At 35.9% G+C, this 288,358-nt stretch overlaps 2 protein-coding genes across 6 annotated transcripts; one reads left to right on the top strand and one right to left on the bottom strand.

Moving 5' to 3' along the window:
• The first annotated feature begins 125,017 nt into the window (after positions 1 to 125,017).
• RASA1 (RAS p21 protein activator 1) lies at positions 125,018 to 233,785 on the top strand. Of its 2 annotated transcripts, none has more exons than XM_060009187.2 (25): positions 125,018 to 126,089; positions 174,673 to 174,825; positions 175,815 to 175,950; positions 176,564 to 176,634; positions 180,359 to 180,476; positions 183,600 to 183,631; positions 187,969 to 188,021; positions 190,358 to 190,508; positions 194,450 to 194,528; positions 200,899 to 201,019; positions 201,627 to 201,783; positions 213,248 to 213,335; positions 215,384 to 215,461; positions 217,158 to 217,315; positions 217,832 to 217,908; positions 219,242 to 219,414; positions 219,948 to 220,107; positions 221,225 to 221,367; positions 222,822 to 222,937; positions 223,687 to 223,773; positions 226,244 to 226,311; positions 227,838 to 227,926; positions 229,200 to 229,277; positions 231,487 to 231,621; positions 232,748 to 233,785. In XM_060009187.2, exons 1-25 carry the CDS (start codon positions 125,572 to 125,574, stop codon positions 232,829 to 232,831), a joined length of 3,123 nt encoding a protein of 1,040 aa, XP_059865170.1. In that variant the 5' UTR covers positions 125,018 to 125,571; the 3' UTR covers positions 232,832 to 233,785. The 2 variants fall into 2 exon arrangements, with proteins under 2 accessions (XP_059865170.1, XP_059865169.1); XM_060009186.2 differs by having other exon boundaries at positions 190,328 to 190,508.
• Positions 233,786 to 234,215: 430 nt separating this feature from the next.
• CCNH (cyclin H) lies at positions 234,216 to 259,921 on the bottom strand. 4 transcript variants are annotated; one of them, XR_009518992.1, is made up of 10 exons: positions 259,650 to 259,921; positions 257,615 to 257,737; positions 249,164 to 249,237; positions 247,883 to 248,093; positions 244,609 to 244,772; positions 241,388 to 241,458; positions 239,316 to 239,427; positions 236,189 to 236,264; positions 234,993 to 235,625; positions 234,216 to 234,766 (listed from the first exon to the last, which is right to left on the bottom strand). XR_009518992.1 is itself a non-coding variant. In XM_060009188.1 (9 exons), exons 1-9 carry the CDS (start codon positions 259,764 to 259,766, stop codon positions 235,587 to 235,589), a joined length of 987 nt encoding a protein of 328 aa, XP_059865171.1. In that variant the 5' UTR covers positions 259,767 to 259,921; the 3' UTR covers positions 234,216 to 235,586. The 4 variants fall into 4 exon arrangements, 2 of the variants coding, with proteins under 2 accessions (XP_059865171.1, XP_059865172.1); XR_009518993.1 differs by having other exon boundaries at positions 235,509 to 235,625; XM_060009188.1 differs by having other exon boundaries at positions 234,216 to 235,625.
• Between the last annotated feature and the right edge of the window lie 28,437 nt (positions 259,922 to 288,358).

The raw sequence follows: 288,358 nt of genomic DNA, 5'->3' as shown, positions 1-288,358 counted from the left end.
GCCAGTCACACTTTGATGGTATCAGAAGAAAAAGAATTAAAGGGAATTTTGGCAGAAATAAAGACTCATGTGGGAAATTTTTGCTCTATCATACAATACTATTCCCAAATTTAAGATGTTATATAAGTTGGTTAGGGCTACCATAACAAAGTACCACACATTGGGTGGTTTAAACAAGAAAAACTTATTTTCTCACAATTTTGGAGATCAACCTGTCAGCAGGGTTGATTTCCTCAGGGGCCTCTCTATTCGGCTTGTAGATGCCTGTGTTCTCCCTGTATCTTCACATCATCTCTTTTCTTTGCATGTCTCTGTCCTGATCTCCTGTTCTTTTAGGGACGCCAGTTATATTAAATTGGGCCCACTCTAATTGCCTCATTTTACCTTAATTTTGTCTTAGAGACCCTGTCACATTCTGCGGTACTGAGAGTTAGGATTTCAACATAAGAATTTCAGGAGACAAAACTGAGCCCATAACAGGTATGGACTGCAGTAATGGTCTTAAAAGGTATTTTCATTTTTATACAATTAAGCATGAATGTCATATGAAGAAGGTTATGTAAATTAAGAAAATTTTAGCAAAACAATTTTTTACAATTAAAACACGTAAGTTTAATTTATCATTCCCAGTTAATGAATGAGAGAATATCTTCTCAATGCTAACTAATGTGGTGTATTTATTTATAAGTCCTAGTAATAACAGAAAAGAAAGAAAGTGTGAAGACACTTCGTTATATTTCAACAAGGTTTATCAAAACTGGTCAAGTTAATTGTGTACTCTACATTTATTTGTCAGAGAAACTGGATTATTATCTGTTCAGCAATGGGAAGCCAACTGGAAAGTTTTTGTAATTGTTGTTCAGATGGATTCACATCCAAAATTTTAAAGAAACTGAGACTTTAAAAATCAAGATTTATAAAGGCTGAAAATGATCACTAGTCAGAGAATGTGTTTATATTGTGCGAAGCAGCCAATACTCACTGACATTAAATGAAACTTCAATTTGGACTTTAAGATTGAGAAGGGCTGGTGTCAAGTGTTATGTTTTAATAGATTTTGGGGGTCCTATTTATTTAACCATTTTCTTTTAAATTTCTATGTTGGAGCAAAACATACTGTGCACTAAAAAATTATAGCTCCCTAAAACTTTCTGTGAGTTTTCTTTTTAAACAAAACCATCTCTATGGATACTTACACAAAATAGATGATAAGACATTCCAAGCAGAGAACATGATCTAATAGTACTTATCATAGCACCAGGCTAAGCAAGAATTTCAGGTCCTATTCCCAGCTCCTCCGTTTCCTCTCTGCAATCTCAAATTTAACTGCTTTTTAGTTTAGTTCTCCCTTTGTAAGAAAACTGTGCAAAAGAACTGCTATTTGTTTCACAGTTTGCTAGCAAGGGGTTGGGGGTGGAGGGGAATGGGTTGGGGTGTAGCATACAGTAAGAATTCTGAGATTCTTAGAAGTGTATCTCACTCTAAAATATTTTATTATAGTCCTGAAAATCAGCAATTACCTTGTTGCCAGATTATCACCACAACAGCAAACAATAACAACAAAAAGGCCTAGATGAGGATATGGGGCCAGAAGCTATCATTTATTGTATTCCTACTCTGAGTTAAGTAGTGTGTTAGATTATTTGTATGCCCTACAAATAGAATTTGTAAATTAAAAAATAATTTTATTTTAGTCCTTAAAAAAGATTAGGAAACTAAGGCTCAGGTAGGTTAAATGATTTTCCAGTTTATTCTGGCCAGCCAACAACAGAATTAGTATTTTAAAATAAGTCTGACACCCAAATCATGCTCATGTCCCCACTGTGTACCCCAGAGGCCAGGGTGGTCATTTCTGCTGCACAAATGTGGTCAGGACAATCAACAGAGCCATGGAAGTCATGTCTGTCTGGATTAAACAACTCAATCTACAAACCACTTAACCTTACTATAAGGTGGAAAACAGGATTTCAAAAGAAAAGAAGAAGGAGAACAAGGACCCGAAACTGTGTTCCTGCAAATAGGGCAAGTGAGCGATTAAAAATAAATCTTTCATGATTTGCTCCCACAGGCAAGAAAAATAATAGTTTTCAATCCTGCTTAACCCAAAGTAATCTGAGTTATTTGAAGTATTATAACCACTGGTGACAAACCAGAGAGTTTATTATATCCTTTCATAAGCAAGGATTTCTCAGGAAGTGCTTGTGAAAAGGGACATGGTTATCCATGTTACAGTATTCGACTTTCTGTTATGTCTGAAGAGGGTGACCTATCTGCACCTCATGGGTGTTGGGCATTCCACCCTGCACGAGATAGACCAGAAAGTCTATTCTCCATTCTGGTTGGTAAACCAGGATATTTTCGGCCCTAGTGGGCAGTCAAACACAAGTGGAGTCATAAAGCCAGAGAGAAATTTACACACCATCCAGACCAATACTTTATAAATGAGGGCCGTTCTTGAGACACACCAGTAGTTAATAGCAGAATCCCAGATAAGAAAGCACAAGTTTTCAGAAATCCAACTATCCCTCCAAAATGAATGCATAGTTTCATTTGTAAAGTAGGGCATCATTACCTAAAGATAACAGCATCTGCAGAAATACTTACTTAGCAACTAAATCACAAGGTCTTCCTTAGAGCTTCCTTTAGGCTAGAAATAGTCCCTGCTTAGCCAGCTGGCCTGAAAAACTAGCGACAAACATAAAAACCAAAAGAATTGCAGAGCTTATTCTATCCCCACAACTACTCAGAAGAGTATTTGTAGCACTTTTTTGAGACTGAGTATTATAAGGCTAATGGAAAGAAGAAATGCCTGGATTTTCTTCCTTTGTGACATGTTTTTATACCTGGAAATACCTCCCTTTACACTTAATCAAATGTATAATTTTTTATTCAACTGTTTCTTAAATTTAAGGCTGGAGTTATTTGCAAAACCGTGATAATCATGACTTATTTGGTGGCCTCAGTTCTGCCACCAATGAGCCTGGGCAGACCACAGACACTGGGATGTGTCAGTACCACCCATAACTGCAGTGTCTGGGTCCATGGGAGTATGACTTATGCTGATTTCCAGGTGGCCTCAGAGGTCTTAAAAGGGGATAACTTCACTGTCTCGGTATTAAAAACACAGTTTTAGAAACTCCCATTGCTGCTATCCTAATTTTGTCATGTCGTTTTCCTAATTTATTTTACTTGCCGAGAAAGCAAGCATTTTCATATTAATGCTATAGTGATTATAAAGCAAAAAATAAACTTATGTCATATTTATCCCTGTAATAACAAGCCGTATTTTAGTTTGCACAAGAACACATGAAAAGGGGCAATAATTCTGCAACAAGTTATCTGTAAAAAATGTTATTTCTCATTTACTTTGACCTAAACATAGAGGCAGACTCATCTAACAAAGCATGCTTGAATCACTTATATCATCATATTTTCATGGAGCGCTAATTGTATGAAAGATATTGTCATAGATGCTGAATAAGTAGGAAGATCTGTGAAATAAAACCCCTGCTTCCATGGATTCTAGTCTGATTAAAGTTAATAAACACATACTTAAAACTCAGGGCAGGTCAGTATAGAAAAAGTACACTGCACTTTAGTTGCACAGTTCAAACAATTAGGAATTACATGAGAAAGAATCTTCTGCCCAAAGCAGGAGTCTACAGACTGCAGCCCATAGACCAAATTTACCTGCCACCTGTTTTTTGTTTTGTTTTGTTTTGTTCTGTTTTTTTGCGGTACGCGGGCCTCTCACTGTTGTGGCCTCTCCTGTAGCGGAGCACAGTCTCTGGACACGCAGGCTCAGAGGCCATGGCTCACGGGCCCAGCCGCTCTGCGGCATGTGGGATCTTCCCGGACCAGGGCACGAACCTGTGTCCCCTGCATCGGCAGGCGGACTCTCAACCACTGCGCCACCAGGGAAGCCCTGCCACCTGTTTTTATATGGTTCATAAGCTAAGATTGCCTTTTATATTTTTAAATGATTGAAAAAAATTCAAAAGAAGAACAATATATCATGCAAATGAAACTATGCATTTATTTTGGAGAAATATATCATGACACTTGAAAGTTGAAAGTATAATTTCAGTGTCCACAAAGTTCTATTGGAACACAGCCATACTCACTCTTTTACATTTTGTCTATGTCTGCTTTCATGATACAACAGCAGAGGTGAATGGTTGCTACTGAGATTGTATGGCCCAGAAAGCCTGAAATATTTACTATCTGGCCCTTCACAGAAAAAAAAATAATTGTCAATCCCTGGCCTAGAAGAGCAAGGAAGGCTTTATGACTGACATATGTTTTGAATCAAATCTTGAAGAATAAGGTAGAATTGATACTGGTAGAATGGTGAGGGGGGTGATTTTCAAGAAAAGAATGAGAAAGCATAGCATGAGGAAGACACATGGCTTATTCAGAAGGTAATGAACACATGGACTGCTGGGATAGAAGGCTTATGAAGAAGGTTAACAGGAAATCCACTGAAAAGACATGTCAGATGGACTTGAGGAAGGTGAGGGGGGAAAGAAGTGCTTCTCCCCCCTCCTTCCCTCCAAACCACTTCCATTTTCCTGTGAAAAATGAAAACCAATGAAGGTTTTTTAAAACCAAAGAGTAACATATTCAAAGGAAAGTTTTTTGAACAACTAATTTGATAACAATGTGTGGGATGGATAGGAAATTGGTGGGAAGAGGAGGAGAAAAAGATAAGGGACACTGAGAACAAGGATTTAGATAGGACACCTTTAAACAGTTCCATCAGTAAGGAGGAAAACCATGTGGCTGCCTCATTGATATCTGTATACGCAGAGATCCGCATAGAGGACACACTTAACATATACTGCTTGGATAGATGCACAGATGGATTAAAGAAAGGAAGGATGGAGAGAGAGAGGGAGGGAGGGGACAAAAACACATTGATAGATTTTGTCAGTTGATTGAGTGAAGTAAAGAATAAACACATGAACCAAGGTTAGAGTTTAGCTTTAACCGTATAGAGTTTTAGGCAACAAAGAGGCATTCACAAGAAAATGTCTAGCAGCAGTGGGAAATGTGAGATGCCAGCTCTGGAGCAAGATCAGGATGGAGATACGGATCAGAAGCAATCCACCTACTCCTTCCGAGAGTCTGACAGTCCCTACAAGCTTCTCATGAATAATTGGTAGGAGCTTATTATGCTTATATTTATTTTAGGTATGCAACTCCCTAACCCTTCAAGATAAAGTGGTAAAGACAGGATCTTTCACTGTGTCTAGCAGTTTGTAAGGTGGGCTAAAGGTAACTGTATTAACTGTAATCACTGGCCTCAGATAGATTCCTATCTTCATATCATTACTTCCATCAATGAGAGAGAGAGAGAGGGATGTATCGGGGCACCATTCTGTTATTTGCAAGCAGATGCTTCCTTCTGAAAAATTATGATTGGAGACTAGATGAATGGTGGAAAATACTGGTTTAATTTTTTTTTCTCTCACCCAGATATCTTTTAAATAGAGTCTGGGAACCAGGTTTTTAAAAGTGTGCTTATAAATGGTCTGTATTTATTTGCAAAATTCCCTGGAACCCTTCCCTGATCATGCCCATTTCCGGCAATTATAATTTTAAATTATATTTTAATAGCTAAGTGACTCCAGGAGCACAGAAAGGGGCGTATAACAATTTCACAGTGTGACACACTTTCTATGAGCTACACTGATGACAGAGGATTGCAATGAATAATGTGGCTTTTACTTAGCAAACTTACTCAAAGACATCCGCATAGAGTATCTACAAAAGCCATAGGCAGTTTCCCATTTCCTGATGAACACTGGCCTTTTTTGAAGTACATCCTTAGTCATGCAGTCTAGAAAAGTATCTGTTTTTTATAAGCATCATTATCAGAACAATGGCATGTAGGGAATAAAAAATATCTCCACTAGGGATTTATGTTCATTAAGAACTCAGAAAACACAGGATCTGCACCTGCTACAAGATAATATTGGGCTTGCAAAGAAAAACAAGGATTTCAGCACAAAGCTAAAGATATTTATACTAGTTGTGTTGTTTACTGAACTGAGCCATGAAAAAACTAAAACCCAAATGACTTCTTATAAGGGCACCCAAAGTCCAGAATATCAAGACACTCTTAGATACAAAGAATTTAGATTTGTGCTATTAAGCAATAGAAAAGATACTATAGATTAGATAACAAAAGAAGGAAGGAAGGAACAGGTCCTGCCAGTTCTTGCCATTCATTCTGCCCACATATACATCTTACACTAAGTTTTCTATTTTTTAAAAAAATATTAATTAATTAATTAATTTTATTTAATTTGGCTGCACAGGGTCTTAACTGTGGCATACGGGATCTTTTTTTTTTTTTTTTTAAGTTGTGGCATATGGGCTTCTTAGTTGCGGCATGCATAGGGGATGTAGTTCCCTGACCAGGAATTGAACCCAGAGCCCTTGGATTGGGAGCAAGGAGTCTTACCCATTGGACCAATAGGGAAATCTCAAGTTTTCTATTTTTAATTGGGGTAGAAAATGCCTCAGATTGTACTCTCTGCCAATCCTGTTAGGAATAACACTGAGACCCTCAAGGATGGCAATGAGATCCTAAAATGGCTTTCTAGGTCTCTATCTACAGCATGGTTACCCATGACATTGTCCATGCAGTCCTCCAATAATAACATAACCCTTTGCACCCCAATCACATAACTGAGGGCCCTCCTGTCAGCTATACGACTGTGACAGTGAAATGTACAGGAATCCTCCGAGCTGCCTACTGAAGCTCATAGCAGGTCAGGGTAGGAATTAAGCAGGATGCATATTTCTGCTCCAGTGCTCTTGTTGTTGCCAATAATAATAACTTGAATTTACATAGTAGCTGTCCTCCAAAGAGCACATAATATCCTCATATATATTACTTTATTTAGCCTCGCCACTCCCCTATAAACAAAGGAAAGAAAGAATTTGTTGATTGCATTTTAGGTGGAAGAACTGAGAGACAGTAAGTTAACAGATTACCAAAAAATGATGCCAGAGTATGCATGATACCTTATTCTAGATTTCTAATTCAAAATCTCATCTTTTATATGCTAATTTATAATTATGCAAAACTTATCTCCAGCAGGTGGTAGCTTTTTCTTGGCTACAGGTCCCCTACCCCCACCCCAATATCCCAATATTGGAAAGTAGATTGTTTCTAGGACAGCTTAAGTAAGTCAAAATGGTGTAAGGGAAGAAGCAATTATCTTCAGATAAATTGTGCTAACGGATGCACAGAATAAATGGAGATAAAGCGCAGATGCTTATAGACACAGTTCAAAGCTACGGTGGCTGGCTGTTGAGATGCTGAGCGTAGTTCCGGGGGAAGGAGTTTGGCGGGGCCACTCTCGCTGCTCTGGTGCACACTGCCTCTATAATGGCTGGCCACAAAACAAATACTGAAGGCTGTTTTCACTTTTTGCCTTTTTTTGTAAAAGCAAAAAGCAAAAACAAGTATTAATGTAGGTTTTTCATAAAAGCGAAGTGGTATAACACAAACTTTCGAAGAGCAGGGATACCTGTATTTGGAAAAAGCCTAAAGAATTAAAGGTAATTCCTGATTGCAAATTTGAATGCAAATGATCTTTGTTGAGAGATAACAAGTCAAATATTTCCAACCTTGTCATTCTAAAGTCAACTTTCCTAGTGTAAGAAATAACATTTGACTGTAAAATGATTAAGAATTTAAGTCTAGTTGTTCTCCTGTGTCTAGTGACTTTTAGTGTTTAGTTTTCCAATCTTCATGACTGAGTCAACTTTAAAAAAATGAGAGGATAGCCCAGATTTTCTTAAACCCTGAGCAAGTTCTTCAGAGCAAACATAAAATAGAGAGTCAAATTAATTGTTAATGTGCTATTTCAGAGGTCAGAAAAATACTGTTTAGACATGATGATTGAAGAACCAAAGCTGTCTACAAACAGGCACAAAGGCGTCAAAATAGAAACAAGCAAGCAGGCAGGAAGTGCTGCCCCGAAAAGGGAAAAGGGGCTGGTGGGTCCTTGCAGCAAGTGTGAGAAGAGAGAGGAGGGTCAGAGGCTTATGATGTGACATATGAAATGAACAGGACATACTGCGTATGGAACTAGGCAAGAAAAGGTGTGTTTAAAAAGAAAAGGCTATGACCGATGCATTTCAGATGCAAAGAGATCCTTCATAGGAAGTCTCCGCAAAGACTAATTTAGTTTATGATTCCTATGATAAGCATTGTGCTGAGTACTTTCCACATATTAACCTCTTTTGATTCTTACTACTCTCGACGTAGGAGTTGCTCTGCCCAGTTTGGAGATGGGAAATTGGGTTAAAAGATGTCACCTGATTGCCACAGGTCCCATAGCTGTTAATGGGTAGAGTCAGAATAAGAACCTAGAATGATCTGCCTCCAAAGTTTGCTCTGGCCCACTTTGTCATGCTGACTAATTTGAAGCAAAAGATTAAAACTATGAGAAAAACTAACAGGAATTTTTCTCAAGGATTTTCTCTCGCACCAGTTCCTCTACGCTTCCCTTTTTCTCTTGAACTAAAATACTCCCCCATATACTAAGGGAGGCGTGGGTAAGAGAGACATTGACATAGTATACCTATTACTCATGTCTCACAAGAACCTGAAGGGTAACTCTGTCCAGGTAATCGTGAGCAGAGGCGTAATTAAGAATTTCTAGTACCTGAGTGAGCAGCAATATTTATACTCCACCCCAGCCCACCTTTCTTTATTTCAATTCCAATAGAACCAAATATCATCTTATGCACACACACACCAAACCCCAGTAAGTCAAGAATATTCATGGATATCCGTCATGTGCAAATCTACTTAGTAGGAACTGGAGCCATCTCTACACCCTGTTTGGTTGTGTCCCTACCGGGTTCAGCTGTCCCTACCCTAGTACTAGCATCATTTTGCCATCAGTGGAGAGATATTGCCTATTCACATCAGTCCCCAACCAGTCAACAGAATAACTGTTGCCATTGAAAATTAACTGTATCAGTGAAGTTTGCAACAATCTCTAAATTGTTAAGTACAACATTCAAAGCCACTCACAGCCTCCCTTTCTTCCCCTACCTCACCTCCCAAACTTCTCTTCTCACAGCTCACCCTAACATCATCCACATGGAATCATTTTCCAATCCATAAATACATCATGTTCTTTCATGAGTCTGGGCCTTTGAAAATGCCGTTCTTTTATCCCTGGATACCTTTTTCTCTCTGAGCCAATAGGCAATCCTCTTAGGATATTTTGAGATCCAGCTCAAAAGTCCCCTGCTCTAGAAATCCTCATCTATCTTCCATATTGCCTTCTTCCTTTGTGCTCTCGTGGAACCGTAAAATGCCTCTACTCTAGCATTCATTGTGTTATTCACATGGCTGTCTCCCCACCTTATCTGTGAATCCCAGCAGTTAGAGCACTATCCAACATGTAGTAAATAATAGATGGTGACTGGATGGTCTGTGAGTGAATGAAGGAATGAACCTAAGAACTTATGCTTTTCCTCAAAACCTTACAGTTTTAAGTTGAGACTTGTAAGTTTATGCATGTACTTTGGTGTCACTGACATAGTTATTCTCATGAATTCAAATGGAAGCTGTTAAGGTTGATATTTACCCAAAAGAAAAAAAATCTATTTGAGGTTAGTGGGACTAGAGAACTGGCAAGCTCAAGAGACGCAGCTCAGGAACCACAAAAAGTTGGAGGAATAGGAAGGAAGTGAGTAAGAAGGGCAGCACACTAACTGGGCAGCTGTTATCATCACAGATACCAACAATAGCTCGATTTACATGAAGTTGCTTCATGCTCTCCATTCTTTGCCTGATTTTACTCTCAGTGACAGTGCTTGGCTTCTTGGCCCTTACCAGTAACAAGACCTCCTCCTGCTGAGTCATTTGTTGCAGGTCTCTCTGGCATCATTCCTCAGCTGAGAATGTATTTCCTCTTCCTATTCATCAGTGCTGTTTTCTTGATAAATTCTGTAGCTATTGTCGTTACACTGTGGAAGTTCCCTTTGCCTTTAGAAATTTCATAGTGCGATTAATAAGCATTTTGTCTAAAATGTTTTCATGTTACAGTCTCTGATTTATTCTCAAAACATTATCTTAAAAATAAGAATAAAGAAAGGGGTAAAAAATACTTTCAAGAGCAAGGACATTTGAAATATTAGCTGTTCCTGTTAATTGAATTTATATTTGCAACAAAGACTTCAACATTGTAAGTAAACAGAATTTACTGGGGGAAAATTGAGTAGTAGAAAAAGCTTATTAAGGGCATCTCAGTAATCCATTCAACCAACATATGCCTGTCATTCTGCTTTGTGTAGGTAGCAAAGTCAAACAACAGAAATTTCCTAACTTCTACTTGTTCATAATCAACAGCAAAGGTTCTAATTATAATGCAAAGTGAGAAGAGGAAGAATAGAGATAATCTATGTAATGGGTATAAGTCTCACTTTACAAACTCACATGCACAAGAATTACATTTATTATTTTCTCTAATTATGCTTGATTGTTTTTTTACACCAAGCCCCCATCTTCCAGACCAGCTGAAAATTTGACCTTGTTAACTCTTAGTTCTTTTCCCACCCATCCTCTTACCTGGGCCATTGGAATGGGAAGGAAAAGAGGATGGAGGGTTTGCCCCTTGGCTAGAGGACTCCTTGACCCAGGGACCTTTGACCACCTCTGTGTCCTGCAGAAGAAACAAGAAGCTTTTACATGGCTTTCTCTGCCTCAGTTTCCCAGGCAGCCAGCCTAGAGGGCCCTGCTGTGGAGAGGCAGAATCATGAATTGCTTAAAAAGGCTGACTTTGGCATCACTTGAACCCAATCCTGGGCATTCCATACCTGTGTGACCTCGGCAGAATTTTTTCAATTTCCTAAACTTCAGATTTTCATCTGCAAAGTAGACATATATATGTTATCTACCTCACAGAGTTGTTGTGAAGGCAAAATGAGGTAATTTAATATAAAGCATTAGGAACAATACCTAGCATTTTTGTAAGAATTCAGTAACAGTTGTAAGAATTCAGTAACAGTTGTAAGAATTCAGTAACAGTTAACTGCTCTCATTATCATTGCTGTTGCTGTTATTATTGTTGTTGTTATGATTACCGACACCATCATGCTCAGGGCACTACCAGAAGGAGTAAATGGGTCCTCTCTGCTTCTGGGACCTACAGATCTCTTCTCTTCCTCCTTTCCCCAGGTCAGGGAGAAAGGTCCTGTGCTCTCCACCATTCTCCCCTAGATTCTCCACCTCCAGTCACACACCACTCTATCTTGGTATTTTTCTTATGGTCACCTATCAAAATGTTCTCAATAGGTTATGTAGTTGTTTTGGAGGAGAGAAGAGGTGTTCTTTTCCAAAAACTTCCCTGGCCAAAGAATAGGGAGGAGGAAAAAGGGGAAAGTATAGAAAAAAGCATTAATTTGTATGTCAAAATATAATTTAGCCACTCTGATGCAAAGTGGTATGAGAACGTTAAAACGGCAAAAATTAACTACCCCTGGGAAAAGCAGAGAAAGTCTTAGGTGATCAAAACTGCACCCTAAAATATGACTGCATATTCACTGTGGCAAAGGTTTCCCTCAATCTCCTGTAAGCTCTCTGAGGGAAGGGACAATTTCTATTTTGTTCTCCAATGTATCTCTAATATAGGTGGATGCCTGGCATGTCATAGGCATTTAATAAATACTTGCTGGGTAAATAAAATAAATTTCTGTAAGAAGAAATAGCTGCAAAAACCCATGAGCCTTGAAAGAGTTTAGATGTCCAGAGAAGTGCCAGGTAGATGGAAACATAGCTCTAGAGGGTGAGGGTACAGAAAGAACAAACAGAGAAATAAAACATGCTATAAAAGTAACCGGGATGAACTTACTGGTCTCACTAAAAAGTTTACATTTTTTCTAAACTTGAAACATTGATTTGAGCCAAGAAGCAATCACATAGTTATAAACAATGAGGATATGGAGCAAGGTTAGACACAGAGAGAGTTGTTGGAGAACTGGGCGTAAGTCTGCAGTGGTCCAGAAAAGGATATTGAATTACTGGACATAATTATACCCACACCCTTGCAACAGCTTTGTGGAGGGGAAGGCTAAGTGAACTTCAACTTGACATTGGACTTGGCCATGTGTCTTCCTCTGACTGATTTTTTGACTGATGTTTATGGGCATGGCTCAAGCAGAAGCTTGAAATGCACTTGTGCACGTGAGGTAGCCCTTTGAGCTCTGGGATCTGCCAGAGCTGAACTCTGACCTGGGCTCCAGAATGAGACGCATGGAACTGGCCTGAACCCAACATGCAGCCTGCAGCTCAGAGCCCAGACTCTGGAGTCCAGCCTCACCCAACTTGTGAGAATAAAAAATTGTTCTAAGGTAGCCATTCAATTTTAGATCAGTTTCTTACAGGATGCTCTGGATTCTAAAATTTGAGATTTTTTTAAACTTGGTGGCCTCCTCTTCACACTGCTGTCTCTGCTGTTGACAATCCCTGCAAGCCCCCAAAAGTGCTATTTTCAAGGTGATGAGCAGCTTGTGGAATCTTAGTTCCCGAAACAGGGACAGAACACAGGCCCTCAAAAGTGGGAGCGCAGAGTCCTAACCAGTGGACCAACAGGGAATTCCCTTTTTTTTTTTTTTTCTGGAGTATAGTTGATTTACAATGTTGTGTTACTTTCTTTTGTACAGCACAGTGAATCAGTTATACGTATACATAATCCACTCTTTTTTAGACTCTTTTCCCATATAGGTCATTACATAGTACTGAGTAGAGTTCCCCATGCTATACAGTAGGTTCTTATTAGTTATCTACTTTATATATAGTAGTGTGTATATGTCAATCCCAATCTCTCAATTTATCCCTCCCCCCTTACCCCCTAGTAACCATTAGATTGTTTTCCACATCTGTAACTCTATTTCTGTTTTGTAAATAAGTTCATTTGTACCATTTTTTAAGATTCCACATATAAATGATATCATATGATACTTGTCCTTCTCTGTCTGACTTACTTCACTCAGTATGACAATCTCTAGATCCATCCTGTTGCTGCAAATGGCATTATTTCATTTTTTTATGGCTGAGTAATATTCCATTGTATATATGTACCACATCTTCTTTATTCATTCTTCTGTCGATGAACATTTAGGTTGCTTCCATGTCCTGGCTATTGTAAATAGTGCTGCAATGAATATCGGGGTGCATGTATCTTTTCGAATTATGGTTTTCTCCAGATATATGCCCAGGAGTGGGATTGCTGGATCATACAGTAGCTCTATTTTTAGTTTTTTAAGGGACCTCCATACTATTCTCCATAGTGGCTGTACCAATTTACATTCCCACCAACAGTGCAAGAGGGTTCCCTTTTCTCCACACCCTCTCCAGCATTTATGTTTGCAGATTTTTTGATGATCACCATTCTGACTGGTGTGAGGTAATACCTCATTGTAGTTTTGATTTGCATTTCTCTAATAATTAGTAATGTTGAGCATCTTTTTTTTTTTTTTTGCGGTACGTGGGCCTCTCACTGTTGTGGCCTCTCCCGTTGCGGAGCACAGGCTCTGGACGCACAGGCCCAGCGGCCATGGCTCACGGGCCTAGCTGCTCTGCGGCATGTGGGATCTTCCTGGACCGGGGCACGAACCCGTGTCTCCTGCCTCGGCAGGCAGACTCTCCACCACTGCGCCACCAGGGAAGCCCTGTTGAGCATCTTTTCATGTGCCTTTTGGCCATCTCTATGTCTTCTTTGGAGAAATGTCTATTTAGAGCTTCTGCTTATTTTTTGACTGGGTGTTTGGTTTCTTGTTATTGAGCTGCATGAGCTGTTTATATATTTTGGAGATTAATCCTTTCCCTGTTGCTTAGTTTGCAAATATTTTCTCCCATTCTGAGGGTTGTCTTTTTGTCTTATTTATGGTTTCCTTTGCTGTGCAAAACCTTTTAAGTTTCATTAGGTCCCATTTGTTTACTTTCATTTTTATTCCCATTATTCTAGGAGGTGGGTCAAAAAAGATCTTGCTGTGATTTATGTCAGAGAGTGTTCTGCCTATGTTTTCCTCTAAGACTTTCATAGTGTCTGGCCTTACATTGAGGTCTTTAATCCATTTTGAGTTTACTTTTGTGTATGGTGTTAGGGAGTGCTTTAATTTCATTCTTTTACATGTAGCTGTCCAATTTTCCCAGCACCACTTATTGAAGAGGCTGTCTTTTCTCCATTGTATGTTCTTGCCTCCTTTATCACCATAGGTGCTTGGGTTTATCTCTGGACTTTCTATCCTGTTCCATTGATCCATAGTCCTACATTCTTGGGTGGAGTCCTTGAGGAAGTCTGTTACTTTGTTCCTAGGGAAAAAAAAAAGCAGAAAAGTACCAACTCATTGTTTGGAAGAAAAACCTGAACTCAATGAAATAACTCCAGTGCAAATGCTTCAGAATGGAAAGTTACGATTTAATCATGTAAACAGGGAAATTTTTAAGAAGAGCTTTCAGAGACTGTGTTTTTAGAAAATGCTTCTTTTCACAAACTAGATTTGAGCCATACTATAAGTATCAGTGACTGCATATTTGTAGCATTGTCTGTCTCATTCCCTGAGTATTTGAAATGTAAAGCAAGGAGAGAGAGGATGGTAAGAAGGTCTTACAGGACCAATTCTTCCTCTACTTCATACTATGGGGAGGAAGCTGGACTGGATAAGGCCAGTACACACTCACCTGGATGACTACATGCAAATGAAACATTACTTAAAGCAGAAAAACCTGTTAGGTTGTGGTGTTGTAGGCTCTTTTGATGGCTTCTAAGGCAAGATCACAGCTTTGTGGATAGGTGTAGATTTTTCCTTGTTGGTAGTATATCTTCTCGTTGTCAAACATCTTGGATGAGCTCCAATATGAGGTAAGAAATGAGGATTTAGGGCCTTAGATTAGGGTGAATGTCATCTTCACTTTGGGCCTAGGGATTAGGATGGGGCTCTGAGTGATGGGTATGCTGGGACATTGCTGGCAAGATCTCAGCCAGCCTAAAGCTGGACCAAAAAGAGATCTGAGGTCCTGTCTACTCTAAAATAGCCACTTTTATAGCAATAGTAAAATGACTGTCTTTATTGTACTTTCCTTCCATGATGCCCAAACCTTTAATAAGGCCAATTTAACATTTTAACCTGATCTCAGTTGTCCTCTGGGGAGTTAGCAGAGATCTATCTCATTTTTCAGATGGAGGAGAGAGAGGGTCAGGCTTGTGAGAGATCAGAAAGGCAGAAGTGTCTACGGCCATACCACCCTGAACACACCCGATCTCTGATCTCAGAAGCTGACCAGAGTCGGGCCTGGTTAGTACTTCGATCAGAGAAAGGCAGCAGTAGTTGTTCTTGAGGACAACGTTGCTGAACCTGCATATTTAGAGTTTTCAGGAGCAGGGCCAGCAGCTGAGGCAGCAGTGTAATTAAGAGCTCAATACTTCTGAGCAGATGAAAGGCGGGACCCAGGACAACTCTCAGAAGTCTTACTTCCAGTGATTAGAATGGTAGAGGCTCAAGCTATATTAATTGGAGAATTAAAAGAAAGCACGATCTTATTTTCTAGTCACTAGCTGTTAAAATCTACAACTTTGAATTGTAGCAGTTACTCAATTTATCACTAAATATTTTTCCAATTTATAAAGGACTTTTTCCTTAAAATGTAAAATTAACGCATTCCTATAAGAAAAATTAAGAGCACAATCCAAAATGTAAATTCTCAAAGATAAATATATTGTTCACTTAAAAAAAAGTCTATCTTTGTAAATAATAACTAATTTTTGTGGCAAATAAGCACTGACATGGACATATGGAAAGCATGTAGAGGCTGGAAGTTTTGTAGAGGCCAGTAATAAGAAGTTACCTAGGGCTTCCCTGGTGGCGCAGTGGTTGAGAGTCCACCTGCGGATGCAGGAGACACGGGTTCATGCCCCGGTCCGGGAAGATCCCGCGTGCCGCGGAGCGGCTGGGCCCGTGAGCCATGGCCGCTGAGCCTGCGCAGCCGGAGCCTGTGCTCCGCAACGGGAGAGGCCACAACAGTGAGAGGCCCGCGTACTGCAAAAAAAAAAAAAAAGAAGTTACCTAAAATAAGATATTTTTTCAGTGCCATAAACATATTAATGAGAGAGAAGAAATCATATTCTTGGCTTTTTAAAGATGCATTTGGCTTTTCTCTTTAAAGACTACTCTCCTGAAATGAAAGCATTAACGTTTGAAAAAAAATGTGTACTTTCAAAAAATGTAGAACATCAGTTTTGGTTAATTATTTATAACAGCTTAAAAGAGTTTGATTTCCGTAGTCAAGTTAATTCAAGAACAAGATTGAGAAAAAAACAAGCTTTGCCTCTCCATTCTAAAAAAGAAGATATGTCTGGTTCTTTTGAATGAAGCTTAGGTTTTAATTGATAATATTTAATATTATTTAAAATAAATTTAAAAACTGCTTTTTAACAAAATGCTTGACATTTTACTTATTCACTTCTAACATTTATAAAATAGAAAACATAATTAGACTCATTTTTGCATCTGTGTGGTCCTCTTATTTTGCTTGAATTCTTAAATGAACAAAGATTGGTTTCAGCACAATGTATGTCAAGAGAAAGGGTACCCCCTTCTATAAAGTCTTTGAGAGTAAAGGCATTCATTTGGTACTCAGACCACGGCACTTTTCTGTAGTCCCCCCATGTGGATATTGTATACTCAGGATCATCTTAAATATTTTTAATGAAAATGGTAGTATATAAAATATTCTAGTATATAAAATGAAACAAGAAAACAATTTAAGTAGAGTGATTAATCTAATTTTCTGATATACATCCCTGTTCCTCAAAGATAACAGACTTCATAAAAAGCCATTTAATCTTTCAAATGAGCTTTTAAATCGTTCTCTACATAATCCAAGCTCTCAACATTTCAAATATCGTACTGTCACGAAGAGTGACACTTTTGCTTCTCATAAAGTGGAGAAACAACTGTTAACTTGAATTATACGTCTTTAAGATCCAAATACATTTTTCTCTTGAGAATGAATATCACCTTCTTGCTTTCATTCACAATTACAGTCCAGGGCTGCTCCTTATTAATAGTTATTTGCTTATTTATTTGTGGAACATATGAAATTAGCACTGATTAGCACTAGTCTGCAGGGCCCTGTCAGAACTATTAAGCAACAGGCCACGGGGACATGACTCCCCAAGAGTGTCAACACTCTTCTGTCTCTTCTATCTAGAGGGAAAGTAAGCAACCTACAGGTACTACTTTAAAAGATCATCATTGAACATCTATTATTTGGTCTTCAAAAACTGCATAGAAACTAAATATTCCCCCTCATGTAGAATTTATAAAAATGCTCCTCCATCGCTTCTTAAAAATATATCTTTTCAAAGCACAAGGGTGTCATAAATAGAAACAGCTGGGGAAGGGATATCAGCAAATGCCAGCCAAGAGAACTTGAGTACATACAAATGAAGTGTGTTAAGACTAGAGACTTTTCTATTATTAAGGAAATGGAGTGCCATGAGAAAATGCAAGGAGACAAGAGTAATGGCAAAGTCATGAATCAAATAGTGACTTAAAAGCAAGAGTTCCTAGTTCCCTGGTACATGACACCTCCCTACTAAAGTTTATTCAGTGGGAAATGATGAAATGGTACTATTGCTTCAAAGAAATACATTCAAAATATAGAAAAATGATTTCAATATCAAGATAATTAGGGTGAGTGACATCGAGTATCTATTGCAGTTATTTTAACAACTCGTACTGGTCATATGCCTTCCTTGGCTCACACATAAAGACTTTCTGTGATGTGTATCTGCCTTACACCAAAATAAAAGTCAAACCTATAAACCTTATGTAGTTTATCTTGTCCGAACTTGCTACACTAGAGATGAATTTTGCAACTATAATAACATTATAAAAATATTAACACTGAAAGAGAACTGTCAGAATGTAGAAGCAGGACCAATGCACAGCTTTGGATCCAGCCTCTGTGATACTCTTGGAACTACTCCCATAACAGTCACTTTTAAAATCTCACAATGAAGGTAAAGTAGTTCTTCCTATGCCTCTGTAATGGAAAGTGAAAGGGACTTAACCTTTAATGAAGTTCATTTTCACAGCCCCTCAATCTTCACTTAAGTACCTTGAGAGAAATATGTCTTATTTATGATTCCTCAGTGCCTATCATGACATCTAGTATTTAATTAGTTCTCACAGAAGCTTATTGAAGAGAAGTATAAATGAAATAAGTACAGTGTCTAAGATATTTTTATCTACATATTTCTTTACCTATAATGTAAGGATACACACAGTAGCAAACAGTTAATGAATAATCCACCAGAATTGTGACCAAAGGCAACAAGGTGAAATTTATTTTATTCCCTTGGAGTCTACATTTACAAATCAAGTGAACACTATTCAATGCACCATAAGAATCAAGGAAAATAAAAGTTAGATCAGCAAATTATATCATTTTGGAGTTCTTTAATAATTACTCCTGAAAGTTTTAGACTATGTTCCTAAGAAGTTTGAAAGGGTTTTTGTAGTTCAACTAATATGTATAGAATAGAATTCTTTATTCAGGACAGACAATATCACCTTTAGATAGTAATGGCAAATAGGTTTTCTTCGCAACTTGTCAAGAAACAAAAAGCCATTGAGAGTCCCAGGACACGTGTAGTTAATGTTGGGTAAAATTTTGAAAAATAAATAAATACCATAACTCACTGTGACTCATCAATTGATCACCATATGAAGGAATATTTATTTTCAGGGATATCCAAGTTTTTTCTCTCTTATTTTCACTGATCCTTTTGCCAGAGTATCACTTCAGTCTTTGGAACTTCTTTTCAGGCTACTGGATCCCTTAAAAATAAAACTTCTTTCCTGTACATGCACACCACATTTCCACCCCTACCTACCTTCCCTACCCGTCCCAACACACACACACATGAGGAAAGCAATAATTATTATTATTATAAAAATATTGACAGAAAACAAGTAGATTGCACACTTAAAAGTAGAATGTGAAGAGATTTTATCTGCAGAGAGATTATCCAAAAAGGAACGGATGGGGCATATATTGGAGCCACAGAAGCTTATTGAGAACCCAGGGCTCTTAGCTGCCCGTCAGCCACCACCATAGACTCTGAAGGATGAAGGAAAGGAGAAGTTATTGGAAGCCAAAAGGAGGAGAGTGTATCATCTCAGGCTGCCTTGAGAGGACTAAAGACTTTCGGTGGAGGAACCTAGCCAGCCTGAGGGTAGAAAGTGAATCTGCAGAAGAAAAAGGGAGTTATCTGGCACAGCAACATTGAAAGAAACCTGAGTAGGAGAGGAAAAGTCACTCATTTGCAAAAATGAATGCTTAGTAGATGGCTCTCATCTTCCCTTGGCAGATGGATTTGGGTATGAATAACCCTGGAAATAATGGGATTCTGCTCCCAGGGAATTCTAACAAATATTCATTGATCAGCAGAAACTATGTGTCAAGAATTATTCTAAACACTAGGGATTAGAACATGAATAAAACATGGACTCTGTCCTGCAGAAAGTCAGAGTCTGGAAAAAGAAGTAGGCCCACAAACAGATCATTACCATATTAACATAAAAAGTGCAGTCGATGAAAGAATGTATGAATTCCTTAAGGGAATGTACTAAATCATATGCTTTTTTGTATAACTAGCGCCTAGTAAAATGCCTTACGCATAGTGAGGCTGAATAAATGTTGAGTGAGTGAAAGGTACGGGGCTTGTACCCAGAGGTAAGCTTGGAAGGGCTAGCTCTGCCCTCTGTTAAGTCTTCAGCAAAACTTGTGAGACAGAAATATTTGCAGGTTAACAGGTGTCATTTTACTTTTCCATTTATACAATTTTCATTGTTTATTCCCTAAAAATATTTAAGGTTTCCTTTTATTTCCTATATGCCAGTGACACAGTCCATCTACCCTATATAGACTGCCTCCTTTCTATTCTCAGTTAAGCCTTGTCCCCTTTCTTAGGTCCCTGCTTTTGCTATATATATATATATATATATATATATATATATATATAATGTGTGTTTTTAAATTATTCAATATGTAAAATATTTTAGGTGATAAAGAAGGCATATTGAATCATTACAGGGGAAATGGTCTGCTCAAATACGGTGGAACAATTAACTAGCAATTTAGAATGAAGGTAAAATTTTCCACTTCATGCTTCATATTATAATAATTTCAGATTGAGTTAAGGTTTTAAAATGGAAAAAATGAAACAAAAAAATATAAGAAGAAAATTATTACTATTTAAATTCAACTTGAGGTAGGAAGATTTTAGTACAGAAAAAAATTACTATAAACAAGGGTGAAAAATAAATGACAATGAGAAAATATTTTCAATATATAACAAAGTGTTAGTATCCATTGTGAAACAGAGAAGAGGGCATTGTGATTAGGCTTGGACGGTGTCTGGGAAAATAGCGTTTCCCATAATATAAATAAATCCACAGGTGCATACTATTTCTCTCATATGTTCTAGCTTAGTAAATGAATAGAAAGCATAAGGTAAAATTATAGCAATGCTAGTGAGTGAACAGTTTGAGGACGTACACATCTTTGTGAAGAACTCTTAAAAATCAATAAGAAAAAGCAAACATCTCAGTAGTAACTAAGTAAAAGGCATGGATAAGCAATTGACAAAAGCACAGGTGGACAATAAACATATGAAAGAAAAGCTTATGTTTTTAATCTAACAAATTGAGAATTATTAAAAGAATGATAAAATCCAATTTGGACTGAAATGCAGGAAAATTGGCGCTCATATAATTTTTTGTCAATATGAATTACTTCAGGTTTTCTACGCAGTAGACATTTATACTACAAATAAAAGATGACCATGATATTGTCAAAAAGAAGCCAGATTAAAAAAAGAAGAGAAAAGAACATTATGTGGCTATTTGATGATATGAAGAAATTATTGTTAATTTGTTAATGATTGATATTGAGATTGTGGTTGGTTTTGTGGAACAGTGCTTATCTTTTAGAGGTAAATGTTGAAGTATTTATGGATGAAATGATAGACCATCTGGATTTGCTTTAAAATAATTCAGGGCTGGAGGAATAGAAGGTATAGATAAAACAAGGTGGCTGTACCTTGATCATTGTTGATAGCACATGGGGATTCATTATACAATTTTTCTAATTTTTATGTGTAAAAATATTCCATAGTAAAAGGTTTTTAAACTGTTTATATACTAGCATCTAAATTTTGTAAGAAATAAGATCACATATGCATTATGCATAGACAAAAGAACAGATGAAAAGTACCAAAAGTTAACAGTGATTTTCTTGGGGGGCAGACTTTGTTTTTATCCCCGTTGCTCCCTCATACATTCTAAAATGAACATAAATTACTTTTATCATCAGTAAATTAAGATTTTTTGACAAATGCATTCAGTGCAGTCACCTTAATCTTAGAAAACAGGAGCCACGGAAGACAAATTAATATCTATATTTTTTAGGAGACTTTTTATCCTTAAATATTTCGCCATTTTTATATTTTTTTCCTTCACTCCACTTGCTTTCAATTTAGGAACATAAGGCATACTGTTTATTGGCTTAGATTCACTTTTCTTTCATAATTTATTTTCTATTCAATCTCTTCTTTTTCCTACTTGGTACATCTCAATATTAGGCCTTTATTTTAACTAACCACAATTGTACATTATTAACTAAATCCAACATTTTGCCCAATCATACTTTCATTTGAAACCAGTGAGAAATCACTTATAAGCTATAAGCAACATAGAGCAAGATTTTAAAAATATGCCTTAAGATATTTCAATTATTCAGGCAGACACCATTGTAACAGGACTTGTAAGCAGTAATGTTAAGAGTCCATCAAAGTAGAACTGTGCTTTAAATGAAGTTTTAAATTAGCAGTGAACTATATTTGTCTTTGCACTTGGAGCACAATATTATAAGACCAGAGAGAAAAGTGAATGTTAAAATAAAATGTTTGAGGGGATAAAGTCAAACCCCCTGCCTCCTCCTCCCCCCAACCCCCACAAGTTTGCAGAATACTTGTTTTGTAATGATAATAAAGATCGGATCATTAACATTATTATCATTACAACACTGTACTAAGTGTATTCCATTTATGACCACTGACCCTCATAACCACCTCTGCAGGTTTGTATCAGTATCCCTCTATTACAGTGAAAGAAACTGAGACTCAGAGAAAGATTAAGTATGTGGTTGAAAGTTGCACAACCTGGATTCACAAACTATTTCTATCTTTTGCCAAGGCGAGTGCTCTTTCAATTCCACCACACTGCATTTATGGACAGAGTGCCTTATGTAGATTGATGGGGAATGAGATTGGAAAATAGTGGAGGCAGGAAAGCATGAGATGTGGCAACATTAAAGGGAGAATAAATACTCATTTCAGCTGTGATGGTTATTCTTATTCTATGTTTTCAGCAGTAAATGTGCACCAAAGGAATGTATAACAACGTATTAAATTTATAAAGACATCCCTCTTGCCATTTGCTGCATACCAGTGTGTATTGGGATGATTCATGGATTCAGAGAATATTAAAACTAGAAGCAACAATAGAGATCATCTAATAGAATTTTTTCCTTCTAAAACAATTCGTTATGAGAGAATATTGTGAAGCGCTCTTTCATGTATAATCTCAATTGCTATTGCTACGTATGATGCAAAAAAACAATTGGGCATGAATTTGAATTTGCTTGAAAACTCCTCCAGTAGCATGCATATGTATACTCTAAATGCAGTGAATATCACATATATTCGAGTAAATAGGTTACAGTGGAAGAAGGGGCAAGACACCGAACTGGAACTGGAAGCCTGGGGCTTTGGTTCTGCTTGAGTTTCTAACAAGTTGTGTGACTTTGATCACTTATGCTGTCAGATTACTCATGAGTAAATAGAAGTAATTGGACCGAGTTCCCTTCTCTTGGGTCCAATAAAGGGAAACAACTTTAGAGTTCTAGTATTGAGGATGCAGCTCCTTTGCTTACACACAAGCGTGTGTTGTGATTAGACTTGGAAGTCACCCAGACAAATAATGTTTTCTCAAAATATAAGTAAATCCATAGGTACATACTCTTATCTCCTCAGTGTTCTAGATTAGTAAGTGAATAGAAAACATAAAGGAAAATTGCAGCAATACCAAGCAGAGTGTGAACAGTGTAAAGTAATCCACAGGTTTTTTTTGTATCTCAGTTATGATAGTGTAAACCAAGTAGAAAAGAAATCAGAATGAGCAAGAAACTGACATTCTGGTATCTGAGGCAATTGACACTTGGGAGAGTCAAATACATTGATTTGTTTAAGAAATTGGTTAAAGTAAAAGAAAATAAAGCTATAAAATATTTTTTATATGTCTCCAATCAGGTTTTAAAATTTTTATATCATGTACTATTTTACCTCCATATTTGGTTCTATTGATGTATAAATAAGTGATGTAACTTTAATTATTAATGCTATACATCTACTTTTCTCTTTGTATCTAATTCAGGTAAATCTGAAAATGGCTAAGTAAATAGCTACTCAAATACCTGACTCATGTGTACCTGGGGGATTATGGCATTAGCTACCCATTGAAAGTCTTTGAGAGAAATGGCCTCAGTAGAAAACTGTGATGCTATTTTTGTGAGGGCATCACAAGTGGCAGGCACCACTAGGATCTGGAAACCTGAACCTCCAAATCTATGACAGTTATATTTTACTACTCCCACTCAACAATTTGGAGATGGCCCTTATACTTGTTCATACATGCCTCATTCTTGGACTGAAATGGCATGGATAATAACACAGCAGACAAGGAAAAAATTAACAACAACTATGTCTGCTAAGTAGTGACATGACTTATTTTGAGGAAGAAAAAAGTTAGCACTATTTTAAGACCCGTTTACTTAGGACATTGTGTTTTTCCTTTATTTTGCAATCCTATTCTACTTTAAATACTTCTTCACAGTGTTTTTGTTTGTGTATTTACCAAATCAAATTCTCAAGTATGCTGTAGATAACTATGTCATGTGAACTGCTTTAACTACCTTATCTGATTTATTAGTAATTTTTATCTGTCTTGCTGAGACATATCGAAAGGGCTTATTTTTCAGAGTTGAAAATCAGTATTCAGAATAATCCTCTGAAAATAAAATCAAGCTCTGCAAAATTTCTCTTAGGGCAAATAAATACAAGGAAATTGCAGTATGGGTGTGACTGCTTGTTTCATAGATAAAGCCCTCCCAGTAAGCCTTTTGATCTTCCCATTGTGATGAATAGGCTGGCAGTTCCATGAACCATATTGCTATACTCTAGTGTACTCATCTAGACTAATTTACTAATATCCAAATATAATAATGTATACTAACAGAGAACCAAGCAGTGCTGGAAATGTCACTGGGCACCACTGTAGACATAAGGGGTAGACAGCAAGGAGTGAAAGAAGAGGAAGAAGTAAGATAAAGGGCAAAGACACAGGTATAATAGAGACAAAACAAGGAGTAAGAATAGCAAAAAGTACAGAAAAGGCATTTAAAATAAAACAACAGAATGGCGGTGATAAGTGTAATGTTCGCTATCATTTAATACTTGGCAATGTGATTTGTCCTCTTATACTTAAATTTGACCTGCAGTCTTTCATCATAAAATCAGCTCATATTAATGATTTATGTGGCATATTTAGAAAAATGATACTTTTGAGAGGCTTTTTTGTTGTTGTTGTTGTTATCAGCCCCACAGAAAGTCAAGAAATAGACACATGTAAGATTAATATATTTCTGAGTCACAATAAAGAATTTTTTTATAAGTGTGTTTCCTGGTTCAACATAAGAATATCTCACGTAGAGCAACTACCAGCATCCTTTAAAGGTGGTAATAAATAAAATTTTTGTAAATCAAGTTATATATGTAATATACAAGTAAAATACTTCCTTTAAAAATACTTCCTTAGGGCTTCCCTGGTGGCACAGTGGTTGAGAGTCCGCCTGCCAATGCAGGGGACACGGGTTCGTGCCCCGGTCCGGGAAGATCCCACATGCCGCGGAGTGGCTGGGCCTGTGAGCCATGGCCGCTGAGCCTGCACGTCCGGAGTCTGCGCGTCCGGCCCGCGTACCGCAAAAAAAAAAAAAAAAAAAAAAAAAAAAAAAAACCTTCCTTAAAATAAAAACTCCTTTTGTAAAGCAAATAATGAATGCCTGGCTTATATATATTTTATATTTCCATGCTCATTTATTGCATTTGCTAAGAGTATGGTAAACCTGAGTTTTTGCTGAAAGACTACATTGTGCATTCGTTTTATTTATGGATACATTCCAAAATTTATTGTTTTTTTAATTAGTTTATGCCACAAGTGGGCTCAACTTGTAAGTTCACTTTTCCTGCATATCGATTAATATGTTTAATCCCCGTTCTGTGTTTCTACACCAATGAACAGTGTTTAGGGTAATATGAAAACAAACCTTTAATTAAACATAAAAATATTCTAGAGAAGTTCTCAAAATAGTACTGACAGATGTTCAATGGAATGCTCTGTTTTTCTCATAGTTAAAAAGCAATTGATCAAAAAGAGAAAAGTGTGCTTCTTATCCCTTTTGTGCTGTAACTGGTAACATTTTAATTGCCCAAGGCTTTGTTCATGTTCTTTCATGGTTGATGCTTGCATAGATGTTCACTCTGTAATTGAAAACAGGGGTTACATATTCCCTTCCTGCCTGGAAGATCCCTATATCACTAGCTTCTTCAGATTATTTCTTGTTAAAATCTTGGATGAATAAAATACAAAAGCTTTGAATTGTGTTGCTTATTATAACATATGTGGTACAAAGGCATCTCAGCTGAGATTTCTGTATGTTTCTGAGATTCTAAAGAAAATACTCTTGATTTTAAATGCTTGTGCCTTTTAGTCAAATGCAGAAATTGAAAGGACATATGAGAAATTTTATGAATGCAATTTGGATAAGATCATCTGCTCCAAATCCCAGAATTAATTATTTAAAAGAAGAAAATAAATTATCTGTAGTTTCCAAATGAATAGGAAACTGGAAGGAAACATACCTGTCTATTTTTCTTCACCCTGAAGCATCCAACATCTTAATGGCAGCCCACTGCTCCCCAGAGCGGTCACTATGCCTGGATCTGCCCTACTGATCAGTTCTTCATCACTAGGAATTTAATCAGGTTGTGCCCTGAATAGATCTTAAGAGTTTGTTTGGAGTATTTAGCAAGGAAACGCAGGTCCTCCCATTTCTCAGGAACCCTCTTTTATCTAAGAAGATTGTCTTTCCTGCCTGGGTGTGCAGCTTGAAAAGGAAAGCGTAGGGAGCAACGAGGTGGGGAGGGCATAGAGGCCAAATTAATTATCAGTTTGTAGTCATATCACTTTATATTTTTGTTCTGTATTCATTTAGGGCATTTCTTAGTATTAAAAATATAGGATTTGCAAGCATAAGGCATAGAAAAGGGAGGAAATGATTTGGGACAGAGAATCTTTAAGAAATTCTCATATAATACTACATGAGCAGCTGCTTCTAGCCTTCCACCTTCAAGCAGTCAGTAACACACATCCAGATGAGCAAAAGGAAGAGAATAGGGCTATCATTGTTATTGCCGAGAGAATGTTCACGAGATTGATTTTCCCATCACTGTGAAGTCCACAAAGGCTGTACATTGTGACTTTGCGGCCAACTTCATATCTGTAAGCTTGTGAAGTGGGCATTAACTGCCACTTTTTGTAAATAAGCTGGTAACCTGGCTTCTTTAGGCTTCAGATGCGTGAGTCCAAGTGAATTCTCTTACCTTTAGCCAAAATAATTCTTCCTTCCCTTCAAAAAATAGTGATGCACAAACTTGAACTGGACATGGTCCCTGGTCTTGAAAACTTAATAATTTCATGGGGAAGACAAACATGTAAATCAAATCAGGCAAATAATCCTTCTTGAGCTTGAATCAAATAAGTGGAGGGAAAACGTATGTAATACGACATGACCAGTGTGGTTCTCTGGGCTCCTGGGTCATTCCAAGGGCAATATAGTTGGCTGTTGACGCCTATGTCTACACCAAGTCTGAAGATACAGGCCTCTTCATATTTTCCAAACTAGCTCCTAGCCAAGAAGGCAGGAATACTATTAATTTCCCTTTTTTCTGGATAATGATAACTCAGTGTCTCCAGGTGCCATTTCACGTTTATTCATAATTGTTGACCCCAGTCACAGACCTCGTACTTTTTTGTAATTTATTAAGACTTAATTTTTTTAGAGCAGTTTCAGGTTAACAACAAAACTGAGAGGAAAGCACAGAAATTTACTGTATATTCCCTGTACCCACACACATATAGCCTCGCCCATTATCAACATTCCACCCACCCCCGCAGCCAAGGAGTGGCACATGTTACAACTGATGAATCTACATTGACATCATTATCACCCAAAGTCCATAGTTTACATTACAGTTTACTCTTGATGTTGTATATGCTGTGGGTTTGGACAAATGTATAATGTCATATATCCACTATTATAGTGTCATATACTATAGTGTCACTGCCCTAAAATTCCTCTTTGCTCTGCCTACACATCCCTTCCCAACACCCACTCCCCTGCAACCACTGATTTTTACTGTCTCCATAGTTTTGCCTTTTCCAGAAGGTCATATAATTGGAATCATACAATATATAGCATTTTCAGGTTAGCTTCTTTCACTTAGTACTATGCATTTAAGATTCCTCCATGTCTTTTCATGGCTTGATAGCTTACTTCTTTTAGCACTGAATAAGATTCCATTGTCTGGATGTACCACAGTTTATTTATTCACTCACCTACTGAAGGACATCTTGAGTGCTTCCAAATTTTGGCAATTATGAATAAAGCTGCTATAACATCCATGTAAATGTTCTATGTAAATCTAAGTTTTCACTCTTTTGGGTAAATATCAAAGAGCAGGATTGTTGATCATATAGCAAAAGTGTGTTTAGTTTTGTAAGAAACCACCAAACTGTGGTGTGGAAATGGCTGTACCATTTTCCACTCCTACCAGCAATAAAGGAGCAGTCCTCTCGCTCCCCATCCCAGCCCACATTTGGTGTTGTCAGTATTCCAGATTTTGGCCCTTTTGATGGGTGTGTAGTGATATCGTGTTGTTTTAATTTGCACTTCCCTGATGATCTTTTTATATGCTTATTTTCCTTCTGTATATCTTATTTGGGGAGATGTCTGTTAAGACCTTTCTCAATCAGGTTGTTTGTTTTCTTGTTGTTGAGTTTTAAGAGTTCTATGTATATTTTAGATAACAGTCCTTTATCAAATGTATCTTTCGCAAATATTTTCTCACAATGTGTGACTTGACTTACTCTCTTGGCATTGTCCTTCACAAAGCAGAAGTTTTTAATTTTAGTGAAGTCCAGCTTATCAGTTATTTCCTTCGTAGCTTGTGCCATTGGTGTTGTATCTATAAAGTCATCACCATACCCAAGATCATCTAGGTTTTCTCCTATGTCATCTTCTAGGAGTTTTATAGTTTTGCATTTCACATTTAGGTCTGTGATCCATTTTGAGTTAATTTTTGTGAAGGATGTAGGATCTGTCTCTAGATTCATTTTTTTGCATGTGGAAGTCCAGTTGTTCCAGCACCTTTTGTTCAAAAACTATCTATCTTTCCTCCATTACATTATGTTGCCTTAGCTCATTTGTTCAAGATCAGTTGATTAAATTTATGTGAGTCTATTTCTGAGCTCTCTATTCTATTGATCTATTTGTCTATTCATTCACTAATACCACACTGTCTTGATTACTGTGTCTTTATAGTAAGTCTTGAAGTCAGGCAGTGTCAGTCCTCCAACTTTGTTCCTCTCCTTCAACATTGTGTTGGATATTCTGGGTCTTTTGCCTGTCCACACAAACTTTAGAATTAGTTTGTTTATATCCACAAAATACCTTGTTTGGATTTTGATTTGGATTGCATTGAATCTATAGATGATGGGAAGAACTGACATCTTGACAATATCTAGTCCACCTTTCCAGATAAATGGAATATCTCTCCATTTATTTTGTTCTTCTCTGATTTTGTTCATCAGAGTTTTTGAGTTTTCTCATGTAGATCTTATACATATTTGTCAGATTTATACCTGAGTATTTCATTGGGAGGAATGCTTATGTAAAATGGTATTGTGTTTTTAATTTCAAATTCCACTTGTTCGTTGGTAGTATATAGGAGAGCAATTAACTTTTGTACATGAACTTTGTATCCTGCAACTTTGCTATAATCTCTTATTAGTTCTAGGAGTTTTTTGGTCTATTCTTTTGAATTTTCTACATAGACAATCATGTATCTACAAAGAAAGACAGTTTTATTTCTTCCTCCACAATCTGTATGTCTTTTTTTTCCCCTTTTTTTGTCTTATTACATTAGCTAGAATTTTTTTTTTTTTTTCTTTTTATGGTACGCAGGCCTCTCACTGTTGTGGCCTCTCCCGTTGCAGAGCACAGGCTCCGGACGCGCAGGCTCAGCAGCCATGGCTCACGGGCCCAGCCACTCCGCGGCATGTGGGATCTTCCCGGACCAGGGCACGAACCCGTGTCCCCTGCATTGGCAGGCAGACTCTCAACCACTGCGCCATCAGGGAAGCCCAGCTAGAATTTTTAGTACAATGTTGAAAAGGAGCAGTGAAAGAGGCAGACCTCTTACTTTTGACCAAGTTTTGTTCTCCTCCAATTCCTAATTTGAAATTGAGCTTTAGTTCCTGAAAATTTCTTCAAGAATGCTATGTTTAGTTCTTCTTTCCAACATGCCCTGTAGTTCTTTTCCACTCTCATACCTGACCTGAATCCCAGAATTCCAGCCCAGGCCAAAAGCACTAAGCTGCTTCTCACCCCAGAGAGCAGCTCAGGAAATTATGGAATGGTTCATCACTTCATCATATAGCCCAAATCATAGAGTATTGGCATGGTGAATAAGTAAATAATAACAACAATAGTAATACTATAACTGAGTTTATGATCTCAGAGATATTTCTGTGATATTGTTAAAACGGGAAAAACACAAAGCCTGAAAAACATTTTACAGTGTCTTATATTGTTAGTACTCCCCTGAAATTTTCCTATTTTGGACCTGCCTGGCCCCTTTGTAAGGTAATTTTTTTTTTTTTTTGATCAGCAGACCATCCTCTAAATTAGTTAAGATGTGTAAGGCATGAACTAAAGCTTTTAAACATACTCATATGACTTGAAAATAGACCACTTAGAATTTAGGTGTAAGTGCTGTGCTTGAAATAAAAGAGGGTGATGAATTTCAGCAATATAATTTAAATGGAATAGTGAGTTATTTGTGCACAGCAGCCCAGCTCCAAATACCTATTTGCTAAAAGAGTCCTGACTATCCTACAAAAAATAAGGGCCCATGATCCTCTCTTCAAGGCAACTGAGGTAATAGGACATGTGTTCCTGCTGCTGTTACTGAAACCTGAGACTCATGGGCAGAATTGCTCTTCATTTCCTGCAGGATGAGACAGGGACAGTTTCTCTGGGGGCCTCTAGGCTGCCTTGACTGTGCCCATTCTCCTTCTATACTATCAGCTTGCCTAGTAACCTATCTGGAATAGTGAGAAAATATAATCGTTTAATTCCCCTTCTACGAGTTTTTCTTCCCTACTGGGCCTAGGGCTTGCTTTGTTCTAATTGCATCATATGAATCTGTAAGACAAATTTTTAAGGATTTCCCCTCTTTTAACATTAATATACCTTGCTGAGATAATTCCTTAAGCCATTATTTGCTGATAACATTACAAGGATGGACTAAATCTGTGCTTCTTAAATTGAGGCACACATTCTGTGATTTACGCAGTAGTATGGTGGGTACCTAAAGCCACAAGGGAAATATATCACATCTACTGGTAGTATCAATTTTACTTGGTGAGGAGGAATTTAAAGTCTTACCTCATTGTGACCTAGACAGAACTACATAATCTGTATCTCCTCTCCACTCTTTTTTTTTTCCTCTGACCTCATCTCCTCCTACTCAATCCATCACTCACACTGTTCCTGTCACACTTCGTTCCTTGAGCAACTCATGCTCCTGCCTCAGGGCCTTTGCACTTGCTGTTTACTCTGCCTGAAATGTTCTTCATGCAGATATCTGGATGGATGGCTATCTCACTTCCTTCAGGTCTTAACTGACTTGTCCCTTCTCAGTGAGGACTTTCTTGGCCACACTATTAAAAATTATACATCTCCATCTTACATTTTCCAATCCTCCATGTTTGATTTACTTTTTCTCCATAGCACTTACTACAATTTAAAATACTGTACATTTTATTTAAATGTACAGTATTAAATACTGTACATTTTATTATTTACTTTTGTTATCTCTATATTCCATTAAAATGTCAGCTCCATGAAAGCAGAGAGTTTTTTAATTATAGAAAGGTACACAATAGTTGAAATAATATTATAGTGAACCTCTACTATCAGTCAGCTCTAACAATTTTTAATATTTAGCCAATCTTGTTTCTTCAATTTCCCTGACATATTTTATTTCTTATAAGTATTTAGAAGCAAACCTTAGACATAAGAGTTCATGTTATTTCACCTATAAATTCTTCAGTGTGTATCTTAACTGATATGACCATGTTTTTGACATTTTTAAAGTTATCAGAGCACTATCACATTAAATTAATATTAACTCTTTTGTATTATTTATTCTGTTTGTATTCAAATTGTTCTGATTAATAATATATATTCACATTTGATTTATTTCCACTGGGATTCTAACAAGATCCACACATTACACTTGATTTTTCCTCCTAAGTCTTTCTTTTCCCATGTGCTATACATGTGCTGGGAAAACTTTGTCCCCTAGCATGTCCCACATTCTGGATTTGGCAGATTGCTTTCTTGAAGTATCTTCTCGTTAATATTTTCTAAAATCTAGTTGTTATATACAGAGATTTAATTAGATTCAGGTACATTTTTATAGGCAAGACTTATGTGTTATTTCCTGCTGTACTACATCACGAGGCACAAAATGACTGGTTGGCACACCTTAGTGATGCTGAGATAAATCAGAAGGTTAAGGTAGTATGATCCCGACTCCTTCATTATGATGTTTCCTGACAAAATTTTACTTGATGGTGTAGCATCCAGTGATGATGGTTCCCTACATTAGTTATTTTATTCTGGCACTTCTTGTTAATTTATTATCTGGAATTCAGCTTTAAATGCCCATTCTCCTGAACCTCCCTCTTTCAGTGATATAAATTTTTGAAGTATTGTCTAGGATTCACATAAACATAGTAGTTAAGGGCTTTTGACTTCTCTTTACTAAATTATGGCAGCCAAGGTGCACTTCTATGAATCCTCCTTGGAAAACATTAAAAACCACTCATCTACACTATGATATCTCTATCTGTGATAATATAAAATTAGTTAATTATTAAAAATTACTGAGACCTTACTATGTGTCAGACACTGTCTTAGGTACTGGGAATACATTGTTGTCATGGACTGTCAGTATATAATAGGATTAATAGAAATTAAAAATGGAAATGCACTCTGGTAGCGAGTATCAGAAATGGCTCCCAGCACCTTCACAGAAAGAGAGACAAGATGAAAAGGCAGAGGGCTATGTACCAGATGAAGAAACAAGATAAAGCCCCAGAAAAACAACTAAATGAAGTGGAGATAGGCAACATTCCAGGAAAAGAATTCAAAATAATGATAGTGAAGATGATCCAAGACCTCGGAAAAAGAATGGAGGCAAAGATCGAGAAGATGAAAGAAATGTTTAACAAAGACCTAGAAGAATTAAAGAACAAACAAACAGAGATGAACAATACAATAACTGAAATGAAAACTACACTAGAAGGAATCAATAGCAGAATAACTGAGGCAGAAGAACGGATAAGTGACCTGGAAGACAGAATGGTGGAATACACTGCTGTGGAACAGAATAAAGAAAAAAAAGAAAAGAAATGAAGACAGCCTAAGAGACCTCTGGGAAAATATTAAATGCAACAACATTCACATTATAGGGGTCCCAGAAGGAGACGAGAGAGAGAAAGGACCAGAGAAAATATTTGAAGAGATTATAGTCGAAAACTTCCCTAACATGGGAAAGGAAATAGCCACCGAAGTCCAGGAAGCGCAGCGAGTCCCATACAGGATAAACCCAAGGAGAAACATGCCAAAACACATAGTAATCAAATTGGCAAAAAATAAAGACAAAGAAAAATTATTGAAAGCAGCAAGGGAAAAATGACAAATAACATACAATGGAACTCCCATAAGGTTAACAGCTGATTTCTCAGCAGAAACTCTACAAGCCAGAAGAGAGTGGCATGATATAATTAAAGTGATGAAACGGAAAAACCTACAACAAAGATTACTCTACCCAGCAAGGATCTCATTCAGATTCCATGGAGAAATCAAAAGCTTTACAGACAAGCAAAAGCTAAGAGAATTCAACACCACCAAACCAGCTTTACAACAAATGCTAAAGGAACTACTCTAAGTGGGAAACACAAGAGAAGAAAAGGACCTACATAAAACAAACCCAAAACAATTAATAAAATGGTAATAGGAACATACATATTGATAATTACCTTAAATGTGAATGGATTAAATGCTCCAACCAAAAGACACAGGCTTCCTGAATGGATAGAAAAACAAGACCCACATATATGCTATCTACAAGAGACCCACTTCAGACCTAGGGACACATACAGACTGAAAGTGAAGGGATGGAAAAAGATATTCCATGCAAATGGAAATCAAAAGAAAGCTGGAGTAGCAGTACTCATATCAGATAAAATAGACTTTAAAATAAAGAATGTTACAAGAGACAAGGAAGAACACTACATAATGATGAAGGGATCAATCCAAGAAGAAGATATAACAATTATAAATATACATGTACCCAACATAGGAGCACCTCAATACATAAGGCAACTGCTAACAGCTATAAAAGAGGAAATCGACAGTAACACAATAATAGTGGGGAACTTTAACACCTCACTTACACCAATGGACAGATCATCGAAAATGAAAATAAATAAGGAAACAGAAGCTTTAAATGACACAGTAGACCACATATACTTAATAAATATTTATAGGACATTCCTTTCAAAAACAGCAGATTACACTTTCTTCTCAAGTTCACACGGAACATTCTCCAGGATAGGTAATCTCTTGGGTCACAAATCAAGCCTCAGTAAATTTAAGAAAATTGAAATCATATCTAGCATCTTTTCTGACCACTACACTATGAGATTAGAAATTAATTACAAGGAAAAAAACATAAAAAATACAAACACATGGAGGCTAAACACTACATTACTAAATAACCAAAAGATCACTGAAGAAATCAAAGAGGAAATCAAAAAATACCTAGACAAATGACAATGAAAACACGATGATCCAAAACCTATGGGATGCAGCAAAAGCAGTTCTAAGAGGGAAGTTTATAGCTATACAAGCCTACCTCAAGAAACAAGAAAAATCTCAAATAAAAAATCTAACCTTACATCTGAAGGAACTGGAGAAAGAAGAACAAACAAAACCCGAAGTTAGCAGAAGGAAATAAATCATAAAGATCAGAGCAGAAATAAATGAAATAGAAAAAAAGAAAACAATAGCAAAGATCAATAAAAGTAAAAGCTGGTTCTTTGAGAAGATAAACAAAATTGATAAATCATAACCCAGGCACATCAAAAAAAAAGATGGAGAGGACTCAAATCAATAAAATTAGAACTGAAAAAGGAGCAGTTACAACAGACACCACAGAAATACAAAGCATCCTAAGAGAATACTACAAGCAACTCTATGCCAATAACAGACAACCCGGAAGAAATGAACAAATTCTTAGAAAGGTATAACCTTCCAAGAGTGAACAAGGAAGAAATAGGAAATATGAACAGACCAATCACAAGTAATGAAATTGAAACTGTGATTAAAAATCTTCCAACAAACAAAAGTCCAGGACCAGATGGCTTCACAGGTGAATTCTGTCAAACTCTTAGAGAAGAGCTAACACCCATCCTTCTCAAACTCTTCCAAAAAATTGCAGAGAAAGGAACACTCCCAAACTCATTCTATGAGGCCACCATCACCCTGATACCAAAACCAGACAAAGATACTACAAAAAAACAAAATTACAGACCAATATCACTGATGAATATAGATGCAAAAATCCTCAACAAAATACTAGCAAACAGAATCCAACAACACATTGAAAAGATCATACACCATGATCAACTGGGATTTACCCCACGGGTGCAAGGATTCTTCAATATGCAAATCAATCAATGTGATATACCATATTAACAAACTGAAGAATAAAAACCATATGATCATCTGAATAGATGCAGGAAAAGCTTTCGACAAAATTCAACACCCATGTATGATAAAAACTCTCCAGAAAGGGGGCATAGAGGGAACCTACCTCAACATAATTAAGACCATATGCGACAAACCCACAGCAAACATCATTCTCAATGGTGAAAAACTGAAAGCATTTCCTCTAAGATCAGGAGCAAGACAAGCGTGTCCACTCTCGCCACTCTTATTCAACATAGTTTTGGAAGTCCTAGCCGCAGCAATCAGAGAAAAAAAAGAAATAAAGGAACACAAATTAGAAAAGAAGCAGTAAAACTGTCACTGTTTGCAGATGACATGATACTATACATACAGAATCCTAAAGATGCCACCAGAAAACTACTACAGCTAATCAATGAATTTGGTGAAGTTGCAGGATACAAAATTAATGCACAGAAATCTCTTGCATTCCTATACACTAATGATGAAAAAATCTGAAAGAGAAATTAAGGAAACACTCCCACTTACCACTGCGACAAAAAGAATAAAATACCTAGGAATAAACCTACCTAGGGAGACAAAAGACCTGTGGCAGAAAACTATAAGACACTGTTGAAAGAAATTAAAGATGATATCAACAGATGGAGAGATATACCATGTTCTTTAATTGGAAGAATAAATACTGTAAAAATAACTAAACAACCCAAAGTAATCTACAGATTCAATGCAATCCCTATCAAATTGCCAATGGAATTTTTTACGGAACTAGAACAAAAAATCTTAAAATTTGTATGGAGGCACAAAAGACCCTGAATAGCCAAAGCAGTCTTCAGGGGCAAAAATGGAGCTGGAGGAATCAGACTCCTTGACTTCAAACTATACTACAAACCTACAGTAATCAAGACAGTATGGTACTGGCACAAAAACAGAAACATAGAGCAATGGAACAACATAGAAAGCCCAGAGATAAACCCATGCACCTATTGTCAATTAATCTATGACAAAGGAGACAAGGATATTCAATGGAGAAAAGTCAGTCTCTTCAATAAGTGGTGCTAGGAAAACTGGACAGCTACATGTAAAAGAATGAAATTAGAACACTCCCTAACACCATACACAAAAATAAACTCAAAATGGATTAGTGACCTAAATGTAAGACTGGACAGTATAACACTCTTAGAGGAAAACATAGGAAGAGCACTCTTTGACATAAATCACAGCAAGATCTTTTTTGATCCACCTCCTAGAGTAATGGAAATAAAAACAAAAATAAGCAAATGGGACCTAATGAAAGTTCAAAGCTTTTGCACAGCAAAGGAAACCGTAAACAAGATGAAAAGAAAACCTTCAGAGAGGGAGAAAATATTTGCAAACGAATCAATGGACAAAGGGTTAATCTCCAAAATATATAAACAGCTCATGCTGCTCACTATTAAAAAACCAAACAACCCAATCCAAAAATGGGCAGATGACCTAAATAGACATTTCTCCAAAGAAGACATACAGATGGCCAAGAAGCACATGAAAAGCTGCTCAACATCACCAATTATTAGAGAAATGCAAATCAAAACTACAATGAGGTACTACCTCACACCATTTAGAATGAGCATCATCAGAAAAATCTACAAACAACAAATGCTGGAGAGGGTGTGCAGAAAAGAGAACCCTATTGCACTGTTGGTGGGAATGTAAATTTTTACAGCCACTAAGGGGAATAGTATGGAGGTTCCTTAAAAAACTAATAATAAAATTACCATATGATCCAGCAATCCCACTACTGGGCATATACCTAGGGAAGAACCATAATTCAAAAAGACACATGCACCCCAATGTTCTTTGCAGCACTATTTACAATAGCCAGGTCATGGAAGCAACCTAAATGCCCATCGACTGACGAATGGATAAAGAAGATGTTGTACATATATACAATGGAATATTACTCAGCCATAAAAAGGAACGAAATTGGGTCATTTGTAGAGACGTGGATGGATCTAAGACTGTCATACAGAGTGAAGTAAGTCAGAAAGAAAAAAACAAATATCGTATATTAACACATATATGTGGAACCTAAAAAAATGGTACAGATGAACCGGCTTTCAGGGCAGAAATTGAGACACAGATGTAGAGAACAAACGTATGGACACCAAGCGGGGAAAGCAGCAGCGGGTGAGCGTGGTGGTGTGATGAATTGGGCAATTGGGATTGACATGTATACACTGATGTGTATAAAATTGATGACTAATAAGAACCTGCTGTAAATAAAACTAAATAAAATTAAAATTTAAAAAAAATGGCTCCCAATGATCTCCACCCCCTGCAATTAATACCCTTGTTAATCCCCTCCCATATTATACCAGAGTTGGTCTCTGTGACCATTGAATATGGCAGAAAAAATGATATATCACTTCTGAGATTAGGCTATAAAGGACAACTTCCATCTTGGTTGCTGTTTCTCTCTCAGATCACCTGGTCTGGGGGATGCCAGATACCATGTTTATGACAAACATGCCTTTATACATTCAATTGAGCTCAGTAACCATGAGGCTTAGATCTTAAAAGACATGTGAAAATAGGAGATAAGGCCCTGCCTGCACATAGTAGGAAATTAAAATTATACCTGTTCATAAAGCTGACACTTGAAGATTCTCAAAAAAGAGGGGGTTCATAGAATTTGCTCACCAGATGTGCCCTTATCCTCGCTTGGAGTTTGAACTCAAGTTAACTGCAAAGTCCAGGGAAACCATCCCCCCTGCCAAAAGAAAAGTAAATAATTAAGTAAATAAATGTATAACGTCCTAGATTATTGACTCTGACCAATATCACTCATAAATATCAATACATAAATCTTAAGTAAAGTTTAGCAGTTAAAAGCCAAAAGCACATTTAAAAAATAATATATCAGCACCGAGAGAGAGAGATTCTAAAAATTCAAAGATGGTTATGTTAGAAAATCAATAAATAAAATCCATTACATTATAACACTTAAGGAGAAGTATCATGTGATAATCTCCATTGATGCCAAAAAGGTTTTTCATAAAGTTCAACACCAGTTCTTGTTAAAATCATTCAGATTGTTTTTTCCATAACATGGTTTACATATATATAAAAATGTGCATATACACACATATCTCAGCACATATATATGGATAATACATATATAATATTTATGTGTAATATATAAATATACAATTTTATGCACATATATCAGTATATGTACACACACATATATTTATATGTATATACACATGTATGTGTATATGTATATATGACATAAGCATATATAAATATATGTGCATATATACATATTTGTCAGTATATATATATTAGTATCATAGTAAAAGTAAAACATTGGAGTTACTTGCACTTAACTCAGGAAAATGACAAGAATGTGCATTGTCATCACTGCTAGTTAATATTTTTAACATTATACTTGAAGTGTTAGTCAATGTAGCAAAAAGGAAAAAGATGTATAAAAAAATGTACAAAATTTAGAAGGAGAAAGCAAAACTATCACTATCTGTGGTTGTTGTATTGTATAACTGAAAACCCCCAAAGACTTTACTGTAAACTATAAACAATAAGAGAATCAGTAGGGTAGTGAGGTATCAGATTAATATATCAATAGTCTGCATATATACAAACAGTAACCTCATGGAAGATAAAATAGAAGAAAAGACTCAGTTTAAAAGAGCAACAAAAATATTAAACAACCAGGAACAGTTATTACTAAAATAAATTGAAACATAACTTTTTAAAAAAATGTATAATTTATGGTACAAAAACTTAAATACTCCTAAAAAACCCAAAAGTTGATTTGAATGAATTGTGTCATTCCATGTTTTTAATGGAAAAAAAATTATAAAGATATTAATTCTACCTAAGTTAATTCACAAATTCAACCAAATCTCAATAAAATCTCAAGAGGAATTTTTTAAAAAACGGCCATACTGATACTAAAGTTCACACAGAAAAATTAAAAAGTAAGAATGGCCAGGAAAACTATTATAAACAAGGGTGGTAAGGAGCAGCTAGCCAAGCAATATATTAAATTATATCATGAAGCCTTGATCATTAATATAGTGTAGTAATGATACATAAATAGACACACAATGGAACAGAATATAAAGGTCAGAAATATACTCAGTGTACATAAGAATTCAGTGGCATCTTAAGTCAGTGAAATAAAGGTGGACTTTTTATTTCATTTTATTTTTTTTGAATTTTATTGTATTTATTTATTTATACAGCAGGTTCTTATTAGTTATCCATTTTATACATATTAGTGTATATATGTCAATCACAATCTCCCAATTCATCACACCACCACCAACGCCCCCCCCCACCGCCTGCCAGTTTCCCCCCTTGGTGTCCATATGTTTGTTCTCTACATCTGTGTCTCTATTTCTGCCCTGCAAACCAGTTCATCTGTACCATTTTTCTAGGTTTCACACATATGTGTTAATATACAATATTTGTTTTTTTCTTTCTGACTTACTTCACTCTGTATGACAGTCTCTAGATCCATCCACATCTCTACAAATGACCCAGTTTCGTTCGTTTTTATGGCTGAGTAATATTCCATTGTATATATGTACCACATCTTCTTTATCAATTCATCTGTCGATGGGCATTTAGGTTGCTTCCATGACCTAGCTATTGTACATAGTGCTACAATGAACATTGGGGTGCATGCGTCTTTTTGAATTATTTTTTTCTTGGGGTATATGCCCAGTTGTGGGATTGCTGGGTCGTATGGTAGTTCTAGTTTTAGTTTTTTAAGGAACCTCCATACTCTTCCCCATAGTGGCTGTAACAATTTACATTCCCACCAACAGTGCAAGAGGGTTCCCTTTTCTTCACACCCTCTCCAGCATTTGTTGTTTGTAGATTTTCTGATGATGCCCATTCTAACTGGTGTGAGGTGATACCTCATTGTAGTTTTGATTTGCATTTCTCTAATAATTGGTGATGTTGAGCAGCTTTTCATGTGCTTCTTGGCCATCTGTATGTCTTCTTTGGAGAAATGTCTATTTAGGTTATCTGCCCATTTTTGGATTGGGTTGTTTGTTTTTATAATATTGAGCTTCATGAGCTGTTTATATATATTGGATATTAATCCTTTGTCCATTGTTTCATTTGCAAATATTTTCTCCCATTCTGAGGGTTGTCCTTTTGTCTTGTTTGTAGTTTCCTTTGCTTTGCAAAAGCTTTTAAGTTTCATTAGGTCCCATTTGTTTATTTTTATTTCCATTACTCTAGAAGGTGGATCAAAAAAGATCTTGCTGTGATTTATGTCAAAGAGTGCTCTTCCTATGTTTTCCTCTAAGAGTGTTATACTGTCCAGTCTTACATTTAGGTCTCTAATCCATTTTGAGTTTATTTTTGTGTATGGTGTTAGGGAGTGTTCTAATTTCATTCTTTTACATGTAGCTGTCCAGTTTTCCTAGCACCACTTATTGAAGAGACTGTCTTTTCTCCATTGTGTATCCTTGCCTCTTTTGTCATAGATTAATTGACCATAGGTGCATGAGTTTATCTCTGAGCTTTCTATCCTGTTCCATTGATCTATACTTTTGTTTTTATGCCAGTAGAAGGTGGACTTTTTAATAAACAGTGTTGAGATAATTGAGTAGCCAAGATAAGTTTAAATCAATACCTTACACTAAGATAAGTTCTCAAAGGATATAATATTTAAATGAAAAAGCAAGATCACAAACATTCAGGAAGAAGCATAGGTAATTTTTTTAAATATTTATTTATTTTTTTGGCTGCATTGGGTCTTAGTTGCAGTTTGCGGGGTCTTTGTTTAGGTATCTTTTGTTGCAGTGCAGGCTCTTCATTGTGGCACACAGGTTTCTCTCTAGTTGTGACACCCAGGCTTCTCTCTAATTGTGGTGTGCGGGTTTTCTCTCTCTAGTTGTGGCACGCGGGCTCTAGGGCACATGGGCTCTGTAGTTTGCAGCACGCAGGCTCTCTTTGAGGCGCATGAGCTCAGTAGTTGTGGTGCGCGGGCTTAGTTGCCCCGCGGCATGTGGGATCTTAGTTCCTTGACCAGGGATCAAACCTGCATCCCCTGCATTGGAAGGTGCATTCTTTACCACTGGACCACCAGGGAAGTCCCAAAAGCATAGGTAATTTTTTTTATAACCTTGGAATGAAGAAGGCCTGTCTAGCTATGATTCAAATTCCAGAAGCCATTGAAAACTGATAAAATTATGCTCCATAAAAATCATCTTTTATAAGGTAAACAAGGAGCATAAGTCAAAGACAAACTACAAAAGTAGGAAAAAAATACATGTAATTCAGACCCCAGAAAAAGAAGTAACTGCCCTTAAATTTTTTTAAAAAAGGTTGAGGGACAGACAAAATGCCACAATGGAAAAAATGGGCTAATGGGCAAAGGATAGGAACAGACAATTCACAGCAAAAGAAGTAAGGTTTGCCTTTAAACATATGAAAAATGTCTGTACATCAAAAGACATGACAAAATTTATTTAAAAACTCAATAAAATATCTACAGAGAGAATTTGTGCTCATCCTCAAATTAATGAGAAAAGGATGGACAACTCAATAGAACCAAGAGGCAAAATACTTGAACTGGCAATTCACAGTAAATATTAATCACCAGTGAGAATATGAAAAACTCCCACTTCAGTACTAATCAGGAAAATGCAAATTAACACTATGACAGCATTTTACACCCATCAACTTGTCAAAAATTAAAAGCAGTTGCTACAAGTTGGAAATAACCTAAACATCTATCAACAAAAGACAGATCTTGGGGATTCCCTGGTGGCAGAGTGGTTAAGAATCCACCTGCCAATGTAGGGGACACGGGTTCGAGCCCTGGTCCGGGAAGATCCCACATGTCGCAGAGTAACTAAGCCCGTGCGCCACAACTACTGAGCCTATGCTCTAGAGCCCACAAGCCACAACTACTGAAGCCTGCGCGCCTAGAGCCGGTGCTCCACAGCAAGAGAAGCCACTGCAATGAGAAGCCCGCGCACGTCAGTGAAGACCCAATGAAGCCAAAAATAAATTAAAAAAAAAAAAAAGACAGATCAAAAAATAGTCTTATATTCAAACAAAGAAATACTCTAGGGGCTTCCCTGGTGGCGCAGTTGTTGAGAGTCCACCTGCCGATGCAGGGGACACGGGTTCGTGCCCCGGTCCGGGAAGATCCCACATGCCGCGGAGTGGCTAGGCCCGTGAGCCATGGCTGCTGAGCCTGTGCGTCCGGAGCCTGTGCTCCGCAACGGGAGAGGCCACAGCAGTGAGAAGTCCGTGTACCACAAAAAAAAAAAAAAAAAAAGAAATACTCTAGAACAATGAAAATAATATTGAGTGAAAATATAAGTTTTCACAACAGTATATGGAATTTTAAAACATGTCAACACCAAATATTGCTTTGAGACAACACATTTATGTAGTAAACATGTAAAGATATAAATACGAATGAAAAAAACAAATTCAGTGCTCAGGAGAAAAAGAGAAAAGAGGGGAAATGGATTGGTAAATATTATTAGGGATCCAACTGTATTTATGATTTTCTATTTCTTTACAGTTTTTATATGTCTGAAATATTTCAGGAAAAAAAGGAGATTAAAGGAAAAGAGAACACAAGCTTTTTGAAATCAAAACAAAACTCAATTCCAACCTCATCTCTGCAACTTACTGGTTGTGGGACCTTGACTAGGTTGTTTGATTTCTCTGAACTTCAGCTTCCTCAAGTGTAAAATGAGGATAATAATAATATGCCTACTTCCTGAAACTGTATAGCAGCAGCTAGCAAAGTAACAAGCACGTGATATGCACTTAATGTATTTGATATTTTCCTGAATTATTTCACTAAGGACAATATTGGTTAATAAGTGTGTATATGTATTGACACATTGCAAATGTGTGTGAATATGTTTGTGTGTTTACAGGGCATATACTTAGTTTTTTTGGAGCACAGCACTTGGGTTCTTAGAATTTTACTATCCTTTTTTACATATTACCCTTTTATTTTGCACTTTCTGTTTTAATTTTAAACATAACAGGGACAATTTCTAGACAATCAATACAACAGCTGCCAGGGGAAAAAATAGAACTGAAATGGCTAAATGATTGAAGGTTGACACTTAAAAGAATAGTTTTGACATTAACAGTTGTGTATCCCAGAAATAAAATATCTGATAAATACATCATAACAATGACCAAAATTGCTATCCAATACTGAAAATTCATAGCTAGAGAGCTGAGAACTATTGAAAAACAGTGACAAAATTTCAGTATTGACCTTAATTTTCGAAATGGGTTATAGTCAATGTGAATCGGAACAGGGAAAATAATAATAAATCCCCTACAAAGTCTAAATTTTATGCCATTTAAGGCATAAATGAACACTGTGAAATATTCTTTAGCAATCATGTTAAGCTTTCAAAACATGTTTTGGAAATTGAACAAGTAAATGGCAATGTTCTCCTTTAGCTCTAATAATCAGTCTCTGTTCTTTCTGTTCTTGTCCTGTGATCTTGGTGTACCCACAAATACCACACTGAGTCCCCCTCACACACATATACACACATACACACCCACACCCACACCCCACACACACACACACACATCAGTCTTTTGTCTCTCCTCCTCTCAGTGGTGTAGTCCTTTTCTCTTCTCTATGTGATGAGAGAGCTTATGAAATTAGAAAGCCTGGGTATCCTTCTCTGAGGTCACATTTGCTGAATGTGACACATTGGATAACTTTTTGCCTCTCTGAGCTTTAGTTTTCTTATTGTAAAATAGGGATTAAAGTGAGCTTACATCTATCACAGACCTTTAAGGAAAATTTCTGAAGCGTCATCCAAATGCACGATATTATTATTTACTTTGAGAAATACTGTGACCTGAGTAGTAAAAAGGATCAGTTTCTCGGTAGTTTTTCTCCCAGAAAACAAAATAAAACCTTGGTCTGTTTGGCTTTCTGTTTCTGTACCTCCCAGCTACAGCAAAAGTAGATATGTATGAAAATCACTGTGTTGCCTTACTTAAGCTGATATATACTTCCCAGTTCATGTGGATTACATAAACCTTCACTTATTAATTTAACAAATACTAATTGAGTACCTTTTGTACCCTGTACATGTCAGGCACTGTGGTAGGTATTTTGGACACATCTGTGAAAATAAACAAAGATTCTTGCTCTCTTGGAGCTCAGCATTCAACTGAGGTGGAGGATATAACAGATAATAAACATTGAAAATAATTAATATTGACTGTATGTTAGAGGATGATAGTGCTATGGGAAAATGGAGTAGAGCAGGTAGAGTGGCTTCAGAAAGCTGTTGGGAAGGGGTTGTCAGCTGAGAGAAGGAGGGGGCTGGATACATCATCTGTATGTGTCCATGAGAAAGTGACTTTTGAGCAAAGACTTGAAGGATGAGGGAATTACTCAGGAGAATATCTGGAGAAGAAAGTTCAATGAAAGGGAATATGGTCTGCTTTCCATATCCCTGGGTTTAGCACCTGCATTCAGTTCAATCCATAGTTGGTTGAATCCACAGATGCCAAAAGTGGATGTGGAGGGCTGACTGTATTCATTGTTCTACTGCCATTTTCTATAAGGAACTTGAGCATCCAGGGATTTGGCATCCATTCCTGGAACCAATACCCCACGGACACCAAGGGACAACTGTCCCGAAAGCCAAAGCCCCAAGGTGGAGCTTTCTTGGCGTGTTTGAAACCACAACTAAGCCCTTCTGTCTGGAGAGGAGTTCAGGGAGAGTAGCAGGAAAGGAAATTGGAAAATTACATCTCCCCTCAAACCACCTTACCTACAACTCATGACTCTTATCAAAACTTTCAAAGATAAGCTTCTTTATTCTGTACATTTTTAAAGCAAGAAACCTTCAGTTTTTGTTCCAATGCACAGAATTATTTCAATGAATATGTGACTATTTCTTATGTGTTACCCCTTACTGGTAGAAGAACATACTTGGTGTCCTGCCATTTACTATTCTCCTTCAGTCCTTTCCCCCTTTATCACTATAATCATCTCACACACACCCTACATTTTCTTTAATAGCTGCTTCCAGTAGGTTATAGTTTGCTCTCCAGCTTTTATCCCTACTCAAAGTCTCTCAAAATGATTATTCCAGAGGGAAAACCTTCTCTTTCCCTTTATGCCCTTCATCCAGCTGCCCAAAGAAAACACCTGTTAACCAGAGAGAAAACTTAATGGGTCCTCATTCCTGTTTCATTACAAGGGAGGGAAGAACATGACGAACCCAAGTCATGGATCACATAAATTTAAAAAATCAAATTTATATTTATTAGATAAACCTGTTCTGTATTTTGACAGGTTTGCACTAGGAAATGTTCAGATTTTTTCTGAGAAATTTTAATAAAACATAAACTGTTTCCACTAAGATTATCTTTAAAAATTTAGACTCTCTGATCTTTAGGGCAGGATTTTTTGAAGAGTTGTAATTATTTTTTAACACCTCTGTAATACATCATTATGCTGTTTTATAGCACATTTGGGTAAAAACTATTTTTATTCATTTTATCCAAATCCCGTCATCATATACATTGGCATTAAATGATTTTGTTTATGATTCTACTTTTAAGTAGCTGAGTGTCAAAATAACAAAAATAACTTGAAAGAATGTTTTAAGGAAAATAAACAAAGAGAAAACAAGCCTTCTCCAGTGTGGCAGGTTTCTATAGATGCAATCCTGTATATGGTAGAAGATTATGTCACTGCGGAATTTAGTATAAGGAGGGCATTTGAGAGAGCTTGCCTTCTTTGCTAAGTCAGGGTCATTAATTGGTACAATTCAAAGAAAGAACCCTGAAACTTTATAGTCATCTATTCTTACCTGACTTGCTACCACCAGTATGTTTAATTCTGATTTATGCACTCTCCTCCCTCTGTGTAGACACATTTCCTCTCCTGGAAATGCTATATTTCCTAATGGCAATGGGTAGAATCGTCACTACTTTCCAACCCTCTCAGCAGTAGCCAGACATTGTTTCTGATGCACTACCCTCCCAGAGATCAAGCCGATGGTTTCTACTTGTTGGCAAAACCCAAGGTTTACATTGTGTGTGGGTCACCTTTCAGGTTCCCTTGAGAAGAGTAAAATGGATCTAGCCAAAGCACACATGCTACAAAGTTCTCTTCTGCCAGTTTTCAAGACTAGCATGATTCTTCTTTGACCAAAATGATCATATTAACCAGTCAGTCAATGATAAAGGATAGAGGAAAATAAAAAGTGCATATCTTGAAAGCGAAAGGGGAAAAAATAATGAAAAAATATTAGCAGATTTGACTGTATAATGAATTTGTCTTTATGAAACTAAATTATTTTCATATATCAAAAATATCATAAATACATAAAGTGTGTCTCTGGAAAGAATTACAAGAAATGCGTTTCAGTGGTTGTCTCCACTGAAGGAAACACTGAGAGATTAATTTTAAAGACAATAGTCTACTTCCTTGATAGTAGCACAGTGAAATGGGCACTCTCATAAACTGTTAGTGAAAATCTAACCTGAGCATACCGTCAAAAAAGCAATTTGCAATATCAATCAAGGACTTTAAAATTTCTTATGCCTTTTGTCCCAGTAATTCCATTTTTTAAGAATTTAGTCTAAGAAAATAGACTAAAACATAGAGGAGTGTTTTTATGCAAAGCATGTTACTGAAATATTTTTTATAAAAGTGAAAAGGTAGGAAAACTTAAAGGCCCCAAATTAAGTAATCCTTTTCCTATTTCCTGATTATTTTGCACAGACATTTATTATAGCAGCCATCATACTAGGTTCTTTTTATTTCCATGGATATCTCCTTAAGAAACTGAGTGCTCAGAGTGGGACAAAGAATTTTCATCTCTTAGATTCCATAGCCTGCTATAATATAATAATTGGGGTCCACTAAGCTCTCAGTTAACACTTGTAAAATTAGTGAAACTTCGTGTCAACCATGCAATTCATAATGATCACTAAGATCATTATTTCTCCCCACCTCCCACTGCCTACACACCCATAAACGTAATGAGAATAGTTCAATCCATCTGTTAGTTCAGCTAAATTAGACTTTCAAAAACAAACTGAATTTAGGGATGTGCATTTGTACATATAGATAGAGCTATTGGCACAGCCATAAACAAACTGAATTGTATCTCAGTGTATAACCATGTAAAATGTTTCAAGTCAGATTTAAAATTTGATATGAATATCAGTGCTTGGAAAGCCAACAGATTCTATGTCAGAGGGATCCCAGAAGACATGTGAAACTGCCACAGTGTGAAATAAAAATTACAGAGTTTAGAAGTAAATTTATAAAAAAAAAAATTACAGAGTTTAGAAAATCAATGTCATATATGCATATGTACATACCAAACTTCAGGTAATTTTCTATACCTTAAAAGTAATTGTTTTTAATACAATTAAAATAACTACTAAGCTGTTCTAAAAGGCATTCTATTAAATTTAAGCCTCCTAGCTGAGCTCAATCACATCCCAGGGCAATGAGAAAAATTGCAGGCCAGTTCACACAATGCTGTTGGAAAACTATTTTAGACTGTCATTTGGAAGTTGTCTGCACACAGAAGAGTAACAGCTGCAATTCACTTCAATCCAATTCTGCTCTTAGCAATTTACTCTAAGATGTGCCAATCTTCAGTAAATTATATGAGGAGGGAACAATGCAATCATTATTTACCCAAATTGTAATGCATTCCTATCTTACTCCAGGAATAAAATTCAATAAATCAATAATTGGAAAGGTTGATGTGTGGAGGATTAAAGTACCCACACATGCAACTTTTATTCAGGGTTTTGTAGTGGGAGGAGCTAGAAAATGATTTCAATATTAAAGAATTGGAATATTAGTGGAGTTTTTTTAAAGCGTGAAGAATTAAATCCACTTAATTTCTGAGAATCTCTCAGTGTCATATAACTGGATAATGTATTAAAAAATACAAGAAAAAATAAATGATGGGAAAGAAAGAGAAAATTTCCCTTAAACAACTCAAGCAATTCCTCTAGGAAGGAGAAAATAGGAAAGGAGGGAGGGAGGGTGGGAGGAAGGGAAAGAGGGAGAGAGGGAGGGCAGACAGAAGGAAAGAACTTTTATAGCACCTAAGCCACCATCTTTCAGAGTATTGACTACCTCCTGGCCAGGTGGGCAGCAGACAAGCTCATGGCCACCCTGAAGGCAGAGAGTATTGCACACCAGGAATATGAACCTAAAAGTAAAAAGCCCCAGAATTTTGAAACTCAGTTTTACTATTACCAGCTGAGACCATCTGTTCAAAATAATTTCTTTTAAGTCTCCACTTCTACATATGAAAATAAGCTTTGTTCATACCATAATACCTTATAGGGTAAAACAATATATTTTCTGCTTAACAAATGTTTTTCTAAGTGCCACTCAGTAAATAACACGTTTCCTTCTATCAGAGCTACAAGGGAAGAAAAGATGCATACCAATCAAAACTATTTCCAGTTGCAAACTTTATTTTCTGAATTCTTCAAAGATTGGTGTTGGCACTTTTTAGATGAATGAAATGCTTGTAGCTCCAGGAATCCTGTATCTGAAGCTGAGTCTTAATTAAGGACTCATATGAGTCTAAGACTCCATGTAGAGAGAGCAACTGAGTTTTATATCCTAAGGAGGCTGTTTGAATACACAGTTGAGCCTTGAACATCACAGGGATTAGGGGGTGCTAACTCCCTGCACAAAAATCCAAGTATAATTTATATTTGGCCCTCCATATACTCAGTTCCCCCATATCTGAGGTTCCTCCCGTATCTGCTGTTCTGCATCTGCAGATTGAACCAATCGCAGATCGTGTAGTACTGTAGTAAGTATTTATTGAAGAAAAGTTGCATATGAGTGGACCTGTGCAGTTCAACCCGCTGTTATTGAATGGTCAGTGGTATTTCCTTGCATTCAGGCATTCAGATAAAGTTTGTAATATAATTTTTAGATAATGTAGGTTGGAATATATTAAAGAGGTGGATAATTTAATATGACTTGGGAAAAATGATAGCACTCATAACCCATGTTTCCAGGCCATATTGGCCTGAGGGAACAATTAAAGCATTGTGTCAGAGACAGAGTAAAGACAACATCGAACAGCAAAATGAATGGAACCTTTTTCCACTGGTCAATCCTTCATCAGTTCATTCATTCAACAAACATTTTATTGAGTATTGTATATGAAACAAACACTCTGCTAGGGCTAGGCCCGTGAGCCATGGCCGCTGAGCCTGCATGTCCGGAGACTGTGCTCCGCAACAGGAGAGGCCACAACAGTGAGAGGCCCGTGTACCAAAAAAAAGAAAAAAAAAAATTGACAAGACATAGTAATGAATCGGATATGGGTACAAGGCACAAGGGGTAGTCGAGGGTGTTGACAACTGGACAGAGGAGAATGCCATTCATTTGGAAAATACTGGAAACTTACAATGAACCCAGTGGGTAATATTTATTGAGCATTTACTATGCAAGTCATTTTTCTAAATCCTTTACACATTTCATAAAATGTATTCTTTACAACAACTCTATGATATAAGTATTATTACTGTTTTCTCCATCTCAAAGATGAGGAACTGAAGCAAAGAAAGATTAAGTGGCATGTCCATTTACACATAGAAACAAGTAATGGTCTAGGTTTTGAGTCTGGGGCCAGGCTTTTAATCACTTTACTATGCTGCCTCCATGTTCATAAATGTCTCCAACTGCCCTGCCCCCAGATTTGTTGCCCTTGGGTTGCTCAAACAAAAGGAACTTCTTGTCCTTTCCACCTCATGGCTTTCATTCTCTGGTGTTCACAACAATAGCTTCCTAATAGCTAAGTTGCTATCAATTCTCCAAGCCAAAAAATATTTCTATCTCTGTGTTGATATCACCCTTCTGGGCCTTAAATTGGGGTTGAAGGAGGCAGAGAAAAATATACCAAATTGCATTGCTAATAATCAAATATAGGTTTATGGACAAAACAGATGGTCTTAGTCTGCTCAGACTGCCATAACAAAGTACCGTAGACTGACTTAACCAACAGAAATTTATTTATTCACAGTTCTTGAGGCTGGAAGTTCAATATCAGGGTGCCAGTATGGTCAGGTTCTGGTAAGGTCTCCCTTCCTGACTTGCAGATGTCCACCTTCTTGCTATAACCTCATGTGGCCTTTCCTCAGTGTGTGTGCTGGAGGAGAGAGAGAGAGAGATTTTTGTTCCTTTTCTATAAGGCCACTGATCCTTTTAAAGTAGGATACCAGCCTTATGAATTTTTTTTAACATTGGTTACCTCCTAAAAGCCCTATCACTAAATACAGTCATATTAAAGTAAGGGCTTGGGCATATGATTTTGGCAGACGGGAAACAATTTAATCCATAGCATGGACCCAGGGATATTCTTTTTTCTTTTTTTTAACATCTTTATCAGACTGTAATTGCTTTACAATGGTGTGTTAGTTTCTGATTTATAACAAAGTGAATCAGCTATATGTATACATATATCCCCATATGCCCTCCCTCTTGCATCTCCCTCCCACCCTCCCTATCCCACCCCTCTAGGTGGTCACAAAGCACCAAGCTGATCTCCCTGTGCTATGCTGCTTCTTCCCACTAGCTATCTGTTTTACATTTGGTAGTACATATAACTCCATGCCACTCTCTCACTTCATCCCAGCTTACCCTTCCCCCTCCCCATGTCCTCAAACCATTCTCATTGTCTGCGTCTTTATTCCTATCCTGCCCCTAGGTTCTTCATAACCTTTTTTTTTTTTTGATTCCATATGTATGTGTTAGCATACGGTATTTGTTTTTCTCTTTCTGACTTACTTCACTCTGTATGACAGACTCTAGGTCCATCCACCTCACTACAAGTAACTCAATTTTGTTTCTTTTTATGGCCAAGTAATATTCCATTGTATATATGTGCCACATCTTCTTTATCCATTCATCTGTTGATGAACACTTAGGTTGCTTCCATGTCCTGCACATTGTAAATAGAACTACAATAAACATTGTGGTACATGTCTCTTTTTGAATTATGGTTTTCTCAGGGTATATGCCCAGTAGTGGGATTGCTGGGTCATATGGTACTTCTATTTTTAGATTTTTAAGGAACCTCCATACTGTTCTCCATAGTGGCTGTATTAATTTACATTCCCACCAACAGTGCAAGAGGGTTCCCTTTTCTCCACACCCTCTCCAGCATTTATTGTTTGTAGATTTTTTGATGTTGGCCATTCTGACTGGTATGAGGTGATCCCTCATTGTGGTTTTGATTTACATTTCTCTAATGATTAGCAATGTTGAGCATCCTTTCATCTCTTTGTTGGCAATCTGTATATCTTCTATGGAGAAATGTCTATTTAGGTCTTCTGCCCATTTGTGGATTGGGTTGTTTGTTTTTTTGATATTGAGCTGAATAAGCTGCTTGTATACTTTGGAGATTAATCCTTTGTCAGTTGCTTCATTTGCAAATATTTTCTCCCATTCTGAGGGTTGTCTTTTCGTCTTGTTTATGGATTCCTTTGTGGTGCAAATGGTTTTAATTTCATTAGGTCCCATTTGTTTATTTTTGTTTTTATTTCCATTTCTCTAGGAGATGGGTCAAAAAGGATCTTGCTGTGATTTATGTCATAGAGTGTTCTGCCTATGTTTTCCTCTAAGAGTTTGATAGTGTCTGGCCTTACATTTAGGTCTTTAATCCAATTTGAATTTTTTTTCTGTATGGTATTAGGGAGTTTTCTAATTTCATTCTTTTACATGTAGCTGTCCAGTTTTCTCAGCACCACTTATTGAAGAGGCTGTCTTTTCTCCATTGTATATTCTTGCCACCTTTATCAAAGATAAGGTGACCACATGTCCATGGGTTTAATCTCTGGACTTTCTATCCTGTTCCATTGACCTATATTTCTGTTTTTGTGCCACTACCATACTGTCTTCATTTCTGTAACTTTGTAGTATAGTCTGAAGTCCAGGAGCCTGATTCCTCCAGCTCCGTTTTTCTTTCTCAAGATTGCTTTGGGGCTTCCCTGGTGGCGCAGTGGTTGGGAATCCGCCTGCTGATGCATGGGACATGGGTTCATGCCCCGGTCTGGGAAGATCCCAAATGCCGTGGAGCGGCTGGGCCCGTGAGCCATGGCCACTGAGCCTGCACGTTCGGAGCCTGTGCTCCGCAACGGGAGAGGCCACAGCACTGAGAGGCCCTCGTACCGCAAAAAAAAAAAAAAAAAAGATTGCTTTGGCTATTCAGTGTCTTTTGTCTTTCCATACAAACTGAAATTTTTTGTTCTAGTTCTGGAAAAAATGCCATTGGTAGTTGGATAGGGATTGCATTGAATCTGTAGATTTCCTTGGGTAATATAGTCATTTTCACAATACTGATTCTTCCAATCTAAGAACATGGTATATCTCTCCATCTGTTTGTGTCATCTTTGATTTTTTCATCAGTGTCTTATAGTTTTCTGAGTACAGGTCTTTTACCTCCTTAGGTAGGTTTATTCCTAGGTATTTTATTCTTTTTGTTGCAGTGATGAATGAGATTGTTTCCTTAATTTCTCTTCCTGATCTTTCGTTGTTAATGTATAGGAATGCAAGAGATTTCTGTGCACTAATTTTGTATCCTGCAACTTCACCAAATTCATTGATTAGCTCTAGTAGTTTTCTCGTAGCATCTTTAGGATCCTCTATGTATATTATCATGTCATCTGCAAACAGTGACAGTTTTACTTCTTCTTTTCCAATTTGGATTCCTTTTATTTCTTTTTCTTCTTTGATTGGCATGGCTAAAACTTCCAAAACTATAATAGTGGTGAGAGTGGGCAACCTTGTCTTATTCCTGATCTTAGAGGAAATGGTTTCAGTTTTTCACAATTGAGAATGATGTTGGCTGTGGGTTTGTCATATATGGCCTTTATTATGTTGAGGTAGGTTCCCTCTATGCGTACTTTCTGGAGAGTTTTTATCATAAGTGGGTGTTGAATTTTGTCAAAAGCTTTTTCTACATGAGATTATCATGTGGTTTTTCTCCTTCAGTTTGTTAATATGGTGTATCACATTGATTGATTTGCGTATATTGAAGAATCCTTGCATTCCTGGGATAAACCCCACTTGATCATGGTGTATGATCCTTTTAATGTGCTGTTGGATTCTGTTTGCTAGTATTTTGTTGAAAATTTTTACATCTATGTTCATCAGTGATATTGACCTGAAAAACTGTAAAAAATACAAACACATGGAGGCTAAACCATATGCTACTAAATAACCAAGATATCACTGAGGAAATCAAAAACTACCTAGAAACAAATGACAATTGAAACATGATGACTGAAAACCTATAGGATACAGCAAAAGCAGTTCTAAGAGGAAAGTTTGTAGCAATACAATCCTACCTCAATAAACAAGAAATATCTCAATTAAACAAAGTAACCTTATACCTAAAGCAATTAGAGAAAGAAGAACCAAAAAAAACCCAGAGTTAGCAGAAGGAAAGAAATCATAAAGATCAGATCAGAAATAAATGAAAAAGAAATGAAAGAAACAGTAGCAAAGATTAATAAAACTAAAACCTGGTTCTTTGAGAAGATAAACAATATTGATAAGCCATTAACCAGACTCATCAAGAAAAAAAGGGAAAAAACTCAAATCAACAGAATTTGAAATGAAAAAAGAGAAGTAACAACTGATACTGCAGAAATACAAAAGATCATGAGAGATTACTACAAGCAACTATATGTCAATAAAATGGAAAACCTGGATGAAATGGACAAATTCTTAGAAAAGCACAACCTGCCAAGACTGAATCAGGAAGAAATAGAAAATATGAACAGACCAATCACAAGCACTGAAATTGAAACTATGATTAAAAATCTTCCATCAAACCAAAGCTCAGGACCAGATGGCTTCACAGGTGAATTCTATCAAACATTTAGAGAAGAGCTAACACCTATCCTTCTCAAGCTCTTCCAAAATATAGCAGAGAGAGGAACACTCCCAAACTCATTCTACAAGGCCACCGTCACCCTGATACCAAAACCAGACAAAGATGTCACAGAAAAGGGATATTCTTATTTAAGAAAAATAATACAGAATCAGTACAGGCCTCTCAAAGGCCCCTGAAACTGTACTTTCAACAGCTTCACAGTAATTCTGCCTCTGTTTAGGAGGCCCATTAGACTTCCATTCAGATCTAACTTGGAGGGGTTGGGGAAAGAGTGCAGGGAACTCGTTGAAAAGAAGACTTGGGAAGACTTATCTTAGTACAGTGAGCATGACTGAATAAAGCAGGAGGCCACCCCTGCAGGAAATGTTGACAACAGCTGCTTCTGGATGCTTCAGAAACCCCAAGCCCTCAATTGCAGTGATGATCACTAATGTCCATTTCAAAAATGGAGGCTAAGAGGACTTGCTCAATATCACAGATGCAGTACCTCCTACAGACTCCAGAAATAGTTAGAACAGGTTTTGAAGTGAGTTGGAAGGCCAAATATAGCAGGTGGGGGTATCTGCCAGAGAAGGCACTGAAACTGTGATTCTCCATACCCCATTCCCGAACTGGTGAATCCTGGGGGCACACGAATTACATCCCCTTGTGACCTCACCCAAGTTAGCATGACTCTAATTCTAATAGTCAATTTAGACTAAAATATTCTTCTTCCACCAATGTTAAACTCTAAGAGTCAGTCTCATGCAGAGTATTCATGTATTCTTATTTTTAATAGCATGACTCTAAGCACATCCCCTCTATGAGGATGACCAACTGTCGTGGTTTGTCCAGGACTGAGGGGTTTGGGGGGGATGCAGTCCTTTCAGTGCTAAAACCTAACAGTCTGGGCAAACTGGGACACCTTGTCACCGTAAGTCTAACTCCTACTCTAAGAAGGTAGGAGATTCCTCCTGGATGGGACTGGAGAAAATATTGCCATCACGTCCCCAAAACAGGGTGCCTGAACCCAGCAGGTAATTCTTAGTTCTGATTTCACTCAGAAGCAGATCTTTCTTCTTCTTTAGACTCCTGAGAGATAAAGAAAGGCTATTATTTGCAACAGTGTGGAACTCAGAGCCCTTGTGTTATTTACAAAAACAGGTGGCTGTCCAATGGCTGTAATTTGCTGATTTGATTTTTTAAGAAATTGCATTAAATATTATTTATTTTGATTACTGAGTTTGGGATGCCCCTTAAATTTTACTCCTGAGGCAAAGGTTCATTTGCTTCCCTTTACTCTGGCTCTGCCAATAAGCAACAGGCTTAGAACTCAGGTTCTAAATGGTTCCTAGCGGCCAGTAACTGACCCCCAATAGTACAGTCCCCAGTCTCTCCCATCACTTGAATCAAACCCTCAGTCAGACTAACCTGAGGTCCCACCAGCCTGCTGGGTGGACTCTGTGATACTCAAGCATGCAATGGGTTAACAAAGTTAGGCTTATATTCTGGGACCTTTTCCATACTGTGTTAAAATCAAATGATGGTGATTTGATTCTTGGAAAATAGATATACAGTGTATACTTTTAATTCCACAGCAGAGATGGATAACCTGATGCAGAAGAAATCATGGTGTTAGGAAGAGCACAGCTCTTAAAATCAAATGAGGTCTCGGACATTAACAATTATAGTATCTTGAACAAGTTAATTAACTTTAATGAACCTCAGTTCTATCAACTATAAAATAAAGATAATATCTACCGCATAGAATTGTCTGTGAGGATTACATAAACTAATATATATAAAGTGTAAATCAGGCACCTGCACAGAATGGGGATGCTGCAAGTGCTGATTCTCTTTCCCTCTTCACGTAGCCTGCCTGGATTCCTCACCACTTTGCACCAAAATCATTTCTGTGACTTTAACATTTGTGGATCTAGAATTTTGTCTTAAGAAGTATACTGGACATATTTTCAATGTTTTAGAAAGAAAATAGTTATTTTGTCATTGGACTATTAGGTTCAAAGTATAGTTTGTCTTGTATTCCCCTGAACTGTTTGATGTCTGAAAAGTAAACAATCAGGCTAAAGGTTTCTAAAATCCAATATGATTTTTAAGAAAATATTTATTGAGCACAGCAGTTTTCCTCTCCAGGTTCCCTTGATAATACTGGTTCTCTACTTCAGACTTCTAAATGCAAAATGTTGAGATTGGAATGCTGTGTTCAGTGCTCTCAACCAAGAGCTCCCCTTGGGCAAAACGACTTCCTCCCTCACGCTCTCGTCTGTCCATGGGCTCACCGCTTCTACAGTTCTTGCTTCCATCAGTTACTTCTCTGTAAGTTAAAATCTTTCCATCATCATCATGCGGGGAAAAAACCACTCATAGAACAATCTCAATTATTTTCCAACATTAAAAAACAACAACAACTTGATTGAGAAAGTACATGATAAAAGAGGGTAGTAGTAAAATAATGATGGCAACTTCTCTGGCTACTACTTTATGCAGAGTCTAAGGATATAGGAGCAACTGTACTTTTTTAACCTCTTGTTTTATGCTACAACAATATCTTAAAGAACACTAGATCTCAAAACAGACCATCATCTATGAATAATATCTACGTTTCAGTGGGGAATACAACGTTCAGAATCTAGTTATTTGTTAGTGGTTCATTTTTTAATGAAATGCTATTATCATTCCAGCAACTAATGGAAAATACCCCAAGACCTGGTGCCATCAGATGCATTTTAGAAAATTACTATTTTACTGTTTTACGAGAACTATTATGCTTGTTTTAATTGATGGGGCTTACATTAACTCATCAGAAAATAGATATTTTAAAGGAACTAGTGGCAGTGATGTTTGCAATGTTTTTTCAAAAAATTATAACGTCATCAGCTGTCAAATAGCTTGTGTGTGTGTGTGTGTGTGTGTGTGTGTGTGTGTGTATTGTGACATGCATAAGAGTCTTCGTTTTATCTTCTGACCTTGACTTAATCACAGAGGCTGGAAGAAATCATAGAGATCTTCTAGTCCAACACCTCATTTTATAGACAGTGAACCTTTTAATGACTTTCCCAAGGGCAAAAAGCTGGGCTGAGGCAGATCCAGAGCTAGGGCCCGGGTTTCCTGGTTTCCAAACCAGTGCTTGTCCCAACCAACAAAACTCCACTATTTTTCAATGGTGTCCTTCCATCTTCCTGTCCACAAATGTATTTACAGGATAAGGAGAATGAGCTACTCACATCATAGTCCCCTTCAGGAAAAAGTGGGGCTGAATGATAGCTTCAAAGTGGAAGGCTTAAGACCTGAATTCTAATAAAACAGATAACATAAGATATAAATATCTGTTGAAATTTCAGGCAAGAAGAGGCGCTCCTGTCTCTTTTTCTTGTCCTCTTTGGGAAACAAAATCGAAAACAAAACAAAGAAAGGAAAGAAAAGAAAAAATTCTAAATTTCTTGAGTTTCAGGAAAAATGCTCTATTAGTGAGTCAGACTTTCAAAATAATGTTAGCAAAGGAAGTGACTGTCAATGTGTGGGAGAGATTTTTTTTTTTAGAAGTCACATTAAAAAAATAGCTCTGTGTGTACAGTTCTGAAACATTCTTCCTCCACTCTTAAAGCCTTCCTCAAATGTCCAGGCTGCCTTGGACTAATTTAGATTTACTTTGCTTTTCCACCTCCTGCTTCATGCACCCCAAGATTCAGCCCAAGAACACTATTATTTTCTTCCAATAGTCCATATGTACCTTAAAACTTCTGCAAGTTTGCCATTGCTCTTTTTTTTGCCTGAAATGTCATTTCCCTCCTTCTCCATTTGCTAGAATCTTAAACATCCTTCAACACCTGATTTAATATCACCTCCTCCTTAAAGCCTTGCTGATCTGCAAATTTATAATTAGTAACTACTCCCCGTAACTCTTTGGTTGTACCTCTTTGAGATATTAATCCAGTCTACCTTGTTCTGTAGAGCACCTGGGTGCCTTCCCTGCTACATTCCAATCTATGTGAGGCCTGGGAAAATATCTCATTTTATACATGCTAGGGACATGCTGTATCAGGGATTCCAGAGTCAAATGAACAGGCCCTTGGCTTCAAGAAACTATCTAATGTCTAGCATGGGGACTTAGGTTATATTCCCCTGTCAGAAAGCAGACCTTGACAAAAGGATTTGGATGCTAGTAGTTTATTTGAGAAGTGAGGAGTGAGGAAGTGAGATAGTAAAGGAAAGAAAGCCAAAAGGGACACATTATTAGTGATCAGGTTTCCGTGGAAACAAAGAGTTGGGATTGCCAGGGGCTGGGATGTAGGGCAAGCCGTGTGTGGGGGGGGAATGTTAGTCAAAGGATACAAACTTTAGGTTATAAGATGAATAAGTTCAGTGGGTCTAATGTACAAATCCTGACTATAGTTAATAATACTGTACTGTACACTTGAAATTTGCTAAGAGTAATCTTAAGCATTCTAGACATTCTCATGACCAAAAAAAACCCATAGTAACTATGTGAGGGGATGGATGTGTTAATTAACTTGATTGTGGTAATCATTTCACAATGTCTATGCATATCAGATTATCTTATTGCACTTTAAATATGTACAATTGTATATGTCAATTATACCTCAGTAAAGCTGGGGAAAAAATAATGAACAGGTTTCCACTGTGGGCAGTCAGGGCCCAGTCCTGCTGGGGACCCTCTGAGAAACCATGTAGAACATGCCTGAGATGAGGGACTGAGGTATAAAGCCCACAGTTCTGCCCTCCTTGTTTCAGGGTTGCTCCTAGGGGGTTAACTGCAAGTCACAGCTGGCCAGCCTGGTATTCCTCCCTGTAGCCAGAGAAGGCCCTGGGGCAGAGACACAAGAGCTCGAGGCCAGGAAGCTGTCGCAGGTATTGCTTATCCACCACAGCTGCAGATGACCTCAGGGTGGGCCAGAAGGACACAGACAGAGCAGCAACAGCATCAGCTGCGGGGCCATAAATGGTTACTGTTGAGTTTACTTAACCTGTTTAGTTCAAGTAAATCTAGTTACTACCCTTAATGATATGTAAATGCTGAGAAAGTATTGACTTTACTCTTTTCTAAGGAAACTGAAGGTGTTTTTCTCAGTATAATTTCTTTACCAAACCGAAGTATGTATCAGATTTGATTTTCCATGAATTACTGAGTTATAAAAAATTTTTAATCTCATGAAGAAATTAGATTGTTCCTGATATAGGCTACTTGCCAAGAGTAGGTTTGGAAACTGAGTCTTGTCAGCAATATACTCTTCATTTTCCTTGAGACTTTATCTTTCTCTTTTTTAAGAGAAAGATGGTAATTATAGAAACATTATAAAATACATAAGAGGAAAAGAAAGATCAAATAATTTATTGGTTCCACTAAATACCTGTACAGAAAAAATAACATAATATCATTCTGACGGTAGGTCCCAAGCATTTCCCCTTTAGTAATAAGATTATCTACTAAACCGTGCCTCAGCTATGTTATATTAGTGGTAAATTTATTATATTATTAAAGGCTACACTAATTACCTATCATTTTTAAAAGACTTCTCTTCTTATGCATTATCAGCAGCCTAGAGAAAACATTGCTGCTTATATTGCAGACATGTAGAATTTTTAAAACTATTCGTTACTGATTTCTAATTATTCTATACTATGGTAAGAGATTATAGTTGACCTGATGGTAATATTTGGAACATGTTAAAGCTTCATCCTGGCCTAATACATGACTGTTTTTTTGAATATTCCACAGATTTCTCAAAAACATTTTGTAGCCTCAGCTTTTTGAAGGGTATGTTTGTGCTACCTTCTTCACATTAAAATCTTGAGGATTTCTTAGGTAACAGTGTTGTACTACACTTTGCATTTACATGTATTAACCAAACACTATAATATTGTTCAATGAGTGTACCAGTTTTGTCAGTTACGATGCCCTTAGAGAGGTTTTAGGTAGAATCTGTTCTCCTACTCATTACAAACTTGAAAGAATAAATTTCTCTGAATGTCATCCAGAGCATGTTGAGACAGATTTTTCCAGGAGGACAGCAGAATAGGGGAACTGTATGTTCAGAATATATGCATAGAAATGCAATCCCTTCAATCCTAGTGCACACTGTGGGGGATGCAGGGAACACACTCTGTCAGAAGGATACCTCTGACAAAGTATACTGCTCAGAATTGAACCCCAAATTCACAAAGAGTTCCTCAGTATTTCTCATGAGGCCAGCTGTATTCTTCCTGAAGCTCCCATGTTCCCTTAAAGTTTACAAAGAACACAGTATTGATAAAGAAAGTTGTGAATATAAAAGAAGACATGTAGTCCTAGCATCTTCTAGTCATTCTCAAAGGGGATGACACAAAAACTATTTGGTAAATAATCTGTAACCAAAGTATGCCATCTGTTTAAAAAATGTATTATTGGCAATTTTCAATAGATTTCGCATTACATTCTCTGAAGAACTAAGTACTTAAAATCCAGAAATGTTCTTGTAGCTATAAGAAAAAAATATTAAAGAATATATAAAAGAAATGAACTTGGGTCCTTGTGCAATACATCTTTTGTGATACAGAGACCACAAGTGGATTGTGAAAAAGACTCTTTAAGTAGTAATGAAATTCAGCTCCTACAGACAGTCAATGACTTTCTATTCTTTCTGGGAAGAAAGTCTTTGTAAAACTTGACCTTGCTGGAGCTCTGAGTATGAATCCAACACTGGAGTCTTTTCCCAGGGTTTTAGCCACCCAGTTGTCTGTAAGACAGAAAGCCCTATATTTAATGCTGTTATCTTGCATACTTTAGCTTTCTGTCACGAAAGATCACCAATTGTATACCACCTCTCCTATTGATGTTAATATTAGAAAATGTGCTTCTCTGAGAAAATATGTTTGTTCCATGTTCAGCTAGCAGACTCATAACTTTGGGACAGTACCTGTGGTTAAACTGAGATGTGGCTATAGTAATTTTGCCGGGCAGAGAAATTTTTCACTCAGGATAACAATGAGACATTAGATGACATTACTTCACAGTTTAAGAAACTGATTTCCTATCCTTAAAGAGTTAATTACTACAGTTTACCAAGAAATCCAAATTCCAAGAAAGTGGTTTATAGATTAGAACAGTATCATCATTTTCTAATGTAAACTCTGAAATACATTGCCCAAGGCCTAAAGAAGTTAGTATCTGTGGCTTTTGGTGGTGTGTGGAAACATATCCCCCAATTTCTTAAGTACATTTGTATACACACAAACACACACACACACACACACACACACACACACACACACACACACACACAATGCCAAAATGGAGAAAAGGGAATTTTCTTTTCTCCTCAAGAGCAGCAGCTAATTTTTTTTAATATCATGAGACGGAGAGAGAGAGGCAAAGAGAACTGGTTATAATATAATCTTTCCCCCTTTTCCGTAATATTTTACTATTACTCTGAGTTTAAGGAAGCTATGCAATTCCCTTTCTTCAATAGCTGATAATCCAAGCAAAGCCACATTTAGGGGACAATCTCCTGGACCTGTTATTAAGAACATCAAAAGTAGTAATTTGATTCAGACTTAAAATGTATAAAATTTAGAGTTGCAGAGGCAAAAACAAAGATTTATGCTGTCATTTGCTTCAATCCAATGAGATAAATTAAAAACATCTTGAATGTTTTCACTTGTTCTATCTAAGCTTTCAAGGGTGCTAGAATGCTATTGCTAAAACAGAAAAATTCAGATGAAAAGAATTTAAATTTGTTTCCTAACATTGTGATGAAAGAATAGTCAGGCGTATTTTCATTCATGAGGGAAAAAATGTGACTAAAAATAAGATGTATCAACTATTAAATCCTGCTCTAAGTTACATTTAGTAGTTTAGAATATATACATTCTTACTGGCTTTTAAAATTAACACTGGAGGACTTCCCTGTTGGCACAGTGGTTAAGAATCCGCCTGCCAATGCAGGAGACACGGGTTCGAGCCCTGGTCCGGGAAGATGACGCAGAGCAACTAAGCCTGTATGCCACAACTTCTGAGCCTGTGCTCTAGAGACTATAAGCCACAACTACTGAAGCTCACACGCCTAGAGCCCGTGCTCCGCAACAAGAGAAGCCACTGCAATGACAAGCCCGCACACCGCAATAAAGAATAGCCCCGCTTGCGGCAACTAGAGAAAGCTCGCACGCAGGAACAAAGACCCAATGCAGCCAAAAAGAAATAAATAAATGAGTTTATAAAAATAAATAAATTAAATTAACACTGGAAATGTTAGAGTAATATTTTTTTAATTACCCATTTCATCCTTAAAAATAAACTTATGAATCTACATTCTATATCCTAGAGGCTAAAAGTCTAGTGATTTAAATAATTTGGCTAATCTAATGTGTTCTGTGTTCCAGAATATTCTGCTTCAGTTTTACTTGTAATATTATTTGATATACTCTATACTCTCAGAATACACCAAAAATTTATATGTATTATAAACAGGTATACTGGAAACAGAACGTGTACACACATAAAAGACATTTCATCCAGCCAAGAAATAGTCACTGAGCATTTACCATGTTCTAGGCACAGTGATAGATCTCTTCAAATAAATGTTTATTTAGAGAGTATCTTCATCTCATCAAGTAATTAGCTATTATACTTAAGTATTTAGTATGTATGTGTATAGGGAATATTCCCTACACACACACACACACACACACACACACAGAATGCCAAAATAAAACACTTTAAAATTACTTAATTACTTATATTTTATTATTTTTCTGGAGAAAACCTATGCTGTTATAATTTATTTCAGATAGATAAAGGCTTACTTAAGAAGGGCTTACTTTTCTATTACAAAAGTGCATTTTTTATTCAATGATTTTTTTAAGTGATAATATCAAATTCACATATTACACTGGTGTGGCTTTAAGACACAAACACAAAATGTAAAAGATCTGCTTATTAATATCGTTAAGTCTAAGCTCAGTTATTCAACAAATATTTATTTAATCCTTATTCTGTTCCGGGAATTGTTTGAAGCCCTGGAAATGCAGCAGTTAACTAAACAGAGATCCTGCCTTCATGGAACTTAGCACTATTATGCAATGCTGTGGAATCACTCTTGTAGTTTTCTGGATTATCTTTATCATATGCTCTTAGAACTTCGATTATGCATCTTGCAATCAGACCATATGTCATACTCCATGGACTGTTAATAAATATTCATCAAGGAGTCTAATAAGTCTTAGAAAGAGAAAGCCTTCCATTCTTTTTTTGTTGAACTATATACATGATGATCCAGATTGATGTCTGTGAGTCAGAGGTATTATTTAAGTTGTTAGTTGGTTTTTATAGAACTGAAATTACATTATGAGTCTTAAAAGTAAAAGAATCAGTTACCAAGGTAAGAAAATGAGTATTGAAAGCATTCCTATGTGCTTGATTTATTTTCCAAGTAGACTTGTAAAATCTTTACAAACTTGTCATCTTTATAAAGCCATTACTAATTGTTCCATTTGCAAACATAGAATTAAAAGCAAGGCTTGTGACTCCAACACTATTACAGTAGCAGGAAAAAATGCCCAGCCATAGGGCTAGAAACTGGGAATTGGCTTTGGTTTGAGCAATGATAATTATTCTACTGACATCTAGAAATAATATATACCAGACTTTATCTTACTCTTACATAAAATGAATCACTATAATTAATAACATTTTTAAAATACCAATATTACGATGCACTGTACATTTCATATACATCATCTTTTTTCTTTACAGTAAGCCTCTCTACAAGATGGGCATTATTCTCCCATTTTGCTGATGAGGGAACTGAAACTAAGGGAGGTGAAGTGACCTGTTCAAAACCATAGAGCAAAGACAACATTCAGGATGTGCATTTTGAACCATTGGATCATTTGCCCCCAAAGTACCAAACTCACTGGTAACTCTTTAGCCTACCAAGCACACTAAATCAGGCCTGGATGTCAAAGTAGAAAGTCTGTAGTACAGCATATAATTCAGTCAACTGGAGCAACACAAATGATTTGAAAAAATTTTTAATTGTATTAGTGTCTGAGATATTTTAGGTAGAAGCTACCTATTTCCTCAGCTTTCTACTTTAACTTTTCTTCACGTTAATCCATAAAAGGAATGAGCCTGAAAACACAGATAATCACAACTAAGCCCTTAGTCATTGTTATTTTATTATGAATGTACTTGGATATAACCTTCTCTTGAATTCTTTGAGTTAGCTAAACAGTCCCAGAAAATCCTATAATGTGACCAATGGTCTAAATTAAATACATACATACATACACACTATAAGCCAGATTTGTAGTATCTTAAACTACAACCAAGTACAGCTGAGTAATTGGATGTACAAACAGTTTCCAAATTCCACTCCTCCCCTTCCCTACAGTATCTTGCTCCCCTACTTCAGAAAAGCTTACTTCAGAAATAGTTTACTCAGGATGAAGTTACAGTTTAGCATGACAAATACATAAAAGGGAAAGAGGCTACTTTTCCCACTGCCAGTGTCCTTTGGAGGTGATCCTAATACAAATTGTGTTTTGGGGGTGGATTATACTTGCAGTGTTTTTCTTAATTATGAATAAAAATGCTCAATGGGCAAACAGTGGAATATGTAGAAATAGTTCTCATTGAAATCTCATGTTCTAGATGGTGAGAAACAGCTGGAACTTAGAATTGACAAATAGACATTTAAGGTAATGAAAAATTTGGCAGTATACTTGGCCATAGTATACATTCAAGACAGCAATTTTGAAATCCATCTGCCTTATTTTGTAAGCAGCCTTTGATGGAGCTGTTTCCAAGTGGGTGAGATTCATTTAAATAATTTCCTCCACCCAAAGAGCCAGACCTTGACAGACATGGACTAAACGAATCTAACCTGTTTTCGAATATCAGGATCTACTAGAAAGCCAGCCAACCAAAAAGAAATAACTTTCTAGTGTAGGAGAAACAAAATCACATAGAGCAGACCCAAGGGAAAATGTAGTTAAGGAAGATCACACTGCTCTCAGTCAAAAGTAGGCTGAGGGCTTCCCTGGTGGCGCAGTGGTTGGGAGTCCGCGTCCTGATGCAGGGGATGCGGGTTCGTGCCCCGGTCCGGGAGGATCCCACGTGCCGCGGAGTGGCTGGGCCCGTGGGCCATGGCCACTGAGCCTGCGTGCCAGGAGTCTGTGCTCCGCAGCGGGAGAGGCCACAGCAGTGAGAGGCCCGCGTACCGCAAAAAAAAAAAAAAAAAGTAGGCTGAAATTGTAGGAGTCCCAAAATCAACTTTTGATTAATGGTGTGGAAGAGAAGAGGACAATGAAACATGTATGTGGGAAGAGAAAAAAATGCCTTTTTTTTTTTTTTTGCGGTACACGGGCCTCTCCCGTTGTGGACACGCAGGCTCAGCGGCCATGGCTCACGGACCCAGCCGCTCCGCGGCATGTGGGATCTTCGCGGACCGGGGCACAAACCCGTGTCCCCTGCATCGGCAGGCGGACTCTCAACCACTGCGCCACCAAGGAAGCCCAAAGTTGCCTTTTTTTAAATTGTTTGGTGAGTCCTTCAGAGGTAAGGCCTGGCTGAATGCCAAAAGCAACAAGAAGAATCTCTGGCAAGTATTTTGCCAACCCATACCTGAAGGCTAGTACTTGTGTGATGGGACCGTGTTGGGATTAGCCTAGTGGCAGAGAGTGCTCCTTTATTAAAAAAAAAAAAAAAAAAAAAAAAAAAGTATGTTTGAGGCAGAAGTAGTGCTAGAACTGGAAATTCTAGACTAAAATTAAGAAGAGAAATGATACTTTCATTTCCACTTTCCAATAAATACTAACATATGGACCTTGACAATATCATTAGATGGAATCTTTCAAAAAATTTGAGAGAAACTGAGCCTATGGAAAACATGAAGATATTTTCATATAAACTCTGAAATCATGGGAATATAGCAGGTGAAAAACAAAGATTCTCACTGTTGTATATTTATGATGCTAAATTGCCCTATCCAAGAAGAGGTAATGTCTTTCTTTTTGTTGTGGGGACTCTCTCTCTCCTTCTCCCTCTCTCTCAGCTTCAGGACAGTTTTGAAGTTTCTCTTTAAACTTTATATCTAAGTGTCTTTTATTTTTGTTACTGTAAGTGGGTTTTTCTCTTTCAATATATCTTCTAACTGGTATCAATTTGTGTTTGTGAAGGCTATTTACTTTTGTGTGCTAATCTTATATCCTGAGAGATTATTTAATTTCCTTAATGTTTGTGTTAGTTTTATCTTTGGTTCTCTAGGTTTGGAAAGTTCACTATCGTGTCTTCTACAAAATAATGATAATTTTACTTGTTTGCCACCCATTTTTTATGCTTTTAATTATTTTCATTTTTCAAATGACTATGGCTCATGACTCCAGCACAGCTATAAATAGTAGTGGTGGTAGAGGGCATGTTAGCCTTACTTCTGACTTGGAAGACACCTAGTGAGTTCTCATTATGTAAATGTATATATAATAGGTTTTTTTAATACGGTTCCTTATTTTCTGGAATAAATTTTACCTGGTCATAAAAAAGAAAAACAAAGATTCTCTGCCTTCATTTAGGGGATAAAAAAGACATTGTCTAACAGAAGAGAGGGTATATATTCCACTATTCAGAATCCCAATTCTTTCTCCTATTTAGAACCCAAGATCTTTTTAACTCTAGTATTCATTTTCTCCTTGTCTTGCAATAAGATGAATTTGGATTTGCTATATGTAAATGACATGGATAGTTGCCTAAATGATGTTTCTTAAGGAGCATTAGAAAATCCTCTCAAAATTTCTTCCACGGGCCCAATACTCCATCATTATAGTCATCCCTTGGTTCATTGGATTGTCATTCCTAAGGGTACACAGTAGAGGTACTGTGTACCCCTTTCCCGTATGATGTGTACACCAGATCACATTCCATAGTAGCAACTATCTGAGAGGAAATCCAATTGGTGCTAATCTCCTGATAAACATTGATTAGAAAGAAAAGGAAGACAGAAAATGGACTTTGGAGACTTGATCACTAGAGAGACTTGCTCCAAAATCAGGGATGAAAACACATATGCACAACATCTAATAGGCCTGAAAATATATTTCCAGCCAACAGAATTGATCTTAACCTCACTTTTAGCTTTACTAAAATTATATTTCAGATGTTATTGCAAACTGTTCGAATAGAGGACATGAAAACTGAGACCCAGAAATGTTAAGTGATGTGCCCAAGTTTACTAAGAGGTTTGTGGCAGAATCCACTCCAGACAACTAGGTCAGCTTTCTTCCTGTTATTCTATGCCAGTGTTGTTTGCTAATCTTCAGTCATTTCTATTTCCTTGTTACTTTTTGCCTCATCTTACTATCACTAGTACTATCATATTTTTCTGAAATTTATTCACTGTTCTTTACTTAATACATTTACATAAATAAGAAACTTTGCATCATTACCACAAATAGAAAACCAGAACCATTTGCCATAAATAGAAAGTAACAGTAAATATTAATACAATGTAATAAAAATAACAAAACATGGTAATATATTTTAGCTATTATCTTACCTGACGAAAACTCTGTCAGAGCCTGCTCTGCCTTGTTAAAATGGAGGATTTGAGAAACTTAGATTCAGATTAACACCAAACTACAACTTCCTCCTTGATATAATCACAAGGATTGAAAGATGTTTGCAGAGAAAAATAACGTTGTCCTCATGTGACTCAGTGCTAGTTAATGCCATATTCATGAATTTTATGTCATGTCTGGTGCCTCTTAATATCATCTTGGATGTTATCAGTGGTAAATGTCCCATACTTCCAAAAAGACACTGCTTAACGGTACTCTAGATTGATAAACTGAGTTATATAGTACTTAAATTTCATAGGATAATGCTGATTGAATTCCAGGTCCAAAAGACATATTAATTACCTGATTTGACTTATTTGGTGCTGACTTAAAAGTTTCTTAATTACCACCTTAGAGGGCTTCAGGAATTATACTAATCTGATTGTTTGGATAATCAGCATCTTAGGAATTGATGTGTGGCCCTCAAAGCACCTAGCGTGAGGCGCTGGGGGAGGGCCTGTTCCAAATGCCTCATCCTGATGGGGTCATGGCTACTGACCAGGCCATGGTCTGGTACAGAAATATGTTCACATCCCATGCTCTCAGGAACTGGACTTTGCTGGGCTCCGTTTTCTACAGCTGGGAACAGCACAGCTGCTAGATGACAAAACAGTAAAAGTAAACGTATGTCTCGATAACTGAAATACCTGACTACCCAAAAAAGTTTCCTATGGAAGTAATCACTAAATATAAAGGACATTTTTTTCCCAATGACTTGCAGGATACTGAACTACTTGAAATTATGGACTAAAAGCCCTAATACTAACTCTATAATGATTACTAATTTCTGGAAATGAGCTCTTTAGTTCAGCACGTAACAGAGCCAGCCCTAAAAGGCATCACCTCTCAACTCCTGGGCCAAATATTGGCCAACCTTTCCCCACCCGGAATCTGCCTTCCATTCTCGTGTATTAGTGAGTACTCATTCAGTTATAAATAAAATGAAACTTTGTCTCTCCTCCAAATTATAATAATAATAATTAGCATAGTGAGAAAACATATAGAAGGTTGACTATACTATTAAGAGATTTACCTTGGAATCAGAGACCCAAGTTTGAACAGTTACTTAGCTCTACCACTTAATAGTTATGAGAGCTAGGAGAAATCACTCAACATAGCATATTTCTGCATTAAGAAATTATGGATAATTATACTTTACTCATGGATTATTATGAGAATGAAATTGAGTTAACATTTCAGGTTAGTTGGATTTGACTAAATATTGGTTAAATTACTTGATGTGTTCATTCATTAAAACTTCACCGATTCTTTAAAGTTCTTATTCTGCCACAGCAATACTGTAAATAGCTTTTTTGTGCTTTAGCTCTAAAAATATACTTTACTTGATAAAAATTAAGCATATAAGTAGATTTAAATATTTTATATTTTAAACAATAGGGGAACTAAAATGTTGAAACCCACTCTTCAAACATATTATGCTTATTGTTATCATTCATCTCTTACTAAATCTCATGACCACTTTTCCAAACAGAATTTTTTAAAGTAATTTTACTTGAGTTTTGAAAGAATATGACTTGTGAACAATAGACTAATAAACAGACTCTACAAAAGTAGGTGGTTAAACTGGGATAAACTCTACAAACAAATTGCTGAATTCATCTTTGTAAATAATATAACTCTCAGCAAACTCAATCTTTTCAATAATACATATTAAGGGATTAGAGACTATTCCTAGCACAGTTACAGATTTGGGAAAATAGAAAAGAGTACTTCAGGATGTCCTGAGAATGTTGAATATATATGGGAAGGGGAGGTAAATAATATGTATATGTGGAAATAAGTTGGACCAATCATAGAATAAAGAACATCTAGCCAAGTATAGTGTTACAACTGAGTAATGATTTTATTTTCATATCTTAATTATATTATAGTTGTCTTTCTGATGTTTGGTATTTGGGCTATAAAATATTTCTTAAAATGAATTGTAAAACTATATTTTCATACTACAGCACCTCAGAATAAAACCCTTATAAAAATCAAGAAATCTACCAATACCTTTTTCCCATGTAAACAGCTTTTTTTAGATAACCATGTTTAAGATTGGAGTCTAATTTTAATTTTCTCTTTGCATCAACTCTGCTGTTTAAACCACCTCTACTGTGTATGTTTGAATTCCAAAGTTGAACAAATATTCCTGTTATGTTTAAATATCTAGAGGAAGGTGTGTTTCTCAAAGTGTGTTGTTGTGACTGTTTTTATTAAAATCAGCTGGGACGACTGTTAAAAGGCCAGTCTCCTGGGCTCCACCACCCCAATCCTACTGTGGTAGGCAGAATAATGACCCCCTAAAGATGACCACATTCTAATCCCCAGAACCAATGACTATGTTATGCTACATGCAAGGGAGAATTAAAGATGTGGGTAGAATTAAGGTTGCTTGTCAACTGATCCTAAAGTAGGAAGAGGATCCTAGGTTATCCAGGTGGGTCCATTGTAATCACAAGTGTGCTTAAAAAGTAGAATAGGAGGCAGAAAAGGAAAATCAGTCTGAGAAAAACTATGGAAGAACGGTACAAAGCAATGCACTGTTGCTGGCTTTGAAGATGGAAGACATGGCCATGAGCCAAAGAATGTGGGCAGCCTCTAGAAGTTGGAAAGGGCAAGGAAACAGACGTTCCTCTAGAGCCTCCAGAAGGGAATACAGTGTTGCTGACACTTTGATGTTAACCCAGTAAGACCAGTGTTGGACTTCTAACCTACAACACTGAGAGATAAATTTGTGTTGTTTAAGCCACTAAATTTGTGGGAAATTATTATAATAGCAGTAGGAAAATAATATACCTACCAAATCAAAATCTCTGATATGAAGTACAGGAATTTGCTTTTTTTTTTTTTTTTTCTGTACGCAGCTCTCTCACTGTTGTGGCCTCTCCCGTTGCGGAGCACAGGCTCCAGACGCGCAGGCTCAGCGGCCATGGCTCACGGGCCCAGCCGCTCTGCGGCATGTGGGATCTTCCCGGACCGGGGCACGAACCCGTGTCCCCTGCATCGGCAGGCGGACTCTCAACCACTGAGCCACCAGGGAAGCCTAGGAATTTGCTTTTTTATCATTCTCCCAGGTGATTCCTTTGTACTCTAACATTTGAAAACCTAACGCTAGTTTTGAGTTCTAACACTAGACTTGAGTCCTTTTTTAAATGTTAAAGATATTTTTAGGTCCTTGTACCTGCAGTGAGCCACAGCCACCCCCGCTGCTGCAGGAGACCCTCCAACACTAGCAGCCATGTGGCTGACAGGGTCTTGGTGTTCCGGCAGGGTGTCAGGCCTGTGTCTCTGAGGTGGGAGAGCCAAGTTCAGGACATTGATCCACCAGAGACCTCCCAGCTCCACGTAATATCAAACGGCAAAAGCTCTCCCAGAGATCACCATCTCAACGCTAAGAACCAGCTCCACTCAACAACCAGCAAGCTACAGTGCTGGACACCCTATGCCAAACAACTAGCAAGATGAGACCACAACCCCACCCATTAGAAGAGAGGCTGCCTAAAATCATAATAAGGTCACAGACACCACAAAACACACCACCAGACATGGTCCTGCCCACCAGAAAGACAAGATCCAGCCTCATCCACCAGAACACAGGTGCCAATTCCCTCCACCAGGAAGCCTACACAGCCCACTGAAGCAACCATAGCCACTGGGGGCAAACACCAAAAACAACAGGAACTACGAACATGCAGCCTGCGAAAAGGAGACCCCAAACACAGGAAGTTAAGCAAAATGTGAAGACAGAGGAACACACAGCAGATGAAGGAGCAAGGTAAAAACCCACCAGACCAAACAAATGAAGAGGAAATAGGCAGTCTACCTGAAAAAGAATTCAGAATAATGACAGTAAAGATGATTCAAAATTTTGGAAATAGAATAGAGAAAATAAAAGAAACCTTTAACAAGGACCTAGAAGAACTGAAGAGCAAACAAACAATGATGAAAAACACAATAAATGAAATTAAAAATTCTCTAGGAGGAATCAATAGCAGAATAACTGAGGCAGAAGCATGGAAAAGTGACCTGGAAGATAAAATAGAGGAAATAACTACCACAGAGCAGAATAAAGAAAAAAGAATGAAAAGAATTGAGGACAGTCTCAGAGACATCTGGGTCAACATTAAATGCAACAATATTTGAATTATAGGGGTCCCAGAAGAAGAAGAGAAAAAGAAAGGGACTGAGAAGATATTTGAAGAGATTATAATTGAAAACTTCCCTAATATGGGAAAGGAAATAGTCAATCAAGTTCAGGCAGCACAGAGAGTCCCATACAGGATAAATCCAAGGAGAAGCATGCCAAGACACATATTAATCAAACTATCAAAAATTAAATACAGAGAAAAAATATTAAAGGCAGCAAGGGAAAAGCAAAAAATAACATGCAAGGGAATCCCCATAAGGTTAACAGTTGATCTTTCAGCAGAAACTCTGCAAGCCAGAAGGGAGTGGCAGGACATATTGAAAGTGACGAAAGGGAAAAACCTACAACCAAGATTACTCTACCCAGCAAGGAACTCATTCAGATTCGATGGAGAAATTAAAACCTTTACAGACAAACAAAAGCTAAGAGAATTCAGCACCACCAAACCAGTTTACAACAAATGCTAAAGGAACTTCTCTAGGCAGGAAACACAACAGAAGGAAAAGACCTACAATAACAAACCCAAAACAATTAAGAAAATGGTAATAGGAACATACATATTGATAATTACCTTAAATGTAAATGGATTAAATGCTCCAACGTAAAGACATAGACTTGCTGAATCGATACAAAAGCAAGACCCGTATATATGCTGTCTACAAGAGACCCAATTCAGACCTAGGGGCACATACAGACGGAAAGTGAGGGGATGGAAAAAGATATTCCATGCAAATGGAAATCAAAGGAAAACTGGAGGAGCAATTCTCATATCAGACAAAATAGACTTTAAAATAAAGTCTATCACAAGAGACAAAGAAGGACACTACATAATGATCAAGGGATCAATCCAAGAAGAAGATATAACAGTGGTAAATATTTATGCACCCAACATAGGAGCACCTCAACATAAGACAAATACTAACAGCCATAAAAGGCGAAATCGACAGTAACACAATCATAGTAGGGGACTTTAACACCCCACTTTCACCAATGGACAGATCATCCAAAATGAAAATAAATAAGGAAACACAATCTTTAAATGATACATTAAGCAAGATGGACTTAATTGATATTTATAGGACATTCCATCCAAAACCAACTGAATACACTTTCTTCTCAAGTGCTCATGGAACATTCTCCAGGATAGATCATATCTTGGGTCACAAATCAAGCCTTGGTAAATTTAAGAAAATTGAAATCGTATCGAGTATCTTTTCTGACCACAATGCTATGAGACTAGATATCAATTACAGGAAAAAATCTGTACAAAATACAAACACATGGTGGCTAAACAATACACTGTTAAATAACCAAGAGATCACTGAAGAAATCAAAGAGGAAATCAAAAAATACCTAGAAACAAATGAAAATGAAAATACAACCACCCAAAACCTATGGGATGCAGCAAAATTAGTTCTAAGAGGGAAGTTTATAGAAATAGAATCCTACCTCAAGAAACAAGAAACACCTCAAATAAACAACCTAACCTTACACCTAAAGCAATTAGAGAAAAAAGAACAACAGAAAAAAAACAAAGTTAGCAGTTAGTGCTCTGAATCACCTCTCCATGCACACCCTGAAACAATGGCCCCTTGCCTGTTTGGCAGCTGCAGACTTTTTCCCGGACTCCCTCCCGGCTAGCTGTGGCGCACTAGCCCATTTCAGGCTGTGTTCACGCAGCCAACCCCAGTCCTCTCCCTGGGATCTGACCTCCGAAGCCCGAGCCTCTGCTCCCATCCCCCACCCGCCCCAGAGGATGCGCAGACAAGCCTCCCTGGCTGGTGAGTGTTGGTTGGCACAGATCCTCTGTGCGGGAATCTCTCTGTTTTGCCCTCCACACCCCTGTTGCTGCTCTCTTCTCCATGGCTCCGAAGCTTCCCCCCTCCTCCCTCCCCCCATCTCCGCCAGTGAAGGGGCTTTCTAGTGTGTGGAAACTTTTCCTCCTTCACAGCTCCCTCCAGAGGTGCAGGTCCCGTCCCTATTCTTTTGTCTCTGTTTTTTCTTTTGCCCTACCCAGGTAGATGGGGAGCTTCTTGCCTTTTGTGAAGACTGAGGTCTTCTGCCAGCGTTCAGTAAGTGTTCTGTGGGAGTTGTTCCACATGTAGATGTATTTCTGATGTATTTGTGGGGAGGAAGGAGATCTCCACGTCTTACTCCTCCACCATCTTGAAAGTCTCTACTGAACAATTTTTACTAGGATTATTAAACTTTTTTAAAAGGATTCAATATTATGTATTCTCTATTCAAGTGCAATAGAATTTAAAGGAGAGAACAATTAATGTTAGTTGGAATAAATGGGAAAGATTAAAGGGATTTTCAAGGACAAGTGGGATTGAACATAAAGTGCTAAGAGTGAGAGTATTTAGAAAAGCAAATATACACTATTAAGAACTGAAGTGTTGCATTTTGAGGGACTGTGAAACTAACTTGATTAACATGTGGCAGGAGTGCTGGTGAAGCTGTGAAAAGACAGTGGCGATAGTAGGGAATTCTGGGAAATAAATTCAGATGGTTAATGATTATAGAAAGTTTTGCCTGCCAAAGACTTTTGCCCAAACTGTGGACAAATTGTTGCTGAATGGAATGCTGTTGGGTGTTTCTCAGCATGGTAACCTGATAAAAGTGGTCTTTAAGGGACATTGATCTGCCATCGATATGTATGATAAATGAGGGAAAGAGCCAAGGCAACCACTCTGCAGGAGGTTTTAGAGTAACTTATGCTTACAGTGCCTAAGGCTGGATTCAAAAAAATGGCAGATACTAGACTAGAGTTGGAGACATTAGTGTGTACTCAGGTTTAGCTTAATATAGATACAGGTGGATACATATAGAAATATTTATAGATATGTGTATATACATAGACTAGTATACATACATATATTGCCTTTCTTTGTCAGTTGAGAGGTTCTAAAAGCAACAATATCCCAGCAGCAATGGGCACACCAAGTGCCCAAATCTTGGTTTCTAATACCATTATCCAATAAAAGGAACTTGGACTCCTTGGAGAAATGGTTAATTCAATAGCTATGGCATTATGATAGAAAGAATAATGCGCCCCCCCCCCCAAGATGTTCACATCCTAATTCCCAGAACCTTTGAATGTTATTTTAAATGGCAAAGAGGCATTAAGGTAGCAGACAGGGTTAAGATTGCTGATCAGCTGACTTCAATATGCAGAGATTATCGTGTATTTTCCAGGTAGGCCCAATGTAATTTCAAGGGTCATAAAATGTGGAAGAGGGAGGCAGAAGAGAAGAGCCGAAGAGATGACAGCATGAGAAGGATCCAAGCTGACATTGCTGGCTTTCAAGATGAAGGAATGAGGCTGTGAGTCAAGAATGCCACCAAACTTTAGAAGATGGGAAAGGCAAAATAAAGAAAGAAAGAAAGAAAAAAACAAATTCTCCTCTAGAGCCTCCAGAAGGAATGCAGCCCTACCTATACATCGATGTTAGTCCGATGAGACCCATCTTGGAATTCTAACCTCCAGAATTATAAGATAATAAATTTTGTGTTATTTTAAGCCAGTAAGTTTGTGGTAAGTTTTTGCAATAGTAGTTTGAAACTAGTACCACCAAAAATATGCAAGATGACCCTAGCACATCTTAGTGTCAGAAAGTAAGGAAGTGTTACAAACTATAATGGAAAAGAATCAAAAACCAAAAAATACATATATATATATATATATATATATATACATACATACATATATATATGTGTGTATTATGAATCACTTTGTTGTACACCTGAAACTAACACAATATTGTAAATCAATTATACTTCCATAAAAAACAATTTTTTTAAAAAGTAAGTAGGCATTTAAAACACACACACACATCAAGGAAATATGTCAAAGGGGAATAGGAGCTAAGTAGAAGATCTCCCAATGGCTGAAGCTGGAATAATTTGAACGAGAAAATTAATAACATAGTATAGTATTATAACTCTAAGTATAAAATAAATATCCATGAGTCCATGTTGATATAAATTAAATAAATAAATGGGAAGACTATCCACAGTCCATGCAGAATTCCAAATAATTCTTTAGATACTCTGTCTTCAAGGGGAGCATGACTACCTACTCTTTCAGTGTGGGCTGCACGTAGTGACTTTCTTCCAAAAAATATAGTATAGAAAGGGGGAAAAGAGAGTAGCTTGATAGTGGAGAAATCTGACTAACCCAACCTCACCTAGATGATCAAGGTTAACACTAACAGTAGTTTAGTCATGTTGACAGCATCTACTTTTTTTTTTTGACATCTTTATTGGAGTATAATTGCTTTACAATAGTGTGTTAGTTTCTGCTGTATAACAAAGTGAATCAGCTATACATATACATATATCCCCATATCCCCTCCCTCTTGGGTCTCCCTCCCACCCTCCCTATCCCACCCCTCTAGGTGGCCACAGAGCACTGAGCTGATCTCCCTGTGCTATGCGGCTGCTTCCCACTAGCTATGTATTTTACATTTGGTAGTGTATATATGTCCATGCCACTCTCTCACTTCGTCCCAGCTTACCCTTCCCCCTCCTGTGTGACAGCATCTACTTGTGATGTGATGTGATGTGATGAGAATAGCACCTTACTTTGGTAGTCTTCCTTTCCAAAACTTACCTCAGTCTAATCGTGAGAAAAACTTCAGACAAACCCCAGCTGAGGGGAAATCTACAAAATACCTGACCAGTATTCCTCAAAACTGCAGGGTCATCAACAACAAGGAAAGTCTGAGAAGCTGTCACAGCCTAAAGGAGCCTAAGGAGACATAAATGTAACGTGGTATCCTGGATGGGACTCTGAAACAGAAAAGACAGGTAAAAACTAAGGAAGTCTGAATAAAGTATGGACTTTAGTTAATAGTGCATCAATATTGTTTCATTAGTTGTACCAAATGTACCATACTAATGTTAAATGCTAATAATCAGGGAAATTTGGTATAGAATATAATGAAACTCTTTGTACTAGCTTTCAATATTTCTGTAATTCTAAAGCTATTCTAAGATAAAAGGGTTATTTTTTAATGGCAGAGAGACTTTATAGGAAGAACTGTTTTATCCAAGATTTTAGAGGAAGTAAAATCTGGGTTGGTGATTAACTGAATAAAGGAGATGAAAAAATAATGAATGAGTCATAGATAAGGCTTGAATGGCCAGGAGAATGTAATGCCAGTGACAAAGAGGAAAAATGAGAGAGGAAGCTTGCTGGTGGTTAAGCAAACGATAAATTCAGGACATAATAAATTTGAGACAAAAATGGATAACTCAAGTGTAAATATAATCAGTAGCTGGAGATAAAGAATTTGATGTTGGGTAAAAGTTCATGAATGGAAATGTGAATTTAGATTTAATCAGTCAACCAGCAGATATACACAGAGCAAATGCTTTTAAGGCCTTGTATGAAGAAAGGGAAGGGAGTGAATACTAACATGCAAATTATTGGAGAGTCAAGGCTTATGTCTACATAGAGGGAACAACAGAAAAAAGTGCCTGTGTCAAATAAGATAGGAAAAATAAGCAGCATTTAAGAGTTTAATATAGATTCCCCAGCATGCACACTTTGTTAGTGTAAATGAGATCTCTGAGGAAACAGATGGTGTTATAAACTGAATGTTTGTGTTCCCTCAAAATTCACGTGCTTAAGTCCTAACCCCCAATGTTGATGTATTTGGAGGTGGCGCCATTAAGAAAGTAATTAAAATTAAATGTGGTCATAAAGGAGGGGCCCTGATCCAATAGAATTAGGATCTTTATAAGAAGAGACACCAGAGAGCCCTTTCTCCACCCGCCTTCCCCCTCCCTGGGTACACACCAAGGAAAAGCCATGTGAAGGCATAGTGAGAAGACAGCCATCTGCAAAGAAGGAATAGGGCCCTCATCAGAAACTAAATCAACTGAAACCTTAATCTTGGACTTTTAGGCTCCAAAAGTGTTAAGAAAATAAAATTCTGTTGTTTAAGCCTGTGATGCTTTGTTATGGCAGCCTGAACAGACTAATACAGATGATCATAAGAGGGCAAATGAGGAAATGTGAATAAGAGAGTGGTAAGAAGAAAACCAAGATAATGTAACAGCAAGGAAGCCAAGGAAAAAGACTTTATTTATTCATAAAGATTTATTGAGAATTTATCTTGTTCCAGACACTGTATAAGACATAATACATAATAAATAATGCACAACTCCTACCTACATACAAGTTATATTCTGTGATGAATCACAAACAAGGAATAATAGACAAATAAATAACCAGATAGAGATCATAAGTACTCTGAAGGGAGATGCAATAAAGAATAACTACATATGATGCAGGTATGTCTTGAATAGTCAAGGAAGAACTCTCTGGGGAGATGACATTTAAGCTGAGACCTAAAGAATGAAACCGAGCTAGATGTGCAAAATGCTGAGGTATGAGCTTTGTAGGCAAAGAAAGCAGGAAGTGCAAAGGCTGTGGTGTCAAAACGCACTTGGGGAATTTGAGGAACAGAAAAGAGGCCAATGGGATTGGCGTATTGTAATCAAGGGAGAATGTGATGGAGAGATAGATGAAAGCCACATCATACAATCTTGTAGGCCAGCCTAAGAAGTATGGCTCTATTTCTAAGATGCTGAGAAGCCATTGAATGGATCTAAGGAACAAGAGACATGGCCTGATTCATGTTTTTAAGTGATACCTCTGATTAGAATGTGAAAAAAATATTTTTGAATAAGAACAAGATGGGAATCAAAGAGACCAGTTGAGACCTATTTCAAATTGCACAGAAAAAAGATTATGGTGGCTTAATTTAGGATGATGGTATATAGGTTGAGGGAAGTGGCAAAGTCAGATATTTTTTGGTCGTAGAAACAAAAGAACTGGATGATGGTTGGATGTGGGGAATTGCAGAAAGAGAGGAATTAAAGCTGATAACTAAGTTTTATGCAAGAAAGTGGATGAATAGTGGTGCCAAATGCTGAGATGAAGAAGAGTAGGTGAAGATAGATTTGTGAAGAAAATCAAAATCTCAGTTTGGAACATTGGGCAAGAAATTTAATTTTGAAATCCGTTAGCATACTTTAGTCAACCCTCTCTGTCCATGGGTTCTGGATACAGGGATTCAACCAACCATGGATGAAAAATATTCAGAAAAAAAATTCCAGAAAGCCCCAAAAAACAAAACTTGAATTTGCTGCTCTGGCAACTCTGACATAGTATTTACATTTTATTTACAACTATTTACATAGCATTTACATTGTATCAGGTATTAAAGTAATCTAGAGATGACGTAGAGTATGCAGGAGGATGTGTGTTGGTTATATGCAAATACTATGGCATTTTATATAAGGGACTTGAGCATCTGAAGATTTTAGTATTCATGGGAGCTCCTGGAACCAATCCCCCGTGAATACCAAGGGACAACTGTAAAAATACTTAAATCTATGAAAGTGAATAAGATCACTCAAGAAAAAAGTTCTGACATTTGAATTTGAAAGAGGACTAGCTCTGAGCTTTGGCAAAGAGAAGGAACAACAGTGAGGTAAGAGAAAAATCAGGAGAGTGTGGTGTCAGAGAGCCAAGAGAAGAAAAGATTCCAAGGAGGGTGTGTCTGGCTGTGTCATATGTTATCAAGGCATCTAGTGAGATGACAGAGGAGTTAAGTTTGGCGATATGGAGATTGTGGGAAATCTTGACAAAAGGAGTTTCAGTGCAGAGGTGGAAATGGAAGCTAAATTAGAATGGGGTGAAGAATTAATTAGAAGTAATAAAGAGGTGATAGTGAGCAATGATAACATGTTCCACATGTTTAACAGAAAGATACAGAGAAATTAGGCAATATCTGCAAAAGAATGTGAGATCAACAGAAGTGTGTTTACTTTTTTAACATGGGACATGTTAGTATGTTAATTGGCATGATCCAGTAGAGAGGGTGAGAGGTAGAGGAGACAGATGTAGATCCCAGTTCACCAGAAAGCAAGAGGAGATTAAATCCAGAGAAAAATAGAAGGGCTTGCACTTGATAGGGGCAGGGGTATTTCTTTCATTGGAACCACAGGGCATAGGTTCTGTTTGGCTAGATTTAGGGTGGGAAGATGAGGAAGTTTGCCATTGACGCATCCTATTTTCTCAGTTAAGCTCAGGGAACAGGTGTTAAGGGTAAAGAGAAGGTTTAAAACAGTCATCTGAAAAAGTGAAAAGCAAATTTACTAGGAAAACATACAAGAGTACTAGGCAGGATTGAATGGGCATTTGAAGTTTTGGTCATGAATTTCAAGTACTATCAGTCAGTCTTGCTTTATTCCATCAATGTTCACCTACTGAAGTGCAAGCAAGGAGAGGGGTCTGTAGATTGGATTACAGTGGGTTAAAGAATTGCAGCAATGGGAGAACAGGATGAGTGAAATAGAGCAGGAGGTGATGGTCATAAAGTAAGATACTTTAAATAAAGACTTAGGAGGTGGTTTATTTACTGATGATGACAAATTCCAGTGCTCATGTGAGTAGGTGGCAAAGGTGGAGTTGAGGAAGAGAGTGAAGGAGAGGTCAAGGAACAAAGAGGCTTAAGTTTAGGGTATTTCATCCACATGGTTCTTACAATCACTAAGAACAATGACAGGAATTAAGATATACAGGAAGGCAGTGAGTCAGTAGTTGAAATCTTAAATGAATGAGGAGAAATGATTAGGAAGGTAGCTAGGAATTATCACCAAGAAGTCATAGGTAGTAAAGCTAGATAGGAACCCACAGAGTACATGTTCAGCTAAGTTTATAAGTCTATTGTCCTGAAGACAATGCAGCATGACTCTATAAAGAAAAATGTATATATATACTATTACATAACAAATAATGTTTTCTAAAGTGAGTGTCTTTATTTTTGTAAATCACATACTCCTATCAATCAAGAATTTTGAGCATATACTATAATATTTATTTATTTATAAATTACATATGTGCTACTCTAAAGATATTTATTATGAAAGACATTTTAAAGGATGAAATTTATATGAAATAAACTATACTTAAACCTATTTCATTATTACTATTATAAAATCTTTTTGCTCTCACTAGAAAATTACTATTAATCATTGTATAATTGAAAATATTTTTTTACATCCTGTAAAAAATATTTTTTTACATCCTGATTTAAACTTTGTAACTGAGTGATCTGACAGTCTGGTACTAAGTTTAGTTTATATCAGTATATGTTTTAATGACTTTCCTAACTGAAAGAGAAACTTCACAAAAATATTTATATCCAAATGAAAGAAGTTTTTTGTTGGCTGTGTTTACCAAATTCTGATACTCATTTTTTAATCTCGTCTACCAAGTATACAAATATTTTCAATAATTTTATATAGTAAATTTCTTCTTATTTTTTTATTGAAGTATAATTGATTTACAATGTTGTGTTAATTTCTGCTGTACAGCAAAGTGAGTCAGTTATACATACATATACATTCTTTTTTTGTTTGTTTTTTGCGGTACGCGGGCCTCTCACTGTTGTGGCCTCTCCCATTGCGGAGCAACAGGCTCCGGACGCACAGGCTCAGCGGCCATGGCTCATGGGCGCAGCCGCTCCGCGGCATGTGGGATCTTCCCGGACCGGGGCATGAACCCGTGTCCCCTGCCTCGGCAGGCAGACTCTCAACCGCTGCGCCGCCAGGGAAGCCCTACGTTCTTTTTTTAATATTTTTTTCCATTATGGATTATCATAGGATACTGAATATAGTTCTCTGCACCATACACTAGGACCTTATTGTTTATCTGTTCCATATATAATAGCTTACATCTGCTAATCCCACCCTCCCACTCCACCCCTCCCCCAACCCCCTCCCCCTTAGCAACCACAAGTCTGTTCTCTATGTCCATGAGTCTGTTTCTGTTTTGTAGATAGGTTCATTTGTGTGATATTTTAGATTCCACATATAAGTGATATCATATGGTTTATTTATGTCTTTCTCCTTCTCTCTTATTTCACTTAGTATGATAATTCTAGTTGCATCCATGTTGCTGCAAATGGCATTATTTCATTCTTTTTTATGGCTGAGTAGTATTCCATTGTGTATATGTACCACATCTTCTTTATCCATTCATCTGTCCATGGACATTTAGGTTGTTTCCATGTTTTGACTATTGTGAATAGTGCTGCTATGAGCATAGGGGTGCATGTATCTTTTTGGATTAGAGTTTTATCTGGATATATGCCCAAGAATGGGATTGCTGTATCATATGGTATTTCTATTTTTAGTTTTCTGAGGAACCTCCATACTGTTTTCCATAGTGGCTGTACCAACGTACATTTTCACCAACAGTGTAGGAGGGTTCCCTTTTCTCCACATCCTCTCCAGCATTTGTTATCTTTAGAGTTTTTAATGATGGCCATTCTGACCAGTGTGAGGTGGTACCTCATTGTAGTTTTGATTTGCATTTCTTTAATAATTAGTGATGTTGAACATCTTCTCATGTGCCTGCTGGCCATATGTATGTCTTCTTTGGGAAAACGTCTGTTTAGGTCTTCTGCCCATTTTTCAATTGTGTTGTTTTTTTGTTGTTGTTATTGAGTTATATGAGCTTTTTGTATATTTTTGAAATTAAGCCTTGTTGGTCACATCATTTGTAAATATTTTCTGCCAGTCCATAGGTTGTCTTTTCATTTTGTTTATGGTTTCATTTGCTGTTATAAAAGCCTGTAATTTTGATTAGGTTTGTTTATTTTTGCTTTTATTTCTATTGCCTTGGGAGACTTATCTAAGAAAACAGTGGTACAATTTATGCCAGAGAATATTTTGCCTATGATCTCTTCTAGTAGTTTTATGGTGTCATGTCTTATGTTTAAGCCTTTAAGCCATTTTGAGTTTATTTTTGTGTATGGTGAGAGAGTGTGTTCTAACTTCACTGATTTACATGTGGCTGTCCAAATTTTCCAACACCACTTGCGAAAGAGACTGTCTTTTTCCCATTGTATATTCTAGCCTCTTTTGTTGAAGATTAGTTGACCATAGGTGCGTGGGTTTATTTCTCAGCTCTCTATTCTGTTCCAATGATCCATATGTTAGTTTTTGTGCCAATACCACATGTTTTTGATTACTGTAGCTTTATAGTATTGTCTGAAGTCTGGGAGGGTTTTGTCTCCTGCTATGTTCTTTTTCTTCAGAATTGCTTTGGCAATTTTGTGTCTTTTATGGTTCCATATAAATTTTAAGATTATTTGTTCTAGTTTTGTGAAAAATGTTATGAGTAATTTGATAAGGATTGCATTAAGTCTGTAGCTTGCTTTGGGTAGCATGGCCATTTAAACACTATTAATTCTTCCAATCCAAGAGCATGAGATATCTTTCCATTTCTTTGAATCATCTTCAGTTTCCTTTATTAATGTTTTATTGGTCTCAGCATATAAGTCTTTCACCTCCTTGGTCAGGTTTATTCCTAAGTATTTTACTTTGGGGGGTGTGATTTTGAAAGGTATTGTTTTTTTACATTCCCTTTCTGATATTTCATTGTTAGTGTAAAGAAATGCAACTGATTTCTGTATGTTAATCTTGTATTCTCCTACCTTGCTGAATTCATTTATCAGTTTTAGTAGTTTTTGTGTGGAGTCTTTAGGGCTTTCTACATATAGAATCATGTCATCTGCATATGATGACAGTTTTACCTCTTCCTTTCCAATTTGGATACATTTTATTTCTTTTTCTTGTCTGATTGCTGTGGCTAGGACTGCCAATACTATGTTGAATAGAAGAGGTAAGAGTGGGCATTCTTGTCTTGTTCCAGATTTTAGTGGGAAGGCTTTCAGCTTTTTATCATTGAGTATTATACTGGCTGTGGGTTTGTCATAAATAATTTTTATTATATTGAAATACATCCCCTTTGTACCCACTTTGGTAAGAATTTTTATCATGAATGGATGTTGAATTTGTCAAATGCTTTTTTTACATCTATTGAGATGATCATGTGGTTTTTGTCTTTTATTTATGTGGTGTATCACATTGATTAATTTGCATATATTGAACTTGTGAACTTGCGATGAATCCCATTTGGTTGTGGTGTATGATCTTTTTTATGTGTTGTTGGATTCAGTTTACTAATATTTTGTTGAGAATTTTTGCATCTATATTCATCAAAGATATAGGCCTGTAATTCTCTTTTTTGGTGGTGTTTTTGGTTTTGTTATCAGGGTGATGTTGGCTTCATAGAATGTTGTTAGAAGTGTTCTCTCCTCTTGAATTTTTTGGAAGAGTTTGAGAAGGATTGGTATAGTAAGTTCTTCTTTGTGTGTTTGGTAGAATTCACCTGTGAAGCCATCTGGTCCTGGACTTTTGTTTGTAGAGAGTTTTTAAATTACAGATTCTATTTCACCTCTAGTATTCAGTCTGTTCAAGTTATCTATTTCTTCTTGATTCAATTTTGGTGGACTATACGTTTCTAGAAACTTGTCCATTTCCTCTAGGTTGTCAAATTTGTTGGCATATAATTGTTCATAGTACTCCCTATGGTTTTTTGTATTTCTACGGTATTGGTCATTATTTCCACTTTTTCATTTCTTATTTTGTTCATTTGGGTTCTCTCTCCTTTCTTCTCAGTAAGCCTGGCCAGAGGTTTGTCAGTCTTGTTTACCCTTTCAAAGAACCAGCTCTTGGTTTTATTGATTTTTTTTCTTTTTTTTTTTAATCTCTATATTATTTATTTCCTCACTTGTTCTTTATTATTTCCTTCCTTCTGCTGACTTTAGGTTTTGTTCCTCTTTTTCTAATTCTTTTAAGTGATAGGTTAGGTTGTTTGAGATTTTTCTTGTTCTTTGAGGAAGGCCTGTATCGCTATGAACTTCCCTCTAAGAACTGCTTTCACTGCATCCCATAGATTTTGTATGATTGTGTTTTTAATTGTCATTTGTCTCAAGGTATTTTTAAATTTCCTCTTTGACTTCATCATTGACAGTAAATTTCAATTTACATTGGTATCAATCAGCTTTCCTATAAACCAATCAAAAGATATATTTTAACATTTGTAGCAAATGAATTTAAAACTCAATAAATTATTTGAATCATTTAGAATAAGTTGGAAAATTCTTTTTTAAATGTGCAGATAAAGGAGCTTTATAGGTGCTGTACTTAATCATTTTCAGCCATGATATCCCATTAAACATGGAAAATTTTGCAAAGATTTGTATTCAAAATTCTCTCCCTATAACACACATTTCTCTCAAAAATAAGTTGATTTTTCACTAACTGCTAAAGTACTATTTTTATCTTTAAGGAACAAATTAAATATAAGCATTTTTTTTCTAAAAAAACTTCTGGGTAAAATACATACTTGGAACAATTGTCTTTTTGTGATGAAAAATGACTTACTCATCTTGGCCTCATCGGTCCTTGGGACCTTTGTGCACTTACTCCAGCAGCTAATGCAGCAACATTCTTTGTGGACTTCAACCCACTTCACACACATACAAGCTAACATGCCTCTCCTCCAGCCCTGGGACTCCCTTTTGGTGCTGAAGCATAAGATGCCACAGGACTGCTTGGCAGTCATGCAAAAGTCAGAGTGTGGGGGAATTAAAGCCCCACAGGCTGAACCTTTGTATTAGTTAGAGTTCTCCAGGGAAACAGAATCAATAGTATATATGCATATATAAAGTGATATTTATTATAAGATATTGGCTTGTGTGATGATGGGGCTAGGAAGTCCCACAATCTGCTATTTGCAAGCTGAAGACCTAGGAAAGCCAGTGGTGCAGTTTGAAAGCCTGAGAGCTGGAGCCCTGAGTCTGAAGTTTTGAGAGCCAGGATCGCCAAGGGCAGTAGAAGATCCATGTCCCATCTCATGTATGCATTCAGGCAGAAAGTAAATTCAACTTTTGTCTGCATTTTGTTCTTTTCAAACCCTCCACAAATCAGATGGTCCCCCCAACCCCAACACTGGTGAGGACAATCTGCTTTAATTAGTGCACCAATTCAAATCTAATCTCTTCCAGAAACACCTTCACAGAAACACCCAGAAATAATGTTTAACCAGGTGTCTGGACATCCAGTGGCTAGATACGTGGACAGATAACATTAACCATCACAATCTTTCATTAAAAGAAGGAGGCCAAAAGACTATTACTTCCTAATTTGTCTTCCCAAGGGATGATGAAGGGAGGATGAAGTCACTTATACTGTTTCATGGAAGATGATCTCATAGACTGAGCTGTGGCATTTGATACTAATGGTGACAAACTTGATAATGCAACTTTGTATTGGCTCTTTCTCATTCCCTGCCACACTCCCCTGTTCTGTCACATGACACTATAACACATAAACCTTCCCTTCAGACTCTGAACCTAATGTAATATAAATACTTTTCCCTGAGATAAGTTATGAACCTTTTATTGTATAAAATATATTCATGGTAATACTTCTTCTAATTATATACTATTTCAGATAATATAGGAGGTATAACCACCTGATCTATTCAGCCAAAAACATATAAACTGCACTACGTGGTAATATGATTTTACACAAATGTGGGTGCCAGTGTAAAATCTTCCACACTGTGGGACTCTTTCCTCAGTCATACCTCACATTCTGTAAGTAAAGTGTGAACATCTGTCAGAAGGTCTGATTTTAGTCAGATACATATATATGGATCTCCAGTAAATCCATATATTAAACATAAGTAAAGTTTAATATCTCTATCTGTATTGAGTTGACTACGCACCCCTTCTTGGGGACATACATCTCACTAGGGAGATAAGTGTTCTAGAAGTTACAATCAATGTCTCTATTGCAACAGTTACCTCCATGATAGTAGTGAAGTCATTAGTCATCTATTCCCCACAAAGAAAGAGTTATAGCCACATAGGTGGGAAAAATAATATTCAGAAATTGCCAAAATTAATTTTAATTGCTTCCTGAAATGATACAAGGCAATGCTTCTTAGAGCAGAGGATTATTTTCTTAAACAGTATTTACTAATTTCTTACTCAACATCTAAATATAAATTAATTGTTCATTTTGAGATAAATTGTTCTATCAAAGATTTTGTGTATCATCTACCACTAATTTCATATTTTAAGTATAGATATTAATTCTGAGCCTCAATTGAAAATATTTGGCATTATACCCGGACTTATTCAAATTATATCTCCTCTGATATTAGTCATCTCCTGCTCAACTCATTTATACTTTAGCATTTAAACTGATATTTTCTGTTCTATAAAAAGTAATATTATTTCACAAATTTTTAAGAATATGTGTTTAGTTCATAATAAGTTTTGCAGACATTAGGGAAAGTTTACCTCAGAAAACAGGCAAAATTCTAACAGCTACATACTGGCTAAAGATCAAAAATCACATATTAAGTAAATACTGTTGTTTAAAGTTATAATTTAAATACCAGTCATAATTAAGTATATTAAAAAGTTTGATGTTTAACTTAAATAATTGTATATCAACAGATGACATTCCAATCATAACCTCCAATTAGAAGGAATATTATGTAGATCTTTTAAAAAATGTTCATTTGTTCACTCTCATCTTTCTAGTCTAAGATGACTGCCCTATGCAGCCAGTCATAGTATTGTTTTTACAAGTAATGTACTATTCATTATAACATTTATAAAGCAAACAAACTGTTTTCAGATTAACCCTTCCAGAAAGATGGTTCATAATTAGGCCACTCTCTTAGCGTGGGTTCGCCGGAAACCATGGCCTGGTAACATCTTATGGGCTATTACTTTATCTTAGATTCCAGTTCCAAGGAAGCAAGAGTGAGAAAAATAGGGTGTGAGGCAGAGCGTGTTAGGAAGAGTGCATTACCCAGTTGCCATTGTTTGGTACTGAGCACAACTGATTGCTTGTCATAGGACTGTCTTCCAAGATATCATATAAATCACTTCTTCTCCAGACACTCTATAAAAGAAGGGAGAAGAATTTACACGCCAGCTCTTATTTCCCATTGCAAGAAGTTCTCTGCACAGGAAATTACTCTATTGCTCTCCCAAGCTGGGTCTGCCTGGGTTATGAGGGGGTCCTATAGCCTCTTATGATTCAGAGGCAACAGGGAAGTCCTGGTGTAGAAGGTGAGAGGCAAATGACACAGGCTTGAGGAGAAGTGATGTTGCATTGTAGCCCTGAGGAATTGGTTATGTGGATGCAGCAGAGCACAGCCTATAGAGAGTTCATGACAACAGCAGTGGCTGGGGTAAGACAAGAATGTTTGAGGAAATGCCAAAGAGTTATCTTATGGAGTTGCCAACTGTGTGTCTATTTTCCTCACTTTAAAAAAAAAATTCAAAAAGTAACACAGACCCAACATAGAAAAGGAATATTTTAGAAAGAAAAACGCAGCCAAAAATTACTATTTATGTTTAGTTGAATTCTCTTCCAAAATTGTAGTTTCTTTATATTGCTCACATAATGGATATCTAACTTTTTCTAAAACTATTTACTTAAGTATATAAACATACAGTCTCATGGTAAAATTTCAAAAATACAGAAAAATATAGCTACAAGTGAGAAAGCAACCTTCATTTCTCTAGCCTTCTTGCCCCAAACCCTCACCCTTGTCCAAAATAATAGTTTGGTGTAGGATTCTATCAAGCCATTTTCTATATATATACACACACACATATATACACATATATATATACACACACATATATATACATATATACACATATATTGTATAAATTATACACTTTATTTTTTAATAAGTAAGATTTTATATACATAAATAGTCTGTGACCTGCATTACTCAATTACATCTTTGATATATTTCCATGTTAGAATACCTCAAAATATGCCAATTTTTTAATAGTTTTAAAGTATTACATACTATGAATACATGTAATGAATGTAGCAGTAACGTTTTAATGAATATTTGTGAAGTTTTCATTTTTTCACCATTGCAAACAATTCTCAATGAACATTTTTGTATGTGTGTCTTTATACACATTATTTTTTAAGAGTATGGGTTCTGACAAATCCCAGGTCTCCTACTTCCTAACTCTGTGTGACCATGAACATGTGGAAAACCTCTCTGGTCCTCAGTTTTCTCGTTTGTAGAATAAACAATAGTAGTATTTACCTGATAGATAGTTGTTGTGAGAATAAGTTTGGAGCATTCAGAAAATTTCTAGCATGTTGGAAGCATCCAATTTGTGTTAGCTATTATTACATGCAAGTATTTCTGTAGATACGTTTCTTAAGTAGGGTGGATAGTTAAAGGGTATATGCATTATACCTTTGTATAGATACTGCCAAGTTACCCTACAAAAAAGCAGTACCAATTTAAACTGCCGTTAACAATATATGAGAGCGCCCAAGTCCATACATCTTGTCAGTATTGGATATTATCACTTTTAATTTTTGTCAGTGTAATGAATAAAAAAATACTTTATTCTTGCATATTCCTGATTACTGGTAAACATGATCATGTTTTCATAGCTATTAGTCATTTATACTTCTTCTGTGAATTGCTTGTTCATATCCTTTGGCCATGTTTACATTGATTTGTCTTGATCTTATTTGTTTGTGGGTCTTTTTTATATAATATAGATATTAAAAATTGATATGTATAGTGCAAATATTTCTCTTCAGTCTGGTTTGTCTTTTAAGGTTTTTTTCAATGGTTTCCTTTATCTTGCAGACATTTTAATTTTTAAAAAAATAAATTTATTTATTTATTAATTTATTAACTTTTTGGCTGCGTTGGGTCTTTGTTGCTGTGTGCGGGCTTTCTCTAGTTGCGGTGAGCGGGGGCTACTCTTGGTTGCGGTGCGTGGGCTTCTCACTGCAGTGGCTTCTCTTGTTGGGGAGCATGGGCTCTAGGTGCACAGGCTTCAGTAGTTGCAGCACGCAGGCTCAGTAGTTGTGGTTCGTGGGCTCTAGAGTGCAGGCTCAGTAGTTGTGGCACACAGGCTTAGTAGTTGTGGCACACAGGCTTAGTTGCTCCGTGGCATGTGGGATCTTCCCAGACCAGGGCTTGAACCCATGTTCCCTGCGTTGGCAGGCAGATTCTTAACCACTGCGCCACCAGGGAAGTCCCAGACATTTTAATCTTATGTGCTCAAATCTACCAACATTTCCATTATGGTTTCTGATTTCTGGGGCTGGCTTAGTGAAGATTTCCCTATGTAAAAATTATGAAAATAGTTACTTATATTTTCTTCTAATATATTTATATTCATTGGTTTTATTTAATGCTAATTTGTCTTGAAGTTTTTTGTGTGTATGGACTAAGCTTCAAGATTTTTAATTGTTTCACTGATCTATTAATATATTCACATAAACAATTCTCCACTTCTGCTTTTCCTTCACTGTTTTTTAAATTTTTTAAACAATTTTTTGTTTTTATTGAAGTATATTTGATTTACAATATTGCACTAGTTTCAAGTGTACAGCATAGTGATTCTTTTTTTTGCAGATTATATTCCATTATCAGTTATTACAAGATATTGAATATAATTCCCTGTGCTATACAGTAAACCCTTGTTGCTTATCTATTGATATTTTATGTTTAGTAGTTTGTATCTCTTTATCCCATACTCTTAATTTGTCTGTCCACACTTCCCTCTCCCCTTTGGTAACCGTAAGTTTGTCTGTGAGTCTTTCTGTTTTGTGTATAGATTTATTTATATTATTTTTTAGATTCCACATATAAGGGATATCATATAGTATCAGTCTTTGTCTGACTGATTTCACTAAGCATAATATTCTCTAGGTCCATCCATGTTGCTGCAATGGCAATATTTCATTCTTTATTATGGCTAAGTAATATCTCATTTTATATATATGTATATCTATACATACGTATGTATATATACATACGTATGTATATATACATAAGATTTATATATATATATATATATATATACACACATTTATATATATATAACACATCTTCTTAAGCCAATTGTCTGTTGATGGGCACTTGGGTGACTTCTTATTAAAATAATACATTCTCAATATAAAAAGTTTAAACAATAAGGAAAGTTGAAATAAAAACATCACTCCAGTTCCCACTGTCAACAAATTTTCATTGAGTGCCTACTTTGTACACTGAACTAGACACTGAAGATCTAGCAGTGAATAACTCCAATAAATTTTCCTGCCCTCATGGTACTTATATTCTAGAGGGTCAAAAATCATATTTAACATTGGAATAAAAATCATCCCAGACATCTCTTTACACAAATATATACAAATGAGAGAATAGTTTGATAGAGAGAAGAAGTATGTTATAATGGGATGACACAACCTGTTTCAAATAAAAATATTAAAGTTAATTTTATTGGAATTTACCAAAGGTGAAAGGTCCTAATGTGACTGAAACAATTAACATCAGATAAATGTTTCTTGATCTCCAAAAGATATTAAGGTTTTTTTTAATCACTCTAGCTTGAGGAAATATTAAAATCATTGAGTTTGAAGTCATTGTGTATTTTTTTAATTCCTTGTTTTAATTTTAGCCATTTGTTGATTGACTCCCTAATAATAAATAGAGGAAACCAGCATGCTTAAAAGCTTCCTCCTGTCTCCTTTTTATCATCTCCCAATCCTATTGGTATTTATTCCATCAGTTTGAATAATATCTACCCTCTGTCCTCTGACATAATATCCACATTGCTTAGTCTTAGTTCTATATTTAAATGGATTTAATATTCACTAGAGTCCTTTTATCACAATTTCTCCATTCCTGAGTTGTATTGTAATTTTTTCTTTTTTTTTTTCTTTTTTTTTCTTTTTTTGGTTTGGCTGGATTTATTTGAATCACAACTCTTCCCTGGGTCTCCAGCCTGCCAGCCCTACCTGCAGATTTGGACTTGCCAAACCTGCACAATTGTGTGAGCTAATTTATTTAAAAGTTCTCTCTCTTTCTCTTTTTATGTATATATCCTGTTGATTCTGTTTCTCTGGAGAATCCTGACTACTACAGTAGTAGGAATTCTTTCATTATTTTCTTCTCATAAATATTTCATGGTTATTCTCATATTCCAAATGAAATTAAAAGTTATCTTGTGAATTTCCATAAAAAATACTATTAGAATTTTTAATTGGATTACATTAAATTTGTATATTAATTTTTAAATAATTGTTACAAAAATTATTTTTTCCCTCCAGAAATAAGGCAAATCTTCCCAGTGATTCAGAGCTTTATGTATGTTGTTCCAAAAGTTTTGTAACTTTCTTAATAGAAATTATACATATTCTCTTCTTTACTTTTATTCTCAAATCATAAATATTTCAAGCATACTGTCAAATACGTAGAATAGTATAACAACCATATACTCAGAATTCAGATGTAAACAATATAAATGTATTCCCATGCTTGTTTTAAATTTTTATTTAAATAAATAAAACATTTGAATACACTTGCTACTCCTTTGGTGGTTGTCCCCAAATTCCATTTCCTTCACAACATTACTAATCACTAGTCTGAAGTTGATATTCCTTCTTACCCATATTTTTATGCTTCCTAGATAAATATGGGAGCCTAAACAATATGAAAATTAGTTTGTATGTTAAAATTTATATAAAAGGTTTGACATATTATATATATTATCCTTTTGCAACTTGTTCTTTTGATTCAAAAATACATTTTTGAGAAATATCTGTATAGATACATATAGGTCTAGTTCACTTATTTAACTTGACCTGTATCATTCTATTCTGTAAATATTAAAAAATGTATTATTTGTTCATTAAGGGACAATTAGATTGTTTGCAGTGTTTTATGATCAATGTTGCATTGTGGACCTTATGCATATCTCCTTGTACACATGTGCAAGATTTCCTGTAGGATATAAAATAGATACCCAATTTCCAGTTTTTAGGATAAGAACATGTTCAGCTTTACTATATATTGACAAATTGCTCACCAATGCAGTTTGCCAAATAGGGTTGTTATCCAACCAAGCTTAAGTCAACTCGCCCATGCAATAAAGCCAATCTACTGACACTAGATTGTGGTGAAGGAAAGTGCAACATTTATTGCAGGGCACCAAGCAAGGAGTACAAGGAGCTAGTGCTTAAAAGACCCAAACTCTCCTATGGCTTTCAGGGAAAGGTTTTTAAAGACAGGATAAGGGAGAGGGGTTGTGGGGTGCATGATCAGCTCGTGGACATTTTGATTGGTTAGTGGTGAGGTAGTCTGGAGTCAGTATCATCAGCCTTCTGGTTCCAACCCGTCTGGGGTCTAGGTGCTTGTGGGCAGCACACAGTTAAATTCTTCCACCTTGTGGGGGTTTCAGTATCTGCAAAACAGCTCAGAGGACATGGCTCAGAATATTATCTATATCCCTTGAGGGGGAACTAAAGGTCTTGCTTGACTGTTTTCCTTTCTTTCTGCATTTTCTCATTTCTCTGATTAAAATTATTTTTTGGAACTTGGGGAAGGCCTAGGAGGCTAAAGTTTTTCTGCAAACAACAGACAGGTAGAGGAAATGGGGAGAGGCAGGGTCCTGTCCTGGGAAGGCCCCGTAGGGTCCTGCTCAGTTACAAGATGGCATTTGGCTGCATGTGTAAAAGAAACTAACTATAGCAACTGATATGTTTGAAATTCTCTTTGTCTTTATTCTTGGTGACAGGATAGTTGCCACAGCTTCAGCCATCATTTTTAAGTACAAATAAGGAAGTAGAGTGGATAGGGCAGAGACAGCAAAAGTTTGCACAGAACCACCACCAAAATATTTCTCCTTATGTCTCATTGGCCAGAAAAGTTTCACACAGAGCTGCTATCTGGAAGGATGGCTGAGAGAGAGGGGAAAAGTCATGTCTGGATCAGACTAGTCGTGAGTCATCATTGGGACCCTACCTCTTTTTGTTCTGGACAATATTGTGTGTTTATTCTTTAGGAAGAAAGGGATGAATATTGGATAGGCAGTTAGCAGTGTCTGCTATAGTAGTTGCTCAAATTCATGCTTTTATTAGCGACTTTTTGGTTGTTTGATTTGGGGGTATGTATGTGTGTGTGTGTTTTACATGCTAACACTTTAAGGCTTTTTTTTTCCTAGTTAATTCGAGTTTTGTATATCTGTTCTGTGTTATAGGTAAACTCAATTGTTCACACTGGCATTTTTCTGACACTAAAATAGTTGAGCATTTTTTCATATGTTTATTAGCCATCTGGGTCTCTTCTGTGAACAGTGTTTATGTCTCTTTTGTTATTCTTCATCTGTTTGAGGAGCTCTTTATGTAGTCTAGACATGAAGTATTTTATAAATTGTATACATTGTAAATAACAAGTCTGTGACTAGTCTTTCAATTTTATTTTGATGTCTTTATTGGAACATAGATTATTAATTTAATGTTATCTAATTGTCAATATTTTCATTTTTGTGCCTGGTTTATGAAATTCTTCCCTATCCTCAAGTCATAAATTCTCCTCTATTGTTCTAAAACTTTTAAAGTTTTGCTCTTTACATTTAAATTTCATTCATCTGGGTTATATTCTCAGAAATAGTGTAAAGCAGAGATTTTATTTTTTCCAATGTAATAAACAGTTATCCCAGCATCATTTATTGAGTAGGGTTTTTTTGGTTGGTTTTTTTGGGTTTTTTTTAGCCCTGAATTGTAATGTCATGCCTGTCATATACCAAGGTCTCACATATGTGTGTCTGTTCCTATCTCTGGGTTTTGTTTTATTGGTCTATAAATTTATTCATGAAACAACAACACAGCTTTACTAATTTAACTTTAGGATATCAATATTTAGTAGGGCAATACCAGTGGCACATTTACGCATTGCATGGGAAAACATTAAGTCATTGTATAAACCATCGTACAAACAGCTGACATACAGATATTCTATTGATTTTGGTACCTTGCTCTTATATTCAGGAACTCTGCTTAACTGTCATATTAGTTCTAATTGTTTGGTTGTGGATATTATTGGATTTCTGTACAAATAATCTTCAAATAATAAATATTTGATTCTTCCTAATTCATACAACTGTTATTTCTTTCTTATTTTATTTCACTGGTTAGAAACTCCAGAGCAATGATGATTACTGGTGGAGATAATAGGTATTATTTGCTCATTCCTAATACTAATGGGAATGTTATAATGCTCAAACATTAATCCTGGGATAAACCATCCTCAACAATAATGTACTTTTTAAAATACTTGTTTGATTCAATTTTTCAACACTTTAAGATATTTGCTTCTGTAGTCATAACGGAGGTTAAGCTATCATTTTTCTTTCTCTTACTTGCTTTTCTAGTTCTGGTACCTAAAATACATTAACCCCATAAAAGCAGCTGTAGAATTTCCCTCTTTTTCTACTTTTTAAAAATTTTTCTGCACAAAAAAGGAATTTTTCTGTCCTCTGAAGTATTGGTAAAGCCTGCCTGTAAGATTTTCTGGACTTGGTGCCTTTATTTGCTATAGATTATTGTCTGCTAACTCACTTTCTCTGGTGGTTGTTTCATCAGATACAAGTTTATTCCTTTTGAGTTAATTTAGGTAATCTAAATTTTTATAGAAAATTTTCCATTTGAGTTAGTCTTAAAATTTTCTTTTATAAAATTTAACATATAATTTTCTTATGATCTTGGTATTTTAATTTGTACTATACCTGTAATTATTTTATTTCTATTCTTAATATTATTTATTAATGTCCTCTCTTTGCATTATTGGTCATTCTTTCTGATAGTCTTTTATTTTTATTACTCTTTGGGAAGATCCAGCTTTTGGTTTATTGATCAATGTACTTAGTCAAGGACCCAGTCATCTTTCTTCTTGTGGCATACAATCTTCATCATGTGGTCTCCACGGTCACCCCAAAATGGGAACAGAAAATGGAGGATGGGGCACATAATTATTTCTGTGTACCAGGACTAGAAGTGGCATAGGTCATTTCTGTCCACATCACCCCAACCCAAGTGTAAGACATCTGAGAAATGTATTTGAACTGCTGGTCTGGAAGAAAAGGAGAAAAGGAACGTTATGTGACCATTTCACTCTTAGTTCTACATGAAGAATATACTCATCTTCTCTCCAGGGAAGACAACCCAAAGTGCCTTCCAGTCAGTGCATTCTAAGTCCAAAATATCTGAGGAATGTGCAGTCTTCTCCAATACGTGACTATTTGGCTTCTCCTAAAATGGAATCCTATGAATGAAAGACAAGCTTATCTTCACCACCACTCCCAAACACACAAACACGCATCTAACATAAAATAATGGATCACAAACAGGATAACTGTGATAAAAACTCTGATCAGTATGGGGGAAAATGGAAGACATGTAGCAATACATAATGCATATCTGTCTTCAACAACAAATCTCAAATATCACTGCAGAATGGAAGAGTCTGAAAGGTCACACATCAAAAGAGTTAATATATCAGACCTAGAAGTGGCAAATGTAATTGGATATATTCCATTGGCTAAAATTCAGCTACACTGTTCTAATAAAATTATAAGAAGCCTATGGAAGGATTTTAGCTGCGCACCAAAAAAGAAGAGAAGAAAATGAATATTGATAAGCTCCAGCAGTCCTTGTCTTCACAGTGAATTGATCCTTTTATCATTAAGTAGTCAGCTTCTTTAACCCTAATAGTGATATAGCTACAAAGTGTTTCTTCTAATATCAATATTACTCTGCCAGATTTATTTTGGTTTCTTTGTGTAACCTTTTTCACCCCATTATTATCACCTCATTACTTTCAATTTGCTGAGATTATTATATTTTAGGTGTGTTTCTTGGGAAAAAAAAGTATAGCTTAAACTTAGGTTTTCAAAAATCTAGTCTGAGAATCTCTGTATTTTTCAGGTGAAGATAATCCATTTTCAGTTTTACAAGTTTGGTGCTAGGAAACAAATATCTTCAAAGGATAAAACTGTCTTTTAAGATTTATTGCAAAATAAAGACAGTTATCAGGAAAAAAACCTAGTTTACCACTTGCAGACCCTCCTTAAAAGAAATGCTAAGGTATATGGGATGTAAGAAGCAATCTCTGTGTTTTAAAAAAACGTGGTAAATATGTTGATTAATCTTATTAAGCACTGTAAAAAATGACTAATCTTAGAGTGCTTAAAAACAAGGAGGACTTAAAATACAGTATAACTAAATATAGGAGTGGGATATCAAGCTTAAAATATTTCAAAGTAGTTGACTTTGGAGGGAACAGAAGAAAAATATTTGTGGAAACTGTGGGCTACGGGAATAGGTTTGGCAACTAGTAATAAAGAGAGAAGAAAGTCACAGGAGTATTTTTGGATGAAGCACTTTCTCTAGCAGGACATGAATCAAAGTAATTCTATAGTAAGGTAAGCTAACAGCTCTGAAGAAAGAACTCAAAGCGTACAATGGCTCAAACACAATAAAACTTTATTTTTCTCACAGTAAAACCGACCAAGACAGCTGCAGGTTCCTGGGTGGAGATGAAAGGGATTCTACTCCATGCAATCATTCAGGGACCCAGGCAGAAGAAGGCTTTTCCATATCTTCCACGTTGAGCATCAACATCTATCCAGTGAGGAGGAAAGGAGAATGTTGTGCCTTTCTCAATGCATCATAGCAGGAGGCAATGATGCTGTCGCATCTCAAAGTAACATCATCAGTATGAGACGTGTCAGCATCATGAGCCTCCTGCTATGAGGCAATGAGAAGGGCACATCACTTCTGTGGTGAGCTTGCCAAAAATGCCTAATCTGAATGTAATCCTAAGGAGACGTCAGATAAACCCAAACTGAGTCACATTCTTCAAAATATGTGACTTGTACTCTTCAAAAGTGTCAAGGTCATCAAAGACAAGGATCTCTCAGATTGGAGGAGACCAAGGAGACATGACAACTAAATGTAATGTGTGATCAATTAATGACATTTTAATAAGATCTACAGATTAATTAATAGTTATTAATTTCCTGCTCTATAATCATCCTGTGATATTAACATTTGAACTATCTAGGTGAAGTAAATACAGAAATTCTTTGTAATATTTAATAATTTCTTATAATCCTGAAAATTTTTCAAAATGAAAAAAAAACTTTTAATGAATAAGCAAATTAAGTCCCATCATGCTTCCACACAGATGGACAGCTGTTGTCTGACATAAAAAGTTTTGTGAAGACCACTCAGGTGCCACTACTCTGTTTTTCATCCTATATCTAGAGTATCATTAGATTAGCTGTACCCGTGTGGTATTTTTTAATAACTAGGGTGACCCCTACCCTTTCTGGAGTGTAGCTAACACACACGTCTACCTGAGGATATAAGTGTTTAATCCCTAACAGTCCTGCAATAGCAGGCATCCAGATCACGAATCTAACGTGTTTGGAAGTTCCCACACTCTCTCAGTTATGCCTCCGGTATTCCTCTCAGACTCTTTAGTGTCTGGAGAGACAGGGAAGTCCAGTCTGCCTCCAAGCATTAGCTATAGAAGAGTGCAGTATAGAAGCTGGGTGACGTCTTGGGTTTTCTAATGCCTCAGATTCTAAGGTCGTATTGTCTCCAGCAATCTTGACTGGTCCTAATCCAGGATTATATTCAGTTAACAGAATTTTTACCTGAACTAATCAGGGTCCTTTGAGTTAAAGGACATGGAACAGTTGAGATTAGGGATAGAGTGGACCAGTGCTGTTGAGCCCAAGATGAAATGGGAACACATCGTTTTCTGTATAAGTGATACAAGCTCAGAGAGGAGGCAATAGTGAAGACTGTCAGGTGGAAAGGATGGGCCACAAGAAAAAAGTTGGCGACTTTTCTCATTTATTAAAAAAGAAAATCAGAAGTGTATTCTCTGATGGGGCACTTTGTCTAGGGTACTGAATTTAGTTAAGGTAAACTAAACTGACTAAGACCTGTAATAATTTGACCCCAAATTTATAATGGTTCAAACATAATGGAAATTTATTTCTCTCATACATAAACAGACCAAGGCGGCTGAAGATTTTTAGGTTGCATTGTGGTTTATTTGCCCCACCACAGTCATTCAGCACTTCAAACTGTAGCAGACTTTGCCTACTTCCACTTATGCCTTCCAAGATCATCCTTTAGCAAGTGAAAGAGGAAAGGAGAATGTAGGATCACATGGACCTGGTCTAAAAATGACACACCACACTTTCTTAGATTCCACTGGCTAGAATTCAGTCGTATGGACATACCTAAATGCAAGGAATGCTGGGTAGTGCTTAGTGGTTTGTCCTAGAATAAAAGGAAAAGGTCATAGTGAGCAGAGGTTGTGCCTGTGCCAAAGACTCCCATACACACATATGCTTTGTAAACAACTAAATTTTTACCATTTCTTTCTAGGCGCTATATATATATATATCAGAGTCTTTGTTCTCTAGAAGACTACAGGGATTATAGATGTTGGGATACTGGAAGCATTCTGTTTACTCCTACTCTTCCTAAGGTATAGCTTTTTTTTTATGACAGATGGGGAGGAGGTCAAAGTACAAAATATGTGTAGTCCTTAAGAGAGTTGTCCTCTCTTAGAAGAACAGACCATGAGAGGGTATTGGTGCTTGCATTGGATTGCAAGCCCCCCAAAGTTGGTTCCTCTTCACTACCTTTTTCAAATTCATCCTTCCTATCCTTCTGTAATGAACTTGGATGTTGTGTGAAGTATTTTAAGCATCATGAAATCAATGTGAAGGATTCATCCCTTGCAAGATCCATCAGATTCCCTTTGTTTTGTAGCTGCTCCTTTTGATTTCTTTCAGTTGACACTAAGAGAGACAAAGCAAAGAAATTCATGCAAAGAAATTTCTATGAAAATGCAAACCCTTCACCACTTTTGGAAAGAAGATGAATACAATTTTTTAATAATGCTAACCTCCAAGCATTATCCTTATAAACGAAATACAGCGTGCTATAGTAAGAATACAGGCAAATTATGGGCTGTCTATATATTAAGATACTAAATGGAAACAAATTCATTTTTGCAACTATAGCCACTCTGTCTTGACTGTTCCATTCTTCAATCCAAAAGTGTATGGGATTCCAAAAGTGTATTGGATTCAGAATTAGAAGACTCAGTTCTAGTTCCTGTTCTGCCACTTAGTAACTTGAATTTTGGCAACCTAATTTCTCTATATAATGTATTCATCTGTAAAATGGGGATAACAAGAACTGCTTTGCCTCACCAGGATGTTATGAAGTAGAAATGAAATACAATATACGACAATTTTATAAATCACTATACAGATTACATTTTTACATGATCACTAATGGTCTTAGGATCAGAGTGACAAGGATCTGATCCAGGGTGTTTTCTTATTTCTGACATTACCTCATGCTCTTGGCCATGGTTGTTGACCTTCAGGGCATTGTGCCAGAGATACCTTTTTGTGTTTTTATTCCGTTCCTGGTTTCCTGCTAGGATGTGTTTTTTTACTTCTGTTTTTTAAGCAAAATTTCATTCTTTAGCAAATGCACTTCAGTTGATTGTAGTTTTTATTTTTATACTACCAGAGCTCTGTCATTTGTAAATCTATTTTATTAAATTTAAAAATCAACTCATTTCAAAATGATTAAATAATTTTAAAAGACTAATAGAAATACTCCAAAGGTTTTGCAAAAAAAAAAGGAAATCCATTGCTGCATCTTAATTACAAAAAATTTTTGACAAAATTTGGTTAATATGAAAAGAAAATATTATAATGAAGGAAATGACTAAATTTCATATGATCAATGGTAATACATAAAAATATGTACGTATATCTAATTATTTATTATAAGGAAAAAAATATATGAAAAAGCAGTAAGTTTTCCATGCCCACAAATGTTCCTTTATTTTCAGATCACTGCTGCAAAGTTACTGGTTTACTCAGACTTTCCCTAGGAAACAGTCACCATCTGCCTGATTAGTCTGTTTCCTTGGTATCCTGCCCATTCTAGCTATTTAAGTTTCTGCTCTATTTCGAGAAATGTACTCATTAGGATGGTCACATCTGTTATCATTTGAAAAGAAGTACACATATTCAAAAAACATATAATAGAGTCTTGATATTTTATTAACTATAAACAGGAAAATCTCCTTTCAACTATCTTACCTTTAAGTGCTAACAAAGGATGACATGATCTCTAAGGTCCCTCTCTCAAATTCCATGAATCTGAAATAAAAAAGGAGTGCTCAAATAGTAAAATGACAACTTATACATTTTCATTACGTACATATTTATAAGCACATTAAAAAATATCATCTATTAAAGTTATTTGACTGAATACTAGCAGAGAATAACATGTAAAACATTTATATTGGCCTATTCTGATGACAATTTATATCTGCTTATCTCCTAAAGCTTCTGAAATGGTAACATACTAGTATCTTACATATATATATATATATATATATATATATCCTAAACTTTCTAGAAATGTATGCTTCACATGCTTCATGTGATATGATATTTTTATATTGTTTTCCTCTAATGTGTCCCATGTAATTGGTCACATAGTAAATATCTGACTCTTAGTTAGAATTCTTAGATGACCTTCCAAGATTCCCGGCCCCTGATGTACACATATCTTCTTCCACTTATTCAGTCAAAAACCATGTGTTGGTTTGAAGGGATTTTACAGATGTAATTAATGTCCCAAATCAATTGACTTTAAGATAGGGAAACCACCCTGGTGGGCTGGACCTGATCATATGAGTCTTTAATAACAGAGTTTTCTCTGCTGATCACAGAAGAGGAAGTCAGAGAGACACATTTTTACTGGTCTACAAGATGGCAAAAGCCAGCTGTGCATAAGGCCATGTAGCAGGGAATGGTGGGCAGCTTCTAGGAGCTAAGAGCAGCCCACAGCTGAAGGCCAGCAAGAAAGCAGGGTCCTCAGTCCTGCCACCACAAGGGGTTGAATTCTGTCAACAACCTGAATGAGCTTGGATGGGAACCTGAGCCCCAGATATGAAGTGCAGGCTCAGGCAACACCTTGACTTCAGCCCAGTGAGACCCTAAGCAGAGAATCCTGTCATGTCGTGCCTGGACTTCTGACCTACAGAACTTACAAGTTCCCTTTGATCTGGCCACTCTTATGACCTCCTTTTTTTTTTTAATCAAGAAAGAAGATCTACCACCCTTGGCAGATATATTTTGAGCAACTTTATATGTAGTAATTGGGAAGAAAAGTCAAAGAACATGTTATGAAAGTGACAGCATGGTACAATGAAAAACATTAATAAAACATCAAGGCAGAAAGAAGAGTTGCTAAACAACATTCTGATAGGGGTATGTTTCCCCTTGTCTTGGCCACTGATTACGAGAAGATTTTCTTAATTGAATTATTTAAATATAACAATACCTGGTTGAGTTCTTTAACTGTGATGTTTTTTGTTTTTTGTTTTTTTGGCTGTGTTGGGTCTTCGTTGCTGTGCACAGGCTTTCTCTAGTTGTGGTGAGCGGGGGCTACTCTTCGTTGTGGTGTACAGGCTTCTCATTGCAGTGGCTTCTCTTGTTGCAGATCATGGGCTCTAGGCTGCACAGGCTTCAGTAGTTGTGGCACACGGGCTCAGTAGTTGTGGCTCGCAGGCTCTAGAGCACAGGCTCAGTAGTTGTGGTGCGTGGGCTTAGTTGCTCCTTGGCATGTGGGATTTTCCTGGACCAGGGATGGAACCCGTGTCCCCCTGCATTGGCAGGTGGATTCCTAACCACTGCACCATCAGGGAAGTCCTACCTGTGATTGTTTTAAAGGAAAAAAAGATTTGTTAAGGATTTCTATTCTATACAGAATAATACTTATATTCCATTAAACAGTTAATATAAGTGTATATATATATATATATATATATACTTTATTTAACAGTATATATATATATGAATAAAGCATATTGACTATAAAGGCTAGTCAATGGGGTCCTCATCAATAAAATACTGAAAGCTATCATTAAGGACAGGTAAAAAATAAATTTTGTTCTGGTCTCTAAATTTCTCTTTTTGTACCATTGGTCTTCCATTGTTTCACTTTCAGTTAACTTCCTATCTTGATCCTATCTTTCATTATACAGAAATACAAACTGCTCTGGTTTTATTAGAATAAGTTCAATAGTTGAAGAAAGAGTGTTTGGGGTGTAACCGGAGCTGTTATTCAGTTATTTATGCTCTATTTAACAATATCTGTTCTGATCGGTTGCCATCCATGCATTACTAGTAGTTAAATATATTGACTGCAGTTACTTGGATATTAGTACCTTCAAATAAGCCTGGCCTAAAAAGGTAAGTTATGAAAATAATATGACATACATGAAAGTACTTTGAAAAAAGTTAAAAATATCATGTAAAACAAGATATTACTATTATTGCATTTAAATGTATTATGTTGTCCCATAGTACCAGAAAACGTACTTACCTTTCACTTTGTGGAAGTCTAGGATTAAAACAGCCTTGCTTTAGAGATTCGGAAATGGAACTAAAATATCCCTGTCATGATATCAGAACAAAGTGGACATAAAGGCAAGAAGTATTGTTAGAGATAAAGAGGAAATTTTATAACAATAAAGGGGTTCATCCACCGGAAAAATACCATAATTCTAAATCTGTATGCACCTAAGAATATATATTTAAAATATATGCAGCAAAAATTGACAAATCTCAGAGGAGAAATATACAAAGCCACAAACATAATAGGATACTAATAAAACTCTCTCAAGAGTCAATAAAAAGAGAAGATAGACTATCACTGTGGGTATAGAAAATTTAAACAACACAATGAACAAATTTGAGCTAATCAGCATAGATAGAGCACTGCATCCAACAATGTCAGAATACAAATTCTTTTCAAGTGCCTATGAAATAAAATAAATAAAAGGCACAAAGATCATGAATAAATAAAACTGCCATTGTTTGCAGATATGATTGTGTACACAGAATATCCAAAAGACAACATACCAAAATTAATCTCAGATGAATTGTAGAGCTAAATGTGAAAGATAAATTATAAAGCTTCTAGAAGAAAACATAGAAGAATATCTTCATGTCTTTGGAGTAGGCAAAGGTTTCTTAAATGGGACACAAAAGATGATAAACTAAAAGGAAAAAAGATGTTTGGCCGTCTTTAAAGCCTAAAATTTTTATTTACCAAAAGACACCATTAAGAAACTAAAAAGGCAAGCTATAGCATGGAAAAATATATTTGCTGTTTATATGTTTAACAAATACCTCATATCTAGAATACATAAAGAACGTATACAAATAAAAAAGAAAATGATAATCCAATTGGTAACTGAGCAAAAGACTTAATAAAGCACTTCACCAAAAATAGCCAATAAAATGTGAAGAAGGTAAACAACTTAAATATTTGTCAGGGTAATGCAAATTAAAACCATAAAGTGACAACACTCTGTGTCACCAACATTGTTAAAATTACAAAGAGACAATATCAAGTGCTGGTGAGGATGCAGAACAACTGGAACACATACATGCTGTTAAGAGTGTAAACTGGAGCAACCACTTTAGAAATGTTTGGCAGCATCTACTAAAGCTGAATATATGCATACCATATGTTCTAGGAATTTCACATCTTGGCATAAACTCAACAGAAATGTATATACATGTTCAACAAAAGACATGGGTAAAATGTAACATCACTATCTATAATAGCCAGAAACTGGAAACAAGCCAAATGTCCATCTACAGTGGAATCCATAATTGTATGTTCATACCATAGAATAATATATGGCAATAAAAATGAATGAACTACAACTACAACAACATAAATGAATATCACAAACAAAATGCTGAGTAAAATAATCCAGATATTAAAGAGAATATACTCTATGATTCTATTGATACAAGTGTAAAACAGGCAAAATGAATCTGTGATGTTGCATTCAAGTTAGTGGTTACCACTGGGATAAAGGGTGTAGGAACTGGAAAGGGGTTTCTAAGATTCTATCATTATTCTATTTATTGACCTTGTCACAGGTTACTTGGGAGTGCTCATTCTGTGAAAGTCAACTGAGCAGTACAGTTATTTGTATACTTCTATGCATATGTTATATGTCAGTAATATTTTATTAAAAAGCAAAACTAAAGCACCATCCGTCTCACCAGCAAAAAAACCTCAACAGAATAGCACTTCACTTACCTGTCTCTATGTACCTGAAAATGTAGATTAACTGAAAATTAAACTTAAAATCTTGTTAAGCTGGGAAATGCAAATCAAAACCACAATAAGATATCATTCTCACACCAGTCAGAATGGTTATCATCAAAAAGAACCCAAAGAACAAATGTTGGTGAGGGTGTGGAGAAAAAAGAACCTTCATACACTACTGGTGGGGGGAATGTAAATTGATGCAGCCACTGCGGGAAAAACATTATGGAGGTTTCTCAAAAAACTAAAAATAGAACTATGTGTAACCATGCAATTCCACTCCTGAGTATATATCCCCAAAAAACAAAACAAAACAAAAAAAACCCACTAATTTAAAAAGATACACATACCCCAGTGTTCATAGCAGCATTATTTACAATTGCCAAAATATGGAAGCAATCTAAGTGTCCAACAGATGAATGGATAAAGAAGATGTGGTACATATATACAATGGACTACTACTCAGCCATTAAAAAAGAATGAAACTTTGCCATTTGTAACATGGATGGACTTGGAGGGCATTATGCTAAGTGAAATAAGCCAGACAGAGGAATACAAATACTGTATGATATCCCTTACATGTGGAATCTAAAAAATAAAACAAACTAGTGAATATAACAAAAAAGAAACAGACCCACAGATATAGAGAACAAACTAGTGGTTACCAGTGGGGAGAGGAGAGCAGCGAGGGGAAATATAGTGGTAGGGGATTAAGAGGTACAAACTGTTAGGTATAAAATAAGCTACAAGGATATGTCGTACAACACAGGGAATATAGCCAATATTTTATAATAACTATAAATGGAGTATAACCTTTAAAAATGGTGAGTCACTATATTGTACACCTGTAACTTATATAATATTGTACAACTATATACTTCAATAAAAAATAAAAATAATAAAAAATTAAAATATACTCAATAACTATTAGAAAATTGTTTAAAAGATTGTTAAGCCTATTGCTAAAACTTCAGATAAAACTATATAAGCACTAAATATTCATTTGAAATCAAAAAGCATGCTACTGATCTATAGATATTACACATATACACACAAACATTTTCACTCCTTTGTAGTACCAAAGATGATTGTTTATAACTAATTAATATCTGGACATTAATTTATACTTTAAACATGTGACTAAAGGTATTATCAATCAAATTATGTGATTAACAAATATTGAGGAGAAGGTTATGGTTTGTCGGTGATAATTAATCTTCTAATAGGATGTTCTAAAAAATTAAAATGATAGTAATCCAGAGGCAATTCAACTACTAATCTATGCCAGAGGCCATAAAGTCTAAGGTTTGGATAATTAAGGACAAAGAAATATATAAACTGGGGTAATCAGTGCCCCAAAATTTCAAAAGTAGGATAATGATACTAACATTTAATATGCAAGATAAAGAAGCTGGTGGATTATAATAGGGTTATAGGTCCTGTGTTAGTTTTCTATTATTGCATAACGAATTGTCACAAATTTTGTAGCTTAAAAAAGGCACAAACTTTTTGTCATGGTTTCCGTGGGTCAGAAGTCAAGGTATGAGTTAACTGCATCCTCAACTCAAGCTCTCACCTGGGTGTCAGATGGAGTTCTGATCACATATAAAGCTCTGGAATCCTCTTCCAAGCTCACTGGTTATTGGCAGAATTCATTTTCTTGCCATTGCAGGACCGAGTTCCCTGCTTTTTTGCTGGCTGTCAGCTGGGACCTGTTCTCAGCTTCTAGAGGCTGCCCACCGTTCCCTACCACATGGTTGTCTCCACAATATGGCAAATCTTCAAGGTCAGAAGGAGAATTTGTCCCTTCAGTCAGCTTAGGTGGAGTCGTATATAATATAACCTAATCAAGGGAGTAAATATCTTGTCATATTCATAGGTCCTGCCCATACTCGAGAGGAGGGTCTGTATACCAGGGAGAGTGGATCCTAAGGTTCGTTTTAGAATCCTGCTTACATAGGCGCACATTAATCACATATGAATTTCCAATATAAGGAGCAAATTTAATAAGCCACTCTGTCATGATGTGAAGATTAGAAAAGAATGTGAGAGACATATTTAAAGAAGGAGGAAGAGGAGGAGAAACAGTGATGGCTCAAAGTTAAAAACTACATAGATAAAACAACGCAAGCATAAAATGATATAAATTGAACATTATTGTCCTAAAGTACAGTATACAATTTTAAAATGAAAAGAAACCCATTTGGGTTACCAATATTTGTACTTTTTACCCTAAAATAGTTCGTTTTAAGAGAAGTAGCCCATACAAGGATGTTTTTTAATTTTTTTAATATCTTACAAAAAGAATAATTCTAGAGATCATTCACAAAAAAATAGGACGAATTTTGTTGTAGCTAACATATCTGTGAAACATAAACTGTCATTGAATTTGTTTAATAACTACAAGCATTTACACATATCTTAAATTGTAGTCAACATTTCTAAAATAAAATGCAACATTTTCTTCCCTGAAACTCCTGTTCCTTCCTAATTTATCTATTTCCATTCATGGCATCACCATCCTCCCAGTCACTAATAATAGAAACTTCAAAGTTATCTTCCATGCCCTTCCCTACCTTATCCCCATAACAAATAGAGTCAGTACGTTATATCATTCCCCTCATTCATTAAATAAACATTTACCAAGGACCTGCTGTCTTTAGGCACCATGCCAGGCATCAAAATTGGCACAATGAGTAAGTCATAACTCCTGCTACTAGGACCTCAGGGCCCAGTATAGTGGTTTTACAATGTTTCCTTTAATTCCCATTGTCCCTGCGCCTGATTTATGTCAAAAACCTCCAGACTAGTTGCCTTGCCTCTAAATTCTCCTTTTATCTAGTTTGCTCTGCATACTGCTGCCAGATGAATCATTCATTCATTCAGTGACCCCTCTGTTAGGCACCTGTCTAAATGCGAAGACTACAGCAGTGAAGAAGACAGACAAAGTCCCTGCCCTCAGGGAGCATATGTTCTAGCAAGTAGGAGGATACATATGTAAAAGAGTGTATCATTTAATATCAGAGAGCCACAATTACTCTATAGGGTCTCCTTCACTGTGTCACCCCATCTCAATCTTCATTTGCTTTTAATGCTTAAAAAATAAGTCCTTAACTTTTAGGACCTTCCTCAATGTGCTTTTTCCTCCTTTTCACTGCTCCTTTTTACAAATCATCCCCTTTAGTTAGGCTAGCCTTCTGACTTCATTTTACAGTTTACAAGCCCATGCCTACATTTCCTCCCTCTCTTCTGGCTTCCTTCTTCCCTCTACCTAATTCTACCTAAACATTCTCTCATTCATTACAAAATCTTTCCTGACTGATTCAACTCAAGGTGCTTTCCCTCTTCTGACCTACCCATAGTATTAAAGCTCATATTTTCTGGTAATATTGTTAGTTGCTTTTTTGCAGGTATATATGTTTCATATTTCCACCAGGTCTCCATCTCCTTTAGGGTAAGAACTGTTTCTTTTGTGTCTCAGAATCTTCAACACTAATTTTGTTGAAGATACAAATGAACATTTCTGTCTTTCAGAATTAATCTCCTATCAAATACATAGTCCCTTTAGACAGTAGTCATTGTCAGATAATTAAATCATTTATATATAATTTTTCCTCACAAAAATGGAGGGGTACTTCATGTAAAGAAAACAATTACAATCACTAATACAAAAATAAGAAATTTGTGGGAAAAAAGTCTTGAAAAATTCCTATAGAAAGTCTATAAAAATAACAAGACCTCTGTGTCCAACCTATTTTTTGTATTCCCCAGAGTGCATTCTTTCCAGAATTTTGTCATCTCCAAAGCACCATCACTTTGACACCCTAGTCACTCACCCCATAATAACTAGCTATATTGAGCACTAACTATGCTCCAGACACTGTTCTAAGCATTTTATGAATAGTCTTCAAATCTTACACTTATCCTAAGATATCCACTATTACCGCCAAGTCACATAAAGACAGACTTCTGTTACCAGCAATATGGCAATCTATATCTGAAAAACCTCCAAACGAACACACCAAAAAATGCTTGATAAAATATAAGAAACCTCCTTTTAAACACATAACTGAGCTTGCAACAAAGTAGAGGAAATCCCTAGAGGTCAAACGTGAAGAGAAAACTAAAAACTATAGCTCAAAGTGTGAACTGATGGTGGGGTTGTCTGAGGGAGGACACAGGAATGGTTCTCACTCACTATAACATAGATATGGGGGGGACAAGGATTGGGCCAGGCAGGGTTGGGGGTTAGAACTGATCCTCTGCAAAAAGATGGACTCACGGCCATCCAGGGAAAGGGTGATGTAGAAAAAATTAACCCAGTAACACTAAGAGACAGAAAAGCATGTCATCTCCCTGCATTCTGCTTGAGAAAATAGCCTCCCCAGAATTTACCTCAGAATAGCACTCAGATTTGAGATTAGAATTTTTACTCTCTGTAGGGCCTGGAAAACTTTAAGCCAAGAAATTCCCAGCCTCAGTGCCAACTCCCTGCCTCTTATTTGTCTAAGGTCCACTCTCCTCTCCCTGTGTGTCCATTAATATCAAAGCTAATAATACTCATAGGGGGACTTGCAGAAGCAAACACCGAATCAGTCTATAAAATTTCTCTATCCTTGGTAATATTCTTTGCTTGGAATCTATTTTATCTGGTATTAACATAGCCACTCCAACCTTCTTTCCTTTGGTTAGTGTTAGCATTGTATACATTTTTTTCTGTCCTTTTACCTTAAAACTGTCTTGTTATTTAAAGTGGGCTTTTTGTAGATAGTGCATAGTTAGGTCTTGCTTTTTATCCAATCTGTCAATCTCTGCCTTTTATTGTAATTAGGTTTCTTAGAGTTGAGGAGACTCTACAGGTCTCTAGAACTCTCTCTCTATGCAGCTCTCTCCTCGATACTGTGCTGTATAAATTCCAGTCTCCTTGGCCTTTCACATTCCCAGTTCCACCTCTTTACCTCAAAAAACTGCCAGGCTCCTCTTGTATGACCTTTCTCTGGAAGCCTTCTTAATTGTGGAGCTCACCTCATTCATTTCCTATCTCTCAGAGGTCATTGTCTTTGTTCTTAATGTCTGTTGTCTTTAAAAACTGTTGCTCCATATATTTTGTCCAGAATTTTAGTTGTTTCAGGCAGGAGGATAAATATAGTCCCTGTTACTTCATCTTGCCTACATGTAAAAATACAAACTATTCTAGAAGCATAAGCATAGATATGGGGGGGACAAGGATTGGGCCAGGCAGGGTGTATCCATGGTAGAAGGACACACCATGTAGGATTACCACAAATAAAGTTCTCATTACGATGCACTCACAATCCAAAATTACAAAACACATGAGGAAATAATCCATCATGTGTTAGTCAACACACACAAGAAATAGCATGCTTATATCCCAACAACTTTAGAAAGTAGAATTATTAGATATTGACTACAACTTAAGTATGTTTCAAATAATTCATGATTTTTTTAAGTAGAAAAAATGACATTCTCAAACCGTATCAGGCAATTTTGAAAAAATACCAAGTGGAACTTCTAGAACTAAAAAATATAGTAATTTTAGTTATATATATAGAAATAGAAGTTTGTTAAGTTTGATTTGCTTAAAATCATCCTACTTGTATATGGTGAATCTGAAAACAATGCCTGTGATCTTTTTATTATACTGAATCCTGAGTTTAGTGGGAAAATGAGTGAGCAAAGAGGGCTTTCCATATATAATGTCTCCTTCCAGTCTTTTGATTTTATATTAACTAATATTTGAGTCATTGATAATGAAATTAACATAACAATGGTGGCCTTAAAAAGCAGCATTAACACACGTGCTTTAGGCTAATATGAGTGAAGCTCATTTTATAGAACTGAAACTTGAATAAAACTGGGACTACCTTATTTCAACTTCAGACCCATATCAACTTGGAAACACATCCAAAATAAATGTAGATGTAACTCTAAAAGCAAATTATGCATATTCTGATCACCCTTCAAAGGTTCATTATAACCTTCTTTACACATGTTGCTTTCCCCCAAACTACTTTCTCTGCCTAATAAAATGAAACAAGCAACAATAACAAAACACAACTCTGCTCCCCTCCGTATTGTTTTCTCTCCTGTCTATTCCTTCATTATGATGCCATTTCTTTATTATATAAAATCTTATTCCAGTTCCTCTCATTTACATCTTTGTGACATACTTGAAAACAATTTTGATGTTTACTTTTTGATTTTACTTGGTCCCTTCTACCCCACTGTCTCCCTTTTTTTTGTTGTTTTCTTAGATAGAGATGAAAATAAACATTATTTAGCTTTTGCTTTGAATCACGCACAGGAGGGATTTGGCTTAGCAACAAACCATACCACATTCAATAACCCTTGCCTCTTGTTCTTTTAATTAACATTTTTGCAGAAGTGAATCCTGGTAAAAATGAAGCTATATGATTAGAAAAATTTGAGTGAGAATTCACTACAAGCGTGGCTTTAATGTACATCATGCTATCTGTCTTAGCTCATTTCAAATCAAAGAGTATTTGAATCTTAGAATTGAAATGGAACTTAGAGGATATATATATATATGTGTGTGTGTGTGTGTGTGTGTGTGTTAATTGCTTTATTTATTTTGGTTCTTAACTAATCTAAATGCCATGCTGATTTTATTTTAGATTCTCAATTTGCCTTAACGAGTCAAATGTATAGTGAAGAGAAAGACCTAAAAGAAATAATAAGTAGCTACAAAACTATGACATAATGTCCTGAAAGTTGGGGTGTGATATTGACTCATAGCATCTAGTCAGTCATACTGATGGAGTGTTGTAATGTAACCTCAGTGTAATGAAAAGACCTTGTGTTTTCAAGAACGTTTGGTAGATGTCTTCAGATCCATTTTGTACTGTCCTCCTTTCAGGCTTTTCCTTCTTCTGGGCTGGGCAAGTGTTATTTCCAAATGCTTGGGAAATGATAAATTTTTTTTTTTTTTTTTTTTTTTTTTTTTTGCGGTACGCGGGCCTCTCACTGTTGTGGCCTCTACCGTTGCGGAGCACAGGCTCCGGACGCGCAGGCTCAGCGGCCATGGCTCACCGGCCCAGCCGCTCTGCGGCATGTGGGATCTTCCCAGACCGGGGCACGAACCCGTGTCCCCTGCATCGGCAGGCGGACTCTCAACCACTGCGCCACCAGGGAAGCCCGATAATTTTTTTATTTCAGTTGTTGGTTGATATGAGTGCATCTCTCTGAGGTGAGCCCTTCTCAGCTCTTGCTGGAACCGCCTCCCCCATTGTTCTAAGGATCTTTATACAAAGTGAGTTATAAATGACTAATCGAAGTTTAAAATGTTACAGTTTTTTATTCTATTTCTATGGAACTTTTCAGTTGTACATCAAAGTAGAATGAATAGGATGATAAACCTCCAAGTACCATCATCACCTAGCTTCAACAAGTATTCACGTTTTGCCAATTTTATAAAAAATTATGTTTTCTCAAATCTATTTATAAAGATGCATAATATTTTAAAGGATCTCTTCCTATAATCTATGTGCCTAACTTAGATCAAAACTGTAAATGGGGGGCTTCCCTGGTGGCGCAGTGGTTGAGAGTCCGCCTGCCGATGCAGGGGACACGGGTTCGTGCCCTGGTCCGGGAAGATCCCACATGCCACGTAGCGGGTGGGCCTGTGAGCCATGGCCGCTGGGCCTGCGCGTCCGGAGCCTGTGCCCCGCAACGGGAGAGGCCACAACAGTGAGAGGCCCGCGAAAAACAAAACAAAACAAAACAAAACTGTAAATGGTTGTATTCCATCTGTAAAGAGAATCGTGATCCACTCAGAGGAAAAGGGGATGCATGAAGCATATCTCCACTACAGAAAGCAGTGAGTGATTCCTTCTTTTGTTAAAAAATACAGTGTTTAACTACAAAAAGCCCCTGTTTAATTTTCAAAAAGTGCAGTGCCAGAAATCCTTTTGACACACACAAAAATTTTCAACAAAATTTTGGATAAATCAATATATTTCACATATATTTATGGAAGTTTCTCTTTTCCTCCTTGGTATTTTCACTCTAAAGTGGATGTTTGTATGAGGTGGAAGAAGGAAGAGGCATTTTGAGAAGGTCGATTTTGATCTCCCATTATCCAAACTTTTAAATATAATAAAAGCTTTCCCGAATGCCAAAGATAATTATAATATGAGAGGCTTATTGGTACTTCCTCTTTTTAATAATACCTCACTCTGAGAATCAAAGATGTTTTTAAAGCAGCGTAGGTGTGTAATGGGAGAAAAAGCAGACAGTAATAAGTGCAGAAAAAGGAGGAAGTTATATTTAGAGAGAGAGAGAGAAAAAAAAGGTGGATGACTACTTCACTCCTTATTCCAAAACAAATTCCAGATGAATTAAAGATTTGAACAACACAGAAACTGAAACCATAAAAGCACCGGAAGATAACTTGGGAGAATTTCTAAAAATAGTCTTATAATGAAGGAGGTTTTTTTAACAATGACAAAAATCTAGAAGCCATAAAGAAACCCATATGGATCACGAGGCTCTGTTTAGTTGTAAGGGTGTGTGGGAATTAAGTTTCTGTCAAATGGGAACAGGGTTGTTAAAGACTGCTTGGAGCAGTTAGGATTCATTGCTCAAGAGGGCTCATTGCTCTTCTGAAGAATTCATGATTCAGTTAGCAGGAAAGGAGGTGGGAAGAGGTTTGTGGATAAATAACTAACAGGATCTGCCATAATCACTGTGTCCATTCCCTGCAGAATCCTTAAATTTTGTCATAATATTTCCTGATCTTATCTTCTCCTAATATTTTAATTACAGAGGTAAAAATAAATGCTACTGTATCAAAAAATTAATCAAAAATATAAGTTATAAAATATGTGCTATGATAGAATATGAGACTAACATAAAAGTTTTAGATAAGTACTAATGTTATAACATGGAACAATGGAAGTCTTAATTAAAGAAAATATATTTACCTAGTCTGTATAAAATGAAAGAAAATGTTAATATTTTATCAACTTAACCAAAAAAGAAAAATTTCAAATCAATTTAAAAATAAAAATACTTACTATAAGGAAGAGCAAATTGTTTCAGATCAAAATGAATTACAGAAAAGTAATTCCTTTAATAAATCTCAGAACTCTTCTTCACATCAGATGAATAATATAATATGAAACTTTTATAGCTGAAAAATATAGAAAAGAAAACAAGTATAACCATATAATCTTCCAATAATTATTTAACTAGTTAAATTTATTCCTGTGATGTTATAATGATTGGTTTAGTAGAACATTTTATAAAGCTAAATATATTTACATCATCTAAGAACAAAGATTATATAAGCAGCATATTGTCCATGACTTCAGTCAGAAAGCTCAGGAAATAAGCTCATCAATATATAATGCATTTAAGAAACTTCAGGCCAAAATCATCTCATGGTTTGGTTAATGCCAAGTCTTAAAATTCTGTTTATTTTACTTGAAGAAAGCACAATTTTAAACAAATCAGACTATGTGAATAAGTCATAAATTTTTAACTACTAGGAAAATAACATGGCACTGTATTTTTCAACCTACTATGTTTGTTTTGATTTTTCAGCAAAAAAATTCTTGAGATTTTCTGGTTTGTTCAAGCATTCCAAAAAGTATAGAAATTTAATGGATATCCTTTTTATTAGGTAAGACATAAAAAGTATTTATACCAAATATCAAAGTACAAATTCAGAAACCCTCAATAGCTTTAGGACTTATTAATAAACAAAGTGAATGGAGATATGGCAAAATTGAAAACATAAAATCAGTTTGAAAACCAAGGTCTAAAAGAACAAAACAATCTAGATTCCAAACAAAAATTAATTATCTATGGTATCTATTACGATTGCTCAAAATCTGTAGAAAATTAATGCATCTTGACCTACCAATGGCTCTGTAGACAGTTATGTAGATAAATCAGACTTTAAAGCCTTTTCATTCTTCAATAATCTTCATAATCTTATGGAAGATATTTTTTGTTATTCTATATGGTAACAAAAGCTCATTTATAATTCAGATTTTAGGCTATATAAAGTTGCAGCATTCTCAATCCATTAACATAATCCTAAATCACCATTACTTTTCACTATATTTGATTCTCTTCATTATAAGCCCATCACCTTTATCAGTCAACTTTGCTTCAAGAACAAATGATCCTAGTAATCTGTTACTTAAAATAACAATGGCTTATTTCTTGCTCACATTACATGTTGGCCAACAAGTTTGCCTGTAGTTATACTCCATGTATATTTTCTTATTCATATTCTGGGACCTCGACTGGAGGAACAGTCTCTGGGTAGAACACTCTGTTCTTATTGGCAATGAGAAAGAGCAAGATTGTTGGCAGAAATATCCAGTGGTATGTGTCGCTTCTGTTTACACATCATTGGCCAAGGCAAATCACATGACCAAACCTGACAGTGGGTCAGGAAACTATACTTCACTGAGCAGGGGGCACTGCAAGTCCCAGGGCAATGAGTAGGGACACATAATCCCTCTTACAGATAAGCAGGGAGCAACTCAGGAGGAATATAATCTACCAGTCCTATCCTCTTAGGCTTAATATATTGGAGTCATTAAAAAAAAAGGAAAAGAAAAGCCTTTGTCTTCTTTGCTTCTCACACCCAGTCAGTTACAAACTCTCTTTAATTCTTCCCCTGGAGTATTGCTTGATTCGGAGATCATCCTAACAAGGATCTATAATCCAAGACAAGTTAGAGAATACTAAATGGGAGCATGGTTGCTTTGAATGGACTCCAACAAATAGCTTCATAAAAATTACATCTTGGTCTACTGAAAGAATTTACAGATGTGATAATGGATTCCCTGATAAGCTGAATGAGTTGTTGTAATGATTACAAGAGAAACCAGAAGATAGATGTTGGATATATGTTCTGATTAGAAGAGTACTGTAGTATAGGGTGACTTGGCAAGTAGTTTAAACTTGGGAGCTTTGGTTTTCTTATTTACTTAATGGGAATAGTATTATTTCCATAAGTTCACTGACAGGATTAAATGAGATGAGATGTAATACAGAGTAGAATTTTAAAATATTAGCTCTTCCCTCTATTAAAAAAAAAAAGTTTCCAGAAATGCGTAATAAATATATCAGTGCCTAACAAAACTTTAGAAAACATCATTAACCAATTGTCTTGAGTTTAGAATGAAAACAATGATTAGTTATGTTCACCAAGAAGAAATTCATAACAAAATATATGAAGCTCTCCTTTGTTTTATTTTGGTTTTTTTTTTGATAAAGTTATTAAATTGATAGATGGAAAAATGCTATAGACATTCTTTTTGAAATTAAAAGGTATTTTTCAAAATCACTTGTAATATACATAGAAATAAGATAAAGGTAGGTTAAGAGGATTTATTGCTTGTTGAAAAAATACTCCTAAATAGTATTTAAAAATGGATTCATGTCCACACAGAGAGGTTTCTGCTTTGTAGTCTTTCATTGTATTATTGATTTGGATTTGAGTGATGATATACATGATTTGCTTTTCACATATTTGGACACTGTTCCTGCCATAGTTCTCCAGAGAAACAGAACTAATATAAAATAGAAAGATGATAGTTATATAGATAGATAAATAGATAGATAGAAAGATAGATAAATAGACCTAGATATCTATCTATATCTCTCCAAAGAGATCTCTCTATAAATCTGTATTTATCTCTATCTATATAAGATATATGATGTGATATGATATATATGATGTATATATGTGTGTGTGTGTGTGTGTATATATCTATCTATCTATCTATCTATCTATCTATCTATCTATCTATATCTATCTCAGAGAGAGGGATTGAGATTTTATTTTTAGGAATTTCCTTACATAATTGTGGAGAAGGCAAGCTAAAAATCTATAGGACAGGTCAGCAAGCTGGAAACTTGATAGGGGCTGACAGTACAGTCTTGAGGCAGAATTTCTTCATCAACAAATCTGTTTTTGCTCTTAAAGCCTTAAGCTGATTGGATGAGGCCTACTCACATTAAGAGTACTCTTCTTTATTTATAGTCAGCTGTTAACCACATCTTCAGAATTCCTTCACAGCAACACCTAGACAGTATTTAAATAACTAAGTAATTAAATAACTAAGTATCATAGCCTAGCCAAGTTGACACATAAAATTAGTCAGCACAGATACCAAAAATGTGGAAGAAACAGTCAACATATTTTATTACATAATGTGGATTTTTAAAAAAAATCTTGAAAGCTTGAAATATTAAACCTAAATTAAAAGAATGCACCAGATTAAATTCTTTGAGTTGCATAAACACAGCACTGGGGAGACTTCACTTGGTGAGCACTCAGAGGGAAAATATTTCAATAGTAATGACTCTAAACTCAATGTTTTTCAACAATGGGTGTGAATTGCCAAGAATTCTATTCATTCCTTCCATTCTTCCTTCCTTCTTCCTTTTTTTCCCTATTCTTCTCTCTTTCCACAGAGATTTGTTGAGAACTTACTAGGTGGCAGGCACTGCCCTAGGCAAGCAGAACATAGCAGTAAATACAGGCAGAATTCCTGCACTCATGAAACCTATGATCTATTTGTGGAGGTAGACAAGAAACAAGTAAACAAATGAAAATATGCCATAACTTCAGGCACTGAAAAGCACTAAGAAGGAAAGTCAAACAGTGTAAGTGGAGGTTTGTTGTGGTTAAAGTAGTCAGTGCAGGACTTTATGAGGATATGACATTTGAGCAGACTTCAGGGAAGGGAGGAAGTAAGACAGGCAAAGCTCTGTTGAAGAGCATTTCATGCAGAGCGTATAGTAAGTCTAATGACTCTGAGATAGTAGACTTTTTGGTATATTCAGTAAACAGCAAGACATTCAGTGTGAGAAGACTACAGTAGAGGGGTAGAGGTGTGTGGTAGGTCTTAGGGTTATGAGAGAGGAAGAGGTCATGTCATGGAGGACCTTACAGATCCTCCTGTAAGGAGGAAGAAGTTTGCATTCTATTACGTGTGATAGGAGGATCTTAAAAAGGGATGTGAGGTGACTTGATTTACATTTTAAAAAGGTCATTCTGGCTAATGTGTGTAGAATAGGCAAGAGGAGTAAAAGTGGAAACAGGAAGATTGCTAGAAGATTCTATTATAAAAGTCTAGGTAAGAGATGATGGTAGCTTAGACTGGGGTGTTAGCAATTAAGATTGAAATGTAGTTAAATACAGGGTATCTTTTGAAGGCAGAGCTGACAGGACACGCAGATGAATTAAATGTGGGATGTGAGAAAAAGAGAGGAATCAATGATGTTATTTAGGTTTTTGGCCAGTAAGGGAGCGGAGATACCATTTGCTACATGAGGATACTGGGGGAGGAGCTTTTATGCATAGGAAATTCAAGAGTTCTTGTTTGAACATGAGATATTCAAATGGAGCTGCCAAGGGACAGTTTGAGCTAAGAGGAGATGCTGGGGTTGGAGATATTAATTTGGGAGTTATTTGCATATATATGGTATTTAAAGTCATGGATCTATGTTATCATACTGTAATGCTCTGTGAACACTCAACAAAGAATCTGTCAAGTGACTATAAAAACCATAAAGATTTCAAGTCAGTTTAGCTTTTCTTTCCCTAATATCATTTATCTTAGTGTTAAATGCTGCATTTATTTATTAGATGATTAAATGTTTTCCTCACTCTAAATTGTATGATCCATGAGAGCAAGGACCATGCCTATTTTGGCTCAGCATTGTTTCCTTGGAACTTAATAAATATTTGTAAGTGGAAGGAAAGATGTAATGGAAGCCATGAGTAAGCAGGAATCCTGAGATAGAGAGGTGTGGAGAGAGAGGTGGTTGGGGGTGGTTGATACTGAGGGCAGAGTCAGAATCAGTGGCTGTGTTGAGCAGAGAAATAGAATGAAGGAGTGACAGGGCTCCTGGGCTATGGGAATGGTGGCACTGCAAAAGGAGATAATAACATGGTCCCCATTCTTCAGACGTGACCACAAGCATGGCTGTTAGTGATCTTACGGTTCCCTATGAGACTAGATGTTTCGTTGGGGGACAGTTTGCTTCTCCTACCTTCCTTCCCCAGAAATCCTTATAATAAACCTTCATCACTTAAGGTGAATTGACCACACCTTTGGAACTCAAAAGCTTACAGATCTGTCTGTTGAGGATAATAATATTGTCATACTTTTTCAGAGTTGTGAAAGAGACAGTGCACAAGAGAACACTTTGACAACTTTAAAAGTTTCTATCAATACAAATATAAGGCATGAATTTTGTACAACTTTTAACAAAACAAAACATATTATCAGATTATTTCTTCACAAATGCCACTGTAATACTCATGATAGTTTTTCTTGAATTTTTCCCATTTGGTCGTCAATGAGCTATTTTATGTCCAATGCATAACCACTTTTGCTTCTATCCTATTATTTAGCTGAAAATACATGTTAAAAAAAAGACAAAATATATTTGAATCAAGCAATAAATAGTCCTAGAAAGTCACTCCCTCTGGTCAGCATTGCTCCAGTGATAATATTCATGACTGGGAAATGGGTTTTCATCCCAGCCACACCATGACTAACACTGAATAAGCTTCTTAGCCATTTGTGCTAAATAGCCTTAGTTAGGTCATAGAATAGGATAACTGAAATACAAAATGACTCCAGTATAACAAACAACATGCCTATATTTAACAGAAATAAATTCTTCATCACAGGGGTTCTCAAACCCTGGTGTAAGTAGTGCGAAGCCCCTACCCTTTGGCATTCATCTGTTCTATGCAGGCAGTGGTCTCTCACTGCAAACACCAGTTCCTTTCTACCTGTGGGCTTTCTCTAGCCAGGGGAGATGCTCAGGCTGCACACAGGGCAGTCTGGAGGTGTTGGAAAGGAGATGCTTTCAGAAGCAGCCCTCAACCAATGACAAACAGGAGCTCAAGAATAAAAACCAGTTTCAGTGTCCTTCAGGTGTGTCAGCTCTCAGAGGAGTTCTGTGCTATCTCCCAGAGCTCCCCGGTAGGATCAAGTCCCAGCTGCTCTCAGCAGTGACCAGATCCTTAACACATCTTGTATTAACTTCCTTCCCTTCCCTACTCTCCTTCTGAAATTTCCCAGGATCACCTCCCAAATAAACAACTTAACACTCAAGTCTTAGTTTCAGAGTCTGCTTCTGGGAAAACCCAAACTAGGATACCTGGTCTGCAAACCAATGCCAATTTTTAAAAATCCATGGAAAAATGAAAAAGAAGGACATAATATACCATGCACATTTCATGAAGCTAAATTTATGTAATTCAAAAGACTTTGCTTTTTTGCTGAAATTATTTCCTCCCCTTTTCTTTTTGCTTTTTCCCTCTCTCCCTTCCTTTCTCTCTCCCTGTCCCCTATTCCCCGACCCCGCTTTTCACTATTTCTGCTAGAAATGTCTTTTCCTTTTATGAAATAGAGTTGTAGGAAATGATAGTTAATAATAACAAAATACTCCTCACTTCACAAAATTCATAATTCAGTAGTCTCTCAATTTTGTTGAAGGTTTAGTAGTCTGTAAAATCCAGAAATCTGGAAGTTACTGCTGTACTACATGTTATATTTCATTGTTATTTTCACAATTAAAGAATGAAGAGAAAGTTAAAATATTAAAAAGTTGTGTTAAGATAACAAGTGAAATTGAGTTCTTCAAAAACGTGAATTAAGAAATAATTATAGTTAGAAATATCTTAGAAAGGTAGTTTTAGTTAGGTAAAGTTACATTACTCACAATTTCTTTTGATGTACATAAAACTCACCTTATTTTATCTGTAATTATCTCAAGGCTCTATTTAACCCTTTCATTGTATAGTTACTTTAAAGCCTATTAAAAAGGTTTGTGTATTTGATGTACTAACTAAATTCAGAGATGAATGGGTTACTGGGAGATTCTCAGGTAGACCCAAGAATGCAACCTGAATTCAGAGACTTTGCAAGATTCCTAAGGTGAAGAGGCCAAAGGTTAGTTGGATTCCATGACGGTGTTTCAGGTGGTATTTAAATTGTTACAGACAGAGGCAAAGAATGGGAGTGTAATGATGAGGAGAATGTGAACTGGAGTCCTATACCACCTTGAGTCCCCCATTTCCCTTGCCCTGAAACCATTCCACTTCCTTTTCTCTCTTACTTCTAGCATGGAGCACTATCATGTAAAGGAACCTGGTGCAGAAAGGAAAAATAGAACTATTCCTGGTTAGAGGAAACTAGTAGGCAAAGAAAAACAGACTAGAATTGATGAAGGGGAAAAATTTCTGATATAGAATAATGAAAAATCAGCAAAATAAAGACCAAAGGATAAAAATAACCTAAATAATAAAAAATAAAGATATTTTTCTACTCTTCTTTCAAGAGAAGGGATATTTAGATCTAATTGATCTAAGCTCCTTTAACCATATGTAAGTTTAAATGTTTTAAGAGGGATCCCAATAATTTTCTTTGAAGTTTATTTTACTGCCTCAGAGATTGTACTATTCTTTAATTTCTCCATGGTGTTTATAATTTTCATCAAGCTTAGTTATTATACCACATACTGTAACCTCTGCAGAGCTATTTACTTTTTCATCAAAATAATTTCCATTAACCTGTATCTCCTCAATGTTATTTGCTCAAAACATCTCCCTAATAAGGAAATTTGTGCTCTTGAAAATTTTAAGATGAGGTCAACAAATGCAGTAAGGATATTAGGGGTTAGGAGTAAAGGCTTCTTTTCAAAATTCTGAGGTCAATGAAACCTTTTGACACTCTTTAGAGAAACTTGGAAGCCTATTTGTTTAGCTGAATATGCACTAGGGCATGAAACACAATAATATTCATCATGACTTCTTGCTTAGTTTTCCCTTCAGAAACTACTCAGATATTTGATCTAAATTCCTTGAGTTTCTCTAAAATTGTATTACTGAGTCAGAGTTACCTTTTCACATATTGAGTTATCAAAACTGCAAAATGTTTTGGAATGTATTACATTCATATTTGAGTGGCCAATAAAATCAGAATGAGCCAAATTCATTTTTTAAAAAATTGCGTTCAGGTTCTTTTACCCGTGTCTTTGCCCAGCATTTCTGATTGTTTATTCTTCATTAAATACTATGTTTAATTCCATATCTGGAATAATTTTCTTAAATCACAGATATCAAAAATTGTTTCACTAAAAGTAAAAGCTCTTTTGAATTTTCCTCTTTTCTTTTGTATACTGTTTTTCAGTGCCTCCCTGTTTAATATTATCTGTGAATTTAATTAACAGACTGTTTACTTCCTTTTGTTAACTAATGTTACATAACACCACACCTAACACCAGTCCCTGCAGAAACCCTGTAATGCCCCTCTCCAAATAAATATTTCATAGGTTTTTGTTCTTTTAAAATTTTCTTCAGTTTTTGACTCATGAAACTTCAAGGAATGTATCTATGTCAGGAAATTCAGGGGCTTGGAAGAAAAGGAAAGGGAAACACAGAAGAAACTGAGAGAGAAATTAACAGAAAAACAAAAACAAAAACATGAGACTATAGAGACTGTAAATGAGAGATGGGCAGGTCAACGTGAATAGAGAAAGAAAAAAGGCAATAGACAAAAATAAAGGAGGTAAAACATTTAGCTCTTTTGGAAAAAATTGAAAGTCAGTGAAGATAGAAGACTGATTTGAGATTAAGGAAATACACAAAGAATAGTAAAGATCAAGGCCTAGATCCATCCAATAAATGGAGTATATAAAAAAATTTGAAAATATCTCATCAAAAATATTTGGTAATCTCTTTAGATGAAAATGACAACACTACTCTAAGACTGAATATAATGTAAGATATTGGTATTAGGTTGGTATACAAATAGACATAGTAGATCCCACTGGTTGAGCAACTGATGTCTAAAGATGTGAGCTGATCTAATCCAGGATTTGTTAAAAGAATGGAGACCTGTTCAAAGCAGTTGGCAAGGATGCATAGCATTGGGCTAGGCAGTAGGATAGACTACAGGTTGTATCTGCAGTATACCTTTGTAGTAACTAGAAAACAATATAAATCAGTATGTAATTGATGTTGGACTACATTAAATATTGTCCTTTAGATGCTAAAGAATTTTCAAAAAAGGGGAAGGACATAATTCCGCAAATTAGAGTAGTGAATCTTACCTGGAATCTCAGGAAGAATACCTATGGTGTGTGAGCACTTAGAAAATATCAGTGATAACCCAGAGCTGGTGATTACCTACCAGTCCAATGTCCTACTTTCAAAGGCTGATGATGGTGTTGCATACCATTTTCTTGTTTAGCGTACTATATTATAGTGGTTCTTAAACTTAAATGTTCAAATCTTGGAGGGCGCGTTAAAACACAGATTACTGCATTTTCTGATTCAGAAGGTCTAGGGCTGGAGGGGTCCAAGAATTTGCATTTCTAACAAGTTCCTAGGATATTGCTGGTCTGAGACCACTCTTGCGATTAGTCAGTCCATCTTCACTCTCCCAGGTAGTACACTGCATAAGAGGTAAGCAGAATGAAGGAGTCCTTAGGATTACTGGTAATCACATTGTCACTGATTTGGCAAATAGGGTTATGGAAATAGACATTTCTAAAGGAAAATGTCTTGTGTGCACCTTGCCACCTCGTTTACTGGTCTTTTCCTTTTTCCCTTGGCCTCTATTTCAGCCCCTTCCCATCCTTAATGTGCTTCTTGTTGGTTTGCCTATCCTTAGCAGAGAAAATACTGATCTCAAAGATCAATATTTAATGGTATTTAATGGTATTTAATGTGGGATTCCTCCTGGGAGAATGCAAAATATAAGAATAATATATGAGTCCAAAAGGGCAAATCAGATACTGGAATTTCAAAAAATGGGAACGATTCCTCCACCTATGTTTATACATATTCCAGTAGAAAAGACAAAACAAAACCATTCTGTTCGGCTATATATTAAGAGTGAAATTTCAGTTTATTGATAATTTTTGAAACCATACATAATTGTAACTGACACTTTGGGACCTTGACATCTGCCAGTTGAAAGTGCTCTGTGCATTCACATGTACATCGTGGAGTATGCCCTGCCGTGTTTTGCACACAAACGAGGACAAAAGGGCGTTGATTAGTGATGTCTGGGGCACCTCTCCTCTCCACACCTTATTAGTTACCCAACAGACTTGCAACGGCAAGGTAGTGTGTGTGAAAGAGAAAGAAAAAGAGAAAGGGAATAGAAGGGGAGAGTGGGAGAAGAAAACAAAACGTGTACGGTGGTAGAAATCTGACTTCAAACAACCACTATTTCTACTAAAATTCTTAGCCCTCCCCCTATGGCCCCCCCATTATCCATCTCGCTTTCTTTGAGTTTCAGAACCCAGTTTTTAAAATTTCATTTTATTTTTTAGCTTGTAAGAGTCATATAGTAATTTATACTATGAAAAGAAAACGGAAACAGTAACAGTACGGTCTCGACCTTCCAAGCGGGCCGCCCCCTCCAACCCCCCACCTCCGAGGGCCTTGAATGTCTGGTTTCTGCGCCGCCGGCCACGGGTGTTTGTTCTACCGGTCAGGAGGCAAGCAACTGGCTTCGTGGCATCTTCCTTTCCCTCTCCCCGGTCCTCCCTCTTCAATCCCTCCTTGTCTCTCCCGTCTCTCCCGTTTTCACCGCGCTGAGCGGCCGCGCGCACTGGACCCACTCCTCCCCTCCTCCGCCTCACCGGCCCTTCAAACAAAGCCCAGGCAGGCCGGCGCACGAGAGATGCGGCCGCGCCGCCACGCGCTCCACCCGGAGCGGGACAGCGAGCGCGGCTGCGCACCGCGCGTCCCCGCCGCTTCCTTCCCTCCCGACTCTTCCTTTTCCTTCTCCAGGCCCAGCCCCCCAACCCCGGCGCCGGGAAGGCGCCTGCGCAGAAGCTGCCCTCTCCCTCCTCCTCCCCCGCCCTTCCTTCCCTCTGCTCCTCCTCCCGTGCCCCGCCTTCCTTTCTCTCTCGTCGATTTCACTGAGCGCTCCAGGTTGCGAGCAGTTCAGTCCGTTTTCCCACTACCCCGCCCCCCTTCCTCTTTTCTCCCCACCCCTCGCGTCTCAGCCCCGTGGAGGATGAAGCGGCTGCAGTGGCCCCAGCCCCAGCAGCGGCACCGGCGGTGGCTGCGGTGGGGGTGGCCGGAACTGGGGTGGTGAAGAAGCGGTGGCGGCGGCGGCCGTGGCGGTGGCTGAAGGAGCAGCAGCCGCCCCAGCCGCTTCCCCTGTGCTTCCCTTCCTCTTGAGTGCAGCCAGGAAGTTTTTCGCTTCTGTGCATGTGTGTGTGCGTGAGTGTGGGTGTGTAAGGTGAAGATTTGGGCGGCGTTTGTGCAGGCGTTGGTTTTTTTGCCCACTTCTCTTCCCGTAACCCGGGTAGCTCCCGAGCCTGGGCTGTGGCCCGAAGAGGGGGCGCGGCGGCGGGCTCTCTCCTTTTGTTGTTGTTTCCTCCGCCTGGGGAGCTGAAGAGGGGACGCGCCTGGGTGGGGCGGCTCGGAGCCCGGGCCTGGTGGCCCCCGGGGCTCCCGGGCGGGCAGGGTAGGGCAGAGTAGAGCGGGCTTCAACATGATGGCGGCCGAGGCCGGCAGTGAGGAGGGCGGCCCGGTCACCGCCGGGGCAGCAGGAGGCGGCGGGGCCGCGGGCTCCAGTGCCTATCCGGCAGTGTGTCGGGTGAAGATACCCGCCGCCCTGTCTGTGGCAGCCGCCCCCTTTCCTGGGCTGGCGGAGGCTGGAGTGGCCGGGACTCTGGGTGGCGGAGCCGCTTTGGGGTCAGGGTTCCTGGGACCCGGGTCTGTGGCGGGGGCACTGGGGGGAGCCGGACTGTCAGGGGGAGGTGCTGCTGCTGGCGTGGCTGGTGCTGCCGCCGCCGGACCTGGCGGGGAGATGGCTTTCACCAAGGGGACCACTTCGTTGCCTGCTGAGACCTTCGGGGCAGGCGGCGGATTCCCTCCTTTGCCGCCGCCTCCTCAGCTGCCCCCTTTGGGCGCGGGCCTGGGAACAGTGGACGAAGGTGACTCTCTGGATGGACCAGAATACGAGGAGGAAGAGGTGGCCATCCCGCTGACCGCTCCGCCAACTAACCAGTAAGTCAAGACCGGTGTTTTGGGGGAAGCTGACTCCTGGAAAGAAGTGGGAAAACATGCCTCGTTCTTTCAGCTGTTACTCGTTGTGAAAAGTTTTGAAGCTTATGGTTCTGTGAATAGGGATTTAATTTGATCACTCATCTTCCCTACAGGCACACTCCCTGGCGGCTTGGTATATTTATTGCTCCTCTGGGAAGATGTAAAGTTTTAAAGATGGGAAGCATGGGAAAATGTGTATCCAGTGAGAACCGGATATGGTTCTGCCCCTTCCAAATTGAGGTGGCGTCCTGGGATTCAGCTGAGCTTGCAGCTACCAAGGCAGTCGTAGTCTGTATTAACCTGGTTGTGTTCCCTGTTGAAGCTAGATGACTAGTGAGAAGCTTGGAATACAAGCATTTAAATGAGTATTGTGTTAATATCATTCGAAACATGCATTGGTCAGAATGCTTTGTTTTTGTTGCACTGCAAATCCCAGCTTCTGCCTGTTGAAAGCATTGCGATGCAGAGAAGTCTTTGGATCACTTTTGAAAACGTGGGTCAGCGAGAAAGGAAAGTTCTGTTAATTACAGGTGTGGTTAAGGGCTCATAGTCCAACAATATTTGTAACTTGTGCCGTAGAATTCCCATTTATTAATATTAGTGTAATTCTTCTATAAGTTGAAGCTTTCTAAGCACAATATTGGAGCAAAACAAAATTAATAGTGTGCTTCCCTTCAACACTTTGTTGGTGGCAAATACAGTATTCTATTTGAAAATTAATTTTGACAGTCTACTGCGGAATATATATGACAAATGACTTTTCTATATATAGTACCTCCCCCTTGTTCTCTTCATAAGTGAACTTAGGTATGTATTTATAAAGCTGGACCTTGGTGAGAGGAAAATGTTGATGGGAAGAGGTAATAGTAGGTAAAATTTGCTTTATAGATCCCTCATATCTGTCTTAATTTTCCTTTAGAATGTTGACAACCTTGGTGAGTATCAGAAGAAGAAAGATTTGGTTTCTGTGTTGACAATCACTCTAGACAATTGCAGGTTTTTTTGTTTTTTCGTGGGTTTTGTTTTCATTTGTTTTTTGTTTTTTTGATAATCTTTGGAAGATTTAAAAAGGACTTAACGAATTAGGACATTTTTGACTTAAGGCTACATCTTTTGATGGAAAAGTAAAGTTAGTCTTTCTTAGGTCAGCCATGGTTTAGGGGTGTTGTATTCCTTTTATGTTATTCATTGTGAGTTCAATTTTTTGGTCTGATTTCATACCAACTTATCATTTCACATCTGTGTATTGCAGACTTTTCTGAAGGTGTTCTGAGGGTGTTAAAAATTTTAAATATACTGCACTGTTTACACACCTTCAAGCCTTTTTGAAAAAATCACTTAAGTATTAAGGTTCCTGTGGTTACGATAAAGTGCAACTTTTCATTATGAAAGAATATAGGCTTATGCCAGTTATTAACTAAATTGAATTAGGCATATTTAGTATATTGCAGTTTTAAATATTTTTAAAGGTAGAATTTATTTTGTAGAGCAATTTTAGCTTCACGGCAGAATTGAGCAGAAAACACATAGTGTTTCCATTAAATTTTTAATAATAAACTTGAGTGAGTATATAGGAAAAATTATGTTTCTGAGAAGTCCATTTGAGATTTTCATCATTATTGTTTGTATTTGGGAATAAAAATATTATTTGTGTGACTGTGTATATGAGAATTGTACCTGTTCTAAAAGGTATCCTCCATTTCTAGTATGTTTTTTAAATTTGCCACTGAGAAGTACAAATTTCCCTCTTTTCTTTATCTTAGATATCAACCCAAAGTCACTGGAGGCAATACAGTGTAGTGGTTAAGCGTGCAAATTCTGAAGTTAGACAAGATTTGGGTTGGAATCCTGACTCTGCTACTAACTAGCTGTGTGATCTTGGAAAGGTCAGTTTCCCCATCTGTAAAATGGGGACAATAATGGTGTCTCCCTCATACGGTTGTGTGTTTTTTTTTTGTTTTTTTTTTTTGCGGTATGCGGGCCTCTCACTGTTGTGGCCCCTCCCGTAGCTGAGCACAGGCTCAGCGGCCATGGCTCACGGGCCTAGCCGCTCCACAGCATGTGGGATCTTTCCGGACCGGGGCACGAACCCATGTCCCCTGCATTGGCAGGCGGACTCTCAACCACAGCGCCACCAGGGAAGCCACATATGGTCGTTTTTAAGGTTAATGAGAACCCCCTGAACATATTCAGCACAGTATCTGGCACATAGTAAGTGTTCAATAAATTAGTAGTCTCGCCATATAATATACAATTTTGTCATTAAATTGCCTACTAATTCTATTGCTATAGGAACTCCCTTACTAATAACTATTTGAGAGAATGTTTTGAACTCCGAAGGCCTGTCTACCAAGATTGATTATATCAAAAATTTTATTTTAAATTCATAAAGGCTTCTAGCAGGCTAAGCAGGTTTAGAGATGGAATTCAAGTGTTTTCTATAAATTCCTATTTTTAAATAAAAGGAAAAGCCTTAACGACTTTGTTAAATAATGTCAAATCTTTCATAAAAGTATTGAAGAAATGCTTTTGGACTAATATATGATTACTAGTGACTGGTCACCTTAGTTATTGATAGCATGATATTAAGGAGGTTCAGGTCATAGGATCGAATCCACAGTGGTTTGTTAGATAGACCAGGGTTCCCTGGTCATGGAGTTCAACCATGTGTCCAGCTGGTTCAGTGCTGTTGGTCACAAGAGTCAAGTGACAATATGTAGATAGACCAGTGCAAATATAATAACACTATTAGTATTTTGTACCTTGTTTTTCTGTGTGCATGGTGAATCATTAGTCTCATGTTTATTACTGAGCATTTTCATTAGTTGGGTTAAGGCGAGAAAAGTTTGTAGAATTATAACTATTACATGTATTTGAATATTCTTTTTTTGTGTGTGCAAAGTTTGAGGAAAAAATTTTAAAAAGAAAAAAATTCTCCCCATATATTTTTATGCTATAAAAGGTTCTGTAGCTAAAATTGCTAACAAAGTTTTTTTTCAATACAGGTACTCCCTGTATTGTTATGTAGCTGCTTTTCGTGGTCCTTGTTATTTCTTTCTCTTTTCCCCAGGGGTGAGGGGTGATAGGAAAGGAGAATAGTTCCCTTAGTCCACCATCAATTATGTACAGAGATTTTTAACTATGAGCCTGCAGTAGCAGGAGGCTCTTGGGCTGAATCCAACTGACATATATATTGCTTGCTCGTAGTATATTTGGAGCATTTAGTGATTACTTGCCACCATTTAAAAATAGGAAAACTTCATGTTTAAGAAGTCTCGATTTCTAGCACCACTTGAGATATCAGAGGAGTTGGCTCTACCTGGTTGCTGTTCCTGCTTGAGAATAGATTTCTAGAGCTGAGTAGTGATTGCCCCATTTAGGTGAATTCTGAGCTCTACAGTTAACTGTGGTTACTACCAGGCCTGCTTTGCCTTTGATGTTATTTGCCTGGCATCTGGCTTAACTAGATCTTACCCTGGACCTAAAACGCAGGCTTTCTCAAGCCTGAAAGTAGAAGAAAAAAGAAATAAGGAATGTAAATAATACCTTTCTTTTCCTTAAGAATCATCTTACTGTTTCTACAAAAATAAAATCATTCTTAAGTCAAATAATTGTTAAATGTTAGTACTAAGACATGTAGCATTCATTAACTTTGTCACCGATTGCATTGTAACTCTGGGTGAGTCATTATTTCTTAATAAAAATGGGGGTGAGAATTGAAGAGATTAGTTATGGACAGAGTGGTTCCTGACCAGGACCAGATATTTTTGCTATATGAGTAGTAGAGCAATGTAGTAGGAGCTTAATTTAAGAGATACAACAATGAGTAAGATTCCCCTTTTCTTAATGTGTCTCTAGTAGAAAGTTAAGTTACCAATTACTGTCAATTCAGGCTAGCTTAAGATAAATATCATGAGTGAAGTATGAGCAAAGGGTCATGGGTGTTAAAAGAATAAGATACTTATATAATTAGAATCAGTAAAGTCTTAGAGGAAAAGTAGCAGGTATGTTTTCAATGCTGCTTAATTTATTCTGAACAAGAGGTAATTGGTTCCTATGCCCTTTGCCTAAAGATTTTGTCAGGTAGAAAAGAATTACAAATTAATGAGTATAAACTTTTGACCTTTAGTGAGGAGTCTGTCCTACTGAACTCTTTTTTTTTTTTTTTTTTTTCGGTACGTGGGCCTCTCACTGTTGTGGCCTCTCCCGTTGTGGAGCACAGCCTCTGGACGCGCAGGCTTAGTGGCCATGGCTCACGGGCCCAGCTGCTCCGCGGCATGTGGGATTTTCCTGGACTGGGGCACGAACCCGTGTCCCGTGCATTGGCAGGCGGACTCTCAACCACTGCGCCACTAGGGAAGCCCCTACTGAACTCTTAATTATTTACCTGTGGTCTGGGGTAGGTTGAAGGGGGTGCCTACAGTTAACTGAGAATACACAGCACTACCAAAGGCTTGAATTGGTCTGGATCATTGATTAGCCACTCTAGGGAAACCAGGCAAACATTATTGACAGAGCCGAAAAAAAAGACCCAAAAGCCAAAACAACAGCAACAAAAAAACCTGAAAGGGGTAAATTAGAAGAAGAAGGGGAAAATAAAGAGGTCTTTTGGTTGCTTTGCTCCCTATCTCTTTACTAGCCATTAGGGAAATGAGAGAATGCCTTTAAGAGCAGCTCAAATACTCCGAACTGTACCTCGGTGGGGGCAGGTGATGGAACTTAGAGCGATTATTGTCAGGTATCACTGATGACATTTCTTGGTTGCTTACTACCTAACAGGAACTGTTCTAATTGGTTTACATGTGTTGTTGTAGTTGCCTACTGCTTCACTCCAAAACTTAGTTGCTGAAACATTTATTTGCTCTTGATTCTAAAATTTGGGCAGGGCTTGTTGGGGACTGCTCCATGTGTCACCTGTTGGCTATAATGTCCAAGGTATCTTTTTAACTCATAAGTCTGGTACCTCAGCTGGGATGGCTGGAACAGCTGGTGGATAGCTGGGCATCTGTGTGTGTATGTGTGTATCTGTGTCCATGTCTCCCCCCACCCCAACTTCTCCATTTCATTAGCTTGAACTTCTCCACAGCATGGCAGATGGGTTCCATGAGGGAGCATTCCCAGAGGACAGGCCTCACCTGCCAACACTTATTAAACCTCTCTGTTCTTCATGTTTGCTAACGTTCCAATGGCCAATGCTAATCACGTGAGTCAGTCTAGATTTAGTGTGGGAGTGGGCTATAAAAGGGCACCAATATTAGAAGGTGAGATTTCTTGGGGGCATCAGAGTAACTGCCTACTGCATGTATTATTCATTTACAAGTAAATATTAGATAATATTAGAATACTAGTGGTTAGGGAGAGCGTGGGAGAAAGGGCAAGTACTTTGAAGTTTTTCCCTTAGGGTCTACATGGTAAATTGTCTTTCATCGAATGGTCCAAATATTCCCACAATATATTCTGCTTCTGACCACCATTATCTTAATTTTAAACCAAAGATACTGAATATGGATGTTGGTTATGGCTCATTGTTTGAATATGCCAATGTATGTATGGTGTTATCTTGAAATCACCTGCAGTACATTTCAGTTGTGGGCTAAATAAAAAATAGTTGTTATCAGGTAAAATGTATGGATAACTTCTCCATATGTCTAATCACATCTCAATGGGATTTGGAGTATGCTTTTAGGTGTTCCAGTGATTACATGATTTTGTGAGTAAAACAATGAACATTGCGGGGGGACAGAAAGAAATATAAAAGAAAGTACAATGTAGCTGGACAATAAGGCATTAATGATATAGAAATAAGATGATAAAATTAATCTACGGACACATTGTACTAATTTTTCAAATTAGAGGATAGTTTTGGAAGAGTTGAAAGAATGAGAGTGTATGAAAGTGATTTTGAAATTTTATACTGTAATTCTCTTTTACTAAAGCTTTATAGAAAGTTTAATTAGCTTTTTGTAGCATCAGTATTTGATGTTATAGTAGTTCCCCCTTATCCACGGCTTCACTTTCCACGATTTCAGTTGCTCTCGGTTGACCATGGCTCAAAAATATTAAGCGGGGCTTCCCTGGTGGCTCAGTGGTTGAGAATCTGCCTGCCGATGCAGGGGACACAGGTTCGTGCCCCCGTCTGGGAAGATCCCACATGCCGCGGAGTGGCTAGGCCCGTGAGCCATGGCCTCTGAGCCTGCGCGTCCAGGAGCCTGTGCTCCGCAATGGGAGAGGCCACAACAGTGAGAGGCCCGCGTACCACAAACAAACAAACAAAAAATATTAAGCAGAAAATTCCAGAAATAAGCAATTCATGAGTTTTAAGAATTGTACACCTTTCAGAGTAGTGTGATGAAATCCTGCTCCATCCTGCCCAGGCATGAACCATACCTTTGTCCAACGTATCCTGCCATCACTTAGTGGTCCTACCTTGGTCGACAGATTGACTGTTGCACTATCACAGTGCTTGTGTTCAAGTAAGCCTTATTTTACTTAATAATGGCCCCAAAGCGCAAGAGTAGTGATGTTGGCAATTCGGATATTCCAGAGAAGCTGTAAAGTGCTTACTTTAAGTGAAAAGGTGAAAGTTTCCTACTTAAAAGGGGATGAAAAAAATCATATGCAGAGATTACTAAGATCTACAGTAAGAACGAATCTTCTATCTGTGAAATTGTGAAGGAAAAAGAAATTCATGATAGTTTTGCTGTTGCACCTCAAACTGCAAAAGTTATGACCACAGTGTGTGATAGTGCTTAGTTGAGATGGAAAAGGCGTTACATTTTACAGAAAGATATTTTGAGAGACTACATTCATGTAATGTTTATTACAGTATATCGTTATAATTGTTCTATTTTATTATAGAACATATAATAAATGTTATTGTTGTTAATTTCTTACTGTGCCTAATTTATAAATAGGTATTTATATATGGGAAAAAGAGTATGTATGGGATTCGGTACTAATTTGAGGTTTCAGGCATGCCTGGGAGTCTTGGAATGTATCCCCTGAGGATAAGAGAAGACTACTGTGTAATCAGGAGAGTGATATGCATAGATACATAGTATTTTAGTAAACGAGGAAACTCTTTCATTGACCATTGCAGAAGCAGACTCTGGTAGAGTGACTTGCTTAAAAGGTCAAAGAGCTAGGTGGATCTGGGACAGAATCCAGTTCCCATGATTTTTTAGATATGTTTCGATTTGAGTAATATTTAATTAATTTTTGCGGGGGGAGGAAGTGGAAAGGCAGAGGCCCATTATTGAGTAATCATTTACTATATTCTAGGCAGTTTACATAGGTTATCTCATTTAATTCTCATAACTATACAGTGAGAATAGATATTACCCACATTTTTTTTTTGTTGAGAAAACTGATAGAACTGGAATTCTCATGCAAATACTTTACTTGTTCCATTCCTGTGCATATAATACACACATATATACGTGCACCCATACAAAACTTAATATACTCCAGGACTGGCTAGTCATGGGGTGTTGGACTGAATTATATCTCTCCAAAATCCATGGATTGAAGCCCTAACCCCCAGTGTGACGGTGTATGGAGTTAAGACCTTTAAGGTAGTAATTAAGGTTAAATGAGGCCATAAAGGTGGATCCATAGTTCTATAGGACTGGTGTTCTCATATGAAGAGGAGGAGACAAATGGGAGCACATGTGAACAGAGAAAAGACCATGAGTTCACAGTGAGAAGGTGGCTATCTATATATAAGCCAAGGAGAGATGCTTCACTTAGAAACCAACTCTGTTGGCAACTTAATCTTGGACTCAGCCTCCAGAACTGTGAGAAAATACATTTCTGTTGTTTAAGCCATCTAGTATATGGAATTTTGTTATGATATCCTGAGCTGACTGATACACTGCATAAACCTGCATCTTTAAAAATGGCTTTGGAGGATTTGGAGCAGATTAAATGCTCATTTACTACTTGAGAAACAGGGTCTTCATGCCTTTATTTCCTATTTTTCACTGTAGGAAAGAAAGCGTTTCCTTATACTTTAGCTTCATTCTTCATGAGTTTGTGACTTAACATCTCCTCTTTTGGCTATACTTGTGTTGAAAGTTGGAAAGCATTTAAATGCATGTCTGATTATTATAGTGTGAAAAGATCCTACACAAGATTGTGGGTGGTAGCTGTAGAAAACCTATGGGTGAGACATTACTCCAGGAGATTTTCTGTATTCACTCTGTGTTCATTGTTGTAACATTCAGTGTTACTTTTAAAATTCTTCTCTTTTATGTATCTGTCTCTAGCTAAGGGAAAGACCTAGAGATATCCCTCTCAATTCTTTTAAGTCTTCTTTGTAGGTATAGCCCACGACACTGGGTTCACAGTTAAGATACTTGTATAATAGTAGAACCATACCTCTCTTCCATCCATGTCTATCTACCTAAATATTGATTTATCTCTCAGATTTTCCAATTAAACTTCTTATTTTGAGATAATTGTAGATTCATATTTAGTTGTAAGAAATAATAGAGATGTTTCTTTCACCTATTTTTCCAGATATATGGCAATATCTCGTGATATCACAACTAGGAGTCAATTTCATTGATATAGTTCATTTATTCAGATTTCACCAGTTCTACATACACTGTGTGTGTGTGTGTGTGTGTGTATGGTGTTTATTTAAATCTATGCGGTTTTATCACATGGGTAGATTTGTATAATCATCACCACAGTAAAGATACAGAACAATTTCATTACTCCCAGGATCCCTTGTGTTGTCCTTTTATAACTAAACCCACCTTTCTCCATCTTTAACCCCTGGCAACCACTAATCTGTTCTTCATTTTGTCATTTCCAAAAGACTATATAAATGGACTCATACAGCTTGTAACCTTTTTTGGTCAACGTCTTTACTGGAGTATAATTGCTTTACATTGCTGTGTTAGTTGCTGCTGTATAACAAAGTGAATCAGCTATACGTATACTTATATCCCCATATCCCCTCCCTGTTGCGTCTCCCTCCCACCCTCCCTACCCACCCCTCTAGGTGGTCACAAAGCACTGAGCTGATCTCCCTGTGCTATGCAGCTGCTTCCCACTAGCTATCTATTTTACATTTGGTAGTGTATATACGTCCATGCCACTTTCTCACTTCATCCCAGCTTACCCTTCCCCCTCCCCGTGTCCTCAAGTCCATTCTCTACATCTGCGTCTTTATTCCTGTCCTGTCCCTAGGTGCTTCAGAACCATTTTTTTTTTAGATTCCATATATATATATGTGTTAGCATACAGTATTTGTTTTTCTTTTTCTGACTGACTTCACTCTGTATGACAGTCTCTAGGTCCATCCACCTCACTACAAATAATTCAATTTCGTTTCTTTTTATGGCTGAGTAATATTCCATTGTATATATGTGCCACATCTTCTTTATCCATTCATCTGTCGATGGAGACTTAGGTTGCTTCCATGTCCTGGCTATTATAAATAGTTCATACAGCATGTAACCTTTTGGAATAGCATTTGTCACTGAACACAATTCCTTCAAGATTTATTCAAGTTCTTGCTTGTATCAATACTTTGTACCTTTTCATTGCTGAGTAGTATTCCATGGTATGGATATACTACAGTTTGTTTAATCATTCACTCATCAGAGAACATTTGGGTAATTTCCAGTTTTAGCTATTATGAAAAAAAGCTGCTATGAACATTTGTGTTTATGTTTTTGTGTGAACATAAGTTTCCATTTCTGTCAGATAAATGTCCAAGAGTGCAACTGCTGGATCGTGTAGTAATTGCATATTGAGTTTTATAAGAAACTGCCGATCTATTTTCTAGAATAGCTGTATCCTTTTACATTCTCACTAACAATTCATGAGTGATCCTGATTCCCTATGTCCTCGCTACTAACCATTTTTTATTTTAGCAATTCTCATTGCCTAGTGATCACTAGATGCCTAGTGATATCTCATTGTGGTTTTGATATGCATTTTTCCTAATGATTGATGATATTGAAACTTCTTATGTGCTAATTTGCTATCTGTATATCCTCTTGGGTGAAATGTCTGTTCATCTCTTTTGCCCATTTTCCAGTAGGCTTGTTTGTTTATTATTGAGTTTTAAGAGTTCTTTATGTATTCTAAATATTAGTCCTCTATCTGATAATGTGGTTTGCAAATATTTTCTCCTATTCTGTAGCTTGTCTTTTTCTCCTTTTAACAGGGTCTTTCACAGAGCAAAAGTTTTTAATTTTTATGAGGCTTAAGTTATTGATATTTTCTTCTATAGGTTGTGCTTTTAGAGGCAAGTCTAAGAACTCTTTGCCTAGCCTGGATCACAAAGATTTTCTCCTATGATTGTTTCCAAAAGTTTTGTATTTTTATGTTTTACAGTTAAGTCCATGATCCATTTTGTTTTCTTTTTTATAAAAGATATGGTTTAGATTGAGGTTCATATTTTTGCCCAGGAATATCCGATTACTCTAACACCATTTGTTGGAAAGGCAAATATCTTTCTTCCATTGAATTGCTTTTGCACTTTGATAAAAAATTAATTGGGCATATATGTGTGGGTTTACTTCTGGGTTCTTTATTGTATTCTGTTGGTCTGTATGTCTCCATTTGCTGATATCACACTCTTGATAACCGTAGCTACATAGTAAACCTTAATATTGGGTAGAGTGATTCTCTTTTCAATATGTTTTTAGCTATTCTAAGACATGTCTTTATGTATAAATTTTAGAACAAGCTTGTCCATGTCTACAAAAACTTTGTTGAAATTTTCATAGGAATTGCATTAAACCTATAGATCAGTTTTGGGAGAACTGACATCTTTACTATATTGACATGGTATGTTTCCATTTATTTAGTTCTTTGATTGCTTTAATCAGCATTTTGTAATTTTTAGTATATCAATCCTGTATGCCTATTGTTTAATTTGTACTTTTTTTTTTTGGTTTTGTTTTATTTGGAGCAGTTTTGTAAATGTTATTATGTTTTTAAGTTTCCACATGTTTCTTGTTAGTATATAGAAATGCTGATTGATTTTTGTATGTTGGTCTTATATCCTGTGACCTTGCTAAACTTACCTTTTAGTTTTAAGAGACTTTTTACAGATTCCTTGGGATTTTCTACATAGACAATCATGTCAACTGCAAATAGGGGCTGTTTTTTTCTTTCTTTCTGATCTGTATGACTTTTATTTCTTTTTCTTGTCATATTGCAGTGGCTAGAACTTCTAGTACTATATTGAATGAGAGTGGTGAGAGCAGACATCCTTGCTTTGTTCCTTGTCTTAGGTGGAAAACATATAAATGTGTTTTGCCATTAAATATGATGTTAACAGTAGCTGTTTTGGGGGGAGAGTGGATAGATGCTCTTTATCAAGTTGAGGTTGATCACCTCTCTTCCTAGTTTACTGTGAGTTTTTACCATGAATGGGTGCTGGATATTTTCAAATTCTTTTTTCTGGGTCAATTTATATGATCATATGATTTTTTCCGTAGCATGTTGAGATGGTAGCTTACTGATTTTTTTAATGTTGAACCAGCCTTGCATAGCTGGAATAAATCTCAGTAGGTTATGGTGTATAATGTTTTTCAAGAATTGCTGAAACTCAGGTTTTTGATGTGTTGAGAATGTTCGTGTCTAAGTTCATGAGAGATATTGGTCTGTAGTTTTCTTGTGATATCTTTGTCTTGTTTCAGTATTTGAATAATACTGGCCTCATAGTATGGGGTAGGAAATGTTCCCTACTCTTCTGTTCTTTGGAAGAGTTTGTGAAGTATTGGTATTAATATTTGGTAGAATTCTCTAGTGAAAACATCTCAGCATGGGATTTATTTTTTTTGGAGATTTTAAATTATGAATTCATTTTAAATGGTTGTAGGGTTATACATCTTATTTATATTATTTTGGTTGGATTTTGGTAGTAAGTGGGTTCATTTCTTCTAATTTGTCTAACATAGCAGCATAAACTTGTTTGCATTATTACCTAGTTACCCTTTTGATGGCTGTAGAATAGTGATATTCTCTTTTATTCTTGATACTTGAATTTGTGTCTTAACTCTTTTTTGTTTTGTCAGTCTTGTTAAAGCGTTATCATTTCTATTAATTTTTTCAAAGGGTTAGCTTTTTGTTTCATTGATTTTTTTTTTTCCCTTATGGCCTTGTTTTAAATTTCATTGATTTTTGCTCTTATTTTTATTGTTCTTTTTTTCTGATTGCTTTGGGTTTATTTTGTTCCTGTTTTTCTAGCTTCTTGAGGAAGGAATTTAAGATGATTGATTTGAGACTTTCCCTGTTTCCTAGAGTAAGCATTTAATGCTATACTTTTCCCTCTTAACCCATCTTTAGCCATATTCTGCATCTTTTGATATGTTGCCTTTTCATTTTCACTCAGTTCTGTGCTTCTTTTTTTTAACTTTACATTGAGACTTACATTTTGACTCATGAATTATTTAGAAGTGTGTTGTTTCATTTCCAAGTGTTTTAAGATTTACCAATTGTCTTTCTGTTATTGATTTCTCGTTAGAGTCCATTATGGTCAGAGAACATACCCTTATGATTTCAGTACTTTTAAATTTGTTGAAGTTTGTTTTATAGTCTGGGATTTGGATATGGTCTATCTTGGTTAATGTTCCATGGATGCTTGAAAAAAATGTGTATTTGGCTGTTCTTTGGTGGAATGTTCTATATATGTCAATTAGATTCTTCTGTTTGTTTTGTTCAGAACTTTTAAATCTTTCCTCATTTTCTGTTTAGTATTTCTGTGAGTTTCTGAGATAGGAGTCTTAAAGTTCCCACTATAATTTTGAATTTATCTATTTTTTCTTTCAGCTCTATCAGTTTTTGCTTCATATACTTTGGGGCCCTGTTGTTTGGGTGTACACATTTAGGATTGTTATGTATTTCTGGTGGATAGATCCTTTTATCATTATCTAATGTCCCTCTTTTGTCTCTAGCAATTGTCTTTGCTCTTAAGTCTATCTAATAGTAATATAGCAACTCCTGCTTTTATTTTGTTTACCTGTACATTTTTCCATCATTTTACTTTCAATGTGTCTTATTTTAAGTGATCTAATTATAGAGAACTTATAGTGGGGTCTTTTTTTTTTTTTTTTAGTTCATGCTATTAATCTGTCTTTACTTGGTGTATTAAATATGTTTACAGTAATTATTAATATTTTAGGGCTTAAGTCTGCCATTTTACTTTTTGTTTTCTGTTTGTTCTCTTTCTCATTTCTCTTTTTCTCTTTTCTTGCTTTCCTATGGGTTACTCGAACATTTGTTAGGATTTCATCTTGAAGTATTTATAGTGTTTTTTCAATATATCACTTTGTAGATACTAAAATAACATATGTAATTTACCACAGTCTATGGGTATAAGCATTTTATCAATTCGAGTGAAGTGGGGAAACTATTCTTCCACTTAGATCCCTTTACCTTCCCACTTTGTAAATATTGTTCTCTTGACTATTTCTTCTACATACATTGGACAGCTTTTCTGATGGTGTTAATATTTTTGTTATTGTGGTAAAATATACATGACATAAAACTTATTTTAATCATTTTTAGGTGTATAGTTCTGTGGTATAAAGTACATTCACATTGTTGTTCAACCATTGTCACCATTGTTCTCCAGAACTTTTCCATCTTCCCCAGCTAAAATTGTACCCATTATACACTAACTTTCCAATCCCTTTTTCCTCAGCCCCTGGCAACCACCATTTTACTTTCTGTTTCTATGAATTTGACTACTCTAGGTACCTCGCATAAATGGAGTCATAGAATATTTTACTTTTGTAACTGACTTGTTTCACTTAGCATGTCTTCAAGGTTCATCTGTGCTGTAGCATTTGTCAGAACTTGTTTCTAAAGTCTGAATAACATTCTAGACTTATTGCACATTTTGTTTATCCATTTATCTGTTTGTGGGCACTTGGGTTGCTTCCCCTTTTTGGATATTGTGAATAATGCTGCTTGAACATAGTGTATTAAGTATCTGTTTTAGTCACTGCTTTCATTTTGGGAATAGGAATTTTTGGGTCATAGGGTAATTCTGTGTTTAAGTTTTTGAGGAATTGCCGTATCATTTTTGATAGCAGCTATACCATTTTATAGTCTCACTAGCAATATATGAGGGTTCTAACTGCTCCATATCCTCACCATCACTTGTATTTTCTTTTTTTTTTCTTTGTTTGTTTTTTGGATTTTTTTGGAGATGAAATAGCTATCCTGATGGGTGTGAAATGGTTTCTCATTGTGGTTTTGACTTGCATTTTCCTAATGAATAGTGATGTTGAGCATCTTTTCATGTACTTATTGTCCTTTTTTATATCTTCTTTGTAGGAATGTCTCTTTTCAAGTCCTTTGTCCATTTTTTAATCAGGTTGTTTGTTTTTGTTAAGTTGAAGGAGTTCTTTATATATTCTGGATATCAGTCCCTTTTCAGATAAATGGTTTGCAAATATTTTCTCCTGTTCTGAGGGATTGCTTTTTCACTGTTGATAGTGTCTTTTGATACACAGAGGTTTTTAATTTTGATGAACTCCAGTTTTTTATGCCTGTGTAATTTTTATTCCATTCATCTGTTATGGTTTTAAAACCTCTTCAGTAGAAAGGTAGTCTATTGTATTTACCCATATTTTTGCTTTTCTCATTGTGCTTTCTTCTTTCCTGATGTTCCAAGAGTCCTTGTTTTATCAATTGAAAGAACTTCCATAGCCATTCTTGAAGGATACATCTGGTAGTGACAAATTCTTCTAGTTTTCCTTTGTCTGCTGTGTCTTTATTTCCGCTTCATTCCTGAAAGATAATTTTGTCAGATACAGAATTCATGGTTAACAGTTCTTTTCTTTCAGCACTTGAAAAATTTTTTGTTACTTTCTTCTGACCTTTGTGGTTTCAGATTAGAAAACTGCTGTCATTTGAGTTGGTGTTCCCTATAGGTAATGCATCCTTTCGATGTGGTTGCTTTCAGGATTTTTCTTTGTCTTTCGTTTCAAATATGTATGTCAAGGTGTAACTTCTGTGGGTTTACCTGTTTGTGGTTTGCTCACTTTAATCTGTAGCTTTACATCTTTCTCCAAATTTGGAAGTTTTCAGCCATTTGTTGAATACTCTTCAACTCTACTCTTTTTCTCTTCTTTTCATGGGGCTCAAAATGATATGGATCTAGATCTTTCATTATTGTCCCATCCATCTACGAGACCTTGTTGTTTTCAGTGATTTTTCTTTTTTGTTCATATTGGGTGAATTCTGTTGATCTGTCCTCAAGTTCACTGATTCTGTTCTCCATAATTCCTACTATTGAGCCCATCTAATAAGTTTTTGGTTTTCTTTCTTATTGTAGTTTTCAGCTCTGTAATTTCTTTTTGTTTTTGTTTTTTATATTTTCTATTTCTTGGGTTGAATTTTGTCTGTTTCAAGAGAATTTGTAATTGATGGATGGAGAATGTTTATGATGGCTGCTTTACAGTCTTTGTCAGATAATTCCAATGTCTGATTCATATCAGTGTTGGCATCTGTTAATTGTCTTTTTCTCATTCAAGTAGTGGTTTTTTTGGTTCTTAGCATGATGGATGATTTTTGATTGTATGTTGGACATTTTGTCTTCCATGTAATGTTTTTAAAATCAGTTTGTCCTGTAAGTATGATTTTTTTTTTTTAATTTGGCTGCACTGGGTCTTAGTTGCAGCATGCGGGATCGTTTTTCGGTTGTGGCATGTGGGCTGTTTAGTTGTGGCATGTGGGCTCTATTAGTTGCACCATGTGGGATCTAGTTCCCTGACCAGGGATTGAACCTGGGCCCCGTGCATTGGGAGCACGGAGTCTTAGCCACTGGAACTCCACCAGGGAACTCCCCCCATAAGTGTGATTAATATATATTTACTGTAGAAAATTTGGGGACTATTGAGAAATACAAAGAAAAAAATCACTTTTCTATTGCCAAAGATAGTTCCTGTTATGAATAATACATAACATTTATCTGAAAGGAAATATGTACAGGTATGCTTTGGAGGTATTATATTGCAAGTTCCATTTCAGACTACCACAATAAAGTGAACATCACAATAAAGCAAGTCACAGGAATTTTTTTGATATTCTATTGAATTAATTTTAATTTATCCATATTAAAATTATGTTTATGGTGGTGGGATGAATTGGGAGATTGGGATTGACATATATACACTAATATGTATAAAATAGATAACTAATAAGAACCTGCTATATAAAAAATAAAGTAAAATTCCAGAAAAAGGTACAGAAAATTATATATGAATTCAGAGAATACAGGCGATCATTAAAAAAAAATTATGTTTACACTGAACTATAGTGTCTGTTAAGAGTGCAATAGCATTATGTCTAAAAAATACACATACCTTAATTAAAAAATACTTTATTGCTAAAAAAAATTAACCATTATCTGAACCTTCAGTAAGTCATAGTAGTAACATCAAAGATCACAGATCACAGATCACCGTAACAAATCAGTAATAAGGAAAAATTTTGAAATATTGTGAGAATTACCAAAATGTGACACAGAGACACAAAGTGAGCAAATGCTGTTGGAAAGATGGACTTGCTCCATGCAGGATTACCACAAACCGTCAATATGTAAAAAAACAATTATTTGCAAAGGACAATAAAGTAAAGCACAATCAAATGAGATATGCCTGTGTATATCCCCATCCCCTCAAATATAATTGTAGCTAACACTTTCACAGATGAGGAAATTGAGGTAAGGAGAGTTTTAGGTAACTTTCCCAGATCACAAAACTACCAAATGATTCAACGCAAACTTTTGATTCCCGGGTTTATGTGTTTAACCACTGTGGTACAGTCTCTCTTGTTCTGTTTGTTTTTTTTTTTCTCCCCCTGTACCACTTCAGAAAAATTGTTTCAGTAGGAGAATGAACTTATTTTGGGAGGGATAATCAATAGGTTAACAGCCCTCTAAAAGGCATTTTGAATAGTGTTTATTTTAAGTAGTTCAATATATATGTCTATAGGTACTTGAATGTGTTTATATACATATATATTACACATATGTGTGTGTTTGTGTGTGTATATATATATACACACACATATGCATTTTGGAAGATTATCTTAGGTAGTAGAGAAATGAGTTTTGATACCTCTTGTTAGGCATCCACTTGGGAATATTTAAATAAATGAATACCTCCTTCCATTTGAATGGGAAGCAATAACAGGCTTTTTTTTTCTTTTTACAGGCTTTTATCTTCCTTGAAAAGAAAGTTGTGTTTTTGTTTTTGTTTTAAGTAAATCATTGTTAGCTTCCTTACTCATTTATTGAGGAACAAATTGTGTAGAAATTCTTCCACGCATTATTTCACTTAGGTGACTGTAAGGTCACCCATCACATGTATGTAGTGAGCTTGGTTGTTTATCCATATCAGCGAGTTTTAGGGTAGCTGTCTAAGAATTGATTTAGGGGAAATTCCTAATTATTGGGTTAAATAGTGACTGTATGAGGGCTTAGGAATAACTCACTACCTTTTAGTTTCTACCTAAGAAAACTAATCCAGTTATCTAAAGTGCAATTGCTACTGTATGTATTTACTTATGGGACACAGCAATGGTAGCATGATGGTAAGAGAAATTAAATATCAAGAGAAATTAAATCTTCAGCAATTCTTTGGAATCCTATTAGAATTCTCTACATTTGTCATTGCTGGCAACTAAAGATGAGTTAACGATGTGGTTTGATGTTTGCTTTTAGTCATTACATAAATTTGACTTTTCATGGAATTCAGCAAAAAGGAACACACTGACAGGGGTTGTATCCTCTAGTTAATAGAATTCATGAATATTATCCTCAGAATATTTTCATCATGAAACCATTTTGAAATAATTATAAAAGTGAATAGCATTTAAAATACCTAATCATTTTATTTGACACTGTTTTTTAGGGACCTATTCTGTGTAATTTGATAAAATGACATCACTACAGAGTCAGAAATCATACAAAGTCTTAGAGTGCTGTGGAGAAATAGTACAATACGTTTTAATAAATTAGTATTAACTTCCATGGAAATAATATTATTTGCCTAGTGCACAGGGCCTGTGAATGAGTACAGTGGATGAGAGGTTGAAATGTAATAGCTAGCAGACATATCTTGATATGTTGTAAATGCCATGGTAAGGAAGGAGTCTGAGCATTGTCCTGTAGGCATGTGGAATCCATAGAATGCAATCTTTTTCTACTTAAGTTTTGAAAACTTTTTTTTTTAAGATTTCAGTCAATTTGCCCTTTTCTCCTTTCCCACTTCAATGTAATCATTTACTGTAATGGTTCTTTTCTACTTCCTAAATTGCTTTGGAATCTAACTTTTTTAAAATCTCCTGTGGCTTCAAACCTCATTTTCTCTTTCCTTCTGTTGGGGTAGTCATTAATTTTTCCCTGTCCCTGATCTCTCTCTTTGCCAATTAATAATTCGTTTTGCAATGGTTTTCAGAATTTTCTAATTTCATCCAAGTAAAAATTAAGAAACTTATTGTACATTGTGACAAAACTTGGGTGTGTGTAAATACAAAGAAAACCAAAAATTGCATGAAAAATACCCTTTTTAATGACTACTTATGATACATTTTGCTGTCTTTTTTAAAACTCTATTCTATTCTACTTTAAAAAAAAAGACATTGGTGGAGAGTAAATTGAATTCAAGACTCCCAGCAGTTTTCAAAACTGCTTTATATTACTGCCAGCATGATTTTTAAAATACAGACTTTATTGTACACTCTCTTGAGACCTTTCTGTGAGTCTCCATTGTCTAAGTGAGTAGTGGCTTTCAAACCTAGTTTTGACCATGACTCACCAAAAGAAATATATTTTACATTTGTGACCCAGCGCACACATATAAACAAACATATATAACAGAAACAAAGCTTAATGAAACAGTACTTACTCTTACTACCTGGGATGCACTCTATTTATTGTTCTTTTCTATTTCACTTCATTAGAAAAAAGAAAACAAAACTGATTGTGACCTGCTAAATTGATTTCTTGACCCAATGTCTTGAGACCTGCAGGTTGAGATAAGAAAATTAAAGCTTTATTACGACATATAATGCCATTTTACACTGTTCTCCAGTATTTAATTTTTCATCAATACTATGCTGTTTATTCCTTAAACTTGCCATGGTATTTTCTATTACTCCATTTACTGTTCTGTCTGGGGTGCCCTCTCTCTTCCTTGATTGTGTGACAAACTTTGTTCATTCTTCTGAATTTAGCTGAGATGTTACTGAAGGTGGTGGAGAATGACAAAAATAAAAGTTTCTTCTCAAGATATGATGACAGGGATCTCATCAAACAAACTTGGAAAGAAATGTTTTCTTAGAGAAGTAAACCACAATATCTTAAATTAACGTGGTGATTTGAAGATGCTTTCTGTTTAGAAAGATCTGACAGTAACAAGTTGGTGGTATTGACATATTTAAAGAATGGGGATTATAGCAAGTGACATAGTCATATTGGACTCATAGAAAATGGAGCCTTATTCAGGGTAAGTGTGTCAGTGATCATCTATAAGTTCAAGCGAGTGGGAGCCCAAGGATGAAACTTCTTTGTTTCTGGTGCAGTTTTTTTCTTTTTAATGCTTTTTAAAAATGTTCTCATTCTATATATGAATTATATATATCCTTTGTGCAGATTTCGTGCTCAGTAAGCAACCTCCCCCCACAATTTTTTAAGTTGAAAAATCTGCAGAAAAGTTATAAGAATAGTGTACTGAGTAACTATATATCCTTTACCTTGACAGTTTGCCACATTTCGTTTATCCTTTTATCTTTATACATCCACATATTGTACATTATTTTTACTAAACTGTGAGTTACTTGCAGAGATCATGTCACTTTCCTCTTAAATACCTTATCTTATATATCCTAAGAATAAGGGCAATAGCTTACATAGTCAAATATAATGAATTAAACACTAACATAGTATTCATATATCTTCAGTTATTTCTGTAATGTCCTATATATCTGGTTTTTTTTGTTTGTTTAATTCCATTTAATTGTTATATCTCTTTAGTCTCCTTTAACCTAGAACAGTCCCGTCAACTTCTTTTTCTTCCATGATATTGACCTTTTTTTAAGAGTCTAGGACAGTTGTTTTGCAGGATATATCTCTATTTGTATTTGTCTGATTGTTTCCTCATAATTAGGTTCAGGTTAACCATTCTTGGCAGGAATACTCCATTGGTTCTTGGTACATCATGTCCAGGGTGTATGATGTCAGTTGTCTTATTGATGAGGTATATAAGTTTGAACTTGGTTTAGGTAGATTCTACCATATTTTGCTATTGAAAGGTAATTAATAAATAATAAGTACCCAGGGGTTTTAGTATTCATTGATGATTTTTACCTGAATCAGTTATTATTACTCTGTTGTAATGGTATGGTAAAATGGTGATTATTATTTTTTCCTATTTATCATTCCTTTGAAATTTATTAGTTAGCATTCTTCATTACACAACCTTGTGATTATAATTTGGCTTCCCACTTAACAGGCTTTCAGGGGTAAAGTAAGCTGGGAAAAGATGTGTGAAGGCATTTTTTTTTTTTTTAGAAGATGTTGGGGGTAGGAGTTTATTAATTAATTAATTTATTTTTGCTATGTTGGGTCTTCGTTTCTGTGCGAGGGCTTTCTCTAGTTGTGGCAAGCAGGGGCCACTCTTCATCGTGGTGCGCGGGCCTCTCACTATCGCGGCCTCTCTTGTTGCGGACCACAGGCTCCAGACGCGCAGGCTCAGTACCTGTGGCTCATGGGCCTAGTTGCTCCGCAGCATGTGGGATCCTCCCAGATCAGGGCTCGAACCCGTGTCCCCTGCATTAGCAGGCAAATTCTCAACTGCTGCACCACCAGGGAAGCCCTGAAGGCATTTTTTGTTGTTGTTAATAGAAAAATTGTTATTTTGGTTTCTGTATTAGTCACTTGTGAGCTTTGTTAGGATGGATCAACAACCTCGAATCCAGTCTGCTATCGAAACTTGACTAATTTGAATTTGAGTAGCAGATCCTGGAGAAGTCACCTTGGCTATTGCTACTCTATGAGTCTCTTGGCAGCCAGCACCTTACCCTTTTGTTTCAGTGTTTTACAGTGATCTTTTCAAAATAATAAGGGCTGGGAGGATGCATATCAGAAAAGGTGTTGGATTTAATATTAAAGGTGATGGGTAATTAATAGGAATGCTATTTGGATATTAGAAAATAGTAAATGCTTGTAGATAGGCTTAAAGGAGTATTTTTTTCCAACTCAGTTTAAGTTAATAAACTTTATTTTTTTTACAGTAATTTAAAGTTCAAGGAAAAATTGAACAAAAAGTACAGAGTTATTATATATCCCCTGTCCCCACACATGTACAACTTCCCCCACTATCAGCATCCCATACCACACTGGTACATTTTTTACACTCGATGAACCTACATTGACACATCCTTATCACTCAAAGTTCATGGTTTACATTAGGATTCACTGTTGGTGTTGTACATTTTATGGTTTTTGACAAATGTAAATGACATGTGTCCACCACTGTAGTAACCCAGGGAATAGTTTCATTGCTTGTTCTGTCTGTTCATCCCTCCCCAACCCCCCTCAATCCTTGGCAATCTTTTTGTACTATCTCCGTAGTTTTGCCTTTTCCAGAAGGTCATATAGTTGGAATCCTATAGTATGTAGCCTTTTCATCTTGATTTCTTATACTTAGTAATATGTATTTAAGGTTTCTATATGTCTTTTCATTGCTTGGTAGCTCATCTCTTTTTAGTGCTGAATATTTTTGCATTGTCTGGGTGTACTTCATTTTATTTATCCCTTCACCTACTGAAGGACATCTGGGTTGCTTCCATGTTTTGGCAGTTACCAATGCAGCTGCTGTAAACATCCGTGGGCAGGTTTTTGTATGGACATAAGTTTTCAATTCATTTGAGTAAATACCAAAGAGCGTAATTGCTGGGTTATGTGGTAAAGGTATGTTTAGTTTTTGGAAACCCTGAACCTGCCCTCCAAAGTGGCTGTACCATTTTGCATTCCCACTATCAGTGAATGAAGTTCCTGTTGCTCCCCATTCAGGCCAGCATTTGTGTTGTCAACGTTCCAGATTTTGGCCATTCTAATAGTTGTCAGTCCTTTGGTAAATGTCTTTTGCAAATATTTTCTCTTAGTCTGTGGCTTGCCTTTTCATTCTGTTGACATTGTCTTTCACAGGTCAGATATTTTGAATTTTAATGAAGTTTAGCTTACCTATTATTTTAATGCCTTTGGTGTTGTATCTTGAAAGTCATCACAATACCCACGGTCATTTAGATTTTCATCTATGTTATCTTCCAGAAGTTTTATAGTATTGTGCTTTACATTTAGGTCTGTGATCCATTTTGAGTTGATTTTTGTGAAGGATGTAAAATCAGCCTAGATTCCTTTATCTTATTTTATTTTTTTTGGCATTTGAATGTTCAGTTGTTCCAGCACCGTTTGTTGAAAAGACTATCTTTCCTCCATTATATTGCCTTTGTTCCTTTGTCCAAGATCAGTTTGGCTATATTTATGTGAGTCTGGTACTGGGTTTTCTGTTTGTTTTCCATTAATCTGTTTGTTTATTCTTTCACCAATACCACTCTGTTTTGATTACTGTGGCTTTGTAGTAAATCTTGAAGTCAAATAATGTCAGTCCTCTGACTTTGTTCTTCTCTTTCAATATTGAGTTGGCTATTCAGGGTCTTTTGTCTCTCCATATAAACTTTATTTTATTTTATTTTTGCGGTATGCGGGCCTCTCACTTTTGTGGCCTCTCCCATTGCAGAGCACAGGTTCCGGATGCGCAGGCTTAGCGGCCATGGCTCACGGGCCCAGCCGCTCCGCGGCATGTGGATCTTCCCGGACCGGGGCATGAACCTGTGTCCCCTGCATCAGCAGGCAGACTCTCAACCACTGCGCCACCAGGGAAGCCCCTTGCTGGGGTTTTGATTGAGATTTCCTAGAATGTATACATCAAGTTAGGAAGAAATGACATCTTGACAATAGTGAGTCTACTTATCTATGGACATGGAATATCTCTCCATTTATTTAGTTCTTCCATTATTTTGTTCATCAGAGTTTTGTAGTTTTCCTCATATAGATCTTACACATGTTCTGTTAGATTTATACCTGAGTATTTAATTTTTTGCTAATATAAATGGTAATGTGTTTTAAATTTAAAATTCCATTTGTTCATAGCTTGTATATAGGAAAGCTATATTAACCTTGTATCCTGAAATCTTGCTAAAATCTCTTATTAGTTCTAGCAGGTTTTTTGTTGATTGATTTGAATTTTCTTCATAGATAATCATGCCATATGTGAACAATGAGACAGTTTTATTTCTTTCTTCCCAATTGTATGCCTCTTATTTCCTTTTCTTGTCTAATGCATTAAGACTTCCAGTACAATATTGACAAAGAGTGGTGTGAAAAGACATCCTTGGCTTGTTCCAAACTTAGTGAAAAACTTCAGTTTTCTCACCATTAAGTGTGATGTCACCTGTAGGTTTTTTGTAAAGTTCTTTAAAGTTGTGAGATCTTTATTACGTAAAGGAAGTTCCTTTGTGTTTCTAGATATTTGAGCAATTTTCTCTTATCATTAGTGAGTGTTGGACTTTGTCAAATGTTTTTCCTGCATCTATATGCTCATATGATTTTTTCTTTAGTGTGTTGATGTAATGGATTACGTTGATTAATTTCCAAATGTTGAACCAGCCTTGCATACTTGGGATAAATCTCACTTCGCCATGGTGTATAATTATTTTGATGTATTGTTGGATTTGATTTACTAATGTTTTGTTAAGGAGTTTTACATCTGTGTTCATGACATATTGGTCTGTAGTTTTTTCTTGAAATGTCTTTATCTGTTTTTGGTCTTAGGATAATGCTGGCCTCATAGAAACAGGAAGTATTCCCTCTACTGTCTTCTGGAAGAGATTGTAGAGAATTGGTAAATTTCTTTCTTAAATGTTTGATGTTTGGTAGAATTAATCAGTGAACCCATCTAGGTCTCGTGCTTTCTGGTTTTGAAGGTTAGTAATTATTGACTCAGTTTCTTTAGTTGATATAGGCCTGTTCATATCATCTATTTCTTCTTGTGTGAATTTTGGCAAATTGTGTTTTTCATGGAATTGATCCATTTGATCTAGGTTATCAAATTGTGGGTGTAGAGTTTTTCATAGTGTTCCTTTATTATCCTTTTAATGTCCAGGGAATCAGTCATGATGTCCTATCTTTAATTTCTGATATTAATAATCTGTGTCTTTCCTTTTTTCTTAGCCTGGTTAGAGGTTTTTCAGCTTTATTGATCTTGTCAAAGAACCAGCTGTGGATTCATTGATTTTTCTCTATTGATTTCCTATTTTCAATTTCAATTTCAAAAAAACTGAGTTTTGCTCTAATTTATATTATTTATTTTCTTCTTACTTTGGGTTTAATTTGCTCTTCTTTTTCTAGTTTCCTAACATGGAAGTTTAGATCATTAATTTTATATCTTTTCTAATTTATGCATTTAGTGCTATAAATTTCCTTCTAAGAACTGTTTATGCTACATCCTGCAAATTTAATAAGTTGTATTTTCATTTAGTTAAAAGTATTTTTAAATTTCTTGAGATTTCTTCTTTGATGCATGTGTTATTTAGAAGTGTGTTGTTCAGTCTGCAAGCATTTTGGAATTCTTGAGCTATCTTTCTGTTACTAATTCCTTTTTTAATCCCATTGTTGTATGATCTCTATTTTAAACTTAAGATGTTTTTATGGCCCATAATATGGTCTGTCTTGGTGAATGTTCCATGTGGGCTTTGGGAAGAACATGTTAACTGCTGTTGGATGAAGTAGTCTATAGATGTCAGTTATATCCAGTTGATTGATGGTGTTGTTAAGTGTAACTGTGTCCTGATTTTCTGCTTGGTGGGTCTGTCCATTTCTGATAGAGGATTGCTGAAGTCTCCAACTGTAACTGAATTCATGTGTTTCACCTTGCTGTACCATCAGATTTTTCCTCACAAATTTTGCTGTTCTGTTGTTAGGCATGTACACACTAAGGATTGCTATGTCTTCTTGGAATATTGATCTCTGTATCATTATTTAATGCCCCTCTCTATTCTATCCTTAATAAATTTCCTTGCTGTGAAACCTGCTCTGTCTGAAAGTAATATAGCTACTCCAGATTTTTTTTTTTTATTAGTGTTAGCAAGGTATATCTTTCTGGATCTCTTTACTTTTTTTAACACATATTTACCTAGTTACTTTTTTTGGGGGGTGGGTAATGAGAAAGTTTAAGCTCTCCATCTCTTTAACTTTTAGTCTTTATGTGTCTTTATATTTAAAGTTGGTTTCTTGTAGGAAGCATACAGTTGAGTCTTGCTCTTTGATCCACTCTGACAATCTCTGTCTTCTAATTGGTACGTTAGACAATTGACTTTTAAAGTATTGAATAATTATTGCTATGATTAGATTAGTATCGACCATATTTGTTACTGTTTTCTATTTGTTGCCCTTGTTTTTGTTCTATTTATGTCTAACACATTTTTTTCCTGCCTTTTGTGGTTTTAACTGAGCATTTAAAGGATTCCATTTTCTCTCCTTTCTTAGCATGTCTGTCATAATTCTCATTTTACTTTTTTTAGTTTTTGCCCTAGAGGTTGCACTATACATTTAAAACTAATCCAGGTCCACTTTCAAATAATATTATACTACTTTACCTGCTTCACAGGTAGTGCAAGTACCATAACAAAGTATTACTAATTCCTCCCTCCTGTCCCTTGTATCATTCATTTTATTTATATATAAGCTTATATATATGATATGTACATAAGCATACATAGTCAAATATATTGTTGCTATTATTTGGGACAGACTTTTATTTGTTAGATTAGTTAAGAATAAGAAAAATACAACTTTCAGTCGTACCTTCACTCATATGCTTCCTTTCTTTATGTAGATCTGAGCTTTTGACCTATATCATTTTTCTTTTCTTTGAAGAATTTTTAACATTTCTTGCAAAGCAGATCCATTGTGAACAAAGTCCCTCAATTTTTGTCTGAGAAAGTATTTCTCTTGCACATTTTGCAGGGTACAGATTTCTAGGTTGGTTGTTTCTCTCAGCACTTCAAATATTTCACTCCGTGTTCCTCTTGCTTGCATGGTTTCTGAGGACAAGTTAGATTTAATTTTAATCTTTTCTCCTCTCTAGGTGTAAGGTGTTTTTTTTTCCCCCTCTTGTGCTTCTTTCAAGATTTTTTCTTTGTCTTTGATTTTCTGAAGTTTGAATATGCTATGCCCAGGTGTAGTCCTTTTGGCATTTATCTTGCTTGGTGTTTTGAGTTGCCTGGATCTAGGGTTTAATATCTGACATTAAGGGAAATTCTCAGTCATTATTGCTTGGATATTGCTTCTCCTCCTTTCTCTTTGGTTTCTCCTTATGGTGTTCCCATTACATGTATATTATATCTTTTGTATTTGTCTCACAACTAAATCTAAAAATCTGAACTCTCAAAAGTCTTTTTTTAACTGAAAATGTAAATTTATAAATATATTTAGGAATTAGAATGTTGTAGGTGGCAACATGCAGTTCATTGTTTTGTGGTTTTATTTTACTTTGTACTTGTGTTTGCTTAAACAAAATGATGGCTTATAAACACATAGAATGCACTTTATTGCCCATGATATATATATATATATATATATATATCTCCTTCAGAAAAATTAAAAAGAAAATTAAAAAAAAACTAAATTCACAACTAAGTTCTTTGGATATTAAAAAAAATTTTTTTCCCCCAGTTTTTTTTCTTGTTGCTTTTCAGTTTCGGAAGTTTCTATTGTCATATCTTCAAGTTCAGAGATTTTTTTCCTCAGTTGTTTCCAGTCTACTAATGAACCTATCAAAGATCAAAGGCAGTCTTCATTTCTGTTACAGTGTTTTTGATCTCTAACATTTCTTTTTGATTCTTTTGTAAAATTTGCGTTTTTCTGCTTACATTATTCTTTTGTTTTTGCATGTTGTTTACTTTTTCCGTTAAAACTCTTACCATATTAATCATGGTTTTTTAAAAAAGATTTCTGGTCTGATAATTCCAGCATTTCTGCCATATCTGACTCTGTTCGGGGGCTTGCTCTATCTCTTCAAATTGTTTATTTTTTGCCTTTTAATTTGCCTTGTAATTTTTTGTTGAAAGGTGGACATGATGTACTGGGAAAAAGTAACTGTGGTACATAAACCTTTAATTAGGTAGTGCTAAGGTCTGGGAGGCAGAGGGAGGAAGTGTTCTATAGTGCTATGGTTAAGTCTTAGTCTTTTGGTGATCTCATGCCCCTGGATTGTGAACTTCAGTGCCTCTCAGTTGTTTTATTAAAACAGGATGGCTCTAGAGGATTGGACTTGGGTATTTCCCTTCCTTCAGGTGGGTTGGGACTCCTGATAAAACCCTAGCAAGTTAGCCTCTGGTAAATTAATTTCTCCTGGGGACAGGCCTTGTTAAGAAAAACAGAATGCTCTGGTATATTTCAAAATGGTTTCTTTCCTTCTGCCTCCCAAAAGCATGAGGTGGTTTTTCTCAGATATTCACTGTGAGGACCTAGTAGAGCTTCTGAAAATGTTGGGGTGCCCCCTTAATGCCTGGGTCACCCTGGAGTTAAAACTCCATAAGTTGTCCACACTGAACCTTCAGTAATTTGTCAGATACAGTTCAGGTTTCCCTACTCTGTTGCTTGTTCCCTGGGGAGATTTCTGCTCAGGTAAAGTATGATTCGCTTCATCTGGCTGGCTGTCTCTCAATTTGCGGGGCAGCAGTTTGCCTTATGGCCTCACTTCTCTGATGGATCTAGGAAGAATTGTTGATTTCTCAGTTTGTGCAGGTTTTTACTTGTTAGGACAGAGTAGCAACTTCTTAGTTCCTAATATGCCTGATTGGAAACTGGAAGTGGCTTAAAGAGGTTTTAACTTAAAAGATTTTAGCAATTAAAAAAACATTTTTTTTCTTTTTCAAAAAATTAATTTATTTTTTGGCTGCATTGGGTCTTCGTTGCTGCGCACGGGCTTTCTCTAGTTGCGGTGAGCAGGGGCTACTCTTTGTTGCGTTGCGCAGGCTTCTCATTGCAGTGGCTTCTCTTGTTGCAGAGCATGGGCTCTAGAGAGTGTGGGCTTCAGTGGTTGAGGCGTGTGGTCTCCGTAGTTGTGGCTTGTCGGCTCTAGAGCGCAGGCTCGGTAGTTGTGGCACACGGGCTTAGTTGCTCCGCGACATGTGTGATCTTCCCGGACCAGGTCTTGAACCCGTGTCTCCTACGTTGGCAGGCAGATTCCTAACGTCTGTGCCACCAGGGAAGTTCTTAAGTTAAAAGTTTTAAAGAGGTTAAATAGTTTGGTTTATGGGAATTTGCAGGATAAATCCTTCAAGAGAATGGTAGCTAGAGGAGATAGCAAAGTAAGGGGAGCAACTTTTTCAAAGTAGAAGCAGAATGAGAATATTTTTATTCCTAACAGTAAATATTTAGGTGTCTTTTGAAGCAATCACTTGGGTTGAATTTCTTGTTTTTACTCAAATACATTCAAAAGCAAGTTGTGCTTTATTTTTCAATCTATGTTAATACATTTAATCAAAATCTAGAGAATTAAGACAGAGACTTTATCATTAGAAGAAAGTAGTTTGAAAAAAGAGGTAATTACTAGCCAGCCAACGAGAGTCCACTGTTTGTGTCTTGTAGCGTTTTATAAATTGCACACTGCATTGTTCAATTATAGGAATTGGTATTCTGTGACTTTTTTTTGACAGTTAAATAATTTGGGTCTGTGTTTTTGGAATTCAGAATGCACACAGTACAAGATTCCTGAATCTTTAATATACTAAGCAAAGCTTTTTGTTAACTCTGCTTTTCCTAAACTTAAGTACACGCTTGATGAACATTCTTTGTAGAGCATGCTTTGAGAAACATAGTAATAGCAAGTAGCTAGGTTTCTGCCCTCTTGGTGCTTATAGGGGAAGTGTAGTATAGAGGAAGAACCCATAGTTTAGTCTTTGGAAAAGTTGAGTTTCTGTTTTTAATGCTTTTAGTGAATCACTGTATTGGAAAGTTTATTTAATTTCCTCATGCTTTACTTTTCCTTTTGTGAAATATGGTAACTTTTCTCTTTTCTAATTCACAGTGATGTTGATGTTTTATAATTATCAAAAAAGCTTTAGTAAAACATATATAAGTTTTGTATATGGTTCTTATAGAAGGTGAACATTTGACGCCTACCTTCTGGCGGCAGGTGACATTGATGTGAATTGTCATAGAAACCAGAAACCTGTATAAATATTGAAATAGTAAATGAATCAAGTACATAAGTGAATGGCTTGTTAATGTTAAGTCGAAGCAGGAGTGCTAAGAACTTATGTTTTCATGTAATTTTTTTCTTTGTACATACTATAACATGTGACCACAATAAGATGACAACAAAGCAAGAGTAAATATACATTTTAGTGTTACTCATTAAGATTTACAGGGATAAGAGGAAGTTTCCTTAGCAAGGAAGTTTATCCTAATTATTAATGACACAAATATGATAGAAACAGGATAGAACATTTTGGGGTAAAATCATGCAGTTGTTTTTGAGATGACTTATACACTTTTAATTGCTTTGTTCTAAGGAAGTTAAAACTGAGTTTTAGAATAATGCCTACAGTAATTTGGGGTGGAAGAGCTTTCTATATGGAGAGAGACTGAAGTATTCACAATTTTTTTTATTATTGAAAAAGCTTAAAAGTGATGGATATGAGTAATGTTTACATAATTACTTAATGAATAAGGTGAAAAATGGTGACAAAATCCCTAGAAGTATAAAAATACGCATGCCAAAGAGGCAAAAGCATGTATTCCCATCATATCTCTGACCTCAGTGGTCATAAGTCATGGGAAGACAACAGGTGAGATGGGGCTAGAGCCTGGCTCTGTGTCATCCATTGGCTCTGCTAGTACTGACCATAGACTCTCAGGCTGTTGAGCAGAAGATAATGTAAATTTGCAAAAGTTACCACAGTCTTGACCTGTGCAAACATTTGGTGGTATTGGGGGTTAAGGGAGTTTGAGTCCAAGATATAATAGATGAGGGGGAGGGCAACGGTATGCTGGACAGTTGTACAGTAGTATACTGGTATGAGGTATGTAATATAGATATAATTTTGACTACATAATGTTGTTTGCATGTATGTAAAAATATATTTAAGCATGTTCCCCTTTAATATCAAAATTAAAGTTTTAGTGTAAAGAGTTTGTCTGTATTTCAAGTTACTTCTTTTTTAAATTTTTATTTATTTTTTTGAATTCTATTTTATTTTTTATACAGGAGGTTCTTATTATCTATTTTATACATATTAGTGTATATATGTCAATCCCAATCAAGTTACTTCTTTTTAAGTATGCTTTTTTTTGACATATAATGTACATAAAGTATAGCATCGTAAGTTTACATCTCAATGAATTTTAACAATGTTACTAATAGGTGTTGTATGTACATAATATTATGTATTAATACATATTAATGCATTATTATTTGCTGATAATACCTATGTAATCCAGCTTTAAATCAAGGAACAGTATTAGCAGCATCCTAGAAGTCCTTTTGTGTCCCAGTCTAATACCCATACCACTTATCCCAAAGATAAACACAATACTAACTTCTTATACCAGAGATTATTTTGGGGTTTTTGAATTTTCTATAAATTGAGTTTTATATAAATTGAGTGATATAATATGAATTCTTTTGTGTTACTTCATAAACTTTATGAGGTTTATCCATGTTGTTGCATGTAGCAATATTTCACTCTTTCATTGCTTGTATTGTTACACTGTGACTAACACATTTATTATCTTTTCTGCTATAGATAGACGTGACATTTAGGTTGTATCCAGTTTTGTCTATTACAAATTGTTGTACTACTATGAATTTTTATTGTATTTTTTGATCAACATATATATGCAGTTAGGATTAGAATTGCTGGTCATAGGATGTTCATATGATAAGGTCGGTAGATACTGTTATTTTTGCAGAGGACTTATACCAGTTTACATTCTCAGTAGCAATATATGAGAATTCCAGTTACTCCACATTCTTGCTAATGGTTGGTATTGTTTATTCTTTTTATTTTAGCTGTTTTGGTGGGTGTGTAATGAAATAGCCCTTGGGGTTTTAATTAGTATTTTCCAGATGTAATGATGAATGATGTTGTGTATCTTTTCATATTTATTGACTTATTTGGATCACTTCCTCCATAAATTGGCCGTTCAAGTCCTTTGCCATTTTTTCTGTTGGCTCTTCTTCTTTCTCCTTCCTGATTTCTAGTTGGTCTTTTTCCTGGCTCTGAGTCCTTCATTAGATATACATCTTATAGATATCAATTTTGTACCTTGCTTCATCCTCCTTTCTCCACCTCCTCCCCCTCCTCTTCCTTTCTTCCCCCTCCCCCATCATTCCCCCTCCTCCTTTTTAAAATATTGGTATCCAGTTGACCCAGCAATATTATCTGAATGACCATATTTTTCAGGTTTATTATTGTCATAAATTAATGGCAGGCTATGTGTGAGCCTGTTACAACTCAATTTTATTCCTTTGGTTTACTTGTTTGTTTTTTCAATAAGTCTTGATAAATGATAGTGTAACTATCATTTGTATCAATTGTTCTTCTGTAGGACCTTTGATTTTCTCCCTTTTCATTACTGAAAATGAGAATTTATGACTTTTTTCTTTTGATTAGTTTTTCTAGAATTAACAATTTTGTTAATCTTTCCTGAAACCAACTTCTGATTTGCTGTCTGAAGTTTTGTTATACCTTTGCTTTTGAATTCATTAATTCTGTTCTTTTCTACTTTCTGCCTTTTTCAGATTTAACTTTTTGTTCTTCCTCTAATTTCTTGAGGTAGATACTTAAATAATTATTGTCATTCTCTTTTTTGATATAAGCATTTAGGGCTACAGATTTAACTCTTAAGTATAGCTTAGGCTGCATGTCACAACTTCTTATATGTCCTATCTTCATTATCATTTATTTAAATACTCCCTATTTTCCATTGTGATTTCTTCTTTGATTCAGTAGTTAGGACGTATATTGCTTAATTTCCAAATAGCTGTACGTAGTGTTTTTTTGTTTTTTTAAATTTTGTTTTAGTGACTTGTTAGTATCAATAAGTCCAGAGAACATACTCTGAATGATATCAGTCCTTTGAAATGAGGCTTCCTTTTTGATTTAGCATATGGCAGTTTTGATAAATGTTGCATGTTCACTTGAAAGGAATATATGTTCTTTTGTAATCAGATGTTATTTCTGTGTAGGTCTTTACATTATATTTATGAATCTTGGCCATATGTTTACTGTTCTTTTTGTTTGTTTACTTTTTGTTTTTTTGGCGGTACGCTGGCCTCTCACTGCTGTGGCCTCTCCCGTTGCGGAGCACAGGCTCCAGACGCGCAGGCTCAGCGGCCATGGCTCACGGGCCCAGCCGCTCCGCAGCATGTGGGATCTTCCTGGACCAGGGCACGAACCCGTGTACCCTGCATTGGCAGGCGGACTCTCAACCACTGCGCCACCGGGGAAGCCCTGTTTGCTTCTTTTAACAACTATTAAGAGGAGCATGTTAAAGTTTCCCAACCTACTGTGCTTTATATTTTGATGTTCCATTATTGGGTATATGCACCACCAGCTTAGCTTAAATTCCTGGTGAATTGATCCCTTAATTATTATGAAATGCCCCTTATTATCTGTAATAATACTTCTTGCCTTAAAATCTAGTTTGTCTGACATCATTTTTCATTTGATTTTGCTAGCATGGTATAACTTTTTCCATCCTTTCACTTTCAACTTTCCTGTGTTTGTTCATTTAAGATATATCTCTTACAAGTGTGTTTTATTTTTTATCCTTTCTGACAATCTTGATCTTTTAGTGGTTGCCCTAGAGATTACAACACATATCATTGACTTATTGCAATCTACGTAAAATATTTACTCTTACCACTTCCTTAACAACGCTAAGAACTTAGAACACTACATATGCTTCTCCTGCTTTTTACATTATTGTTGTGAATTTTCATTTATGCTTCAGTACTCATTAGATAGTATTGCTTTATACAGTCAGTGTTTATTTAGATTTACCCATATGTTTACCATTTTTACTTTTTACTACATTTCCATGCTTTTCCGTGGGAACCTTTTTTTTTCCTATAGAACTTCTTTCAGTATTTCTTTTGCTAAACATCAACTGTCAACAAATTTGCTTTGTTTATCTAAAAGCATGCTAGTTTTGGTTTTTGAAGGATATTGTCTTGGGCATAAAATTCTAGGTTTGCAGTTATTTTCCTTTAAAAATGTAAAGATAGTCTAGTTTCTTGCTTCCAGCAGAGTCAGTGAGGAGTTTTATTCTTTCTTTGAATATAATGTCTTTTTGTTCTGAATGCTTTTAAAATTTAGTCTTGTCTTTGGTTTTTAGCATCTTTACTGTAATGTACCTAGATGAGGCAGTCTTGTCTTTTTTTCTTTCTTCCTTCCTCCCTCCCTCTCTCTCTCTTTTTCTCTTTCTTTCTTTCTGTCTGTCTGTCTCTGTCTCTCTCATCTTTGGGTTGATATCTTTCATTGGATTTGGAAAATTCTTGGCTATTTTCTCTTCAAATTTTGCCTTTGCTCCATTCTCTTCCTCTTCCTTCTGAGATGCCACATAAATAACCACTTAAAAAGTTATGTCCCATTTATCTTTTCTTCATATAATTTTTTATTTATTTATTTTTGGCTGCTTTGGGTCTAAATTGCTGCGCACAGGCTTTCTCTAGTTGTGGTGAGAGGGGGCTACTCTTCGTTGTGGTGAGCATGGGCTTCTCATTGCGGTGGCTTCTCTTGTTGCAGAGCATGGGCTGTAGGCACGCGGGCTTTGGGAGTTGCGGCACACTGCTCAGTAGTTGTGGCTCACGGGCTCTAGAGCGCAGGCTCAGTAGTTGTGGCGCACGGGCTTAGTTGCTCCACGGCATGTGGGATCTTCCCGGACCAGGTCTCGAACCCGTGTCCCCTGCATTGGCAGGCGGATTCTTAACCACTGCACCACCAGGGAAGTCCCTGTCCCATTTGTCTTATATGCTCTTTTCTCTATATTCTGTCCTTTTCTTTTTGTGCTTCAGTAAGGATACTTTCTATGAAAGTTGTCCATTTATTAGCTTTTTAAAAATATACCTAATCTGCTGTTACCCTAATATATACTTAGTCCTTAATTTTGTAAATTCAACTACTTTTTTTTTTTTTTTTGCGGTACACGAGCCTCTCACTGTTGTGGTCTCTCCCGTTGCGGAGCACAGGCTCCGGACGCGCAGGCTCAGCAGCCATGGCTCATGGGCCTAGCCGCTCTGCGGCATGTGGGATCTTCCTGGACTGGGGCACGAACCCGTGTCCCCTGCATCGGCAGGCGGACTCTCAACCACTGCGCCACTAGGGAAGCCCCTCAACTACTTTTTAATCATTCCAATTTTGTGGCTAAATTCCAGCTTTACCTTTTCACATATTTTCTTGGATTATTAAAGTCTCTGTTTATTAATTTCAAATTAATTCACTTGTGAGTCTGAGATTGATAATTTGTGACCTTTTTCTGATCAGTCTTTTTAGAATTTCTCCAAGTTATTAGTCTTTCCAAGAACCAACTTTGAATTTTTTCTGAAGTTTTATATTGTATCTTTGTTTTATTTTGCTTATTTGTTTCATTTTATTGGGTCCTGTCTCTTGGCATGCTGTTAATTTTTTAATTAAGTGCCAGACCTGTTTGACAATTTATAGAAGATCTGAATGATAATTTGATACAGAAGATGCCTCACCTTTTCTTCTGCTAAGGAGATAGAATGCAGTCAAATTACTTTAATCACAAAATTTTCCAATACTTCATTTTGCTTTACAGTTTTTGCTGAGCTTCTTATCCCTGTAGCTTCAGAATTCAGTCTCTAGGAGGGAATTAGTTCAGACTCTGGTTCAATTTTCTGTTTCCTTTATAACGGGAATCCTGGCCCTTCAAGTCTCCAATGTTTCACTAGCTTTGTGAGACTGTCGAAAAGCTCTCCTGGATCCCTTTCCTCCTACTAGGACCCAGGCAGAAGAAGTGGTCTTTTGCATGGATTATCAGCCTCTTGCTTTGTGACTGCAATCAGCAAATACTCAGAGGGGAAAGGTAGGCAAGTGGCTACTGAATGGCACTCTGACTTTCTCTGAAATTTTGGCTCCTCAGATTCTAATTGCCTTACCAGTTCTTGGATGACTTCAAATGGACAAACCTCTTTTTTTTTTTTCTTGTATTCTATTTGCCATTTCTGATTTTCTTAGTTGGAGGATTATTCTGCAAGTAATGTGACAAGAATTAATAAATACCTCTTGTTAAAAAAAAAAAATACAGGAAAATGTCTACTCCATTTCTTCATACCTCCCTAATCTCACTGTTCTTAGTAGTAGCCATTGCTATTATATAGTATATACATAATATATATTTTTATTTACACACATATATGTATAATATTGAATACATATTGTTATGAGCATTAAGATTATTAAGTTTTCAGTAGGCAGTATATACTTGCATACAGGGTAGAAAAATGCAGTATGTATAGAAATGTATACAGAATTATTCTTTAGTTAAAAAAAAAATCCCTGTCTACCATTGGCTCTCAGTTCTCTAGTTACACTTTCTAAGCTCAACTATGTCACTTTTTTGTGTATTTATTTATTTAATAGATAAACTTTTTAGAACCTATCATATACCAGGTACTGTTCTAGATGCTTAGGATAAATGAATGAACAGATGAAGATACTTGCTTCTTTGGCGGTTATATTTTGCTGGGGGAAAGACATAAACATAGTAAATAAATCATACAAAATATTAGAGGTAATAAGTGCTATGGTAAAAAAAAAAAAAGAAAAAATTGGATAGGATAAAGGGGCTATTAATAGTGCCAGAAAGGAGGGTGCAAATTTTAGTTAGGGTAGTCAGAATAGGACTCATTGAGGAGATTTTGTACTTGTATACATTTGGATTATTCTTTTAAGTAGCTACATAGTTTTCTATTGGATGTACATAGTTTATTTACTCAGATCTCTAGTTATTAATTTTTATCTAATCTTCTGGAATTGAAAACAACTACAGTGATGTTCCTTGTGTGTGTTATATGAGCACATGTGTGCACTTAAAATTTTACTTACTTTTATTTTGACATACTAAGTTTTTGTGCTGTCAAATCTCAATCTTTGTAGCTTTTTTTTTTTTTGGCTTTTAAGCATGGATTATCATATTAAGATTTATATGTAAACCTATAGTTTTTATAGTTTGATTTAAAAAATAATTATTTAATTTCTCCTGCACTTATTTTGTGTATTTTGTTTGGAAATCTTTGCCTGATGACTTTCCAAACAGCTAATTGGTTGTGGCAGGACTATTAATGAATACTTTTTGTAATATGCCTCCCACTGCATATTCAGTTTTTATGTGCCACAGGGTCATTTTCTGGAATTGATGTGTGTGAGGTGGTTGACAGATGTGCTGCTGGCTGGGTGATCTGGAGAGAAGGCTTTAGGGGGGGAAGAGGATGGAGGCATATGTAATGTTTTGACTAGAGGAAAGGCTCAGATTGTTCACTATGGCAAGTCATGTCAAGGAACTTACTGACTTTGAAGGTCAATTAGATGATAATTGGCTGGCTTGAAGTTCATTTCTTTGAGCATAATTTAGAGTGATCTGTAAGACATTCCAAAATAATTGCTGAAATTATGTTAAAGGTAAGGAATCAAACCATCAAGTGGAAACTAAGGAATTTTTAAAGAATTCCATAAGCCTGTAATTCAACTGAAGAAAAATTACTAATCTAAAGAGAATGGAATTATTCATCAAAATATTAGTAGAGAAAGACGTCAAAGCTAGGAAGTTAAAAAAAACTGAAACGTCAATAAAATAAAATAATGTTTGAATTAATAAAATATTTGGAAATAGGGTGCTTCATAACAGAGTTGATCTTATATAAAAACAATGACAACGAAAAATTCATAACTAATGGAGGCTGGGTGAGCTTGGCATAAAGAAATAGAAAGGGAAGAATTAAAATTTTGGTTATAATATTGGCAATGGCTTTGTCTTCCATATTAAAGGTGACAGGCTTAGCTGAGATGCTTCAAGAAGTTGGAATAGCTTCCCTAGGACTCTTGTAGTCTGCTTGGACTAGGATATTGGCTTCGAACCCTGGGGTTCCTTGAGACCCTTTCGGAGGTCTGTAAAGGTTTTCATAATACTAAGTCATTATTTACCATTTCCATTTTGTTGACGTCTGCACTGATGGTGCAAAGCAATAGGAGGTAAAAACTTCTGGTACTTCAGTATAAATTAATGCAGTGTCACCAAACTATATACTACTAGGCATTTTATTTATCACTGCCATACACTTGTAAAGAAAAAGAAAAAAGGCAGTTTCAACTAAGAATGTCTTTGATGGAGCAGTGAAAATTATTAGTTTTATTAAGTTACAATTCTTGGGCATATGTCTTTTTAATATTTAGTGTGATGCAATGGAAAATTCACATAATGCTGCGTCCCTAAGTACTTTGTCTTGAAAAGAAGTTGTGTGATTACTTGAGCTGAGAGCTGAACTGGCCCCTTCTTTTATGGCACACTATTTTACTATAAAGAATGATTGACAGACAAACCTTGGTTAGTCAAACTTGAGTATTTGGCAGAAACTTTTTTGGGAAAAGAACAAAGTGAGCCTCTTACTCTAAGGGAAATAACTGACAGTATTTGGTGCTTTCAAGCAAAATTTGAGCATTCAAGTAAAAATTAGAATTTTGGAAACCTTGTTATCTGCAACTGTAAGTTTGAGAGCTTCCTAAATACTTAATGTCTTTTCTGATGATATTTTTCTTTCTGGGCAAAGATTTCTTATGGCATTATTAAACTATTTAACATTTTTTCAAAATATAAGAACTAGTTGGATGAAATATTACATCCTATAAGCTTCATATACCTTATGAAGGTATACGAAGCTTCAATGAGCTGCGCTCATTTACAGACTGTATATAGTTTATCAGGTATTTTTGCAGCTTATTTTTTCCAAAGAGAAAAATCATTTGTGAGGAATCCTTTTCTTGTTCCAAGATAAAATTGCATGCTTATATTTAAATTCCTAATATATTTAAAAGAATAAATCTAATATTAAAAGGTATAATTAAAAAAATAATTCAGACTCTTGATCTGAGAAAAATTGTCAATTGATAAGCATCTCAAAAAAATTCAGGTCAGTATTTAAATATACCATTTATTTGAAATGCTACCAATCCATAAACTACAATATAGATATTTTTCACATGTGCAACTAAAATAGCTAGAATTAACAACGGACATGACATTGCACTAAAACAAAACAAAACAAAAATTAGAACTTTTATGCTGAACTCTAGAACAAATCTGTGGTCAGCTAGAAAGGATGTATAATGTACACATGTGATGCTTTTTATTTCTTGAAGAACACCCCACCAAACCCAGGGTCAGATCACTTTTTTGAAGACAGTGCCACTTTTTCTTCAAGGTTACACTTACTACCTGAAAAGAGTTGTGACACCCATGTTATATTGATGCCTGTTGTTGGAGGTTCCTAAAACCACCCTCAGTTTCGGTGATTTTCTAGAGGGACAAACAGAACTCGGCAGAGCTGTTACACTCACAGTAGCAGTTTATTATAGCCAAAGGACACATTAAAATCAGCTAAGAAAGAAAGTGCATAGGGCAGAGTCCAGGAGAGAATAGATGCAAGCTTCTAGTTGTCCTTTCCCAGTGAAGTCACACAGACAGTGCTTAATTCTCTCAGTAACAATGTGGGACAACACATGTGAGGTATTGCCAATCAGGAAAGCTCACCTGAGCCTTGAGGTTTAAAATTTTTATTAAGGTGTAGTCATGTGGGCCTGGCACCCCCTTGTGGCAGACCTTAGTTACTGCATCAGTTTGACTTCAGAGGTGGACCAAATCCCCCACCATAACATCATATTAGCATAAATGATCTGGCATGGCCCAAGGTTCTCAGTAAACAAAGACACTCTTACTGGGCAGGATATTTCAAGGGCTTCGAGGTTATCTCCTAGGAGCTGGGCAAGGGGGAGATAGGCAGTTTAGACAACCCAAGCCTACCTTATTGTGTAGTGGTGATATAAAGAATGTGATATTTTGATATTATAAAATAAAACATGTTAACACCTGGGAGATCTTCATAACTCAGTGACCCAACATTACCAAGTGGCTATTGCATAATGCTACAAAATACGCATGAATAAATGGTACACCAGTGGATTTTAATAGCAGAATGGAACATTTATAGGTGTGGTTAGATTGTACATTTTATTTAACTTTTAAGTAGCTTCATTGAGTAGCAGTTTTCGTAACCTATGAACCAAAACAATATACAGCAGCTGATTGAATTCAGAAACAGATATGAGAATCCAGCTGTCTTCTATTAAGTGAGCTATGAGAGTATATAAAATTTAAAATAAGGCTACTCTTTTCACTAAATGTTTTTTGGAAATTATAGTTATATAAGGAATATGTTTTCTATATTGACAATATTAACTCCACTATGTTAATTTAAAATTAATAGTAAACATTTAGAATGTACTCAGTTTTAATTTCTATTAATATTGATAGAAACTACCTACATAAACACATTTCTTGGGGGTCCAGTAATTTTTTTAATATGTGAAAGGACCTGGAGATCAAAAAACTGGTCTAGAGGTAATAGATGGGTGAGATGAACAGCTAAACTAAGGGAAGGGTAGGCTTGTAACTGGGATCTCGGAGATAAGTGCAACAGGGGTTTGAATGTTCTCATGAATCTTTAGTTCCATCTCTTTATCTGTTTGGCCCTGTCACCTTCATTCTTTCTTATTATAGTCTGGGTCTTCCAAGTGGTGGAAAACCTAGCAAGTAAATAAACAAAAACCCTTTCTTTGACCTTGCTTCCTGTAGCTTTTGCCTTCAGAAAAAGACTGTCAGTTTCAGCGTGAAGAACTCTGCTTGGTTCAGGTGCTCATCATGGAATGATCGATTTTGACTAGGCTGCATTCTTCAAAGAAAATGAAAGCTTTCTCGGAAGTGGGGGAGGAGGAGTATCCAGAGGGTGGTGTGAGTGTGTTTTCCCCGAATGGGATGGGTGCTGAATAGGCAACAACCAAATCAATGTCTTTGAGTGTCAGCAATTTGTATAAATTGCCAATATTGTGAAAGTTCAGAGTAGGAGAGGCTGGGGGTATTGGGGTATTCAGGTGAGGGAACTAATATTTCTACTCAGTTTTTCTACTGAGAAAATAGATGTGACTACAAGGCATATACTAGATGATTTTTAGACTTGAAACATCACTTTGGGCAGAATGGTCTTTGGAAGATTCCTTTGAGGGGTTGGCATTTGGGCTCAGCCTGGAGTCACGGTGTCCCCTGGAGGGAAGAGTGATAAAAGATCTCTAGAATGCAGGTGGGAGGGCAGTGCAGCTTGAGGAAATAGTTTGAATGAGAGAATGCAAGGCATTCTCCGTGTGGATTCCAGTAAGGGATTATGACTTGAGAATTTCAGCGTAGGCAGGAATTTTTGACAAATTTGTTTTTCTTGGCCTCCCACCTGTCAACGCCTACCATGCTGAAAGCATTGTGCCAAGGGCTAGAGTAGAGAATGTGAAGATGACTTAACGTGCCCAGTGTCCTCAAGTACTTTTCAATCTAATGGAAAAAAGAGATGTGAAAATGACTAACTATATTACAGTAAGATAAAATATCAAAAAAGAATATAAGAAATAAGCTGGTAGTATGATAGAAGAAGATTAATTATGCCCAGAGGTTCAAGGAGATAGCACGTGAGGTAGGCATTGAAGAATGACATGGATTTCCATAGGCAGGCAATAAGGGCATTTCAAATGAAAAGACTAGCATGATCAAAGGGATAGAGACTTCAAAGTATGTGCTTGATGTGTTTAGGAAGTGGCAAGTAGTCCTGTGAAGACTGGAAAAGTCATAAGAATTACTGAATGTCATGTCAAAAGTTCGGATTTTATTCCATAAGCAATGGGACCATTTCAGTTTTTGAGATCTAGTTTCAAGCATAGCTGTTTGGGGAGGTATTATTACAGATGTATAAGGAAATAGAAGAGCAGTGAAGCTAGAAGACCTAATGCAGGAATTACTACAGGACATGATGAGGAAGAATGTTGACAGTGAGAAGGGAAAAGACTAGATAGAAAAAAGGGTATTGAGAATTTGGAATTGTTAAGGCTTTTTGACTAATTGGATATGAGGTAAACAGAATAGAGGAATAAGTCAGAGGTACTGATGAGAGGTTTCCACTAGGTTGAACCATATGTAATTGTTTTTTTGACCTTAAAAAACACAGCAGTATATAGTTTTACCTAATAGCTTGGGTGAGTGGATTGATGTGTGACATAATTCAAGATGAGAAGCAGGAGAGAAAGAAGAGAAGGGATGTGGGAAAGAATGATGAGGAAGTCTTTTTTTTTTTAACATCTTTATTGGAGTATAATCTTTGCACAGTTATAGGATGGGTTGAAATAAAAAGAGAAAAAGAGGGCCTGAACGACAGTAATTGGTGAGGTTGGAGATGCAGTATGCGAGTTGGCAGTAGTGTTATGGGTAGAGAGATAGGAAGGAATCAGTGTTGCTTTTGAAGTTTTGAGTCTAAACACTAGGAAAGACGCTGGTGCCATTAACAGGATAGAGGAGTAAAGAGGAAGAGGGGTGTGTGTGTGTGTGTGTGTGTGTGTGTGTGTGTGTGTGTGCGCGCGCGCGCGCGCGCGCGCGCATGTGTATGTGTTTGTAAGGATAGTTGCTGATATTTTAGATTTGGTATAGTCATCTTAAGGTGAAGCTTCTTAGCAGGTACTTGGTAACTTAGGCCTGAAGCTTAGGAGGAAAGCCAGCTTTAGGAAGAACAATTTGGGAATTATCCTCATAGAGAAATTATAATTTGAGCTGAAGAGATACTGATATTTCTATGAGTGAGAATAGAGAAATAGAAATTTCTGAGGGGAAAAAAAACCCATAGAAAATACCTTAATTTTAGGATGACTTTTGGCTAAATTGCATAATCTTTTCACCTTATTTAAAAAAATGTTACATAGGAAAAACATTTTGAGAAAGCATAGGGAGAAAACCTATGTCTAAAACAGTGCCTAAACATAGCAGGTGCTTAAAAAATATTTGTTGAATGAATAAATGCAATTTGTCTGGGATATAGGGGACATAGGAGAGAATAATGGACTTACGGTGGAGAACTTTGAGTGCTGTGTTCTAATGCCTGCCCCCGCCCCCCCACCTTGGGTTATTGCTGGGAGCAAATGAGTGGATAGATCTGAGAATATTTTGAACTTTTAAAATGTTCTTTGAGATACATTTCTCTTTGAGGTACCGAAAGAAGTTCAGCAAGTAAGGTTATAAATCTAGTCTAATTCAGAAGGTTATCCATATTATCTGATAAGAACTAGGCTTGCAAAATATATTTTGAAAGTTTAAAGTATTCTCATATTCCCATATCTGTATATGAATTTTTTTTGGCCTTTGCTTGTCTTTACTTTTTCCCTCTGCCAGTGACACCTTTCTCACCTTCTCAGTCCCTTGCTTTCTCTGAATTAGTTGCTACTTGGCTTGTAGGTTTCCGTTTAGCCATCAGTTTTTTCAGGAAGTGTATACTAAAATGCTAAGACTAGTTTTTCCATATACCCCCGCATTCTAGTACTTGCTGTATCAGATTGCAGTTCCCTGATTTGTCTGTGTTCTCCATGAGACCTATGTCATGGAGTTCTGTGGTATTAACTTGTTTTTCTACCATGTAGCCCAATGCTTGACACATAGTTTGCTGGAGATGGATGAAATAAAAGGCCATGCCAGACTAAAGTTTGCTTTTCAACTTCAGATTCAGTGTTTTAAAGGTATATCTTAAAATACAGGTTAAGAAATGTTATAGTTGCAGTACGTAGCCACTGAATCACCATACCCTCCAAAGTTTTAGATTGAACATTGTGAAATTAAACAAAGCAAAACAAAAAAATCACAGTGTTTCTCTTTAAGTAGAAAAACTACCCTTCAAGATAGTTTACAACTATGTTGCAGTAATGCATTCATTGGACCAGATGGTCACAAGTCATTTCGTTGCCCTCTTTTCATGTACTTAGTTACTGATATGACCCTGTAATTGTTGAAGTTCTAAGAGAAGGTCAACTGTAAGAATTGGTAGCTTTTTTTGAGAAATGAAATTTCACTGATATAAGGGCTAGAGGCTGTGAGGTAGGAACTGATGTTAGCCTCGGGCTAGTAAGTATTGTGCTTTTCCTTTTTTTTTCCCTTTGTTTTTTTAAATAAATATGTTTGATTAGTGTATAACATTTTTTGGAGAGGGTGTGGCTCTTTCTACTCTTCATTATCTGTTTTCTAGGGTGATGGGAGTTAAGGTTAGTGAGAATGAGACTATCTTGGTCAAGTGTACTTCAATATAAACTTATTTTAAGTCTTTACTGAATTTGTTACAATATTGCTTTTGTTTTATGTTTTGGTTTTTCGCCTGTGAGGCATGTGGGATCTTAGCTCCCCTACCAAGGATTGAACCCGCACTCCTGCATTGGAAGGCAAAGTCTTAACCACTGGACCACCAGGGAAGTCCAATATAAACTTTTGATTGCATAAGCATTGTGTTGTTGGTCCCACCTTTAGTATATTAGTCTTTCAGTAAACTGAATTTTTGCGTGGATGGACATGTAACAGTGTTGTTTCTTTAAAAAATACTCCCACAGAACTTAAACCTTCTTTGGACCCTGTAAATATGTTACCTGTGGCAAAAGGAAAAACAGTTTCTTTTCTTGAGCTAATTTGATCTGAGATATGTAACTAAATGCATAGACAAACACACAGACATACACACATACTTCTTATTTGCCTGAACACACAAATATACTCAAGATGTCAAACATACACATGAATATTTCTTAAGTAATGCAGTTGGTCTAAGGGGCACTACACCTCTTATGCTTAGTCCAGTGGTTGTTCATGTGAATTTACTAGTGACCAAATTTTAGCCTGTCTGCATAACAACGTGGGGGGGAAAAAGACAATAAAATCATTTACTATAAGGTATCTTTACTTTACCTTCACTTTAAAAAGTCAGTTTATTTTTCTTGACCACCAGCTCAGACTGTATGACTGTGGGGACTATATTAGTTAAAAAGAAATATGGAGGGCTTCCCTGGTGGCGCAGTGGTTGAGAGTCTGCCTGCCGATGCAGGGGACACGGGTTCGTGCCCTGGTCCGGGAAGATCCCACATGCCGCGGAGAGGCTGGGCCTGTGAGCCATGGCCGCTGAGCCTGCACCTCCGGAGGCTGTGCTCCGCAACGGGAGAGGCCGCAGCAGTGAGAGGCCCACGTACTGCAAAAAAAAAAAAAAAAAGAAAAAAAGAAATATGGAGGTTTCAGGAGATTTATAGTAGTTTTAGCAAATGTTTTTAGTATATGTCTTAACCAGACTGAAATAACCAATTTAATTTCAGAAAGGACAGCATGTGTGAGAAAATATGATTAACATCTTTGAGAGTTACAGAAAAACTTTAAAAGTTCATGGTATGATCAGGCACACAGAGTTCCAGGTAATTCAGGTGACAGGAGATTGTTTGGCAATTAGATTTCTGCACTTAACGTTTCTCTCTGAGAACTACTGTGCCTGTCGGTGACATAACTAGGAAGAAGAGCATAGTGGAAAGTAAAAGTGATCTGCTGGGAACTTCAATTTAGTTTCCTTTTTAGACAAAGGAAGCTTGTTGATGGTAGTGCTATTTTAATTGTTTTCTACTGTAGTAGACAGTTTCCATTTAGTATTGTCACGTTAGTTTTAAATAATTGTGTAGTTTGAGTTGTATCTGTCTATATTCACACCAGGTTGTTTTCTCATTTTATAGATTTCTATATTATTCTACCTGATTAGGAGAGACTAAAAAACACAAAGGTCCTCCCAAGGCCCCTTAAATATACTGCACCAATGTACAACATGTTTATAAAAACATTCATGTGATTCCAAATTTAAAAGTAAAATGATTCCTGCAGCTTGTCCAACTTGTCTCTTTTCTTGTTGACTTACTTAATACGTAGTTTCATCTTGGATGTTTTATTTTAGATAAACTGATTGTGTAGTGTCTAGGAAAATGAAATCAAGAGACTCCATATCTGTCTGTAAGATTTCGCAACCAAAAATTGCAAAACTAGCTGAGAAAAATGTATTTACTTCTTAAATTTCCTGCTGTTTCTTTTCCCAATCTTCCTTGAAAGACAGAGAGAACAAGAGAGAGGGATAGTTTACTTTTAAATAGAACATTAGATATTTTATTATTAATTTAGGCAAATTTAAGTCACAGTATCTCAAATGCATATTGTCTTTGCCATTCCTCCAAAGAATATATCCACATTGGGGAAAGAGTGGGGCTATTTGAGGGTTTCCTTTTAGAATTGCCAGAAGTGGAAGAATTTCTAGTTTATGAATACTTTGGAGCTTCCAATGTCAATTAATGTGTATGATCTGTTACTGTTCAAAAAAGGCGCTTTGGAAAAAGAAATTTCCTCTTAAAAATCAGTGTTTTAGCAGAAATGAAGATTGGTTTCTCCTGTTCTCTTCCCAAAATTAGATGCAGTGTAAACAGGACTGGAAGGTAGGAAGATAACAGAGGCTTAGGTGATCTAATCATCCATTATGCAACAGTATAAAATTTGATATTTTCATTGATGAAGCTGAATTAGCCCCATAGTCTGTGTATACTGTATATAATTTATATATATATAATTTTATATGTATTAGTTCATTTATAATAATATCACACAGCCTTCTATGAAGCAGGTACTGTTATTATGTGCCTTTTTTAGATGAGGAAACTCAGGCTAAGAAATTAAGAAATTTGCCCATATTTGTACAGCCAAGTGGCAGAGCTAGGATTCAAACACAAGCAGTGACTCTGGAGTCTTTACTCTTAACCATTATACTATACAGCCTATATAGTGCTTTTTCAGTTTTGTTTTTCTTTGAAGGAGTTTAGGACAAATATTTAATGTGTTCTAAGGTTGAGATGGAGATTATGTTCCCTTTTTTTACAAGTGATAGTAATGAGGTACAAAGTATAGAGACTTGACCATAATTATGGAGGTTTCTGATAAGTCCTAGTCTCACCAGTCAGCTTAATCTCTTCTGAAGACGTTTAGGAGGTATCAGTGCAGCCATCCTATCTGTGCAGATATTTAAAATATTCTTGTTAGTATGATTCACCTTGATAATTTGAAGTGAACAATAAAGATAATTCAAGAAATTCTAAGTTTTGATTAACACCATTCAGTTTTTTCCTAGAACAGCTGGAGACTTGTAACAATGGAATGTTTTGAGGATCACGCTCAACTACATATGTGCTCATAAGCCTATTATTGGATAATTTAATTTCAGTTTATAGTCATAATCAAGAATTGACATGTTTTTCCTAATGTGTTCAAAACTTAAGAGTTTTTGGCATAAAAGGAATTACTAATAATCAGGAAACAAAGTTGTTTATTAAGATTTATGTCTCTGTCTTGAACTGAATACCTGTTTTAATGCCAGAATCTTATAGAAAGTACATAGATGTAAAAACTGAAAATCACAAATATATAAAAGTCTTTAGTCAGGTATTTATTATAAATTAGTTATTGTGTAATGCCTCATGCACCTTTGTGTATCGTCTTATGGTGAGTTCACAAGATGAATGAGATTAAAAAATCTTTTAATCTTGACATTTTGACACACCAGAAATTTAACAAGTATCAAGTATACAAAAATAGGTACTTTGTTTAAAATTGTCCTTAATTTTGTCTTTGTTCAATGTGTAAATCTGCTCTGTGGGTTAGCTCCACTACTTAAGGTAATAAGGAATGTACCAGGTTCACATTCCAAGGTTGTCCCATATATTTTCACAGTTAAATAAACTTCTAGCCTAGAATTTCAAAATATTGTCCTGATCATCTACCATTAAATTTTAGCTCTTCAAGGAACTTTTAATGATCATTGGTCCAAGCTTTTCCTATTAGAATTTAAAAAAAAAAAACTACAAACAGCTCTTAAAAGCTAAATTTGCTTGTCAGTAGCCTCAAAGACAGTGGTTGAACTAAGACTAGAATTCTAGAAGAATGCAATGTTTATTGTTCTTTCCTTTCTTCCTCTAATACTAATGGTTTACAATTATGTTTTTTTCTATTGAGTTATACTGAAGCTTCATGATTGTTTTTCATCATTTATTTTATTTCTGTCTTATACACAAACTGTCAAATAAATGGGTTGGGTTTTAGAAGAAAATTAACAATAATTCTTTGGGGAAGTTCTAAGTTTTTTTTTTTTTTAAATAAACTAAGGAGTCAATGTAAGCTTTCATTACAGCAATCTTACAAAAATAGTCATAGTTCTATTATAGTCTTGACTGTCAACTTATGGCTAGATATTTAAGTATATCAATGTAATATGAATGTTTATTGTTTTCCTCTGAATGTTTCAAGTTAGACAAGTACCAAAGGAAAGTGTAAAAATATTTCATAACAATTACTTTGTAGATTTGTTACCATGACCATATGAAAATTCCAGTCTGTTTCTAAGTGTGCTTCTGTTTATATCAATCCACGTGGCTTTTATAGGCATAGATTGGTAGTATGGATAGTGCTAGAGTTGTAGCCATGGTATAGCCAGTCATTTAAGCAAATCATCTAGTAGTATGGTAGGTAGAAGATAGTTAAATTGAGAGCAGGAAAGTTAAAGGGACAAAGGTATTATTTATTGGTTTGGCCAAAAAGTTCGTTTGGGTTTTTCTGTAAGATGTTATGGGGAAACCAAACGAACTTTTTGGCCAACCCAGTATTTCCCACATGTTTGTTAAATAAATGTGAAGAGTTCAAATGCGTGGTTATGGAATGGATCATCTTAAGACAAAAGAGAATAATCAGCTTCATATTGAAATAGGAAATTAGAATAGCAGCCTTTAGACAGTGTCATTCTGTTTTTCTATTTTAGGGCACAAACATTAAAATGGAATAAAGTTTTATTTTCTCCCAGGTACCATGTGCCTTGTTATATCAAGTCTTGGTTCCTTAGTATATAGAGAGGTAGTAAATGAACCATTTGTTTCCATTTGTCCATCTTACTCTTATTTTTCTAGGTAGGCATTAGATTGTAATAAATGTTTTTATCTTGAACAGGTAGACAGTCCTGGAGGTAGAGAGATGGGCAGAAATAGAAGAGGCGAATATGTGAGGTGATTAGACCTGAGCTTATCGAACAGATTAAAAACTGAGTAAATGAATTATTTTTGAGAGACTGAGAAATTAAAAACAATTGAGTTAAAATTGGAATGACTGGTTCAGAGTAAAATGTAAATGTCTAAGTTACATGTAGGTATGTAAAATCTGTAGTAGTATGTTTTTCAACTGCCAGTAGTAATTTTATGGTTGCTATTTTTATTCTAATCTCTTAACCTTTTTTCTTAGGTGGTATCATGGAAAACTTGATAGAACTATAGCAGAAGAACGCCTCAGGCAGGCAGGGAAGTCCGGCAGTTACCTTATAAGAGAGAGTGATCGGAGGCCAGGGTCCTTTGTACTTTCATTTCTTAGCCAGACAAATGTTGTCAACCATTTTAGGTAAGTCTTTATTCCTATTATGAGGCTACATAGTGTAGCTATTTTGCTGTAGTATTCATAAATATACCTGCTTTAGTGACATTTAAATAATGGAGAAAGAAATGTGTTTTCAATTAAATGATTTAATAAGTGATTTAGAGTAGATACTATTGAATGCTTACTTTTTTTAAAAAAAACAGTATTATTGGACTTTTTTGTGCTAATCATAAGTGTAGTTATCACTTTTAAAGTATAAAGAATTACAAAGAAACTTTGAGTGGTAAAGCAGAAAGAAAGGAAATGTATACTTTCAGACCACAGAGTAACAGAAAATATAGAAACAGTATTTTAAGAGTGCAGTTTAATTCATTTTAGCTTCACTGTTCTGAAACTCTGCATTCATTTCAATTAAACAGGCATCTAGATTTTCAAGTACAGATATCAAAGTTTGTATCAATATATTTACATATATTATTGTCTTTGATTTCATTTTTATGGGAGCCATTGAAAAAAATTATCTAGTGCCTGTAAAGTTAACTGATAAAATGTTTGTATATCCTTAATTTTCAGATTTTAAAATAGACTTTAAGAGTACTGTCATATCACGTGTAAAATGTGAAATTATTATTATACTCTGTAAATATTTCAAGAGATCTGTAAACTACTTTTAGCCAAAGGAAACTAATTAAAATTGCTATTTTGTCTTAAATATGGAAAGTAAGAAGAGTTATCTGAGGATAGATTTATAAATATTTTAATGAATTATGTAATTGAGGTTTATAAGTCAGAAATGTATTTCATATCAAATGCATACATATATCTTTTCAAAAGAAATAATAACCTCAAGTAATTTGCATATGGTGAAGGTATTAATAAGTGGTATTTTAATATAAGGATGCAGATAAAGGAAAAGTATGAAAATTATCGGTTTATAATTTACATGGAACTTGGTCTTAAAAATTGGTTATAAAGGTTTTTGTTTTACTGTATTTTTTTTCCTGTACAAATAGGATTATTGCTATGTGTGGGGATTACTACATTGGTGGAAGACGTTTTTCTTCTCTGTCAGACCTAATAGGTTATTACAGTCATGTTTCCTGTTTGCTTAAAGGAGAAAAATTGCTTTATCCAGTTGCACCTCCAGAGGCAAGTAAAATATCTTTCAAAACTTTATTATTTCATTTTACTAATGGGTTTAGCTCTTGTTCAGTTTCTCGTGACGTTTATTGTAATATAATTCAAGATTTAATTCTGGTTGTAGTGTCAGAGCATAACTGGCAACTTCTTTAAAAAAAGAAAGAGTAATTTTTCTGTTACTTTGTATTTAAGTTACTAGATTTTTTTTATCGTACTGTATGGTGATACCCTAACAAATATTTCTGAATGAATGAGGAGTAATTACTGATATCATAGTGCTAATGCTGAAGTTGCTGCAAGATTCTGAAATGTCTTCTGCATCATTGGAGAAAGGTTACTTTATATGTTGCGTAGTGTATTTAAGATTAAATGATAACTCATATTACCTGATTAAAAACATACTGGTTATACTGTTAAAAGAATTTCTGTACAAACAACAACAAAACAAGATGAGCATTTCCAGAGTTTGGGTATTCAGAGCTTCAGTAAAAAATAGTTTGAATGATCCTACAGAATTTATAATGTGGAGTTTTACTGGCTTTAACTTTGTGTGGACATACCCAATTTGACTTTGACATAGAAAGGTTATCTTTTGTAAATCAATTTTTTTTATGGTTTCTAGCCAGTAGAAGATAGAAGGCGTGTTCGAGCCATTCTCCCTTACACAAAAGTACCAGACACTGATGAAATAAGGTATTTTATGATATAATCTCGTTTATAGGCATTTGAAACAGGCATTTGAAAGACTGAAAATTTGTTGCTCTTGGACTAGGAAGGTTTTGGAAATTGAGGAAATAGCATCCAGCAAAGCATGCCCTTAATATTAAGTCCATTGTTCCTGTCCCCCTGTGTTGGCTTATCTGTTCAGACTGTGAATTTGGATCAGAGAGGCCACAGTGAAGATGACAGGAGAAATAACTTAGCTTTCATTAGACTATCTGTGACAAAGTAAGGAGAGTTCTTATATATAATTTGTTTTTATTATTTCTATAGAATTTGATTTATTATATAATTGGATAATTATTATCAAATTATCTGTATCTTTCTATAAGTTTAGCTTTCTGATAGAAAATTTGTTTATTATTGGTAAAATGTTAAGGCTACTTTGAATAATTACTGATTCTGAGTTTACAGCTTCTCATTGAAATCAACAGCAGTATTTAAAATGTAGTGATAACTTTTGGGAGGTACTAAAAATTTCTGGAAATATGGTATTTTAAAAAACAAAGATTCAACTACCTGAAATCTCCAAGTAGGCATTCCATTTTTATATGATTGTCCTCAAAATAACTTCTCATTTAGTTCTTATTGGCACACCTTTTTTTGTGATCTAAACTGGAAAAGCCAGTGAAAGAAAGAGAAGGGAAAGAAAAACAGCACTGAACTGCAAATTCGGGAATTTTGGGTAATTTGTAAATTCCCAGTGGGATCATCTAGGACAGCAGCTCTCAAAGTGTGATACATGTAACCCTGGGGATCCTTGAGATCCATTCAGATGATTCATAATATCAAAACTATTTTTATAATAATACTAAGACATAATTTGCCTTTTTCACTGTGACATTTACATGATGGTTCAGAAGCCATGGATAGTAAAACTGCTGGTGTCTTAGCACAAATCAAGGCAGTGGTAACAAACGTATATCGTTTTTCACTGCCCCATGCTTGCAGTTAAACAAAAAAAGCCAGTTTCGCTTACGAATGTTCCTGGTGAGACAAGAAAAAATATTTGTTTTATAAATCTCAACCTATGGCTACACATCTTTTTAATATCTTTGTGATGAAATGGGACATACTCATAAAGCACCTCTACCGTGTACCACAGTTCAAATGTCTTGAGGAAAAGAGGTGCTTTGAGAGCCGAACTAGCTGCTTTTTTTTTTTTGTGCACATCATTTTCACTAAGGAGAATGACTGACAGGCAAATTATGGTTATTCAGACTTGAATATCTGACTTTTTAATTTTTTTAAAGAACAAAGTGAATCTGTTACTTCAAGGGAAATAACTGGCAGTATTTGTTGCCAATGACAATTTGAGCTTTCAAGGAAAAATTAGTATTTTGGAGACCCTATATTTGCCATCAGGAGTTTGACAGCTTCCTAGATACTTAATGACTTTTCTGATGAAATGGTGCTGATATTGAAGAATGTGATGTTTTGATACTGTATAATGTGTTTATATCTGGATGATCTGCATAGCTCAGTGAACCAGTATTTTCTAAATGATCAATGCATGATGTTACAAAATTATGGCTGGGTAAAAGATCCATTCACAGTGCAAAATAGACCAATAGAGGTTATTAGAATGGTACAGAAAGTTCATTGATACATAGTTTTAGATTCCACATTACAACCAACCTCCAAGAAAGTACCACTAGTCAAGTTTTGGGGTTAATGTAATAGAATATCTATAATTATCTGAGAGGCTATTAAAATACTCATCCCTTTCACAACTACATATTTGTATAAAGCCAGATTTTCCTCGTATACTTTAAGCAAAAAAACCATATAGCAACAGATTGAATAAAGAAATGGATATGAGAATCCAACAGTTTTCAGTTAAGCCAGACATGAGATTTGAAAAAATGCAAGGCAATAACATTCTTATTAAACTTGTAAAGATTATAATTATTTTTCATTTTTTATGTTACCATGTTAATAGGGTATATTATTATTTTAAAAGGAATTAATAAATATTTTTAAACATTTACATTTTAAATTCTAATATGGTAATTATCAATAGATATAATCCAAGTGAATAAATGAAAGCCTGTTAGGGTATCACTTTTTAAAACTGTGAAGGGGTCCTGAGAGACCTTCCAAAAACTGAGTACTTCTGATCTAGGAAGATGAAAATTTAAACAAGAATTAGAATGACAGAAATATGTATGAAGTTATGAGTCTTTTTAAATTTATATATACCTGAGAAGTGTTTTGTTTTTTTTAAAAGTAAAAACATCTGAAGATTAATGAGATTTAATAAAGCACTTTAACCTGTTTTGAGGAAAAATGCAAAATAATGCATAATTAATCTTAGGATTATGATGTTTCTACCAGTAAGCTTTTTATTTTTCATGTTTTTGTTTTTTGCATCATAAAAAGTTTGTAGTATAGAAACAAGTCAAAGTTCAAAAAAAAAAATCTTAAGACTGCTTTTGACCAAAAATGAAACTTGTCATTTCTCATTTCTCTGACTTCTATTTTAATGTATTTATTTAGGTGGTTGGTTCCGGAAAGGAACAATTTATACTTGGCTAAGTGGTAATGTCTGCCCCCTTTCAGCTAGTGAAATACTGGTCATTGTTAAGAGTTGTAGAATCAAGGTAGAGTGCAGTATTCTGTGCTTATTCAAAAAGAGTGCATCTGAAGCATCGTGTACAAGTTTTTATCCTTGAACTAGTCCAAGTAACAGTGAAACTTCAGATATTTTAGAGAAAAACAAAGTTTTCAAAGGTATGAGAAGAGATTTACTTACTATAACTTTGGTTTGTGAATATTAAGACTTAAAGGAAAATTTATTTTAAAAATACATATATATTACAGATAGGGATATAGATACAGGGTCAATGGTAGCATCCAGTCAATCTTAAAACCTTAAGCACTCAAAGGCATTTGTTCAAGCCTAAAAGGAAAAGTTCAAGGAATTACTGATGGTTTTATATTGATGACATACATCAACAACTTTTTAATCCTGTGATTGTGTGGATGTTGAAAACATCTAGATTCCAATGAAAAGAAACTAGATTGTGTATACATCCCTCCACTCAGGTATTGGTAACAGCAAAAACATGCATGCATTCTCATTACGTATACCCCTTGGTACCACTTTCGGAGAAAGAATGCTATACTTGTTGGACCATGGATAGCTGAGTGAAGTAAATAAACCCTAACGTTTTTTATGAGAAAAATGTTACTCTCATAAGCATCTGTGTGATAAGGCTAATTATGCTTATTTAAAATAAACTTCTTCTAAAGTAACCTTATCTTGTATATGTGGAATGAGTTAATATTTAGTTTATGTTTATAATTTTATGTCTAACCTATATCTGAAAGAGTAATAACATTGAAACTTAAATTTTAAAGTTCAGTTTTCTTGTAGTTACACCCCAAAGCCTGTAATATACGTATAATTACTGTTTACATAAATTCCAGTTTGAATCTCTAACAATAATCCAGTGATACAGATAGTATAGGTACCGTTATTAAACCCATTTTATGCATGTCGAAATTAAGATTCAGATAAGTGTCTTTTACATGTAGATGATGACAGAAACAGGACAAAAATCTAGAGTATTTGACTTTAACCCCTTGCATTTTCCAGTATCATATTATCTCTGTGAGGTGGTACATAATCAATTAAATTTCCATGTTTAAAAATTTTATTTAATTTTAATAACTTCATAATTGCTATTTTCAGTTTCTTAAAAGGAGATATGTTCATTGTTCATAACGAGTTAGAAGATGGATGGATGTGGGTTACAAATCTAAGAACAGATGAACAAGGTCTTATTGTTGAAGACCTAGTAGAAGAGGTGGTAAGTTTTGTTCTTTTCTTCTCCTTCTCAGAATTCTAAATACTTTTTAAATTTTGGAACTTGTCCATAATCAGGGAAATTAGCTATGGATATATTTCTTTTATGAAAAACCTCAATTCATAAGTACAAGTAATTTTTCATTAAAACGTATTTACTGTTGGTAATGCTATTTATTTGTAAATAGCGCAACCAAGCTAGCATGTTTTAATCTGTGGTTGCCAATTTTCAGGATGTTTTCATGAGTTTCTAAGAATTAAAAATGTATTAACAGGTGTGCTTATTTGTATCCCTTTTTGTCTTCTTGGTCTTCCTTATAAATGATGTTATGTCCAACTGATCATGGAATCTCAAATGGTTGCACGTTTGCTTTCAAACTCTTTATCTCCCAAATATATGTATAATTTTCTAGTAACCTTGGAAAAATGGAGTTATATTACACATATATTATCACATGGTTCTATATTTTGAATATTTCCCTTGTTTTCAATGTCATCACAAAATACATTATCAGTAGTCTTAGACACTATATATAATCGTGTTTGTGCATTTTTAGATACAGATCAGCGTTCAAGCGGCATATGCATTTCAGATACAGTATTGAGTATCACTGAAACATATTAAACATTGTATTATAGTTTTGGAATTCACTCTTCTCTTTTGGATTTGTCCAGCAGGATGGAATGGTTGTCTGTTATTTTTTACAACCCTCAGAGTGACTGTTTTTAAATTATGCCTTGAACCTGGTAATATGCTGAAACATGTGCTCTGATTATTGTTCCAGGAGGACGGCAGTGGAGAATATTTTTCTTTGCTATTAATTCTCTTGTCTGCCTATTCTGGCAGCCAGATCTTGATATGTAGCAGTAAAACATACTGAGGAAAAGTGGGAGGAGTTGAGGAAATGGTATGATACGTTCCATACTCATAGTCACATAGTTACTTAGTGGAAGAGCTGGGATTAGAACTAATTCCTAGATTAGAATTCTGTACTCTACAGCAAGAGTGATATTTATTCTGTATGGACAGGAAGTGTTCAAACTGAAGAATCTTAACATCTACATTAGTTTTACTACAAAGTTTCTTAGTAGTATGTTGGATTTTCTTTCTGCTGTAACCCCCCTACTCCCATTATTCTGATTATTTAAAGGAATTGAGGTGTAGTTGAGCTTTTCTCTCAAGCTCTTGGAACTCTGGGTCAAATTTAACAAGATAAATTTTAATAAGGATAAGTGAAAGTTATCCATTGAATATAGTGGAAAAAAGAAAACAAAAGCCCAGTTTAAGATAAGGAGACATGACCTAACATACAAGGAAAGAAAAAAAAAGGAGAACAAGTTAACAACTCAGTGTGAGTGAACAATGTGATGTGGCTGTTAAAAATGAATATGGTCATACTTTGAATTAGTAGTGGAATGGTTCCAGGTTAGAATTATAAACAGTTTTTACTTCAGTATTTAGAATAATTTTTCATAATGGTCTTCACTGAAACATAGTGAATCCTTGTAGATTGGAGAGCCATTTGGAGATTGTCTAGATTTCAGACATTTGGTTGCTGGATGGATTTAAGGAAGTTCCCACCCTGAAATTCTAATTTTCATTACTGTTCTCCAAGCATATTTGTGTACTATATTATGTCTTAATTCCAGAATGTAGGCTCTGTGAGGATTTTTGTCTCTGATTCAGTGTGTCCCTGTTGCCTAGAATAATGTCTGGCATTAGCAGGCATTCAGTAAATGTTTGTTGAATGAATGGATGTCTCTATGCCTATTCTTTTCCCTCTTCCTTGACACTCCTGCCCTGCTAAACTGCTTTGTAAAATTTGATTCATCTATCAATTCGGCTCAGATGTTGCCCCTTTTTTTACACCCTTTCTTAGGCTAAGTTGTTTCCTCGTGTGTTTCCATAGCACCTTGTTAACTTTATAACCCATTACATTTAAAATTAATTTATTCTGTAAACCTCTTATATAGAGATTAACGCCTTTTGGGCAGGGATAATGCATTTTGTTTTTATGTAATTTGCTTTTAGCATTTTGTAATATAGAAGGCATTTAGCAAGTGTTTGATTTTAATTTGGTTAGATATTTGATATTTGATTGAGGACCAAATTTAGAGAAGTAAATCCATGTGTACTTAGTTCATTTTTCTACCCTTTCCTTCGTTATTCAGTGGAAACTTGATGCCAGGTACTGTGCTGGGTACTAGGACTACAATTCAACAGATATTCAGTGAAAATTATGTGCCAAGCGTTGTGCTAGTGGTTGTGGTAGTCAGTGTTAACAAAAAATGGCTCAGGTCTTAAGATGCTTATAGCCATGATAATGGAATGAATATCACCTAGTATATCTTAAATAATGGAAATATTAAATAGAGTAGGGTAAAGTTCAAAAGATGAAAAAAGAAGGATGTCTTTTCTATTCAGAGTAAAACTTCATGTTTATGTTTTAGGGACTCAGTGTCTTACTGAGGAGGTAGTGTTTGAGATAGATCCTGCCTAGATGGTTTAGATTTTAACTAACAGGTAGGAAGTAGTGAGTGGAAAGAACATTCTAAGTAAAAAAGAGCAAGCTACAGTGGTGGGAAAATGTAGATTAGCAAAGAAGTAGTTTATGAGTGACCGTGGTATAGATACCTAAAGAGAAATGGTAGTATGAGACAGGAAACGTAGACTTGAGTCATTTGGTAAAGAATTCTGGTTGTAAACTGAGGAGTTTGTGGGCAGTAGAGAGGTACTAAAGGTCTGGTTTTTAAAATTTGTTTATTTTTGTTTGGTTTGGTTTGGTGTTTCTTAATGCAGGGCAAAGTTGCAGTTGAAACTGATGAATCCAGATTGGAGTGGTGGGGTGGGATGGGGCACAGAGATAATTATACTAGTTGGCTGTTGTTAATAGTTTAAGAAAAGAGAGGAGAAGGGCCTGGATTAGCGTAATCACAACAAAGAGAGAAGAGGACTAAGGGGGAGAGTTTTGGAAAGACCTTTCATGAATAGAAACACCTTTTCTTGTATATACATAAATAAATATGAAGGTCAGGGTGTAGATATGTTTTAAGATAAGATTTTATTAATTTTAATTAAAATATATTAATAATTACATAAAAACTGTCTTAATGTCTTTCCCTTTAGGGCCGGGAAGAAGATCCACATGAAGGCAAAATGTAAGTCTGTGTTAACTATTAAAGGGGAAAAAAATATATTGTAAACTTACTAATTGGAAAACTTTGATCTAAAAATACTTTAAAAGAAAATTGATACTTCTTGAGCTGACTTAAACATTTTTTTTTATTTGGCTTGAGTTGATTTCTAACTATTTTCTTAAGGACCTAGTGATAATGAAGGTGGCTTATACCTACATATAACTCTTATATCACCAAACTAAAGACTTTTTGATAAACAGTACATTAATAACATTATGAATGTCATAATTCCTCACATTTTTTTTGGTTTTCTTATTGATTTATTCATAGTGTTTCTTGTTTTTATTGCCATTATCTTTTATGTACTTTATGGTTCAGTTTTTGTTTTGTTTTTTTAAAGTCAGAGAGCTTTTCCCCCAAATTATGGTTCTTTACCATATTAATAAGATTCTGCAAGGACTTTATTTTCATAATTTTTTCAGGCTGATTTTAAGTATAAGGGCTAATTCAAAGACCAGGTATTACTACACCTACTACTTGCCACATTCTTATTTTATATTCCTACTGTTTGCTACATTTTTCTCTTATATTCCAGAAGTTATTAGTTGCTTTTATGGGAGATCACTCCACATGGTGTTTCAGCTTTGCTCTAATTTTATTAATGTCCTTGAAGATATTTTTTAGTGTCCTTCTCATCCCTCTTGATATTTATTTGTATATGTTTTCTTTTAAAGGGCTTAACTTCAAAAAAATTTTTTTTTCTTTTTCTTTTCTTTTTTAACATCTTTATTGGAGTATAATTGCTTTACAATGGTGTGTTAGTTTCTGCTGTATAACAAAGCGAATCAGCTATATGTATACATATATCCCCATATCCCTTCCCTCTTGCATCTCCCTCTCACCCTCCCTATCCCACCCCTCTAGATGGTCACAAAGCACCGAGCTGATCTCCCTGTGCTATGCAGCTGCTTCCCACTAGCTATCTATTTTACATTTGGTAGTGTATATATGTCAATGCTACTCTCTCACTTCGTCCCAGTTTACCCTTCCCCCTCCCCGTATCTAAAGGGCTTAACTCTTAATCCAAATTCTGTTTTACTCATATTATTTTAATAAACTGTTCATCTAATATGTTTTCAGTGGAATATTTTTTCTTTCCTTCCTGTCGGCAATTATGGATGGAATTTAAGGCTTGCCTCTCGAGTGTTTGCTTATTCTGAATTCTAACCATTAGAACATGAAAACAAACTGAATACTCCACTTTCAGTCATCTAATTTAGTTCCCACCCTTTCTTAAGTGGAACATATGAGATTTTCTGAGTTCATTTTCCTTATTGTTCTGTGCAGCTGCAAAGTAGGCTTCATCAGTGAGACTGTACTTTGTTGATAGTACTAGTTTGAAGTCTTCTCACTACCTATGTGAGGAGTTGCAAATTCTAATTAATGTTTGGAGGAGGCATACAGATAATGTAAGCAAATGAACTGGGTCAGGTGTATATATTCCCATTTTTCTCAAATTACAATAATCTTGATCTTTCTTATTTCCCCACTTTGATAGCGATCAAGGAACATGGAAATGTTTGGCTACTGTAAGAAAATAACACTGCAAGTGTGGTAGTAAATGGAAACTAACATTTACTGTTTGTATCACAGAAGACTGCAGGAAGTCAAAAACTAGACAGTGTTTGCTGGCAGTGAGGTGACCGGTCTAACTGATGTGTAAATGTGTGTGAGTCTAGTGTTATGAAAGCCTCCTGATTTTCAAGAGAAGCAAGAAATCTATATTTTTATCCCTATTTAAAATAATACCATAAATTCTTTTTAAAAAGAAAAGAAAAAAAAGAGAGGTCAAATACCAATAAACATTTAAAGCTATATCCAGTTTTCTTAAAAGGTATAAATCCCAGTTTCACTGGGAAATCTTTTTTTAAAATTTAATACATTTGTGATCATTCCGTATTCTGAACTTGATAGTTTTCAACTTATTTGGTATTTAGCATAAGCTAAATTTGCATTGTTGGTTTATTTTATGTATTTGTCAGCTCCTTCTGATTTCTTAAGGTGTTGACTGGCAGTGAAGCATCCTCAGTAACATCCCCGAGTGCCTTTTCAGACTAAATAGATGGTATAATTTTAGCTGTGTTCCTTTTCAGCTCCATATTTCCATGACACAAGTACCAAGTCCTGTTGTTTTTATCTTCTAAAATATGTCTTGAATGTGTGCCTTCTTCTCAGTCTTAAGCAACCATATTCTAGTTCAGGCCCTTTTCATCTCGTACTAGGACTTTGATGTAGCAATAACCTCTAAGTTGGTCTTGCTTGACACTTTAGTCTCCTCAAATCCTTTCTTCTAACAGCTAGAATAATCTACCTAAAACATGTGTCTGACTGTATTACTTTCTCACTTAAAATTCTTGCCTGATTCTCTTTACCTTAGCAGAGTCTGAAAAGATCTGATCCAGGTCTTGTGTCCTTTATAAGCCCTATCTCTTGTCATTTCTAGTTTTATATTCTACTCTCCGGCTTGTAGATCTTCAAATGCTCAGTACTGTTTTTCTCCTTCGCTCAAGCTACTTCCTAGGCCAGAATTCCCCTCTATTGTGTTTGGTTAGTGCCTATTCTTACTTAGAGACTTAACCTATTTATCACTCTTCCCAAGAAGTCTTCTGTTATCTTCCCCCTTATACACCCTACAGAATTGGTTGCCCTTCTCTGTTATTCTAAAAATGCCCTCAGCATGTACCTATCACTGCGCTTTGTTATATTTTCTACATTCTTTTTATAGTTATACAGTATTTATGTTCCTTTTTCTTACTAGAATGGGGACTTCCTAAGGTCACAGTCTCATTTTTCTATTATTGATACAAACCATGTGCTTGAAATATACTCATTTTACATGTGGTAATAAATGCCTGAATGAGGAAACTCAGATCCAATCCTTTCAGAAAGCAGTATTGCCAATTTCTTCTCTAAACGCTATTTTTTGTCCCCTCCCCCTTTCAGATTCCCCTTTTCTTCTTTATTCTAGCTATAGAGAAATATAGAATGGGCCTTCGAGGTCATCTAATCAACTGTCTACTAGAATATAGAAATGTTGTTTTAGCATTTGTAGTAAATGGTCATTTCAGCTGTGTTTGAACACAGGATGGCACTTTACTGCCTTTTAAGGCAGCCTGGACTGCTCCAGTTATTGTATACTTGTTTTAAATGATTCATAATTAGCTTTATGAGCCTCAGGAAATCTGAATTAGTGAGTTAAGGGTTGGAATAAAGTTAAAGAGAGAAAGTAAAAGTTTAACATTTTATTCATGTGAAAATTTAAAAATTCAGTTATATTTTATACTCTGACCAGTAATAATATGGATAATTTAAAACAGTATGAACAGCCTCTAAACCTGTAACATTGGATTTTAGGGCATTTATATATTTTAGTCTTGTAGTATTTTTACTTTCCAACTTGTTCTTTAAGCCACAATTAAAAATAATTATAGACCCTAAGAATATATGGCAAAGTGGTAGAGAGGTAATCTAGAGTTGTCAGCTTGGTATTAACATATAACATGTCTTAATCAGCAAGATAGATAATAGTCCTTCAGATGAGAGATTTTAAGTAATTACTAGTAATTAATTTTTTAAAACAGATATATCATTTTAAGGTAAATTATTTAAATACTTTAGTTATTATATGCAGTAGATTTTGACTATAATGCCTTTTATAATAATTTCTAAAGGCTTATTTTAAGTATGCAGAACATTAAATATTCTAGCAATCTGATATGATAGGCCATTAGCTCAAATAGAATTAGTAATACTAAGTCATTCTTTTCTTTCAGTTCTTGATGTTGGTATCTATTATTTCTCATCATTCAGTCTTATTTTCTGGCTTTCAGTAAAGTATGAATCAACCATGTTGATTTGAAGAGAGAACTTATAGAGAAATTCACTTTGAGAGAAGTATGAGAAAAATTAATCCACTAATTTTTTTTCCGGGCAGTTCTGGTAGGCTCTACCTCTACCACTCCCCCCTCCTAATAAAAAGAAAAAAGAATGCTAGCTATGATGTAAGCTTAACAATTTGTCATTATCAGAATTAAAATCATTGCTGTTTTTGTATTGGTAATTAATATGGAAATTGTAGTTAATAATAGATAGTCCCTAATTTTTCTATATTTTGTTGAACTTAGGCATGTTTACAAAGTGTAGTAACAAATGTAAAAGGAATGAGGTCATTTGATCAATTGCATTGCATTTATTTCATTATGTCAGCTTGAATTAAACTTGTGTTAGTTGTTTAGTTTTGATGGTATAACAGCAAAAAAGACTTTTGATTTACATATTTAATATATTCTTTTTTCAAGATGGTTCCATGGGAAAATTTCCAAACAAGAAGCTTATAATTTACTAATGACAGGTATTTATATATTCACTTTCCTTTTCTAATGTTGTTATTTAAAAAGAATAAAAAAGTGAACCAACCATTTATCATGTATTTTGCCTTTAGCATTCATTTGATATTTATGTATATTGTAATTTCTTGCCCAGCATAGATAAATTGCTGTTCTTGGTTTTGGGTGTTCTTTAGTTGAAAACATGCAGTATAAAATTCAGTGCAGTGTGTTTTCCTTCTGCACCAGGCCCCTGTATTCTTCCTTAGAAGCAGTGCCAGATGAGTGTTTTTTCCAGAAGTTTCATGTCTGTCTTTCTTCCTCACCCCTACTTACCCCGCTACACATACCCCCCCACACGCTCTCACAGGAACATACAACACACTTTTTTCATGTTAAGATGTATTTTGGGAAATCATTCCGTATCTGCATATATAAATTTTCATTATTCTTTTTAATGACCATAAGCTTTCCATTGTACAAATACCATAATTTATTATCAGTCTCTTATAGAGGAATATCATGTTGTTTTCATTTTCTTGCTGTTCAGGTGCAGCAAATGTTCTTGCATTTATCTTTGTATACTTGTAGAATTATAAAATTGGGCCTTATTTAAAATATGTTGATTTTAACATTTCCTAAAACTGTGTGGTTACAGAGATATGCAAAATAAAAATTGAATTGTACTGTGGGTTTATTATTTAAAACAAAAACTATTTCATTATCACTTATCCTAACTAAAATTTAAGACTGAATTAATTTAGTTACCAAATATCTCTTCAGGAAACCGTACTTTAGAAGGATTTGAGAGAAGTTAATAAGTAATCTGTAATTTAGAAGTCTTAGTTCTTTAAAAATGACCAGAGTTCAATGTATATGATGAATAAACCACTGATCATTTAAAGATCTTATCTGAGTTACTGTTCAAGACATAAGTCATTGCCTTTAATGTAATTAATAGTTAGCTCTTTTGAAAGATGTATGGCAGTTTTAGGAAGTATTCAATTTTATTGTGGGGATATAGGTTAAAAATTCATTAAAGAACATGGTAATTCTATATGGTAGTAACAGAGACCAAATGCTCAACCAAAATGACATGCTACCTGCTTTCAAAGTGGGACCAAAATATTTATTTTAGTGAATTTACTGAATTTTGAATATACACTTATGATTTTGAACTTGCACCACCAAATACCTGAGGCACTCAGTCTTGTTTTAGACATGTAAATTGAAAAAGAGCTAAACTTAATTTCCTTATGTTAGTTTTTATTTTCTTTCGGTCATGTGCTCTTTTAAGAGTCTGATGATTTTCTCCCAGGAAAAATAAGCACTAAAGCACATAAGCACTTGCATGCACAGTTTTGCAGTAATTCTTATTTTTTGTATTGAACATGAAATTACTTGGTAGTAAATGCCTTGGATAGATGATTGGAACTATTAGTAATTTACATAAAAATGACGTCTGATATTCTAAGTGTTCATTGTGCTTTCCTAAAAGCAATCAAGTTCTGATCTTTTCTGTCATTAGGACTTAAACAGAGAAAAGGTAAAAAAGCATCTTAGTGGTAAAAGTCACTGCCAATTGCAGATGTCAAAAAGACTTCTCTAAAATTAATATGAAAATATTTAATACATGATAATTTGCTTCTGTATGACTATTCAAGATCGTGCCTATTAAATGAAAAATAGTGCATGTGTATTGATTTTGATTAGGTACACAAATATTTCAGTTGTTTTGAATCTACTTTTGTAAGCTTTTGGTACTATTTTATTATAGTTATGACTTTTTAATGTTTAATCAGAAGCATTACTTAAGTACAGAGTGTTCTTAAATAAAATTCACTTTAACTTTTTTAGACTTTTCTTTTGCAAACAGAATGTAGTAGTTTTAGCCAGTAACCCCATCTGTGGTTAGAGTATTCTTTCCAAGTTATGACAGGTGTAGACTTATTAACCAGAAGTCAGTGCTGCACATTTCTGCCCTGTATTTTTATGTAATAAAGACAAGCAACATCATGGATGGTTGTGCCTCATAAACCAGAAAATACAAAAAGAAATTGCCTTAAAATTATCTTTATTTTAAAAAAGTTTCAGGAATTCTCTGGTGGTCCAGTGGTTAGGACTTGGCGCTTTCATTGCCCTGGCAATGAAATCTAGGTTCAGTCCCTGGTCGGGGAACTAAATCCTGCAAGCCGTGCAGTGCAGCCAAAAAAAAAAACCAAACCAAAACAATCAAAAGTTCCTGGTGAAAATTTTACATATGTTTTTGACTTTTGAATGTATTTTGTAATTGTACTACTTAACGCTTTTTCTTTTTTAATTTGATAATTAGGGAATAAAACTAACAGCTTAATTTTTATAGTTGGTCAAGTCTGCAGTTTTCTTGTGAGGCCATCGGATAATACTCCTGGTGACTATTCACTTTATTTTCGGACCAATGAAAATATTCAGCGATTTAAAATATGTCCAACACCAAACAATCAGTTTATGATGGGAGGTCGATATTATAACAGGTAAGTTGTGAGAAATTTTTAGTTTTACTTTTGGCAAGGAGAGTTGAAATCTTGATAATATAATATATCAGAATCAAAATTATATAAAAGTTTCTGACTTTGTAATATTTAAAATTATAAGACATTTAATATAATTTAGTAGTAGTCATATCCAAGAATTCTTTAGCTAGTGTCAAATGTGAATATAAATTAATAACTTTTTATTTCCTTCCAAAATTATGTAATTTTTTGATTAGTTATGCACAAGTTATTTGAAGCAAATTTGCTAAATCCATACATTATCTGTAGGACAGCAGAACATTTAATCTAAGAAAAAGAAAATATATTACCGTTTTTTATCAGTGAGACATTTTAATAGGTCACTCTTTAAGAATCTTTTTACCTGAGACTTATTAATAATGTTACCCCAAAATAATTGGGTTGTTCTCAAGTTGGTATTATTTGTAATTATTGGTTCCTACTTCTCACCTTTAAAATTCTTGGTAAACTCTTTGCTTGTCCCAAAACTCAGGTTGGACTTCATTCACTTGATTAGGAAAACCAGTTAATAGAAAAAAACATATGATAGAATGTCAGCTGTTTTTTTTTTCTGCATAATAGAAAGTAATCTTTCATTTTATTTCTGAGTGTAAACGTTTTCCCATTCCGGATAACTCTGGAGTAGAATGATTTTCCTCTTTTGGAGGCCAGTGTAAGCTAAAATGCCGGCATTTTCCTAGTTTAATGCCTTAAAATAAAACAGAGCAAAAAACCTAAAACAAGTTCTGTTGCTTGCCAGTTATTCAGTGGATAGTGAGTGATACGACATCAGATGGAAGATGAGTGTAGACGATTGGACCTTTTCACACACCTCATATATGAGCTGCTTGAACCCCTTCTAGCATTACAGTCTGATCTAGACATCCTCACTGAAAATCTAGCTAGGTGCAGTTTGAGCTCTCTATGAAGGTAAATTAAATTTTCCCATTGTCCAGGTTTCTAGGGGCATAGAATATATAAAACAATAAATTGAAAACATTCTTAACTGAATTGATAAATGTTTGCATGGAGTTTTTTTTAAGATAAAGTATTTTACATTAATTCTGGTGGAAGTTTGTTTTGCTTGATTTAAACTTCTTTACGATACACATTCTCTAAAGATGAAAATTCTTCCTACATAATGGAGGCAGCCTGTAAAATGTATAAAGGTAGTCTCTTTTGTTGATAAAGACCAGAATGAAACAGGAAGAAATACATATTTGAAGTATATTTCTTTCCAAATTATTAGTCTGCTTGCAAAATTATGATTTAAATTTTTTTCAAATATATGTTAATGTAGTGTCCGTGGTCATTCCCCCAAATTAGACTGTTTATTCCCTTTGTATATGTTCATCTTATAAAATTCAGGAGTATTGTTGTTGTTAGCTTTAATATTAAAAAAATCATTTTTAAAGGAAAGCTGGAACTATGTGACCCTCATGCCTAGAAAATGGCAGTTTTTATAATTGTTTTGGAAATACATACTCCATTTCAGCATTAATGTCAGTGATGAAGTAATTTCTAAGAAGATACACCTTTATGATTATCACTTATTGTTTAGATATGGAAGTGTAAAGTTGGATTATCCAATAAATCTGTAACAGAGCCAAATTCTGCTGACCTGTCTCCACATTAACTCTACATTAGTCTTCAGGCAAAGAGAAGTAGCAGTTATGTCCGTTTCATTTAGAAACTACATTGTTGAGACATAACTTTAATATTCCTATATTTAAAATTTTAGAAAAGTAGGAGAGGCATTTAACAACAAATATAATTCAGTAAACATTTATTGAGTGATCTACTTTTTGAAGTGTATTATACAGATCTGTGCATATATAGTAAAGAAAAAAGATACTGTTCCTACATTATTAGTGCTCAGGTCTTCTAGAAAAGATGGTAAGCTGACTGATAAATTCAAGGATGTACAACTATGCATAGGAGAATCAGTGGGAAGAGAGTAGTTGAGATGGTGATTAAGAAGGGAGAGGGAAGATTTTGGTCAGACGTTTAAGATTACTAACATGTAGTGTTCAAGAAGAGAGAGAGTTATATTTATTAAAAAGTAAATTATTAAAATGAAAGTACAGGATATAGTATCTCTAGAAACTCACAGTTATTTTACAGGTTTATAGTTAACATGTTTTAATTTTCTGAGTTGTAAATCTGATTTCATGCCTAGAACTATGGAATGTCTAGGAAATTTTTGTTTGTTGTGTCTCTCTTGACTGTTTCCTTAGGCATATCTGGGTAGACTATGAACTAAAGAGTAATTAAAAAAAAAAACTTCTTGGAAGTCCAGGTCGTTGGTAAAAAATATATCTGATTGGTTGCCACATGCTTGTAAATTTGCTCCTGGACAGTCTGAACTGTATGTACTCCATGCAGTAGTATTCTGTTCTTTCAGCTCATGGTCAAGAATTATATCGTAACATTGAGGTGCTACACAGAATAGATTGCATTTACAGTTGTAGAGCCAGAGACCTTGGATATTTTCTCAGATTTGGTGCCTTTTGCTTTGAAACACATAGTCATCTCTGTTGTGGTACCTAGGTATCTTCAAATGTATTCTTTCTGATTTTCGTTTTTCTTTAGTGTTAACATTTTTCCTTTTAAAAACGTATAACCTTCTTTGTCCTTCTGTGATAATACCTTTTTATTTTTCTCATTCCCCTACCCCCTCCTGTTAAATGCTACATCTGGTATTTAGTTCATATTCATCCATAATTTTTTTATTAATCTTTCAAATCTTCTATTTGCTTTTTAACATTATACTTTATTTATATTTAGTTTAAAATAATTTTGTAGTATAGCAGATATTTTATTATCAGAGATATATATGTGTGTGTATATATGTATATGTATCTCCAAAGATAAAAGACAACATATGTTCCAATTATTTTTTCAGTAGGAAGAACTGTGAAAAAAAATCAAGTGATAAATATATATCCAATTATATATATATATAAATATATATATAAATATATATATAAATATATATATAAATATATATGTGTGTGTGTTTATTCCAATTATTGGATCAGTAGGAAGAACATGAAAAAAACCAAGGGGTAAATTAATGAGATCTGTTTTGAGAAATGTTGCGTAGCTGTCGTTAAATACCAATTCCTCTAGTGTATTAAAGGACAGTTTAAAATTCTAGAATTTACATATTCAGGACAATAAAATGACAAACTGATCATGAGAAACATTTTATATTTAAAAAACTCATTATGTCATGTTAAAATTTGTGTTAAAATACATTATATAATGTTATTTTCAGTTTTGTTTTATTTGTAGTATTTCCCAAATATTAAGAATATTGTATAGCACTTTTTATCAAAATCATCAATAGGCCCTTCCTACTGTAGTGATAATCCTACATATAAGGTTAGCTCCTGGTCTTTCTGTCTTTCTTTCTTCCTTTTTTTTTTTTAAATTTGTTTCTGCTTTCACCTGCTATTTATGTCTCATGACCTAACTCCATCTGATTAATATAAAAGCAGAATATGTAAATGTTTTGATGATAAAAATTCTTGAAGTTTACCTGAATTCACTACTTGCTAAAAATAAATGCCGTTTGTGTGTCGGTTTTTCTTTCTCAGTCTCTCAGATACTTTTGTTTAAAAAAAAAAAAAAGACTTTTAATCATTTCCTCACGTATAGTGGTGCTTTGAGTACGTTGATGGAAAATTGAAATCTCTGACTCAAGTATTTCTGATCTGTAAACCAATAGTAGGAACATTCTTGTTTTTCTAAAGTAATGTGACTGTAATGATCATATAGTCTGTTAATGTATTCTGGTTATATACTTTGGAAAAGACTTGCAAATAGAGAATCCTTGCTAACAAGGTTTGGTGTATCTTTAAGATTTGCAATTTTTATGAGACAAATTATGTCAATGTTAGTAATTTTTATTTTAACAGCATTGGGGACATCATAGATCACTATCGAAAAGAACAAATTGTTGAAGGGTATTATCTTAAGGAACCTGTACCAATGCAGGTCAGTGTTGTTTTTCTTTTAACAATAATTAGCATTTTATTTTAAAATGCATTTTTGGTGATATGTTTATGCACACATCCATGCATTTGAAATTGGATAAAATTTAAAACTGCAGATTATACAGATTCTTTCAGAAAGTGAATACTTATAAGCGAATCTCTTAGTTTTTATTTATGTTGGTTCTAGATAATTATTAGGAAGTCCTTGGTGGCTTTTTGAGAATAGAAGCAGTGGTGGGGACAGAAGCCTAGTTGCACTGGGTCAAGGAGTGAGTTTGTTGGAGGCAAAAGTGGAGACAGCCAGGATAAATCACAGCCAGGCTTATCTAGGTGAGACTGGTAAGAAAAGAAAATAAATTAAAAAATGATAGCTAGAAGATGATGTAGGGCCAAAAGACCTTTAAACTTTTTATTTGTTTTATTTGCCTGTAGTTTTATGGTGAGAAATTTTTGAGCATGTCTCTGTACTCGGGAGGAGAGTGACAGTGGTGGGTGAGGGATGGGGTAATGGCAATACCCCATGTACAAGGTCCTAGGGAAGGCAAGAGTGGCTGAAGTCCAGAACATAAGAAGACAGGCCTTGAACAAGAGGGCCTGTTGAATACTGGTTGCTTAATGCATAGGGTGATTGATTAGCTTCTGTTTCTTGCCCATGATACTTCCTAAAGTGTGGTGGGAAAAGGTTGTAGCAGGGGTTAGAAAAAGGTACTTCAAAGGAGTCATTAAGAATTTTCCTATGTGGAAAATGGAGGTAGTGATATTCTAGGGACATAAAGAAAGATTGTGAGAGGTTTTGGGTACCCCACTAAACTTTCACAGTGATTTGTAGTGTCTCGAGCTTCTCAATATTTCTTCCTCCGAACAAGTTAGTTTCTGATGGTTATAGCCTCCTATTCATTGCAGCTGCTGAAGGCGGGGGGGGGGGGGGGCCATCATTATTCTGATGCTTAATATAAATTTAAGAATCATCATCTTGAAACATTTTAATGTATCTTGCTTCAGTTCCTCATGCTTTTCTGGTAGAATGTAAAGTTCAGGAGGGCAAGTGTTTTGTGTTGTATTCCTAGTGCCTAGAATAGTACTAGGCATTAGGTATTCAATCAATATTAATTGAATGAATAGCTCCTTTCCAACAGGAAGCACTCACTTCATCCTCTGAATTATCACTAATGTGTCTTATTTTGTTTGTTGCTGTCTCCATGTCAGTTTCTTCCTCTCTGCCTATCTAAATCCTGCAAGTTTAAGATCCATCTCAAGTTTTACTTCCTTGTTGACACCCTCCTAGTATCTGTAGTTAGCAATGATGTACCACTTTTGTTGGCAGTTCTGGCGGACTTTGACCAATTTTTTTTAAAACCACATAGTGCGGTATGTGCTTTCTAGAAACCACAGCTTAGGATCTTTTTATTAGGAATCAGAGGTGCCTTTACCTACAAATGACAGATCCTGCCACTCAGTCCCATTGCTATATCCTTAAAATTCTGATTCACATTGGCTGTTTGAATTAATGATGAATTTAAATTGTTTCTAAGTCAACAAATTTTTTTAACAAATTTTATTTTATTGGCCCACAAGTTAAGTCATGCATTTTTCCCATTTATGCTTAGAATTCATGCTTAGAATTTTCTAATTTAATTTTTTACAGTTGGAAAAATAGCATTTGACATCTAGTAAACTTAAACTTTATACTTATGTTATGAGATAGTTTTAAGAATTACTTCAGATATACAGTGAGCCTCATTCTTACTTGTGTTACTGTTTCATAACTGAACAAACCTCAGATTATTGTCATCTGCAAAAATGCCTATAATGCTTTGAATACTTCAGAAATAACAAATGCTGATTACAGAGCAATTTGATTACTTCACAAAAACCATTAAATGCTATTTGAAGTCAATTATTTTGGGCCTGGAGTAAAAGTAGGTTACAGTAGAAGTTTGAGAATCATAACACTTACCTATCCTTCCTAGCAGGATTCTAACTATTAGAGAACCCAAAGGCTAAAAATGTCCTTTTATTAATGTAAAAGTGATTAGCTAGCAGAATCATCTCATTCCCCCTGAGGTGATCCTGCATACTCCCACTCCAGGTAAGATGCTGGAAGAGAAAGAGCAGAGTCCCTAGCTAGGTGTGCTAACTTAGTGGAACTAACACTTCAGACGAATTACAGGAAAAGAAGGAGCCTTTTGAGACAATGCACCCCACACTAAAAATATTGATATCTAACATTTTTGGAGCACTATATTCTAGGCACTGTTTCTTATACGTATTAATTTATTTAACTTTTTTTTTTTTTTTTTTGCCGTACGCGGGCTTCTCACTGTTGTGGCCTCTCCCGTTGCGGAGCACAGCCTCCGGACGTGCAGGCTCAGCAGCCATGGCTCACGGGCCCAGCCACTCCGTGGCATGTGGGATCTTCCCGGACCGGGGCATGAACCCGTGTCCCCCGCATCGGCAGGCGGACTCTCAACCACTGCGCCACCAGGGAAGCCCTAATTTATTTAACTTTTTAAACAATTTGATGAGGTTGATCCTGTATTTATGCCCATTTTACAGATAAGGAAACTGGAACCAGAGAGTAAATTACTTAAGGCATCAGGTCATCCTTGACTCTTCTTTTTCTCTCCTACACTCTGTATCCAAACTGTCAAGAACATCATGCTGTCTGCCTTCAAAATATATCTAGAATACAACCATCACCAGAATCTGGCTTCATCTCTCTGTTTCTACTTTTGCCCCCCCTTAACACTGCACTGCAGTCAGAGGGATCCATTTAAAATGTCAGACCATTGCACGCCTCTGTTTAACACTTACAGGTGTTCTACATTTCATTCAGAGTAAAAGCCAGAGTCCCTGCAGTGGCATGCAAAACCCTAGAGTGGTCCTCTGAATGCTTTCTACCATCCTTCTCTCTCACTCGTCTCCACTCACGTTGGCTTCTCTGCTATTTTAAAAAATATGCCAGGATCTTGGCATTAGAATCTTTGTTCCAGCTGTTCACTCTGCTCAAAATGACTTTCCCTCAAATATCCACTCGCCTCACTCTGTTATTTCTTTCAAATTTGGCTCAGAAATCAGCTTCACAATTGAGACCTACTTGTACACATTATTTGTTGCTGCTACTTGCCCTACCCTGTAGAGCACTTACCACCTATTAACATACAATTTGCTTATTATGTTTATTACCTCTTTTCTTCATTGGTATATAAATTCCTTGGAGGTAAAGATATTTGATTTATTTACTGATGTATCTCAAGAACTAGAACAGTACCTGGCACTCAACAAACATTTATTGAATTAATTTATTAAATGAGTTTTCTTAGCCATTACGTGACAAAGGCAGGATTTACAACTGAGGTCTGGTTACAGGAGCCTGCACACCTAACCTCTATGCAAAAGCTTGCTTCAGTGGCTGTTAAACTCTCACCCGCCAGATTATCTACTTCCCCTGGGGAGTAATATATAAGACTTCCTTCTTCAGAACTGTGTACAAAGAGTAGGCTGAGAAGCCTTCCCTCCTGTCATCCAGTAATTTACTAGAACTTGGACCGTGAGGTTGTGTCCTTGCCTGTAGTGTCTTCTAATGTAGGAGTTACAGATCAGTTGATCAGCCCCTATCTTAAAATAAGTAGGAAAGACTTATATAGATTATCTTGAAATCAGATATTTAAATCCAAATGTTAGTGTAGTAATATGTCTTAAATAAACTACAAATGTGCCCCATTCTGCACCTAACAGTAAATATTATCACTACTGTAATAAAGACTGGTAAGCACAAATCTATACAACTAGGGAGGTAGTCATCACTATTTATCATCTGGGTGCGATGTATCTTTTCAAATTTTTTATATTCTTAGTCATTTTCTGAATAATTTGTAGAAGTAAGAATAAAGGTTTAGTACAAAAAAACTTTATTAGAAAATTTAATAAGAATTTAAATGTAGCAAACCCCATTTTTGTTCCATATTTCCTTGGTTATAAAGGGTTACATACTGGAAATAGAAGGCAGCTAACTGCTCATCCACTGTCATGCACGGACTTGGAACATATCCATCTTGTAAATCCAAATTTCAGATACATCTTTTATAAGTTCTTATGATTACTCTGGTTCTTCTTACGTTTTTACTGTCAAAATGCAGTACTGATTCCAGATTTTAAATATATTTCAACTGGGTTCTAGTTTATGATTCTTTCTTCCTCTTCTTGCATCATCAACTGCAATACTTTTGAAAACTTTGATGGTTCATAATTTTGTTGGATAGTACAGTCTTTATTGCTTCGTAAGTGTAATACATTTTTATGTTTATAAACATCAGAATGATCAATATGGTGAATTTTAAAATTTCTACATTATATGTTTCCTTCTAGTAACCTTTGTCCATTTATAAATCATACTGAGTAAATCTTGGTGCACAATCATAAAGATTTAAAGAATCCTCATTTCCTTTTAGGAAACAGGATAATCTAGATACTTGTTACAAGTTATTGCATGATGATGTCCTTCCTATTGAATCACTAACTAGATGAGAGCACTATATTTCTTTTCCCCTAGAAATATATCATTCACTCAGCGATTCTTAGTTTGAGAAAAATCACCAAAGGAGATTACCATCTGAAGAATTACAATCTGAGATTTTGCTTATCAAAATCAATTTTATCATCACAATAGATCCCAGAGTCTTGCTGTTTCTTTGCATTTATCATCTGAGTCTTTTTATAATTGTCACACATCTTTCTTTGTCAATTTTTTTCTCTTTGCTGTTATGATCAGAAAATTAAGAATTCTGAATTTTCTTATGTGTTCAATGAAAACTAATAAAAATATAACAAAGATGGCCTTTTATACTTTTTTGAAAGATGCTACAATAGTTGGCCACACAGTAAAAAATGCCAAAGGGTGATGCAATAGAGATGATTTATTTCACTGTTGGATCACCCTCTAGACCAAGGGCTGGCAAACTTTTCTGTAAAGGACCAGATAATAAACATTTTAGGTTTTGTGGGCCATTCAGTCTCTGTCTCAGTTACTAAACTGCCTTTGTAGTGTGAAAGCAACCACAGACAGTATGTAAAGGAATGAGCCATGGCTGTGTTCCAATAAAACCTTATGTCCAAAAACAGGCAGTAGGCTAGATTTGGTCCATGTGCTGTGGTTTGCCAGTGCCTGCTCTTTGGCATACTTGAGAATAATTGTTAAGTCATGATGAAATGGTTCCTACGATGATGAAATAGCAGAGTGTTTCAAGATATAGGAAGAATATGATTCGTGAAAATCCCATAACATATCTTAGACTTATAAAACGATCAGCTGGATCCATAAGTCTCTAAGAAAACAAAGTCATAAAATATTAATTCTTGCAAATAGTAAGAGCTGCTCAAGAAAGAAACTAAGAAACTAAAATTGGGTCCATTGGACCTTGATGGTAATATCGAAGATTGACTTATTTTGGGAAGGTCATTTATAAAGGCACTCTTCGCTTTGTATTCTTCCTGACATTATAATTCTTTTTGTTACTTGTAGGGGGGCAGGGATTTAGCATTTAACACACATACATTCCTGTAAGTCATGATGTTGTATGAAATCATGCAATAAAAACCACAGGATTATGGAAAAAAGGGGGTTAAGGGTACAACACTCAAAAACTTCATCAGTGACACATAAAGATAAGAAGCTAGTAAAAATGTAGTGTAGTTTTTATACGTGCTAAATGGGTAAGAAATATTTAAATATTACAATAAATAAGGCACTTTACCTTGAAAAAGACCTGAAGTTTACTTGTGGAAGAGGCCATCAGAAGGGCTGTAAATAGCGGGAAGTGGTACAAGGAGGATTATCTGAAATCAGATATGTTAGAACACCAGATGTGAATGGATGGGTATGGCGTGTAACACTCGGTGAAGCTGGGGAGGCTTTTAGGCTTTTGAGATGTATTTTGCATATTCCTAGGCATCTCAGTTCAGCTGGGTGCAATTTTCTGCATTCACATAGTTTCTCATGGATATAATTGTCCATAAGCAAACATGAATTTGCTTTATGCTCAAATTGGTTCTAATCTATCAGTTATGCTTGGACAAATTCATGTTTTCAAAACAATGTTGCTTGTAAAACTTAAAAAAAAACCTGTATTTTTCAAAAAAAAAGCTTATTAGTTGTCCATATTCTTGAGAAATGGTAAGTGCACTTTTTTGAAAATTTCTTTGGAAAGCAAAGATCTCTTAATAATATATATGTTACAGTATTTTAGATTTTAGTAGTAAAATTTTTTTAATGTCTAGACAGACAGTCTGGTTTTTAAATTGGTAGTTTAGTAGGTTTTACTTCATTTCCATCAAGAATTCATGAAATAATTTTAGTATTTTTGAAAATTCAGGATCAAGAACAAGTACTCAATGATACAGTGGATGGCAAGGAAATTTATAATACAATTCGTCGTAAAACAAAGGATGCCTTTTATAAAAACATTGTTAAAAAAGGTTATCTTCTAAAAAAAGGTAAGTGTGAAACTTTTAAGACTAAAGATTCAATTTCAGTATTTTACTGTTAACATTTATTAGAAACATTGTAAATATTGGGCATAAAACTTATCTGAGATACGTATTTAATAAGTTGGTATCTGATTCTTGAGCCCCTCTTTACCCCATAACTTTTTTTTTTTTAAGAGAAAATTCTTATCGGCACTTGGCACATTCATAGTACTGATGTTTCTATTTTATGTATTTGCCTCAGTTTGGCATTAAGAAATGTTGGGGCATTGAGGGGTGCATGATTAATAGAAGAGTTTTTTTTTCTCATGACTGGAAAAGAATGAATCCTAAGCAAGAATTTTAAAGATTTTATCATAATGAAATCTCTAAACATACTGTTAAGGTACCCTTGTCACTTACTCAGTGACTCATTAAAGCAAGCAATATAACAAAAGATATTTTTCTACAGATATATTACAGACACTTTCTCATTTTGTAAGGATTGGTGTTATTTAAGCTTTGGAATAAAAATATATTTAATTTTTAGTTTTTAGCAACAATAATTTTTATGATTTTACTATATGTGACTTCATAGTTCATTATTTGGCTAAGGGGAAACAATTTTTTTTAACAGGCAAAGGAAAAAGGTGGAAAAATTTATATTTTATCTTAGAGGGCAGTGATGCCCAACTTATTTATTTTGAAAGTGAAAAACGAGCTACAAAACCAAAAGGATTAATAGATCTCAGCGTGTGTTCTGTCTATGTTGTTCATGATAGTCTCTTTGGCAGGTAAGAAATTGGTTTCCTATTTCTTTTTGGAATTGTTTTAATAAAAAAATAGTATGTTCAGATCATTTCAAAGCATAGCAAACCAATTTGTGAAATCTGAAAATGTCACATATACTCTCTAGGGTAATTTCTGTCTTCCTTACTTATTTTAGACTAACCTATGCATAAAATTCTACTCCACTATATCACATAGAAACCTTTGGAATCTATGCCTCTCCTGTAGTAAGACTTGATCTGTATGTAGTGTGTTTCCTGCCTGCACCTACCACCACTCTTTTGAGTGACTTACTTTGAGTCTTGTCTCCTTTCCCCTATTTTATCATTCTTGGTTAACTCAGTGCATCTGATGGTAGTAGATACACTCAGTTGTACTATTAACTTGATTCCTAAGAAACTTGACATTGAGAGACAACTATAGTATAAAAACAATTATTTCAATAGGAAAGAGGAGTATTTCAGATTTGAAATAAAAACATTTTTTCTTAATGTTAGAGTTTTTAAAAAAATAAAATAATCGTATAAACTAAAGGTAAATCCTGAACAGCACAAGGCAAATTCAGCTCTTGATTACATCTAGTTTTTTGTAATAAGGGCCTTTCTTTGTATTTCACCATCAGAATTATCAATAATCCATTCTAGAGTGTTTTTAGATATATTTAGCACTTTTATTACCTATTGCTATGATGAATAAAACGCAGGCAATTAAAACAAATTTTTTTAACAACTTATGCTGCAGGATGGCATTTCTACTAGGCAACCCTAGTTTATCCTATTTAAGTGGGAAGGCTTCAAGAGAAGTACCTGTGGAGCATAAAAGCTTGTCATATCTTTTTTTCCAAACTGTGTTTAGGAGATCACATTAGTGATTTTAACAGTTCATTTTTTAAATGGTCAGATAGGTTTGGGAAATGCTGAATTGAACAAATAATTTTCCTTACAGAGGGGCATTCTGGAGTTTTAGCCAGTGTTTGTATTGTGAATCACCAAGAGGGGAGTATAATATGCAGTATTTCATGAATTCATTGGACCTTGATACTCTCCCTTTTTTTCTCTCAAACCCTTCTTAATATCTCCTAAAAACAGCTGTTCCCCGCCCCCCCCCAAAAAAAAGCAAAAAAAGTTTGGGCAAGGTAGGATTTCATAGGATTCTTTTCCCCTCCCTTTACAGTATGGGAAGCTTAGCCTTTAGATGTAGTTGGATCAGACCTCTGGCTTTTCAGTCTTTCTACTCTGCCTTACTTTGTGTGTACTGGATTCTTCTCACAAAGCTGCTTCCTTCATGATGGTGAGGTGGCAAACAGTACCAGAGAAAGGAGAAGTGAACTATTGAAAATCCTGAGAATACACTATTGTGTATTCCAGTAACTATTGAAAATCCTGAGAATACACTGTTTGTTGTGTTATCAAATAGATAGCAGTCATTGAATATTTCTCACTTTGTGTAAGCATAGAACCCAATACACTGACTGACCTTGAGCATTTAGTTCATGAAGTCTAATGTGAAAGTTAATGGCAGCCCTCACCAGTAGAGATGACTGGTATGCACGCCTAGCCTGTGGAACACTGGACAGCACTGCTCGTTCGGCTGTTTTTCCCGGCACTTTAGTTGCACAGCTCTACAATTTTTCCAGCTTATTTTCAGTATTATTAACAGGTCTCTAAGCATTCTATCTCTTTGTATTAAACTTCTGACTTTCAATACTGCTTTACCTTTTTTTTTTTTAACAACTTTGTTGGAGTATAAGTGCTTTACAGTGGTGTATTAGTTTCTGCTTTATAACAAAGTGATTCAGTTATACATATACATATATCTCCATATCTCTTCCCTCTTGCGTCTCCCTCCCTCCCACCCTCCCTATCCCACCCCCCTAGGTGGTCACAAAGCACCCAGATGATTTCCCTGTGCTATGCGGCTGCTTCTCACTAGCTGTTTTACATTTGGTAGTATATATATGTCCATGCCACTCTCTCACTTTGTCCCAGCTTACCCTTCCCCCTCCCCACATCCTCAAGTCCATTCTCTAGTAGGTCTGCGTCTTTATTCCCATCTTGCCCCTAGGTTCTTCATGACCATTTTTTGTTTTTTTCTTAGATTCCATATATATGTGTTAGCATATGGTATTTGTTTTTCTCTTTCTGACTTAACTTCACTCTGTATGACAGACTCTAGGTCCATCCACCTCACTACAAATAACTCAGTTTTGTTTCTTTTTGTGGCTGAGTAATATTCCATTGTATGTATGTGCCACATCTTTTTTATCCATTAATCTGTTGATGGACACGTAGGTTGCTTCCATGTCCTGGCTATAGTAAACACAGCTGCAGTGAACACTGTGGTACATGACTCTTTTTGAATTATGGTTTTCTCACGGTATATGCCCAGTAGTAGGATTGCTGGGTCGTATGGTAGTTCTATTTTTAGTTTTTTAAGGAACATCCATACTGTTCTCCATAGTGGCTGTATCAATTTACATTCCCACCAACAGTGCAAAAGGGTTCCCTTTTCTCCACAGCCTCTCCAGCACTTATTGTTTGTAGATGTTTTGATGATGGCCACTCTGACCAGTGTGAAACGATATCTCATTGTAGTTTTGATTTGCATTTCTCTAACGATTAATGATGTTGAGCATTCTTTCATGTGTTTGTTGGCAATCTGTATATCTTCTTTGGAGAAATGTCTATTTAGGTCTTCTGCCCATTTTTGGATTGGGTTCTTTGTTTTTTTGATATTGAGCTGCATGAGCTGCTTGTAAATGTTGGAGATTAATCCTTTGTCAGTTGCTTCATTTGCAAATATTTTCTCCCATTCTGAGGGTTGTCTTTTCGTCTTGTTTCTGGGTTCCTATGCTGTGCAAAAGCTTTGAAGTTTCATTAGGTCCCATTTGTTTATTTTTGTTTTTATTTCCATTTCTCTAGGAGGTGGGTCAAAAGGGATCTTGCTGTGATTTATGTCATGAAGTGTTCTGCCTATGTTTTCCTCTAAGAGTTAAATAGTGTCTAGCCTTACATTTAGGTCTTTAATCCATTTTGAGTTTATTTTTGTGTATGGTGTTAGGGAGGGTTCTAATATCATTATTTTACATATAGCTGTCCAGTTTTCCCAGAACCACTTATTGAACAGGCTGTCTTTTCTCCATTGTATATTCTTGCCACCTTTATCAAAAATAAGGTGACTGGGCTTCCCTGGTGGCGCAGTGGTTGAGAGTCCACCTGCCGATGCAGGGGACACGGGTTCGTGCCCCGGTCCGGGAAGATCCCACATGCCAGAGCGGCTGGGCCCGTGAGCCATGGCCGCTGAGCCTGCGCGTCCGGAGCCTGTGCTCGGCAGTGGGAGAGGCCACAATGGTGAGAGGCCCACGTACCGCCAAAACAAAAACAAAACACAAAACAATAAGGTGACCATATGTGTGTGGGTTTATCTCTGGGCTTTCCATCCTGTTCCATTGATCCATATTTCTGTTTTTGTGCCAGTATCATACTGTCTTGATTACTGTAGCTTTGTGGTATAGTCTAAAGCCAGGGAGCCTGATTCCTCCAGCTCTGTTTTTCTTTCTGAAGATTGCTTTGGCTATTTGGGGCATTTTGTGTTTCCACACAAATTGTGAGATTTTTTGTTCTAGTTCTGTAAAAAATGCCAGTGGTAGTTTGATAGGGATTGCATTCAATCTGTAGATTGCTTTGGGTAGTAATTTTCACAATGTTGATTCTTCCAATCCAAGAACATGGTATATCTCTCCATCTATTTGTATCATCTTTAATTTCTTTCATCAGTGTCTTATAATTTTCTGCATACAGGGCTTTTGTCTCCTTAGGTAGGTTTATTCCTAGATATTTTATTCTTTTTGTTGCAGTGGTAAATGGGAGTGTTTTCTTAATTTCACTTTCAGATTTTTCATCATTAGTGTATAGGAATGCCAGAGATTTCTGTGCATAAATTTGTATCCTGCAACTTTACCAAATTCATTGATTAGCTCTAGTAGTTTTCTGGTGGCATCTTTAGGATTCTCTATATATAGTATCATGTCATCTGCAAACAGTGACAGCTTTACTTTTTCTTTTCCGATTTGGAATCCTTTTATTTCTTTTTCTTCTCTAATTGCTGTGGCTAAAACTTCCAAAACTATGTTGAATAATAGTGGTGAGAGTGGGCAACCTTGTCTTGTTCCTGATCTTACTGGAAATGGTTTCAGTTTTTCACCATTGAGGACGATGTTGGCTGTTGATTTGTCATATATGGCCTTTATTACATTGAGGTAAGTTCCCTCTATGCCTACTTTTGGAGGGTTTTTATCATAAATGGGTGTTGAATTTTGTCGAAAGCTTTCTCTGCATCTATTGAGATGACCATATGGTTTTTCTCCTTCAATTTGTTAATATGGTGTATCACATTGATTGATTTGCATATATTGAAGAATCCTTGCATTCCTGGGATAAACCCCACTTTATCATGGTGTATGATCCTTTTAATGTGCTGTTGGATTCTGTTTGGTAGTATTTTGTTGAGGAGTTTTGCATCTATGTTTATCAGTGATTTTGGCCTATAGTTTTCTTTCTTTGTGACTTCTTTGTCTGGTTTTGGTATCAGGGTGATGGTGACCTCGTAGAATGAGTTTGGGAGTGTTCCTCCCTCTGCTATATTTTGGAAGAGTTTGAGAAGGATAGGTGTTAGCTCTTCTCTAAATGTTTGATAGAATTCGCCAGTGAAGCCATCTGGTCCTGGGCTTTTATTTGTTGGAAGATTTTTAACCACAGCTTCAATTTCAGTGCTTGTGATTGGTCTGCTCATATTTTCTATTTCTTCCTGGTTCAGTCTCGGAAGGTTGTGCATTTCTAAGAATTTGTTCATTTCTTCCAGGTTGTCCATTTTATTGCCATATAATTGCTTGTAGTAATCTCTCATGATCCTTTGTATTTCTGCAGTGTCAGTTGTTACTTCTCCTTTTTCATTTCTAATTCTATTGATTTGAGTCTTCTCCCTTTTTTTCTTGATGAGTCTGGCTAATGGTTTTGCAATTTTGTTTATCTTCTCAAAGAACCAGATTTTAGTTTTATTGATCTTTGCTATAGTTTCCTTTCTTTCTTTTTCATTTATTTATATATCTGATCTTTATGATGTCTTTCCTTCTGCTAACTTTGGGGTTTTTTTGTTCTTCTTTTTCTAATTGCTGTCAGTGTAAGGTTAGGTTGTTTACTTGAGATGTTTCTTGTTTCTTAAGGTAGAATTGTATTGCTATAAACTTCCCTCTTAGAACTGCTTTTGCTGCATCCCATAGGTTTTGGGTCATTGTATTTTCATTGTCATTTGTTTCTAGATATTTTTTGATTTCCTCTTTGATTTCTTCAGTGATCTCTTGGTTATTAAGTAGTGTATTGTTTAGCCTCCATGTGTTTCTATTTTTTACAGATTTTTTTCCTGTAATTGATATCTAGTCTCATAGTGTCTTGGTCGGAAAAGATACTTGATACAATTTCAATTTTCTTAAATTTACCAAGGCTTGATTTGTGACCCAAGATATGATCTATCCTGGAGAGTGTTCCATGAGCACTTGAGAAGAATGTGTATTCTGTTGTTTTTGAATGGAATGTCCTATAAATATCACTTAAGTCCATCTTGTTTAATGTATCATTTAAAGCTTGTGTGTTCTTATTTATTTTCATTTTGGATGATCTGTCCATTGGTGAAAGTGGGGTGTGAAAGTCCCCTACTATGATTGTGTTACTGTCGATTTTGCCTTTTATGGCTGTTAGTATTTGCCTTATGTTGAGGTGCTCCTATGTTGGGTGCATAAATATTTACCATTGTTATGTCTTCTTCATGGATTAATCCCTTGATCATTATGTAGTTTCCTTCTTTGTCTCTTCTAATAGTCTTTATTTTAAAGTCTATTTTCTCTGATATGAGAATTGCTACTCCAGCTTTCTTTTGATTTCCATTTGCATGGAATATCTTTTTCCATCCCCTCACTTTCCGTCTGTATGTGTCCCTAGGTCTGAAGTGGGTCTCTTGTAGACAGCATATATACAGCTCTTGTTTTTGTATCCATTCAGCCAGTCTATGTCTTTTGGTTGGAGCATTTAATCCATTTACATTTAAGGTAATTATCAATATGTATGTTCCTATTACCATTTTCTTGATTGTTTTGGGTCTGTTATTGTAGGTCTTTTCCTTCTCCTGTGTTTCTTGCCTAGAGAAGATCTTTTAGCATTTGTTGTAAAGCTGGTTTGGTGGTGCTGAACTCTGTCAGCTTTTGCTTGTCTGTAAAGGTTTTAATTTCTCCATTAAATCTGAATGAGATCCTTCCTGGGTAGAAGTAATCTTGGTTGTAGGTTTTTCCTGTTCATCATTTTAAATATGTCCTGCCAGTCCCTTCTGGCTTGCAGAGTTTCTGCTGAAAGATCAGCTGTTAACCTTATGGTGATTCCTTGTGTGTTATTTGTTGTTTTCCCCTTGCTGTTTTTAATATTTTTTCTTTGTATTTAATTTTTGATAGTTTGATTAATATGTGTCTTGGCGTGTTTCTCCTTTGATTTATCCTTTATGGGACTCTCTGTGCTTCCTGGACTTGATTAACTATTTCCTTTCCCATATTAGGGAAGTTTTCAACTATAATCTCTTCAAATATTTTCTTAGTCCCTTTCTTTTCCTTTTCTTCTGGGACCCCTATAATTCGAATGTTGATGCATTTAATGTTGCCCCAGAGGTCTCTGAGACTGTCCTCAATTCTTTTTTCTTTATTCTGCTCTGCAGTAGTTATTTCCACTATTTTATCTTCCAGGTCACTTATCCGTTTTTCTGCTTCAGTTACTCTGCTATTGATCCCTTCTAGAGAATTTTTAATTTCATTTATTGTGTTGTTGATCACTGTTTGTTTGCTCGTTAGTTCTTCTAGGTTCTTGTTAAGCGTTTCTTGTATTATCCATTCTGTTTCCAAGATTTTGGATCATCTTTACTATCATTATTCTGAGTTCTTATTCAGGTAGACTGCCTGTTTCCTCTTCATTTGTTAGGTCTGGTGGGTTTTTACCTTGCTCCTTCATCTGCTGTGTGTTTCTCTGTCTTCTCATTTTGCTTATTAACTTACTGTGTTTCGGGTCTCCTTTTCGCAGGCTGCAGGTTCGTAGTTCACGTTGTTTTTGGTGTCTGTCCCCAGTGGCTAAGGTTGGTTCAGTGGGTTGTGTAGGCTTCCTGGTGGAGGGGACTAGTGCCTGTGTTCTGGTGGATGAGGCTGGATCTTGTCTTTCTGATGGGCAGGTCCACGTCTGGTGGTGTGTTTTGCGGCGTCTGTGGCCTTGTTGTGATTTTCGGCAGGTCTGTGCTATTGGGTAGGGTTGTGTTTATGTCTTGCTAGTTGTTTGGCATAGGGTGTCCAGCACTGGCGCTTGCTCGTCGTTGAGTGGAGGTGGGTCTTGGCGTTGAGATGGAGATCTCTGGGAGATTTTCACCGTTTGATATTATGGACCAACGTCCTGAACTTGGCTCTCCCACCTCAGCGGCACAGCCCTGACGCCTGGCTGGAGCACCAAGAGCCTGTCATCCACATGGCTGAGAATAAAAGGGAGATAAAAAAGAAAGAAAGAAGAAGATAAAATAGTTATTAAAATAAATAAAAAATAATTAAAATTTTTTTTAAAGTAATTAAAAGAAAAAAAGAAGAGAGCAACCAAAACAAATTCATCAATGATAACAAGCACTAAAAACTATAACAACAACAAAAAAAACCAGACAGAACCCTAGGACAAATGGTAAAAGCAAATCTATACAGACAAAATCACACACAGAAGCTACACATACACTCTCACAAAAAAAGAAAAAGGGAAAAAAATATATATATCATTGCTCCCAAAGTCCACCTCCTCAATTTGGGATGATTCGTTGTCTATTCATGTATTCCACAGATGCAGGGTACATCAAGTTGATTGTGGAGATTTAATCCGCTGCTTCTGAGGATGCTGGGAGAGATTTCCCTTTCTTTTCTTTGTTGGCACAGTCCTGGGGTTCAGCTTTGGGTTTGGCCCCGCCTCTGCATGTAGGTTGCCTGAGGGCATCTGTTCTTCGCTCAGACGGGACGGGGTTAAAGAAGCACCTCATTTGGAGGCTCTAGCTAACTCAGGCCATGGCAAGGGAGGGGTATGGAGTTCGGGGTGAGCCTGTGGCGGCGGAGGCCAGCATGATGCTGCACCAGCCTGAGGTGTGCCATGTGTTCTCCCAGGGAAGTTGTCCCTGGATCCCGGGACCCTGGCAGTGGCTGGCTGTACAGGCTTCTGGGAGGGGAGGTGTGAATAGTGGACTGTGCTTGCACACAGGCTTCTTGGTGGCTGCATCAGCAGCCTTAATGTCTCATGCCCGTCTCTGGGGTCCACGCTGTTAGCCGCGGCTCATGCCCATCTCTGGAGCTCCTTTAAGTGGTGCTCTTAATCCCCTCTCCTCGCGCAGCAGGAAACAAAGAGGCAAGAAAAAGTCTCTTGCCTTTTCGGCAGCTCCAGACTTTTTCCCGGATTCCCTCCCGGCTAGGTGTGGTGCAGTAGCCCCCTTCAGGCTGTGTTCACGCAGCCAACCCCAGTCCTCTCCCTGCGATCCAACCGAAGCCCGAGACTCAGCTCCCAGCCCCTGCCCATCCCGGTGGGTGAGCAGACAAGCTTCGGGGGCTGGTGAGTGCTGGTCAGCACCGATCCTCTGTGCGGGAATCTCTCCGCCTTGCCATCCGCACCCCTGTTGCTGCGCTCTCCTCCGTGGCTCCGAAGCTTCCCCCCTCCGCCACCCGCAGTCTCTGCCCGCGAAGGGGCTCCTAGTGTGTGGAAACCTTTGCTTTGCTTCTTCACAGCTCCCTCCCACTGGTGCAGGTCCTGTCCCTATTCTTTTGTCTGTTTTTTCTTTTTGCTTTGGCCCTACTCAGGTACTTGGGGAGTTTTTTACCTTTTGGGAGGTCTGAGGTCTCTGCCAGCGTTCAGTAGGTGTTCTGTAGGAGTTGTTCCACATGTAGATGTATTTCTGATGTATTTGTGAGGAGGAAGGTGATCTCCATGTCTTACTCTTCTGCCATCTTGAAGCTCCTCCCTGCTTTACTTTAAATATAAACGATTTCAGAAGCACAAGTTTGAAGACATTGAATCATACAGAGTTATTACTGTAGTGAATATTTATGTGGGAATTTCATACCTGTATCTTTTCTTAGGCTGAATCTTTTACTGTGGCAGTATTTATTGTTTTATCTATGTTTAGGATGGATATTAAATTTTAGGTTGGTAATTACTTTCTTTCAGCATTTTAAAGATTTTCTACTTTTCAACATTTTGTCATTCTGTTTCTCTTTTAGAGATAATGTATCTTTTTTCCTTCACGATGTACTGTATTTCATCTTTCTCTGAAAGCTTTGAGATTTTTCCTTTCCTTAGATTTTCAAAAGTTAAACCAAATATGCCTACTGTAAAAATATATATTTTTTAAATGTATCTTAATGTTTGTAGAGCTTCTTCAATCTGAGACCTGATGTCTGTTGTCAGTTTTGGAAAATTCTTCATTAGTATCCCTTTAAACAGTTCTACTGCCACATTCTCTTTAATCTTCTGGGACTCATGTTACATGTTATATTCCTTTTACTATGTCCCATGTGTCTATTAAACGGTTTTCTATGTTTCTTATAATTTTTTTCCTCTCTGTGCCTCAGGCTGGATGTTTTCTTCTGATTTGCCTTCAGCTCACAAATCTATTCTTCTGTAGTTAAATGTGTTTGTTGAGGTCTTAATTTTATTTATTACTTTTGCCACTTTAGAATTTGTGTTCTAAATTGTTAGAACACTTGTTCTAAATATCTAGTTATGTGGCAGAATTCTCTATTTTGTTATTTTTTTTAAGCACTTTAATTACAGATAGTTGAAAGTTGTATCTGTCCTCAATATCTGGATCATATGTAGGTCTTTCTTTGTCTGTTTTTCTTTTGGCTTTTCAGTCATTTGATCCTGATTCCTGTAATGTCTACTTATGTTTGACTGAATAGTGGATACAGTGTATGAAAAACTGTGGAAGCTATGGATAATGTTATTGTCTCCAGAAAGGACTGTTCTTTTGCCAGATAAGTTAGAGTAGGGTTAGTTCATATTGATCCCCTCAGGAATCAATTGGAGGTATCGGTGAAGGCTATACTGCTTCTGGTTTGCTCTTATTCTGAAGGCATAGCTCTTCAGGGGTCTCAACTGAAAGCTTTCTCTTTTAAAGGCCCTGAACTCATTTGTCTCTCCCAGCACTGTGAAACTGAATGTGCTTTGTTAGCTTTTTAGCCTCTTAGATGCTGTTTTCTGCTTATTGCCCCAGAGTCCTGCCCTACACGGTTTAGGAATTGGCAAACACCTTGAAAAGAAAAGCTGTGGAGAATGTCAGTCTCACCTCACTATGATCTTGGTTCCTTCAGTCTGAGCTGCTTGTTCTCCAGTGACTGCAAACAGTTGTGTTTTGTTTGGTTTATATTTTATCCTGCCAGGAGGGTTAGTCTGGTACAAACCACTTTCAGAATCAGAAGTTTTCAGTTGACATATTCCATTGTTTTATGGTATTCTCAAAGCATTGAAGAGATGGTTTTATCTTTAATAAATGTTAAGCTTGTACTCTGGATACTTTGCTATGACCTTCTAACACTGAAGTGTAAGATATACTCTTTGGTTAAAGCAAGAAATAGAAATAATATTTATTGAATTTCAAAAACTTGAAGGCCCTTATTAAACATTTTATAAACATTTTCAAATCTAGTTGGAAAGGCAGCACATCTTCAAAAAAGATATAAGCTACTATCTAATATTGTACTTACATGTCAAATGAATTATACCACACTGCATACTATAGGAAGATAAGAACTAATATTTATTGCACACCACTGTTAGGTCATTTGATCCTCAGAATAAGCTGATGTTTCCATTAAAATGGAATGAGGAAAAACAGCCAGTTGTAAAAAAAAATTTGAAAATAGGTAAAATTATAAAGAAGAACATTAAAATCACCCACAATCTACTGAGAGATAACCATTAAGAACATTTTAGGCCTAAAGAACATGTCTAGTCTTTTCCCAGTACATATAAATGTATATTATATATCATCCTGAAGCACTGAGTTTAGTAATATTTTATTTGCTTTAAAGTCTTTAAATTAGCTATATGCAATTCTAGCACTCCTGCTTCAATTTTATTGTAACTTTTCTATTTCTAATGCCTTTTAAAATTAATCTACACAGTACTGTGAAATATTTTTAAACTTCGATAGTTTGATAAAATTTCAATAGTGCAGACAAAAAGCTTTCTAAAATATATGCAGCTGACATTTTCTTTTTAGTAATCTAGTACAATGGATTATTATTTCTCTAAATTAAGAATTTTGTTAAGTTTATATAAATTACATAATTGTATTGTGATTTTTTTTCTTAAGTTAGTGTAAAGTTGGTATGTTAAACTTCCTAATAACTTTGTTTGTATTTTAAAGGCCAAACTGTTTTCAGATAGTAGTTCAGCACTTTAGTGAAGAACATTACATCTTCTACTTTGCAGGAGAAACTCCAGAACAAGCAGAGGTAAGTTAACTGGTTTTTCAACTACTGTCAACTTTATTCAGCTCTTGTTTTCTTTTTTAACTGGAATAGAAAGCTGTTGCATTTTAAGATAATGTGATAAAAAGGATGCCTGAAATCTAATTATGTTTTATTTTAAGGAATGAGAAGCTTTCATGTGTAAAAAAATTTTTTTTGAAAGAAATGCAGAAAAACAGTGTAGGGTTATTAGGAAAACTCCATTTTAAATTGACCTTTAAATGGGCTATGATGTTGAGTCCAACTGAGAATGTTCATTGAAAATCCTCTGCAAAAAGGTTATATTCTAAGTACAGTCAAAAAGGTAAGCCAGTTAGTTTTGCTAATAAGCATTGTTGTTATTCACTGGTTGAACTGTGTCTAAAAATAGAAATTCAGTCATCACAAGGAAAAAATTTTGAGGAATTTTCTGTTTTTCTCTAAGTCTAGATATAATGTTTACTTTCAGCACTAGCCATTGATCCATGTGCAATGCCCTTATTAAAACTTTTATTAAGTTTTAAGTAATGCTGTGAAGAAACTTTTTTTAAAAATCTCCTTTTAAAAGTACTTTGATTTCTTTGAACCATAATATTTCTGGGGTGTTTAAAGGTATTTTGTAGAAATATGGCTATATTTCTTCTGCTTATACTCTATGGAAGGAACCCGAAGGTAGTTTAGAGGTGAAAGAAAGTGACTTTGTTGAAAAAAAAGAAGATAATTTGCCAACCCTGGATATGAGGCAAATGCTCCTAAAACTCTGGATCCTGGCATGGGCCCCTGACTCGTAAATTATGAAAATATCTTAGGGTGTAGAATAAATTTGATGAATGAGCCATTGTGTTTTATGGCTTATAATTGAATATCATTTTTCCATCATGGAAAAATATCTCAATTGAATACTCATTATTATAATACACATAAAACCTTGTTTTGTGGGTATGTAGCCCTAATTTGCAAAAATAGGGCTCATAGTATTTTGCTGTTTGACTTTTTTTTTTAATGTTAGATATTGAGTTAGAAAAGAAACTTAAACTTGAGTATCCTATCTTCCAGTTATTTTATCATGTTCTTTCTAAAGATGTGTTTAACTTACATACCTGGATGACATTTCAATGTGTTTTGCATGCCTCACATAAATATAACATTATCTTATTGGATTTATCTATACTCTTTCCATATTCTGTTTCCATATATCCCTTAAAGTTCAAAAATACCACTGATCGTCCCAGTTTTTTATTACTTTGGTGGCCTGTGGTATCTCTGGTTATTGTCTTCTCTTTCTGAAAGCTACGGTAATTGATTTAGTCTTAAGTTTGCTCCATTAAAAGACGTTCTCTAAACACTGACAGAGTTCAGATTCATTGAAATAGCCAACAAACTAAAGACCTAATTGAGTGAAACAGTAGTACAGAGCTTTCTAGAAACATGTATGCCAAATAAAATATTTAGATTTATTTTTGGTAAACCTAAAATTGTTCTCTCCTTTCTCCAGAGTACTAGATCATTAAACATTTTAGAATATAGCTGCAACTTAATATTAGGCTGAAATATTGTTTTAAATATGTTATATTTAAAAGGCTTATAAATCACCCAGACCCCCTTATACATTTCTACCTATATCATGGTCTAAGGTAAAGATTAGAATGTTTGTCATCAAATCAGTCATCACATTATCAGCTGGTTTTGCAGTCAGCCTTCCTTTCACAAAATGTATCAAGTTCAGTTCTGCTTTAGGGTCCCTCAAGTTTAACTGCTTAAATATATGTAAATTTATTTTCTGACTAATAAATTATCACTCATTGGTACTTAAGATTAATATAGAGATGCTACGATAATACAATCAATATTTTACAGAATTATAATTGTTTTGGTCACTGTTTTATTTTGTTGGAGCACCGATGTATTTAAAGCACAGGATACTCTGAGTTTAGAAATGGCAGTCTAGAGAAGGAAGGAACTATTGAATTTGGGGAAAAAACCCAAACTGTTGATTGGAAACTGCATAAACTATTGTATACTATATTTCTTTGAAATGCTGTTATTTTTTGTAGGACTGGATGAAAGGTCTGCAGGCATTTTGCAATCTACGGAAAAGTAGTCCAGGGACAGCTAATAAACGCCTGCGTCAGGTGAAACTTGATTTTCTTTGATTTGTGATTGTCACAAATTTGTGATTGTATTTTGCTTTATCAGTTTGCTCTTTATTTTTATTTCTCTATGACCTATTTTGGGCAACATTTCAAACACTTTAGAATTCTTGAGAGGTGAATCTTGTCAGGCATTTTAAAGCCATGCTCCCACTTGCTTCAGCAGCAGGAGAAATAGTTACTTCTTTATGAAAGAGAATATTCTTTATATACTTGCTGGATACTTAGCCCATAATGCCATCTTTTGACTACATATCAAGGACTTTTTTTCTTCCACTTAAAGTAACAATACCAAGCCAACAACAACAGAAACTATTCTGTTCGGCCCTATTATTATTATTTTTCTTCTTCAAAAAATTATTTTGGCCTGTGTCAGAAAGGTACTTACTGAAAAAATCATCTGACTGAAAGTACTAATCCTGGTAAACTTTAGGGTTTTTCATTTTATAGTAATTGCTTTTGAAACCTATTACATAACTTATGGGTAGTATCCTGTCTTATTTGAAACCTTCACATGCCTGCATGTTCATTTATGGAGAGTTAAGCTAGGCTTTCTCTTTCGTTCTATGTATGTAAACTCAACTTTATATCCTCCATTTCTTTGCTTTTTTCTTTTAGTTATCCCCAGATAATTGGAAAAAGTTAGGTAAATTTAATATTCTTGGAGTTTTGAGGAAAGTTTCTTTTTTGTACAGTATTTACTAAAGTGACTCTTGTTTTACTTATGGGAATTTCCAATAAGCTTGGTGAATTTAACATACTGTTCTATTGGAAGTGGATAAATGGTTATTATTTAGATGACTGAAAGTTTTATTCCCTGTAACCAGAAGTCTGATACTTTCCCCAGGGACATTTAATTATATGCATAATCACTGTGTTCTCAAAGCATGTTTTAACATTTTGAAAGCTATGGAAAATCAGATTCAATTTTTGTAGATTGTATCTTGTGAGAAATTTCAGGCATGAAATTATTATTTGTAGGTATAATAGTATATAATCATAATGATATAATAGCTAACAATGTCTTGAGCCCTTTTTATGTGCCAGGTACTCTGCTTGTGCTTTTATACATATCATTTCTAATGTTCACAACAACTTGCAGTGTAGACTTTATCCTAATTTTATATCTGAGGAAGCTGGGGCTCATAGAAACTGACTTGTGCAAGGCCACACAAGTAGTACGTGGCAAGAGGGAATAACTTCACTTCTTTGGATCTGTATCCTTTTCTGTAAAATGAGAAGGTAGAATCAATATTTTAAAAATATTTTCTAGCTGTGGAACTCTGTATAGAAAGAAAATCTTCCAGATGAGCATTATATAGCATGTTAGATTTTGATTTGGGTGGTAAGAGTTATTTACTTAAATTAATAAAGAATCCTCAAAAAAAAAAAAAAAGAATCCTCTTCTCAACTTCATTTTCTCTGAACCATTGTTTTATAGCAGAAAAGGTGTATTTCATTATTTTTGCAGGAATGTAATTGGAGGAATAACTTGTAAAATACAATTGTATTTTTTTTAAGTGGGAAGAATTTATTAAAAGGGAAAATATAACTGAAGGTCATGTTTTCTGAAAAAAGGGGAAAATAAGTCACTATTTTGGGTTTTTATAATAATTGCCTTTGAAACCTAATGCATAATTCTTGAAATCTGGGGTAACGATTTCTGTGTTTTCTTTAGGTCAGCAGTCTTGTTTTACATATTGAAGAAGCCCATAAACTCCCAGTAAAACATTTTACTAATCCATATTGTAACATCTACCTGAATAGTGTCCAGGTAGCAAAAACTCATGCAAGGGAAGGGCAAAACCCTGTATGGTCAGAAGAGTTTGTCTTTGAGTAAGTCTTATTTTATCATTACATTAGATGATTTTCTTTTGCTGTAATGCATTTTCTTTCCTTTTTTTAATTTTTTTTTTTTTAACTCTGTATCTAAATCAATTAGAACACGGTGCCAAGCTCAGGCATTTTAATAATACACACTTTTTTTTATTCTATTGTATTTGTTCACTTTTACTAGTAAAGTGCTATGTCCTTGGTTTTTCACCCAGTTATTAATATGAATTACCATTACTGATGAATCCAAAAACATTTACTAACATACACAGACAAAATGTTTACAAGGGTTTCCAGGATTTACTCCAGGAAGTTAAAGTTAGACAGTAGGGAAAGTGTAATTTGCTTGTCTGTATTCCTGTGTACCAAATAATAAAACATGTTTTGAATCTACTTTTAAATCTAGCACTTTCAGCTGGGTTAGCAGCAGAAATAGGGGGTTTATTCAATACTAATAAAGGAATTAGATAGTTTTATGCCAGGACATTTTCTTAATTCTTTTTCTCCTTGCTGCTTTAGTGATCTTCCTCCTGACATCAACAGATTTGAAATAACTCTTAGCAATAAAACGAAGAAAAGCAAAGATCCTGATATCTGTAAGTTGACACAGAAATTTCTAAAGTGAAAAAGCATGTTTTATATACTTTGGAAATTCATAATGAAGTATAGTCTAAAATGGAAATTAAAAAGGTGTGTAAGCAGTGTAACTTGAGATAGCTTCTTTTTATACTTCTACAAGTATTGATTGCTGTATCTAAAAAAGAAAAAGACCAAAAAGGCTAAATTGTATATACTGTAAACTTAAGCCCTTAGGATTAAAGTAGGATCTGCTCACCCTCCCTCCACAACGTATAGGAGGAAAAAGAAAACAGTAACAGTGGTCATCTTTCTGTGGTGCTTCCTTATCCCTTCTTCCTACTTTTTAAGTTTCTCCTACTTTCCTATACTTTGCATGTAAATGAAAAAAAGCACTCTGCTAAATTTTTTTCTTTAAACTAGATTACACTGCTCACTTCTGGTAGTCAGTACTGGTTCTCAGCAGCACAACTTTTCCCAGTATGTTTCTGAAACAGGTGGCAATGGGATTTAGCAATTCACACCAGAGTGAATTAGGTTAATCCTGAAATACCTTCTTAAAAATCAGGCTTAGGGGGAAAAAAAAGTGATATGTGTTAACAGAATCAAAGCCTGAATTTTTCACTATAAATATATTTATTCTGTAATTTCTGTACTACTATTAAAATGCTTAACATTTTTAGTGGTCCCCCATTATTTTTAAGATAAAAATCTAACCCCCTAGCAATGATACAGAAGAAAGGCTCTTTCCTGATCCACTCCTCCCCACTCTTACTTTCACTGTGGAATCTTTTGTATATCCTTCTCTCCAGCTACACCAGCTTTCTTATAGCTCTTAAATTGTCCATGGATTTTTAAAACCATCCACCATACCTTCTGTTCAGACTGCACACACACTCTTCTTTTCTGTTTCTACTTAGCTACACTTCCAGATCCTGTTACAAGTCAGCTTAAGGGGGTACCTGTTTGGAATGGATGTTTAACCTCCACAGAATGAATTAGACATTATTTCTCTGTACTTCATTAGCATACACCACTTTACAGCGCTTAGCATGGGGTATCATAATTGATTTCTTGCCTCCTTGGCTAGACTGTTACCTCCATGCAAGTCAGAGACTGTATCTTTATCATGTCTGTATGCTACATCCCTGCCTATCAGAGAGTCTGGCACATAGTAGGCATTCAGTAAATGAATGAAGTAAGCATTTAGTATTAAATTTATGATCTTACTGAAAAATCCTTTAATAAAAAGCATTTAACACTATAGATAAGATAGAACATTAGGAAAATTTGTGTGACTAATTACAGTGTCATCTTTTTAGACAGTAATCATTTGATATTTTTCTGTCACAGTATTTATGCGCTGCCAGTTGAGCCGGCTGCAGAAAGGGCATGCCACAGATGAATGGTTTTTGCTCAGCTCCCATATACCATTGAAAGGTATTGAGCCAGGATCCTTGCGCGTCCGAGCACGATATTCTATGGAAAAAATCATGCCAGAAGAAGAGTACAGCGAATTTAAAGAGGTATTAAAGTTACTTACCAGTCCAATTATTTTTAACGGCATTAAGAAAAATAATTAACTTTTTTTCCCCCCAGCATCCCTACTGGAGTATAATTGCTCCACAATGCTGTGTTAGTCTCTACCGTACAACAAAGTGAATCAGCCACACGCACACATATATCCCCATATCTCCTCCCTCTTGCGTCTCCCTCCCTCCCATCCTCCCTATCCCACCCCTCTAGGTGGTCACAAAGCACCGAGCTGATCTCCCTGTGCTATGTGCTGCTTCCCACCATACCCATTGAGTTAAATATAGTAATTTCATAGTTCAGTGGCACAGTGACAGGCAGAGAAGGTTGAAAAGCCTTGCAACAGTATGACATTGCTTTGAAGAGACTATAAATATGTAGGTTACAAACTCATTGTTTTTAATAAATTTATTCAGTAGAACATATTCCTAAATGTATACATACAGAAGAACGTATTTCCTGTTAATGTTACTGAGAATGCTTAATGCTGTGTACTTTCAACAATCTTTCTTGATGTCATTTTTAGCTTATACTGCAAAAGGAGCTTCACGTAGTCTATGCTTTATCACACGTATGTGGACAGGACCGAACACTATTGGCTAGCATCCTACTGAGGATTTTTCTTCATGAAAGGCTTGAATCGTTGTTGTTATGTACACTAAATGACAGAGAAATAAGCATGGAAGGTACGGTATGGATGTGTTATGTGATACTTTTAAAAACTGGTTAATGATTAGATTTTATATATCAAGTATATATGTACTCTATCTTAGAACATATTAAATAGTTAAATCATTTTACAAAGTTACTTAGTTTTTCATTCATTAAAAATTACAGTTGGAATGTCATGTCTGATTCTTAGGCTGGCTAATATGGGGGGGGTATTATCTCTAATACAACTTTCTGTCATGGCAAATTAGAAGCCGTAAGAAAGTGACTTCCGTGTCCAGATCAATAGCTCATACTGCTTGGTTATTAAGAATAGTTTGGTATGCTTACCATGTTCTCTTGTTTGTTTTTTGCTTATAAATTCATTGCACAGAAGTTGGGTGTTAGCTGCATTTTATTTCTGCCTTCTATAGGTAGGTAGTTTCCAGGCAATTTAGCTGGTCCCACAGTAGTTTGTAACAGCTTATAAATATGTCAGCGTAACCCATTTCAAACCAGCCCTTTGACTCAATAACAGTACTTGCTTCTAGGTTCCCCAAATAAACTGTAAAATCTAAAACTATTTCCTCCTGATCATAGAAAATATAAAAATATATAGATTTGTCAGGAAAGATAAAGTGGTGGTACATATTTTACACTGAGATTGTCTTTTCTGGCAATATTTGTGTTTTTTTTAGGATTTTATTAAAAGTCATGAATAGCCATATTTTAGGCAAATAAGTTAATTTATACGGGGGTTTTAAGTGACATTCTTGTTTGTAAATTAACTCAGATTTTTTAAAGCGTGGGCTCAGTGGACAGCAAAGGTGGATTCTGGTCCTAGTTTTGTCACTATTTGGCTGTTTAGTCTTAGATAAGTCATATAACCATCCAGAACCTTTGTTCATATAATATGGCAGTGTTAATTCTTTCTCCTGTTTATGATCTAATGAAGTGAAGGAATAGAAAGTCTTTTGAAGAGTTAAGTTTATAGGAATATAGGATGTCATTATAATCAATATTTAATGCTACATGCAAATAAACATAAAGAGCTATAATTATTTGAGGAAAAAATGAATTCATTTATTTTCCAATTTGATTCACATTAGTACAATCCTTTACAGATAATTTTTTAATATATATATATTTATGTAGATGAAGCCACTACCCTATTTCGAGCTACAACACTTGCGAGTACCTTGATGGAGCAGTATATGAAAGCCACTGCTACACAATTTGTTCATCACGCTTTGAAAGACTGTATCTTAAAGATAATGGAAAGCAAGCAGTCTTGCGAGGTGAGTATTGCAGCAAAGAGCATATTTTAATAGGTAATGCTTTATAGCTAACTGCACTTCAAGGCAAATATATTAGCTGTCTGAAACTGTTCATCAGAACAGTTATACCTTTTGTAATACGTTTAGAAAAATGTTATGCAAAACAGACTTTTCAAAAAGATGTACTTTATTTGGAGATTAAAAACCTCGAATTGCACCAGAAATACATGAAAGTACTCCTGCTGTACTAATGATAAAAGTGTATGCTACTTTCAGAAAGTGTGCAAACATAAATTGAAGTTATTGTTAGAGATTTCTGTTGTGTAAGTTCTATGTGACACTTGCTAATAACATCTAGGTTTCTCCTCAAAGGTTTTTTTGAAGTGGGGGTGGTGGTGGGAGGGTCAGAGGTACAAGATAACCCCCTCAAAAGCAAATAAAAACATCCTTTTAGATTATTGAGGCTTCAGTGTAAACTCATAACAAACCATTAAGAAAAGGAGTAGAATCTCATGTATATGGCTATTCCATCATTTTATTTTGAAGGCAGAGCAACTATAGAAGGAGGATATTAAATATATCTTTTATGTCTGATACAAAATAAAGGAACTGCTTTTGATAATGTATACTGGGAACACTCAAAATGTTAATTCTGCACCAAGTTGTCAATTTTTACTAATTAACTTAAGAGGAAGAAATGGATAATTTAGTGTTGGAAACCTGGGGTTAACACCATAGTTGGTCTAATAAGTGTAAAGGATACAGAAATGCAGCAAGTCTGCAGAAAGTCTCTGGACGTTAAATCCAGGCTAGGGAATTTAGATTCCTATAGATAAATGCTCTCCATTAATTCTAGATAAGAATTCTTAGATTTTAGAAGTTACTGGAAAGTTTTTAGAAGGGTTCATGATGCTGCCTCTGAGGCATTTGGTATTTTATTAGTCATTTAGAAGTCTTATCTCATTCAGAAAAACCTTTCTATTTTAATCAGCTTTTTTCCTCAAATAAATAGATTTAAGATAGGTTTTATAATAATATACGGTGATCTTTCTTTCCAATTAAATACTTCTGGTATATTTGTGCATGTGGCCACTGAAGCTGGGATTTTTTTGTCTTCTGGTTGGGAATATTATATTTAAAATAAAGTCTAATACAGTTTTATGTGCCTGTAAAAATCTGTGGTAAAATGTGGTAAATGAATAAAAGAAAACTTCATTAATGGTATTTAACCCAAAGCAACTGAAAACTGTTGAATAATCATTGCTCTTCAGTTGCGTAGATGGGAATTAATGGTAACAAGTCCATTAGGAGTTCCACAGAGCAAACCCTAGTTAGCCCCACACCACCACCAAAAGACTAATACAGTTTGAAAAATGGAAAAATAGAGAACCTTGAAAAAAACTGCTTGATTACCTTGATTCATTTGCATTTATCATTGCCAAGATGCATTTATATTGATTTATTCCTTCTCTTAGTTAAGTCCATCAAAGTTAGAAAAAAATGAAGATGTGAACACTAATTTAGCACACCTATTGAACATACTTTCAGAGCTTGTGGAGAAAATATTCATGGCTTCAGAAATACTTCCACCGTAAGTGGTGAAATTTTAATTTGACAAGAAATTGTATATTTGCATTTTAAAAAATTTGTATTTCTAAAACATGTGTAAGCTTTTCCACTGTCCTGATGTTATTATACTCTGAAGAAGTTAGGGTTTTTAATCTTTACACGATGAATTGTGTTTAAGGAAACAGAGTGACTTGAAGAAACCAAAGTGAAATATTTGCATTAAAGTAAAACAAATACAGGCCAGTATGTCTGGTTTATATAGTAACTTGGGGAAAGAACAGAAGCTTATCTCAGGTTTGAGGAGGTCATAAAAGACACGTATCTCTCCAGTATGTAGTTGAACATCTTGCTCAAAATGTACACGAGATAATTACTCGGTGTCTGCTTAGCGGCTTCCGGTGTTAGCTCGCTTATTCAGGTAGAAGTTAACTTACATTAAAATCTGTCTCCCTGGAACCTGTACTCATTAGTTCCTCTATATCTGCATTCCAGTACTTTTTCATACTTTTCTTTAATACAGAAGTAATCTAAAAATGGTAGGATTTCTTCCAAAGTAAATGTAAAGAACTGGTTAAATGAATTGATGATGCAGACTTTAAAGTTTTCCTTATCCTTTGCTAAATATCACTACTTGTAACAGAGAACTTCTTTTGGGAAAATGGCCAGTTGCATTTAAAAATGTCATGGATTTCGTAAATTAAGCTTTAGGCTGCAGTGAGATCAGTATTTTCAAGTGCTTTCTGTATTAAGATGGTTGTGTTATTTTGGCAGGACACTGAGGTATATTTATGGGTGTTTACAGAAATCTGTTCAGTACAAGTGGCCTACAAATACCACCATGAGAACAAGAGTTGTTAGGTAAGACTTACTGTTTTGTTAAATCATATAGCCTGCACTGAGAGTCAAATGGATAATTGTGAAAATGTGGAGACTAACAGTATACAGTATACAATTTCAAGACCTTTTTTCTTTGACTTTTATGTCAGAGTCCTGTTGAATATTTTCTGAATTCAGATAGCTCCTAAACTTTAACTTACTTTGTGTTTTTGTTTTGAAGTTACTATGAGATACTTAGCTAGCAAGCTACCTTTTTGCATTTTCTAAAAACCTCAACATTCACTGATGGGAGGAGAGAAAGACTGGTTGATTTGTGCTGAGAACGAAAAGCAATAATTGTACAATTTAGATATTAATTAATTGGTTTGTTAACAGTTTGTGACTCAGGGCTAATGTCCAACCAGAGTCTACTTAGTTTTGAAGCTGTTACAGTGTGTTCATTGTGCAGTAATTAGGAGGAATTGCTTTGTCAAGTCATAGCATTTTGTAGCTTATATAGGACTTTGTTGTCATTTCCGTAACTTTTCCAATGAGGAAGCAGATCTGTAGAGATTAAATTGTTTGCTTAAGGTTATACAGAAAGTTAGTGGCTAAGGCAGAACTAAAGGCAAAACATCTAAGACCCCATCTAATATCCTTAACACTCCTGTATGCTTTTGTTAAGCACACCCCAACCCATTCAAGACAGGAGGAAATTAGTGCAAAAGCATCAGAGAATTCAGGGGTCTAATAATAAAATTTATCATATAGAATATATGCTGCCCATCATGTTATACACTATTAAAAAAAAAATTGGGCAACTACTGAAGGCACCAATATCATATAATTAGTTTTGAAAATGTGTGTTAATCCTGCCCCCAACCTAAATCTTGTAAAGAGCCTTCTACTCTTTTTACAGATAAAATCTCTCTTGGTTAGTAATGATATGACATAAATGTTTAAGAATTGTAGATTCTGTATTTCTTGGCTTTAGTAGTGATTGAGAGGAATAGACACGTATTACAAGCATATAATGTTGCAGCACAGTTGTGTGTGATGTAAATGAAAACTTTTGTAAGTTTCAAACAAGTATATTTGTTAAGCAAATAGCTGGAAATTCTGCTATGTGGATTATCTGATACTACAGGGTCTTCTAAGGGGCATTTATGGCCAAGGTGGTGATTTCTATCCCTAGTTAAGCTTTTAAATATATGTGTAGATACCTAGTATCCCTCTTAAATTTAAAATCACCTCTAAAAGTTCCCAGAAAGTGGATTTGCACACTGAAATTCTTTTATGGTTCGGTGTTGCTAGGCTATATTTCAGATCCAAAGACAAAGATATCAAAATGTTTTCAAGCAAAATTTGTGCAAGATTCTTCATAAATTACCTGCTATAAAGAAATCTAAAGACTTAATAATTGTATATTAAGAATAAATGCTATCTGAGAAGCAACACATTAATTTTTCTAAGACTCCCCAAAATTAGCAAGCAACATCATTGGGAGGTAAATGCTGAGAAGTTGGGTTATTCACTCTGATAGAGAACAGAGACTGTGTCAATTATTTTAATCTCTAAAAGGAATTTTATCAACTTGGAAATAATGCTTGTCTTTACAAGGGCAGGTGCGAGGTCAATTATTAGTGTGGATTCCTCTTAAGAGGAAATTAGAGAAATATTATCTACACAAAAACATAAACTCTACCAGTAACCGAAGAAGGGAGCAGACTAGGAATAGCTATATACACTTGTAGTTTTACTTTGTACTTTGTTCCCAGAGTAAGATTAGCAGGTAAAATCATATATGACAACTGTTATTAAGCCATGTGTTTTTATACTAATTTTTGGTTTTGCTATTAATATTTTGTAATTTGAGAACTTTTTTTTTAACTTTAGAAAGCTTGATGTCCTTTTCTTCATTGCCTTAAAAGCTTTTCAACATTGTTTGTATACATTTTCATTTATCAAGAAGTCACTTTTTCCCTAGTACAGTGGATTAATTTTTATGTAACTCAACAAAATCAGTATAACCAACTTCATTTATAACAGACTTTACTGAGCTGTTCTGTTTAAAGAAAAGAAGTTAGAGAATGTTAGTTTTAGGACCTTACAGGACTATGTGTCTATTAAAAGGGTTTATTTGTACTCCTACAGTATTTCAGAAATTCTTAGTGTTCCTAAGGACACACCTTCCTCAAAGTAAGTATAAAATGCACTACTAGCTTGGAATAAGTAAATAGTAGCCAAAACAGTAAATGTTACAGATACAACTTAAATCTTCCCAAAGTAAATCTAAAAATCTAAATTTGAGAAAAGTGAATAATGTTTAAGCAGCAAATATATGTTCTTAAAGTAAGGTACTTTAGCTTATTATTTTCATAAAGTTGCATATTTGGTCTTCCCTACATTAGTTCAAAGTTCATGGTTCTACTAACATTTTTGTATATATATATTATTTTAATGTAACACATATTGTAGTTTTCTAAAAAAACAAAATTTCCCTCCCATTCAGTGGTTTTGTTTTTCTTCGACTTATCTGTCCTGCCATCCTGAACCCACGGATGTTTAATATCATCTCAGGTAATCAGCTTTTGATAAATTTTGAAATTAAAAAAAGTTTCATACTCTTTAGTAAGGTTACTCATTTTTCCTTTTAAATCTTTTTTTTTTTTATCCAATTATAAGACTTGGTATAAAACATTCCAAAGCACCCCTTTCTTCTTCCTTTTGGTACTTTACCTTTTCTTTCCATTTTGTTTCTTAACCTTTCTTTCCATCTAATATTTGAAGCCTGAGATGGCATGATTAGACACAAATCATTTTTTTCCCATCCCTACCTATGTCTCAGACTCTTATGATGATGGTTTTTTCCAGCCTGCAACATAGGCTTTTTCAAGTTGGGAAAAAGAGCTTCCTGTGTGCTTTTAACCCATGCTAGACCCTGTCACTACCATTGCAAGTTGGATTTTAAAATTATAGCTGCAGTTGCAATAGTACTCTGTGAATACTTATAAAGAAAGTAGCCCTTTGAGATTTCCCAGTAGAGATTTCTTGTCACCACCTATATAATGTTAATTGGCATTTAAACTCCAACAAACCAGATTCAGTTTTGCTTATTACCCAAATGCCCATTATGGATTGACTTTCAGATGTTGTAGACTTTTCAAATAAAGGATAAGAATGATATTTGTGACTACAAATGTAATCATGAGCCATCATTAGCAGAAGGAATCTGAAGTATTTTTGTCTTGATAATTTGAAGCTCAAAATTTTTTTAAATTTTTTGGAGTATCTTACCTTTATAGCCATCATATCTCTGTAGTTATCTCCAATTGCTACTAAAATGGTTAAATCTATGGGTCTACTAAGAATTAAGGGTTTAGAATTCTTTTGGAGAGATTTATTTATCTGAATGTTAGACTCTGAACCACTAGGCAATATTATTTATAGTTTAGCAACTTCAGATAAAAAGAATACAGTCTAAAATCAGGCAGCCAGATAGACTATCTATAGGTTTTTACTGTTAAATAATTATGTTTCAGAGCTTAAAATTAATAGAGACAAATATTTTTCATTTACATCCTATTATCTATATAGGGCAGTGCTTCCTGATTAACCTTTAAAATATTTTTTAAAAATTAATAAATTGCATGTTTTTCTCCTCAAAATAAAGCAGAGATTCCAGACTTTGTTATTGAGCTTTAAAGTGAATTATTTGAGTCAGTGGAGGCTGGAAGCAAGGAATTGCTCATATTGCAAATTGCTAACCTTGGATGGGTTGAAATTAGCTTTGTGAATTGTCCTGTAGGGTATGTGGAATAACAAGTCTTTTTAGCAATAAGATAAAGCTTTGAAGTATTTTGAAATACCCTGTAGTACCCTTTTCACAAACTAAAAGCACTGATAAGTATATTCAGTTTTTCCCCCTTTAAATCAAGCTCTTTTGAATTATACAGGTCATACTTTTTCCAAAAAACATTGAGTTCTGAATGGAAGAATATTAATATTTTTAACAGTAAAGAAATATTAAAATGCTAAATTTATAATGGTTTACTTGGAAGTACCTTTGGAGTTGGTGTCATTAGCTGTGCCCAATTCTCTTATAGATTCCCCATCTCCTATTGCTGCAAGAACACTGATATTAGTGGCTAAGTCTGTGCAGAACTTAGCAAATCTTGTGGAATTTGGAGCTAAGGTAAAAACATTTTGATACTTTAAAATGTCATTTATGAATGAAACTTTGACACGATAAAACCATGAAATATGGCATAAGTAAATTTTCAACAGTGGATATTTCATAAAGATAATTTATGATTTTGTTGATATGTTCATATTTTTAGATGCTTTTAGATTTTACTTTTTAATAGTGGAATTTTAAAGACCACCATTTTCGCTAGTAGTATAGAAAGGTATTTTTTCAGTATAATTTCCAGTATAATCAGATTCTTTCACTTTTAAATATAAAAATCAATGAGCATATTTCTAAATGCACCCCAATCAATTTTATTATGTATTGCATAATAAACATTCTCTGTAAATATTAAAATTCGGATGAGTTTTTAAAACACCCATATGTGATCCCACTATCTAAAGATAATGACTGTTAATGTTCTGGTACGGATAATACTATGTCATCTGCTTTTGTTAATATTAACAGATAACAAGTATCCTTATATGTACTTCCTTTCAAACTTGTCCAGTTATTTCTTTAAATGAACTTTGGAGTAAAAGTACTAAGTAAGAAGACATTTTGCTCCCCACAGCCTTTCCAAAACTCAACTAGTATTACTTTTTTATTTTTGACAATCTGATAAGCATGTTACTTTTTGTATCATTATTTCATTACTCTTAGAACTGTATGACTTTTCATGTCTGTTTCTTTGGAATCGTCTATTGAGGTCCTTATCTCATCTTACTGATTTTAAGAGAGTGTGTATTAATACTAACCCTTCCCCGTTTTACAACATAGCATATTTTCGAATCGGTTTAAGATTTTAGAATGAAGCAGTTTATAGTATGACTCAGCTTTTGAATTCATCTGAACCCTGAGGCAGGTTATGAGTACCAATTTTTTATTGCAGTCCCTACCACACTATATTTTAATTCCCTATATCCTCTGCTAGGTTCTAATAACCTCTGGGTACTTGGCAAATATTGACAGTTTCTCACTAATTATTTTTGAATGACCTACATGTAAGAAATTGTGTTTGCTAGGCTATGTGTGCTTTTTTTCATCCAGAATTTGTTTGTTTATTAAAGTACTCCATACTCCTATTCCTCAGAATAGCTGCTTGCTTATATTAGAAGGAAAAATATGGTTATTGTATAATTACGTCAATTCTTATGAATAATGTGCTGCTACTGATAATTTGATTTATAAGAATTTTTGCTACATGTATGGTTTTTGTTATGGACCAGATAATGTTTCTGATGCATATATAGTAAGCTTTTTATTTTTATATTTTTAGGAGCCTTACATGGAAGGTGTCAATCCATTCATCAAAAGTAACAAACATCGTATGATCATGTTTTTAGATGAACTTGGGGTATGCATATAATTTTTCAAGTACTTTGACATCTATACTTAATATAGCTGAGTATAACTCATTGAAGCAACAACCTTTAGAAAGCTTTTCTATCCAGAGCTTAAAACAAAACAAAACAAAAAAGCTGCATATTTTTGTCTACCTTCTTAAACAAATTACTTCATTTGATATAATTATAACAATTTATTCTTACACTGAATGATTTACACCAAGAATAGAGGACTGTGGCTTTTGAACTGCCTGTGTCAATTTTTAGTTTGTCCCACCTCACCACTATGACATTCTGTTGCTGCTTTAGCTACTTTAACTTTGCTGCTACTGTGTGGAATTTGAAACAAGATGGATAACCCATAGTTCTGGCCAGTTTAATAAGTAAATGGACTGGAGAATGTATGTTCCTGTGGCTTTTCTAAGAATAAAATACATGGATTTGGTGTTAAACTTCATTCAGTGGGACTACATATGCCTTACTTAGGCATTTATAAATAAGTTGTGATTATAAAATTAAGAATGGGATTTTAAAAATAATTTTTAAGACCCTGGATTTCTTAGTAAAGTTAAATTTTCTTGTTATAGATTTTCAGATACTGCATCAATTAAAAACTAAATAAATTTATTAGCAATTCAGTTCATATATATAGAAACCAGAAAAGAGATGTGAATTTAGCCAGGTGTATGGCACTAGGGAATGCTAGGGTAGGAGAATGTTCTGCTTTAATACAGTCAGATTCACTTAAAAGCACAAGTAAACAACCACCACACCACTGTACAGTCAAACCAGTCAGGACAGCCTGTGGGCCCCTAGTTTGCAGCTTCAGGTATAAGAAATTTATAGTGTTGGTCCATATTGATAATGAAATTGAGAAATAAAGGAGCAGATGCTAAATGGCCATCATGTTCCTATATGTGAACTCCTGGGAAGTTTTGAAGCATATAAATATTTCCGATTGCCAAAAAAATATAGTTGGTCCATGATGAAATTTTTTTTTTTTTTTTACTATAGGGATGTTTAAGGAGCTGTATGAAACTGTCCAATATTTAAGGCTAGCTAGTTTATCTCCAGACACATTTCTAGGTGTAGATTCAAGATTAGGATTCCATTTACTTTCCATAATCACATGTCTACAGTCCAGCTTTCTCTATCACTTTCCTAGTTATGCCACACAATCTAGCCTTTCAGATTGCTTAGAATTCCAATATTATAATACTCTTCCAGTCTCCTCATACTCTTCCATTGCTTTACACCTATATAAGTCAAATAAGACTCACTTCAAACGTCTCCTTCAGGCAGGCTTTGCTGAGCCCTAAACCTGAACTAAATAATACGTTTTGTTCTGCTTCCTAAGTATCCTGCATATCCTTTGATATATATAACTCTGTGATCAGTTTACATCTAGTCTGTGTCTTCTCTACTAGGTTGTAAACTCTTTAAAGGCAAATGTGGTTGTCTTTCATCGCATCTCTAGAAGCATCCCATCTCTAGAAGCCTTCATTCACTGAAAAAAAATGAATTATATTCTAATTATTTTTTTTAGACCATAGAAAACTGAGTGTTTGCAGTTTTTAGGAGTGTATAGCAAATATTGTCACCATTAGGGAGAGGAATAGATTTGTTTAAAACCACTGGTAATCTAAACTCGCGTTAAATTTTATTCCAGTGCTCAAAATAAAATCAATACTTAGTTACTATAACAAGTTGGTAGTACTGTATTGGCACTAATTTACTTTATGAACCTTATCTAAAGATACCATAATTAACACATTTCTACACATTAGCAAGTGTTTTGGGCAGAGTCCACAGATAATTATAGGCCTGAAAGGTTCTCATCAATGCTTTTGTAATGTAGCTCTTATTTATATATGCTGATCAATTTGGACAAACTATAGTAGTTTAATAATGAAACTCAGTCTGAAGGAGTGGAGGAATTTTAAGTTTAGGTTGCATTAATCCAGATTGGCAGTTAATGCTTGCATTATTTACGTTCCAGTTTAAAAAAATAATATTGCACAGTATTCTGCCGTGTGGTTGAAGAAAATGAAACTTGGTTTTGTGTGAATACTGAGGTCACAAAATCCATCAAGTTGAATTTTAAGAACATTTTAAGAGAATATTATGTGTTAAATTTTATCTGCTGTACCAGTTAGGATCTTTTCAGAAGAGATTATAAAGAGTTGTATTTCTAAATGCAGTTTTATGATTCCCTTAAAGAATGTACCTGAACTTCCGGACACTACAGAGCATTCTAGAACTGACCTTTCCCGTGATTTAGCAGCATTGCATGAGATTTGTGTGGCCCATTCAGATGAACTGCGAACGCTCAGTAATGAGCGTGGTGCACAGCAGGTAGGTTTTTGCCAACCTTTTTTAACAATGATGTTCCTCACACTTAAGCAGAATGTCAACATAGGATTCTTTGGGAGGTGATAAATAGCTGAATTAGTCTTATTATATTGTTTTTGAGAATCTAAATCATAATCCACAAAGATCTCAGCAAACAGGAATAATGAGCCCAGACTAAGATTACATATTTTTCATACTGCAAAATGTCAAATCTTGCTTTTAAGTTAATGTGAACTCTACTGAAAAGTGGTGTTCATGCACTTCAGTGGCATGTATGAAAATGGTAAGTGAGCTACTGATGTCAGTAGTGATGTGGCTTTTTCTGTCTCTTCTGTCATACACATGGTGCCTGGCCAAGTACTTTTCAAACTGTCAAACACACGAGAATTATTCAGGAAGATTGGTAAATATTTTAAGCTCCAGATCCAGAGATTGTTTAGTGTGGCCTTAGAAGAGCTTATCAAAAATGGCAGTTTCTAAGAACCGTCACCACAGTGGCCAACCATTTGGCAAGGACCTTATAGAAGAGATTAACACATTGAGAGTGGTGATTCTGAGTTCTCAATCTGAGATTCTAAAATTCTCAAGGTTTTTCGAGTTTAGATAACAGCATGGATCATTTAGGTTCCAGTCACTTGAGAAACTTATGCAGAATATGTGCCATGGACCCCCTTATATGCCCTTGGCATGTACAATGCCTTCTTGCCACACTGACTTGCTTTAAGTATTAAAAAAAAATCTTATTCGAGAATTATTAGGCTGTAACCTGACTGCCCTCATGTGCTCCTATAGGGCTTAAGATGTGTCATTTATAATGATAAATCTTTCTTCCGTAAGGTGTTCTATTCTAGAGAGTGTTCTGGCCTAAGTAGGTATGAAATGCCAAACGCAAACGAGTTTCTGTTTAGTGTACAAAAATTCTCTTCTATTTCAACCAAAATAATATGACCTAGTCAAGGGCTGAATGATACATACTTACAATTTTATGTTTTTGAGTAGAATGGTAATAATATTTTATTTATTCCTTTGCATTTATATGGCTTTTTTCAAATCCAGGTTCCCATCCCTGAGATTTGATCAAGCTTTCATTTATTTACTAATTATTTTCATACTGTTTTTCCTTGTCTAGCACGTACTGAAAAAGCTTCTGGCTATAACAGAGCTGCTTCAGCAAAAACAAAACCAGTATACAAAAACTAATGATGTCAGGTAGCAGCCTTCGCCGCAGTGTTCTGCATGGATTCAGCATGCCCAACATGGTAATTCACATCAGTATAATGTCTCCTTTGCTCTTGCCAAAAAATAGCACACCTTCCCACATTCCAGTGATGTGTGAACTATGCAAACAAAACTCAAGATTCTGCTGGTGAGTAACTGCGCCAGCAGCTTTGTAAGCTATCTGTGCAGGATATTTGCACTTTTTCCACATATGGAATCTTTACCAACCTCTGAGCCTTGGTGTACAGATCACCTTTCACACAATGCTATGACTTTATCTTGAACTTGGAAAATATATTTTCAATACATTCAATTGCCAAAGTTTTGCTGTCTCTTGGAAACAGAACTATGAAAGAAAGCATTCTCTGTTGACAATTGAGTATAACTGGATTGCAGACTGCTCTTACTGTTACTTCTTCCTGAATTAGGAATATGACCGTTTGACTGTTCAATGACTTTATTTGTATTTACAGTTTCCAGAGTTTACCATTACAATAGGAACAATCTTTGCTGTATACTTTTTTAAAATAACTGCTATTTCTCTTTGCTGGAACTGTTGAAAGAAAATATATAGAATGGATCTATTGCTCATCAGCTTTATTTTTTAAACATACCACTTATTTTGTTCGAATTGTCAAAGACTGTATTTAGATCTCAATGCTTTTTTGTTAAATGTTTACAACAGTAAATAGTTTGAATTCAATAAATATTATTGGTCACTGTGTACTGATCAATGCATGTTACCCATTCAACTGTTTTATAGATTACCGATTTCTTTTATATATGTTTAAAAACCCTAGAATGCTTTCATTGAAAGTATTCATTAATTCCAAGTTGATTTTTTAAATTATGCAAACAATTTCATCAGCCACTGAACAGCTATCCATCTTTGCCCTTCTGACTACTTGTTGTATCTGCTGGATATTTAGTTTGACTGTATAGTTTTATTTGCTTCTGTATGTGTATTTTTGTGAAGTATTCACAAGGGTTAAGTTAAAATAAAACCAAGGGATATCATAAATATCTGATTACTTCTGTCTAAATATAGCTAAACAAACATTTAATTTCATTATTTTCTTCCTCCTTTTAGGGGCAGTTCAAATTTAGTACCAGAGCAAGGCCCAGGGAGATGAAACTTGAGATGTTTTTCTGGCTGATGGTCTCTTTTGAAGGATTCCATTATGTATTTGTTAACGATTCTTTCCCTCCCATAACTGTGCAGGGTAGGGACAGCATACAAGGCGAGCCAGACAGGGATGTACTGGGTAAAGCATTTCCCCACTAAAAAAAAAATTTTCTAAAGGCCTAGGTTCTAAGAGCAACACTTTAATGCTTAAAATACAGGAAGAAACAAAGTGTTAAAACTATACTATGCAGAAATTTATATAGAGGTAGCTAGCCCTGAAGTAGCTGCGATCACAGTTGAACAGTGATAGCAAAACACAAACAAACACACCAGGTGCTTTTTCTTGATGTCAACCCAATTCCATATTTTCCCCTCTGCTTTTCAGTTAGACAATAGTATGCCATTTGGTCTCCTTCCAGGATAGACTAAAAGGGATATGGACATCTCCGAAAACATTTCAGCAATATGCAAAAAGGTCTAGATTCTAGTGCTCAGCAATTTGTTCTCTCCCACTACTCACATCTCAGTTTTAACCATGCTGACCTGCCATTTCTCAATCTGAACTGCTTCTCCTGCCTTTTATTTCTAAAAAACCCCCACAAACCTAAAGACACTCTGCTTTTTAAAACTTTAATGACATGCTTATTATCTCTTAAGCTGGAATAGGAAACTTGTCATTTACCTTTGTAGGCCTTGGAGTAACTTTTAGCTGGTCAATGATGAAATGAAACCTCTAAACATTTTTTTTAAAGGGGCTGGGTAGGAAAATTTTCAGAGATTGCTCTGACGCCAAACTTTAGTGACCTAAAAAAGAAACAAGATAAATTCGGACCACTGCTTCACCGGGACTGCAGTGAAGGACTGTCAATTTCGGCTTCTTCCCCTCCACTTTTATAAAATCACACTTCGTGAATTTTATTCCTCAGTGAGAAGGAAATTAAAACAATGCAAACCTAAAATATAAAGCATTATTAAAGGATATACATAAATACTACCTTCAAATACTGAAATGTAATTAAATGGTACCTACACTTTATGGAAAAGTACATCCTGGGATGCACTGAGGAGAGGTTTGCATCTGTAAAACTCAGATTTAGGGCAGTTGAGTTTCCCAGAATTCCTTCAACCCCATTTTCCAGAAACAATCTGACAGACCTTCATATAATTTGGTTCCAACTCTAGGAACTGAGTAAGATCACAGTTAAATAACTGAATAAATGCTATAGTAGTCAACATTCCTTAGCACTTTTAAAACTGACTAGTAACTAAGTTTTGTTTTTTGTGGTGCCTTTTCAGAAAAAGATAAGTTTGCTTAATGACATCTTGTATAAACAATATAGGCAAATAAATTACAGCTTTAATTTGGCTACCACAGAAAGACTGATTTAAAGACTGATTTGATATTAGTCATGGTGGGGCAAGAATACCCAAACCAGGTGCTATTCTGGCTCCTTTGAAGATGTTTTATTTCACATAAAGCTACCCTGAAAAACTTTTAAATAACATAAATAGAAAAGTTTAATATATTTTGATGCTTTCACATTACTTCATTTTTAAAGTTAAATGCCAGATATGCTTCATCCTTCTGTTGAGTAGTTAGCATTGACAAATCAATTTCGGATGGTTAGAGGGAATCTACCAGGTCATCGTCAGTCCATTCTTCCTAAGAAGGAAAGAAAATGTTACAAGGATAACATTATACTGAAGCATAACCAGTACTGTTTACCTTCTTGCCTCCCTTTAGGAAAATATTCTCCTTTCGCTATGCTGATTATAAAAGGTAAATAAACCAGGAAAATGTGTAGCAGTTTAACCTTATAATAATATGGCATGGTCTCACCAGACTAGTCCAGTGACAGGAATAAACGTTACAGTTGTGAACTTCTGCCTCTGATTATTCATTGTTATCTGACTTGCCAGGTACAATTTTTTTTTTAAACAAGGTAGGAGAAGAATCCTTGAAGATCTAAAAATACATCCCTACCGCCTTCTATGACCTTAGGAGGGATTCTTCATCAAGTAATTATTATACTGCTTCAGAACAGGCCAAGACAGAAGTGAGAAAAATTCCTCTAATAATGGACAATGTACATAAAGGATGCAAAAAAAGAAATGAAAGCTTTCCAATACCCAACACCTCTGTCTATAATGCTTGCACTCTGGAACAGTAAAATCCTAACATTATGGTTGTACCAGAATATACAGCAATGATAACTTAAAATTTACCTTTGGAGAACATACCTCCTCATGTTTGGATTTCTTTGAGACATAATCATCATCTTCATAACCTTTCCTCTTTTTCCTGTAATTAAGCAACCATCAACAAGCAATCTTATACTGGCAACAGAATCTATAAGCTAGCAAGGCTATGAGATACATCTATTGAAGAACAAAGCCTGGATAAAGGGAAAGAGGTGAAAAATTATGGACAGGAAGACAATATCTTTCAAATTCCTCTGAATTCAATGCAATTCTAATTAAAATTCTAAAAAATTTTTCATGGAGCTTATCAAGTCAAACTCTGACCTGGGAAAGATGCTGCAAAAATAGCAAAAGAATCTGAAAAAGAACAAAGCATGGGGAGCTCGTCCCACTTAACATCAAAACACATACTATATATGTAAACTAAGTAATTAAAAGTGTGGTAGTCATCCCTTGGTATGAGGGGGATTGGTTCCAGGACCCCCCATAGATACCAAAATCCCTGGATGCTCAAGTCCTTTATATAAAATGGCAGCAGGACAGTTGGTGCTCTGCATCTGCACATGCAGAGGGCTGACTATCAGCAAAGAGTTACAAGTACCAATGATCAGAGCAGACAGGCAAAAAACAACAAAGTATATATAGGGATTTAATCTGTAATAAATGAGTATTTAAAATAACTAGAAAAAATCATGAAATATTTTTAAATGGCTGGCACAACAGTTAACTTATTTGAACAAAAATTAATATTATGAGATTTCTACCTCAAACCAGGCACAAACAATTGTAAATTGCTTTTACAGCTGAGCAAAAGGCAAAATAAAATATTGATTAATTTAGGGTAAGAAAGGTGTTCAGATGTAAGAGTGTGAAGCAAAAGACAAGGTGCCTAAATAACAAAGTGAAAGAAACAATAGAAGAAAATAGCTGTATGATATATATAGAAAGATGAGTATATAAAAAGAACTACAAGAAAATAACACCAGAAACTTGGGCACGGGTTATAATTATGCAATACAGAAGAAACACAAATGATTGTTAAACACAGAAATATCAATGCTTCAAAGTATTAGGGGAAATGCAAATTAAAATACCAACATGATACTATTTTTTCACCCAGACTGGCAAAAGTTAAAGATTGATACTATTAAATGTTATACAGTTTATATGAAAACAATGAGAAGAAAACTTATTTCATATACACATACACAGAGAAAAGCCTGGCAAAGGTAAAACACCAACTATATGTTGTTACCTCTCAGTTGAAACTGGAATTTAGGTTTTGGTCAAAGAGAACTTTGGTTTACCTGTATTAACTGGCTTTAATAATGACAATATATTATTGTGTGTTGAAAAAGATAAAAGAATTTTAAAGACCAAGGAAAGATATTTTACCCTGAAGTAGTACTAATAAGTGTGGTCCATGGACCAATGCTGCTGCTCCATGAACCATTTCCAGTGTGCAATAAGTACAGAAATTAAGTGTATGTTTAGAAACTTTTATAGCAATTTGATAAATTTATGACTGTTGATTCTAATAAAATTTAAGCTTATTTTTTATGTCTTTTTATTTTGTTTTTCTTAGTAATTGGTGGTTTTATTTTACAGAAGTATAGGTCTGTAATGGGTTAAAAAGAAAACCAACAGTCCTTACAGACAGTTTGAGAAGCACCCCTCAAGTACTCATAGATATGCAAGATTTGCTTGACACAGTGCAAAGCAAATGGTCACCTGGAGTAAGATGTAAATTCTGGCAATTAGGAATTTTGGATTATGGTCCATTACCTAGGTGGAAGGGTAGGATTAATAGTTCAGTGGTCTAATTCAGAGGTTGACAAAATTTTCTTTGAAAAGGTCAGAGAGTAAATATTTTAGGCCTCGTAGGCCATGCAGTTTCTGTGACAACTACCCAACTCTTCTGCTATAGTGTGAAAACAGCAGTAGACAATAATGCAAACTACTGGGTGTACCTCTGTTCCAATAAAACTACTACTATAAACAGGTAGTGGCCCAGATTGGCCCATGGGCCATAGTTTGCCAACGCCTGGTCTAAGCCCATTTCAAAATCAATGTGAAGAGATTATAAATCAGTGCTTTAATACTTTCATTCATTAAAGTCAACATTTTTCTTTACCTCTCTGCCACCACTCCTTCCTTCCTCTTAGTTACCACTGAAACCCAGGAATGAAATTTACCAATTTTAAGTTCTATGCTAAGCCATGTTTTTACAGTTACAGCTACAAATATATAGTCCCATATGTTGCACACTTGATAAGTCCTTGGATATTCTCCTACTACAACTTTATAGTTAAAAAATTTGAGTCATGTGTACCTGATTTGAAGACCTTGGAATGCTGTTCTGGCTTCTCATATATTATGCAATAGGATACAGTCCCCGATTAGAGATCAAAAACATCTCAAATGCATCTTACTATTCAGATGCCAGAGCTAACCCCCAGTAAATTTTACAGAATGAATTCCACAGAATAGAAAATAATAGTTTTACCATTCCTATACCTGCCCATATCCTCAATTGTTTTAAATGTCTAAAAGGGTTAAGTAGATCCTTCAAACTGCAAAGCATAAAGAACCTGAAAATGGTGATTTCCACATTCAGCCTACAAATCAGTAAGACACATTAACAGTGTTCCTTATGGCTGCAAGAAGAGATCGAACAGCACATTTTCCTATTGGTTCTGTCTTCAATATAAAGTTACCACTGAGAGAAAATATGCCAAGTTTCCCCACCCTAGCTAACAGAAATAAGTGTGGAACAGTATACTTGTTCTTCAGAGGAGATACCAGACCTACAGAGAACCGAAAGATTAAAAGGGCAAGAAGAGGTGCAGGAATTCCCTAGGAAAACTGCCCACGGGACCCCACAAGGAGTAACAGAACAGGACAGGGCCCACAAGCCAAAGAACACATTAGTCATAGCAGGAGCAGAATGTACTATGAAAGCGAAATTCGTAATTTATTATCTCGTGTTTAATCCTGTTAGAAATCTCCAGTCAATAAAAAAAATCTGATTTAATGGGTAAGTCAGTTTTCCCCACATGAGCAAACATTTACCAATTAAGTAATTTAAAGACAAGCTGGAGACAGTAACAATTATATCTATTCTCGAATTAACAGTCTCACATCTACTTACGTAATTACGTTAAGTGCAAGCTCAGCAGAGTGACATCTCTCCAACTTCTGTTTCAGAACAGCAACTTCTTCAGGTCTGGGTGGTTCATATTTTTTTACCAAGTTCCTCATACCTATGTGGAGATAAAAAAAGGATTTATACCAGATAATAAAAAGCCTTGTTCTCATAAGGGAGTTGAATGATGTTTTCTCATCTAGTTTTGGGAACAAAAAACACTCTTGAAATGGGATTATTCTTACCAGGATTAATACTGTTCCACATTAAAATCCACTGAACACCATACTTCTAGTTCAAGTTATTATAGCTGTCTGCTGCTCAGCCCACATCATGTACAGCCTAAAGATAAGCATGCTCTACTAGTCAGTATTTTTTTTAAATCCTACCATGGTCACTTTTTGCTTTGTTCCCTGCCACCCACCAGATTCATAAGATTCTATCCTACAGATGGTAGGCCAAGAGTGTACTACTTATTTACAAAGAAAACCATTATTACATAACATGTAATGAAGGGAAGATGCTTAGTAAAAACATGTCAAGATTTATTAGGGAAATGATGAGAGATCCAGGGCTTACTATTAACCAGCCACGTGCTCCAAATGAGTGACTTATTTCATAATGCAAATAAAGCAGTGTTTGCAACTGAATTAATACTAGTGACTTAACACCCTTAGGACAATATCTTTGTGTGAAAAATGATGAATAAGATACCTTAATATCGCTAAAGCTCTGAGTGTTTTACCAAGAGCTATTCTTATTTTGTACTAAAACAAATGGAATAAAATAAAGATACTGAGACAAAATCAGTAATAAAACTGTCAGCTATAAAATGAGCACAGTGAGTTACCTTTAAGACCTCTTCTACCTACTAAATTCCCTGATCCAAATGTCTATGGCCAAACTGCAGTTAGCTTTGGAAGTGAACCCTCTAGTGGTATAACTGAAAACCTACCTTATGATTCATAAATCACAAATCCATTTTTCTCAAAGAGGGAAGGCATCAAAGATCATTTCAAGGAAAGAAATAAGAAATGATACTTCCACACCCTGAAGCATGTTGACTTTTGAAACATAAAACATGTAAGAAGTACTCCCTGTCATCCAAGATCAAGATATTCAATCTCATATTTTATTGGTTTATTCAGTATTTAAACCACAGATTTTATTAACAAGGACATTGGCACAAAATGTTTGGAAACAAACACACTGTTTTTAACCCTAACGAGTAGTCTAGTAGCCATGAGCATGCAGCGTGACATGAGCAAGTATGAAAATGGAAAGGACTGGCTAACCTAGCCAACCAGTTTAGTGGAGGTTCTGACTCAACAAGTACCTACTGTACAGCTAAGGAAACTATATTCAATATCTTGTAATAACCTATAATGGAAAGGAATCTGAATCACTTTGCTGTACACCTGAAACTAACACAACATTGTAAACCAACTATATTTTTAAAAAGTGAAAGAAGAAAAAAAACCCTTAAGACAGTGTTTCTCAGCATTGACACTAGTTTGGGCTGGATAATTCTTTGTTGTGAGGAGCTGTGTTAGTTTCCTGAGGCTGCTATTAAAAATTACCACAAACTTAGTAAGGCTTATTAAAACAACAGAATGGATTCTCCCACAGTTCTGAAGCCCAAGAGCCTGAAATCAGTTTCATTGGGCCAAATTCAAAATACTGGCAGAACTAGCAAATGACACATATTAACTAGTTAAAGCTAATTTACCTACAAAATGGAAGTTTCAAATTTAATTAGGCTTTAATTCCCTGAGATCTTTTTCAGTGCTCATCATATTTGGGTATATTTTAAAAGGACCCTGTTTTGAATCTCAATCCTTTCTGAATCTGATTATATTTTCACTTTCCTAAAAAGTTCTGTGTAAAAACTACTTTCTTTCATGTACCTTCTATTTGTTCTTCACCAATGTATCCTTCATGCCTCCATGATACAGTAATTCAATATAAGTAAATCTAAACAATAATCTGTTATCTCAAGTTAAATACCAGGATGTTATTTACTTAGAAAGTAGCTTTGTGATAGAAGAGTATTTTATAAAGTGTTCTGTTTTACTTACTTTTCATTATATCTAGTAACTGTGACAAGCAAGTTCTGTTCTCTTTTAGCATCAGACTTTCTGATAAATAACTGGAAAAGAAAGGAAAAAAATTTAAATCTATTGAACACATATAGCATCTTGAGAAAATATGACATCATAAATTATTTTCCTCCATGTTCATTTCATCAAGATCAGTTTTTAAATAAATTTACTTTAAAACTGTTAAATAACAATACTTTGAACTCTACTAAACTATAATCTGTATCTCTTACAGTCTTAAGGATTTACTACAATTTATACTAGATTCAAAACGCTTAATGTTCAAGTTAATTTAATTTCCATAATATATTCAGAGAAAAAATGATATGAAACTAACAGGAGCAATACTCAATACTTTTAATGTTAAGTGTTTAATATTTAGACCTATGAGTTTAATCTCACTCATTTTACAGGTGAGGAATCTGAGTCACAGGGACAGAGAAGTTATGAATAAAGTCAGGTAGCAGCAGAGCTAAAACCTGGCACTAGTAAGGATTCTCTCTCCCCTTAATATCAAGTCCATGTTAACTATAACTGCTCTTCTTGGGACAAACAGGTATTCAAACCAATAAGAACATCACCCCACGCTTTACAAATCTATTACATCTTTTTTGCATCAAGTCCAGATCAAAGGTGTTAATACTATTCCATAAATGTACATAAAGCCCAATTATCTGTTTTCTTGGAACTAATGACAGTATAAAAATGTAATTTCTATTTTTAAATTTTTAGTTACTCTGAGGTTTTATATACTTGAACTTGATCTATAACTGATAAAAGCCCAAGTGAACAGATTCTCAAGGCAATGTAATCTTTCAAACATGAATGTAAAAAAAGCTATTAATTTTTCTCTTGGGTGAAATAAAATTACAAAAATTAGAAAGACGATTCTTTAAGAAATTTTGTTGCTGTATGTCTTTTAAACTATCAAAATCATTTAAACTACATTACAAAGTTTTGATTACTACCTTTGCTGTTACATCTTCATCGTCTATTGTGGGAGTTTCATTTTAGATATGGAAATCAATAACTCCCCTAGGGCTTCCCTGGTGGCGCAGTGGTTGAGAGTCCGCCTGCCGATGCAGGGGACACTGGTTTGTGCCCCGGTCTGGGAAGATCCCACATGCCGCGGAGCAGCTGGGCCCGTGAGCTGTGGCCACTGAGCCTGCGCGTCCGGAGCCTGTGCTCCGCAACGGGAGAGGCCACAACAGTGAGAGGCCCGTGTACCGCAAAAAAATAAATAAAAAAAAATACCTCCCCTAACAACTAATACATTTCTTGTTATCAGTAATTCAAAATAACAATTAGTTTTTTCCTTTCACTTTTCTCCCTAAAACTCCTCACACTTTTGACATCTTTTTTTTTTCACTACCTAAGAAGTCAAACTAGGAGATGCAAAATAAAGCTCTAAATCCAATGAAAAAGAAGAAACCTCTAATCAACAACAGTGTAACATTCTATGACTAATAATCTTAAAGCCTCATTCAGAATATAACAACAGCACAAGGACTCCCCCCTTTTGAAATCAGTAATAAATATAAAGGCAGTTTCCATGTATCTCAGAAGTTGCAAAGGATTTCAGAAGCTAAAAATGATTTGAAAGCATTTCCTCAAGGGAAAAAAATGCCCAAATGCCTACAGTCCCTGGGAATGCAACAAAAGTGTATTCAATTTGCAATGAGCCCAAGGTACCACAATTTCACTTTCACCTGCCTATCTGAAATTATAACTAACTAAACTTCTAAGATGAAATACACTCTAATTTGGACCTTAGGATCCTTCATCCCTCTCTACTGACATAAGAAAAATCTCACCACTGAAAAATTAGCATATACCTGCATAAGACACAATGCTTAAACAGATTAAGCAAACAACTGGTTGTTTGAATTGTGAAAAAGAGGCTTTTTCCCTTACACTATGGAAGCTCCATAACCCGCAAACTCCATAGGTATCAATTTGTATGGCCACCCTTCCTACAAGGATAGCTTGCTCATTCTTATATTTCTACAGTATAGTACAGTGCATGGTACATAGAAGGCAATGTAAAAAAAAAACCTCCATAAAGGTTTGCTTAGTAAATAAATGTGGGTATAGATCACTTTGGGATTAAATGTATATACTTATATACAGTTGGTGAGCTATGTTTATACAGAAGAGTCATACCATAAATTAAACAAAATACAAACCCACAATCCTTTATCTTGGATTTGTTTTGAAATTCAGAATTATTCATGTCTTAGAAACTTAACATGGTGTATATACCATGAAATGTGAAATACTTCAGTGATATTCTGGGGCAGTATCATGTAATCAGTAACATTAATATTTCTGCAAAGAAACCTAAAACCATTCCCATTCAGTTGAATAAAGACTAAATCACATCTGTTCATGTTTCCTGCCACTGTATCAATGGATTATGAAATTACAGACGAGGGATTACAAACATGCAGAAAAGTTTAAATTCAGAAAGTTTTATCATCTTTCCTCCTCAGCTATTTCTATGAATGAATCAAGCAGAGCTTTGAAGGTATACAGAAATGAAATCGCTAGAAAGAAATTAAATGTGAAGATTTTTAAAGTCTAACTTACTGCTAGCCTGTGCTTGAGTTAGTTATAAATGAATATAATAGATATGTAATTAACCTTCGCACAAGATATTATCGTAAGAATCAAGTGAATTTAATTCATGTAAAGTGCTTATCACAGAGCCTGGTTCTCAGTGCGCACTTATGTATCAGCTATGAGTATCTGTAGCTCACTAAGATTCATTTGGACATTCCCTAAAGTATTATTCATTCAACAAATCTTTACTGAATTCCATGTGCCATACATGCTCCACAGCAGGAGATTAATGATAAAACAAGGCAGACGTATTTGTTGCACTCATGCTGCTTACCAGTTCATAAAACTTCTAAATTTGCCATATATTGATAGCTGTTATCAGTCTTTTGAGGATCACCTGATTTAATTCTACTTCAGTCATAAATGGATCCTCTTAGCTCAAAAATATTTTACTGAATTTTTAAATATTTCCTTAAAAGGTGATTCCATTTCTTCCCTCAGTTGCCCTCAACAACCCTCAACCACAGAAGATATGAAGGACTAATGTTACAAAGTGAACCTTACTTAAAAACTTGGTACTCCAGGAAGGAATAAACTGAGGGACTGAGTCTAATCTAAGTTAAAACACAAAATAATACCTTTCCATAGTAATTCCTGCTCTGGATGCACTAGATAAAATGGCAGTCAGAGCAATCTGGGAAGGTGTGTATAACAGGTGAGCATCCGTCAGTGCAACTCTATTAAGAAAGTCATCAGCTGTTTTCCTCAAAATCTCTGGATTCTCCAACATGGGAAAGCGAGTCTAGAAAGAAAGTTTGCAAATGTTATCACTTCTGAGAGTCTCATGGAGTAATAACAGTACAAAACTATTCCTATAAACCAGAAAGTGCTTAACACAGGATACTTTTAGTAACTCCTGTAAGATCACATTTAGAAACCAAAGCACCACCTCATTTTGATTTGAAATTCCTTCTACTAAAAGTTTACTTTTGGGAAATGAATCTTGGTTTGATTACAGAACTATTTTTAGTATATGCCCAAGAAATATGGATGATCCCCTATTTTCTAACCATTCTTACCCTTTAAAATGAACCCTAAATCCTAAACCCTCAGATATATTTCAGATATCTACATTCAAGTCCCAAAGCAGTAAGAAATCTTTTCTATACTCTGAAACAAAATAGCCAGAGTCAACTGTACAATCACACACAGGTCTTGTCATCCCAAAATGCCTGACCTCTGATATGACAAATCCAACATTCTACTCTGACCCAGCATTCCCTTTGCTCAGTTGCTTCACAGCTGTTCTTTGACTTCCTCCTCAGGACCTCTGGTTCCTTATCCCTATACTTGCTTCTACTCACCAGTGTCCACTGGTTCTCATTTCCCTCTTCCATTCCCTGCCCCAGTATGCTGCCAACATATTTCCAGCAAAACTTCAATAGTGGTCGAATTCAACCAACCTTCTGCTTTGCAACTATACCCAGATTTCTGGGTGCTGCTAGAGAAAACAATACAACCAACAGGTCTGGTAATATTACTATAAATTCAAGTTCACTGATCTCAACAAGGCTCTCAACACTGCCTAGCTAAAATATTCCACAGAAAATGTATTCTCCCATTTTTTCAGTGATTATGTTAAACACTTTCTACCTGACTCAATATCTTTGATAATTCTCAGAAACTCCACTGCTCTCAGAAAATGATCTCTTGATAACAAAGACACTGTATTTCCTGCTATGGCCAAATCCCCAAACATAACGTTATCCTCACCCATGCTTTCCTCTTTCCCTCCGTTAAGAGAAATAGCCAGTTTTTCTACCTTGCTTCAAAATCCCATGCCAGGCCCTTCTACCACACTCCAAAGGAAAACTTGAGCTACACATGTTCCATTAAGCTTTCTCTACTAGTGTTCTAAAGTTTCTCATGCAAAACAAAACATGACAAAAAACTGTTCCTTTCTTCTACTTCTAGCAGTTCCCCCATCTTCTCAATCATCCCATCTTCTTTTCCCACTTCAAAGACAAGCTGTTTAATCCAAGTTATACACACTTGTTTTCTCACCTTCTATTCCCCAACCAGCTCCAATCTGTTTTTTTCCTTCACACTCCAAGAAGACTAATTTCACCAAGATCACAAGTCACCTTTCTGGCACTAAATCTAGCAAAGGTCAACTTTTACTTTGCCTGAATTCTGTGCAGGATTGGAGAGCTTCCCCGATCATATTCTAAAAGTATTCTACTTCCCTTCACTTCTCCAAAAGTCCTACCTCTTTGGATATTCTTCAGTCTTCTTACTAGCTTCTTACTTTTCTCTAGCTACCCTTTAAATGGTCCTTATGGCCAATCCACTTTAAATCTTCCTGGGGCAGCAGTGATGCCCAAATCTATGCCTCCAGCCTAGCCATCTTCTCTGGCCTCCAGACACAAATATGTACCAACCTGAATGTCTTGCAAGCAATGGAAATTCATCATGTCCCAAACCAGATTCGTCAAATCCCTACCCCACCACCATCAATAAATCTCTCCTGTGCCACTGTTTCCTGTATAAGTGTACCACCATCCACCAATACGCTCAGGCCAGAAACCTGGGGGTTCTTCCACTGTCCTCGCTCTCTGTACGCAATCATTCCTCAAGCTCTACTGATTCTAAAGCCCAAGAAGCTCTCTCTGTACCCACTACCACTTCATGAGTCAAACCAACCACTGTCTTTCTGCTTGAATTACTGTAACAGCATCCCAACTGGTATCCCTTCATCCATTCGAATCCATTCTGCACGTTATGCCTGACACATACAGGTGTGCAATAAACATCTGACGCAGGCTGATGCATGAGTTTGCCAACATGTTTTTTATAGCTGCAAACCTAATCACGTCACTCATCAGACTTGACCCTTTCACTGGCATCCCATTGCTCTATTCAAAATCTGTAATGTTACCTCCACAGTCTACACTCTGCCTTCCACTCAGGCAGCACTCCGTGGCAGTCCTCCCCATTTACCTCTAAGTTCTGTTTAGGTTCTTTAGTACACCATGGTTTGTTAAGTCTGGGCCTTTGACCAGAAGAGTCTCTCTGAATGGGATGCTCTTCCACCACCCAATCCCTACTCTTGCTCTGAATTTTACTTCAAATTACACTTTCTCAGAACTGTCTCCCCTTCTCAATCTGCTATCTCCTTCTAAAGTACCCTGTATTTCCCCTTCTGTTAACACTTAGCACACTGAATATACGATTGTCTTTCCCATTAGACTGTAAGGCCTATGAAGGGGAGGCTGTTCCTGTCTTTTTCTTGACTGCATCCTCAAGCACCATGTTTGACATATAGAAGGCACCCAAATTTGGCCACTCAAGATGAACGAACCAGTTTTTGACTTCTGTTCACTTAACTCACACTATCTAAAGTCCTTCTTCAGGGCCAAAACAAAACAAGCTGCTTTTGTCAATGTTCTGACAAAACATTTATTTACTGTTATTTTTGATGCCCACATATTGACTTCAGTTCACAATGCCCTAAAAATAGAAGTCACTTAGCAATCTTGTAGTTTAAAATTAAGAATTTTGTATGTATGAAGATCCAAGACAGTATACTTGAGTTAGAAGAGTTATCTGAAGTCTTTAAAAGCATTACAGTTGTCCTCATTATGGTCCCTGGACGAGTATTTGCAAATCTACTAGATCAGAAGCTCAAGAACTACAGTCTGACACTCTCAGTTAATAAGCCCTCCATGTGATTCTGATGCACACTGAAGTTTGAGAACCATTGCCCTAGAAGTCCAGGCCAAACACATTTTAGCAAGCTAACTGTGTAACAATTAGGATCATTACTAGTTATAAAAAAATTTTGATTATTTTGGTTAAAGAACAATAGCAAAGGAGTTTACTCCACCAGTTTACTTTAGTCAGCAAGATTACCTTTAAATCAATGAGAAAGCCCTCAAAGGGTCTATAAGGATTGTGGACAATAAGGTGGAAATTAAGTTGCTGTATAAGTAGTAGTTCATATTCCAAAATCTGTTCGAGTGCCTTCTCTTGTCCAAGAGGACTCTCCCGCAGATTTCCAACAAACTGTGGACTAGACACATTGAATTCATCCACTTTACAGGCCAAAAATGCACAAGTGAGCCTAGAGGAAAAAATAAGGGGAAGGATATGTATATACTTCGAGAAATACCAAAATATTTCTAAAATATGTTCTAAAATTGCCTAATATTCACAAATGACTATACTAGACAACTGAGGAAATTGATTTAAAAAAAGAGAGTTTCCTGTTTAATCTTTTTATCCATACGGAGACTATAAAAATTAGGTTGAACTGTATAACAGTGCCACAGCATTCAACCATTAGTAACTTAATGCCAGTTTTATATAGTTCAGCCCAAGTATCTGGAAAAACAAAATAACTGAAGAATAAGGGTACTCAGCATCATGAAATATAGATGGAAGAGAAAAAAAATAGCACACACATATGTACATATGGGCCTGAGAAGAAAGGTGTTAAAGAAACATTATGGAAAGCCATCAGTGGAAGTCTCCAAGGACATTTAAATAGGGGATTATTACCTCAGGAACAAACCTATGAAACTCTCATGGCTACTACATAAATTTCAGAGTGAGAAATTAGTAGTAATAAGATTACCACAAAAACAAAGACTGGAAGTAAGAAGGGCCTGACCTAGACTGGTAGAAATGGAAATGAAAAAGAGAAAATATACAGGGACAGCACGATTGACAGCAAGTTCTTTGATGAGTCTCATACTAACTTCATTCTTATTTTTAATGATAAGCACAGTGCTTAGCAGAGGGCAGAAACAAAACAGACCTTTGTTCAAGTGAAATGACTATGGAACTATAGGACTTGTAAACTGATGGGATGTACAGGAAGAGGAGTTACCGTAAATGATTCTCAGAGCAAATGGGTGAAGACAAGTTCAGCTAACAGAAAGGGATATTATGGAAGCCAGTTTAAGAAAAACAGAATTTGAATTTGGACAAGTGCCAAAACTGATGCCATCAGTATTACAGGGAAGGAAGAATTATACAGGTATATTAATGAGTATCAGGAGGGATCTTAAGTTCAGAATAGAATGAAAGTCTAAATTACCCTTTATTAGGAAGTCATTTTTTCACACACACATGCTCAAAGAGTATAAAAGTCTTCTTAAATGAAAATCAATAAATTAGACTTATACTCACATTATTATCCGCGGGTGATATTCCATTACTGAGTTATTAAGATAAAAGCGCTTGAAATACATACAAGCTGTACCCTAAGATTAAAAATACATATATTATCAGAACCTATTCACACATACAAGTTAAATTTTAAAAAAAACTTATTTATGCCAAGGTTTCTTTGAAAAAGTCACCTTAAAAAAACCCCAAAACTTATTACTTCTTAAGTCAAAATAAATTGTGATAAATTACAACAGAAGAACCACAGCCAAGCCTTTGTTGTCCTTCCCCACCTATCCTGGCTTATCCTTCCTATGGTCACTGGCTTAATTTTAAAAATGTGGGGGGGGGGGTTTACACAATTATATATATTTGTATAATTTATACAAATGATCACAGCTTAAGCAGTCCATTTAGTAAAATACTGGCAGAATAACATGGTCAGGGCAATGAGCCTTCTCTCTAAATCCACTCTGGTTCTGTGATCTAACCTGCTGCCACACCAAACAGGAGAAGCAGCACCTACCATTTACTGACTGCACCCCATGTGCCACACTCTGTGCCAAGTATAAAACTATCATCTTATTTTAATTATAACAGCTTGGTGACGTACTGCTATCTCTATAGAAGAAGAAACTGAATATCATTGAGGTTAGCTGACTTGTTCAAGGTCACAAATCTAATAAGGGACAGGGCTGTTTTCAACCAAGGTCTGCTTGTACTTTTCTAAAAACTATTTCATTTGGCTAGAACCAATGAAATAAATATTTATCTACTTTAGAATAGAAAAAAATACATTTCTTTTTAAATATTTTAAAAGTTTAGTTTTGTCATTTTATGTGAAACAAAAACCAAAACAGTTATAAATAAGCAAGTTATATAAAGACAAATTCCACAAAGAAGTTCATTCAAGGATTCAGTTTCTTCATCTGAAAAGATCACTTAAACCTACCACCTTGTGTTACTGTTTTCTTATCAGAAAAGACTAAGATCAAATCTGGAAATAGAAAGCAAGCACATCTAAAATTTTTCATGAATCAGGTCTCTTAGATAAAGGTCCAGTAAAAAACAGAAAACACTATGAATACTTTTGGACTTGGTATTTTCAATATACTTCAGTTTTTTCAACTATAAAAATGGAGAATATTTTCTAGGAGTTTATTCTTTTCTGGGCCATAAATTATTCACTTGGTATAACTTTAAAATGTATGATCTACTTTCACTTAAGACAAAACTTTCATATTTGATATTCACAACAAATCTGTGAGATAAGAGAAAAATATTTTATACATCTTTCCCCCTTTTTAATCTTTCAGCTTTTAAATTTCAGTTTAATTTTCTATCAACAAAAATACACAAATCCAGGCAAAGGAACAAAATAATACCCCAGCTGGACAACTAAGTGAAGTGGAGACAGGTAATCTACCTGAAAAAAAAGTCAGAGTAATGCGGTAAAGATGATCCAAGATCGGAAAAAAAATGGAGGCACACAAGACACAAGAAATGTTTAACAAAGAGCCAGAAAATGTAAAGAACAAACAAACAGATGAACAATACCTTAACTCAAGTGAAAAATACATTAGAAGGAATCGATAGCAAAATAAATAAGGCAGAAAAGTGGATTAGTGAGCTGGAAGACAGAATGGTGGAAATCACTGACACAGAACAGATTAAAGAAAAAAGAATGAAAAGAAATGAGGACAGTTTAAGAGACCTCTGGGACAACATTTAAGTCCACCAACATTCACATTATAGGGGTTCCAGAAGGAGAGACAGAGAAAGGGCCTGAGAAAATATTTGAAGAGATTATAGCTGAAAACTTCCCTAAAATGGGAAAGGAAACAGTCACCCAAGTCCAGGAAGCACAGAGGATAAACCCAAGGAGGAACACAATGAGACACATACTAATCAAACTGACAAAAATTAAAGACAGAGAAAATATTAAAAGCAACAAGGGGGAAAAAGCAACAAATAACATACAAGGGAATCCCCATAAGGTCATCATCTGATTTTTCAGCAGAGATTCTACAGGACAGAAAGGAGTGCCACGATACATTTAAAGTGATGAAAGGGAAAAACATACAACCAAAAATACTCTACCCAGCAAGGCTCTCGTTCAGATTCGACAGAGGAATCAAAAGCTTTACAGGCAAGAAAAAGCTACAAGAATTCAGCACCACCAAACCAGCTTTCCAAAAAATGCCAAAAGAATGCCTTTTCTATGGGAAAAGAAAAGGCCACAACTAGAAACAAGAAAATTACAAATGGGACAGCTCACTGGTAAAAGCAAACATAAAGGTAGGAAATCATCCACACATAAATCAAAAGTAGCAATTGTGAGGAGAATACAAATGAAGGATATTGGAAATGCATTTGAAATTAAGAGACCAGGAACTTAATCTTGTGTGTGTGTGTGTGTGTGTGTGTGTGTGTGTGTGTGTGTGTGTGTGTGTGTGTGTGTGTGTGTGTGTAGACTACTATACCAAATCTTCATGGTAACCACAAACCAAAAATCTACAATAGAAAAAGCAATCCGAACACAACAGTAAAGGTAGTCATAAAAATCACAAGAGAGGAGAACAAAAGAGGAAGGGAAGAAAAAAGACCTATAAAAACAATCCCAGGGACTTCCCTGGTGGTGCAGTGGTTAGGAATCTGCCTGCCAGTGCAGGGGACACGGGTTCAATCCCTGGTCCGGGAAGATCCCACATGCCACAGAGGAACTAAGCCCGTGCACCACAACTACTGAGCCTGCGCTCTAGAGCCCGCAAACCACAACTACTGAGCCTGTGTGCCACAACTACTGAAGCCCGTGTGCCTACAGCCCGTGCTCCGCAGCAAGAGAAGCCACCACAATGAGAAGCCCATGCACCGCAACAAGAGTAGCTCTCGCTTGCTGCAACTAGAGAAAGCTGGCACATAGCAACGAAGACCCAATGCAGCCAAAAATAAATAATTAATTTAAAAAAATATTTAAACTCCATCTAAGAGTACACAGCTTAAAAAAAATCCCAAAACAATAACAAAATGGCAATAAGAACATACATATTAGTAATTACCTTAAATGTAAATGGATTAAACGCTCCAACCAAAAGACACACACTGGCTGAATGGACACAAAAACAAGACCTATATATATGCTGTCTACAAGAGACCCACTTCAGACATAGGGACACATACAGACTGAAAGTGAGGGGATGGGAAAAGATATTCCATGCAAATGGAAATCAAAAGAAAGCTGGAGTAGCGAGACTCAGACAAAACAGACTTTAAAATAAAGACTGTTGCAAGATTCAAAAAAGACCACTACATAATGATAAAGGGATCATTCCAAGAAAAAGATATGACAATTGTAAATATATATGCACCCAGCACAGGAGCACCTCAATAGATAAGGCAAATGCTAACAGCCAGAAAAGGAGAAATCGTGGGGTATTTTAACACCCCACTTATACCAATGGACAGATCATCCAAACAAAATCGATAAGGAAACACAGGCCTTAAATGACACATTAGACCAGATGGACTTAATTGATATTTCTAGAGCATTCCACCTGAAAGCAGAATACACATTCTTCTCAAGTGCACACAGAACATTCTCCAGGATAGATCACATGATGGGACATAAAGCAAGTGTAGATAAATTTAAGAAAACTGAAATCATGTCAAGCATCTTTTCCAACCACAATGCTGTGATTAGAAATCAACCACAAGAAAAAAACTGTAAAAAACACAAACACCTGGAGGCTAAACAATATGCTACTAAACAACCAATGGATCACTGAAGAAATCAAAGAGGAAATCAAATTCCTAGAGACAAATGAAAACGAAAGCATGACGATCCAAAACCTATGGGACACAGGAAAAACAGTTCTAGGAGGGAAGTTTATAGCAATACAATCTTACCTCAGGAAATAAGAAAAATCTCAAATAAACAACCTAGCCTTACACCTAAAGCAACTAGAGAAAGAACAAACAAAACCCAAAGTTATCAGAAGGAAAGATATCATAAAGATCAGAACAGAAATAAATGAAATAGAGATGAAGAAAACAAAAGATCAATGAAACTAAAAACTGGTTCTTTGAAAAGATAAACAAAACTGATAAACCTTTAGCCAGACTCATCAAGAAAAAAAGGGAAAGGGCTCAAATCAATAAAATTAGAAATGAAAAAGGAGAAGTTAGAATGGACACCACAGAAATACAAAGGATCATAAGAAAAGACTACAAGCAACTATATGCCAATAAAATGGACAACCCAGAAGAAATGGACAAATTCTTTGCACAGTAAAATCAAGCAAAACTGAACCAGGAAGAAAAGGAAAATATGAATAGACCAATCACAAGCACTGAAATTAAAACTGTGGTTAAAAAACTCCCAACAAACAAAAGTCCAGGACAGGATGGCTTCACGGGCAAATTCTATCAAACACTTAGAGAAGAGTTAACACCTATCCTTCAGAAATATTTCAAAAAATTGCAGAGGAAGAAACACTCCCAAACCCATTCTATGAGGCCACCATCACCCTGATACCACAAGTAGACAAAGATACCACAAAAGAAAATTACAGGCCAGTATCACTGATGAACATAGACTCAAAAACCCTCAACAAAATACTAGCAAACTGAATCCAACAATATATTAAAAAGATCATACACCATCATCAAGTGGGATTTATCTTAGGATGCAAGGATTTTTCCATATCTGCAAATTAATTAGTGTGATACACCATATTAACAAATTGAAGAATAAAAACTATATGATCACCTCAATAGATGCAGAAAAAGCTTGAGAAAATCCAACACCCATTCATGATAACTACTCTCCAGAAAGTGGGCATAAAGGGAACATACTTCAACATAGTTAAGGCCATAAATGACAAACGTACAGCTAACATCATAGAGGATGTTAAAAAGTAAATGCTGAAAGCATTTCCTCTATGATCAGGAACAAGACAAGGATGTCCACCTTCGACACTGTTTCTGAACATAGTTTTGGAAGTTTTAGCCACGGCAATCAGAGAAGAAAAAGAAACAAAAGGAATTCAAATTGGAAAAGTAGTAAAACTGTCACTGTTTGCAGATGACATGATACTAAGGAAATCCTAAAGATGCTACCAGAAAACTACTAGAGCTCATCAATTAAACTGGTAAAGTTGCAGGATACAAAATTAATATACAGAAATCTCTTGCATTTCTATACACTAACAATGAAAGATCAGAGAGATATTAAGAAAACAATCCCATTTACCATCACACGAAAAAGAATAAAATACCTATGAAGAAACCTACCTAAGGAGGCAAAAGACCTGAACTCTGAAAACTATAAGACACTGATGAAAGAAATTGAAGATGACACAAACAGATGGAAAGATACACCATGTTCCTAGATTGGAAGAATCAGTATTGTCAAAATGACTGCACAGTTAAGTCCCCTACATCTGAATGAGTTCCATTCAGAGTGCATTCGTAAGTCCAATTTGTTCATAAGTCCAATTAAGTTAGCCTAGGTACCCAACTAACACGATTGGGAAACTATATAAGTACTATACTGTAATAGATTTATAATACTTTTCACACAAATAATACATAAAAAACAAACAAAAAATAAAAAATTTTTAATCTTACAGTACAGTGCCTTGAAAAGTACAGTAGTACCAGTTACATCTCCACTGCTTTTTCGCTTGCTTCTGGACATCCTGGGTTTGAAATAAAGATACTGTACCACTGTACTCTATACAGTACTGTACTGTAAAGTACACAAAAGCACAACCACTTGTAGAGGATGCACACATATGACAATGTATGCCAGACATGTGAACTAACTTAATGTGATTGGACATGTAAACGCACGTTTGCATCTTTGAAAGTTTACAACTTGAAGGTTCATATGTAGCGGACTTACTGTACTACCCAGAGTAATCTACAGATTCAATGCAATCCCTATCAAATTACCAATGGCAGTTTTTGCAGATCTAGAACCAAAAATCTTAAAATTTGTATTGAAACACAGAAGACCCCAAACAGCCAAAGCAATCTTAAGAAAAATGGAGCTGAAGGAATCATGCTCCCTGACTTCAGACTATACTATAAAGCTACAGTAATCAAAACAGTATGGTACTGGCACACTAACAGACACATAGATCAATGGAACAGCATAGAAAGCCCAGAAATAAACCCACACACCTATGGTCAGTTAATCTACGACAAAGGAGGAAAGACTATACAATGGAGAAAAGACAGTCTCTTCAATAGTGGTCCTGGGAAAACTGGACAGCTACATGTACAAGAATGAAATTTAGAACACTAATACCATACACAAAAATAAACTCAAAACGGATTAAAGACCTAAATGTGAGACCAGACACTATAAAACTCTTAGAGGAAAACAGGCAAAACAGTCTTTGATGTAAATCACAGCAATTTCTTTTTTGACCCACCTCCCAGAGTAATGAAAATCAAAACAAAATAAACAAATAGGACCTAATTAAACTTGAAAAGCTTTTTGCACAGCAAAGGCAACCACAAACGAGAAGACAACCATCAGAATGGGAGAAAATATTTGCAAACGAAGCAACCAACAAGGGCTTAATCTCTGAAATATACAAACAGCTTGTGCAGCTCAATATCCAAAAAACTGACAACCCAATCAAAAAATGGGCAGAAGATCTAAATAGACATTTCTCCAAAGAACACATACAGATGGCCAAAAAGCACATGAAAAGATCCTTGACATTGCTAATTATTAGAGAAATGTAAATCAAAACTACAACGAGGTATCACCTCACACAGCTCAGAATGGCCATCATCAAAAAATCCACAAACAATAAATGCTGGAGAAGGTGTGGAGAGAAGGGAACCCTCCTACACTGTTGGTGGGAATGTAAATTGGTACAGCCACTGTGGAGAACAGCATGCAGTTTCCTTAAAAAACTAAAACTGGGGGCTTCCCTGGTGGTGCAGTGGTTGAGAATCTGCCTGCTAATGCTGGGGACACGGGTTTGAGCCCTGGTCTGGGAGGATCCCACGTGCCGCGGAGCAACTAGGCCCGTGAGCCACAACTACTGAGCCTGTGCATCTGGAGCCTGTGCTCCACAACAGGAGAGGCCGCGACAGTGAGAGGTCCGTGCACTGCGATGAAGAGTGGCCCCCGCTTGCCACAACTAGAGAAAGCCCTCGCACAGAAACGAAGACCCAACACAGCAAAAATTAATTAATTAATTAATAAACTCCTACCCCCAACATCTTAAAAAAAAAAGGTTGGGGACCGCTGTGTTATAAGACTCTCCTCTTTAAAAAAAAAAAAAAAAAACTAACTAAAAATGGAGCTACCATATGATCCAGCAATCCCACTCCTGGGTATACACCTGGACAAAACTATAATTCAAAAAGATACATGCACCCCTATGTTCACAGCAGCACTATTCACAATAGCCAAGACATGGAAACAACCTAAATGTCCACTGAAAGATGAATGGATAAAGATGTGGTACATATATACCATGGAATTCTACTCAGCCACAAAAAAGAACAAAATAATGCCATTTGCAGCAACATGGATGGACTTAGAGATTATCGTACTAAGTGAAGTAGGTCAGAGAAAGACAAATATCATATGATATCACTTATATGTGGAATCTAAAAAAATGATGCAAATGAACTTATTTACAAAACAGAAATAGACTTACAGACTTAGAAAACAAACTTATGGTTACCTAAGGGGAAAGGTGGGGGGTGAGGGATAAATTAAGAGGTTAGGATTAACATATACATGCTACTGTATATAAAATAATCAACAAGGACCTACTGTATAACACAGGGAACTCTACTCAGTACTCTGTAACAACCTATATGGGAAAAGAATGTTAAAAAGGATATATGTATATGTGTGACTAAATCACTTTGCTGTACACCTGAAACTAATACAACACTGCAAATCAAATATACTGCAATTAAAACAACAAAACACACACAATAGGAACAATTACAGGGACAGCATACACAAATCCATATAGCCAAAAAGTTCTAACTACCTGTTTCTCCTCACCATTACCGCACCACAGTACACACACACCCACACCCACACCCACACACACACACACACACACACACAGAGAAATAGGGTCCTCAGAACCACACATCTGAAACAACCACATGAGAACCTAGAGGGAAAGTAATTTGATTTTTTCTTTCTATATAAAATGAGTATGTCATGACCTATCTAGCCGACCTCAAAATTCTTTAGATATGGAATGATTCTTGAAACACTGTGTAAGATACAACATAGGAATTCATAATTTAATGCCTTTATTGAAAAATATGTGACAAAACTTAAATACATAAATTATATATTTATATAAATATATAACTCAGGTGCATTTTTAAGTGGATAGAAAATTGATTTAAATATTTATAAGAAGACAGATTTCGTAAGTTAGCTAAAGGACATTATACTTCATCACTATAACTTACCACAACAGACCTTGGCATTGCTGGCTTAAATACCGAACAGAATTCCAATAATCTTTTCTCATAATACTTGCAGAGCGTCATTTCTTCAGGAGGCTCAAGAAAGACTGGGTCATTTGGAAGAACCTTTGGGTCAGAAGTTACAACAAAAATTTAATTAGATAATCTTAATATTTTTTTCTCTTTCTAGATTAAGTTTATATCTCCAACCAAAGGGAAATATACCACACCTCATTTTCTCTTTATAGAATTGCTAATATTACACAAAATAGCTTTTAAGAAAACATTTAATAAACTAAAACTATACTGTAATTGCATAATTTCTCGGAATGTCGGCTGAATATTTGCTTCACTAATGTATAAGCAATCATGAGGAGTGTGTGCATACGTTCACAGATTTGATGTCACTATTTATAAATCAAAAAGAAGATACACATTGTCAATGGTTGGACAACATCCCTTTCTCAGTCAGTTATTAAGTCACACAGGTTGAGGTAAAAATCAACAAGTGCCTCAAGGATAATTTTGACTCTTAACACATTAACTCTTCTCCATCTTTATAAAATCTCTACAGAATACACTACACGGTTGATAAATACTACAATTTTACAACAAATATCTATTTGGTGCTGTTATTGGTTTAATTACGGACTACCGAAAAAGGTATGTTGAGTCCTAACCCCCAGTACTCAGAATGGGAGGAAATAAGGTCTCTGCAGATGTAATTAGTTAAGATGAGGTCCTACTGAAGTAGAATGGGCTCCTAATCCAATATGACTGGTAGCTTTATAAGAAGAACATGTGAAGAGACAGAAACACAGGGAGAACACTATGTAAAGATGGAGCTAGAGACCGGAGTTAGTTGCCACAAGCAAAGGAACACCTGGAGTTACCAGAAGCTGGAAGAGGAAAAGAAGCTGCACAGAGCACCACTCGGCCAACACCTTGATCTCAGACTTCTAGCCTCCAGAACTGTGAAACAATAAATTTCTGTTGTTTTAAGCCACCCAGTTTGTGGTAATTTTTTTATGGAGTTATTTTTCCTAGTTTCCTAGGAAATTAACACAGGCGCTAATTTTGAGACAGCATGGCACTGTGGTTTACAGAAGGAATGCTGAAACTAGATTCCATGGTTTCAAATCTTGGCTCTGCCACTTACCAGCAATATAGCCTGAAAGTTATTCAACCTCTCTGTAGTTTCCTAAGATGTAATGCAAGGATAATAATAGTATCTACCTCATGGGGTAGTTATGAGGATTATATGAGCTAACACTTGCTAAATACTTAGAATTTAGCACAATATGCACTACTTTGTGCAGCACAAAAATAAAGTGATATGAAACAGACGAGACTTCCAGGTAAAAGTAAAACAGGAAGGACGTGGTTGACAGACCACATAGTGCAAACCATCTGTGGTCAATTGGTTTGTGCTAACCGTCTCTCATGCCCCTGCCTCCACCCTGCCCCCATTCAGTCGATCCATTCCTTCCCATAAAGCTCTTTCTAGGACAGACTCTGATAAGGTTTATTTCCCATCTAAAATTTTTCAAAGGTTTCCCTATTCCTCCATCACAAAGTTCAAACTATTTACCTCCGCTTACAAGTTCCCTGCTTACCTTCTCCAACCTTTCATACACAAATACTCAGCTTCCGCCACACACAATCATGAGCATTCCGGGGACCAACCCTGAAACTTCTGGCCTCCTACTTTGCACCTGTGGCTCTGTCCACCGGGAAAGTCCTCTCCCCATCATCTCCACAACAGGCACTAAGAAAAGCCTCCCCCCACTACATTAGCATGCTACAAAGTCTTCTTCGCCATGTTACTGGTTATTTGTCTGCCACTCGATTACGGGGATGGATGGCCTTGTCCGTCTCCGTACCCACTGCACCTAGCAAGGTGCTCACTGTTTATTAAACAGATAAACGCACGCCGCGCACAGGAGGTGGGAGGGAGGTGCGCGGGAAGTCCCGGGGGAGAGGGACGGGCAAGAGTTTATAGAGCTCGAGGGAGAAGGGCGGCAGCCGGAGCCCTCACCTTCCCGTTCGCCACAGCTTTGCATTTGAATTTGCGGTTGGCGTCGGCCCGCAATCGCGCCAGCTGCTCCTCACTAGCAAAAGTCCAGTGCCGCTTCTGGCTACTGTTGTGGTACATGGTGAAGTCGGAGGCAAGGCCCAGGGAGTCTGCAGAGAAGACCGCCAACGGCACAAAACCGGAACGTAAAGCGGCTAAACCACCACCAGGATCCCGCGGAAGCCCAAGGATTCAGGCCGGTCAGCGCGGGCGCGACGTCAAGGTCACGTGGTAATTCCGTCCGCAATCGCGTTTCCGGAGCGGATTAGGAGAAAGTCTCGCGGGGTCTCTGACCAAGGCCCGAGAATCAAATGGGCGTAGCCAACCGACACGCTCCTCCTTTTTTGTGAGCCTCGGCCCTAGCTCCGCCCCTTTCCGACAAGATTTAAAGGAGACACGACAGACAGGGCTATCCAAAAGGGAAGTACATTGAGGGCATGTGGAGGCTAACCTAAACAATCCACAAGAGATAATCAGAAGTTAGGAAAGCACTCTGGAGGAGGTCAACTTTTAAATAGGATGTTCAGAGGAGGCCCCAGCGAGAAGGTGACATTTGAGCAAAGACTTGAAACAGTTGAGGGAGTAGGGCTACGTAATCATGTGGGGATGATCTTGGGGCAGATGAAACAGCCAAGATCCTAAGGCAGAAGCATTCCTGGCTCTTTTAAGGAAGAGTGTGTCTGGAGCGCTACCTAAATTCTTGACCTGAGAGAGACTGAAACATGGTAGGAAAACTAGAAACAGTGCATGTGTATCGTTCTTTATCGTATCGTTCTTTATGTGTCCCTGTCTATCCTTTTTCTGTGCCTTTTTCCTTCTGCTTCTGTTGATAACTAGCCAATCCTTCTCCCCCTATTTCCATCTCTGAAGCCACTATATATAGTAGTTTTAGGGTTTTCTTGAGATTCCCATCTTTATTATTGACCCCCAAGGGAGCCTTACACCTTACAATAAGCTATTATTAACACTTCAGAGATTTTTTTTAAACTATTAGTGCTTTCAAAATTGCATTTGAGATACAAAGTTTACATTGATTACAAAAGCCTTTACTGGTTTTGAAATTTGTCTCATTTAGCCATACCTATGCATCATACGTGGGGTTAGAAAGGTGGATTTACCCACATCAAATTGTTTTTCTAAAAACAAACAAAAAAGGAGATAAAGATGATGATACAGAGAGTTGAAAAGGTCACACAGGACAAAGGGGGCAGAATATTTCCAACTTTGCTTTCAATGAAAATATTTTTAAAGGCTTAAGAAAGAGAGCACTTATTCTTCTTTTTTGTTTAATTTGGGTGGGTGCAGTTGAGGGTAGACTTTGCCAGAGTTATTTGAATTCCTTCTCAAACTTATACCATTTGTAGTTAATAACTTTGGAGATCCAGACACTCCTTAAACATATGTCAGTGATTTAGTCTAGTAAATTGGCTGAGAAAAAGAGAAAGAAGGAGAAAATGTGATGATGTTAAGGAAGGACATGGCAAGTTATGAGTCCAGTGGATTGTGAGAACCCTAAGATTGTATAATTGGAAAGAATAATTTAAAAGGAAAAACAGAAAGACAGGAACAGAAGTGATTTAGATAAATAGATGTATGTATAAAATCTTAGAACCATGACAGTTACGTATACCCTGTCAATTCTTTTTATTTTGTTTTTCTGAAAGTCATTTGACAACTCCTTTAGTTTCATGTAAAGGGAAATAAAAATGGGCATTTGAGAGATGGCAGAATATGATTTCCACAGGCATAAGAGTAAAATTGCTGAGTGTCATAGTTCATTTAGGAAGACAAATATGAAAACCTGGTGTTCCTGGTATAGCTATTTTTTTTAAGCCTTTAACAAATCTTAGTCTATGAAAATAAGCACTGACCATATCTGGGGAAATGTAGAAGAAATTGTAGCTGAATTAACCATCTACAGAATAAAGTTGTTGCTGATGTCCTGACATTAAGGCTCATACATGATTTCTTCTTCTTAAAGTGAGCAAGCTGGATGCTGCATTTTCAGTCTGCCTGAGTGACCTTCCCTTGTTCAGCCTATTGAGCATAAGTTTACTTTTTGTGCTATTTCTACAGTGGAAAGCAGACTGTGGACTTAGAATATGGTGCCTTACTTATCTCCATTTCTTTCCAACTAAAAAGCAGCAAGTGTTTCTCTCTACTCTATTTTATTTATGGAAAAGTTCAAACATAAAGAATAGAGAGAAATGTATTTCAACAATATCAATTCATGGCCAATTCCTACCTAACCCCCACCTCCATCCCCATTACTTTTTTTTTTTCTTCCAGTTTTGTTCAGAGATAATTGACACAAGCACTGTAAAAGTTTAAGGCGTACAGCATAATGATTTGACTTACATACATCATGAAATGATTATCACAATAAGGTAGTGAACATCCATCATATCATGTAGATACAAAATTAAAGAAACAGAAAAACATTTTGTGTGTGTGATATGAACTCTCAGGATTTACTCTCAACAACTTTCATATGTAACATACAGCAGTGTTCATTATATTTATCATGTTGATAAATGTATATTTATCATCCCAAGCACTTAGTTGTCTGGAATTTTGTACCTTTTGACTACCTTCATCTTTCATCCCCATTACCTTTATTATTTTTTTATACAGCAGATTCATATTAGTTATCCATTTTATACATGTTAGTGTATACATGTCAATCCCAAACTCCCAATTCATCCCACCACCACCACCACCCCGCACTGCCTGCCCCACCTTGTGTCGATACGTTTGTCCTCTGCATCTGTGTCTCAATTTCTGCCTCGCAAACCAGTTCATCTGTACCATGTTTCTAGGTTCCACATATATGCGTTAATATACGATACTCGTTTTTCTCTTTCTGACTTACTTCACTCTGTATGACAGTCTCTAGATTCATCCATGTCTCTACAAATGACCCAATTTCATTCCTTTTTATGGCTGAGTAATATTCCATTGTATATATGTACCACATCTTCTTTATCCATTTGTCTGTCGATGGGCATTTAGGTTGTTTCCATGACCTGGCTATTGTAGACAGTGCTGCAATGAACATTGGGGTGCATGTGTCTTTTTGAATTATGGTTTTCTCTGGGTATATGCCCAGTAGTGGGATTGCTGGGTCATATGGTAATTCTTTTTTTAGTTTCTTAGGAAACCTCCATACAGTTCTCCATAGTGGCTGTGTCAGTTTACATTCCCACCAACAGTGCAAGAGGGTTCCCTTTTCTCCACACCCTCTCCAGCATTTGTTGTTTGTAGATTTTCTGATGATGCCCCTTCTAACTAGTGTGAGGTGATACCTCATTGTAGTTTTGATTTGCATTTCTCTAATAATTAGTGATGTTGAGCAGCTTTTCATGTGCTTCTTGGCCATCTGTATGTCTTCTTTGGAGAAATGTCTATTTAGGTCTTCTGCCCATTTTTGAATTGGGTTGTTTGTTTTTTTACTATTGAGCTGGATGAGCTCAATAGTATCTTGGAGTTTAATCATTTATCCATTGATTCATTTGCAAATATTTTCTCCCATTCTGAGGGTTGTCTTTTCATCTTGTTTGTAGTTTCCTTTGCTGTGCAAAAGCTTTTAAGTTTCAGTAGGCCCCATTTGTTTATTTTTGTTTTTATGTCCATTACTCTAGGAGGTGGGTAAAAAAAGATCTTGCTATGATTTATGTCAAATAGTGTTCTTCCTATATTTTCCTCTAAGAGTTTTATAGTGTCCAGTCTTACATTTAGGTCTCTGATCCATTTTGAGTTTATTTTTCTGTATGGTGTTTGGGAGAGGTCTACTTTTATTCTTTTACATGTAGCTGTCCAGTTTTCCCAGCACCACTTACTGAAGAGACTGTCTTTTCTCCATTGTATATCCTTGCCTCCTCTGTCATAGATTAGTTGACCATAGGTGCATGGGTTATCTCTGGGCTTTCTACGTTCTTCCATTGATCTAAGTTTCTGTTTTTGTGCCAGTACCATATTATCTTGATTACTGTAGCTTTGTAGTATAGTCTGAAGTCAGGGAGTCTGATTCCTCCAGCTCTGTTTTTTCCCCTCAAGACCGTTTTGGCTATTTGGGGTCTTTTGTGTCTCCATACAAATTTTAAGATTTTTTTTGTTTTAGTTCTGTAAAATATGCCATTGGTAATTTGATAGGGATTGTGTTGAATCTGTAGATTGCTTTGGGTAGGACAGTCATTTTCACAATGTTGATTCTTCCAATCCAAGAACATGATATATCTGAGATCTGTTTGTATCATCTTTAATTTCTTTCATCACTGTCTTATAGTTTTCTGCATACAGGTCTTCTGTCTCCCTATGTAGGTTTATTCCTAGGTATTTTATTCTTTTTTGTTGCAATGGTAAATGTGAGTGTTTCCTTAATTTCTCTTTCAGATTTTTCATCATTAGTGTATAGGAATGCAAGACATTTCTGTGCATTAATTTTGTATCCTGCAACCTCACCAAATTCATTGATTAGCTCTAGTAGTTTTCTGTTGGCATCTTTAGGATTCTGTATGTATAGTATCATGTCACCTGCAAACAGTGACAGTTTTACTTCTTCTTTTCCAATTTGTATTCCTTTTATTTCTTTTTCTTCTCTGATTGCCATGGCCAGGACTTCCAAAACTATGTTGAATAATAGTGGTGAAAGTGGACATCCCTATCTTGTTCCTGATTTTAGAGGAAATGCTTTCAGTTTTTCACCATTGAGAATGATGTTTGCTGTGGGTTTGTCATATATGGCCTTTATCATGTTGAGGTAGGTTCCCTCTATGCCCACTTTCTGGAAAGTTTTTCTCATAAATTGGTGTTGAATTTTGTCAAAAGCTATTTCTGCATCTATTGAGATGATCATATGACTTTTATTCTTCAATTTGTTAATATGGTGTATCACACTGATTGATTTGCATATATTGAAGAAGGCTTGCATCCCTGGGATAAATCCCACTTGATCATGGTGTATGATCCTTTTTATATGTTGTTGGATTCTGTTTGCTAGTATTTTGTTGAGGATTTTTGCATCTATATTCATCAGTGATATTGGTCTGTAATTTTGTTTTTTTGTAGTATCTTTGTCTGGTTTTGGTATCAGGGTGATGGTGACCTCGTAGAATGAGTTTGGGAGTGTTCCTCCCTCTGCTATATTTTGGAAGAGTTTGAGAAGGATGGGTGTTAGCTCTTCTCTAAATGTTTGATAGAATTCACCTGTGAAGCCATCTGGTCCTGGACTTTTGTTTGTTGGAAGATTTTTAATCACAGTTTCAATTTCATTACTTCTGATTTGTCTGTTCATATTTCCTATTTCTTCCTGGTTCAGTCTTAGAAGTTTATACCTTTCTAAGAATTTGTCCATTTCTTCCCGGTTGTCCATTTTATTGGCATACAGTTGCTTGTGGTAGTCTCTTAGGATGCTTTGTATTTCTGCGGTGTCTGCTGTAACTTCTCCTTTTTCATTTCTACTTTTATTGATTAGAGCCCTCTCCCTCTTTTTCTTGATGAGTTTGGCTAATGGTTTATGCATTTTGTTTATCTTCTCAAAGGACCAGCTTTTAATTTTATTGATCTTTGCTATTGTTTTCTTTGTTTCTATTTCATTTATTTCTGCTCTGATCTTTATGATTTCTGTCCTTCTGCTAACTTTGGGTTTTGTTTTTTCTTCTTTCTCCAGTTCCTTCAGGTTTAAGGTTAGATTGTTTATTTGAGATTTTTCTTATTTCTTGAGGTAGGCTTGTATAGCTATAAACTTCCCTCTTAGAACTGGTTTTGCTGCATCCCATAGGTTTTGGATCATCGTGTTTTCATTGTCATTTGTCTCTAGGTATTTTTTGATTTCCTCTTTGATTTCTTCAGTGATCTCTTGGTTATTTAGTAACGTATTGTTTATCCTCCATGTGTTTGTGTTTTTTATGTTTTTTTCCCTGTAATTGATTTCTAATCTCATAGTGTTGTGGTCAGAAAAGATGCTTGATATGATTTCAATTTTCTTAAATTTACTAAGGCTTGATTTGTGACCCAAGGTGTGATCTATCCTGGAGAATGTTCCGTGTGAACTTGAGGAGAAAGTATAATCTGCTGTTTTTGACAGGAATGTCCTATAAATATTAATTAAATGTATCTGGTCTACTGTGTCATTTAAAGCTTGTGTTTCCTTATTTATTTTCATTTTGGATGATCTGTCTATTGGTGTAAGTGAGGTGTTAAAGTCCCCCACTATTATTGTGTTACTGTCAATTTCCTCTTTCATAGCTGTTAGCAGTTGCCTTATGTATTGAAGTGCTCCTATGTTGGGAGCATATATGTTTTGTTTTTTTTTTTTTTTTTTTTTTTTTTTTTGCGGTATGCGGGCCTCTCACTGTTGTGGCCTCTCCCGTTGCGGAGCACAGGCTCTGGACGCGCAGGCTGAGTGGCCATGGCTCACGGGCCCAGCCGCTCCGCGGCATGTGGGATCTTCCCAAACCGGGGCACGAACCCGTGTCCCCTGCATCGGCAGGCGGACTCTCAACCACTGCGCCACCAGGGAAGCCCAGCATATATGTTTATAATTGTTATATCTCCTTCTTGGATTGATCCCTTGATCATTATGTAGTGTCCTTCCTTGTCTCTTGTAACATTCTTTATTTTAAAATCTATTTTATCTGATATGAGTATTGTTACTCCAGCTTTCTTTTGATTTCCATTTGCATGGAATATCTTTTCCCATCCCCTCACTTTCAGTCTGTATGTGTCCCTAGGTCTGAGGTGGGTCTCTTGTAGACAGCATATATATAGGTCTTGTTTCTGTATCCATTCAGTAAGCCTGTGTCTTTTCATTGGAGCATTTAATCCATTCACCTTTAAGGTAATTATTGATATGTATGTTCCTATTACTATTTTCTTAATTGTTTTGGGTTTGTTTTTCTAGCTCCTTTTCTTCTCTTGTGTTTCCCACTTAGAGAAGTTCCTTTAGCATTTGTTGTAGAGCTGGTTTGGTGGTGCTGAATTCTCTTAGCTTTTGCTTGTCTGTAAAGCTTTTGATTTCTCCATCGAATCTGAATGAGATCCTTGCCAGGTAGAGTAATCTTGGCTGTAGGTGATTCCCTTTCATCACTTTAAATATGTCATACCACTCCCTTCTGTCTTGTAGAGTTTCTGCTGAGAAATCAGCTGTTAACCTTATGGGAGTTCCCTTATATGTTATTTTTTCCTTGCTGCTTTCAATAAGTTTTCTTTTTCTTAATTTTTGCCAATTTGATCTCTATGTGTCTCAGCGTGTTTCTCCTTGGGTTTATCCTGTATGGGACTCTTTGCGCTTCGTGGACTTGGGTGGCTATTTCCTTCCCATGTTAGGGAAGTTTTCAACTATAATCTCTTCGAATATTTTCTTGGGTTGTTTCTCTCTCTCTTCTCCTTTTGGGACCCCTATAATGTGAATGCCGTTATGTTTAAGAGACCCAGAGGTCTCTAAGGCTGTCTTCATGTTTTTTCATTCTTTTTTCTTTATTCTGTTCTGCAGCAGTGAATTCCACCATTCTGTCTTCCAGGTCACCTATCCGTTCTTCTGCCTCAGTTTTTCTGTTATTGATTCCTTCCAGTGTATTTTTCATTTCAGTTATTGTATTGTTCATCTCTGTTTGTTTGTTCTTTAATTCTTCTAGATCTTTGTTAAACATTTCTTGCATCTTCTCGATCTTTGCCTCCATTCTTTTTCCGAGGTCCTGGATCATCTTCAGTATCATTATTCTGAATTCTTTTTCTGGAAGGTTGTCTATATCCACTTCATTTAGTTGTTTTTCTGGGGTTTTATCTTCTTCCTTCATCTGGTACATAGCCCTCTGCCTTTTCATCTTGTCTATCTTTCTGTGAATATGGTTTTTTTCCCACAGGCTGCAGGATTGTAGTTCTTCTTGCTTCTGCTGTGTGCCGTCTGGTGGATGAGGCTATCTAAGAGGCTTGAGCAAGTTTCCTGATGGGGCATCCCCATTACCTTTAAATCACAATTTCCCTGCTACTAGAATGAGGTATTTCAAACAAAGAAACAAAACAAAATGAAACAAAAACCCAAACAGACAGTATCTAAACTTCCTAGAAGAGTAATGGAAATATTCAAAACTTGAAAACAAAGGTGTAGTATTTCATTAGGCACTACCCTGAAGTGAATGTTAACAGGAAAGATTACAGTGACTTGTTTACATAAACACAATCTCTTTCATTGTGCTGCAGTTATTAAATTGGAAAGGCTCTATACTTACCCACATGCTTTGCCAAAGTTTCCCACGAGAGTATTAGGAATTCCTCTCTTGCTTTAGGACAATCTTCTCTCTTCTTCAGGCTCTGCCCCAGTGATCTTAATGTTTTAGGAAAAATAAAGAACATCAGACTGCCTGATCTTAGGAGTAAAGGAAGAGAAGGGCAATTAGGAGGGTGAGCGAGTGACCAATAAATATGTGTGGGACTGGGAATAATTTTGCAGTCTAATAAAACAAATGATTAAGTTCCCTGATTAATTTATAGTTCTTATTTCTCAAACACATTAGTATACTCATATCCTCATAGTTTTAGTTTTCAGGGCCACAAAGACAAAAAGGGGTGGTAGTGGGAGATGGGAATAAACCACATCTATGCTCACAAAAACATACAATGTCTTTCTTACTTTAAGATCTGACAGGAAACTACTCCTTCAGCTACTGACACAGGTTTCTCACATTCTAAATATAGCATTGCAACGATATTCAAAAACAATTAAGTCCCTTGCAGTTCTATTTGATTTATACAATTAGCATTGGCTCTAATATCCTTTCCTAGTTTTTTTTAACCAGTTGTCAGGTTGCAACTAGGAGAAGAAAAGGAGTTGCCTGCAGTAAATACCTAGTTTCTCCAAAACAGAGTACTACTAAAGGAAAAGAAGTAAAAAAAGAAGAAATAGCATTTAAAAAATATCCTTGATCTAAATTTAACCCCCCAAAATTGAAACATTTTTTCTTTTATTTTTTAGGACTATTGAAAATTAAGGTGTAAAGACAACATATTGAGCAGCAAATTCTATAAATCCATGTTCAATTCAAAATGTCTTACTAAATCACCACTATACTGAAGACCTGGTACTAATTGTTAGGTGGTGGTGATGATGGCAATGAGGACATGAAAATGGCTATTTCGCAGTCCTACCTCAGGGTCCTTAAAGTGTAGTGGCACGATTATGACATAGACAAATACAGCCCCTTCTCAATGATAGTAACCTTGAGTAGCGCCCAGTAGGGAGCTGGGTAATAATATTTCTTATCCCTGAGTACTGATACCTGGTACTAGTGTAGATAAGACCCTTTAGGTGGCTTGAAACCAATGGAAGACCCAGGGTTCATTCAGCCCCAACTAGCCATGGTTTAGTCCAAAGGCTCAGTGTCTCTTCTGCTAGCCAGGGGTATGTGGTAAACATGAAGGTAATTCCTGTGGGGTCTTTTTAAAGTCACTGTTAAAACAACAAACAAATGCATAAACAGAGTTGGCCTTAGTTCTGTTACAACCATGACTGGGAGTGATTTGTTACCACCTTATCCCTTTTTTTATACCAATTCATCAAGAGTGAATAGAACTATATTATATAAAGTACCATATGGTCATTTCCAACACAGTTTTACAGCAATTTAACCAGGTGGAAAGATCTCATTTGTGATTCAGTAGATCTAGTGTTTCAGAGCTCAGGTTCTGAAATCAGAATTCTAGCTTTACTGCTTGCTACTGAGTATTCTTGGGAGAGCTACTTCAATCTATTTTACCCTGAGTTTCATCCTTTGAATGGTGAAGAAAGTAGTGTAGCTACCTGATAAGGTGGTTTTGAGGAGTAAATTAGTTACTGCATGTGAAGATTATAGCAGTGTGACTGGCCTCTGCAAATTGTTCAATAAATGTTAGTTATTACTTAACTGACACATGGAATAGGTTAGTTGGGGGATATAACATTTGTATGAACTTGTATTTGTTATTGATACTGAGGGAGGGCATGCTGTAGGTGGATGGGATGTGACTGGGCAAAGTAGAGGAACACAAAGTACAAGGTGTATCCAGAGACCAGAAAAAGAGCATAGCTTGGTTGGCTGGACAAGAAGGTGAATTAACTGAGATATGAATTTGTAAGAAGATTAGCAGAGGGTCTTGAATATCAAGTTGAGTAATGTGTATGTAAAAGAGTCAAAAATTTTTGAGTGGGAGAATAAAATTATCAGAGTTGCATAACTTTAATCTGGAAATTATTTGTGATTGTTTTCATAATGAGGACTTTATACGGTCTAAATTAAAATATATTAAAACACAACAAGGGGGTCAATTCTAATAGTGAGGCTCAAATGTCTACTCTTGATTAGCTACACCAGATTTAAGATTATAAGGGTAAATTCCTCACCATGTTCCCAGATGGACAGATAGTATAGCATGTATATCATATGTATCATATAACATGTTATTTGAGATGTAATACATTTATATATTACATTTTTCTGTGTAATTCTGGAGCAGGGCCTGGGAACCTGTGTTTTTAAAAATTTGAGGTTTTTCTGACGATTATCATTAGGTTTGGAAGTTTTTGCAAATGTAAAATTTATAGGACTTGGCAAAGGTCTTATAGGCTGGATGGGGTGGTGGGATGAAAGAGAAGCAGCAACTCTATAAAGTAGTGACTTTCAAATATGAAGGAGCATAACAATCATCTGGGAGCCTGTTAAAATGCAAACCAGAGATTCCCACTCACTAGGTCTGGAGTAGAAACCCAGGAATCTGGATTCTTATCAATAGTTGTCTTGAGTTTGGCAGTTTTCAAACTTTAATGTTCAACATACCCACTGGGAGAACTTTTAAAACGTAGACTGCTGGGCCCCGTCCTTCCTCCCACCCCACCCCTCCTGTCTGCCCCCACCCCACCTCCCTGTCTTGGGCAGGCCCAAGAATTAGCATTTCTAGCTAGTTCCCAGCTTATGCTGGGAACTTGGATAAGCTTCAAGAACTACCATTCCAGTTGCTTCAATGTGATTGATTTTTAAAGCCCAAGTAATAGGGAGAATGACAGTGATCTTATCATGGAGAGTCTTTACCTTTTCTGTTAGGTTGATTGAAGGAAACCATATTTATATTCCAGGTTGCCTTTGTGAGAGAAAAAAATGGAAGATGCTTAAATACCCATTCAAAAAAATTAATAACCACATTCCTACTAGCTTAAAAAAAAGGTGAAGAAAACTATTATTCTCCTATTATTGGATTAAATATCCCTGGCTATAGAGTAATAAAAATTATCCTTTGGCTATAGACTAGTAAACACCTCTATAGTTATTATTATTCTATTGTTGTAGAATCTCGAATTTAGACAATAAAAATAATTGAAGGGCTAACTTGTTTTCGGGATCTCTACTATGTTCAGTGTTCTAAGACATAGTTGGCAAACTATGGCTCACAGACCAAATCCATCCAATGTCTGTTTTTGTATGCCCTGCACACTCAGAATGGTTGTTAAATTTTTAAATGGTTGAAAAAAATCAAAAGAAAAATAGTATTTCACGACACATGAAAATTATATGAAATTCAAATTTTGGTGTCCATAACTGTATTAATCAGGGCTCTCCAGAGAAACAGAACCAATAGAATATATATATATATATATATATGTATATATATATATATACACACCTATATATTATAATAGGATATAATAATATACATTTATTATAAGGAATTGACTCAGGTAATTATGGAGGCTGAGAAGTTCCATGATCAGGTGTCTGCAAACTGGAGACCCAGTAGAAACAATGCTGTAAGTTGCAGTGTGAATACAGGAGATCAACGCCCCAGGCTCTAAGCAGTCAGGCAGAGAGAACAAATTCATCCTTACCTCTCCTTTTGTTCCATTCAGGCCTCCAACAGATTGGAAAAGCCCACTTACATTGAGGAGGGCAATCTGCTTCACTCAGTCTACAAATTCAAATGTTATCTTATCCAGAAACATTCTCACAGACACACCCAGAACAGTGTTTAACCAAATACCTGGGTATCCCCTGTCCTAGTCAAGTTGATACATGAAATTAACTATCACAATAATAAAGTTTTATTGGAACCCATCCATGCTTTTTCATTTACATGGTGTCATCTGTGCTGCTTTCATGCTAAGTAGCAGAGCAGCCTGCAAAGCCAAAAATATTTATTATCTGACTCTTTACAGAAATAAGTTTACTGATGATATTCTGAGAGAGTGCTTTAAAATGTTTAATGTCAGTACAAATCACCTAGCATTCTTGCTAAAATGCAAAATTGGATTCAGGAGGCCAAGACCAAGATTCTCTATTTCTAACATGCTCCTGGGTGAGGCCGATGCTGCTTCCCTGCAAACTCTATCCTAGTTCTCAGTTTTTGCTCTTGTCAGTGTCCCTGACTACAATGCCCCAAACTCCTTCTGCCTATACAAATTTCTTTTAGGTCCATCTAACTTAAACCCTGTTACTTCTATGACTTCTCCTAACCATTCCAGCTGACTGTGATCTCTCCTTCCTCATTGCACTTAGTTTACTTCACTCTTTTGGCTTTTTTATGTAATCCGTTTGTTTTGACTCCTGGAAGTGTGACTCTCTTACCTCCCCTCAAAGACTTAAACTCTCTTGAAGTAGGGATCCTGTTTTTAGACATCTGTCACCTGTGATGCTCATAGAGTACCTTACATCTGACAGATATTCTAAAAATATTTATTGACTTAATTACTGTCTCACATCTAGAAAAGACATTTTTTGTTAACAGGATGTCATCACAGTGAGGCAATATTCTTATCCATTCATGTTTTTAGAACTAATTTATTTTTTTCTTTGATAGATTTCGATACATTTCAGTGGTAAGGATCATGTTTCTTCCAAAACAGAGACAATTTTGAAGTAAAGTATACATCTTTGAATTGATATATTAAACCAGGTTATAAAACTGAAATTTTAAACTTGGTTCAAACCTTGAGATGAAAAGTACAACTTAATTATGAACTGAAAAACTGCTTACTGAGCAAATTGTCTGGAGCCTAGAGAATTAGAAATGCAATGTTAATTTCACTAGTTTAATAATCTCATTTTCAGAATTTGCTTGAAGAGTTATTGATAAATGACAATAGCCAATCATGTATGAAAGTTTACAGACTATGAAGATGTTTTATTTTGCCATTAAGAATCACACATTTCAAGCTTTTAAAGGGAATTATGTGAGTAGTTAAATAAGATGAGAAACTTCTGCAGTCATAAAAATTAATCAATTTATTTTGCTCTTTTTCTAATCACTTTAAAATTTCTACCTGAATTATTTCAGTATATCCCAAGAATAAGAGTGGTATGATTATGAAGCTACTTTCAAGGAATCCTATCAAGATAAAAAGCAATTATAAATGTTTAGCATTTCAAGTCTTCAACACTCTTTACAAATCTTTTTCCCAAAAACAAATGTGATAATTTCACAATTCAATAGATTTTTAGACTTAATAAATACAAATAAATACCTTTTTCATAAAGGTTGTGCCCAAGGAAAAATTCTAAAGCAATTTCACATGTAAAGCATTATATCATATTTGAATGAAGTACTTGAGTTCTAAATCTTTTCAGGTGCCTATACATATTTTTCTTCTAGTCAACACATTATTTTTGGCTTTTTAACTTATTTCTACTAATTTTCTCATGTTATAGCGAGCAGCATCTGAAGGAAAAAAGCAATCAGCTGATTTGATACATCACAGTTCATCCACATGGTGGAGCTATGTGGCTAGATCCTGGAGACACCAGTTTTATTATACTCACCGTTTTGAAATAAGTCATGGTAAATCCAACCAACCAAATTTTTTGTTCCTGCATACAGTTTTCTCTGGTACTATTAATTTAGTTCCTTTTTATCTCTTACTTAGCATAGGGCAGTCTTGTTCCATCCCACTCTCCTGTAGCAGTGGTTCTCCAACTTTGGCTGCACATTAGAATCACCTGGGCTGTTTTTAAAAGCCCTTCTCTTTGGGGCCCTACCTGAGACTAATTGAACAGGAATCTTTGCAGGGTGAGGTTTTGCATAGGCAACTTTCAAGGTTCCACAAGTGATTTAATCTTGAAATCAAGATTGTAAACCAGTGCTCCAAACTACTACTATAAATATCTTTCTAAATTATAAATTTAATCACATCATTCCTCATTAAAATCATTCACTGGCTCCTCAACAACTTTAGGATAAAATCAACTTCCTTAACAAGGCAAACAAGCCCCATCAAAGACTGACCATTGCCTTTCTAAGTGTCATCACCGTCTCCCACCTTCCAACACACAAAGACGTAGCTTGCAGAATTACTTGCAGGCCTCTACAATCACCAGGTTTTTCACTCCTTGAGGCTTGGGCTCATATCCCTAGCAACTAATACAGTAAGCACTAATTAATATTCATTGAATGACTAAATGAATACTGTAAAATGGCTTCATCTTACTTAAGACAGGGATGTTTATTTCTGTCAAACAGCTCCCAAGTGTTTGCTTATTTTTCGTTGCTTGGGCTCCAGAATGTGGCATTGGATTAACCAACAAACGTTAAGTATATTCTAAAGTGGACACTGTGTTCTGCCAACTTATTTGATCCAAAGGGAACATTTGAAAGCTTTCCTAGGAATAGCTGCTTCTACATTGTACTTCTTTTCCATCTAAATTTTTCAACTCTAACATTTGTGTTTAAGTCAACAGCAAAATGGACTGCTTGCCTGTGAGTGATGATGCTTTTCAGTTATTCTTTTTAAATTAGTGGATCCTTGGACTCACGGCTAGTCATTTAGAATCTTTGGTCTTATGATAGTTCTCACCCCAGAAGTGCCAAGAACCTAACTGAACTAGAGTTTCAAGGTTGGATGTTCTTGAAGAGAAGAGGTGTGGTTTGGGGGAAGACCACCTTATCTACTGGGCATGGTAGGGCACAGTGCCTTGTGGCCACAATGCTTTTAGTGGTCCATGAACACGTTTTAATGTCTTTTAAATCAGAATTTCAGGTCAAAGAAAATGTTTTAATGTGAGATAGTAATATACTCATCTTTATGCCAGCAGAATGATAAAATACAATACAATACATTCTGGGGCCCCAGAATGTCATGTAGCCCTGATTTCAGGGAAACTAGAGAAGTGGTCTCCAGCCCTCAACTGTCTCCCCATTCGTGCCTGCCAGCTGACATAAATGCTTATAGTGGCTACCAGGGAATCTTGGCCTCTTTCAAGCCATCAATATCTATCCCAATACAATTTTGTTTTGGGGGGGAGAGGTGGAGGTCACTGCTGGCACTCATTATGCCAGACAACTATAAAATGTCCCTCTAGTCATTCCCTTGACCTGAATTTTTACTATGGCATATACCTTTCTTTTGGATAAAAGTGAGGCATTTGGCATGTAGAAACCACTTTTTTTTGAACTGACACATCTCGATGTTACTCTGATAAAAAGGTGCCAATACTAGCAATAGGTGCAAACAGTCATAAAAAAATACAGTCCTGTCATGTTTACTCAGCCTTCAAAAGCAGTCTTCTAAAATGGCCTCTAGTGAAAGAGGTTGCCAAAGTTTTCAAGTTTATGAAAATGTTTTTGAAAGTGTTCATCATTGCAAAGAGCTCATGTTTAGCTGAGCACCTTTGATATCAGAATCTGTGATTAGAATATGGATGCTTCTGTGTGCAATCCCAAACAAGTGGTTTTGCTTTTCTAATGTAAATTCAAATATGCTGTTGAATCAATTAACTAGTGTGTCTGTGACATTGGATAGGCTTAATATAGTTTTTTATTAAAGATAAATAATAAAACTCTACTGCCTTTATTGGCCTTATCAGGCAATCCCTCTTTGGTAATAGGAATATTTTAGGGTTCATGATCCTTGATAACTACAATGTGTTTAGAATATATTTCTTGGCTATATAGAGCATTATTATTATTTTTAACCTCCTGTATCATGCTCAAAAATATGAGGAGGCTCTTAGCTATTTAGGTTCGGACTTCCCAGATGGCATTCAAGTTACATACTTGAGGAACAGTTGAACTTCTTTCTTTGCAAAAACTAAACCAACGATATTGGTAAGATTAGGTCATAATTTTAAAGTAAAGATAGATCTAATCTATTGTTGTAAATATTTGTTTGCTTGGTTTGCCCAGCATCTTTCTCTTCTGGGATTTAAACTTGCCATTCAGCAAAGGTTGCAAATTATAGTACACTGTGCCAAGGAGTGAGCACCTGATAGATATTGTGCCAACCAGACTCCTTCCTAGTAATTTAAAATAAGTTAGAGAGATAGGCCATTTTATCTCAAGTGGTGAAGACATGAGGATATGAATCCAGGAGTTGCCAGTGGTGGTCATTCGGCATGGACTGTGAATGCCAAGCAGAGGAAATAAAAGACAAGAATGAACCAGAGAAAAGAAGGCAAGAAACTGAGTCCTGAGGACGACATTCACATCTCTCCTTCCAATACCTGATGTCTTTGAAAACCTTGGTTTTTGCAGTTCCTGGTCCATTGTTCCAATCTATGAGCGAATCCAATGTCCTCCAAATACATCCACAAGATACACCCCTCTTCGTTAACACCCTCCTTACCCTAAGCTTTAATCTACCCATATCTTTCAGTAGAATATTTAAAAATATTAACTAAGGATGAAACATCAGACATGTTAACTGGTTGAAAAAAATTGAGGATAATAAGATTTTAGGATTAAATGAAATAATATATATCAAACATTTGATCAGTAGCTGAAATATAATTCAATAAAATGTGAGTTATTATTTTTAAATTATTACTTTCCTGGTTACTTACAAATTTTGAGAACTATAATAATTAATCATATGATTATATTATTTTGGAACTCTTAGTTCCACCAGACAAAAAGCTGACTTGGATACATCTTCTACTTATTAGCATAAGTAGCCATTCAAATCATGGAAACCTACCTAGGGCTATCCCTAGGGTGTACAGAGTCCAGGGCAAATATTTTTTTGTTGGGCTTCTATGTGGCTAGTTTGATTTTAAAATGTATTATGAAATTCATAGGCCCATGTGCGTTATAGTGACATATCGATAACAATTTAGGATAATGAGCAGAGAAGAGATTTTTTTTTTTTATTTGTTTACTGTCCAATCCAGGCACCTGAAAATTCTTCTTAGTATCTGCCAAAGCCTGTGAAGGCTATGAGAATTTGCCCTCCGTGCAATCTAACATGTTAATTTGTTTCTATTTCAAGGGTGCTAGCAGAAGACAGGAGACTCCTGGTCTAGAGACAAAGGACTTACTGGTTCACAGCATAGAAAACAGCATGATCATCAGCATATTTGTACTGGTTGTTTTGCCAAGTCCCACCAAATGATGCTATGGGCCCAAATGACACCTGCACATGCTGTGGGTTGTATTACAGGAGAGGACCCAAGGGCCAAGAGTGCAGAACTTTTTGAGCAAGTTGCAAATCATTGCAGCAAGCAGCAAACCACTCAGCCCTACTCTCCACCTCCAGTCTTGCTGCAGTCACCTTGACCTACTTAGTATCTATGTGACTAGTTACAGAAACTGATCAGGAGCTGGGTAACCTTGCAGTCTAGCACACACAGCAACAACATGCAGGATGGCCCAGGGCCCATTGCCAACGGCCTTTCCCAATAATATCCAGGCATTATTTCTTCCTGTTCAGGTTCAGGACCATCTCTTCATGTTCTGTATTGTCAAATGCTTCATTTGTGGCTAATTTCATATCTCTCCTTGGGAAAAAAGGCATTAACGTTGTTATTATTCACAGGTCATAGCTCTTCAGAACCTGCTTATATTGAAAAATATATCTCTTGCCTCTGCAGTTCCGTAATACCATTTATTTAATTCTGGTTACATGATTACTCATGACTGCATCATCTACAGTGCCTTTTATTATTGCTGGCTTCTGAGGACTCTCTCAAATGTTGTCACTATACTTTGATGACTACAATGTAAGCTTTACTCAGCCCATGCAGGAAAATGTGAACAACAATTTACTTTCCACTCATGTTAAATTTACCATTTAGAATGTTATAAACACAGAACAACATGTCTTCCAAACATGTCTTCTCTTGAACTCTTTATGCCACAATCACTGCATTCCTAGAGTGTGATCTCTTTCAATTTTGACTGCCTGTCTTCCTTCCATACACTGCCATCGGCAAATAGGTAAGGGGCTTTGGGGAGGGGAAAGCAGAAGAGTAGTCCAATTTGTGCAAGGAAATTCAATTCAGAAAAGCATGGCATCCATCATCAAAAAAATCCACAAATAATAAATGCTGGAGAGGGTGTGGAAAAATGGGAACCCTCCTACACTGTTGGTGGGAATGTAAACTGGTACAGCCGCTATGGAGAACAGCATGGCAGTTCCTTAAAAAACTAAAAACAGAGCTACCATATGATCCAGCAATCCCACTCCTGGGCATATAGCCAGAGAAAACTGTAATTCAAAAAGATACATGCACCCCAATGTTCCTTGCAGCACCATTTACAGTAGCCAGGACATGGAAGCAACCTAAAGGTCCATCAACAGAGGAATGGGTAAAGAAGATGTGGTACAATATATACAATGGAATATTACTTAGCCATAAAAAAGAATGAAATAATGCCATTTGCAGCAACATGGATGGACCTAGAAATTATCATACTAAGTGGAGTAAGCCAGAGAAAGACAAATATCATATATCGCTTATATGTGGAATCTAAAAAAAGGGTACAAATGAACTTATCTACAGAATAGAAATAGAGTTACAGATGTAGAAAACAAACTTATGGTTACCAGGGGGTAAGCGGGGGAGGGATAAATTGGAAGATTGGGATTGACATTTACACACTACTATTAGATAACTAATAAGGACCTACTCTATAAAACAGGGAACTCTACTCAATATGCCATAATGGCCTATTTGGGAAAATAATCTAAAAAAGAGCAGATATATGTATATGTACCACTGATTCACTTTGCTACACATCTGAAACTAAGACAACATTGTAAATAACTATACCCCAATAAAAATTTAAAAAAAAAGGAGCATGGCATTACCTTGATCAAAGGCAAGAGCGATATCCATCTAAATCCCTTGGATAGATAAGTACAACCACCTCCATAGATGTGTCAGACATGTAGCATGGAGTCTGCAGAGGGGACGGGTGACTGCACTAGGGGCCAGTAGCCAGAGGTGCACAGGGTAAAGGGCACCCTTGGATGCTAGACCAGACATGGCATTGTGGTCAGAGCAGAGATGAGTGGGAGCTCATTCACAAGCCCACACACATAGCTCAAGTCCACAGTTTGCCAATGGATCCTTGTTACCCCAGTCTTGAACTTGTCTTATATCTGATGATAGAGTCAACCAACATCTGCTGTTTGTCACTGCCATTCTGACAACCCAATCTCACGTGATCCTGCAAAAAGAAATGCTGTACTGACCATTGGGAGTTATCCACTCACCAGGCCACCCTCCTGAAACAGTGACCAACTCTGGGGTGCAGGGCAACTGAATCAGTGTGAGGCCCAGAGCTCCTCAGGGCATTTGGTTGACTTTACACCTTGGGAAGAAGGTTGGAGAGTTCCCCAAAGAAGAGAAATGGGGACTGAAGCCCCTTGTGGTTCATGATTTGAGCTCAGAGAGCACTGTCTTAGTGTTTTAATGTTCTTCTCACTCCTGTTTAAATGCTCATATTTAATATTTGTGTTTTCTAATTTTACATGTGTGTCTCAACTGATTTGTAGTTGCTAATTAAAATAATTCTGTGGTTAATGAGTGGAATTTGGCTATAATAGATGTCTTATTTCATTAAACCATTAGACTAACTTGTATTTTTATAATAGTTTGCTGTGATTGTGCCCATTACTTTATTTGCTCCTCACAATAATCATAGGGAATATGATGACCTGCTTCTGACAGATGAGGAAACTAAGGAAAATTACTTAAGGTTGTCCAAGGTTACATGTTTGTTTGGTGTCACAGTCATGAGCAGAACTGGGCTTACTGAACCTCCTCATCTGATGCTCTTGCTCTCTTAGTAACTACCACTTGCTTTCCCCAGGCACATCTGTCATGAGTAAGGTTAGTATTTATTCTGAGTCTTTTCCAGTGTTCACTACATCAAAGAAGATAACATGTCATTTTTCTTTCTTTCTTGATGCCTCTACTGCTTCAAGGGAATATAGTTTTAATATTCAATAGTGAATATTAAATACACCTATTAAACATGATATATGACAAGAAATCTATATCCTACATTAAGAATTTTATTGTTACTCAACATTCTGATATGTATGTCAATGCAATGAACACAGTGGATCCTCCTGCCAGTCACCTATTAACCACCTAAATCTCACAGCTTCTCAGGGCTGCAGGTAGGAGGACCTTGCTGCATGTCAGATTTGATGCCCTCATGCCCCTTTCTTAATTCTGCATAAAGAACAAAGAGTATTAGTATCCTTATGGGCTTGGTAACTGATAAGCAGAGCTCTGCTCCACATTTTCAAAAGAAGTGATGCTGTCACACCTGCCCTCCTGGTTCCAGCACAGCTTCTTGTCACTGTATAAGATCCTAGGGAACTGAGGTTCATGATGATCTCCTAGGTGTGCAGGCCGACTTTATACAGTTAGGGGGTGGTACAGCATAGTGGAGTACAGCAAGAGTTCTGGAATTGACAAAACTGAGCAGACTCTTACTTTATTTACTAATTGTGGGTTATGGTCAAGTCATGTGTTTAACATCCATTTGTACTCACATCAACATGTATTTTTCCAACAGAATTTCCCAAATGAAAACCATTTCGCTTTCCTCTTGAAATGACTTGAAACACTGGCTTCTTTGGCATCAAAATCTCCAAGGTTCTAACAGTGGTTTTAGGATAGCCCATGTTCATCAGCAGAAGGTTGGGACAGAAGTAAGATCAGTGAGTTCTGGGAACAAAAGTTCAACGTTCTACACTATTTCTTTCTAGTTCTTTTTTCCCCTCCCCTTTTTGATGATAAAAGTTCAGTTTTAAAAACATTTTTTTTCATTAATAATTAGTGATGTTGAGCATCTTCCTCACACCAGTCAGAATGGCCATCATCAAAAAGTCTACAAACAATACTTGCTGGAGTGGGTGTGGAGAAAAGGGAACCCTCCTACACTATTGTTGGGAATGCAAACTGATCGAGCCAATATGGAGAACAGTATGGAGGTTCCTTAAAAAACTAAAAATAGAGCTACCATATGATCCAGCAATCCCACTCCTGGGCATATAGCCAGAGAAAACTGTAATTCAAAAAGATACATGCACCCCAATGTTCCTTGCAGCACCATTTACAATAGCCAGGACATGGAAGCAACCTAAATGTCTATCAACAGAGGAATGGATAAAGAAGATGTGGTACATATATACAATGGAATATTATTCAGCCATAAAAGAGAATGAAATAATGCCATTTGCAGCAACATGGATGGACCTAGAGATTGTCATACTGAATGAAGTCAGAGAAAGACAAATATCATATGACATCATTCTTTTGTGGAATCTAAAAAAAGGGTACAAATGAACTTATCTACAAAGCAGAAATAGAGTTACAGATGTAGAAAACAAATCTATGGTTACCGGGGGTAAGCGGGGGAGGGATAAATTGGGGGGAGGGATAAATTGGAAGATTGAAATTGACATATACACACTATTCTATATAAAATAGATAACTAATAAGGACCTATTGTATAGCACAGCGAACTCTACTTAATACACTGTAATGGCCTATATGGGAAAAGAATAAAAAACAGAGTGCATATATGTATATGTATAACCGATTCACTTTGCTGTATACCTGAAACTAACACAACATTGTAAATTAACCAAACTCCAATAAAAATTTAAAAAAACATTTTTTTTCCATGATACCTAATGTAGTATATAGAAAGAAGAGGCATGGCCGGCAATGATGTACATTAGAAAAGACAGATGCGAGACTTTATTTTGACTTTTTTTTTTTATCATGTTGATGCACTTTAGGTCCCCCTCAGGAAAATGATGCTACTTGCTAATGTCCTTTGCAGAAGATGTGTGTGAGAAAAGTGGTGCATGCCAATTGTCTTTATGATCCTACTTTTTCCTTACTTCTATATCACAACCAAAGTGATTAAGTCAATCTGAATTTATTAAAGGGTTAACAAAAACCAAAAGTAATGGAGAAAGAACTGTAAATGAGTATGTTAGATATGGCTTTCCCTTAGTCCAAAGGGAAAGCACCCAAGAATTTTCACCTTTCCTGAGGGTCCTCTTGGGAAGGTATCCCAGTTCCCAACCTCATTCTATCCCCAGATTTTTAAGAGTTTCTCCTTGGCAATCTCTCCAATCACTGTTAGAAACTCTATATATTATCCACAAGGGCTAGTTTTACTCCAGAAACTATTTCCTTCACTTCCAGAAGGAAACAGATTCTGGAGTATTCTTCCCAGTGTGAGTTAGAATAATCCCATGGGAGCTCAGGAAGGAAGTTCCAATTTGGCATTCACAGCCCACATCTCTCATAGAAAGGTCCAAGCTTTGTCTCTAAGAGTCTCCTAAATGGTGTGAGTTGAAGATGGCCATCTTCACTCAATGTTCCGTGAGTAGCTGTTGAATCATACAAACACACACACACACACACACACACACACACACACACACACACTCTCTCTCTCTCTCTCTCTCTCTCTCTCTCTCTCTCTTTCTCACTCAGTCACATATGCATATACCCCTGTCCAAAGGCAAATATTAATGTTCATGGATAGGAAAGACCAAACCCATAAAGAGGAAGAGGATTGATTTCCTTCCCTATAATTTTTCCCATTAACCAAAATTTTTCTTAGCATTAATTCTTTTCATTTGCCTCTCATTTTCATTTAACTCCCATTTCCAAATTGTGTCTCCAAAAGCTACTAGAGATTAGTAAGTAACTGATTCATGTTTCTTATGGCTGCTTCCTTAGCTGTGTATGACAAAATCAAAACACGGACATTATTGCTCGTAAATAATGTACCATTCCTCTCTCTGGTCTGGGGGCGGGGTGGCGGGTAGATGTAGTGAAGAGGCAAGAAGTGGGATGAGAGGTTTCATTTTTTCTAGTTAATAACTGTAGAACCGAATTGTTTTGGCTAATGAACTTACAGGGATGATGTTTGAAGTAATAGCCAAATAAAATTTGTTTTTTAGGAATACTGGAAACTAAACTCTTTGGGTACTTAACAGTATAAGGTAAGCACTAAACTCGATACTGAATTTTAGCTATGCAACTGTAACTCTTTTAACACAAATGTAGTTAAGGGGCAGAACCAATTATTTGCATTTTGTTAAAGGATAAACTTCTCTTAAATGATAAATTTAATTACTGAAATAACAATAAAGAAGTAATGTCATTTGAGACTAGAAGAACTCAGAGAGTGTCTGTGAATCTGCTATATTGAAGAGTATTTTCTGGGACTTCCCTGGTGGTCCGGTGGTTAAGAATCCACCTTCCATTTGTAGTCTGATAGGGATTGCATTGAGTAGTACAGTCATTTTCACAATGTTGATTCTTCCAATCCAAGAACATGGTATATCTCTCCATCTGTTTGTATCATCAATTTTTTTCATCAGTGTCTTATAGTTTTCTGCATACAGGTCTTTTGTCTCCTTAGGTAGGTTTATTCCTAGGTATTCTATTCTTTTTGTTGCAGTGGTAAATGGGAGTGTTTCCTTAATTTCTCTTTCAGATTTTTCATCATTAGTGTATAGGAATGCAAGAGATTTCTGTGCATTAATTTTGTATCCTAATACTCTACCAAATTCATTGATTAGCTCTAGTAGTTTTCTGGTAGCATCTTTAGGATTCTCTATGTATAGTATCATGTCATCTGCAAACAGTGACAGTTTTACTTCTTTTCCAATTTGGATTCCTTTTATTTATTTTTCTTCTCTGATTGCTGTGGCGAAAACTTCCAAAACTATGTTGAATAATAGTGGTGAGTGTGGGCAACCTTCGACAGATGAATAGATAAAGAAGATGTGGCATATATATACAATGGAGTATTACTCAGCCATAAAAAGAAACAAAATTGAGTTATTTGTACTGAGGTAGATGGACCTAGAGTCTGTCATACAGAGTGAAGTCAGAAAGAGAAAACCAAATACCATATGCTAACATATATATATGGATCTAAAAAGAAAAAAAATGGGTTCTAATGAACCTAGGGGCAGGACAGGAATAAAGATGCAGATGCTGAGAATGGACTTGATGACATGGGGAGGGGGAAGGGTAAGCTGGGATGAAGTGAGAGAGTAGCATTGACATATATACACTACCAAATATAAAACAGATAGCTAGTGGGAAGCAGCTGCATAGCACAGGGAGATCAGCTTGGTGCTTTGTGACCACCTAGAGGGGTGAGATAGGGAGAATGAGAGGGAGGTACAAGAGGGAGGGGATATGGAGATATATGTATACATATAGCTGATTCACTTTACTATACAGCAAAAACTAACACAACATTGTAAAGCAATTGTACTCCAATAAAGATGTTAAAAAAAAAAAAAAAGAATCTGCCTTCTTATGCAGGGGACACAGGTTCGATCCCAGGTCAGGAAACTAAGATCCCACATGCTGCTGGGCAACTAAGCCTGCGTGCTGCAACTACAGAGCCCATGCACTCTGGAGCCCTCCGGCCACAACTACAGAGCCCACGTGTTCAGGAGCTCGCACGCCAGAACTAGAGAGCCCATGCATGGCAACCAAGAGCCCAAACACCACAATGAAAGATCCTGCGTGCAGCAACTAAGACCCAACACAGCCAAAAATAAATAAATTTTAAAAGTAGAGTATTTTCTATTTTTCATGTGAATTTCCCTTATATAGAAACATTGCTGTTAATTTAATTTTTGACATGCAAAATCATAGAAAGAACAAGGAATTGACTAGCTAGCTGACAAATATCAGGGCAAAAAATAAGAGATGTAATTATAGCTCAAGGTGATGTCTAATTTTCCCATAGCAGGTAACACAACTTCCTGAAATCAGGGCCAAATGAAATCTAAATGTTATACTTGGCCAGGGAGATGTAAAGTTCCTTTGATATTATATCATCCTTTAAACATTTTAGAAATGTAACATAAAATAATAACTGAACTTAAGATTTTCACCTTAACTCTTATTCTGGGTGAAGGTCAGATATAAAGGTTGATTTTTTTTTACTAAGTTATTGATTTCAGAAATTTATATTTCTATCACTCTGTATTTGGGATAACTGTGTACATATTTTATCATCTCTTTTCTTGCACTAATATATTTTTGTGTGAAAAACTCTTGCCCTTTCACTGATATATATCATGACTGCATAAAATTTTGAGTGTTTTTCACACAAGCTTCTCAGATTTTAACTATCTGTCCTGGACGTTTATATATTCCAGGCAGATACTCTTTTAAATGGTTTGGTCCTATTTATGGGATGGAATGGTTTGGGTTTCTGGTGCAAAGTAAATAACGTAGAGATATACCTTGTAAAAATGAACAACAGACCAAAATCAAATATCTATTCAAGCCTATCCTCTGTGTTATTAATTAATCTACCCAGTTAATATATGTTAAGCACTTATAAAAGTGGCATATAGTCAGAGCCCAAGAACTGCTAGGCTCAAGCAGCTGTAATCCCCCACCCCTGACATAACTGTAAAATAATATTTTTGAACCACTGCAGTAGCATTATCTGATGATCTTCAAAATTCTCCAGGTTAGGCTTCACCCCAATCGATTAAATTAAAAATTTGGCTGGTAGGACTAAGACGTCAATTTTTTGCCAACACTTTATTTCAAAATAAAATATGTCAAGCCCACATAATATACACTAGAATAGTAAATTAACATCCACATTCCCTTGCAATGTTTGCTTTAGCTCTCTAGGTAAGTATTAATATATATATTTTTACTCTTGAAACATGTGAGAGTAACTTACTCTCAAATTATGAAATTTTACCTCCAAATGTTTTCTCATGTAACTTGAAGAATAGGACATTTTTCTATATAAGCACAACACAGTGATTACACTCAGGAAATCTAACAATGATATATCATTTTCTGATATATGGTCCATATTCAAAATTCTCCTTTATAGCATTTTTTTCTTTTTAAATCAGGCTCCAGTCAAAGATCTTACATTATATTAATTTGCCTTGTCTTTTTTTTCTCCTTTAATCTAGAACAGTTCTCCAGCCTGTTACTGACCTTCATGAAATTCAGTTTGTCCTTCAACTTGGATTTGTATGGTTTATCTTCATGATTAGATCTGGTTAAACATTTTTGGCAAGAAGACTATTTCCCTATATGAGGTCACGCGATGTTGCTTGTCCTATTATTGGTGATATTAGCTCTGATCCCTTGGTTGAAAGTTTCTACAATAAAATGTACCCTTTTTACTTTGTGATTTATAACTTGATAAATGGGGTGACACTTTGAGACTGGATCAACATCCTGTTTCCCAAAAACCTGATGGTTTTAGCACCCATTGCTAATTCTCACCTGAATCAGTTATTACAATGGTGTTGGTAAAAATGATGATTTTCAAAATGCTTATTATGCCTTCTACATTTATAAGTTGGTATTCTAAAGAAATCTAAAGAACTGCTTTCCTTAAGAAACAAGTGAGATCCTCAGGACTGGAGATGGAAGGTGCAGAGACAGATGATTTATTTTCTCCTCTGGTAGCTTAAGTTTCTCTTTTTTTTTTTTTTTTTTTTTTTTTTTTTTGCGGTACGCAGAAATGATGAAATGATGAAATGATGACCTCACTTTTTGGGCCAGTGAACTTCTACCCAGTCTCCCAAATGCAGCTCCTCTATGAACCCTCTTTTTTGACATCCCCTTCACCAAGCAGAGCCGATCATTTTACCCCTTTACAACTGACCCTTCAATAGATGTCCTTCTATTAGAGCACTTACACTGGGTTTTCTTTCCATGGTCCCTGCCCTTTGCGATTGTGGGCTCTTTGAGGTAAGAAACTTTCTTAATCACGTTATTTCTCTAGTTTTGAGCCCAGAGCTTTAAACATAGCAGTGCTTCATAAATATCTAACAAATGAATGAACGCTCACAAACCCAATTATTAATTCCGTAGTGGTGAGGATCTAGGTAGTGTTCAATACATTTCAGTTCTCTAAAATAATGTTTCTTGAGCTTTAGTCATGTTTGTGGCCATATCTGATATCCCATGTTATAATATTTTAGTTTAAAATTATTATTTTTATTTTATTTTATTTTATTTTGTGGTACGCGGGCCTCTCACCCTTGCAGCCTCTCCCGCTGCGGAGCACAGGCTCCGGACGTGCAGGCTCAGCAGCCATGGCTCACCGGTCCAGCTGCTCCGCGGCATGTGGGATCTTCCCGGACCGGGGCACGAACCCGTGTCGCCTGCATCGGCAGGCGGACTCTCAACCACTGTGCCACCAGGGAAGCCCTAAAATTATTATTTTTAAAACAGAAATGCTTGTTTTTCAACCCTATCCAAAGCAACATTAACTATGGCATGGTTTTGATGTGATAGTTTATTTTTTCTAATGTACATTATAATGTGTTCATAACAATTAAAGATTTGTTTTTTGGCTGCATCGCATGGCTTTCAGGATCCTAGTTCCCTGACCAGGGATTGTACTTGGGTCACGGCAGTGAAAGTGCAAAGTCCTCACCACTGGACCGCCAGGGAATTCCCACAATTAAAGATTTTTAAACAGCCTGTCTCTATAGCACCTAAAATCAACTTTTCTGCCTGCAATGGTACACATATTATTCTTTTGGAAAATTTCTTTAGTATAAAGCTTAGGCAAGTCTTAAAAACACACAGCACAGCACATTTTGTAGCTATGAAGTAGGTTTTATGACATTTGAGTTTAGAAAACCGACAAAAAATTATAGGCCAAATGAGTCTCCTATTCTTGATACTTAAAGTTAGATTCAAGAGATATATTGCCTAACAAACAATTTTACTGGGCCATCACATTTTCATTAGCTTCATCCACTCTTCCTAATATCACAACAGTTGCTCTGGTGGTAGGAAAAATCATCCAGATTTGCCAGATCAGTCAATCAAATCATTGCACATACACTTATACACATATGTGTATGTTAGGTGATGTACAGAATACTTAAAAGCATAAACTCAACAGTTGCCTTCAAGGAATGTGGCATTTAATTGGCTATATTAGTATATTAAAGATATTTAATCAGATGATTCCATACTAAGTGTAGTATAGAAGAAGAATACAGGATTTTATAATAAGACACAGAAGTATTTCCACCTAGGTAAGTCAAGGAAGTCTTGATGGAGTTGACATTTGATCTGAGAATTAAAAGGATGGATAAGATTTAGATAGGCAACTCTGAGATACAGTTCCACAATAGAAAAAAGTGTGTCCAGTGGATTGTGAATAGACTCATTTGATTGATTCATTTATTCACTCAATCATTTAATTATGCATTAAACAACTACATATTGAGCACTAGGTGTGTGCCAGGTGTTCAAGCAGACTCTGAGACAAAATGGTAAAGAAAATGGGCACAGTATCTGCCAACTTGGAGTTAGAGTAGGGCATGGTGAGGGGAATAGGAAATAAGGCTGGAGCTTGACCACAGGGACTTGCTGTATTAAAGACTTTTGTCTTTATTGTAAGAGCAACGGGAAAGAACAGAA

Source organism: Delphinus delphis, chromosome 3 (genome assembly GCF_949987515.2).
Source record: "Delphinus delphis chromosome 3, mDelDel1.2, whole genome shotgun sequence".
NCBI classification, from domain to species: domain Eukaryota; kingdom Metazoa; phylum Chordata; class Mammalia; order Artiodactyla; family Delphinidae; genus Delphinus; species Delphinus delphis.
Note: the sequence above shows the minus strand (reverse complement) of the source record. Positions and strands in the feature narration are given on the sequence as shown.

Coding starts and splice junctions, on each gene's coding strand:
- RASA1 (XM_060009186.2), top strand. CDS start 125,572: ATGATGGCGGCCGAGGCCGGCAGTGAGGAGGGCGGCCCGGTCACCGCC. Junction 190,509..194,449: donor GGAGGTCGATATTATAACAG/GTAAGTTGTGAG, acceptor TTATTTTAACAG/CATTGGGGACATCATAGATC. Junction 231,622..232,747: donor ATGAGCGTGGTGCACAGCAG/GTAGGTTTTTGC, acceptor TTCCTTGTCTAG/CACGTACTGAAAAAGCTTCT.
- CCNH (XM_060009188.1), bottom strand. CDS start 259,766: ATGTACCACAACAGTAGCCAGAAGCGGCACTGGACTTTTGCTAGTGAG. Junction 244,773..247,882: donor GCTTTCTCATTGATTTAAAG/GTAATCTTGCTG, acceptor CTTTCTTTCTAG/ACTCGCTTTCCCATGTTGGA. Junction 239,428..241,387: donor GTTACTAGATATAATGAAAA/GTAAGTAAAACA, acceptor ATCTCCACATAG/GTATGAGGAACTTGGTAAAA.